Source organism: Prionailurus bengalensis, chromosome A2, assembly GCF_016509475.1.
Source record: "Prionailurus bengalensis isolate Pbe53 chromosome A2, Fcat_Pben_1.1_paternal_pri, whole genome shotgun sequence".
NCBI classification, from domain to species: domain Eukaryota; kingdom Metazoa; phylum Chordata; class Mammalia; order Carnivora; family Felidae; genus Prionailurus; species Prionailurus bengalensis.
The window spans coordinates 56,864,302-57,086,003 of record NC_057348.1 but is presented as its reverse complement, the minus strand read 5'-3'; the positions used below and the strand labels follow the sequence as shown (position 1 = coordinate 57,086,003).

Genomic DNA, 221,702 nt, shown 5'->3' with positions numbered 1-221,702 from the left:
TTAATGTTTATTTTTGAGAGAGCGTGAGCTGGGGAGTAGCAGAGAGAGATGGAGACAGAATCTGAAGCAGGCTTCAGGCTCTGAGCTGTCAGCACAGAACCCAGTGCAGGGCTCGAACTCACGAACCGCAAGATCACTGCCTGAGCTGAAGTTGGATGCCAACCGACTGAGCCTCCCCGGTGCCCCTAAGCATCTGAGTTGATACCAGCTCAGGTGATGATCTCACAGTTCGCTCTCCCTCTCTGCCCCTTCCCTACTGCGTGAGCTTTCTCTCTCCCTCTCTCTCTCTCTGTCTCTCTCAAAATAAGCAAACAAACATTTTCAAAATAAAATATATCCTCATGTCGGGGCCCTACCGTCGGTGCTTTCAATTCAATTGGTATGAAAGAAAGCACTGTATTTTTTAAAGCTTACCAGGTGATTTGAGTGTGTAGCCAGGATTGAGAACCACACTTCTGGGAGCTGATAAGTCAGCCGAAGCTTTTGGCTCAAGGCCCCATACAAAACTAGGAAGGGAGCTGGGAGTCACTGTATTCTAGCATATACCCAAGGGTGCATATACCCAAGGGTCTAAACTGTGTAGGCTTTGGGGTCAATTCCCTTCCCAAGCCTGCCGATCATCGATCATAAGAATCGCCTTGCTAAAGGAGATTCCCACGCCCCTCCCTGAACCTATTGACCGACTCGTCAGGGAAGGAGTCTGGGAGTCTGCCTGTCAATAAGCGTCTGGGAGACCCGGCTCGCGGTGCCCAGAGAAGGCGCGCAGCGCAGGCACGCGCCGCCGCAGGACGGCCTTTCAGAGGCGGGCGCGGTGCAGCGTGCGGGTCTCCGTGGAGACGAGGGGCGGGGCTGGCCCGCGACGGCTGGGACGTCGGGGGCGGGGCGCGCGCCCAACGCCTAACGGCTGAGCCGAACCCAGTGGCCCGGGGCCGTGTCGCCGCTGCCATTCCAGCCCGCTCCCGCTCCGGGGACGGGCCTGGCCCGGCGGCTCGGACCTCTGGGGGCGGTGGGGCGGGTGGGGCGAGGGAGGGAAGGGCGCCTGCAGGCGGCGGCGAGACAGAAGCGCAGGGTCCCGCGCCGCCTCTTCGGCAAAGGCCGTCGAGGGCCTCGGGCCCCCGTGAAACGGAGGGGCGGAGGGGGGACTATTGCACCCCCGCTCTGGAGAGGCACCGACTGAGGCAATAGCTAGGCACCCACCACTGCTAACCCCCCCTAGAGTAGAGAAGGGCACGTCCGCTCGGGAGCCAGCACCAACAACTTGCCGGTGTGTCGCCGGAACCCTTTATCTTATGTCCCCCAAAGGTCTCCCCGTTGACCCTGACCTCGGCCGTCGCTTACCCGAACTACGCCACATCCTCCCGGTTCGTTTTCAACCCTGGCGTTGAAACCCTCCCGTTCCCTGGACACAAAGTTGCCCCAGGTGGGCCCGTTCTGCCTCCGGCTGGGGTGAACGGCCACCTCGCGGCAATCCTGACCTGAGATGGGGGGTTCCGGGAAAGATGCTGTCTTGGCCTTCACCCCCGCCCCCGCCCCCGCAGACACCTGGTGTAATACTTGGGACAGAAAAGACCAGGACAAATCTCTGTACCCCGGAGGGGCCCTTTTTTTTTCTTCATTTATTCAAACAAATATTTATTGAGCATCTATTGTGTGCCAGGTACAGAGGATTCCGTGATGCACAAGGCAGATAAACTGACTTTAGGGTGGGGCAGAGAAATGAGGATTAGAAACGCACAAACTCCCCAATAGTGAGACGTGCTATGACGAAAAAACGTCGGAAAGTGTGGAGGATGGGGGGGGGGAGTGGGTAACCCTACTTCAGATGGGGTGTTTAAGGAGGGTTTCCCGGAGAAGGTGACATTAACTTGAGTCACAAAAAGGGGCAATTTCCGTGAAAGTCTTCAAATTGAAGAGGGGAAACAGCACAAGGCACTGCAGTGGCCTGCGGCTTGGATGTCCAAGGCATGGACAGAAAAGCCAGCAATGAAGGGGAGCCAGGGTAGAAACAGGAGACCAGCAGGGGACAGGACCACATCTGGCCTTCCGGGCTGTGGGGAGACGTTTGGATTTTACTCCGAGTGTGATGGGAAGCTGTCCACGTGTTTCGGCAGGGGTGGGCAAGATCCCACGGGGGCTTTGGGGAAAACTTGGCCTCTGTGAAGATCTGGCAACAGGGAGACCCACTTTGAGGCTTTCTCAGTGTCTTGGGGCAGGGGGTGCAAGGCAGGCAGGTCCAGAATACAGTTTAGCGTCAGAGAGAGCTCAGTCCCTCTTCGTATTCTTCTCGAGGTCAAACACCCCCTTCAGCTGTTTCCAGTGAGGCATGGTTCTGGGGCCTGGGGCCGAGATGAACAGCCTTTATGGTTGTCTTTCACACCCAGACAAGGGTGGTGCACAGCCTGATGCCTGCCCTCATCCTGTGGCCCTGCTCTCCTGTCCCCACGCCCAGCCCACTGGACAGATGGGGCAAGGGCACTGGACTGGTAATTAGATTTGGAGTAGAATCCGCATGCCCCAAGTGAGTCCTGCCTCTTCTCTGGACCTCAGCTTCGTCATGTGAAATGGGGGGGGGGAGGGACAGGGCAGATGGGACAAGATGTGGGCTAAGAATCCTCCCATTCAATCCCTTGATGGTCTCAAAAGCATTATTCAAAGCCCACCTCTTTCAAGAAAGATTACCTGAGGAGGGGGGGAGAAAAGGAAGGGAGCATACTTTTTGAGAGCTACTGATGTCAGGCTCCAGATTACACGTTGGTTTGGTTGGGTATTTTTTCCCCCATCTTTAAATATATTTCTGAACCTGACTTAGGGCCAAAAGTTAGATTCGTTTCTAGATTCTCATCATTCGATGCTACACAAGACAGCCAAGGTCTTGGAGGCAGGCGGACAGATAGGAAGCAAGTAAAAGCTCACGCAGCTGGAGAAACCTCATGAAAAAAGGAATCAGGATGACAGGAAGGAGGGAGCCAGTGCGGATGGGGGTGGGGGGCGGGGGGGGGGCAGGCTAGCAGGACGCCTGGCGCCACAGCCAGCATGTCTGCAGGGGTGTGCCCGCCAGGAGAAGGAGCCCGCAGGGAGGGAGGGAGCACCGGCGGATAAAGTCGAAGAGGTCAGCGGGGCCTGGCGGAGTCGGGGTGGGGGGTGGGGCGCTGGAGGGTCCCAGCAGGACAGCCACAAGCTCTCTGGTTTGCCTTTTAAAAGCTCCTCTGGCTGCCTCGTAAGTGGAGGAAGCACTGGATTGAATTTGGCCGAGGAGGGGGGCCATGGCAGGGCCAGGTGTACGTATGGTGGTCGTCCAAGCGGGACGCCTGTGCCGCCAGCTACCCGGTGCAGCCGTAATGTCCCCACCCTTCAGGCCCCTCTCAGATAATGGCAATTAGGGAGCGGTCTGGTGTGAGGCCGCGCCTCATCACAGGAAGAAAGGGGCAGTTAACACGTTCTTGACTAGTAGAAAAGTTCAAGGTCCCCAAATGGGACAAGCAACGATGAAATAAAATTCTGTGAGCCTTGGAATTCTGTGAGCCTTGCAAAGGTCGCAGTAGGCTTTCCACTAGGGTTTTCAAAGGTGTCACAACTCTGTGGGGTCCCTGCCTGCTCTGCCAGGCAGCCCAGTGGGCTCAGTGCACAGATACTTCGAGTTGTGACCTATGTAAGGTCAGTGCTGGGACAGGAAGCCAGACCAGGCTTGAATCCCATCTCATTCATTCAACAAATATTTACTGAGGGCCTACTATGTGCCAGGCCCATGCAGCAGTTAGACAGGGCTCCTGCTCTAGTGGGAACAGGCAGGAGACAGGATAATCTCAGAAAGTGATAAGTGCTATAAAACAAAGTACATCAAGTGTCTGGGGGGAGGAGAAGGGAGGGGAGGCTACTTGCAATGGGGTAAACAGCAAATGCCTTGCCATCTTTTTCTGGCCGAATGTCATTGGGGCATTGCCCAACCTTTCTGAAGCCTCAGTTTCCTCATCTGGACAGTGGAGGGACATGCACCCGCCACCCCCTGGAAACAGTCGATATTCCGGGAAAGCGTGGTGCCCAGGCTCCCAGCTGCTGAGCACAGGGCTGCAGCCTCCTCTTTCCACCCAAACCCCCCACCCCACCTCTTTAGGGCTTTCAGTTCTTCCCCAGGAAGAAAGTGTCCACTAACTGAGGTTGTGACAAAGGGAGATAAAGCCAAGATTCCCTTGCCTGCACCTCAGCCAACAGGGATTGCGCTGCAGGGGTGGCCAAAGCAGGCCACTGGGGCTGGTGGTCCAGGGAGACACGGGCAGGTGGTTTCTGCCTGTCGGCTTTTGTCCTCATCTTCTGGATCCCCCTCCAGAATGGTTTCTCAATCCTGTCCTAGCTCCTTGGGCCTCAAACCGAAGTTCTGGGGAAGAGATGTCCCCCCAGCTCCCTCCCCCCCAACTCCACACTCCCGTCTAAGGAAACCAAGCCCTGCAGGGGCAGAGGCGAGGCCGCGGGTCCCGGAGCCCGAGCCAGGGCAGAGCTCCCTCTCGGAGCCTGTAAACTGACCCTTGGGTGGGGGGAAGAAGCCGGGCGGGGGGAGACCGGGAATGTACCCAGAAGCCCCCTGCCCCCCAAGGAAAGGGAATCCCCAGAAGGCTTTGGGCTGGGAGCTACCCTCTCCTTACTGGGCCTTTCCTCCCTAACGTTAACAATCCAGTTCCTCTCAGCTGCTCTCCTTGGTCCCCACCCAAGGGTGAGCCTGGGAGGGGACAGTTACTCAAGGGCGGAGCCTGGAGAAGCCTTTTTCTAGTTTCCACTGCTCACTCCCTCCTTCAAATCCTCACCCCTGGTCCAGGCTCTCTGAGCAGCCCACATGCAGGCCCTGTGACGCACACATGGGCGGGAGGGCTGGACAGAGACGGCAGTTCCAACCCTCAGGATCCCCGGGGCTGGGGATGCTGCTTGGGGGCAGAGGGAGGTGCAGTCAAGTGTAGGGTGAGCCCAGAGCAGCCAGGTGGGCGGCTGAGGCCACTGACAGGAATGAAGAATGGGACATGAACTTAGAAAAGCGGGCAGGAGGCAGACCACAGCCAGTCTCCGCCACAGCCCAGAAGAGAGGGCAGTGGGGGTGGCGGGGTGGGGGGACAGAGGCCCTGAGGAGTGATGGCAGCACCTGAGGTGGGGGCCCAAGGGAGGGCACGTGCACACCAGCTGGGGGTTACAAAACCTGAAAAGGAAGAAAAAACGAATCCTGAGGGCCCAGTGGTCTCCCTGTGGGGTGGCACTCGTGCGTGGAAAAAGGCCCCAGGTGGGGACACAGCACGGCAGTAGGAAGTGGTGGGGGGACATGCTCTTGAGGGCAACCTGGTCTCAGGTCACCAAGAGTTAGCAAATCTCTTGGACAGAGGAACCCCATTTACAGGACGAATCCTCTAGATCTTTCCAGGATAGCAAGGAAGGCTAGTCCCGGCTTGCGCCGCACGTCCACCCACAGGGCTGGTGGAAAACACCCGGGCCCTGTTCCGAAGGCCAAGTTACACCTGGATGTGTCAGTGGAAACGTCCTGTTCAACACATAGGGAAGCACAACTGCGTGTGCGACAGGGAGCGGCGACACGAGGGCCCCCGTTCAGCCGCGGGCGCCTGCCAAGAGCGGGGCCGAGGACAGGCGGTGGGGGCGAGGGGCGGGCACTTGGTTTTCCCTCCGCATCCTAACTTCTACACCGTTGGGTTTTATACCACGAGCAACTTCATTGAGAAAAAACTAACGAGCTTTTAAAGAACTGGGGGGGAGGGGCAAGGCGGCCTGGGGAAGGGCAGCGAGATTGCTGGCAGCGCCGGGGCAGTCTGGGCCCCCACCCCCCTTTCCTCCTGTGCCCGCTGCTGGGTCCCGCAGCCTTCCTGCTTTTGGAGGACGGACGGAGGGGGCGGCTGGCTCCTGGAGACAGGTTCAAATCTCCCATCACCCTCAATTCTTTCACCCTCACGGCCTTATTTCTAGTGGTTGGGGATTCTTACTCGACACCCATGGTCCGCAGGTGCCTGGGGTGAAGGCTCCCCTAAAGGCCAAATGCAGACGTGTGCACACGGTCCTGCCATCCCTTCTCCCTTAATGCCGTTCCGAATGAAAACGGCACGAAGCTGTGTGAAGTTCCACGAAGGTCTGGTTTCTTCCACGAGAACTACTTACCTCCATTCTTAAAACAATGCGTACTGTATTAGAACCCTTCGCGGGGCTCACGCTTTGCCGGTGCCCTAAGCATGGGCCACCTGCACTTCAGAGCCTGCCCCCTGGCCTATCCCATTCCACCTGGCTCTTCCTTTACGCCCCACTCGGGCCTGGGGGCCAGCAGGCTCGCTGCAAGCGGGGCCTCCGGGAACTCCAAGCTCCCTCGGTCCCCACGTTTCGCACCCTTTCAGCCTCAGCAGCGACTTGTCCACTCCTTTGATCTCTGGCCACTCTGCCCGGGTTCGTCTGACCCACGGACCCCTCGGAGCCCACTGCCCGGCCACAAGGGGCTAGGGGCCAGGGCCCCAACAACGTCCCCATTCAGGGTTTCACAATACACATTTGCATCTTAAAGGCAACCTTCCCCACCGTCTCGCCTGGTGAATTTCCCTTTGTCTCCCCTTAAATGCTGAAAAGTACTTAATGCCTCTCTATTTACATTTAAAATCCCAAACTGGGCCCAGCCACCCTCCCTCCCAGCCCAGGCCTAGGCTGGAGCCAACCTCTCAGTTAAAAACCCTTTTTGGGGAGACCGATTCTTTGGCCTTCAACTGTTAACTCTCTGCAGCCGGCTCAAGCCAATGAGGCCTTTCCGGGTGAAGGGCCCTCAGGGGGCAGGGTCCCTGAACCCCATCCCTGAGGCTGGTGACTCCCACGCAGGTCTTCTGAAACCCTCCCAGGGGAAGGTGCCTCCATCCGAGCTCTAGTGTGTGTACCCCTTTTACAGATGACACTGAGGCTGACAGAAGCACAGGAGGGAACCTGCCCAGAGCCCTGGGTTTTGCATCCTAGACCCAGACTTGCCATCAGGCCCAGCAGACTCCTCTGCTGACACCAAGATCTCTGTTTTATGTCCCATCCTCCAGGCAGGCTGTGTTCTTCCGGGTCCTCCCTTCTCTTGAGGACATCTCGGTTCGGCTGTCCAGACTCAGACTGCCAAAGCTGGAGGAGGGTCGTTCAAACTGCACACATCCAACCCTTTTTCACAAACTGGGGAACCGAGGCAGAGCAGTGGGGGGTGGGGGGCGGTGGGTGGCACAAGAGGTCTGGGGGAGTGCCCAGGGTCCAGGTCAAACCAGGAGCTCATGGCTCCGGTCCGTCTCCCTGTTGGCTGCAGTACAGACAGCAATGAACAGGGGTACCCAGCAGGCAGGGTGTGGCCAGGGCTGGGATCTGGCAGGGAGCAAGGCAGGCCCCACTCTGTTCTTACAGTTTTACACAAGCAAATAAGAATAGGGTCAGATGATAATGGTAAGCACATGATCAGAGGATGATAAAGCAGGATGACGTGATACAGGTACTTCAGCCAGGCTGGCGCAGAGGCTGCCCTGAAGAGGTAGGTATTCATGGATTGCAATCGAAATAAAGGCAGTCAGCAGCACAGCAAGTGCAAAGGCCCTGAGGTGGGAGTCCCCTGGGTCTGTGTGAGGAACACAAAGGCCAGTGTAGGGGCACCTGGGTGGCTCAGTGGGTTAAGCATCCGACTTCAGCTCCGGTCATGATCTCCCAGTTCGTGAGTTCGAGCCCCGCATCAGGCTTTGTGCTGACAGCTTAGAGACTGGAGCCTGCTTCAGATTCTGTGTCTCCCTCTCTCTCTCTGCCCCTCCCTGGCTCACACTGTCTCTCTCAAAAAAATAAACATTAAAAAAAAAAAAAAAAAAAGGCCAGTGTGGCTGAGTGCAGACTCCTCTTAAGTCTGATGAAAAGCCACTGGAGGCCTTCTCAACAGAGGTGGGAAGCAGGGGATCAGACTTCACATCAGCTGCTCTGCCTGCTGCTGAATGGAGAGGACTGGAGAGCGTGGGGGTGGGCTTGGGGAGGAACCTGTTTGGGGGTAGCTGTGACAGGAAACTATGGGGTGAATGAGAGGGTAGAGGGAAAAAAAAAAAAACAGGGCGAGTCTATGCTTTGGGGCTAGGACTGCCTGGGAACCTTGGGGAGAGGAGCAGGTTTGCAAGAGAAAAAAACCGAGTTCTGTTTTAGCCAGGACGCAGAAGAGATGTGTCTGGACATCCCAGTGGAGGCCGCGGCAGGTGGCTGGATGCCAGAGTCCTTTGGTCAGGAGAGAGACAGAAATGAGGGCTGACAGAAACGGGGGTCAGCAGGGTATGGATGGTGTTTGGAGCTCCAGGATTGGATGAGCTCAACTAGAGAGAGAGAGAGAGAGAGAGAGAGAGAGGCTCTGGCCACTTCCATATGTTTCTTTTTCCAAATTTTGTCATGTTTCATTGGTTTGCTTGAGGCCTTCCCCACCTACGTTTCCACAGAGGGGTGATGGGGGTGGGGAGCTGTTTGGGAGGTATGGGGTTTGAGAAGCATCCCTGAAGGCTGGCAGCACCCCAGGCCTAGAATCCTGGCTAACTGGACATCCAGTTAGCCCCAGGCCTCAGTTTCCTCATCTGTATAACGAGGCCAGTGGGATGAAACCACTTGCGTCTCTGGCAGTTCCCAAAGCCCTAGAATTATTAGTCTCCCAGAGCCCTGGTCTACAGGTCCACAGGCAGTGCTCCCCTCCCCCACACAAGCACCTGCTCCACCAGCAGGCCAAGGAGCCCACTAGGGCCGGTGTGGACTCTGAGCCGCGTCTTCTGCACCCTCCCCACCGCCTGGGCCACACTGCCCTGCCTGTACGTATTCACTCCCTCCACTGGTTCCTTCTCCCCTCCAACCCTGGCCAGGCCTCCCCCAGGGCTGGAGAACCTTCCCTCTGCCCCACACTGGCCACACTCCCTAAACTGACCAGGTGTTGGGGGTCTAGCCCATCTAGCAGAAAAACTGTTAACTCAGGCCCTGTTCTTTTGCCCCCACCCAGGGTGAGTCCTCAGATTTTTTGAAGGGAAAGCTGAAGTCTGGACACATTTTTACCCGAAATCACCTGATTTTTTAAATCCTGATGTTTTAAAAACCACGGGGCAAACCAGGCAGATTCCAGCCAGGGGGTCTCAAGGGCCGGAAGCTCGCCCGTCCATTCTGATAGACTGATCCACTTTCTGAAGGGGCCGCACGGTGACCGACCAGCCCTTGTTTCTTGAAACTCTCTCTTCCTTAGCTTCCGTGATACCTGCCACACCTGGTTTCCTCCTCCCTCTCTGACCGTTCTTCCTCTGTCTCCAGTGGAGCACCCCTCCCTTTTCTACCATTTCCACATCCTCCTTTTCCCTGCGCGATGACCCTAGGGAAGACACCCCTGACCCAGCCTCCTCCAGATTCACATTTCCAGCGACCTTCTCTCCCAGAATGGCTGGGCAAATTTCAGTCTGAGGATGTCCCTGCGGCCCATGCCGGGGTTCCACCAGGGGCGTCACCCTCTGCTCTTGCTCTGACCTTTAGAGCCCCAAGCTCGAGCCTCTCTAGGCCAGGCACCTGGCTACCCCCCCTCCACCTGATTTCCTTGGGCCGGCTCTCTTTCCGGTGTCCCTGTTCCTGCCCCATCTCCATGTACCCTGGGCCACCGGGTAGGGCCGCCATGCCCACCTCCCCCGGCGTGCCCTCTGCTCATTCTTGGATGGCTCCTGTTCCTGGACAGACACTCCTCAGGGGGCCGCAGCAGCTCCGTCTTCCTGCTTCTCGGTCACTGCACTGCATCCTCCAAGCAGCCCAGCCTGCACACACTTTGCATTTCCGGAACCTGTGGCTTTTGTGCTCAAGTCACGTGCAGTTTCTGCAAGACCTTTGCAAGACCACCCCAGCAAGACCTTTCTGCTCCCCAGGGCCGCCCCCAGGGCTCAGCTCTGTGGCACTTTCAGAAGCCTCTCTCAGTCAGGAAATTCCTGGGGGTCTTTTCTCACTTTGGCTGAGGTCTCAGGCCCCAAGGTTTTCCTGGCCCTTGACAGACAGTCCACTCAGGGGGCTCCTCATTCCTGGAAGAGGGGCTTGGCCTTCTTTGCGGGGACCTGTGATTATCTCCCCTCCCCTATGGGCCCTACTCACTGCCCTGGGAGTGAAGCCCTTCCTGGCTCCCAGCAACTGACACCCCCCGCCCCCCTCAAAACCACTCCCCGTCTCACCTTTTCCTAGCTTCAATTTCTTCCTCTCCTGGACCTTATTCACTAGCTTGTCAGAGGGCAAACGGGGTCTGTGCTTGGGCGTGTGCGCCAACAAGAGGGGACTCTTGGGGCAGAAGGCCCAGAACACCCCCACCCTGCTTTTCCGGACTTGAGGGCCTCCAGCTCTCTCCACCCTGAAACCCAAATTTTCTACGTCCCGTCCCACCCACCCACCCCTCCATGCTCAGGCCTAAAATCACTTACCCCAAAGGGATCAGCTCTCCTCTCTAGGTGTCTCCCCATGGTCTCAGCTTCCCCAAGCAGAGGCTGCTTTGGCTTCAAGAAAGACCGTCCGGCGCCTCCTCCGCACCCGCGACACTGGACCCCGCCCAGCTCAGGGCCGCCAGACTTGCACGAGCCTCTGCGGAGGACTTCGTCTGTACCAGGAGAAAGGAGCCGGGCGAGCGGTCTCCAGGACCCGCTCTCAATCGCACTCTCCCGACGAGAATGGGAGGGGTGTGGCCGGAGCAACTCCCCTCCCCCATCCTGTCCGAGAACTCCTCCGGGGGTCGCACCCCGACATTTCGCTCAACCTGCTCCACCGTGGAGCAGACATTTGGCTTTGGGAGGTGGGGAGGGAACCGTGGCGGCTACTCGCGCACCACAAAATGGGGCACTTGGAGCATCAGCGCCAGTGGGGGTGGGGGGGCTAAGAAATGTCCTCAGAGAGACACCTGCGGTCGTCCCCCACGTCCTCCCGGGCGGTGCCCGGGCCCCTTAGGCCTAACAAGACCCCGGGCGCACAGCTGGAGGGCGCCTCCAGCCGCCGTCCCCTCGGACTCGGGTGGAGACCCCCCTCGAAGATGTCCTAGCACACTTCACATTGCCCCAGCCGACCACGTGAGGGCGTGCCCTGTGTTAGTTCGGACAAATTAAAGCTCGTCCTGCGGGCAGGCCTGGGGCCCCCTGGACGCGCTCGGGGCTTAGGTGGCCGCGGCGCACTCTTGGCTGCCGGCCGCAAAGCTCCGCGCCGCGCGGCCTCCCCCGGGGCCCGCGCTATTCGCCTCCAAACCGGGTGCCCCCCTCCACTCGCGCTCCCGCAGCCTAGGGTGCACCCCTCCGTTCCCCTTTGTCGAGCCCTTCCCGGGCGCAGGCCGCTTCTCCGCTGCGCCGCAGGCTCGGGCCCTGTCCGGGGCGCTCGGCGGTGGGCTCGGTGGCGCCCGGGAGGCGCTGCCCGGGAAGCCAGAGGCCGAGGAAGGGGCTCCAAGAAGCACAAGTTGGCGCTGGCTCCAGACCAGGCTGTTGTTGTTCTCAACGTGGTCCGCCACGGAGCTATAAAGGCGGAGCGGAGCGCCCTCCTCACCAGAGCGCAGCGCGCACGCCCAGCGAGCTCCGGCGGCAACGGTGGTAGCGGCAGCAGCGGCGCTCCCTCGGCCGATTTCCTCGCTCCTGCAGGGTCCCGGCTCCGGCCCCCTCCGCCCCGGCCCCTCCGCTCCGGCTCCGGCCCCGGCCCCGGCCCAGGACCCCCGATCCGGCCGGCCCGGCCCCCACCCCAGCCCTGCCGCCCGGCCCCAGGCCCGGCCGCGGCCGCTCCCGCCTGGAGCCGCCGCGCGCCCCCAGTCCCCCGGCGCCCCCTCGGCCCCTCGCCTTCCTCTTCCCGGCGCGGCCCCCGGGCTTCCGCGCCCCGCCCGCCACCAACCCGCTCGCCACCATGTCTGTGGAGCTCGAGGAGGCCCTGCCGCTGACGACCGCCGAGGGGGCGGCCAAGAAGGCGGCCAAGGCTGGCGGCTCGGCAGCGCTGTCCCCGTCCAAGAAGAAGAAGAACAACAAGAAGAAGAACCAGCCGGGCAAGTACAGCCAGCTGGTGGTGGAGACCATCCGCAGGCTGGGCGAGCGCAACGGCTCGTCGCTGGCCAAGATCTACACGGAGGCCAAGAAGGTGGCGTGGTTCGACCAGCAGAACGGGCGCACCTACCTCAAGTACTCCATCAAGGCGCTGGTGCAGAACGACACGCTCCTGCAGGTGAAGGGCACCGGCGCCAACGGCTCCTTCAAGCTCAACCGCAAGAAGCTGGAGGGCGGCGGCGAGCGGCGCGGAGCCACAGCGGCCGCCACCGCCCCGGCGCCCGCCGCGCACAAGGCCAAGAAGGCGGCCCCGGGCGCGGCCGGCCCCCGGCGCGCGGACAAGAAGCCGGCCAAGAGCCAGAAGCCCGAGAAGCGCTCGCACAAGAAGGGCGCCGCCTCCAAGAAGGACAAAGGCAGCAAGGCTAAGAAGGCGGCGGCCGCCGGGGGCAAGAAGGTGAAGAAGGCGGCCAAGCCCAGCGTCCCCAAGGTGCCCAAGGGCCGCAAGTGAGCTCGCCGGCCTGCCGGGTCTTTCCGGTGTTCGGTTTTTCTACCCCAAGTGTATGTAGGTTTTTGTACGGTTGCCCGGCCAGGCCACCGCCGCCCCTGCTCTGAGCCGCACGGAGGGCCCGGGGCTCCCTCCATCCCCTTTCCTGCCCCCCCTCCCCCGCCGCCGTAGCGGTTTTTTGTTGTTGTTTTTGCTTTAGATTTTTGAAACGGCCAGGCGACGCCCCTATTGGCTCTCGCCCTTGGCAACGGCTGTCTCCATGGTAACCGGCCCCTAGGCGCCAATGGCCGAGGCCGCGCCTGCCTGCCAGGGCGGGGGCCGCGGGTTGGCCGGGCCCTGGTGCGCTGAGACGCCGCCGCCGCGCCGCCCTTCCCCACTCCCCACCCTCCGCCTTTGGGTGCGCGACAAACAATCGCTCGGGGCGCGGGGCCACGCGGCCTTCCTTTCCTCCTGTTGGCCTTTTTGGGGCACAATAAATTGTTTAAACCTTTGAACCGCTCTCGTTTTCTTCCGAGTGGAGTAGGGATGGGTGCGGTCGGCTAGCAGCTTGGGTTGGATGGTGGGTCCCAAGGGTCTTGGGTACCCCGGATGTTAGCTAGGTAGGCCTGGAGTTCTCCGTGAGAGGTGGAAACTGCGGGGAGGGGGCGCTTGGCTGATGCCGGAAGGAGCCTCAAGGGACTGATCTCTAGTGTGCGGAGGTGGAAACATGCTGGAGATAGGCTGGTCCGGTCCCCGACAGGGGGTGGGGAGAGGGGGAGGGGACAGCCATGGCATTTTGGGCTTACTGGTCAGGGCCCCTCAGCACGTACGAGGTCCTACCAGGCTGAGCCTTGGCAGAGGTTAGTTATTCCGAATTCACTGAGACTTTGTGTTGATGTGAGAGGGATATTGGAAATGTGGAAGCCTCGGGCTCTGGCACACTGAGCACAACCCGAGGTGTGGCCTGAGCAAGGCACGGATTCTCAGCTTGTTGGTTCATCTGGAGTGCACACGCGGGACCCCGGAGGATTCCTGGACAAGTTGGAAAGTGTGACCCTGAGCCCTGGGACACTCTGGTGTCCAGCATATGGAATAGTTCTTAAGGCCGTTTGAGCCTTTGGCAGATGTTCCTATGAGGACAACCCTGCCAAAGGAGGGCTCTGGAAGCTAGGGAATGTTCTAGAACAGTGTGTGTGTACATGTACCAAACTGGGTAAGCCTGGGCTGGGGGTAGGTGAAAGATGGAGATGATCTCTGTGTTAGTGTTAGAGACTAGGAGAAGGGAGGGAGCATCACTGGAGAAGCGCCCCTGGCCTGCTGGTATCCCGGAGCAGGGCTTGGCAGCCACTACCCTCCCCCTGCACACAGAGTGGGGGGTCACAGAGCAAACACTTCAGCCATCTGTCACCCTGCAGATCCTTCCACACAGGGCGAGTGGCCACTCCACTTGGTCTTTCAGTGTCTTAAAGTCCGTGGGGGCTCCTCCCTGCTGCCTCCTGCCTCAGGGACAAGTCCCAGACACGTCCCTTGGCACATCATTGCTCTCTAGGCAGAAGGTTTGAGGACAAGGTGCCCCTCCACCTACTAGCCTGGCTGTGACTGTTCTGATTCTGGGGAACTGGGGGTGTCCAGGAGGGAGGAAGGAGGCCTGGGTTGGGACCTATGTGGGACTATGGTGGGCCAGGGCTGACCATTCACTCACCCTGCCAGCCCATGCCCTGGCCACTTGCCTTTCAGTAATGGCTTCATTCATTTTGCAGCTTTGACTGGGGGGTGGCACAGCCAGTGCCTTGCTACAGGATCATTGAGCCAGTCCAGCTCCTGTCCCATACTGCCTGCAGGGCCACCTGAGAGGCTGCCAGCAGCTAGAGGCCAGGACAGGCCCCGGCCTACCCAGGATTCTGGGTGGGGGATGGTTCTCCTGACCAGCTGAATGTGATCTCTGATTCCGCACCCATTCCCTAAACCAGAAACCCAAGCCCAGATGCCACCTGGCCTCACCCCAGTTATCCAAGAATCAGTCTGAGGCCAGGGCCTAGGACTTAGCTTTTCGATCAGCTCCCAGGTAACAGGTTCTGAGACGGTTCAGAAGGGCTGCTACAGGGGCCACGGGCAGGGGGACACTGTACCTTCCCGTGCAACAATTCACACTGAGCTCCATCCCTTCTGAGTCCTTCCTAACCAAAGCCCCTCCACCCCAACAGTCTATCCTTTGCAGACATCACAGGGAGCTCCAGGGCCCCAAAATGCCCTTCAGGTCCTTTTTATTCAACACCTGCTTTCTGTGTTTCCCACCCAAACCCACCCTCTGTTGCTCATACCATCTGGCTCCCCCAGTGGCCTCTTGCTTTGATGCTGCCGCCCCACCTCTGTCCTGTCTCCTGTCTCCATTCCATGAACACTTGGGCCCCTGGCTGTCCTCTCCATCCTAAGGCCTGCCTTATAGCCCATGGACCAGCCCTCCATGGGGCAGGCCTCCCACTCTATTAAAGGACATTGTAATATTTTTCTGATGACCCAAACCCCCCTACTTTCAGGCCACATGGCTCTGGATTTCTCCATGAGGGTCATGTGACTGAGGACCTGGCCAATGAAGAGCGTTCCATCGTTCACTTTGCCACAGCCATTGGATCAGAAATAGGTTCTTGAAGGCAGTGAGTTGAATGAGTGTCAATCCTGGCACTCTTCCCAGAGCTACTGAAAAAGAGGTGCTCCCTCCTCCAGGTAGGGACAGGAGGCCAGAGTTACCAGTAGCCATTTTTGTCAGTACACAGGGAGAGCCCATGTGACAAAGGAACCCCAACTGAGAAAGTTGGAACCACAAGATGGAGATAGATAATCTGACATTAACGGAGCCTCTGGATCCAGCCATGCCTGAAGCTAGTTAGATCTGACTGCCACGTGAACTGATACATTGCTTTCTACGTAAGCTCACTTGAATTGTTTTTTTGTCGCTTGCAATCTGGTCTCTCACTCCTTTGACCCACTTTACCCTCCCATGCTCACATCCTGGACACCTTGTCATCCCTTTAAATTGTTCTTCTGAAAGGACTTTCCCAGTGTCCCACTGTCTACCCACAGGCCCTTCCCCTCCTCTCTTCTCGGGGTGCTCACTCAGACTCTTCAAGCTGAGCTGCACCTTGGGGTGGGGCCCACATCTCTGACCTGCACCCCAAGTTGAAGAATGGATGGCTGTAAGCAGCCCCATGTGAACACTCTGTATGTGGCCAGCACTAAGGCAAGCTGCACAGGTCTCCTCTCAGCCTTGTGACAGCCCCAGCGAGGGGAGTGTTTAAAAGCTTGTCGTGTGGGTTTGGAGCTGAGACTGGGAAGGCTGTATTTCCTGCCCTGACACCACACTCAGCTCCTGCATGGGACTGAGGACCCCGGGACCCAGCATTTACCTACTGTGTCTTTTAGACCTCACTTCAAAGACTCTCAATTCCAGGTGAACCTTGGAGGCTCATGACACTGGTAGGCTCTGGAGGAGGGCTTCCTGGGGCAAGTGACCCTGGTGCAGTGAGGAAGCAAGGGACCAGGTGTATTTGCTTATCTGCAAAATATGGGCTTAGCAATGGCCCCAGCCTGGTCTCCTCTCTGCACCCTTTGATAGGGATGGGGGTTGGGTGGGACCAGGTCCCTGGAGGCTGAGGCCAGCTTTCTGGATCTTGTCCACCATGTCTTTTGTTCTGGGCAAGACTGTTCTCCCCATTCCTCAGTTTCCTCGTCTCTAAATGGAACCAAGAAAGATTTCTTTTACTCACCCATCTGTTAACCAGGGGGTCCAAACACACTGCCTATGGCCGGGGTCTCCAGGATTTCCCTCCCTTCTTCCTCTTGTGGGGCTGGGACCTGCCTCCCTTTGATCTCCTCAGGCGGAGGGGGTGGTACTCAGGTCTGCCTTCTGGGTCCCTAGATGCAACTTCTCCCTGGGCCCAGGACAGCCTTGAAGACACTGGAAAGGCCCCTTTGCAGGCCTTAGTGACCACAGGATGGGGTCTCCACTGACTGAACAACCTAGCTGAATCTGTCCCTCTGCCAGGGCAAGGCTTAGTACTGAGCACAGAACCTGATGGGGGTGAGGGGCTTGAGCACTCAGCACAAGGTCGGGGGTGGAGGGGTGCTGCCATCCCTCTGTCCCAGGCATCAGACTTTGGGTGATACAGCCAGAGGGCCCATTAGCTGTACTAGCAGCTCCATTAGTCCTGAGGCAACAAAGAGGCCCTGGGGTCTTTCGTATGGCCTAGTCCATGGTCACTCATTGAGCACACACTGGCTGAGGAGGCAGGGATCTGCTTCCTGTTCTTGAGGAGGATGCACAGGACACACAAACCGGCAGCTCTGGGGGATTGACAGTCCAGGCGGGAGCAGCAATGACACAGGCCCCCAGTGTGACAAAAGCTCCTGAGTCTGGGGAACGGTGAAAGCAGCAGGTACACTGACAGGCACGAGGCAGGAGTCAGCAGGGCTTCAGGGTCCCTGCTCAGTCAGAGTTCGGTGGGGAAGCAGAACCGGAGGGCTAGTGGCACTGACACACCCATACACCGGATCGGTTACAGGGAACTGGCTTGCACACTTGAGGGGCCGATGAAACAGTTTCCAGGAGGCTGGATCACCGTGACAGAGGCTGGAGCCGGAGGTGCCCAGGCAGGAGGGGAAGCTCGTGAGCAGGCTGAATCCGCACAAGCTGGAACGCCAGGACAGACCAACTTGTTGTGTTGGTTCCCGGTGGTGCCTCTGACCTTGGCGATGACGGTACCCTGTGGAAGCTGAGACCCTTTGTCAGAGTTAACCATGCACACCCCTGAGTCAGCAAGACCAAAGGAGAATCCAGGGAAAGTCGTCATTGGTGCTGCCTCACACCAAGGAGGTAAATCAGCAGATCGGCAATCACAACGATGGCTTCCTTCCAAATCTGGCCAGAATCCACCTTGCGGCCCACCCTACAGGAAACACACAGAGAAGGGAATTGTGGGAAATGTAGTTCGGCTTAGCCCAGTTGGACACAATACAAAGCCATCGCAGTTCCCCATTACAAACTGGGCATGCATGGAAGGCGGGTGAGGAGGGACGAGACCAGGGGTCTCTAACACAGATGTGCATGGGCACCAGGCCAGGCAGGGCGGTCTGGCCAAGTGGAGGACACAGACCCCACCTGAAGACAGGCAGTGACGACCATTTCTGCTGACTGCTTCCCGTTTTCTCAGACCGTGTTAGAAGCACCTCCTGACAATGTGTCTGAAGATGCGGCTTGGGCCATCCAGGGGGCTTGGGAGGGTGCCTCAACCTGCCAGTGGTCCCACATGGGGCTAAGTCATCAGAAGCACCTGCTGAGAATTTTTTACGTAGAAACTATGCACTTTTTGGGTGTGAAACCTCCTGCTTGTGAAATGTGGGTTTAACCAAAAGAAATACTCCACAAACGCCCAACCATCAAGACGACTACTTTAAAAAAAAAAAAAAAAAAAAAAAAAAGCGTGGGCGAGAATGTGCAGAAATTGGAACCCTTGAACACGGTCAGTGGGATTGTGAGATGGGTGTAGCTGCTGAGGACAACAGTATGGAGGTCCCTCAAAAAAATTCCATGTACCATCGTCATATCATCCAGCAATTTTACTTCTGGGTATAGGCCTGAAAGAATTGAAAGTATCAGCTCAAAGAGATGTGTACAGCCATGTTCACAGCATTTTGTCCACCACAGCCAAGAGGCGGAATTCACACAAGCGCCCACCGCCTGGCGAATGGATAAGTAGAATGTGGCGTATCCATCCAACGGAGTGTTAACCCACCTTCGCAAGGAAGGAGATTCTGACACAGGCTACGGCGTGGATGAAGCTTGAGGACATTATGCGAAATATAGTAACCCAGTCACAAGAAAGACAAGTTCTGTATGAGTCCACTTACATGAAATATGGTCAAAACCAGAGACAGGAAATTGAGTGGTGGTTGCCAGGGACCGGACGGTGGACAGAAAAGGGAGTTGTTTACCGGTCACAAAAGTTTAGTTTTGCGACATGCAAACGTTGCGGAGATCGGTTGCGCGACAACGTGAATACACGTAGTGCTACCGAAATGGTTAAGATGACAAATTTTATGTTACGTGTATGTTACCACAATTGAGAACAAATAGATGCGAGATGGGCCAAACAAAATCTGTCCTACATGTGAGCTCAGGGGGCCCACGATTCCCCGCCTTTTGAGATCATCCAACTTGATCTTCTGTGAGGGCCCCTCTGGCTGCTTCACAAGACAAGAAGGAATGAATGGTGGCGCCGTGATGGAAACTAAGCCAAAGGAAGCTATAAAGTGGTGAAAGCCAGAGACCCAGCCTGCCCCCACTGCAAGTCTGCACCAGGGGTTACGCCCTCTCCATACAGGATTGGCATTAGGATTCCAGAGCCTCGTGCAATGCACCGTGCAGACACATGCTTCCAGAAGCCCTTTTTCTTCCCCACCTCCTCTTATCTCTCCCAGAGCCTGTCTTCTGGCTGCCTCCATTAGGGGCCAGGAGTGTGGCTTTGGGGCCCTGCCCCAGCCTGACCGCCCTTGAAAACTTTTCGTGTTGTTCAGCTTAATCATCCAACCCCTTTCACCGATGCCCCAAGCTCCTCCAAATAGTCCTTCCTCTAGCTTCTGCAGCCCACCAGGTGTTGCCTGGGAAGTCTGCAGCATGCCTCTCCTCCCTGGAGTCCTGGATGCAAAGGGAGATCCTCATCTTTCTCTACATGAGGGGCTTCAGCCCAGGGGTAGGTTCTGGTCTACCAACAACCAGCATCTGTTGCTCTGGGCTCCTAGGAGTTCAACTGTGAGTACCCACTCTCCTGATTCACAGATGGGCAAATGAAGTCTCTGAGGAGCCAAAGGACTTTGTCAATTTTTTAAAAACATTTTTTAACGTTTATTTATTTTCAAGAGACAGAGAAACAAAGCGTGAGTGGGGAAGGGGCAGAGAGAGGGAGACACAGAATCTGAAGCAGGCTCCAGGCTCCGAGCTGTCAGCACAGAGCCTGACGCGGGACTTGAACTCACAAACTGCAAGATCATGACCTGAGCCGAAGTCGGACGCTCAACCGACGGAGCCACCCGGCGCCACTGTCAATTTTTTTTAAACATTTTTTTTTCATGTTTACTTATGTTGAGAGAGAGAGAGAGAGAGAGAGTGTGCACGCACAAGTGGGGGAGGGCCAGAGAGAGAGGAGAAAGAATCCCAGGCAGGCTCCATGCCGTCACCACAGTGCCCAATGTGGGGCTTGAACCCACAAAACCGTGAGACCATGACCTGAGCTGAGACCAAGATTCAGACACTTAACTAAGCTACACAGACACCCCTGGACTTCAATTTTTCACTGGGGACCCCCCTATACAGCCTAAGGCAAAGTTCCTTTCCCCAAGGAATGACCTCCCACCCTTCCCACCACTTGCTTCTCACTCTGGCTGCGAAGGGGGAGGGAGGGTATACAGGACGAATGAGGATCTAGGAGTCTGAGGCCACCCATTACTATCTCTGGTTCCCACCACCAATCCATCCTCCGGGTGTTTGCAGCAACAAACAGGAGCTTGTCCAGACTCTCTAAGTTTGAACACCTCTCCCAGGTCAGGAGCCCCTTGGATATGTCCTCAACTTAACCTATGCCTAGCTATGTGTTCTTGACCAAGCCCTTCCCTTGCCCCAGTCTGTTCTACCTCTACATGAAGCACGTTGGGCTTTAGGAACACAGGCTTTGTACTAGGAGATGGATCTAGATGGATTGCAGATGGGGGCAGATACCTGTCTATTAGGACCTGGAGTACTAGGGACCCTCTGCCTCTTCTAAGGCTACAAGAGGAGGGAAGAATCCCCTAAGGCCCGGACCCAGGCCCGGTCACTGCACAGGTAAAGCAGGGGTAAGGGGAGCTGCCATTGGGGGGCCCAGCCAAGGGGCCAGACAGATTTTAGGGCTGTCCCACCTGCCCCAGGAAACAGCTGGGGCCCTGGCCTGACTTGGCCACATCAACTGGCAGGTGAAGGCTGCCCTCTTTGTCCCTCAGATTTATTCTTTAAAAGCAAAGAACAAGAAGAGGTGTTCCACTGCTCTAAGTAAGCAAGGTAAATATTGGCAAAAGGTGGGATTCATATGTCCCTGAAATAAGTGAAAATCTGTGGAGAGCAATTTGGCAATACCTATGAAGGCTGCTGACCCAGCCAAGAAAAAAAAAATTTGCAGAACGAAATGCCCAAGAAGATAACCATTTTTGAAAACCTGAAAATCACAAAATATGTTATCAGGTACATGAATGTGCTTTTAACATCACATTTATTTGCAAGTAAACCTGAGTGAAAAGGATACATGCGCCTGAGGACATTCTGTCATCTGACTTCAGCTCTGGTCATGATCTCTGCTGGGTTCAAACCCTGCATTGGGCTCTGTGCTGACAGCTCAGAACCTGGAGCCTGCTTTGGATTCTGTGATTCCATGTCTCTCTCTCTCTCTCTCTCTCTCTCGCCCTACCCCGCTCCTTCTCTCTCCCTCAAAACTAAAAATTAAAAAAGAAAAAAGAAAAGTCCCCACCACAGTGATTTCCAACACTGACAAATAGTGGAGATGGTAATAAAAAACAAAGGGAATTTCATTTTTGTTGCTTATTAAATTTGAAGCAAATATGACAAAATAGTCGTAACAGTCAATCTCTGGTTAGTTACATGTATTTTTAAATTTCTTGGTAATACTAACAACCAAAAGCCCACGCAAATCAGCCCAAACAAAACGAGGTCACAGTGAAAACGCCCCCGCCTGCAGGGTGCAGGAAGCCGGAGCGCTAACCACCCAGGGCCAACTCCGCCCCCTCAGCCGGAAGGGAGGCCGCTCCAAAGAGGAATTTGGAGAGCGGGGGAAGGCGGGCATCGGCTGTGGTCTGGGTTCCGAGACGACCGACTAGCCCGTGCCCCGCCCCCGCGCAGCTCCCCGCCCCCCCTCCCAACTCGAAGGCGTGCCGCGCGCTCTCATTAGCAGGAACAGCGCCGGAGCTCCCCTCTGATTGGTGAGAATTGCGATCCTTGATTTGCATAGGGCTTGGAGCCAGCGCCCCCGCCTCTCGCGGGCTGCGTCTGCGCGGTGGTCCAATCGCACTGGGCGGCCTGCCACCCGCGGAGCGCGATGGGTCCGCCCCGCCCTTCCTCCTCCTCTCGTCGGCCCACTTCCGTGCAAAGCCCAGCGCAGCGTTTTGTGCTCCCGGTCTCCCTGATGCCCCATAGAGGAAGTAGCGGAGCGGCCCTAGCGCTCCTGGAGATTCTTCTGTGCCCCATCCTGTGGGAGGGCCTCTCCTGTCTCACCAGCGCCCCGCGCTTGTTCTCCATGGTCCGTGCACCCTCTTCTTCCCCAGAGGTTTGCTGGAGACCCCACTGACAGCGGCCCTCTGGCTTTTCCAGTCCCTTGGATATAGGCGCTAGGCGCGCGCTCACACCCACACCCACACCCACAATTGACAGGTGTGGTTATCTGTCTAATGCAGGCCGCTTCTTGCCCAGGGTGGGGCATGTAGTAAGTGCTCACATTCACCTAACAAGTACTTAAACACCGACCATTAACACTGGGAGAAAATAACGGTGAAAAAGCGGCCCCTGCTTTCACAGAACTAATCATCTGGGTGGGGAGAGGTTAATAGATAACCATTCTAAATAATTATAAAGAAGGTTCAGTGCCAAGGAGGAGTCTGCAGAGTAAATCACAGGGGCTCTGACCAGGCTGGGGCGGATGGTCAGCCCTGCTCCGGTCCCCAAGTCCACGTCACCCTTGTACCCTGCTCTGCTCTGAGGCTGGGAATCTGGATAGGGCTTGGTGGGCTGTGACGGGGGGCTTCTCCTCAACCAGATCCTATGCTCCCTGTGGTCAGGACAGAGTTTTGGCCTCTACAGTATTCTCCCCCTAGTCCCCTGTGTTCGGCAAGCACCCAGGTTGGTTTTAAGCTAAAGAATTCACAGGGGTGCCTGGGTGGCTCAGTTGGTTTAAGCGTCCCAACTCTGGCCCAGGTCATGATCTCACAACTGGTGGGTTTGAGCCCCGCATCAGGCTGTGCTGACAGCTCAGAGCCTGGAGCCTGCTAAGGATTCTGTGTCTCCCTCTCTCTCTGCCCCTCCCCTGCTCATGCTCGGTCTCAAAAATAAATAAAAAAACCATTAAAAATTTTTAAGCTAAAGGATTCACAAAACTTACAAGTATTAAGAATAAAGAGACTCAATAAAGAACATTCCCTAACCCCCACTGAACCTTCTTACTATTTCCAAGAAAGCAGTTTTATCCACAGAAAGCCCCAGTGCTCCATATTTGTGACAAAGTCCATTCCCTAGGACTGATCCTAGGAGAAAACAGTAAGATCCAGAACTTCCCCTAACAGCAGCATTTTCTGGAATGTAGACAGTTTATCAAATATAATTTATTCAGAAAAAAAGACAACATCTTAAGAACTTAATTCCAAAAGCTGGTAGAAAACAGCCTTTTGTAAGCAGTACCAGGTCAGGGCTGAGAATTGCCAGCAGGGTCCACCAGTCAAACCAGCAGAGGGCCACAGCCATAAAGCCCCTTATGCACTGATGGTGGTGGCCCCTCCTCTTTGTAGGCTGCCCCTTTGCCCCCCTGTGGGTTCATGGTGCAGGCAGGATAGCTACTCATTCATAAACCCACAACTGTCAACTACTACTGTGCTACCGCATCCCAAAGCAAATCCACAAACATACAACGCAAGCACCTGTCACCAGCAACAATATTTAATGCAGCAAATCGTGGCAGCAGTCTCTGAAAGTCCTGTTACTTGTTGTGCGGCCGCTTGGCCAAGGGCTCTTCCTGCTTCAGCCATCGCTCCAGGAGTCCTGTGGCACCTCTCTTGGTGGGGAGTGGGCTCTTCTGCAGGAACTGGTTGGACCACTGGGGCACATCTGACTCTGTCTTTTGGGGTGTTTTGGGGTCTTCCTTTTTGGGTGACTTTGTGGCCAGCCATTGCATCATCTTCTGGCTACTACGACTTGCCTTGGGCTCCTAGGACAAAGAACGCTCAAACCACCCAGCTCTAGCTTTTAGGAAAACACCAACTCCAAGGGAAGAAACAGGGGTAGAGGCACTAGGTACTGACCCAGGCTTAGAAAATGTTATTAAGAGCCAGATGGGGATGACTGGTCAGGAGTGAGGGGAAGGAAGGAGCAACCGAGTATGCTCCAAGGGGTACAAACAGGCACGGACCAGCTCTCAGAGCAAGCTTCACATATAAGGTGCGTGGGACTGGTCAGAAAAGAGAGTTGATGAGCATTTCAAACAGGTGCAGAGAAAGAAGCTTTCTTAGGGAAGAGGATGTAGTTCAGTGAGAGCAGACTGAGCGTGGGGAAATGACACTGGAGAGGTATGGCTTTGAAGAGTCACCATGATTAAGGATTCAGCTAAGGCTGAACAGGCTGACTTGTTTCCCCGCTGGGCAGCCTCTCCTTGACCAGCCTGCTCCCTCCTGCTCTCTCACACCTGCACCCCAACGCTGAACTGAAGGTTCTGAATTTGCATAATGCTACCTCTCCAGAATGGGAGTTCTTCAGGAGTAAAGACCATGACAGAAATGGGGCAGAGTCTAGTACAAAATGAATGCGTATCATTACATTTTTAGAGACATCTAAGAAATAAAAGATCAGGGTTGCAGGAGTTTGCAAAGAACTGCGACAAAAGAAAAAGATGACACAGAGTATGGAAAACGTAGAAACCTGAATAAAAATGTGGGGGGGGGGAGCTGTTTTGTAATCATTGTCCTTAACACTTCTCAGGCATTCTAAGATGTCTATTCTTGGAACACTCAGCCATGTCCTACTTTTTTTTTTTTTTTTTTTTTTTACATTTTTTTTTTTAATTTATTTTTGAGACAGAGAGAGACAGAGCATGAACAGGGGAGGGTCAGAGAGAGAGGGAGACACAGAATCTGAAACGGGCTCCAGGCTCTGAGCTGTCAGCACAGGGCCTGATGCGGGGCTCGAACTCACGGACTGCAAGATCATGACCTGAGCGGAAGTTGGACGCCCAACCGACTGAGCCACCCAGGCGCCCAGCCATGTCCTACTTAAGTCCCTCTGTGCCACCTGGAAACAGTTGCTACTCCTAAATCTTCATCCCCAAATATTGGCAAAAGCCAGTTTTTTGCTCTGGAACTTCTGTTCCCACTGGAGGCCTTTGGTCTGCTCACCTTCCCTTGAAAATACAACTGGATCCTTGCCAATTCTAAAAAGTTAAAGTTCAGGGCAGGAATGTTCTCAAATCCTCCTAAAGGAGTACAAGGATTGGAACTCCTCCAACTTGTAGTTGGGAAAGCAGATACAGAAAAGAGAAAAAAAACTACACAGCTGGGAGGCAAAGATACAATTATGGACAAGGATTCCTTTGTCTTTCTTATAATCACCCTCTAGATTAGGAATCTTCAAACTTGGCTTATCAGACTTACTTCAGAAGCTTCTTAAAGACACAGAAGCCCAAGCCCAGCCCTGAATACTGACTCAATAGGTCTAGATAGGATCCAGCATTTACATTTTGAAAGAGCTCTCCTGAGGAGTCTGAGTCACAGCCAGCTTGGAGAATCACTGCTCTGTTCAACCTTGCCATACCCAAGGAAATGTGAGCATTGGGTGTTTTAAATTAGAGCTAATTGTTGTGTGCCTGGGTGGCACAGTCGGTTAAGCATCTGACCTCGGCTTAGGTTTGTGAGTTCGAGCCCTGCTTTGGGTGAGCCCCACTTTTCTCTCTCTCTCTCTCTCTCTCTCTCTCAAAATAAATAAATGAATGAATGAATGAATGAATGAATGAATAAATAAATAAATAAATAAATAAATAAAACATAAATTAAAAAAACATAAAGCTAATTGGGAAAGGCCGTATCCTAAAAGAAAAAGATATCTTGACAGAAGACAGAAAGCTCAGAAAGGACTGTCAGAATCACAGGCCCCTACCTTTTTGACCAGTAGGCTGATAGGAGTCACACATTCAGGAGTGTTGTTCCCGCAGTCGTTCACCACGGAAGAGACTGCATGGAAGGTGATATTCTCTGTGGGGTGGATTAACTTCAGAGCTTCCTGAGTTGAGACCTCACCAAAGTCAAGCCATTTAGAGACTTCCTCCTCTCCATCTAATATGGCAGGCATCCTAGCCAGTGAGGTAGAGACATTAGTTGGCAGGTAGAGTAGAGTGAGGGTAGGGACAGAAGGGAGACTTGAGTCAGTGCAAATCATCCTAAGGAGAAGCTCGTCCTTCCTCTGCACCTCACGTGCTGATTGTTGCCATGTGCTCCTTGACCACAACTTGACAGGGCACGAAATTCACCACGAGGAGAACGAGCTTACACAGGTTTATGGCAAAGACAGTGAACGGTGCTATGATTGGATCCAGAGCACTCCAGTGTACATGCTAACCAACTGGTAAACTTCCCACGATGCCTCAGCCAAGAATTAAAGGGAAATTAAAGGGAAAACTTACAATATTAATCTCTAGATTTACAGTATGAAAGAGTTATTCCCATAATTGTGAACTACGCCTATGCCTCAGAAGGCAAAATGGCTGCCTAAGATGCCTCCTGGGACCCAGAAGATGTTAGGAATAATTTTCTCAGCAGTGATACAGAAGTTAATTGCAGGAGGAGGCTATACGTTGGATCAAATTGTTCAATTCTGAATAAATACATACCTATTATAAATGTATGCCCTGAAGGAGCAACACTTCAAAGGCAGAAAGACATGCCCCAGGATTTAAGACCGCAAAAGATCATAAATTTTAAATAATCTTCCTTTCATTTCTTTTTTTTTTTTTTTTAATTTTTTTTTTCAACGTTTATTTATTTTTGGGACAGAGAGAGACAGAGCATGAACGGGGGAGGGGCAGAGAGAGAGGCAGACACAGAATCGGAAACAGGCTCCAGGCTCTGAGCCATCAGCCCAGAGCCCGACGCGGGGCTCGAACTCCCGGACCGCGAGATCGTGACCTGGCTGAAGTCGGACGCTTAACCGACTGCGCCACCCAGGCGCCCCCCTTTCATTTCATAATAGCTCATAAGCTACAACTTTTCCAACACTCATTTCCAGAAGCAAATTTTTCTAAGGTAAAGTGCCATATTTAATGTAATATCTACATAGACAACAATAGTACTGTTTTTAATATACAGATCCCTATTATTTCTTCATGTGTTCCTGACCAATTTTTAGGTGTTGCCCCTTAAAACCCCACTTTTCTCATAAGTTCTTGGGTTTACACTGTACAGTTTTGCATAGTGTGACTTTTAGGAACACATGTCATATTATAGCAAAACTGACTGTGACTGTATTTTGCAAAACAACTGCTACTCTCTAAATTTGTGCGTACAGGGGCGCCTGGGTGGCTCAGTCGGTTGGGCGTCCGACTTCGGCTCAGGTCACGATCTCACTGTCTGTGGGTTCGAGCCCCGTGTCGGGCTCTGTGCTGACTGCTCAGAGCCTGGAGCCTGTTTCAGATTCTGTGTCTCCCTCTCTCTGACCCTCCCCTGTTCATGCTCTGTCTCTCTCTGTCTCAAAAATAAATGTTAAAAAAAAAAAAAATTTGTGCATACAGAAGCACTGAATCCAAAAGCTACCTATCTAAAAGCAGGAAACAAATCTTCCTCTGAATCCTTTTGGACGCAGGGATAAGATCTGTGACTTACCTAGGGTGAATGTCATTCAAGCTTTTGCAGGAATCTACTGTGATGATGGTGTAGGAATATAGGAGGTCTCCTCCTTCTGGGGGCTCCCAGCAGTCAAAGATCCCTGCCATTGTCAGCAGCCTCCAGTTGTCCCAGACTTTCTTCCAGTGCTCAGGACTCTCTACAACATCAGTGCTACCTGACTGGAAGCAAAATACGTGGACAGATTAGATATTCAGCAGCCCCCTCCTACACACAGTTGGGTACTACTATAGACTTAACATGACAATGTTTAGAGGTACTTCAGCCCATGTGTTATTAACTGTTCTTGATCCACTGTTGCCAAAAGAAAGAGGTTTGGTGTAAGTACCCACTGAAGCTATGGATTTATGGCTCCTTAATGCTTTCAGAATACAAACCAACACCATCAGTAGGCATTCAGGTCTTCCAGGATCTAGCCTGTCATTCCCCTCCACCCTAACAATAAGAAAAAAAGCTAGGAGAGGCACCTGGGTGGCTCAGTCAGTGATCTCACGGTTCTGTGAGTTTGAGCCTCATGTTGGGCTCTGTGCTGATCAGATCAGAGCCTGGAGCCTGCTTTGGATTCTGTGTTTTCCTCTCTCTCTGCCCCTCCCCCACTCACACTCTGTCTCTCTTTCTTTCAAAAATAAATAAACATGAAAAAAAAAAAAAAAAAAGCTAGGAGTACCTGGGTGGCTCAGTCAGTTAAGCATCCAACTTTGGCTGAGATCCTGATCTCAGGGCTTGTGAGTTCGAACCCCACATCAGGCCCTGTGCTGACAGCTCAGAGCCTGGAGCCTGCTTCGGATTCTGTGTCTCCCTCTCTCTCTGCCCCTCCCGTTTGTGCGCTTGCTTTCTCTCTCTCTCTCTCTCTCTCAAAAATTAACATTAGAAGAAAAAAATATATATATAAAAAGAAAAAAGCTAGATAATCTACAAAAATCATAACTTGAAAAAAATTCATCAGAAAACTGAGGTCACTGGGCAACAAACTGGACTGAATTTTACAGAAAGACAGGGGCCTCCAAGGGAAGACAAGACATAAGTACTGGCTTACTGATGGCAATAGGAGGAAGACAAGGCCTTCATTCAGACAAAATTATTACCGAATTGTTTAAAAGCACTGTGTGGGCTAGCCTGGGAGTCTAGAACCCGTGGGAGCTGCAGACATCAGGGACTTTGCATCAGCTTGCAGACTCTTCTCCACGAACCTTCCTAGCTGCTCACAAGAAAGATGGAGGCAGAGCAGGAGACTAGAGAAAGCCTTCCTTGCTGGTATGCGCCTAGAGGAGGGGAGCTCTCCTGCATCAGGAAAGGCGAGAAGTCTCACCCAATCATTTCTCCTCTAAGGAGCAAAAGCCTTAAGGGCCAGAGTATGGGTTATAAACCCTATTGACCATAAGATACAGGTATAGACCCACTGAGTCAGGGGATGGGTGAAAGAAAAATCCCTCTACTCTCCTGGGGAAAGAGCAGGATCCCTGAGAAAGCCTGAGCCTGACAGTTCTGAGATTTGAGGCTGTATGAAGACAATAAAGAATGCTCTCCCACCCTTTAGATCAGCAAGCACCACATGGACAGCAACAGCAGCCTAATTCTGGGGAAGCAGCAAGAGCACAGACAGAGCCTCTCCACAGCACAGGCTCAAAGGGAAGTACTACAGTGGAAGGAAGCAGGGCTACTGAGAAAAACTCTCTGGAAAATCACCCTTACCATGAACACAAAACGGCACAGAGAAATTTAAAACCTGTAATGAACAAAGGTAATCGTAGCAACAAAACCAGTTCAGCTCCTGATAAGATCAACTCAACCTCACATATTACCCTATTAGAAGGATAAGTGTATCCATTTCCAGGCAAAAATTTATCTCAGCCTGTATGTCTGGCAATCAATCAAAAATTACAAGATCGGGGGTGCCTGGGTGGCTCAGTCAGTTGAGCATCTGACTTCGGCTCAGGTCATGATCTCACCTTTGTGAGTTCGAGCCCCACATCGGGCTCTGTGCTGACAGTGCACAGCCTGGAGCCTGCTTCAGAATCTGTCTCCCTCTCTCTCTGCCCTTCCCCTGCTCACACTCTGTCTCTCTGCCTCTCAAAAATAAATAAACATTAAAAAAAATTTTTTTTAAATTACAAGATGGGGTGCCTGGGTGGCTCAGTCAGTTGAGGATCCGACTCTTGATTTGGGATCAGATCATGATCCCTGGGGTTGAGATCGAGCCCTACACTGGAGTCCATGCTAAGTGTAGAACCTGCTTAAGATTTTCTCTCTCTCCCTCTGCCCCTCTCCCCTGCTTGAATTCTCTCTCAAATTAAAAAAAAAAAAAAAAAAAAAAAAAAAAAAGCCAGAAAACAAAATGAACTGTCAAGGGATATAGAAATCAACAGAACCAGACTCAAGACACCACTTTCCCCAAATGCTCAACTATCAGAGGGAATTTAAAATAAGTTTAATTAGAGGCCCCTGGGTGGGCTCAGACAGTAGGCATCTGACTTCAGCTCAGGTCATGATTTCATGGTTTTTGAGTTTGAGCCCTGTGTCAGGCTCTGTACTGACCGCTCAGAGCCTGGAGCCTGCTTGCTTCAGATTTTGTGTCTCCCTCATCTGCCTCTTCCCCGTTCACGCTTTGTCTGTCTGTCTGTCTGTCTGTCTGTGTCTCTCTCTCAAAAATAAACATTAAAACATGTTTAGTTAATATGTTAAAGGTTCTTGGGGCACCTGGGTGGCTTAGGCATCTGACTCTTAATCTCAGCTCAGGTCATGATCTTGGCATCATGAGTTCACATTCCGTGTTGGGTGTGAAGTCTACTTAAAAACAATGTTAAAGGCTCTTGTAGAAAAGGTGAACAGCATACATTAAACAGTTAAGAAATGTTGGCAAAATAAGAAAATATCAGTGAACTTAAAAACTTGACAGTAAAAACTACCCAAACTAAAACACAGAGATAAAATAAAATACACAGAACACTGAAGAACTATGGGACAATATCAAATGGTCTAACGTGCAATTAGAATCACAGAATGTGAAGAGAAATGAGTAAGAAGAAATATCTGAATATACAATGGCTGAAAATTTACCACAAATTATGAGAGACATCAAACCACAGATATGAGGAAGCTCAGTGAACATGCCAAACATACAAACGCACAAAACTACACACATCATATTAAAACTGCTAAAAACCGGGGCGCCTGGGTGGCGCAGTCGGTTAAGCGTCCGACTTCAGCCAGGTCACGATCTCGCGGTCCGTGAGTTTGAGCCCCGCGTCAGGCTCTGGGCTGATGGCTCAGAGCCTGGAGCCTGTTTCCGATTCTGTGTCTCTCTCTCTGCCCCTCCCCCGTTCATGCTCTGTCTCTCTCTGTCCGAAAAATAAATAAACGTTGAAAAAAAAAAAATTAAAAAAAAAAAACCTGCTAAAAACCAATGGAAAATGTTGAAGGCATTAGGGAAAGAGGAGTGATAGAAACACATTACAAATGGAAGAAAAAAGACAAAACTTAGAGTAGACTTCTCAAAAAAACCCTAAAAGAGCCAGAGCCTATGGAGTACTTTTTTTAAGTGCTGGAAAAAAACCAAAAGACTGCCAACCCAGAATTCTATACACAGTGAAAACACCGTTCAAAAATGGAAATAGTGGGGGTACCTGGGTGGCTCAGTCGGTTAAGCATTTGACTCTTGATTTTGGCTCAGGTCATGATCTTACGGTTGGTGGGTTCAAGTTCCGGGTCGGGCTCTGTGCTCATAGCTTAGAGCCTGGAGCCTGCTTCAGATTCTGTGTGTGTGTCTCTCTCTCTGCCCATCCCCCACTTGTGCTCTGTCTCTCTCTTTCTCTCAAAAAAAAATGTAAGAAAATGTGTATTACAGAATAGCTACCAAAAGCATTTTTATTCTATTTTTGTTTTTTAACTAAACGAAGCTTTTTATATTTTATCTTATTTATTTTTAAATTTTATTATTTTATTTTTGAGAGCACATGTGTGTAAGCAAGCAGGGAAGGGGCAGGGAGAGAGGGGAAGAAAGAATCTTTTTTTTAATGTTTATTTATTTTGAGAGTGAGAGAGAGCTCAAGTGGGAGAGGAGCAGAGGGAGGGGGAGAGAGAGAGAGAGAGAATCCCAGGCAGACTCTGCATTGTCAGTGAGGAACCCAATGTGGGGCTCGAACCCACGAACCATGGGTCACGACCTGAGCTGAAGTTGGATGTTTAACCGACTGGACACCCACCCAGGTGACCCACAAAAACTTATTTATTTAAAATTTTTTTGAGAGAGAGCAGGGGACGGGTAGAGGGAAAAAGAGTATCAAGTAGGGTCTGCATTGTTAGCACAGAGCTTGTCACAGGGCTTGATTCCATGACCCTGGGATCATGACCTGAGCTGAATTTTAAGAGTTATATGCTTGACCAACTGAACCACCCGGATGCCCTCCAAAAACAATTTTTAAAAAATTTTTTAAATGTTTATTTAAATTTGAGAGAGAGAGCGTGTGCACAAGCAGGGGAAGGGCAGAGAGACAGGGAGACAGAATCCAAAGCAGGCTTCAGGGCTCAAACCCACAAACTGTGAGATCACGACCTGAGCCAAAGTCGGATACCTAACCGACTTAACATTTTTAAAAGAAGTAAAAGTAAGCAGCCAACAGTGGAGACGAAATGGAATCATAAAAAGTACTGAATCCAAAAGCAGCCGGGAAAAACATGAGAAAAGGAAAAACGAGCTAATGAAAACAACTAGCAAACTAGCAGAATGCTGAATTTTTAACCCCACCAGATTGCTAATTAGATCAAGTGCAAATCTTCTAAACGTTACAAAGTTCCTTCCTCTGGGAAGCCTTCTGAGACGCCCCAGTCTCAGTTACGTGCTGTCTTCTATGCCGCCATAACCTCACACGCATGCCTTCAGTGAGCATTCACCGCTGACCTGCAACTGTTGACTTGTGTGTGTCTTGGTAATCGAGTATCAAGGACAGAAATCCTGTCTCACTGAACTTCCAGGAGACTAGTAGCAGGACCATATACAATTGTATGTGGTTAATGAAAGTCCAGTGAACAGATACATTTTTATAGGTAAAAAAAACTGTATAGGACTGAAGGAAGTCCCATCCTAATCCACACAAATGCCTCGTAGTCTCTCAAGAAGAGTGTCCGAGGAAATTGCAATTTTAAGATAGGAAATTCCTAAAGATGGAAAAGCTAAGCACTAGGAATCTTTTGGAGTGGATTCCTCTAGAGAGCCCCAGAATTCTACTTACTAGTAATTCAATTTAATTTAATTAATTTATTTATTTTTAAAGGTTTGATTTTTAAGGAATCTCTATACCCAATGTGGGGCTTGAACTCGCAACCCTGAGATTGAGTCACATGCTCCACTGACTGAGCCAGCCAGGCGCCCCCCATAATTTGCAATTTTAACAAAGCAAACTGCAGTGAGAACGCAAAGGCTTTAGCAGTATTAGAGCAGTAAATCTGATTAAAATGAAAACATGATGTTGGCACATCTGATTTGTTTTCAATCTCCTCATAATGTTATGTGAACAGGCTAAATTTACCATTTGTCTTAAAATGAAAGTTCTAGGGGCACCTGGGTGGCTCAGTTGGTTAAACATCCGACTTCGGTCAGGTCATGATCTCACAGTTTGTGAGTTCGAGCCCCACATTGGGCTCTGTGCTGTCGGTTCGGAGCCTGGAGCCTGCTTCGGATTCTGTGTCTCCTTCTCTCTCCACCCTTCCCCTGCTCATGCTCCATCTCTCTCTGCCTCTCAAAAAATGAATGAACATTAAAAAAAAAAAAATGAAAAAAAAAAAAAAATGAAAGTTCTACGAGGAAAATGTGAAGTATAGAGTTACCATGTGACCTGGCCAATTCACCCCTAGGTATAAACTTGAGAAATTAAAACATACCCATGTAACAACTTGTACACGAATGTCCGTAGCAGCCTTATTTATAACCATCAAAAGTAGAAACAACCCAAGTGTCCATCAACTGATGAATGAATAAACAAAATGTGGCCTTTCTATACAATGGACTATTACTCAGCCATAAACAAGCAATTAAATAGTGACACATTCTATCACATGGATCAACCTTGAAAACCTTATACTGAGTAAAACAAGCCAGATACAAAAGACCACATATTATACGACTCCAAATATATTAAATGTCCAATTAGGCAAATCTATAGCGACTGAAAGATTCGTGGTTGCCAGGACTGGGAAGAATAGGGAATGGACAGTGACAGATAACAGATATGGGATTTCTTTTGGGGGCAATGAAAATGTAATATTAGACAGCAGTGATGGTTGCACAACTTTGACTATACTACAAAAACCGCTGACTTGCATCCTTTAAAAAGGTGAATTTTATGGTGAATTATAGCTACATAATTCATAACATAAAGCAGTTATGTCAAAAAATATATATATAGCTACATATATATGTATGGCTACATAATTCATAACATAAAGCAGTTATGTCAAAAAAAATAACCCACAACTCTATGAGGAAAGATACAAAATGTCCTTTTTTGCATCGGTTTCTCTGTCCCTTTCCAAACTGTGAATGCTGTTGACAATACCTCTTCTGTTTTGGCTTGGGGAAAATAGATGAAGTACGGCTGCTTGTGGCTTGTTCCCTGACGTCTCTGCCACTCGTAGAATCCATCTGCTAAGACGACACAGCGTCTTCCCTTTCCAAGAGGGACCTGAGGAAAAACGTGAGCAAGATACAGTCTTGGTGAGAGAATGTTTCATGTACTTGAGCGAAAAATCTCACATCCACCAAAGTGTGACCTTAATTATTTAATGTCTGTGTGCCTCACTTTCCTTATGCATAACTTCCTTATGCAGATGTTGAAAAGATTAAATAATGTACTCCAGCCCCAGCTGTCATTTGATTATAAGTGCATGAAAACCTCCAAGTGAAAACTGTCTAGTTGTCATTCTCTCTCTCTCTCTCTCTCTCTCTCTCTCTCTCTCAACCTAGTCAACCTACAAAATATGAGAAGTAATAGTTTTGTTTTAAACCACTATGTGTTGGCATGATTTATCATGCAGTAATATGCATAACCACCCTCAACATTATTCGCGACTGGGAACACACTTTCCAGGAGATCCTTATTTTATTTCTCAGGTGTATAAGATACTAACAACTCTGTCGGAAAACAGAACAGAATATGTGCCTTTTCTCTAGACCAGCTACCTACCTTGAAGGACCGTTTCTCCATTATGGTATCACTACGACAGTTGGTAGTGTTGAACTGAAGTTTGGAAGGATCATCCTCTTTGAACCAAGATGGGACCAAGCCCCATCGCATGGGAGCAATGATACGCTCAGATGGGTCTGCACCCTGCCATGGGAAAAGGTTAAGATCCAGTGAGTAGAGCATAATGAAATTTACAAAACCAAATTTGGCACATGCATTATGTTACTATTAATATCAAAATACAAAAAGTACAGAGAAGAACACTAAAAGGGAAAGATCTATTTGAAAAACAATTTTAATGATTTATCTATCATGATGTGAGTAACTTGAACTCCTCAGCAATTGACGTTCTTTAGTATTTATTAGAATGTAAGACATACTGCTTGGGTAGGGTGGGGGATACAAAGAAGTTTAGTCCCTGTAAACTTTGAATTAGTGCCTGCTATGAGAGAGAGAGAGTGCTAGGCCTAGCAGTTCATGTGGTTCCAGCTCTTAAAAAGCACATACTACAGAGGAGCTGGGGTGGCTTGGTTGGTTGAGTGTCCAACTCTTGATTTTGGCTCAGATCATGATCCCAGGATTGTGGGATCGAGTCCCACGTTGGGTTCGGCACTGAGCATGGAGCCACTTAAAGCTCCTCACTCTCTCTCTCTCTCTTCTACACCACTCACACTCTCTCTCTAAAATAAAAATAAATAAATAAGTCAGCACATGTTACAGACAACGATAATACAATGAGGGACATGCTAGGATGAGGGATGCTCAGGGTGCTGTGGGGGCACATAGAAGAGTGCTTAACTTCAAAGGACTTGCACGATGACATATGAGGCCACAAAGACATAAAAACATTAATAATAGGGGTGCCTGGGTGGCGCAGTCGGTTAAGCGTCCGACTTCAGCCAGGTCACGATCTCGCGGTCCGGGAGTTCGAGCCCCGCGTCAGGCTCTGGGCTGATGGCTCAGAGCCTGGAGCCTGTTTCCGATTCTGTGTCTCCCTCTCTCTCTGCCCCTCCCCCGTTCATGCTCTGTCTCTCTCTGTCCCAAAAAATAAATAAACGTTGAAAAAAAAATTAAAAAAAAAACATTAATAATATAATATACAACAAAACATTAATAATGTAAGATACAATAGGCTAAGGGCCATAGAAGTGGTACATACAAGGGGCGCCTGGGTGGCTCAGTCGGTTGAGCGTCTGACTTTGGCTCAGGTCATGATCTCACAGCTCGTGGGTTCGAGCCCCGTGTCAGGCTCTGTGCTGACAGCTCAGAGCCTGGAGCCTGCTTCCGATTCTGTCTCCCTCTCTCTCTGCCCCTAACCCACTCTCATTCTGTCTCTGTGTCTCTCAAAAATAAATAAACATTTTTTAAAAATTAAAAAAAAAAAAAAAGAAGTGGTACAAACAAGGAGTCACAAAGGAGTTCAGCAGAGAGTGATCCGTGAGAGATGGAATGGAAAAGTATCAGCTCCTTAGAGGAAGCAGAAAGGACAGGGGTGGGGTAGTTCTTAAATTGGATCCCACAAGAGGTACAAAATGCAGACAAAGAAGAGAATGGGAGGGAAGACCAGATATGAAATTAAACGAACATGGGTGCCTGGCTGGCTCAGTTGGAGGAGTGTGCAACTCTTGATCTTGGGGTCATGAATTCCAGCCCTACACTGGTTGTAGAGATTACTAAAAAAAGTAACTAAACTTAAAAAAAAATTAAATGAACAAAGAGGCAATGTCAAGAATGTGTAGGAAGTGGTTTTGTGCAGAAAAGTTATAGCAAGTCCAAGGATGCTATTTTCAGGAAGGCCTGCTTACAAGGTTGGCCCTTAGCATCTGGGACCTTGGATTTTGAGTGTTCCCCTTTTCCTAACAGATACAGGATGGTTCACTGTACCTAGTCTGTACAAAAATGAGGTTTATGCTGAACATCTGCTTTCCTTTTGAGACTCTGGAATTTAGGTACTTGCTAGGCAGAGTACCTAATAAAAACCCTGGGCTTTTAGTTTCTAATGGATTGCCCCAGGCAGAAACACCACACATTACTGTATTTTTCATTGCTGGAGAAGGATATTTCCTAGTATATCTCCTCACAGGAAGGAGAGAACCTAAGGAAGCCTATGCATGGATTTTTTTCCAGACTCCTACTTATGTCTCTTTCCCTTGTTAATGCTATTGCATATCTTTTCACTGTAATAAACCTGAGCCTTATACGCTAAGTCCTTCTAACCGAATCTCCAAATGTGGGGGTACTCTTAGGGGCCTCTGACACATAGTCATTACACTTTATTGGGGTAATTGGCCCCTTGAGACTTTGATGAAATCTACAGATTAAAATGCACGTGCGCGCGCGCGCGCGCGCACACACACACACACACACACACACACACACACACACTATTCTATGTGGTGTGGTACAATACAGGTTGGAAGAGACCATGAGCAGAGAGTGAATTCTATTACTCAGCCATAAACAAGCAATGAAGTAGTGACATATTCTATCAAATGGATCAACCTTGAAAACATTACACTGAGTAAAATAAGCCAGATATCTCTGACAACTCAGAGCCTGGAGCCTGCTTCAGATCTTGTGTCTCCCTCTCTCTCTGCTCCTCCTGCTCATGCTCTCTTTCTCTCTCTTTCTCAAAAATAAACAAACATTTAAATAAGTAAGTAAATAAAATACTAGCCAGCACTCTAGCACTATGCTTGGGAGCAATTTTTTTTTTAATTTATTTATTTTGAGAGAGAGAGAAAAAGTCCAAGTGGGTGGAGAGAGAGGGAGAGAAAGAGAGAATCCCAAGCAGGCTCTGCACTGTCAGCTCAGAGCCCCATGGGGGACTCAAACTCAGAAACCATGAGATCATGAGATCATAACCTGAGCCAAAGTCAGACACTCTGAGCCACCCAGGTGCCCAGCTTGGGGGCAATTTCAAACAGTGAAATCACCAACAAAATGCAGAGAAATGCAAGAAATAGCACTAAATCAACTCCAAGAAGAGTACTTGTTTACAATGTAAGAGCTGAAACAAGAAGGTAGAGTTTTGCCTTACTCAACCTCAGCTGGGAATGTGTACTTTGGGTAATTCAAAATTTCTTCCTGTCTATGTGTCTGTGAAAGACTTCAAAAGTGACATGAGTATTATTTTGTGGAATATACACAATTTTAGCAAGCAGACACATTTGCTAACATGAAATCTACAAATAATGAGTTTCAACTGTGCGTGTGTGTATACATATGCACACGTGTGTATATTTTCCCGCTTAAAGACAGAGGCAGTCTGGGTATATTGTATGCCAAGAGGCAGGAAAAACAAAAGCAACCGATGAGCGTGCAACGTAACTAAGGAAAAGACTACCCTAGAAGAAATGGTAGTATAACTGAACTAACAGTTGACTTCGCTCCTTGGTGAGTTCCACATAGAGACTATACCAGGTGGAGTCACACGAAGGAAACTATTTGCAGCAAATAAGACGGGAGGAGGGAGTAAGATGGGGGAAGTGGAGATGGGGGTGGTGGTGACTGGGTTTATTTTAGGGTTAGGATGAACATTCAGAAAGGGGAGCTTTGTCACTGCATGTGAAAGTGGACATAAGGCTGCACAGGTGTACTTAGAGAACATGCCTATACATGCAACCTATATTACATTAAAGAAGCCTGTGCTCCTTATAAGGAAGCAGAGGTAACTGTAGGACCAGGGGAAAGGGGTTAAGGGCAGGCTCAGGGACAGCAGTGTGTGAACTGCATGGGGCTTGGGCTCATTATTTCAGGTAAGGAATGCTGGACCTTGTTTACTTTTGAAACAGCACTGGGAGTTTTACCACTGGTATGGTTAGGCTACTTCCTGGACTGGTAGAGAGTGTTAGTTTTTGCATTCCCTTTTTTCCCTTAAAATCCTTAACTACAGGAGGTTTTTTTATTTCTTTGTAATTCTGACACCTCCTTTTGAAATTCTGCAAGAAGTGTGCTTAGGCAAGTGGAGCCAGTAGGGCGTAGATCACAGAAAATAGGTAGGGGCCTAAAATGACTTCTCTTGTGTCACCAAAGCTATGTCTCATCTTTCTTTTTCTCGGGGCCCCTCATTCCTTCTGTTTACAGTAGGGTAGACAATGAAAATCCAAGTGTTAATCTCATCTGAGATAGGAAGAGAAAGAAAGTATGAAAACAGAGCTTTTGTAAGTCCTCTTTTCCAGAATCAAACGTGCCTTCCAAGCCCCCTACCCAAAGCATAAATGAGAGATTATACAATGGTCAACTAAATGGATTCTCATCAGGAATCTGCAAGACAACAATACTCTAAATTTGAGATTCGCAACATGTGGCAAGTGTGACAATCCTTCCCCACCACCAAGATCTAGGGGGTAGAAATCTGGCGGGTAGAGGCCAGCAAGGCTGCTAAACATTCTGCAGTGCACAGGACAGCTTCCCACCACAAAGAATCTGGTGGTTAGAGGCCAGTAATGCTACCGGCATCTGGTAGGTAGAGGCCAGCAATGCTGATAAACATGCTGCAATGCACAGGACAGCTTTTCACAGCAAAGACTTTTCCCACCCAAAATGTTGATACTGCTTAGGTTGAGAAATCCTACTTTTACAAATCCCACTGATCACCTTTAATGCTAGTGTGTTCACTGGACGATTGAAAACTAAACCTAAACATGAGGCTGCCCCCTACTGGGAACAAGAAATAAAAGATGGCTGAGAAGCCAAAATACTGAAAATATTGCTCAATATTAGTCATCTTTTTCCTCTACCCTTTTGGACTTGTGACCAGAACAGCTGGTAGAGCTGGGGTAGATAAATGAAAGAGGAAGTAATCTGCAAATCAGTGGTTTCAAATGCAAATATTGCAATCTGTACACGTGTTGGCCGTTGATGATAAGGTTTAATGAACAGCTGAAATGATTCTAATTTTGTTTTACAATTTACAGGTTTGAGACAAATGGAACCTCAAATTTTATCAAAATTAGGAAACCCCAGAAATCTTAACAAAATTTATTAGAGATGTGGAATCAAAACACTGCATCAGCAAATTCATACCACTGATGGAAAGAGAGGGCTACTTTTGCTAGAGGCTCCACCTTCCCCATTCCTAGTTCGGGGAAGCATCCACTGGAGTGGGGAAAGTGGTCTGGACCTCAGTCCCAGCTCTGTCCCTCATTTGCTGGGTAACCTAGGACAAGTCACAATATGTCTACACTTCTTTACATCTGCTAAAACAAATATTTTCTTCCAGTTGACATTCATTCTATAATTTTAAAGAGGGGATATAAAGAGAACCAAGGCTATAAAAAAGAATAAGGACCACACATTTAATCCGTCTCTCTTTTCACTTCAAATTAGGTCTTCCTCTGAGACATGTTTAATTCTTTCCTTTCCAAGTTAAGATCCCCCATGATATTTATTTTGATTTCCCTCTCATAAAAAAAAAAAATTTTTTTTTAGTTTCAACAGGGAGGTATGCACCCAGTAAAAATGGCTCAAGAATAAGCCATTTACTATTTCGTTCAACAAAAAAGATCAATGTTATTTAGTATGCTTATTTCTTCTAAATATTATATTTTTGAGAGAGAGAGAGAGAGAAAGAGTGCAACAGAGTGCGAGCAGGGGTGGAGCAGAAAGAGAAGGAGACACAGAATCTGAAGCAGATTCCAGGTTCTAAGCTGTCAGCACAGAGCCTGATGCAGGGCTCGAACTCAAGAACCGCGAGATCATGACCTGAGCCAAAGTCGGATGCCTTAACCGACTGAGCCACCCGGGGGCCCATTTATTTCAAGTAATATAAAAATGAATCTTGACTACAATATTATCACAAGAGTTCTGAAGAGTAAGTAGCAAGGGTATAATTGACTTTATAAAGTGCTTTAAGCATTATGGTCCAATAGAATAAATAGCCATGATGGAAAACAATCATAATTTTTCATAGCCTCTCAAGGGCATTTAAAATGCTTAAGACATGGAGAAACCAACCATTCATTTCTAGAATTAAGCATTTTATTTACTACATGCTAGCACTGGCACACAGTTGCACGCACACACGTGAACACACACATTCAGGAGATAAAGCAAAGAACCAAAACATGATTATGAATTATTGGTCACTCCAACACTACATGGGTAAATACTGTAGAAACAATGAGGTGGAATTAAACTTCAGATAACCAAACCAAATGCATCTGTTCCTAGTTTCAATAAAAGACAAAACATAAACCGACTGAAAACACAAGCAGAAAAAATAGAAACTTCAACATTCAAGAAGCACCACAAGTGTTTCACATTAGCTAGCCTTAATCCTGCCCTAGGCCTAGAGATTCTGGTTCAACTGGGCTGGTAAAGGGGCATGGAAATCTTTTTTTTTTTTTCCAAAGGTACTCAAATGACCTTGATGATCAGTGAGGTTTGAAAGATGTGATCTTAAAAAACCTTCGAGGGGCGCCTGGGTGGCTCAGTCATTAAGCGCGGGGCTCTGGCTCAGGTCACGATCTCAAGGTTAGTGAGTTCCAGCCCCATATTGAGCTCTGCGCTGACGTTCGGAGCCTGCCTGGGATTCTGTCTCTCTCTCTCAAAATAAATAAAAACATTAAAAAAAAAAAAAAAAGTACTTAAATGGAGGGGGGCGTGTTCAAATAAATTTGGCATGTATTATGACTAGCCTTCAACTGAGCCTGAAGAATAAATACGGAATCCTCTTCTAAGGTAAGAAGAAAGCGATAAAACTTCTTGCAGTAAGGTCCAGAGTGGTTCTCAACTGGGGATCAGACTATATGAGCAACGGCTGGTTTTCAAGTTCAATGTCAGGGGCTGGGCAGACGCCAAACCCTACAGAAGCGGATGGGCCGGAAGCTGGTGTGGCGCAGAGACCCGCGGTTACCTTCTCAAAGTGCAGACGTGACAAGAGCACGGGGCTGTTCGACTGAGGGCTCGTGTTGTAAGAGGGGCAGTACTTGTCGGGGTCCTTCCACTCGGGGAGCCGCTCCCGGCCCTGCCGGTCCCGATAGGCACACGCTCTCGCGAGCACATCTAGGGGCAGGTGACAGGAGGTTCGGCCGCACATCCTCCGGCGGGGCCCCGCACACCCTGAAGACGAGAGCACACCGGGGGCGGGTCGCACTCGCGTATTCACGGCCCTCTCTCCACGCCGCGCGGGCACCCATGCGCGGGGAGGCGGCCCGCTCCGAGGTGCTATTCTTGCAGCTCAGCGGTGCGGCCAAGAAACACACGAGGCGGGGGGAGGGGGGGACGGGTACGGTCACAGCTGGAGCCACTTCCTCTGCGTGACCCTCCCCGGCCCCGCTCCTCCTCTCCCCTCAGGGCACCGACTGGGGCCTCCCGCCCGCTAAAGCTCCAGGACGGCAGCCGGCGCCGCCAGGGGGCCGGCCCTCCCGGAGGAGAGGTCCGGGGCCCCCATGTCCCCGCCCGCTCCACCTCGCGGCTCCGCGCCCGGGCCGCGGGCCGCCTCGGCCGGCCGCCCCGCCTCTCCTCCATTCGGCCCCGCAGTCCCGCCTCGCCTCACCTCGTCTCACTTCGCCTCACGTCCACCTCCGCCCGCCTAGCCTCACCTCACGTTCACCTCCTCTAGGCAGCCCGCGACGCTCTTCCCCCGCGGGCGCTTCGGCTCGGCTGGCCAGCGCTCCCGGTTCCAGGCCCCACCCCCAGCCAGGTCAGCCCCGCCCCCGGCGACGGCGCCTAGCCCCGCCCCCACGCGCCTGGAGGTTCCCGTGGCGTCCAGCTATCTGAAAGTAGGGGGGGTGGGGGGAGAAGACTACCACTGGCTTTGGGGACTCCCCGGTTCTTGAAGCTCAGCTCTCCTCCGTGAAGGCCCACTCCCTGCCGTAGGAATGGGGTGGGGCCCAGGGAGCGTGAGGTGTCCTGGTCTGTATAGTGGGAGCCGGAATTAGAGCACTGGGTCGTTGTAGGGATGATAACGGAACATTTGATTTACTTCGCAGTGAGGCTAACTGCCTCAGAGTTTGGGACAAACTTTGAGAAACCATCAGGAAAACTTACGTGAATCATACAAGTCACTCTTAAACTTCAGTGGGCACCAGAATGTGACTTCCCAGGCCTTTGGCTACCTTCCCAACCCCAAATCTGAATTCCTAAGAGTCAGGCCTAGATTTTAGAAAACAGGCTTTGCAGGCCTGTTTCAGCCATGAAATTAGCAAAGCCGCCTGGCTTGAGTTTAAAAGGGCAGGCCTCCGAGCCTGCTGCCTTGGGTCGTGAACCAAGGATTTCTGTATCTTCAGCCAATAGAGTGCTAAGGCCTGTCTGTTCTCTGTGCATTCACTGAACTGGGAGCAGGGAAACCCCAATGCACACTCCACCTCAAACCTCATGCTAGGTAATACCCAAGTGATCCACCCAAACCCGCTGCAGCCTCCATTCACCACCTAGAGCAGGAGGGTGGTGGTGAGGATGCCAAGGGCAGGTTCATGACCTCAGTGCCTGCTGTTATACCCTCAGCTCTTGTTCCTGGGGCTTGGATGGGGATGAGTGAGAGCAATCTGGCCTCAAGGTAAGTGCAGCAGCCAAAAGGCTGTGGAAGTGAAGGGGATAGAAGTGTTCTCAGTGGGGAGGCTCAGAAGGGGGAAAGGGGAACCCTTAAGCATGAGTCTACAGAAGTAGTAGTCATTCAATAAATACATGCGGATTTATTTATAGGGATAAGATGGTTTCCTTGGGGATAATTTCAGGAGGAGGTGCGTTTTATTCATCTGCCATGTCCCTACCGTGACAGACAGGGCAGCAGGTTCTAGGACAAGCTAAAATCATCCCCTATATTAAAAAAGAAAAAAAAGTTACCCCCTAGTCGTCCTGGGGCAGGGGTTAAATTAAAAAAAAAATTTTTTTTTCAGTGATTCCTAATTGTTTTTGAATACAGAGACTTAGGATGGAGTTTCCACTGCGTTCAGGATGAAGGTGTGACTTCTGCGTAGTGTTGGCGGGGGGCGGGGCAGGGGGGAGAAGAGGGTAGGAGTAGGGCCCATGCAGGCTGGCCTCTTAGCCCACAGACGCCAAGATCATGTCTACTGGCAGCTCCTCCGAACTTCTGGCTGTCACCTGCATTGTTACTGTGTCCAAAAGCAGAAGTCGGGAGCGCACCAGGATGTCATGATTTCCCCGGAACACACCTAGAGGGAAGAGAGGAGTACAAGTGTGTAAGGCAGAAGTGAGCTGCAGAGGCTAGGCTGAGGGTGGCAGCTGCAGCAACTGATCAAGGCAGCTGTGGTACAGTGAAATGGAAGGGGTCTGGGAACTGGGGAGCTGGGCTGAAATCCCTCTGAGCCACAGTATTGCCAATTACAAAGTAGAGGAGATACTAACCATCGTTTAAGCTTCTGCCAGGTACAAATGAATTAGCGGACATACAAGGCTTCTACCTGGCACGGGAGAGGCTCTCGTGCATGTTGGCTAAATCTAAGAGCACTGATGGAGGGACAGCCCCTCTATGACAAAACCGCACAGCAGGTGTCTGCCAGACCCAGGGGACTGAGTTGCTTCAATGTGGCCAGAAATGATTTGCTTGGGGTCCATCAGCTGTGAGCAGGGCACTGAAGCAGAGCTGCCTCCCAACCCTGATTATAAATACTCAGAAAGAAAACAAAAAAATCTCTGACTTCCTTTTGTTCACAGTTCTCGGTGTGACGACTGTATTGCCCCCACCCCTTTAATTAATTAATTAATTAATTAAAATGTTTATAATTTTCGAGAGTGAGCAAGCAAGAGAGCGCATATACACGCACACTCTAGGGCAGAGGAGGGGCAGAAAGAGAGAGGGAGACAGAGGATCCAAAGTGGCTCCGCACTGACAGCAGGGGAGACCCATGTGGGGGTTCAAGTTCACAAACCTTGAGATCATGACCTGACCTGAAGTCGGATGTTTAAGTCAAGCAGGCACTCCCTTCCCCACCCCTTTAAACAAAGACTTTAGAGACATCCAGATCTAGAGATATTTACATACAAAATGCTGTATCTGGAATTTTCTTTAAAATAACCCAGGGCGGGGAGTAGAATGAGTGGCGGTATACATGCTGTTAGTTGTTGAAGCTGGAAGATGAGCACACGAGGGTTCATTATACCATTCAGTTTTTGTGTGTATCTGAAAATTTCCATGTTGACTTAAAATTCCATTCCTATTAGAGAAGACCAACCAACCCAGTAGAAAAGTAGAGAAAGGATATGGAAATAATTCACAGAAAAAGAAATACAAATGGCACACACGTTTCAGATGCTTAACTTCATCCAATATGTACGAAATGTGAAATAAAAACGACACTAAGATCCCATTTTTCACCCAGACTGTGAAAAATCATTTGCTAATGATTTGATAATATGCTGTGTATATTACTGATAATACATACTGCGTTGTCCACAGTGTGGGAGGAAAGGCAAACAGTTCCTATGGAAGGCAACTAGAAATTTTTACCAAAATGAGAAATGCACTTTAACCTGGTAATGCCTTGGGAAATTTTTCCTATAGACATCCTTAGGGCACACATACAAAATAAAGTATGTGTGAATGTATGTATGTATGTGGTTATTCACTACAGCATTGTTTATAATAGCAAAAGCCTGGAACACTCTAAATGTTCATCAATATAGGCTAATTCTATAAAATATGGCACAACCATAAAATGGAATATGAGGAAGCTACAAAAAAGTGTGAGTATTCACTTTGGGATGATAAAAAAGTCCTGGAGACAGATGGTGTTGATAACCACACAATAATACGGATATACTTAATGCCACTGAACTGCACACCTAAAGTTAAAATGGTAAATTTTACTTTATGTAGATTTTACCACAATTAAAAAAGAAAAAGAGGAAACTCTATTTTTAATCTAATCTCCACCCCCAACGTGGGGCTCCAACTCATGACCCTGACATAAAGAGTCGCATGCTCTACCAACCAAGCCAGCTAGGCACCCAAGAAAACTCCATGTATTGACAAGATAGATCTGTCAAGTGAAAAGCAAAGTGCAGAACAATGTATATACCATTTACACATAAATATCTGAGTTAAAATAGGGAAATGTATACATCCTAGCTTTCATATCCGTAAAATGACTGGAAGGATATAGTAGCATTGTTTGTAATAACAGTGCTTCGGTGCCTGTTGCAAGGAACTGGATGAGAGGCAGATGAGAGGGTCAGAGGGCATTTCACTACTGGTCTTTTTTTATTATTTAAAAAAAGTTTTTTTTAATATCTTTTAATTTTTTTTATGTTTATTTTTGAGAGGGAGAGGGAGAGACAGCATGAGCAGGGGAGGGGCAGAGAGACAGGGAGACAGAATCTGAAGCAGGCTTCAGGCTCTGAGCTGTCAGCACAGAGCCCAACACAGGGCTTGAACCCACAAAGTGTGAGATCGTGACCTGAGCTGAAGTCAGACGCTCAACCGACTTGAGCCTACCCAGGCGCCCCACTGCTGGTCTTTTTAACTCTGTAAATTTTCAATGCTACGAATTTGAATCCTCATGTTCCCAGTGGGAGCCCTCAGCCCAGGATGCAGTGGCATCCAGGCTGTGAGCTACCCAGGCACTTCCCATCTAGAAATGTTGCTTACCAGCCAGGAGCAACGTGTGGGTATTCTTGTTGTCTGGCACTTTGTCTGACCTCTCACAAGGGTGCATTCCCAGGAATTTCACAATATTGCCCACAGCCTCTGTAGGGAGAAATCGCAGCATCATTAAGCCACACCTCATTTCCCTTTTGTGTCACCACTACTACCCCACCCCCAAAGCCTGCTCTTAAGGGCTTTTTTTTTTTTTTAAGTTTATTTTTTTATTTTGAAAGAGAGAGAGAATGCGGAGGGGCAGAGAGAGAGGGGGACAGAGGATCTGAAGCAGGCTCTGAGCTGACAGCAGAGACCCTGATGTGGGACTTGAATTCACGAACCATGAGATTATGACTTGAGCTGAAGTCAGATGCTTAACCAACTGAACCACCCACGGGTGCTCCTCCCCGCCCACCCCCACCCCCACCCCCCACTGCCTTTTTTGAGTTAGTTTGTTTGTTTAGTTAGTAATCTACACCCAACATGGGGCTCAAACTCACAACCCCAGCATTAAGAGATGCATACTCTTCTGACTGAGCCAGCCAGGTGCCCCTCTAAGAGGCTTTTAATGAAGTGGCATCTGAAGTATATGCTCTAGACATGGCCTTGGATCCCTGGGGAACAAAAGTTGGGAGGAGTGAAAGGGGAGGACACATTTCAACAGTAGCCAAGGATTTTACCTTCAAGTGTCTTGATGGTAGACAAGGTGAATGTCTCCTCCTTCTCAAACTCATCTCCTAACTGATCCCAGGCTGCTTCAAAGTTCAGCATCATGACCTTTTGGATGTGATCAGCGACAGTGACTTCCAGATCTTCCAGCTGGGGAGATGGAGGTGGAAGTTAGGCACATACCTCCAGGGGAGTGAGTTCCTGCTCTGTACACCTCTGGGCCCCTGCTCTGAACTCATTCCCCCCCTCCTTTTAATGTTTATTTTTGGGGTGCCTGGGTGGCTCAGTTGGTGAAGCATCTGACTTCGGCTCAGGTCATGATCTCACGGTTCATGAGTTCGAGCCCCGGGTCGGGCTCTGTGCTGACAGCACAGAGCCTGGAGCCTGCTTTGGATTCTGTGTCTCTCCCGCTCTCTGCTTCTCCCTAACTCGTGCTCTGTCTCTCAAAAATAAATAAACATTAAAAAAAATTTTAGGGGCGCCTGGGTGGCGCAGTCGGTTAAGCGTCCGACTTCAGCCAGGTCACGATCTCGCGGTCCATGAGTTCGAGCCCCGCATCAGGCTCTGGGCTGATGGCTCAGAGCCTGGAGCCTGCTTCCGATTCTGTGTCTCCCTCTCTCTCTGCCCCTCCCCCGTTCATGCTCTGTCTCTCTCTGTCCGAAAAATAAATAAACGTTGAAAAAAAATTAAAAAAAAAACAAATTTTTAAATAAGGGTGGTAGGGGAAAGCTATGTACTAATTCAGAAAGAGCTCTAAAATATAGTACGTGAAAAAAATACAACAGCTTTAAAAAATAAAATAAATAATAAATGTTTGTTTATTTTTGAGAGAGAGAGAGAGAACGTAAGCAGGGAAGCAGGAGAGGGGCAGAGAGAGAGAGGATCTGAAGTGGGCTCTGTGCCAACAGGGCTCGAACCCATTAACTGCAAGATCATGACCCGAGCTGAAGGCGGACGCTCAACCAATTGAGTTCAACCAATGAACTCATGACACCACGATCAAGAGTCACATGCTCCTCAGACTGAGCCAGCCAGGTGCCCCTACACTATGGTTTTAAGTGGAAACTGGAAGGTGTGTGATGTACACAGTGACCTTTATTATGTAACTCCTGCCTACTCCTCCAAATAACTCCCAAGGACCATGAGTAATGTTTTCCTGTTTGTTCATCCTTGGTTTTTACACTTCCCAAGTTTTCTTTTCTTAAAGCATGAATTCTTTTGAGTTTAAAAACGGTTTCTTTCAAAGAGCCAAAACAGCAAGAAAGACGTTAAGTCTAGTTGTTAGCTCCTGGACAGGGTTGCTCTGCAGCCTCGGGCACAAAATTGAGCCTCCCGACATTAGCTTCTTACCACATATTCATCTTCATAGCCTTCATCGTCGGTCTCCCCAGTGGTGGGGTCACAATCCTTGACAGTGAACTTCATCATGCAGCTGAATGTGCAGGCCACTGCAAGGAATAAAGGCTGGATGGTCAGGATGACCCCAACCACAGCGGGGGAGGAGTTCCTCCATAGGGCAGGTGGCCTCACCCTGCTCCCCAGGCCTCTATTACATTATCAGTAGTGGCAACCCCACAGATAGCCATCTGACTCCACAAATCTGGACAGAAGGTACCTTGGGAAAGGGCAAAAGAGTCAAGTCATGGGTCTGGGAGTCCCCTCACAGGAAAGGAAGAAAGAGGAAAGCAGGGGTGCTGCAGGATGGCTAAGCCCATGCCACAGTCAAGTGTCCATTGTCCACGGCCTGGAAAAAGAAGCTGGTGGGTTCCTTGGAAGGAGTGGAGCTGGGATGTTTCCGTGCTTGTTCATGGTAAAATGAAAGAGTACAGGTTGAGGACCAGATAGGCCCAGGTTCTGCCTCTTACCAGCCCCGTGAACTTAGGGGAGTCATTTAACCTGAGTCTCAGTTTCCTTAGAATTTCCTAGTCCTAGGAGTAAGAGCAGTACTCATCCCCATAGGTCTTCTATGAGGGTGAAATGGGATGACATAGGACAAGTTCCCAGGACTCAGCCTTTCTTCTTTAACCTTTCTCAAGGTTAAAATCAAGGAGTTGAGGCTCTCATAGGAGACAAATGGTTGGTGCACAACTGGCCCACCCCATCTGGATCCCAAGGCCTCCCAGAAGACCAGGGTGGGGTCAGGAGAAGGGCTCACCAGCTGTGGGGTCTTCCTTGGGCAGTGCCACCAGCGTGTAGCAGGTCCCAGGCTGGTTGTAGGGTAGGCTTCGGGCAGGCACGTAACAGAGCACTTCATAAGCTTCAGTGGGCTCCATCTGGACTGTGACATTCTCCAGAGTCTGGTCATTGAGTGTGTTTGTGCAGTCAAACTGGACCAGGGAGGAGAGGGATTGCTTAGACACTGCTCTAGGTCAAAGCCCTGCTGCAAAGGAAGAGCCCAGAGGTCCTAACTCATCCCATGGGCCAAACTGACTCCTATCCCGGGTGCCCCTGCACAGGGTCCCTGACCCCACGTTGACACACAGGAGCCAGAGAGGTCCTGGGTCAAGGCTGCAAGACACATACCAGCTGGTGACAAAACCCAGCATCAAGTTGGGCTCCTGACCTATAAGACCCGTCACACTCGGGACCACTCCCTGGGCCCAAGCCTCAGCCCTCCCCACTCACCTGGAACACCATGTGGTCAGTGAAGGTGTGTTTGGTACAGCGGATGACATACTCTGTCTCTGACTCAGTGAGGGCCACAGGCTCAGGCGAGGACTTGAAGAGGAGCCCCAGCCCATGGAACTCTGGCACTGCCGCCAACTGTTCTGAAAGCCACAGGCCACACGTTTACTCAGCCTTTCAATTCTCAGACCAACCTGTGATGGTTTCTAATAAATGCTCATGGCCAATTCTCCAGGGCTTTTACCCTACTGAGATGGATAGATATGTATATACGATGACAGGTTACTCGCTATATCCCAAATATACCGATCATTTTCTCCTCTCGCTAACTTTCCTCAAGCTGTACCACGCCCCATGAATACTCTCTTCCCCTCTGTCTCACAAAAGACCTCAGCCGCAGAACACTGACTGGGAGATCCTCAACGGCCTAGGCCTAATCCATCTGGAGACTCCCACAACTTTAGAAGCTCAGCAAAGATTCTTAGAAAGTAGAGATTAGGAAGACTCTAAGGATGAGATGAATGCTGTTATCGCCCCAGAATCAGGCAAAAGAACGAACTGATCCTACACATTTGTCAGTTAAGACAAAAGGCCAGTACTAGGAGATGTTTCAGATTCAGACTTGCCAAAAACCCCACTTCAGGTGGTATGTGAGTACCTGGGAAGGCCCATCTGTACACCTCAAAGCCAGGTTCCAGCAGTGGGCTGGATCCAGTAGCCCACAGGCCGCCAACGTGGCCCCGTCCAGGTGAAGGAGACATTTGATAGCTGCCTGCACACAATGTCTACCTATGATGGCCTGCGGCTACTGCTCTCTTTCCTATTCTATGGCAGGGGCGGTGTTCCTCAATGGATCACTAGTGTCAGAATTACCTGGGGGTCGGGGCTTATTAAAAACTCAGATTCTGGGCCCATCCTAAATACAGTCTATCAGAATCTTTGGGCTTGGGACTCAGGAATCTGCATTTTTTTTTTTTTTTTTTTTTTTTTAGGAATCTACATTCTTAAGAAATTTTGCCAGCTGATTCTGATGTAAGCTGATATCTGAAGACCACTGCTCTAACATTTTTAACTTGTCTTCCCAAATCAATTGAACTCTATAAGGACAGAAAATGTGCCCTGAGGCCAGGGATCTGGTATTTTGCCCTGAACTTAGAAGGTACTTCATTCATGTTTCATGGATAGAGACAGAAAGTAGGCATTATTATTATTATTATTTGGCTTTCTCCCCCACAAAGAGTTAGGCTTTGTGACTGCTTCAGCCCTCTGCCGCCTGAAGGATTATATTTGATGAATGTGCAGGCAGTGAAAAGCCCAGAAAGAGCCAGCTTAGAAATCAGGAGGCACTTTTGGGCCATTGTGATCATCAGCCACCAGAGTGCTTTTCTGTGGGCATTGATTTCACTGGGATATCAAGTTTCTAGACCTGACACTTAACTACCCCGGGGGATTCTGCTAGAAGCTATCAGTTAATGCCTCTGAGTTTCCAACTCTTCACCGATAAAATCGATACAATAATCTTGCTCACAGGATTGTTGTGAAGATAAATGAGGCAATAAATGTCAGGATCTAGCAAACCTTCTAGAACCGAACAGGTGATCAATAAACGTTAGGTTTCGGAAGACTGCTTAAAGATGAAATTGATACCCTCTAAGAGGCTTAAAAAGAGTCTTCCTTTGAAGCTGGGGCAGAATGGTAGCCTCAAGATACGCACAAGCTAATTCCCAGAACTTTTACCCACATGGTAAAAGGGACTTCGCAGATATGATTAAATTGGATCTTGAGACTGGGAGATTATCCTGGATTATCTGAATGGGCCCAGTGTCCTTATAAGAAGGAGGCAGAAGGCTCAGAGTCAGATTTGAAGAGGCCATGCTGCTAGCTGTGAAGGCGGAGGAAGGGGTCACCAGGAGAGGAATGGAGTCCTCCAGAAACTTGAAAAAGCAGAGACCTAATTCTCCCCTGGAGCCTACAGAGGAAGCTCAGCACTGCCAATACAATGAAACCCATTTTGGACTTCTGCCCTCAGAATTGTAAGATAACTGTGCTGCGCTAAGGCAATAACTTTGTGGTGATTTGCAAGAACAGCAAAGGGGAAGTAATACAGAAGGGAAAGTTTTGGGTGAGGGTGATCCCAGTTACCTCAGGATTCAGATTTTGCTCAATCTGAAAGATGTGTTGATAGAAGACAGGATTCTCAAATGGAATGGGGGCGGGGAGGATTTAATTAATTAACTAATTTTTATAGTTTATTCTCATGAACCGTGAGATCATGACCTGAGCCGAAATCAAGAATCTGATGCTTAACCAACTGAGTCATCCAGGTGCCCCAGCGGGGGTGGTGGTGGAGGATTTAATTTAATTCAACAATCATTGGGAGCTCACTGTAAGAAGGAAGGCACTGTGCTAAGTACTACGATGGAGAATATAAAGGACAGAACCTACAAAGAACCACACAGAACTACTTGAGGGAAGGCGGAAGACTGGGAGTAGAAGTGATGAGAACAGGAGATTCTTCATGAAGGAAGAGGGACACATGTCAGTCCTTCATGGTGGGATTCAGTAGATAATATGGTCTGTCGCTTAGATACACAGCCTCAGCCCTTAAAAAGATGCTAGACCAGAGGGACAGATAAACACCCAAACAAAACCTTACCAAACAATGTGGACTGAAGGCCTCTGGAACCCAAGAAAAAGTATTAGTGTCTTTGGACCCCAACTGTGCTGAATCTGACATCAGGTACCGGCTTGGGCTCCAGGGACCTGAGCCCTCAGAACCAAGGCCAAGGGGCAGCTTTGAGCCAGTTTGATGTGGATCTTAATTCCAGCCCCTGCACTTTCTTGCGGTGCAGCCTTAGGCATATCACTTTCTCTCTCTGAACTTCCAATTCCTCCAATACCAAATGGACCCGATAACTGCCACCTGAGGGTCAAATGTGTTGACTAAAGTACTCTCAGGACTCAGAACTCAAGGGTAAGAACTGTCGTTGATTAGGTCTCTCCTAATTCCCCTGAAGAAAGCAATGACACCCCCACCCCCAAAGCTGAGGAGACCAAGCCCAGTCCTGAGCGCCCCACCAAGCACCGCTACTCACCCTGGAAGATGTCTTCTCGAGTGGCTGCCACTTTCTCCGCCTGCTTGGCGGCTGTGATGGGGGTGCTTTCTGCAGGAGCAAACACACATGGTGACCAACAACTCCAGTAATGGGGAAGTGTGGGGCTGACCACAGAGCTGTTCCTTAGGGATTATAACTTCCAACCCCCTGAGAGAGTGTGAGTACGTGAGAGAGCGAGTGTTTGTGTGCATGTGTCTCCAATCCTGGAGTCAGCCGTAGAAAGGATTAGAAAGGACTGTTCCATCCTCTTGGTACAAGCCCCCCAATCCTGGCTAGGTTTAGTGGCTTCACGGCCCATGCAGACCCTCCAACAGAGGCCTGGACCTGAAAGCCTCTAAAAGGAGCACAGACATTACTTACCTGTTCTCTGCTCTGCCATGGGCGTGGTGGCCAGGGGCACAGACTTGAGGTCAAAAGGTTTTTCCGATGGTTCTAGAGTGTACTGCTGCAGAGCTCTCTCCAGACCAGGGATAGAAACGGTCAGACCTAGAAGCCAGTGGGAGCGAGGCACTGCCTGAAGGCATGACAGAATGAGCAGCCGGAATCCCCCATGGAAGCCTGTGGCCCTGGGGTCTAAGTTGTATGACTCTAGACCACTGAGAAAACCACTTAACACTTTCTGGGCTTCCACTTTCTCATCTGGATCCTCCTTCACAGGGCTGGTATGGTGATAAATGTATACAAGAGTGACTTATATAAAGGACTATGGGAAGAGAGGTTTTTTTCAATGACTAGTGTTTCAGTTCACTGAGCTACTGCCACCCACACTGGTGTGAACTGCAAGATTCGCAGTCTCCTGAGGTCACAGTGATGCCATGAAGTTGCCATGAAAGTCCAGCCCAAAGCGTCTTGCCTCACACTTCCCTACCCAGAGAGGGTGTGCCTGCTCTGGAGTGGGGAGGAGGGCCACAGCTCTGGGAGGGGGCCTAGTCGAAGATAGCCAGGGAGACTCACCATTTAGGATATAGCCTGCGTTGAGGGCCTTCTGCTTCTGCTCCAGGACATTGAGATAGAAAGTGGCTCGGTCCCTTACTTCATTGTCATCGTCCATCACGCACCTGCAGCCAGAAAACATAGTAATCTGTTTTTTGTTTTGTTTTTTTTTAAATGTTCGTTCATTTTTGGGAGAGAGAGAGAGAGAGGGAGAGAGCGAGTGCCCACAAGTGGGGGAGGAGCAGAGAGAGACGGGGGACAGAGGATTCCAAGCAGGCTCTGTGCTTTCATCACAGAGCCTGACACAGAGCCTGATGTGGGGCTTGAACCCACGAACTGCAAGATCATGACCTGAGCCAAATCCGCATGCTCAACTGGCTGAGCCACCCAGGCGCCTTGGGAACCCACGGTAATCTTGACTGTGGCCCCACAGGGGTGGCAGGGGGACACTGCAGGGTTTCATCAGACGGTAGTAAGGGGAAGCAAGTCCCCAGATGAACATGCCTGTGGGATCCAGGCATCAAACACACGGAGGGGCCTATAAAATTCTAGCTCATTACCTAAGAGGTGGCCATATTCATATTCCCCGGGCCCACTCCCTAAAGCCCACCCAGTGAAGGAGGCAATCTCCTACATCCAGCAGCATATGTCAAAGAAGAATTTAATATGACCCAATAATTCAACTCCCAGGCATCTCCTCTTGAGAACTGACAACATACATCACACAAAAACTTGTACGTGAATGTTCATAACAGCATTATTCATGAGAGCCGAAAAGTGGAAACCAACCCAAGTCTGTCAATTGGTGAATAGATAAAATGTGGTGTGCTCATGCAATGAATTATTTGGCCATAAGAAAGAATGAAGTACTGATATATGTTGCAGCATTGATGAATCTTGAAAAAAACATCACAGAGAAGCCAAACACAGGAAAGGTCGCAGATTGTACGACAGCATTTCTAAGAAACGACCATAATGGGCAAATGCATAGGGAAATAAAGTAGATTAGTGGTTGCCTAGGGCTGGGGGCGGGGGGGGAGTAGGTGTTGGGGAGAGGGCAGTGACTACTAATCAATATAGGGTTTTTCTTTAGTACTTAAAAAAAGTTTTTAACGTTATTTTTAAGACAGAGATAGAGACAAAGACAGAGCACGAACAAGGGAAGGGGGCAGAGAGAGAGGGAGACAGAATCCGAAGCAGGCTCCAGGCTCCGAGCTGTCAGCACAGAGCCTGATGTGGGGCTTGAACTCACCAGCCGCGAGATCATGACCCGAGAGGAAGTCGGACGCTTAACCGACTGAGCCACCCAGGTGCCCCTCTTTCTTTCTTTTTTTTTTTAACCCCCCCCCCCGCCCCCCTGCCGTTAACCAGCAAAACAGGCAAGCAGGCACAGCTGAAAACAGCCTCACCAAACTCCATACACTGCAAAAAACCTCAGGGACCAAGGATTCTTAATGCTGGAAACTAACACCCACATTGAAAATACTGTCCTAGCCTAATAGACATTTACTCTGCCCTGTAAACACTATGGATATCAGGTTTCTATTGGCAATAATAGAAATGTTTTAAACTTAGATTATGGTGATGGTCACAACTCTGTGAATATATTAAGAAACATGATGTTAGGGGCACCTGGGTAGCTCGGTTGGGCGACCAACTTGGACTCAGGTCATGATCTCGCGGTTTGTGAGTTTGAGCCCCGCATCAGGCTCTGTGCTGACGGCTCAGAGCCTGGAGCCTGCTTCAGATTCTATGTCTCCCCCTCTCTCTGCCCCTCCCCTGCTCACGCTCTGTGTCTGTCTCTCAATAATAAATAAACGTTAAAAAAAAAAAAAAGGAAACATCTTGTTATACGTTTTATTTATTTTTTGATGTTTACTGATTTATTTTGAGAGGGAGAGTACAAGTAGGGGGAGGGACAGAGAGAGCCGGAAAGAGAGAATCGAATCCCAAGCAAGGCTAGCACAGAGCCTGACGCAGGCTTAATTAATCTCATGATCTGTGAAATCATGATCTGAGCCAAGGTCAAGAGTCAGACACTTAACCCACAGAGCCACCTACTGCCCCAGAATTTTATTTTTTTATTTTAGAGAGTGAGAGAGTGTGAGTGGGGAAGAGGAGCAGAAGGAGAGGCAGAATTTTAAGCAGGCTCTACGCTCAGCACACAGCCTGACATGGAGCTCAGTCCCATGATCATGACCTGAGCCAAAATTAAGAGTCGGATGTTCAACTGATTGAGCTACCCAGGTGCCCTTTATACGTTTTAAATGGGTAAACTGTATGGCTCGCAAACTGTGTATCAATAAAGCCATTTTTTTAAAAAAGAAAGGCATTAAAAAAAAAAGGAAGAAAAAACTCAACAATAGGCACACCTAGGTGGAGGGATTTTTGCATGATATTTTTCCATGCTTTACAACGCTTTCTATTTTTTTCCCCCTACAATCCATTGTTGTATAACCTCTCCCCCGGGGAACACCGTCACCCATCAGGGACCTCTGGCCTATACTCACCTCTTCAGCAACACCAAGATACTGGGTAACATCTCTTCATTCTGGGCTCCAAACTTGGCCAGAGCACTCACAGCGCCTGTGTTTATGAAGCAAATATAATTTACTTAACCCACCTGACAGCTCACGACAGTTCCAGTACTTGGAATGAATCTTTGGGCAGAAGAGGTCCTGAGTGAAGCAGTTCTCAGCCTGGAGGCCCACAACTGCCTGCAGTGCAATGAGTGGCCCTGGGTGGACCTCCTTTGGGCCTCAACTCCCTCAGCTGTTTCAAGGAGAAGACAGTCCCATTCCTGGGTTCCAGGAGCCATTTCAGCACTGACTACGATGTGGCCACAGAAGCTAGCCACACACAGGCTTCTCACCTTCTGTATCCAAATGGCTTCAATTCAGTTAGCCTTTGTATTATATAAATGAGAAAACGACCCATTACTTAATGAATATTAATTGCTGAAAGAGGAAAAATCTGTCCAGTGGGGGCATGAGAAGAACAGTAAATTTAAAGTTAAGAATATGATGGATGCACACTGAAGTGCATACTCACACAAGAGTAAATTTTACAGTATGTGAATTATACCTCAATAAAGCTAACCATTGAAAAAATACCTGAACACTTAAAAAAAAAAAAAAAAAAGCAAGCAAGAGAGAAAAAGTTAAACACCAACATATAGTGAAAGTTAAAAACCAAAAATCAAAAACCAACAATACAAGTCAGAGCTAAGGAACCACTGAACTGGGTGACACGCAAGCATCCAAGATCCTGCCCACAATGTTATAAACCACGGAGCTTGTGAGGCTAGAACACAGAGTGCCTGGGGACTGAGGCTCAGGTCCCTCTGACAGGTCATCTGCTCAAGAAGCAGCAAAGAGCCCCAGTTCAGCCCTGGCTCAGACCCACCTGCCCGGACCTCCTCATGCTCCAAGACCACGCGGTTATAGATGAAGCGGATATACTTGGAGGGGTTGTTGGTCTTGGGTCCCTCCTGGCCCAGGAGATGCAGGATGCGGGTGGCCAGGACGGTGAACTCGCAGTCCTCGATGAACTCGCACAGGTGTGACAGCCCGGTCTCCTTGCTCTCTGTGTTTTCCTCAATGATGCTAATGATGCAGTCCACGATGGCCCGCTTGTACTCAAAGCCGCCCTGCAGTGGGAGGGGTCAAGCTGAGCGAGGAGGCTGCTCTCTCCAGAAATGAGCTGGGAGGCCCAACACCTAACCAGGACCAGGAAGGACAGCAGTCCAAACAGAACATGGAGGTAAGGGACCTGGCTACCTGGGCTCTACCTTATTTTTTGTGTAAAATAAAAGGCCTGGACTGAATGCTCGCTGGGGCCCTTCCAGATCTAACAGTGGACTGTTAAATAGAAACATTTTGTGTCTCGTTAAGAATTTTATTTTATTTTAGAGAGAGAAAAGAGCGCGAGCCAGGGAGAGAGCCAGACACAGGGCTTGATCCCAAGACCTTGGGATCATGACCAGGGCAGAAATCAATAGTTGGAGGCTTAAGTGAGCCACCCAGATGCCCCTCAGATCCCTGATTTTTACAGGGAGAAACTGATGTCTGTTGACAAGACCTGTTATGAGGATAAGACTGTGTATGCTGTGTAGTATCTCCAAAGTACTGGACCCATTAGCTGAAGGCTTCTTAAGTATTAGTGCCCTCCTCCAATCTCAGGAGACCCAATGACACCCAAGGCAAGGGCTTCTTGGTCCAAGGGCCACTCTGTGCTGGGGCGAAGGGGCAACCAGATATAGGGACCAAATCTACTCCAAAAACCCTTTGCTTCTGCTCCTCTGAATTACCTGGTTTCGTTGAGACATTCAAGGAAGGTAGTGTAAGTGAATCACTAAGACACGTGAGAAACAAAAATAGAACCCAATGTCAAATTATTAGCATCAATTGCAGAAGAAACCACGCTGGAGGTCCCAGAATGGCCCAGAAAATTTCTACACTAGGCACCAGTAGAGAACACAGGTTTTCCTGACTCCAGCACAAAGCATCGCCTCAGGGCATCTGCTGTGACTTTAAAGCCAGGGTGGTGAGTCATTACTTATTACTGTAATTACTAGGAATTGGTGCATGTTTATATTGTCAGGTCTGTAGGCACCAAGAAATTCACTTGGCCAACGGGTTGATATGCATACCTTCCAAGAAGAGACTCTTGGCTCCAAACTGAGAATGGAGCTTACAGCCAGGTCACTCCCTGCACCAGGAGACCTGGCATGCCCCAAATGCCTGCTCTTACCTCTTCCCGCAGCATGGTGAACAGGAAATTCATGAGCACGGCATGTTTGCGAGGATACTTCTGACATAGGGCACTGATGGCCTGGACCACCACCACCTGAGTCAAACAGACGTGTATGAGCAGCAGCCCCTGCCTCCAGGCTTGAGTTACTTAGTTCACTAAGTGCCAACCAAGTCCTTCCTTAGGCCCAGCCAGGCCCTGGACCCAGAGGGCAAGGAGGTGAGAGGAACTCCATCTCTACCCTCAGGGAGCACGCGATCCCTGAGCCCATCTAAGTAGGGTAGCAGGCACATCAGTCCCAACAGCCCCAGGTCCAGCCTCTGGGTCCCCCAAACTCTGATTTTCTACTCAGACCTCAGGGTAGGTCCACTGGTCCCTCTCCAGCCTCCCTGTTCTGCTTCTCTTCCTACCTCTCTTCCTACCTTCCTTCCTACTTCCTTCCTTCTCTCCAGCCTCCCTGTTCTGCTTCTCTTCCCACCTATAGGCTGTTCAGGCTCCTCCCTGGGTACTTTGGCCTGGGCCCTCTCCCATTTGCACACGGTGTCTTTGGTAGTCCTACCTCCTCCCGTGGTTTTAACCCACCTCTTCCATGCTACTCACTCCCAAACATTTGTCTGTGTCCGAGCTCAAGCCCAATGTTAGCGAATGTCTACCAGACAACTCCACCTGGTACCCACGGCACCTCAAACTCAACACATCTGCGATCACCATCATTACCTTCCTACCTCCCTCACCCAGGACCTGACGCTCCCTCCTTCCCCAAATTGACCAACAGCACCACCATCAGCCCATACCAGAAAACTAGAAATCTCTGACAACATTTGCTCTCAGCCCTCACTCCATGCCCTGCCACTGGCCTTACGAAGGAACCGTACGGACAAAGACCCCAAGGCTGGATTTGCACATCTCCCAAGGCCAAGACCTGTGAAGAGCGATGTGCCACCTCTTCCACTGAGTCCTCAAGCCCTACCAGGCCCAGGTCAATCCTGGCCTGGGGGCTGGGGAACGTGAGGGAGCAGGCACAGAGCATCTTCCTCATTCCGGGAACGGTGGGTATTGCAGGCATGCCCGGGCACCTTGAACTCATCTGAGATCTCCGACATGAAGGACGAGATCTGCTTCATGAGGCGATCGATGCTGCTCTCGCTGCCAGTCTTGAGGAGCGTGGTGATGGCCAACGTGGCGATGCTGCGATTTGAATCTGTAACCAGGTTCTCTAGGTCCAGATTGCAGGCTGTCACTGCTGACGGATGCTTCATGGCCACCTGTTTTGGGAGGACAGAACAGACATACAAAGGGACTTCCGTCATTCCACTGGATGACTCTGGCCTGGTCAGAGGTCCTGTGGATGGGCTCATCTCGCCATCTTGTAGAAAGCAACTGTGATCAGTGTTACACCTTCTGCAGCTCCGGTCAGGGGCCACGACATGCCTCCAGCTGGATCAAGCACCTCCCGACCCTCTCAAAAGGCAAAGTGCTCATTCTGCCCACCCCTAAACTCTCACCTTATTGAGGGTACGGACAGCAGCATAGCGGAGAGCGGCCTTGGGCGAGCTGCAGAAAAGCTGGAGCACTGTGGGGAGATACATGCCACATGTCAGGCCTCCCTCGCCGCTCGGCAGCTAGAAAAGCTCAGGCCTCCGGGGAAGGGTCAGGCAGGGCATGGGGGGTACATGAGGGCTATGAAGCTGTTCTGACCCAAACCGTCTGCTCAGCTCATATCCCTGCTGGCACCCTCACCCCAACCAAGGAAAAGAGCTCACGAGCAGAGAGGCTTTAATACGCTTATGAGAGCCCAGTGGATCTCATGAATGACGGCCGCTACTTACTGAGCACCTGCTATGTGCCAGATGTTGTGCTAAGGAGCTGCTGTGCCTTGTCTGATTGGTTTCTCACAACCCCACAAAGCAGCTATTATTATTATCCCCACTTAACAGATACAGAGACTGAGGCACACGGGTAAAACAACTCAAGTAACTCTAGGTTAGGTACCAGTAAATGGCAGAACAAGGATTGAAATCCAGGACTACCCACACCTGACGCCTGAGTCTTTTACCCAAAGTAAAACTCCACTCCTCTCTTCTGGGGCATGCATGCAGACCAGCAGAATTACCTCAGCCCTGCCTTAAACAACTGCCCTGGTTCCTATCGTACATGGTTGCATGTCAGGCAGCAAAGCCTTCCGTGTGCTTTGGCTCTAGGGAAGCCAGGACTCTAACCCAGGCTATCGGGCTCCAGTATCCAGGCTTTGAATGACCCCTCTGAATTGCCTTCTCCTTTGCCTGAGATAGCCTGGCCCCTAGCGAGCATTATAAAACCTGGTTTTATAAATTTTGGGTTCTTCCACCAGGGCCTCTTGCCATCACTAGCCAGCCCAACAGGCTGTAGCATGGATCTGAACCCCATCTCTGCCTCTTAGTGGCGCCCCAGCCTCTTTAATGGTAAGATGGAACTCAAAGTACCCAAACGTGATGAGTGTGAGAGACCCTGGCACAGCGTGCCTGGCACCAAATGGGTACTTACTAGGTCCTGATTCCTCTTCTTAACCCCCCAACGTGGCCTATCTGAGGGCATTTTCTTTCTTTCTTTCTTTGTTTCCTCCAATCCCCCAGCCCAGGGCCCAGTTCCCAGCAGGCACGGAAGTGTGGGGCCGGGGCGAAGGAGGTGTGTAACCTGACACAGCGGGGGCCAGCTCTTTGGCGCTGCAGCCTGGCAGGTTGACGATGGCCGAGGCGGCTTCGTACACCACCATCTCGTGCTTGTTGCGCAAGCAGCTCTCAATAAAGTCGAACAGAGGGCTGTCACGGCTACAAAAGGACACGGGTGGCAAGAAGTTGGGGATGGCCCAGCGCAGAATAGGGTGCCATCTGGCCAAGGGGGACAAGAGTCATTTGTTACCTGCCATCCTCTTCTTCCAGCTGTTTGCTGGCCACCCGGATCATCATGCAGTAGGCAAAGGGAGACTTGAGGCCATGCCGGGTGAACTTGCTGATCATCTTATTGACAGCCAGGCGGTCGTTCTTCCGCACGTGGTACAGGAGCCCCAGAGCATGGTACTAGAGAGCGGGGGGTCGTGGCAGAGTACAGGTGCGTGAAGCCCAGGTCTACCAGCTGTGTGGCCCGAGAGAGGCCTCTGCATCTCTCTGGGCTTCAGCCTTCTCGTGTCTAAGATGGGCATCACAGTAGCTACCTCGCAGAGTGGCTGTGACAATTTCCCCAGATGCTCTGTACGGATGGCCCCGGGACAATGCTCACCACACCACGTGAGTGTTGTGTGTAGTCTAGCTCCTGCCCTCAAGTTCAGCAAGGGCCCCGACAGGCATCATGAGTACAGATGTGGAGGGGACAACAGAGACCACAGTGATGAAAGAATGGAAGACCAGGTGTCCTTCAACAAGAGAAAGTGGGTGCCAGGCCCTGAGCATGGACAGGTGTTATAAGGTGCCATGCAGCACACCTCATACAAGACCTTGTAGAATTAAACCTTACGCCACCCCTGAAGGTAGATATTCTTAGTCTCACTGAGTTGCCCAAGGACACATGGCTGGTACTGGCAAAGCTAGGTCTGGAGGGCCCAAAGTCAAGGGATTACCCTTCTGGAGATATAAGGTACACAGAGTTATTTCCTGTTCTCTCTGCTCTTTTTTGTTTCTTTACCAGGGTGGCATTCAAGGGCTAAGTCATGCGACTGTGGGTGCCTTGTATGGGAGAGCCTTCTCTGACACTGGGAAAGATCTTGAGGGGCCACGGCTGGCCCTGGAGAGGAGAATCGGCACAAGGGGTGAGGAGAAAGAGAAGAGATAAACACACAGGGGGCGCCTACAGGTATGCACCCGACAAGTCAGATGTTCTAGATGCTCTTTCATATTATCCTCACGGCTTTGTGAGGCAGAAACTTTCATTCCCATTTTATAGACAAGGAAACTTGTCTTACAGAGATAAAAGGAATTTCTGGACTAGGTCACTGAAAAAGTGTTAAGTAGCTGAAAGCCCCACCAAGACATTTACATGCGTCACTAAAAAAGCCAGCTCGGCAAAGGCTCTCTGGCTGCCTGGGCCAAGTTTGCTATATCTCATATCCCAAAATACAACTCAGCTTGTTATCAGACACTTGAATATTTTAGTTCCAGCCGGTAAGGAGATCATAACTTAAACCATCCCAAGTGGTACCCTGGATCGTTTCCCCAAACCCCCAAGTCTCCCCACAATCCAGTGACAAATGATGAAAGCCTGCTCCTGCTAGAGGACACCAGGATCTCTGGGGTGAGCGTCCATTTCTGAATCACCAGTCCCAGGTCATTTGCCTAAGAATCATCAATATCATTGCTCTGCTCACACCTCACCTGGACCATGATGTTATCACTGGACGCCGCCTCCTGGGCCTCATTCACCCAGCGCTTGACCACGTCAAAGCTGCACTTCAGTAGGTGCTAAGGGAAACAGGGCACATTAAGAGGCGGGCAGACAGGGTGCCCTGCCATCATGCCTCCTGGCCCTGGCTCACAGTTCAGTCCAGCTCTGGGTCTTCCCTCAAACATGGCCCAGAGCCTCTCCGTTGTCCTGGTTCTCTTGACACAGCACACAAGGACGGCTCCCACCCTCACTCTCTGCCCTGGTGGCAGATCTCCCACGAGGCCCAAACTCCCCACAATCTGTCACCCCAAGGGATGGGTCAAGAGTTCCCCAGGCACTCTTCACTGAGAAGGTGGGTGGGACTCTCAGATCTGGGAAGGGATATAGAAACTTTCTTTTTCCTACTGAAAAGCAACTCTGATATTTTCTTCAGTTTCCCAATCTGATGCCCAGGCCCCAGCCACAGGGTCCCCAGCTACATACCAAGGAAGACACCAGGGCAGAGCTGGAGACACTGGGCACCTTGTCCACGATGGCCTGTTTCATGTAGCGCTCAATAGCCTGCAGCATGGTGCTCTGTGGGGACAATGAGTGGGGCAGAAGGGGACCCAATCAATCCTTGGCAACCGTCAGGAGTGCAGGTGATGGGTGGGGAAGAGTGGGGACAAGAAGGAAGGAAGCAAACCTGTTTCTTGTGAACCTGCACCCTACCCTCATCCCCACACCACCTGGCTCAGTGCTTTGCTCAGGAGACGTGGGACAACCTAATGCATGCACAGAGGATCATGACTGAGCCTTGCCCAAGAAGCAGGGAAAAAGAGGAACAGCTCAGCAGGGGCAGCAGACTCACATCAGTGATCTGGCAGAGGGCACGCACAGCCGGGCCACGGTAGTTGTCTTCTTTCCCAGTCATGTCCTTTGTCAGGCTGTGGGAGGGGAAGGCATTGTCCGCGCAGGAGCATGGCCTGTCCTCCCCAAGCCCTTCTCCGCACCCTCTCCTCCCTAGCTCTAGTCACACCCCCTTGTCTGGACTACTACACGAGTGTAACTAGCGTTCTTGCTGTATTCTTACTCTTTCCCGGTCAAACTCCAAGCAGCAACAGGAGAGATTTTTTGCAAAACTCCAGACTCTGGGGCGCCTGGGTGGTTTAGTCATTAAGCATCTGACTTCGGCTCAGGTCATGATCTCGAGTCCCACATGCATGAGTTCGAGTCCCACATCGGGTGAGCTTGAGCCACGCATCAGGTGAGCTCGACCCCCACTTTGGGTGAGTCCCTCTCTGTCCCTCGCTCACTTGTACCCCCCCCCTCCTCAAAAATCAATCAATCAATCAATCAATCAATCAATCTCCAAATGGACCAGGTCACTCCCCTGCTTGGATTAAAACATTCCCAAGGCTTCCTACTGCCCATTACCATCAAGCGTAAACTCCTTAACAGAGACTCTCCTCTCCGGGCCTTGACATCTGCTATTCCCCTCAGCCTAGAGTACTCCTGGCCCTCTCCATCTCTGTCCTGCTATTAATAAGCATTTTCGGAAGAGATTAGTTTTCAGTGGCTTCTTTCATTCTTTTCTTTTTTTGGGGGGGGGGGGATATGGAACACTTCCCGAATTTGCCTGTCATCCTTGTGCAAGGGTCATGCTAATCTTCCCTGAGTTGTTCCAATTTTAGTATATGTGCTGCTGAACTGAGCACTGTCCTGCTATTTCTTGCTCATCCTTCAGCACTTTGCTCAGACAGTTCTAGGGGGCCTTTCCTGATCCAAATTCAAGTTGTATATCCTTCTGGTCTGTTCTCACAGCCTATCATACTTCCCCGGATAAACTCTGTTATATATTCTAATGCCTGTCTCCTTGGTTGTTTCTCTGGGACTGCAGAGGCCATGTCTACCTTACTTGCTGCTAGCTTCCCAAAGTTATGCACAGGGACTGGTAGATGTTCAAAAAATGCTTTCTAAACCAACCTACAATGGAATGTATAGCATCTCCCCACCCCCCATAAACTGTGGCAAGAAAAGAACTGAGCTCCAGTTCTTTTTTTTTTTTTTAATTTTTTTTTCAACGTTTTTTATTTATTTTGGGGACAGAGAGAGACAGAGCATGAACGGGGGAGGGTCAGAGAGAGAGGGAGACACAGAACCGGAAACAGGCTCCAGGCTCCGAGCCATCAGCCCAGAGCCCGACGCGGGGCTCGAACTCACGGACCGCAAGATCGTGACCTGGCTGAAGTCGGACGCTTAACCGACTGCGCCACCCAGGCACCCCCTGAGCTCCAGTTCTTAAGGACAAGGATTATATTTTAGACACACCTTTCCCCTGAATAACTCAGTCTAACACAGAAACCAGTACTTGGGAAGTGAACCTGTTTGTATACCCCCTGCATTCTCTATGTCTGTTTTTCTTGTGTTCTCTCTTGGCACTCACTAAAGTCTTTTGTAAGCTCCACCCTGGCTCAGTTGACTGAGAGGAATCAAGGCAAGGAAGGGTTTGTGCGTCAGGTAAGGCTAGGGAAACTGCACACTCTAGAGTGCCATGGAGGGGCAGCAGTAACTGAAAGGTGAGGGAGACAGAAGAGGAAGGGGCACCTGACATTATGTCAAACAAAAGTCTCATCACCTGATACACATGAGTAAAAATGGCTTCTGTGTCAATGGCACCCGTCAAAGGAGCCACACACAGACCCGAAGACTCACCTGCTGGTAACAATAATGACATCCTCCGCAATGCAAGACATCTCCTTGATGGTCAAATAGCACATCCGACGGAGTGTGGGCTGGGAAAGAGAGAGGAAAAGCCTATGACCACTGACTCAACATGAAAGCCAAGGTCAGGAAAACTCCAATCCACACAAAGGTAGACCATACTGACTGTGGGCACTTACATCGTTGGACTGAAAGAGCTTGGTCATGGCAAAGAAGGCCTCGGTTGCTTCGGTGGTCCCTAGGTGCTCCCCCTGTTTTAATAAAAAACGAAGTCTCAGCTTGGGACAGAGAGGCCAGAAGGCTCTTCCTGCCAGATCAGCCCAGGTCACATCCACAGACCCTACAGAGGCTCCATCAAGGGCAAACACATCAGAGTTAGACCCTGAGGGAACCCAGAGCTGGGCTATATCCACACAGGAGCTATCAAATACCCTAAGGGCTATGTGACTTATGCTAACGCCCCCAACAACTCCCAGCACCATGTTCCCTGCCCCCAAACTTCACTCTCTTACCTGGTTTATGAGGTAAAGGATCTTGGTGAGGATGTGGGCACATTTTCGAGGGTTGATGGGTGTCTCGTTAAATACACGGGCCTAAAAAGAAGCAACCAAGAACATTACCTTCTGACTTAGTTTATTTCCCTTCCATTGACTGCCTCTCAAGTACATTCAAGCTCTGAGAAGTCCCAGGGTAAATAAATACATTTGCCTGGATAAGCTTATTTTCATAAGGAAAGTTTTGTTTTGCTTTCTCCCTAATTCATCTATTAAGAACTCCTGAAATCTGCCCTAAATATCAATTAGGGACATGCTGACTTACTAACAGATACTCAATAAACATGTGTTACCTGGAAAGAGAAACACAGAACAACAACAATTGCAAGCATATTGAACTCTCTCCAGGAGCAAAGCGTTCCTGTCTTTCCGGGAACAGGTTTTTCTCCCCTACTGTTCTTTAAACCATAGTATTTTGAGCACGTTGACTGTGAACACTTGGAATGGCAGATGACAAATGACACTTGCCTCCTGGAGTACTGCACTCTTCTCAAGATGCTGGAATGGGTTGGAGCCTCCACCTAAAGTCAGAGAACGGAGAAGAGTGAGTATAGGTTGTAAGCCTGAATTGCATATACAGAGACATAGAGAAGGGAAAGATGTCATTACCGTCTGCTTAGTCAAGTTCAAACTACTCCAGAATGGCAATCAAAGCTCTACAACCTGCATATAGGTCCTACCACTCTACCTCAAACCACTTCCTTAAGTCACCTAGCAACCCTGATATAGTCCTCTGTGCCTCTCATAGCATCATGTCTTGCATTCATTTATGCAACTTGTACTTAACTGAATCCCTTACAATATGCGGGAACCATCATCTAGTGACTAGGATTTCTTCACAGCAAATGTCACATTTGTAATTAATTGTATGTGTCATTATCTGGTTGATGTCTATCTTCTCTGACTTCGCCTGTGACCATTTTAATGTTCCCAGCTCAGGCACTGAGTGTCTCATTTGTTCCACTGCAGTATCAGGACACAGTACAGTGCCTGGAATACTGTAAGCGATCAATACATATTTGCTGAGTAGTTACATTAAAGAGGGTTCTCAGCGCAGAACATTGGCTCCACAGATTATGCCCCATTTGGCCAGTAGCAACGCAGCCCGGCGAATCCCAAGAGGTCACCCGGCGAAAGTCACAGTGGTTCACCAGGCCCTGCCCCTTCCCCTGACAACTGGGGAAACCGAGGCCCACAGGAGAGTGACCCTCCCAAGGTCACCGAGCGAATCGTGGTCCGAACTTACGAGTGGGGGCAGCGGAGCATGCTCGGGCACTCGGAGGCCCGCCGCTGACCAGTTGCGGACCTTGGAATAAGCCCCTGCCCCTCACTGAGTCTCGGCTTCAGGTCTAGGCAGAGGCCCCGAAAGAGGCACCCAAGGAGGGTGCAGAGAGCCTGTAAGAGGGTCCAGCCTCCCCCAAGCCTACGCCCTCTCACCCGATTCCTCGTCTTTCTTATCAAATTTCTTCAGCATGGTGGTGCTGGCGGGGCCCAAAGCAGCAGCCCTGCGCTAGCCGTGTTCAGCGAGCAGGGGTTGTCCGGCAGCGGTTCCGCACAGACCACTTCCGGCCGGCCACGTCGCCCGGATCTCCGCGCAAGCGCAATCCGCGCTCTGCGCATGCGCACACTCTCCGTCGCTGCGCCCGGCGTTAACCTTTTCCCTGCCGGGGAGGGGCGGGCCCAGGGCTGGGGGCTCGGGGGGAAGGGCGGAGGCGTTAGACTCGGGGCTGACCACCCCAACTCTGCACCTTACGTCCTCCTTATCTGTGCAATGGGAGCGGTCGTTCCTGCCTCACTGCGTTGTGGCGTTATTTTAAAGGGGCTTTCGAAGGTGAGGCCCTCAGTAGACACCCAATTGTTACCTGTTACTATTTTCACCTTTTCTGGGTGGCTTCACTTTGTTTCCTTACCTCGCCTGATTTTTTTTCTCCCTGGCTCGAACCACCATATAACACACTGTATTTTTACACTATCGATTTTATTGTCTTTTATTCACTGTCGTGGTTAGTGTTGGCATACAGTAGGTGCTCAAGTCAATTCCTGTTAACTGAATGAATGCATGAACTTTCTCTTATAATTCCTATCTGCCCACCCCCATCCCCCATCACATGTAATCCTGGTGCAAATTGTTTTGTACTTTATTAACTTTCAGGGATCGAAAGTAAAAAGCCAGCATAGGAACTTCAATATGCTTTTAAAATACTTTGGATACTTATCGAGCGCCTACTAGATGCGCCGCCCTAGCGCAGAAGGCTGGAATGGGCTGAAAGGGGAAAACGAAACGTCACCCACAGTTTAGGTCTTCCTGGGCATCTGCGCGGGACACCCTGAAGCTAAGGTAAGGATGGTGCGTGCCAGCGTGCCAAACTGCATTTGGCTACGGCAAACCTGAGTCAGGGTGGCCGAGAGCTGACGCATGGCAGGCAATCGGCTTGCCTGAGGAGGGGGCTGCTCGAAACCGGGCGGGGGAGAAGGAGACCTGGTGAGCCAGGAGTGGACACGAGCGGCAGGGGTCTGGGGCTGAGGCCCACAAGTGAAAGAGGAGGTAACAGCTTAGCGAGAGGAGGGGACTAAGGGGGAGGGGCCAGCCTCTAGGGTCTGGCTTTGCAGAGACGGAGGCTGGGGACTTGGAGGAAGCAGGGGAGGGGGATCTTGAGCCAAGACCAAATTGTTAAGAGCCAGAAAGATGTTCAAAATCCTTAACCAGTAACCCACCCCTTATCTGGTGGAAATCATCCTCAAGAAAATAAAGTTGCTCACTGCGGCAGTGTGCAGCAAAGTACCTGGAAACATTCTAAATGACCAGCAAAAATGAGATGGTTGAGGGAATTATGGTGTATCTATCCGATGAAATATTCCACACCCTCTCTAAAGGGATATTTCTGATGATTTGGGAGGCGATATGCTAAAATATAATTTTATGTTTTAATATTCTATAAAACCGTATACCGAGGCCAAAATGTACAATTTTTACAAATACCTTTCCGAGAATGAGAATTGTAGGGGGTGGGCTTGTATAGATAATCGTATGGGCTCTAAGGAAGGGCTTATATATATAATTGTACGGTTTTTATTGTTTTTAAATATTAATATACAGTCTTCATGATAATTGCTAAGTCCTTTATAAAGACACAGAATACTGAAAGTACAAGAGAAACAATGAATAATATTGGTAGATTGTACCAATATTCAATACACTGGTTGTGATACTATGTTTTATTAATTTTACTAGTTTAAAAAATTGAGCTGTAACACTACTTAAAATTCACCTTTTTAAATATACAACTCATGGTTCTCAGTGTCTTTGGAATTGTGTACCCACCGCCGCTAATTGCAGACCTCACTCCTAAAAGAACCTGGTATCTATTAGCAGTCAATCTGCATTCCTCACTCCCCTTCCTTCCCCAACCATTAATCTACTTTCTGTCTCAGTGGATTTTCCTCCTCTGGATATTTCATATAAATGGAATCATACAGTATGTGGCCTTTTGTGTATCTGGCTTTTTTCACTTAGCATAATGTTTTTGAAGTTCAGCCATGTCATAGCATGAGTGAGTCCTTCATTCTTTTTTATTGCTGAATAATATTCCATTTTATGGATATGCCACATTTCATTTATCATGCATTATTGGTTGACAGGCATTTGGGTTGTTTCTACTTCTTGGCTTTCATGAATGATGCTGCTATGAACATTTGTATACCAGTTTTTATGTGACATGTATTCTCATTTTTCTTGGGTGTATACCTAGGAGTAGAAATGCTAGGTTATATGATAACAGTTTAACATTATAAACAGTTAATTTTCTATTTTTTTTTTAACGTTTATTTATTTTTGAGACAGAGAGAGACAGAGCATGAATGGGGGAGGGTCAGAGAGAGAGGGAGACACAGAATCTGAAACAGGCTCCAGGCTCTGAGCTGTCAGCACAGAGCCCGACGCGGGGCTCGAACTCACAGACCGTGAGATCATGACCTGAGCCGAAGTCGGACGCTTAACCGACCAAGCCACCCAGGCGCCCCTAAACAGTTAGTTTTCCAAAGCATCAACACCACTTTATAGTCCCACCAGCAATTTCAATTTCAATTTCAGTTTCTCCACATCCTCACCAACACTTATTGTCTTTTTGATCTTTTGATTGTCTTTTGATTATAGCCATCCTAGTGGGTGTGAAATGGTATCTCATTGTGGTTTTGATGTGCATTTCCTCAATGGTTCATGATATTTTGGGTTCTTACATGCCATTTGTATGCATTCTACTTTGAAGAATTGTCTATTTTAATGCTTTGCTCATTTTAAAATTGTTTTTTTTTTTAATTCTAGAGTTGTAAGATGTTTTTATATATTCTGGATACTAGATCCTTATCATGTATATGATTTGCAAATATTTTCTTACATTCTGTGGCTTGTCTTTTTGTTACTTGTTTTACAATGTCATTTGAAGATGAAAAGTGTTTTTTTTTTTAATGAGGTCCAGTTTATTTTTTCTTTTGTTGCTTGTTCTTTTGGTGTCATATGTAAGAAATCATTGCTTAAGCCAAGGTCATGAAGATTTATCCTTACGTTTTTTTACCTAAGAATTTTATAGTTTTACCTCTTAAATTTTAGATCTTTGGCTCATTTTAGTTTTTGTATATGGTGTGAGGTAGGGGTCCAACTTCATTTTTGTTTTTTTTGTTTTGTTTTGTTTTTTGGATATCCAGTTGTTCCAGCACCATTTGTCAAAAAGACTGTTCTTTCACCCATTGAATTGTGTTTGGTCAATTTGACCTTTGACAATTGTGGTGTTGACCTTTGTCAAAAATCAATTGACACTTGGGGTGCCTGGGTGGCTCAGATAGTTAAGCGCCCAACTCTTGATTTCGATTCAGGTCATGATCTCACAGTTCGTGGGTTTGAGCCCTGCGTCGGGCTCCGTGCTGACAGTGTGGAGCCTGTTTAGGATTCTGTCTCCCTCTCTCTCTGCCCCTCTCCTGCTCACTCTCTATCTCTCTTTCTCTCTCTCAAAATAAATAAATAAACATTTAAAAAAATTAAAAAAATCAATTGACAATAATGTACGGCTTTATTTCTGGACTCTAAATTCTGTTCCATTTATCTATACGCTATGGTTTCACAAAATGTTATTATTGGGGGAAACTGGGTAAAGGACACCTGGCATTTCTCTATATTATTTCTTACAACTGCTCATGAATCTACAGTTATCTCAATAACAATTTAGTTTTTAAAAAGCACAGGTTATTTTTAAGGTACATTCTTACCACCACCACCCCACCTGTACCCCTGAACTAAAAGACCTGTCTTATTCTAAGAATTTTTCTAGCCTTTGTCTGAGTTGCCTACTCTCACCCTCCAGGTGGCACCAACTCTCTCTTTTTACTTCTAGTTTTTCACAAGCAAGATCTGGAAAAGGCCCTGCCAGGGTCTTTTGACAAGTGCAAGGCCCCTTGCCAGACTCTGGCTGTTCACCAGAATGACTCAGGGGCTGTTTCAGGGCTCTGGCCTGCCCTGAAGTTCCCCTCAATTTAACAGGGAGATTCAGACCTGCTGCCTACCTTTGCCTTAGAGGCAGCTTCTAGCCTCATAAAATTAATTCTGGGGTGCCTGGGTGGCTCAGTCAGCTAAGCCTCTGACTCTTGATCTCAACTCATGACTTGAGTCCGTGAGATGGAGCCCTGTGTTGGGCTCTGTGCTGACAGCGCAGAGCCTGCTTGTGATTCTTTCTCTCCCTCTGTCTCTCTCTGCCCCTTCCCCACTCATGCATGCTTTCTCTCTCTCGCAATATAAATAAATAAAACTTTAAAAAAAGTTTATAAAATGAATTTCCAAAAGGAGCAGTCCACTATTTTTTCTCTTGTTACACCCACCTTTGAAAGCATTCATTCATTTATTCCATCAGCACTTACTGAGCACCCACTATTATATTATTCTTATAAACATAGCAAGTATTCTATACATGTAAGGTATTATTTTAATAAAGTTAGGCCTTTTTTCAGGATCAGATAATGACTGTAATTCCCCACACACTTTTGCAACCTGTAAAGGGCTACACTATAATAAGGTGCGATCATTATTGGGGCAGGAGGATCACAATATAAGTGCGGGCAGACCAGAAGACAGACACTTCATATACTTTATCCTTAACCCACCCAAGCAAAGCTCAAAGTAAACATCACTGTGCTCTTACAGTCACAAAGAATCCAAATCTCAGAGAAGTTATGTACATTGTCAAAGGACACACAGCTACTGAATGACAGAGCTGGCATTCACAGCTAGGTTCTCAGGTTGCCAAAGACTGATGCTTCTTCTCCTGAACTCCGAGCCATCAACTGAAAGGAAATCTCAGGGTGAAGCCACCATCAGGAAGGTTTGTACTCCACACATAGTTATTAAATGACCAGGGAAATTGGTCAGCCTCTTAGATATGCTTTTCTTACACCATTTCTTCCAAGTATCCTAACACAGTTCTATTTATAAGTGATTCCTGAATTTAGCAAGAGACATTTCCCAGATAATGTAATATATTTCTTTTTTTTCTGATTAGGAAGAAAAAGCATATATATTTGGGGGGAAGAAATCATAATACAGAAAAGTAAAATGAAAAGGAGAAAACTATTCCCTTTTTATTACATCTTTATTTACATTTGGTGCATACAAAGGAGTTTATGTAATGCATGTGTAAGTTTGGGGGCATGATAATGCAATGACCCTCCTGAACTCACCTCCCAAATGCAGATCTAGAACATCACCAATAACCAGAATCCCTCTACATTATCATGCCATACCTACCCCCCAGAAGTCACTAACACCCTGAATTTTTAGTGTATTGTTTCCTTGCCTTTTGAAAAAAAAAAATCATCTATGTATGCATGCTTAAAGAATGAACTTTGTAAGTTTTGTTTATTTTTGAGCTTTATAAAAATAGTATCACACCATAAGTAGTATTCCAGGACTTAATGTAGTCAGCATTATCGAAGATTTATCTTAAAATCATGTAACTGTAGTTTATCCTTTTCATGGCTTTATAATATTCCATTGTGAATATACCACAACATACTTATTTGTTTTCCCAATGCTGGGCATTTAATTTGTTTCCAGGTTTTTTTTTTTTTAATTAAAAAAAATTTTAATGTTTATTTATGTTTGAGAGAGAGACAGAGTGCGAGCAGGGGAGGGGCAGAGAGAGAAGGAGACACAGAATCTGAAGCAGGCTCCAGGCTCTGAGCTGTCAGCACAATGAGGGGCTCGAACTCAGGAACTGCGAGATCATGACCTGAGCTGAAGTCAGATGCTTAACTGACTGAGCCACCCAGGCTCTCCTCCAGGTTTTTTTTTTTTTTAAAGTGTTTATTTATTTTGAGAGAGAGAGAAAGAGAGTGAGAGTGAGTAAGCAGGAGCAGGGGAGGGCCAGAGAGAGAGAGAGAGAGAGAGAGAGGGAGGGAGAATTCCAAGCAGATGTCAGTGCAGAGCCTGATGTGGGGCTTGATCCCACAACACCTGAGATCATGACCTGAGCCAAAATCAAGGGTCAGACCAGATGCTTAACTGACTGAGCCACCCAGGCACCCCTCCGGGTTTTTTTTATTACCCAAAATTGCTGCTATGAACATTCTTGTGCCTGTTTTCTATGCATATATGTAGGAATGCCTCTTGCATATATATAAGGAGAGGAATTGCCTAGGATATTAAACCTTGCAAGATAATTTCCAATTGTTTCCCAAAGTTGTTGTACCAATTTATATAGTCACACCATGAATCCACATCCTCTCCAAGTCAGTATTGTTAAAATTAGTTTTTGCCTATCTAGTGGCTATAAATGGAATATGACTGAAGTCTAATTTGCTTTTCCCTGAGATTGAAAATCTTTTATCTGTTTATTGGACAATTATGAAACGTCTCTGAAATACCCATTCATGTCTTTTGTTGTTGTTTTTTGGTCGCCAATATGTAGGAGTTCTCTTTATCTTGTGAGCGCTAATCTTTGTCAATTACATTTATTACAGATAATCTCTCGGTTCTTGACATGTCTTTTCTTTTTTTTTTAAGTTTCTTTATTTTTTGAGAGAGAGAGAATGTGTGCAGTGGGGGGGGGGGCGGTGGGGAGACAGAATGGGAGAGAGAATTCCAAAAATGTTCTGTGCTCTCAATGTAGAGCCTTCACGGGGCTCAATCTCACGAACTGTGAGATCATGACCTGAGCCAAAACCAAGAGTCAGATGCTTAACCGACTGAGCCACCCAGGTGCCCCATGACTTATCTTTTCATTTGCTTTATGGTATGTTTTGATAAATAGAAGTGTGAATATTTAATGAATTGAATTATCAATATTTCCCTTTGTGGGTAGCATTTTTTGTCTTTTTAGAGAAATATTTCCCTTTCCCAAGGATGGAAAGATATTCTTCTATATCAAATATTGTTCCATAGGACTTTCTGCGATGATGGATATGTCCTTTATCTGTGATATCCAGGACAGTAGCCACTAACCACATGTGACTACTGAACACTTGAAATGTGGCTAGTGTGACCCAGAGACTAAATTTTACATTTTACTTAATGTTAATTTAAAAATAATTTGAGGGATGCCTGGGTGGCTTAGTCAGTTAAGCATTTGGCTCTCAAAATAAATAAATGAACAAAAAAAATAAAAATAATTTAATGTTTTTAAAGGTGTTCTTTATTTTATTTTATTATTTTTGAGAGAGAGAGAGAGAGAATGCGAGCAGGGAGGAGCAGAGAGACAGAAAGAGAAATCCCAAGCAGGCTCCACGCTGTCAGCACAAAGCCAGATGTAGGGCTTGAACTCACGAACTGTGAGATCATGACCTGAGCCGAAATCAAGAGTCCAACACTTAAACGACTGAGCCACCCAGGTGCCCTCCAAAATAAAAATAATTTAAAATAGCCACATGTGGTTAGTGCCTGATGTATTAAACAGTACAGTTTTATGTTTTCTTCTTTAGAAGAAATTTTGCTTTTCACGTTTACTTTCTGACTTCATCTGAAAATTTTGGGTATGGTGTGAGACAAGAAGCCAATTTCATTTTTTTCCAGTATGGATAATCAGCTGCCCCGGCACAATTGATTGAATAATCCTTTCTTTCCATACTGATCTGGACTGCCACTTTTGTCCTGTCTCAGTCTTTCACTTATATTCTATTTATCCAGTCATATATCAAAGCCCCATTTCCATGGGTGTGTTTCTAGGCTCCCTGTTCTCTATCCCTGTCAATCCGTCTATCCCTGTGTCTATTCCACAATGTCTTAGTTATCATAGTCTTAGAATAAGTCTTGATATCAATATCTGGTAGAACAAGGCTTTCCCTATTATCCTTTTTGGAGAATGCCTTGCCTCTTCTTGGCCTCTCCTCCTCCATAGAAATCCTCCAAATAAAGCTTATGCCATAAACAAACCAAACAAACCTGTGGGATTTTAATTAAAATTGCGTTAATCTGTAGGTCAATTTAAGTAATCTGAGGCACAGCTATCGATTTTATATATGTATGTAGCTTTTGGCTTTTTAAAAGTTGACCTGGGGTCCTTGCATTTTCCCCAAGGGATCCCACATCCTACTGGAGCCTGATGGGTGCCAGTTGCTGAGTGGTGGGTCACATGTGCACTTCCATGTAATCGTATCACAACCCTAGGTGGCAGGGGTGCTATTGTTGTCTCCGTTTTCCAAGTTAACTGAGCTTTACAGGATTTGATGACTTGCCAGAAGTCATCCAGGGAGCGCCCTTGAAGAGCCATGTCTCTGCGACTTCAAAACTCTAGCTTTAATGTACCAAAGTGTCTTTAAACCACCCCTTAGCTCAGACATTTACTTGTTTCCGGTTTTCCTCTATGTAAGTGATGTTGTGATGAACATCTTTGGTATTCATTTTGTCTCTGTTTCTCATTGTTTTCCTGGGCCACATGGGAGGTAGTCCCTTGTTAAAGGATATGGCGATACTGCCTTCCAGAAAGTTCACGTCAGTTCTACTTTCCCGGCTTGTTTTAGTGTCAACATTTACCAGCACTGCCCCTAGTGAACAACCAGGAAAAGAAACTGACATTTCTACTGCCACTTCTTTGGGTGGGACAGAGTACTAACTTACTCTCTTACGTTATCTCATTTGATCCTCACAATGATGTCAGGAGACTAAAGCTCAGAGAGGAACATTCATTTGCCCAGGATCATATAGCAAGCTAGAAATGCAAGCAGCCAGAGTGTTAACACTTCTTAGAATCTTCCAAAACATTACCCTTGTACTAGGAACAAAATCCAAACTCCCCCCTACGGCCTGTGAATCCCTAATGCCTTGCATACTTCCTCCCTCTCCCACCATGCTCCCTTCCAACCATACTGGTATTCTTTCTGTCCCTCCAGCTCTCCAGGATCCTGCCCACCCCAGGGCCTTTGCCCAACCATCTCCTCACATCTTTTACATGGCCGTTGCTCTTTCAGTCTGGTTTAGCTGAAAGGCCACCTCCTCAGAGAGGTGGCCCTGACCTCCATAGCTAAAGTACCACCCTCCTCTTTTCCTCGACCTTGTTTTATTTTCCTCACAGCAGTTTGTCATTGTCAGATCGATCATTGATTTGCTTGCTGTATTTGTCAGGATTCTCCAGAGAAACAGAAACAACAGGGTGTGTGCATGTGGAGAAAGAGAAATTGATTTACTGTAAGGAATTTTCTCACACAGTTATGGAAGTGGGAAGTTCTGACAATCTGCAGGGGGAGCTGACAATCTGAAGACTCAAGAGAGCCAATGATTTAGTTTCAGTTCGGGACCAGAGGTCTGAGAACCAGGAGAGCTGATTGCGTTGTTCCCAACCAAAGACTGGTAGCCTCAAGACTCAGGAAGTGCTGATGCCTTGATTCGAATACAAAGGCAGAAGAGAAGCTGATCCCTCAGTTTGAAGGCAATCAGGCAAGTGTAGTTCCCTCTTATTCAGCATTTTTGTTTTATTCAGGTCTTCAACTGATTGGATGAGGCCTACCCACATTGAGGAGGACAATCTGCTTTACTCGGTCTACTGATTTATTTAAAAAAAATTTTTTTTAACGTTTATTTAATTTTGAGACAGAGACAGAGTGTGAGTAGGGGAGGGGCACAGAGCGAAGGAGACACAGAATCTGAAGCAGGCTCCAGGCTCTGAGCTATCAGCACAGAGCACGATTCTTGGGCTTGAACTCACTGACTGCAAGATCATGACCTGAGCCGAAATTGGACAACTAACTGACTGAGCCACCCAGGCACACCTTGGTCTACTGATTTAAATATTAATCTCATTCCAAAACACCCTCACAGAAATACCCAGAAAAATATTTGACCAGATATCTGGGCACTCCATAACCCAGTCAAGTTGACACAGAATTAACCATCACACTTGTTTATTGTCATCTCTCCACCTTTAGCTGCTAAGGCAGCTCCTTGACTGCCCTGTCCCTGGCATCCGGCCCATAGTAAGAACTCGGCAACAGCAGTCGAATGAATGAATGGCAGAGCCTAGACTCCAGCCCTGGTCTGAGCAATTCCACATTTATTCTTTTTCTGTAGTAAATTACTTCACGTTGATCACTGATGGTTTCCTGAAAAGAAAATCATGATGTAACATCTCAAGTCAAATCAATGTCTGTGTGCAAGCACATGATATGTGTGTGTGTGTGTGTGTGTGTGTGTGTGTGTGTGTGTGTGTGTTTGTGTGTGATGACAGAGCCCCAGATTGGGAATCTGAGGGCACTACTCAGCTTCTTGGGGACCCTTGGTTCCCAAGCAACAAATTAACACCCGTACTGCTCTTCTCTGAGTGTGGGACCCTGAGCCAACTGCAAGCCCAGTAGACCTGTAGTAGAGCTTCAAGGTTACTGAGAGATGATTTCCTGTCACTGCGGGGTAGGAGGAGAAGCATCCACAGGAGGGGTGGAGTAGCTGAATACTTATTAGTGATTCATCAGCAGCTGGTGACAGTGCATAGAAAGGGTTAGAACATCTTCACCCATCAGACGGAAGAATAATGACCTTCCAGTATATCCAAAGGGAGTATCTGTGATAAGCTCCGAGGCCCAGCCTTCCCCCCCCACCCCCCCCCACCCCCGTGACTGCTTTATGTCAACAGTAACACCTGGGCCCAGTAAACATTGGATTGTGCCTGGGTCTGGGGATTCTGTAGTCAGAAGGCCCCCAGAACAAGTCTGTCTTTACTTAAACAGCTAAAATACACATGCATGATGTGGTGGAGTGCACACAAATTACACTTGTGTGAATAAAGCAGGAACACACTTCATGTGCAAGGACTTGGCTCCGGCACCCCCCTGGAGGATGTTTATGGTACAGTTTGTGAAGGACCTTTGACTCAGGAACCCCCAGGAAGTTCAGCCATAGGGGTGATTTTGTTGTCTCTTGCAAAAAATGTCATCGGGGACCTACTATGCATATGCATTGTGCTTTGCTTGGAAGAAACTTGACAAGACTTGGTGCATTGGGGAAGGAAGGGTAGGGAGCTGGATTGCCCAAGAGACAGATTGAACATGTATTTGCGACCCAGCCAAACAGGGGCACCAAGAGGAAAGAGAGAAGGAGAATCCTCGAAATAATTAAATCTTTAATATTTACCACCCAAAAAACACTCAAAATAGCCAGTCAAGGGGAATAAAATTAGAACATTGCTGGTTTACATTGTCTTGTTTTTTATTTTGCTTCAGAATTAGGCAAGCAAGCAAAACCTTTTGGTAAATGTGCAAGCTCGATAGCCACTCAGGCTGGATTCCAGTTCTAGTCCCACCAGAAGTGCCATAGGCATTTAAACATGACCAATTCCTTCCTATTTTAAAAAGGAAAAAAGGATAAAACCCTCCTGACTACTACCATCTTCCCTTTATCTCACCCTGTCTGGAAAGAACATAGACAAGCCATAAAAATTTTACAGACCACGACTTAAAAAGTTGTCCTTATTCTTCTTTGCCTTCAGGCTTGCTGCTGCCCAGCCCTGCCCACCCCACCCCCACCCTTCGAGTGAGTAGAGTCTGCTCTGCCCAAGGTCCCCACCTTTGTTATGTGATGACTGCGGGAGCTTTTGTTTCAGTTCTCTTGCTCAACCTTTCAGCTGCTTTGGAAACCAGACTCCCTTCTTGCAACTCACAGAATGAAATGGTATATTACTTATTTCTTGCTACGTAAAAATCACCCCAAAACTCAGCTGCCGAAAACAACACACGTTTAGTAAGATACCACCTCATGTGCTTTGGGGTGGCCACTATAGAAAAAACAAACAAACAAAAAACCCAAAACAAACAATCCCCCAGAAAAACCAGTGTTGGCACAGATGTGGAGGAATTGAAACGCTTAGGTACTGCTAGCTGGAATATAAAATGGTGCCATTGCTGTAGAAAACAGTATGGTGATTCCTCAAAAAAATTAAACAGAATTACCATATGATCCAGTAATTCTACTTCTGGGGATATATTCGAAAGAACAGAATATAGGATCTAAAAGAGATATTTGTACACAATGTTTATCGCAGCACTAGTCATAATAGCCAAAAGGTGGAAGCAATCCAAGTATCCATTGATGGATGAGTGGGTAGACAAAACGTGGTCTGTACGTACAATGGAATATGATTAAGCCTAAAAGAGGAAGGAAATGCTGACGCATGCTGCAGCAGGGATGAACCTTGAGGACATTATGCTAAGTGAAGTAAGCCAGTCACAAAAAGACAAATGCTGTATGATTCCTCTTCCATAAGTCATCTAAAGTAGTCAAAATTATCATAAGGACAGAAGGTAGAATGGTGGTTACCAGGGTCTGAGATGAAGGAGAAATGACGTTGTTCCGTGGATACAGAGCTTCAGTTTACAAAACGAAGAAGTTCTAGAGATCTGTCATACAACAATGTGAATATAGCCAATGCTACTGAACTGTATGCTTAAAAATGGTTAAGATGAAAAAAAATGATAAAAATAAAAATGGTTAAGATGATAAAGTCTATGTTAGGTGCTTTTATCACAATTATACATATATATCTTTATTATCTCATACTTTATATATATATATATATACATATGTATATATGTATGTATATTTTATATTATCTCACACTTTAAACATGTATAATATATACATATACTATACATATACCTTTACACCTTAATAAAGGTGTATGTATGATAGCTATATATAAATATATATATCATATATCATATATATATACACACACACACATTCATAGGGAGGAGATTAGACAAGGGCATGAGCGCCAGCAGGCAAGGATCCCTGGGGACTATCTTAGAAATCTTGGGGCGCCTGGGTGGCTCAGTCAGTTAAGCATCCAACTTCGGCTCAGGTCATGATCTCACAGTTTGTGAGTTTGAGCCCTGCGTAGGGCCCTGTGCTGACAGCTCAGAGCCTGGAGCCTGCTTCAGATTCTGTGTCTCCCTCTCTCTGTGCACCTCCTCTGCTCACACTCTGTCTCTCTCTCTCTCTCAAAAACAAACATTAAAATTTTTTTTTTTAATTTTTTTTTCAACGTTTATTTATTTTTGGGACAGAGAGAGACAGAGCATGAACGGGGGAGGGGCAGAGAGAGAGGGAGACACAGAATCGGAAACAGGCTCCAGGCTCTGAGCCATCAGCCCAGAGCCCGACGCGGGGCTGGAACTCACCGACCGCGAGATCATGACCTGGCTGAAGTCGGACGCCTAACCGACCGCGCCACCCAGGCGCCCCTAAAATTTTTTTTTAAGAATTAAAAACAGGGGCCCCTGGGTGGCGCAGTCGGTTAAGCGTCCGACTTCAGCCAGGTCACGATCTCGCGGTCCGTGAGTTCCAGCCCCGCGTCGGGCTCTGGGCTGATGGCTCAGAGCCTGGAGCCTGTTTCCGATTCTGTGTCTCCCTCTCTCTCTGCCCCTCCCCCGTTCATGCTCTGTCTCTCTCTGTCCCAAAAATAAATAAACGTTGAAAAAAAAAAAAAAGAATTAAAAACAAAAAAATAAATCTCATAGGCAGAGAAGGCATGTCCAATTAGAAATATGTTCCCTCCCATTTTTCAAGAAGTGCTTGACTGTCTTAGTCTATCTTTTGTTTTCCTACTTTCGGTAGAAACATACATTTAAGGTATCCTCTCCTTTCAGGGTGCCTGGCTGGCTCAGTCAGTAGGGCATGAGCTCTCGATCTTGCAGTTGTAGGTTTGAACCCAATGTTGGGTGTAGAGATTACTTAAAAATAAAATCTTAAAATAAAGAAGAAAACCTCTCCTTTCTTTTAACTCTACTAGAAGAAAAGCAGTAATGCAGTTGAGATGGTGTCATAGGCTGAATGTTTGTGTCCCCCCCCCCCCCAAATTCATATATGGGAACCTTAATCCCAAACGTGATGGTATTAAGAGGTTTAGATGAGGTCATGAGGCTGGGAGCCTCATGATGGGATTAGTGCCCTATAGGAAGAGGAAGAAAGATCTCTCCATGGATAAGAACCAAGGAAATGCCACGTGAGCACCCAGCAAGAAGGTGTGGCTATTTGCAGGCCAGGAAGCAGGCTTCCACTAGGAACTGAATCTGTCAGCACCTTCATCGTAGACTTCTCAGCCTCCAGAACTGTGAGAAATAAATGTCTACAGTGTAAGCCACCCAGTCTATGATATTTTGTTATAGCAGCTCAGGCTGACTAGGACAGATGGTGAATGACACCTGCCAGGCCTCACACCTCAGCTAATAGGGACAGCCATTTATGACTTATGGCACCTGGCTCTTGGCATACAGGAATTCAGGCCCAGAATGGCCCATATTCCATTTTTTTCCAGGGAAACTAGAATAGAGATTTCAAAAGAAATACTCTTATTTTGGGGCCATCTGGGTGGCTCAGTCGGGTTAGGTGTCTGACTCTTGATTTTAGCTCAGGTCATGATCTCATGTGAGATTGAGCCCAGCTCTGGGCTGACAGTGGAGCCTGCTTGGGATTCTCTCTCTCTCTCTCTCTCTCTCTCTCTCTCTCTCTCTCTCTCTCTCCCTCTCTCTCTCTCTCTCCCTCTCTCTCTCCACCCCTCCCACCCCTCAAAAGTAAATAAGTAAACTTAAAAAAAAGTTTAAGGGGCGCCTGGGTGGTTCAGTTGGTTAAGCATCCAACTCTTCATTTCAGCTCAGGTCATGATCTCCTGTTTTGTTAGTTCCAGCCCCGCATGTGGCTCTATGCAGACAGCGTGGAGCCTGCTTGGGATTCTCCTTCTCTCCCTCTCTCTGTGCCCCTCCCCTGCTCACACTCTCTCTCTGTCTCTAAAAATAAATAAAAATAAACCTCTTTAAGAAAGTATTGAAAAAAAAAGAAATACATAGTTGAAATTTTAGCAACTAATTCAAAATGTTTTAAAATATTGTGCAGGCCACGAAGACAGACCAAAAAAAACCACATATGCTCCAGCCCAATGATGCCTGTAGATATCACATTGCACCCCCTTCTCTTTTTCCTTGGCTTCTGTGGGGGAGGGGTCACACTGCCCTGGTTTCCCACTTAAATTTTCAGCTGCTGTTTTGCTAGATGCTTTCTTCTCACAACATCAGACATTGACGTTGCTTAAGGCTCTGCCCTACGTCTTCTCAAGTGAGAACTCAACATACTTCCGTGGGTTATCTCAGTTACCCCCAGACTCCATTTACTACTTATGTGGCGACCACTCCTAAATCCACATCTTCCACCCAAAACTGAGCTCCAGAACCAGGGCAACATAATAAGTGTCTTCTCAGTGCCATATTCCCTAATCCAGTCCATCCCCCTGTCTCCAGCCTAACCCATTGGCTGCCCCTTCTTCTTGGTTCCTCACCTGGTCAATGGCACCACCCCAGTTGCCTAACCCAGGAACCATCCTGACGTCTTCTTTCCCCTCATTTGTCACATCCAATCCATCTACATTCTTCCCTGTCTCTTTGGCAAATACATGCAGAGTTCCTTCTTATGGACCAGGCTGTGCGCTTGGCTTTGGGGGTCAGCAACAAACAGGATAGGAAAGATCTCTGCTCTCTCAAAGCCCACACTCTAGCTGAGGCAATAGTTTAAAACTTATTTCTTCAGCTTGAAAATTAATGTAAAATAGGACTTAACTGGCACATAATAAGTATGCTCAACAAATGCTTGTTGTTAGAGAAAGTTCTGGGCTGGGCTGAGGTAGAAAAGGTAGAGAGAGAGAATGGGACCTACATAGGAATGTTTCAGAAGCAGAATCGACATGGTCTGCTGTGGGTGGGTGAGGCAAGGGAAAGGGAGCAATCAGAGAGGATGTCCATGTCTGGCTTTCATTTTCCAATATCATTTTTGGAAAGGGGATTGTCTAGCACACCACCAGTGTAGGGGAGGGGTGGAAAACAAGGCTCCCAGCAGAGAGCTCCAATAGACTATTTCCTGCATGGTCACTTGAATCCACCCTGTCCCTCCCTCTCCTCTATCAGTCCTGGCCGCCTGCCTGTCTCCTTGACTTCTGCAGTAGCTTCCATCCTGTTTCACTGGGGCCAGCCCTCCTTCACTGTGCAGCTCAGGAGGCCTCGCCCACACAAACTTTCTCTAGTCACTCCCTGGCAAGCAAATAATTGCTTCATGTAAGAGTTCAATAGGTGTCTGTTAACTTATAGGTTTATAAGCTATTGGAGCCAAAAGGGGCCTTAACACCATCTACTTCAAATATTCAGTCAAGTAGTCTTTCTGCTTCCAGATTTCTCCTCCACTGCTCTGTCCTTATGAGGGGCAGTGTGGCATCGTGACAGAGGTAGGCCTTTGGAATCAAGTAGAACCTGCATTCAGTTCAGGTAAGTTACTTAAATTCTGGGGACTCTAGACATTTTCTTTGTGAAAGAAAGAATTTCCTTTGTAATTGGTATGTTAGGCCCCCAGGACCGCCCTCAGGTTCATGATTTGCTAGAAAGACTCACGCACCTCAGAAAAGCTGTTACACTTGTGGTTACAGTTTATTACAGCAAAAGAATAATGCTTAAAATCAGCAAAGGAAAAAAGTGCATCAGGCAGAGTCCAGCAGAGACCAGATGTGTGGTTCTAGTTGTCCTCACCCAGGGGAGTCCTACAGATAGAGCTTGACTCTCCCAGGGATGATGTATGACAGTGCACACAAATGTTGCTAACCATCTGAGCCTTGGTGTCCAGGGTTTTTACTGAGGGTCAGTTGTGTAGGCGTGGAGCACCGGCATGACTGGCCACAGGTATGTAGTCTTCGCTACCACTCCCCCACCCCAGTCAGTCAGACTAAAATAGCATGGCCAAGGCCCCAGGCAAATGAAAACAGGCATTCATCCCAAGTCACATTGTTAGCATAAGCTATCTGGTGTGACCCAAGGCCCTGAGTATAGAAAGACGTCTTATCAGGCAGGATATTCCAAGGGTTTATAGGTTATCTCCCAGAGCCAACCAAAGGCCAGTCCTTTCTTTGGACTGCGCAGAGTTTGAGGACTCCAGTCCTGCTGATTTAATCCTTTACTGCATAGTTAGTTTAAAAAATTACCGTACAAGGGGCACCTGGGTAGCTCAGTCGGTTGAGCATCCAATTTTGGCTCAGGTCATGATCTCGCAGTTTGTGGGTTTGAGCCCTGCCTCAGGCTCTGTGCTGACAGCTGAGAGCCTGGAGCCTGCTTCGGATTCTGTGTCTTCCACTCTTTCTGCCCCTCTCCTGCTCGTGCTCTGTCTCTCTTTCTTGCTCAAAAATCAACAAACATTAAAAAAATAATAATAATAAATACTGTGTGTATCAGCCAGACTCCAGGCAGGAAAATCGAAACCACTGTAGTTATTTAAAACAGAATCAAAATGCCTGCATGGCGCAGTTAAGCGTCCAGCTTTCGCTCAGGTCACGATCTCGCAGTTCATTAGTTCAAGCCCCACGTCGGGCTCTGTGCTGACAGCTCAGAGCCCGGAGCCTGCTATAGATTCTGTGTCCCTCTCTCTCTGCCCCTCTCCTGCTCGCGCTCTGTCTCTCTCTGTCTCTGTCTCTCTCAAAAATAAACATTAAAAAAAAATAATAATAAATAAATAAATAAATAAAACAGAATTTAGTAGAAGGTGTTGGTTACATAGGTGATGGAGGAGGTGAGAAGCTAGGCAGGAGACAATGAGGGAACCCGGAAATCGGCAGCAACAACAGGAAGCCTCTCCTGCCCCTAGGACTAGAGGTGATACCAGAGCCCAAAGGCTGGGGTCATCTGTGGGAACTGATGGGTGGGGACATCTGGGGGACACTGGGACCACAGAGGGAGGGGCTATCCTGTAGGGAGCCAGAACTATAGAGGAAGAATCAGCTCCTATCCCACCCCCAAGCAGTGGGAGGTAGGGAGATATACCCTGGCTTCTCCCTTCCTCCCATCTGTTAATCTCCCACTTGCATCTCCTATTGGCTGAACCCAGCCATGAGCTTACTGATAAGGGAGCTTGGGAAATGTAGTTTTCACAAGGGTGGGGCTTTCCAGGAGATGATTCAGACACCGCTTACTTAGGGCCTGTTGTATTATGACACCGCCAGACATGTTCGCCCACACCACCTACATAGCCTGCCTGAGAACTGCCCTGCAAGGAGATATCACTGCTCCATTATACGGATGAGGACATTTAGGGACTCAGATGAAGAAAAATTAGTCTGTGGGGGGGGGGGTGTAGAGAGGGAGCAATTGGAGTGGGAGAAAGGAGGCAGGACTGCAGGCTTTATCCCATCATCAATGCACAAAGTTTTTCCAAAAACCTTCCAAGTCAGGAAGTATCCCCTGTAGCCAGAGCTGACAGAAGTGGGAAGAGTGAGGTATTAGTTCAACACCTTCTTTTTAATTTTTTTTTCTTAACTTTTATTTATTTTTGAGACAGAGAGAGACAGAGCATGAATAGGGAAGGGTCAGAGAGAGAGGGAGACACAGAATCTGAAACAGGCTCCAGGCTCTGAGCTGTCAGCACAGAGCACGACGCCGGGCTGGAACTCACAGACCACGAGATCGTGACCTGAGCTGAAGTCAGACGCTCAACTGACTGGGCCACTCAGGCACCCCAGCACCTTCTTTATTAATTTAACCCAGTAAGGAATTTCCTTCCTCAGTCAAATTGCCTGACCCGGGTCTCCCCGGTGAAGACCTGGGTTCATGCACAGCAGAAATTGTTTGCACTGAATCTCTTCTGTCTTTCTTGTTCTCTCTCACGGCTGCAAAGATGACTCGTGGCTACAGGTTTTGTTTCTCCTCTCAAAGACTTACTCGCTTCTGTTGGTTCCTGTCACTCTCAACGCTGCTGATAGGTGAGCTCGGCCTGGGGCTTGCTAGTACACAGGCAGCTGATTACACAGGCTCAGAATCCAGAGGCCAAGTAGCTCCCGCAAATGGTTTGAAACAAACCCTTGATGATGCCAACTTCACACGTTTGTCCAGGTCTCAGGATCAGAAAGCCCTCTCGTGCACATCCCCCACATTTGGCTCAGCACGCTGGCCGACTTTCCTGTGCTCCCGGATAAGACGTGGAGATAAAAACCTTATCTCCTTCCTCCAAGCCCTTTGTTCGAAGATTCTGGCTAATTATAGTTAATTTTCTCAGGTGCGACAATGGTTTGGTGCTTATGTAGAAGAATCGGACTTACCTCCAAATCTTTGAGGAAAACACATGTACACGTGTGCACACACACAGTGAATATGGCAACTTATTTTTTTTAATGTTTGTTTTATTTTTGAGAGAGACAGAATATGAATGGGGGGGAGGGGCAGAGAGAGAGGGAGACACAGAATCTGGAGCAGGCTCCCGGCTCCAAGCTGTCAGCACAGAGCCCCCACGTGGGGCTCGAACTCACAAACCGTGAGATCATAACCTGAGCTGAAGTCAGGTGCTCGAAAGACTGAGCCACCCAGGCGCCCCTAAATATGGCAACGTATTAATTGTTGGATCTTTTAACTCTTCTGTATATTTGACCTTTTTGTAATACAAATTTTAGCAGCAAAATAATCCCTACTTCCTCTCCTTCAAAAATTTTTTTACATATTTATTTGTAACTGTAAAGTTAATTATTTTTTTACTCTCAGATAACCAATCATCATTTCTTAACCGACTGAGCCACCCAGGTGCCCCAACCAATCATTTCTAATCTCCTTGAGTTGAATTGCGTCATCACTTTGAATTTATTTAATTGCATCCAAGAGGGCAAAAAAAAGAGGAAAAATAAATATTTAAACTTAGGTTTGGAGGCAGTATAGAGTAGGATTTGGTTTGGTGGTTTTTGTTTTGTTTTTTAAACTTTTTTCTTAAGTTTATTATTTATTTTGAGACAGAGAGAAAGAGAGAGAATGACCAGGGGAACGGCAAAGAGAGAGGGAAACAGAGGATCCGAAGTGGGCTCTGTGCTGACAACAGAGAACCTGATGCGGGGCTTGAACTCACAAACTATGAGATCACAACCTGAGCTACAGTCGGATGCTTAACTGACTGAGCCACCCAGGTGCCCCCTGGTTTGGCTTGTCTTGTCTTGTCTTGTCTTGATTTGGTTTGGGTTTTAAAGACATGAATGGCTTCAGGGTTAGGTAGACCTGCCCCATTCTCTCTCTCCCTCTCTCTCTCTCTCTCAAAGAATAACCAGTGCTGTGGAAACGGGGAAGATAGGATGGGTGTGTGTCTACCGGGGGCCTAGGGAGGGGAAGATGTGGCCCCCAAACCTCAGGAGGCAGAGAGAGAGGAGAGAGTGGCTTGATGTCAGTGCTTCATGAGCTGTAAAATGACCCTATTACACTTGATGGCCTTGAAGATCATATGAGCAAGGGACTACAATCACCTTGCCAACTTCCCTGCTTTAAGACAGCAGCCTGAACACTGATGCTCAGCTTGAAAGCTGCTCCCTAGGTGAGTAGAGTCTTCCCCCAAGTCTCCGGTGGTAGAGTTAGCCATGCCCTCTCTGGGCCCCCACAGATCTTTCTTTGGCCTCTATGGACACTGGTGTTCAACCTCCTGCACTTGGGCTGCTGTGCTGGGAGTTGACCTCAGGGAACAGCCGTGTGAAGTGTTTGGGAAGTGAATCTTCACTACCTCTTTGTGCACCTTCTGCATCATTGGCACACACACATACACAACTGTCTGCACACAGGTGGCACAGAGACTAGCGTGTAGAGGGGCTCAACAAATCTCTGAATGAAGACTCTTGGATTGACTTAACTTGTGCAAGATGCCCGGCAAAGTGGGAAAAACAAAGATAATTATATTGCATCCCTTTGCCTCGGGCTCACAGTCTAGTAGAGGAAGCGTGTAGACGCATACACAACCACTTGTAATGAGAGAGACACTGGTGTTTCAGCTACCTGTTGCTGTGTCACAAGCCATGCCAAACTTATAAAAAATAATGATTTGTTATTTCTCAGGGTTCTGCTATCTGGGCTAGATTCAGCTAGGTGGCCCTACCTGGTATGTGCTGGGGAGGAATGTCCCAGGGGACTTCTTCACTCACATTTCCAGCACTTCAACAGGAACGGCTGGAATCGTGGGGGCTGACTGGGCTCATCTGTCTCCATGTGGTCTCTTCATTAAGGTAACTCTTTACAAGGTAACTCAGGACCTCGAGACAGTGTCCCAAGAGAACAAACAAGCATTGAAGGACTTATCAAGCCTCTGCTTACATCACACTTGCTAACATCCTATTGGAGAAAGCAAGTCACATGACCATGCCTGGAGTTGATATGTGAGGGACTACAAAAGAGCATGGATATTGGATGCTGTGTTTCATTGGAGTCCACCAATGTACCAATCTAGCACGACTGAAATTAGCACTGCATACAGGAGTAAATATACTGCCATGGCTCGCCCAGGAGGAAGCTATCATTCTGCTATGAAGATATCATAGAGCCTTTCACTCATTCATTCGTGTAACAAGCATTTCTTGCGTGTGGGAGTGCCGGGGATTCAGTATGGACAAGACAGATGTGCTCTTGCCTCTGGGAGGTATCAAATAACAAGTACATATGCACATGAGACCATCTCAGGTGATGGTAAGTGCTAAGAAGAAAGTAAAACAGTATAATAGGGTAAAAAGTGAGTAGAGGTTGAGGGACGGCTACTTTAGCTAAGGAGGTCAGGAGAGCCCTTCCTTGGAGGGGTAGCTGTTCGGAGACCTCAATGATGAGAGGAAGCTGGCCATGTGGAGATCTGAGGAAGAATGTTCTGGGAAGAGGAAACAAGGGCGAAGGAAGGAGGCAGGAATACACCTTGACTAAAACTCGACGTATTTTAGGGACACAAAGAGGTGCCAGAGTGGCTAGCGTGTAAGAAGAGATTGGAGACAATGGGAGCTAAGGTCCAAGGAAGCACGCAGGTGCCCTGCTAGACCTTTGGAGGCAGCCTTGAAGTATTTATTGAATGTCAGGAGCTGTGACGCATAATTCCTTGCCTACAAGCATGGCCTTGAGCGTTTCCAGAACCTTTCTGAGAAGCTTGCTAGATGGGGCAACTGCCCAAAGGGGAGGGGCTCAGAAGGAAGTTAAAATAGATCACATTTGAGGCCTAACATCCCTGTCCTGGAAGTTGGGGAGGCAACACAAAGACCCCCACCACTATCATCTACGATGCAAACAGATATGCTGTCTTGACATAGATTCAAGACACAGGGCCCCTGTTACCCATTTCTAATTATAACCAACATTTGTTTTCACATACATCATCCAATGTAATCCTCACATCCAGCAGGGAGAGGCAGTCTAAGGAAGCAAACATTTGAGCAACCTTGGTGCTAAAGCCCTGTGCTAGGCACCAACCTATGTATTATCTCAGTTATTCTTCCCCACAAGCCTGTGAAGGTTTTATTACTGTCTCCATCTTGCTGTGGAGGACTTAGGTTCAGAGTCAACACAAGGAATGGCAGAACTGCAATTCCAGCGTGAGTCCTTTGATTTCCTGCCATAGGTTTGTCTACTCCCTGCAACTCTTGCTGTCTCATAGCAGGGCCTGGCATGGGCAGGTGGCCAGGTTGCGCATTCTCCAAGAGCCTCATCTCTATATAAGGATGTGCATGAGTCAGAGACACCCTGGCAGGATTTAAAGAAGACACTTACCATATTACCTTGAATTTGTCTTCCTTTATCAAATAAGAACACCGGGAGTACACTATGAGTAGATAGATAAATAGATAGATAGATAATTCATATATGTGTAAAAATTTCCCTGTTTATTTACTATATTTTTTCAAATGCAGAATTGGATCTGTTGCTTTAATTTTAGATGTTTTGTGCCTGAAAAAGTGGCTAGAGATTAAAGAAACAAATACTGTGGGGCGCCTGGGTGGATCAGTTGGTTAAGTGTCCAACTTCGGCTCAGGTCATGATCTTACTGTCGGTGAGTTCGAGCCCTGAGTCGGGCTCTGTGCTGACCTCTCCGAGCTTGGAGTCTGCTTCAGATTCTGTGTCCCCACCCTCCCTCTCTTTGCCTCACCCCGCTCACACTGTGTCTCGCTCTGTCTCTCAAAAATAAATACATGTGAAAAAAAATTAAAAAGAAGAAACAAATATTGAACATATAATTTGAAAAGATAACTAATATACTATTTAAAAACAAACTTATCCCATGTCTTGACTTTCAAAAATACCTGTACGTTCCAAAAAAGAAATATATGTATCTCCAGACATTCATACAAAACTCTGTAGTTATCTTTAGCACTATTATAAATGCAATGCTTCTGTGTTGAAAGTGTTAAAGTGACATTTAAATATACCACAATTTTTAAACCTGATTTGATATTTCTTCATATTGGAAAAGCAAATGAGAAGTGGCCCAAGCCTCTCTCAACCCCTTAAGGGGCACTCTGCTCCAGCTAATTTGAACCATATCAAATGTAGGATTACTTTGTGTTTTAAGTTGCAGGAAAAAGTGACCTGCTTGGAGTAGTTCAGTTTGCATCCCATGTTCAGATATGGCAATCACATCCCCTCACTTGGCAGAGACTGACAAGGGAATCCTCTGCCTCTCTCTCTCTTTCTCTCACCAGCCGTTTCAGATCCTCACCACTGTGTCCCTTACACAGGCTGTCACATGTCCTAGTGACAACCTCTGGCCTGGGGTTGTGGCTGTAACTGAGCATGAGCCTGCGTCCTAAATACCTCTCACTGTGGCCAAGCCTGATTACAATTCTTTCTGGATATAGTCTCTGATTTGCTTTCCAAAGGTCAGCAGCTTGAGTTAATGTGTCCCAAGGATGACCCAATCAGCTTGTATTTAAGAAAGACCTTTTCTAACTTGAAAAAGAAGCTTGTGCGGTGCCTGGGTGGCTACGTCCGTTGAGCCTCTGACTTCAGCTCAGCCATGATCTCATGGTTCATGAGTTCGAGCCCCACGTTGGGCTCACTGCTGTCAGTGCAGAGCCCACTTGAGATCCTCTGTCGCCCTCTCTCTCTCTGCCCTTCCCCCACTTGCTCTTGTGCACACTCTGTCTCAGAAATAAACATTAAAAACAAAAAATCAGATTGAGCTTCTGGGTCTTGGGGAAGCACACATTAAGTCTTTTTCCTCTATTCTTGATTTGTATTTTTTTGCAATGTAATAATATAGGCAATAAAAATTGGAAAGCCCTCAACAATCTCCACATTTTTCCTGTCCAGCCCTTATCCAAATAGGGGCATATTGTGACAAAGCCGTAGTTGTATCACTGTACAAATTTGTGTTCTAACGTCATTAATTCCAAAAATGAAGAACTTAGCTATCTAGAGGGGAGGGGTTACTTTTTATTCTAAGATGGTGTAATATTACGTAAAGTTTGGGGAAATTGAAAAAAATTTATTCACAAGCCTGCCATCTTTACTAAACAATTTTAATTTTTGCATTTCTATCTATACTTGGTTCACTGCGTCCATATTTTGCATATTTTACATAATGAAACTATTCTGGTTATTGCCCACAAGCATTCACAGGTTTAAAAAAAAGAATGCATATGTCTACACTCTAAAAAACTCTAAAAACCTGTTTGAGTTCTCCTTACCAGCCCTTATCCACATGCATATTTCATTTTTACAGTTGTAATCAAAGCATGAATTTAATTTAATGTTTTAATTATGTTATTATATGTTCCAAGATATTTACAGTTTTCTTATAGTCTTTGTCATTCTTTTTAAAAATTTTTTTAATGTTTATTTTTGAGAGAGAGAGAGAGAGAGACAAAGCGTGAGCGGGGGAGGGGCAGAGAGAGAGGGAGACAGAATCCGAAGCAGGCTCCAGCCTCTGAGCTGTCAGCACAGAGCCTGATGCGGGACTCAAACACACAAACGGGGAGATCGTGACCTGAGCCAAAGTCAGACGCCCAATGGACTGAGCCACCCCGGTGCCCCTTTGTCATTCTTAAGTTTGCTTTAAGAATTAAAAGAATTAGGGGCACCTGGGTGGCCCAGTTGGTCTGACTTCACCTCAGGTCATGCTTTCATGGTTCATGGGTTTGAGCTGCACATCGGGCTCCGTGCTGACAGCTCAGAACCTGGGTCTGCTTCCGATTCTGTTTCTCCCCCTCTCTCTGCCCCTCCCCACTGCCGCTCACACTCTGTCTCTCTCTCTCTCTCTCAGAAATAAAAATAAACAAATAATTTAAAAAAAAAGACTTGAAAGAATTACAAAGGCAATTCATACTCATTTATTACAAGGGAAATAATACAGAATTTTGTGAAAAATTATGTCTGCTCCACACCCTACTCTAATTTCATCCCCCGAAGTAATAAATACTAACAGCCTGAAGTGCTCAATGCATATTTTTCTATCTTTCAGATATAAACAATATATACAATATATACTTCTTTTTTTTAACAGAATATGATATTAGGCACATTTCTTGACAAATCAGTTTTTTTTTAAATCATGGCATGCCTGTTTCTCCAGATCAATAGATACCAATTTAACTTACTCTTTTATTTACTTTTATTATTTTTTCTCTTTTTTAAGTTTATTTATTTATTTTGAGAGAGAGAGAGAGCATGCGCACAAGTGGGGGGAGGACAGAGAGAGACAGAGAGAGAGAATCCCAAATAGGGTCTGCACTGTCAGCCCAGAGCCCGATGGGGGCTCAAACTCACAAATCATGAAATCATGACCTGAGCTGAAGTCAGACGCTTAACTGACTGAGCCACTCAGGTGCTCCTGTTTATTTTTAAAGATTTAGTTTTTAAGTAATTTCTACACCCAATGTGGGGCTCCAGTCCACAACCCCGAGGTCAAGAGTTGCATGCTTCACCAACTGAGCTAGCCAGGTGCCCTTCCAATTTAACTTATTCTTTTAAATGGGTTCATAATATTCTACAGGAAGGACCTACCTTAATGTATTTAGCTATTTTCCTAATGGTAAATATCCCTATCATTTCCAGTTTTTTGCCTTTAAAAACAGTGCCGTAATAAAACACCATTTACATATATTCTTCCATATATATTCTTCCGTACTTTTATTTCTGCTGGCCTCATTTTCTGAAATGGGATTTATAAGATCAACAAACACATATATTTGTATTCTTAGCTTTGAAACAGGCATTGGGGTGCCTGGCTAGCTCTGACAAATGTATTCAACAAGGTAACTACCGACACAATCCAGGTACGAAACTTTCCATCACCCCACAGGGCCCCTTCTGCTCCTTCACTGAAGAGCCCTGCTCCCACTGCCCATATAGGTTTCAGTTTCCTGGGATTCCATATAAATGACATCATCAATGCACGGACACTTATGTCTAGCTTTTTTTACTTGGCACTCAGTGCTTTTGAGATTCGTCCATCGTGTTCATATCAGTAGTTCCTCCTTTTTTGCTGCTGAGTAGAATTTAAAATTTTTTTTTAATGTTTTATTTATTTTTGAGAGAGAGAGAGTACGAGTGGGGAAAGGGCAGAGAGAGAGGGAGGCACAGAATCCGAAGCAGGCTCCAAGCTGACAGCACAGAGCACAATGTAGGGCTCGAACCCACGAACCGTGAGATCATGACCTGAGCTGAAGTCGATGCTTAACCGATGGAGCCACCCAGGCGCCCCATTGCTGAGTAGAATTTTGAGAATACCTCATTATTTTCCCAAAAAAAAAGGTTATCGTAGGTCACGCTTCTACCAGCAATAAGCAAGAATGTCTTTTTCCCTAATTTTTACAAGGACTGGATGTTCTCATGCTTTCTGGGTTTTGCCAGTCTCACAAAGGAATGTTAGTACCTCATTGTTGCCTGAATTTGCATTGCCCTGACTGTAGAGCTTGTGTTTGGGGATTTCTTCTTATAAATTGTCCGTATGTATCATTTACCCATTTTTCTTTTGGATTTTAATTTTACTAAGTAAACTTACTGTTTACTAAAGATGTCAACCTTTGTTGTACATATTACAGTTTTTTCCCGCTGTGTTCATTGTCCTCTGACTTTTCAATAGTGTTTTTTGTCGTAAAACTTAAAATATTTTAAGTAGCCAAATATGAATATCTTTGTTTTTATAGCTTCGGGATTCCCTGATGAGCAAAATGCATATATGCTTTTGTGTTCTCTTTCTTCACTTAAGATGTAAGTATTTCTCATTTGTTACAGCCCTCACAATTATAATTGTTGGTGGCTGCATAATATCCCAGCCAGAGATGATCCATAAATTAATTAAACTTATTCTTCTCTTGGATACATAAGTTGTTTGATTTTTCATTTTTTAATTTATTTTTTTAAGTAATCTCTACACCTAACGTGGGGCTCGAACTCACAACCCCAAGATCAAGAGTTGCATGCTCTTCTGACTGAGTCAGTGAGGCACCCCAGTTTTTCAGTTTTTATTGAAACATCTTTGTGCTCATGCCCTTTTCTACTTATTCAATTAATTAGTTTCAATAATTTCTCAGGAATAACCCTAGGTTTTGAATATGCCATGTAAATTTATTTATTTTTTAATGCTTATTTATTTTGAGAGAGAGAGAGAAAGAGAGCATGAGCTGGAGAGGGGCAGAGAGAGAGAGAGAGGGAGAGAGAGAGAATCCCCAAGCAGGATCCTTGCTGTCAGCGCAGAGCCCGACGTGGGGCTCAATCTCATGAACTGAACCATGAGATCATGACCTGAGCTGAAATCAAGATTTGGAGGCTCAATTGACTGAGTCACCCAGGCACCCAGGTAGAGGCAGAGGGAGAGGGAGAGAATTTTAAGCAGCCTCCACACCCAGCACAGAGCCCTACTGGGGCTTGATTTTAAAACTGTAATATTGTGAGCTGAGCAGAAATCAAGAGTCTGACACTTAACTGACTGAGCCACCCAGGTGCCCCTTATCATGTAATTTTAAAAATATATCAGTAATCTCAAGAAAAGCCGGCACAACATCATTAATGCTTTCATTAAGTTTTTTGTAATGTTTATTTTTGAGGGAGAGAGAGACAGAGTGTGAGCGGGGGAGGGGCAGTGGGGGAGGACATGGGGCTCGAACCCAAGAGCCCGGAGATTATGACCTGAGCTGAAGTCGGACCCTCAACCGACTGAGCCACCCAGGTGCCCCAATCGTTAATGATTGCATAGTTGAGTGTAAAACAGGGCTAATAAGAGACTTACAGGTTCAAGGGACGACACATCAACCCCAAAAGTGCCCGGAGCTCGCTGCTGTCTGGTTTGTGGTGGAAAAGAAAGAGACACTTAATGCTACTTGCTCTAGGCTTTCCCAGATCTCATTTGACTGTACTATCTCTCCCACCCCCATCTCCTTTTTACCACCGAGTAAACAAGCTCAGAGCCAAGTGGGCACAGCCAGGATTGGATCGCAACCCTGAATCTGACTCCAAAGCCTGGTCTTCACGCTCTATCTGTGAATAAAGTAACATTTGTACAGCACAGAGCCCATCACGGTTTACAAAAGCCCTTTTACATCTTTTTACACTAGGACTCCCTTTCTGCTTTTCTCAGCCCAGTGAATGCCTTCTCTTTCTCGGGATGGTCTTGCCATTCACTACACTGTATTTTAGTCTGTCATTTATGTCAGTCTCCCTGAGCGAACCTGGCTCCTCTGCCCACTTGGGGTCTATCAGAAGGGCAGCAAGTACCTTCACAGGCTGAGCATGGTCAGGGGTCCACGTGGTGGGATCTGTGTGAGGGGAGGGTGGAGCTGCTAAGGTTGGCTGGGGCTGGGTCGCCAAGAACCTTGCTTGCCACGCAGGAGACTAGACTTCATCCTATGGTTAGCATGGAGCTGCTAGAGGGGCTTAAATCGTGTGCAGGCTGATGACAGAGTCAGGGTCCAGCAGAGACAGCTGGGACAAAAGTCAAGGAAAAATTTGGATTCCAGAGAGAAATTGTACTTTGAAACAATAAGTCTTGGCCGCTGTAGTGTCTGCTGCTATTCAAGAACACCCTGGGTTGATTTCCCCCTTTAGAACTTGACAAGCCAGACAGGTGGGGCGTGGGCATCGGGGTGGATATGACAAAGCAAAATAGTGACTAAGGGTGTATGTAGGCTCTGGGGCTGGTGTGCCTGAGTTCAAATCCTGATGAGTGAGTGTCCTCACTATGCCCTCTCCAGGCAGCCATTGTTTTCAGCTTTAAGGTGAGAGTACCTATCTCATTGTGTTGTCGGGGAGAGTAAGAGTTAAGGGACGTAAAATGCTTTGCACACAATAAGCATTCAATAAATGTGAACTGTTAATGGCTGTAAGAACATAACAGGTTAGCCCAGAGAAACAGGTTAGCACTCACACAGGCCTGGAATAGCCATAAGACTTTGTGAAAGTGGCTTAGGGGGTGAGTCTGCCAGGAAGCACACCCCAAAGGCACAAGACACAAGAGAATCTAAAGTCTTCCTTGTTGGTGATGGTGGAGGAGTGGAGTGGAGGAAAATGGGTTTCCAAGTGCATTCTGTAAACTCATGGCTTAAAATCTTGTCTCATTCTTCCCCCTTATGTCTGGCACAGGATCAGCTCCCAATACTTAAATGAATGAAATGCTTCCAAAATATTTTTTTTTAATTTTCAAAATTTCGTGTAAATTACTTTTATTAAAAACACTCGTAGCAAAAAATTTCACCCGTTCATTAAAGAAACTTCAGAAGACAGACGTTGTCAAAGCTGCTTAATGAATCGAGTTCGCCTGGCTTTGATAGAATGAAGAGGAAGCTTAGGCAGTCTTTTAAAATTACTTATATTTATTATAAAATTTTTAAACATAACAGAAGATTGTCCAATATAAAAGTATGTAATCTACCCCAGCTCCCTGTTAGGCAACAGCACACCCAGGCAAGTTTCTTAACTTATAGGTGGATGTCACGTTAGGGACACCCCCTCCTCACAGCTGCTAGACACTTGCTCACTGTGGGTGGGATCCAGGACAAAGGCTTCCCCATCAGAGAGGGGGCCAGAGCTTTCAGCCAGAGACTCACTCCACCTTCAAGAGTTGGAAGGTGGGAGAACAGCATGCCACCCTGCTGCTGTGCAACACACGACAAGTCCTGCCAGCTCAGGTTTTTGAACTTTGGAGTGGGGAGTGGATTTCTGAGATTGATTTCCCAGGGGAATCATTGCCCATTGCCTCCTATAGTGTGATCTGCTGGGCTACGTGCAAATGAGCAAACCCTAGCATGTTGTTTCCAGGTACGACTGGTGCACATTTGCCTCTCTTGTAGGTCTTATGAATATGCAAATAGGCAACCCCAATATGTCAATACCAGTATGATGTGTTTACCCTCCCTAGGATAGGGCAGGCCGCATGTGTTGGTAATTGATAAGATACTGTGCCCAGAACTAGGACTTTGAGTCATAGGCACACCCACTCAACATATATAAACAAAAATGAAGAAAATTGTAATTTCTCATAATCCCACCACTGATAACATTTTGTTGAGGTTATGTGTGTGTTGTATATGTTGCTATGTTTTATATATCTGTATAGACACATTTTGAAAAAATGAAAACAAAAACTACAGCAATAAAAATGAAATAATACTATACATACAGTTGCATACCTTATTTTTCACTTAAATTAATGGATGTGTGTCTGGGCTTGCCACTTACTAGCTAGGTGGTCTTGAACAAGTTACTTAACCCCCATGCTTCAGTGCTCTCGGCTATAAAATTAAAAAATACTAGTATTTTATCATAGGGAGTTATATTGTGAGGATTGAATAAGATAATACATGTGGAATACTTAATTAGGGCCCAGTGTATGTTAGTTACTATTATTAAGTGATTAAATACTCTTCTCCAATATTTAAAAAAAAATTATTTTTATTAATTTTTTTAATGTTTATTTATTTTTCAGAGAGAGACGGAGACAGAATGCGAGTGGGGAAGGGGCAGAGAGAGAGGGAGACACAGAATCCGAAGCAGGCTCCAGGTTCCGAGCTGTCAGCACAGAGCCCGACATGGGGCTCGAACTCACAAGCTGTGAGATCATGACTTGAGCCGAAGTGGGATGCTCAACTGACTGAGCCACCTAGGTGCCCCTAAAAAAAAATGTTTAATGTTTATTTATTTTTGAGGGACAGAGAGAGACATGGCACGAGTGGGGGAGGGGTAGAGAGAGAGAGGGAGACACAGAATCTGAAGCAGGCTCCAGGTTCTAAGCTGTCAGCACAGAGCCCGATTTCGGGCTCGAACTTATGAGCTGTGAGATCATGACCTGAGCCGAAGTCGGACACTCAACCGACTGAACCACTCAGGCGCCCCTCCAATATTTTAAATGACTCTATAGCATTGATACACTGACATATGTTAAATAAATATATATTTGTAGAATATAAATATATTTACATGTTATTTATATTACCTATTATATATACATATGATATATATCTGGCACATATATTGATATACTGGTGTATGTATACTGGCACATGTTTATTTATACATATGCTATCATATAATATATATGTTTATATAACCAATTCCTGGGGCACCTGGGTGGCTCAGTCAGTTAAGCATCTGACTCTTGGTTTTGGCTCAGGTCATTATCTCACTGTTTGGGAGTTCGAGCCTCACACTGTCAGTGCAGAGCCTGCTTGGGATTCTCTCTCTGCCCCACCCCCACCTTCATGCACATGCTCTCTCTCTCTCTCTCTCTCAAAAAAAAAAACTTAAAAAAAAAATTCCTTATCTTTAGACATGTAAGTTATTCCTTCTTTTTCAGTATGATAAGCAATTATCTTAGTCCATTTGTCAGTTGTAACAAATCATCATAGACTGGGGGGCTTCAACAACAAGCATTTGCTTCTTACAGTTCTGGAGGCTGGAAAGCCCAAGATCAAGGTGCTGGCAGACCTGGTGTCTGATGAGAGCCTGCTTCCTGGTTTGCATATAGCTGTCTGCTCATTTTGTCCTCAGGTGGTAGAAAAGGAGCAAGCTAGCTCTCTAGCCCCTTATAAGGGCACTGATCCTGTTTGTGAGAGCTCCACCCTCCTGAGCTATTTACCTCCTAAAAGCCTCACCTCCAAACAGGATCACCCTGGGGATTAGGGTTTCAGCATATGAATTTGGGAGACACACAAACATTCAGTCCATAACAACAGTCCTTCAGTGAACATTCTTGCAACTAAATATTTGTGCATATCGGGGTGCCTGGGTGGCCCAGTTGTTAAGCATCCAACTTAGGCTCAGGTCATGATCTCACGGTTCATGAGTTTGAGCCCCGTGTCAGGCTCTGTGCTGACAGCCAAGAGCCTGCAGCCTGCAGCCTGCTTCAGATTCTGTGTCTCCCTCTGTCTGTCCCTTACCCCCTGCCCCCCCAAAATTAAATAAACATTAAAACAGTTTTTTAATAAATAAATATTTGTGCACATCATTGAACATTTATTTCATTAAGATAAATTTCCAAAAGTGAAAATGATGAGTTAAAATATCTTAAATATTTTTCCCAACTGGTACATATTTTATTTTAAATACCAGAGTGTTAACTGGAGCTGGAATGCAGTGGAATCACGAGCATCACCATCAGTTAGTTTCACTTACTTCCAAACATTTCATGAGGGGGAGTCCTACAGCATATGAATCTGAGACTCATCCGTGTGGGGGCAGGGAGTCATGCTTAGTTCCTTGTCCAGTGCTGCACAGTATTCCACTGCCACACCCGCTTCACTGCCTCCTTTTACTTCTACATTACTATTCATTGCTTTAAATCTTTGTTTTTTATTTTTTATTTGAGAGAGAGAGAGAGAGAGAGAGCAAGTGGGGGAGCAGGGCAGAGAGACGCACAGAGAGAATCCCAACGCAGGGCTTGATCCCACAATTTTGGGATCACGACCTGAGCCCAAATAAAGAGTTGGATGCTCAACTGACTAAGCCACTCATTGCTTATATCCCTAAACTCTCATTGCTTATATCCAGGTTCTGCTCAACATCTTAGGCTTATGTTTGTGGGCTAAGCATAGAGAGAATAACTTTATCTCCTTTGGATAATTTCTTTTGTGAAAATCCTGATACCATTATGAACATTAAAACTATTGGATAAGTCAGCCCCATAACTCTCTAGTGTGTGTGTGTGTGTGTGTGTGTGTGTGTGTGTGTGTGTGTGTTTTCATTTGTCTCTCAAGAAACCTTTAGAGACTGCCCCAGATGCTCCGATGAGGATAGAATCATCAATTGAAAATTTTAGGAAAGAAGGTTTTTTTTTTATCTTGTTGTACTGTGTACCCAATTTGGTCCCCAAACGTTGGAATTAGAAGTATTCTTGGAGATCCCAGTTCAGCCCTCTCATTTCACAGAAGAGAAAGCAGATCCAGAGAGGGGACTGTCTTTCAGGTGGTGCCAGAGATGTACCTGGAACATCTGTCTTCCAACGGCATGTTCCAGTGGCCTTTCTGCTTGAGCACACTGCTTCCTGAGGCGCGACCTTGGCCAGCCCCTGACTGCTTGAACCACTTTTTCTGTTGGTCCATACAACTGCTGAGCAGACAGTCCTATGTGAGCCCAGATGACTCAGAGCTGAGGCCTAGGAGGGGTCAGGGTGGGGTGGTGGGTGGTGTAGGAGAGCCCGGTTACTCACAGGAGGGAACCAGACTCTCAGACCCGGGAATTGGAGAAGGCCTCGTGGAGCTGGGCCAGTAGGATTTGGGCGCAGGCCATGAGCAGCCTAGAAGAGGTAGAAGAAAAACGGCTGGAAAAGAAGTCTGGAAAGGCAGCATGGAGGGTCCTCCCTGCCAGCTGTAGTGGATTTTGAGTTCTGCAAGACTGTGGAGCCACTGAAGGGTTTTTTGGTTTGTTTTTTGTTTCTTTGTTTTGTTGGGGAAATATATATAAAAGTGGCCATTTCCACTATTTTTAAGTATACACTTCAGTGGCACTAATTACAGTGTTGTGCAACCATCGCCACTACCTATTTCCACAACTTTCCATCACCCGAAAGAGAAACTCTAAACTCTGTACTTAAGCAACAACTCCCCGCTTTCCCCTCTGCTCCCAGCCCTTGGTAACCTCTAGTCTACTTTCTGCTTCTATGAATTTGCCTCTTCTAGCTATTTCATTTAAGTGGAATCATACAGTATTTGTCTTTTTGCATCCAGCTTGTTTCACTTAGAAACGTCTTAAAGATCCATCCATGCTGTAGAATATATCAGAAGTTCACTCCCCTTTTGTGGGGGAGGGGGTCCTAAATATGTCATGTTTTCATTTGCTTTTACCTTATTTTGATAAAATATATGTAACATATATTTTACATATTTAACATATATTTTACATATTTAACATATATTTTACCAGTTTAGGGGCGCCTGGGTGGTTCAGTCAGTTAAGTGTCCGACTTGGTCTGGCTCAGGTCACAATCCCACAGCTTCGTGGGTTCAAGCCCTGCATCATCAGGCTGTGTGCTGGCAGTGTGGAGCCTGCGTGGGATTCGCTCTCTCTCCCTCTCCCTCTAATCCTCCCCCACTCATGCTGTCTCTGTCTCTCTCAAAATAAATAAACTTTAAAAAATCCAGGCTAGGGGCGCCTGGGTGGTTCAGTCGGTTAAGCATCTGACTTCGGCTCAGGTCACGATCTCGCAGTATGTGAGTTCGAGTCCCGCGTCGGGCTCTGTGCTGACAGCTCAGAGCCTGGAGCCTGTTTCAGATTCTGTGTCTCCCTCTCTCTGACCCTCCCCCGTTCATGCTCTGTCTCTCTCTGTCTCAAAAATAAATAAACGTTAAAAAAAAATTTTTTTTTAAATCCAGGCTAATCTTTTTTTTTTTTAATTACCCGTTTAACCATTTTTAAATGGATAGCTGAGTGACATTAATACATTCACACTGTTGTGCAGCCATCACCACCATCCATCTCCAGAATGTTTTCATCTTCCCAAACTGAAACTCTGTTCCCATTAAACACTAACTACCATTCCCTCTCCTCCAGCCCCTGGAAGCCACCATCCTATTTTCCATCTTTAAGAAATTGACTATTCTAGACATGTCAAATAAATGGATTTGTACAATATTTGGCCTTGTGTGACTGGCTTATTTAACTTAGCATGATATTTTCATGTCTCGCCCATGTTTAGCATATGTCAGAATTTCATTATTTTTAAAAGACTTTCTAAAATACATATATATATTTAAATAATCTCTCCACCCAACATGGGGCTTGGGCTCGCAACTCCAAGATCAAGAGTTGCATGCCCTAGGGACTGAGCCAACCAGGCACTCCAGAATTTCATATTTTTTTGAGCCTGAATATTTGTTTATGCATTTATGCACTGTTGGACATTTGGGTTGTTTCTACCTTTTAGCTATTGGGACTAATGCTGCTGTGAACACTGGTGTACAAGTCTCTGTTCAACTCTTTGCTTTCAGGTCTTTGGGGTATTTAGCTAGGAGAGGAACTGTTGGATCATATAGTAATTTTATTTTTAATTTTTTAAGGAACTCAAACTGTTTTTCCATAGCAACTGCACCATTTTTCGTTCCCACCAGCAAAGAATGAGGATTCCACTTCCTCCACATCCTCGCCAACACTTGTTATTTTCTGTTTTCACTCCTTTTTATGGCAGAATAAGATTCTATTGAATGTATATATCACATCTTTTTTTATCCATTCATCTATTGATGGACACTTGGCTTTGTTTTCACCTCGCGGCTATTGTGGTGAATAATGCTTCAATACACACTGGCATACCCGTATCTGTTTGAGTCCCTGTTTTCAAATCCTTTGGTTCTACCCCTAGGAGTGGAATTGCTGAGTCGTATGGTAATTCTATGTCTGACCTTTTTTAAAATTTTTATTTATTTATTTTTTGACCTTTAAAAAAAATTTTTTTTAATGTTTATTTATTTTTGAGAGAGAGGGAGACACAGAATCAGAAGCAGGCCCCAGGCTCTGAGCTGTCAGCACAGAGCCGGACGCGGGCCTTGAATCCACAAGGCGTGAGATCATGACCTGCGCTGAAGTCGGGCGCTTAACCAGCTGAGCCACCCAGGCGCCCCTACGTCTGACTTTTTGAGGAGCCATCAAACTATTTTCCACTGTGGCCACACCGTTTTACATTCCCACCGGTAATGTACAAGGGCCACGAGAGGGGTTTGAGCAAGCCTTCAGAATGAGCAAGCACTTTCCCTCCTGGCCTGCCGCAGTCAGTATTCCTCAGGGATTAGAAAATCACTTCTGTGTAAACTGCCTGCTTCTGGGCTATTCCAGTGCCTCCCCTGAGGCTTTCTTTTCTTTTTGGTATCAGTATTTTAATTCTGTAGTGATTACCTTTCTCCTTAATCCTACTAGATCCCCCTCTATGGAGATAATGAGCAAAACTATTAGATCTCCCTATTCCAGCATAGTTCTGCTTTGTTATATGTTTTCTCACCTCCTTAAACACTTTCTTATTAGAGCCATTGGATTTGGGGAAAGGGTTGTTGTCTTGGCTCTGTGACCGTCAGCAGGTCACTGAAAATTTTCTGGGCATATTGCCTCCTGGAGGATGTTGGAAGATGTGATTTCTGAGTTATTTTTTCAGAAAATTGTCTGTCCTGCTACTTGGAAAAAAAGAACCCAGTTATATAGCATATCTTCATGATACTTCAAATATACCCATGCTTGATGTTAAGATTTTAATTTTTTTTAATGTTTATTTATTTTTGAGAGAGAGGGAGAAAAAGAGAGAGAGGAAGAGGGGCAGAGAGAGAGAGGGAGAGACAGATTCCAAAGCAGCTCCAGACTGAGCTGTCAGCACAGAACCCGATGCGGGGCTTGAACTCAAGAACTTCAAGATCATGACCTGAGCTGAAGTCAGACACTTAACTGACTGAGCCACCCAGGGGCCCCGATGTTTTGTTTTTTTATTTAAGAGAGTGAGAAAGACAGAGACAGAGTGTGAGTGGGGGAGGGGCAAAGAGAGAGGAAGACACAGAATCTGAAGCAGGCTCCAGGCTCTCAGCTGTCAGCACAGACCCCAATGCAGGGCTTGAACTCATGAACCGTGAGTTCATACCCTGAGCCCATGTCGGAGGCTTAACCGACTGAGGCACCCAGCTGCCCCTTGATGTTGAGATTTTAAAACTGAGATCCTAGTTATTTTTAAACTTTTATTTCCAAATCACAGGGGTGGTTTACACCTTAAAAATCATTTTAACTGAAGTCCCTACAGAATACTTAAAGTTCACATTCCACATGCATTTGAAATATTATTATTGTTTTATTCAGTTTTTAACATTTTTTTTCCATGTTTATTTATTTATTTTGAGAGAGAGAGAGAGAGAGAGAGAGAGAGAGAGAGAGAGAGAGAGAATCTCAAGCAGGTTCCCAGCCCTCAGCACAGAGCCTGACACAGGGATCCATCCCATGAACCATGAGATCATGACCTGAGCTGAAATCAAGAGTTGGACACTTAACTGACTGACCCACCCAGGTGCTGCATGCATATGTTTTATTCATTTTTATTTTTTTAATTAAAAAAAATTTTTTTATTTAATGTTTATTTTTGAGACAGAGAGAGACAGAGCATGAATGGGGGAGGGTCAGAGAGAGAGGGAGACACAGAATCTGAAGTGGACTCCAGGCACGAAGCTGTCAGCACAGAGCCTGACGCAGGGCTCGAACTCACGGACCGTGAGATCATGACCTGAGCCGAAGTCCGACGCTCAACTGACTGAGCCACCCAGCCACCCCATATGTTTTATTCATTTTTCAATAAAAATATTTATATTATCTTGGATTTTCTTCCTATGATGGATACTGATAAAATCATCAAGGCAGCTTTTATTTGTCACAATTTATACGTTAGGGGGAAGTATTTTAAATGTGTTCAAAATCAGTAAGTACCATTAATTTTGCATATATAAAAATACATATCTACATTCTTTATAGTGATATAAATATATAAACATGCTACATTTATGCATATAATTATAAATATGGAATATAACTACTTTCTTAATGGTAAGACAGTGTAAGAAAGCAGTATTTCCTGGTTGGACTGTTTTCTAGATGCACTAACAGTTACCACTTTGACTTCAGTTTGATAAATTTATGATAGGAAGAGGTGATAAAAATTCCTGTACCTAGAAAATATTATATGAAAAAAGTAGTCAAATACTAAAGCATGAGAATAAGGCATTATTAAATATTTTATAGATTGCCATTTTCCTATAGACTAAAGATTTCCTTGCACCAATTAATGCACACTTTTTGTAAAGATTTATATAAGGCAATACAATCCATGATATATATGAATTGGTTTGTCCTAGATTGGAAAGTTCCTAAGATATTTTGTTTATGGAAAACTCATTTGTATCTATTTCTCAGAAACACAGCTCCAGAACACAGGCTGATTATCTCAGAGCCTGCGGATAAAGTGAAATATCTAAAAGCAAACAATGTTTCCAGTTGCTCTGATTCAGCACAATTTAGATTCTCCTTGGCAAAGAAAACTAAATAATGCTCTGCTACTTCTCGGCCTCAGTCAATAGAGAGAACTTGGAGCTCCTTGTCCAAATGATCATCACTGCAAAGGCAGCCTCAGGAGAGGGCCCGGGGAGCCGGCGTGGACCCATCGCACCGGATGCTCCCTCTTGGCCAGCCCATGTCTTTAGGTTGCCTCTGCTCAGTACATTTGTTTGCAAAATCAGGACTGATTTTTGTTGTTGTAGTTTTAAGGTGAAGCAAAATGAAGAAATAAAAATTCAGATAGAGAACTTATGGACACAGGCTCCAACATGGATGAACCCTGAGGACACGGTGCAAAGTGAAGTAAGCCGGTCACGAAAGGGTAAATATGGTAGGGTTCCACTTATATGCATAATAAATACTCTGCTTTTCTAGTAGAGTCTTCAAACTGATAGAGACAGAAAGTAGAATGGTGGTTTCCAGGGGCTGGGGAGGGGAAGTAGGGGGTTGTTTCATGGGGACAGAGTTTCATTTTAGGAAGACACAGAAGTTCTGGGGCTGGATGGTGGTCATGGTTGTACAACAATATGAATATACTTAATGCTGCTGAGCTGTACAATAAAAAATAGTTGAGGTGGTAAATTTTGTTAGGTATATTTTACCACAATAGAAAAGAAAATTCAGTTGGAGAATCTACCTCAAATCCACATGGTTTTGTACGTTTAGGCTTTGGCCTGTTAAACAGAAATCTGCTTAGTCTTCCTTTACTGAATACTAAACCTTTTTTCTTTAATTTTTTTTTAAGTTTGTTTATTTGGGGGGGGGGTGGGGCAGAGAGAGGGAGAGAGAGAATCCCAAGCAGGCTCCACACTGCACATAGCCCGATGCGGGGCTCGAACTCACAAACCTCAAGATCATGACCTGAGCCGAAGTCAAGAGTCAGATGTTCGTTCAACCAACTGAGCCACCCAGGAGCCCCTAAGCCTTTTTTTTTTTTTTTTTTAAACTTTCATAAATCAGATGAAAACATAGAGAGGTGGAGATTTGGGAGATTTTCTTAAAGAAAGTTAATCCTTCCAGATTAAAATTACAGTCAGTCTTGGCTCAGATACAGCAGATTCAGTGGTGCCAATACTCGGGGCCTAACCCTGCCATGTGCCAAGAGGTGACTGGGTGGTCCCAGGCTGCTCACAGACTACGTGCAATTGAACTAGAAATCAACAACAGGAAAGAAAGCTGGAAAGCCTTCAAATACATGGAGATTGAACAACACACTTCAAAATAATACAAGTATCAAAGAAGAAGTCTCAAGAGAAATTTTAAAATATTTTGGATATACAAAGAACACTTAAAATTAAAAACTAAGAAAAGGGACAACCCGAGGATGAGTTGGTTAAGCATCTGAGTCTTGATTTCGGCTCAGGTCGTGATCTCGTGGTTTGTGGGATGGAGCCCCTATCGGGCTCCGGGCTGACAATATGAAGCCTGCTTGGGAGTCTCTCTCTCTCCCTCTCTCCCTCTCTCTGTGCCTCTCCTGCTCACCCACATGCACGTACTCTCTTTCTCTCTCAAAATAAATAAATAAATAAAAAGAAAAAAGGAACAACTCAGTCAAAAATGAGCAGAACACCTGAACAGACATCTCACCAAAGAAGATACGGAGGTGGCAAATACGGATATGAAAAGATGTTCAATATTGTATGTCATTAGGGAAATGCACATTAAGACAAAAACAAGGGGTGCCTGGCTGGCTCAGTCCATTGAGGATGTGACTCTTGATCTCAGGGTCGTAAGTTGAAGCCCCACAATGGGCACGGAGCATACTTTAAAAAAAAAAAAACTAACAAAAAACAACAAACAAAAAAACCGAAATACCACTACACACCCCTATCAGAATGGCCAGAGTTCAATACACTGACAACATCAAATGCTGATGAAGACGTGGAGAAACAGGAACTCTCATTCACTGTTGGTACAGCCACTTTGAAGGACAATTTGGCAATTTCTTACAAAACTAAACGTACTCTTGCCATAGGATTCGGCAATCGTACTTCCCGATATGTACCCAAACCAAAGGAGTTGAAAAGTTTTGTGCACAAAAAACCTGCACACAGATGTTTACAGCAACTTTCTTCATAACTGCCAACACTTAGAAGCAACCAAGATGTCTTTCAGCAGGTGAATGGATACATAAACAGTGGTACCTCTGGGCAATGGGATGTTACTCGGCTCTAAAAAGAAGTGAGCTATCAAGCCACAAAGAGACATGGGAGAAATGTAAATGTATATTACCAAGTGAAAGAAGCCAATTTGAAAAGGCTATATACTGCATGATTCCAACTAACTATACAAAATTTTGGAAAAGGCAAAACTGGAGACAGTAAAATGAGCAGTCTTGCCAGGGTTTCCGGGGGAGGGATGTGGGAACTTTCTGTACGCTGCGTTCAATTTTGCTGTGAATCTAAAACTGCTCTTAAAAAACAAAAAAAAAAGTCTGGAATTAGATAGTAGTGATGATTGCATGGCTCTGTGAATGTACTAAAACTCACTGAACTGTACACTATAAAAAGGTGACTTTGGGGCACCTGGGTGGCTCAGTCGGTTGAGCATCCGACTTCGGCTCAGGTCATGATCTCGCGGCTTGTGAGTTCGAGCCCCACATCAGGCTCTGTGCTGAGAGCTCAGAGCCTGGAGCCTGCTTCAGATTCTGCGTCTCCCTCTCTCTCTCGGCCCCTACCCCACTTGCACTCTGTCTCTCAAAAATAAATAAACATTAAAAAAAAAAGTGACTTATGGCATATCCATTATATCCCAATAAAGCTGTTATTTAAAAAAAAAACCTACTTCATAAGGTTGTACAGATTAAAGAAAGTCAGGAGGGGGGGTTCCCCTCCACTTGCTGGATGGGATGCTCCTAATTCATGAATTACTTAATAAAGCCAATTAGATCTTCAAGTTAAAAAAAAAAAAAAAAAAGAAGGCCCTGAGGCATTTTACACATGGCTGTTATCACACTTAGCAAATACTGTTTTGGAAATGCTTGTCCCTTTCCACATTTCCCTCCAGAGCCTGCACTGCATCTTTCGTATTTATATCCTCCGGCACTTAGGGAATGCTAAGTAAAGATTTAAAGAAGGAATTGGAGGTGAGAGATAAAGGAGAGATAAGGCCACTGATGACTCCAGGGCTTTTAATCTCAACAAACAGATGGACTGTGACAGACAGGGACTTCAAGATGGGAGGCAAGTTTCCTTCTATTTATTTGTATGTTGAGTAAAGTTTATTCTAGTTTAAACAAATTGTATTGAGTAGTCTGTGGAGTGCCCCAGTTAAAGCATCCAAATTTTCAATGAAAAATACAGGTCTCAAACTCAAGAAAGAAGTGTAGGGTAAAGCTAGTCACAGGTTGCTAACCACAGTCTGTAGGCCAAATCTGTACTACTAATGGGATTCATTTGGCCAGAGTAATTTTTTTTGATAGACACTATTTTTTAGAGTAGTTTTAGGTTCCTGGGAAAATTGAGTGGAAGATACGGAGAGTTCGCCTATACCCTTTGCCTGGACACACACGTACTGTCCCCCACTCTCAACATCCCCCACCAGAATGGTGTATTTGTTATGGTCAGTGAACCTACACTGACACATCATAATCACCTAAAGCCCATAGTTTACATTAGGATTCACTCTTGGCACTGAACATTCTTTGGGTTTGGAGAAATTTATAATGATATGCATTATAGTATCATGGAGAGTCGTTTCAGTCCTATAAAAATCCTCTGCAATTTTTTTTTAGCATAGCACTTTTTTTTAAGTTTATTTATTTATGTTGAGAGAGAAAATGCGTGTATACACACGCATGTGTGAGCAGGGGAAGGGGCAGAGAGAGAGAGACGAAAGAGAATCCCAAGCAGGCTCCACGTTGTCAGCCTGGAGTTGGACACAGGGCTTGAACTCATGAACTGTGAGATCATGACCTGAGCCAAAGTCAAGAGTCAGACGTTTAACCAACTGAGCCATGCAGGCATCCCCTCTGCAATTGTGTTAATTTTATTTTACTTTATTTTTATTTTTTTAATATTTACTTATTTTTGAGAGAGAGAGAGCAAGCAGGGGAGAGGCAGAGACAGAAGGGACAGAGGATCTGAAGTGGGTTCTGTGCTGACAGCAGAGAGCCCAATGTGGGGCTCGAACTCACCAACTATAAGATCATGACTTGAGCCGAAGTCAGACGCTCAACTGATTGAGCCACCCAGGCACCCCCTCTGCCATTTAAAAAATAAGTCTAAAGCAGTTGAAACTAGGAAATTTGTCATAAGAACCAAGAATTTCAACTTCTGTCAAAAATGAGACATCTCAGGTGCCTGTGTGGCTCAGTTGATTATGCACCTGGCTCTTGTTTTCCACTTAGCTCATGATCTCACAGTTGTGAGATCGAGTCCCACCTCGGGCTCCCAGCCGAGGGTGGAGACTGCTTAAGATTCTCTCTCCCTCTGCCCCTCCTTCACTTGCTTGGGTGTGAACACTCTCTTTCTCTCTCTTAAGAAAAAAAAAAAAAAAAGACATCTGGCAACCCTAATCCCATATTCTCTAAAGACAAGTAGCTAGATTTGAATAAGGGCTATCTCCTTTGAGCAGGTGGACTCACATGTGCTCATTTGTTTTGGTCATTTTCATTCTACCCCTTCCCCAAATTTCACTTAGGTAACTTTCCCCTTGCTTCCTTTCCTCTTCGGTAAATGGCAGTTGAAACAGAGAAATTAGGGAGTGAGGAGAGAAAGCAGCCAAGGACAGAACCTTCAGGAACACCAAGGGTTAAAGATTAAGAGGGGAAAGCAGGCATAATGGGAGGTCTTATGTTCAATGGTCTTTCCACTTCTGAGCCTTTTTCTGGGTTTCTCTAATCTTTTTTTTTTTTTAATGTTTATTTTTGAAGGAGAGAGAGAGAGAGAGAGAGAGAGAGAGACAGAGCACGAGTGAGGGAGGGGCAGAAAGAGGGAAACACAGAATCCAAAGTGGGCTCCAGGCTCTGAGCTGTCAGCAGAGAGCCTGATGAGGGGCTCAAACCCACAAGTTGTGAGATCATGACCTGAGCCAAAGTGACCGACCGACCAAGCCACCCAGGCAGCCTTAGGTTTCTCTAATCTTTTTTTTTTTAACGTTTATTTATTTATTTATCAAATATTTATTTATTTTTGAGACAGGGAGAGACAGCATGAATGGGGGAGGGTCAGAGAGAGAGGGAGACACAGAATCTGAAACAGGCTCCAGGCTCTGAGCTGTCAGCACAGAGCCTGACATGGGACTCGAACTTGCAGACCCCGAGATCATGACCTGAGCCCAAGTCGGATGCTTAACCAACTGAGCCACCCAGGCTCCCCAACGTTTATTTATTTTTGAGACAATGCGAGAGACAGAGCACAAGCAGCAGAGGGGCAGACAGAGGGAGACACAGAGGGAGCCCGAAGCAGGCTCCAGGCTCTGAGCTGTCAGCCCAGAGCCCCACACGGGGCTCGAACTCACAAACCATGAGATCATGATCTGAGTCGGAGTTGGACACTTAACGACTGAGCCACTCAGGTGCCCCAGGTTTCTCTAATCTTTAGCTTGGCTTCTTGTTGCTTTGTCAAGAATCTAATCCTGGTTGATCTTGGAGGAATTGATGAAGAATCTAACCATAGTTACCTTGTAGTTGGAACCCCTTTCCACAATTCTTTTATCCTGTTTCGTCTTTCCTAGCAGAAGGTTATTGGAAACTGGAAATTAAAAGTAGCCTTCTTCCTATTCATTGTGATAAAACACTTGCACTGGATAAGAGTGAATGAGATAGCAAGTCTTGAGGTATTTTGCCAGAATACCATTTCACTGACCAAAAATATTGGAAAACCACTGCTTTGTCATACAGAGTAAAAATGACCTGGAATACTCTTTATAAGGTGCTATTGGTAGTTTTTAAATAATAGTAGCTAAAATATGGATAGCACTTTACAGTACTTCTTACAAACATTATTCTACAGTCCTAACCCTTGTTAGGTAAGCATCAACCTTTCCTTTGAATGGTAGTTCCGTTTTAAAACTATTTGTGTTAACATCAGTTCTGGTGATTCCAGATTTTGTTACTGTATTATTGCAAAGGCCAGCAAAAAAACACAAGCCAACTGATGTTGTCACCAGAAAATCGAGGTTGGCCAGTACTGAAAAAAAACCAGGAAAAGCCTGTGGAAAATGCCTTGTCTTAGCGACTTTCGACTTTCGACTTTCGAGTGAGATGTAATAAATGCTGGCTCTGAGAACAATGAAGAATCTGGGCAATCTTAGGCGTGCTGCCGAGACAGACAATGAAATCTTCATTCACTGAATAATAATTCATTGAGGATCTATATTCAAGATACTCTGTTAGGTACTGGTATTATAAAAATTCGTCAGACTTGGCCTACCCTTGACCTCGGAGGGCCTACAGTTTAGAATCGTATAATGAAATTAAGAGATTTGTGACTTCCTGTGATTTTACTTTTCCGAGTTACTTTTTTCTCCTATTGTGGATCTTAAAAACTACAGTTTCACCTTTAATATCCCCATATGATAACCTGTCCTTTTATATGGGAACTTATAATGGTCTTAAAAGTAGATAGGATGAACAAATGTGTAAGGGTCTGTGGCTATGATATGGGGAACCTTGAAAGAGCCTATACTTTATTAGCCTCTCTACAAAATTTACCACGAAAGATTTAATGGACTCTTCAAGAAGGACCCACGGTGGGGCGCCTGGGTGGCGCAGTCGGTTGAGCGTCTGACTTCAGCCAGGTCACGATCTCGCGGTCCGTGAGTTCGAGCCCCGCGTCAGGCTCTGGGCTGATGGCTCAGAGCCTGGAGCCTGTTTCCGATTCTGTGTCCCCCTCTCTCTCTGCCCCTCCCCCGTTCATGCTCTGTCTCTCTCTGTCCCAAAAATAAATAAACGTTGAAAAAAAAAAAAAAAAAAAAAGAAGGACCCATGGAAGAAACCCTGGAAAAGCTGAGACCCTTGGCTAACCTGTCAATAGGAAGTTCTTTGTTGGCTCTTACTCAGCTGAGATCACTACCTAAGAGTAAAGGAAAGACAATGGTAAGGAGGGGGAAAGTGACTTGTGAAAAGGAAGAGGGACAGAAGTCAAAGACAATTGTCACCATCTAGATCTAGATGGGTCTTAGATCCCCCGGAAGGCAAGTCAGTATCCTTGGAGTTGTTGGTCTCCAGAGGAGGTTTTACCCTCTTGTGTTATTCTTCCAATCTCCCAATAATCAAGGGCATGTAAGGTTCTGTGGGCAGGTGAGCATGTGTGTGAGCGCAGGTGCTGAAGCTCTCAAACATCTCTTCTAATAGCCCTTCACCCCAGCCAAACAGCCCCATTGATGGTTTCCTGGGAATAGCAAGCCAACAGGAAAAGCTGGTCGAACAGCAGTCAGATACTCAAATGTTCCAGTGCCAGCCCTGGGCTCCAGGTTCTTCTGCTCTGAAAACTCTGCACACAGAAGGAGTAGAAAAGAGGAGATTGGTTCTGCCCTCTTTTTTTTTTTTTTTTCTCCCTCCATTTGAAAAACACTGTTAATGCTCAAGTATAGCTGGCCAGAGTGTTGTAATTACTCAACAGCATCCTTGCCATATCACAGGGCGAAAATGATCTTGTGTTTTATTTTTAACAGCGACAGTATATTTCTTGAGGATCTTTTCTTCCACCATAACCACCACACACATTACTCCAACAGCTGACCCTCAAGGCCTGATCCAAAGGCAGATACTTAAACTGGATTAGGCGAGAGGCTCTGGAAATGCCACCCCCACGTACTTCCCTTCTCCTCTTCCACTGTTCAGGATTCCTTTGAATGTCATCTGATTTCCCACACTCGCTCCCCTTGCAGACCCTCCGTTCCCTCTTTGCCCAATCTACCTATCCTTCACGTTGTCTTTGTGATCGATTACATTTTGTTGTACTTCCTCTGCTCTTATTTACTTCATATTTATTCTTAAATTAACTCACGTTTTACTCTTAAGAGGAAACTTGACAAAATTATTTTATTTAAATGTAGTGGAGGGGTGCCTGGGTGGCTCAGTCAGTTAAGCGTCCAACTTCGGCTCAGATCACGATCTCACGGTTTGTGAGTTCCAGCCCTGCATCGGGCTCTGGGCTGACAGCTCAGAGCCTGAAACCTGCTTCGGATTCTGTGTCTCCCTCTCTCTGCCCCTCCTCTGTGCGAGCTCGGTCTCTCTGCCTCTCTCTCTGAAAAATAAATAAAAATTAAAAAAAATGTTTTAATATGAATGTAGTTGACACACAATGTTCTACTAGTTTCAGGTGTACAACATAGTGATTTGAGAAATTTCTACCTTATGCTGTGCTTACCACAGGTGTAGCTACCAGTTGTTACCAACACTGTTACAATACCATTGACTATATTCCCCGTGTTGTACCTTTCATCCCATGGCTTATTCATTTCATAATTGGAAGCCTGCCTGTATCTCTCACTCCCCTCCCCTTCCCCACCCGACCTCCCCTGGCAACCACCGGTTTGTTCTCTGGATTTATGGGTCTGTTTCTGCATTTTATTTGTTGTTTATTTGAGGTTTTTTTGATTTTTGTTTTAGATTCAACATATGACTGAAATCATGTGGTACTTGTGTTTCTCAGTCTGTATAGACTCAGTCTGCTTTAGTATAAAACTCACTAGGTCCATCCCTGTTGTCACAAATGGCACAATCTCATCCTTTTTTATGACTGCATAATATTTTATGTACAGAGCCTGACACAGGGCTCAAACCCATGAACTGTGAGATCATGACCTGAACCGAAACCAAGAATCAGATGTTTAACTGACTGAGCCACTCAAGTGTCCCCGTATTTCTTTTTTTTTTTTTTTTTTAATTTTTCAATGTTTATTTTTGAGAGACAGAGAGACAGAGCATGAGGGGGATTGGGTAGAGAGAGGGAGACACAAAATCTGAAACAGGCTCCAGGCTCTGAGCTGTCAGCACAGAGCCTGATGCGGGGCTCAAACTCATGAAACGCGTGATCATGACCTGAGCCGAAGTTGGACGCTTAACCAACCAAGCCACCCAGGCGCCCCTGCCCCTGTATTTCTATTTTTAATTTTTTGAGGAAACTCTATACTGTTTTCTACAGTGGCTGTACCAATTTACATTCCTACCAACAGTGTAAGAGGGTTCCGTTTTCTCCACATCCTCACCAAGACTTGTTATTTCTTGTCTTTTTTGTTTTTAGCCATTCTGACTGGTGCAAAGTGCTATGTCATTGTGGTTTTGATTTGCATTTCCCTGATGATTAGTATTATTGAGCATCTTTTCATGTGTCTGCTGGTCATCTGTATGTCTTCTTTGGAAAAATGTCCATTCAGGTCCTCTGCCTGTTTTTTAATTGGATCATTTGGGGTTTTTTTTGGTGAGGTGTATAAGTTCTTTATAGATTTTGGATATTAAGCCCTTATCAGATATATCATTTGTAAATATCCTCTCCCATTCAGTAAGTTGTGTTTTTGTTTTGTTGATTGTTTCCTTTACTGTGCAAACCCTTTTTTTTTGACATAGTCCTAATAGTTGAGTTTGCTTTTGTTTCGCTTGCCTCAGAAGACACATCTAGAAAAATGTTGCTATGGCCGATGTCAGAGAAATTACCGCCTATGCTCTCTCCTAGGATTTTTATGGCTTCAGGACTCACATTTAGGTCTTTAATCTATTTTGAGGTTACTTTTGTGTATGTGTTAGAAAATGGTCCAGGGATGCCTGCGTGGCTCAGTTGGTTAAGAAGCCGACCCTTGAGTTCAATTCAGGTCATGATCTCATAGTTCATGAGTTCAAGCCTCATTTCAGGCTCTGAGCTGAGGGCACAGAGCCTGCTTGGGATTCTCTCTCCCTCTTTCTCTCTCTACCCCTCTCTCTCTCATTGATGCATGTGCTCTTTCTCTCTCTCTCTCAAAATAAACAAACATTAAAAAAAAAAAAAAAAGAAAAGAAAGAAAGAAAAAAGAAAGTGACCCAGTTCAGGGCGCCTGGGTGGCTCAGTCGGTTGAGTGTTTGCCTCCTGATTTCCACCCAGGTCATGATCCCAGGGTTGTGGGATCAAGCCCTGTGTCCAGCTCTGCGCTGAGTGTGGAGCCTGCATACTTCTTTCTCTTCCTCTGCCCCTGTCCCCTGCTTGTGCTCTCTCTGTCGCTCAAAAATGAAAAAAAATAAAAAGGAAATAGTCCAGCTTCATTCTTTTACTTGTAGCTGTCCAATTCTTCCAGCACCGTTTATTGAAGACATTGTTTTCTCCTCATTGTATATTCTTGCCTTCTTTGTCACAGATTAAATGACCATATAATCGTAGGTTTATTTCTGGGCTCTCTATTCTGTTCTATTGTTCTATGCATCTATTTTTTTTGTGCCAGTATCATACTATTTTGATTACAGTTTTGCAGTATGTCTTGAAATCTGGAATTGTGATACCTCCAGCTTTGTTCTTCTTTCTCAAGATTGCTTTGGCTATTCAGGGTCTTTGTGGTTCTGTACAACTTTTAGTATTATTTGTTCTGGTTCTGTGAAAAATCCTGTTGGTATTTTGGTAGGGATTACATTGAATCTGTAAATTGCTTTGGGTAGTATGGACATTGTAACAATATTAATTCTTCTTTTCTTAAAAAATGTTATTTATTTTTGAGAGAGAGAGCAAGCAAGCAGGGAAGGGGAGAGAGAGAAGGAGACAGAATCCTAAGCAGGCTCCATGCTGTCAGCACAGAGTTCGACGTGCGGCTGGAACTCATGAACCATAAAATCATGAGCCAGGATCAAGAGTCGGACATTTAGCCAACCAAGCCAACCAGGCGCCCCAACAATATTAATTCTTCTAATCCATGAGCATGGGATATCTTTTTATATGTTTGTGTCATCTTCAATTTTTTCATTGATGTTTTATAGTTTTTAGCATACCAGTCATTCATCACTTTGGTTAAGTTTATTCCTAGATTCCTAGATAAATCTAGATTCCTAGATTTATTCTTTTTTTTTTTAATATTTATTCTTTTGGGTGCAATTGTAAATGGTATTGTTTTCTTTTTTTTAATGTTTATTTCTTTTTGAGAGAGAGGGGGCAAGATGGAGCGTGAGTCGGGGAGGGGCAGAGAGAGAGGGAGACACAGAATCGGAAGCAGGCTCCATGCTCCGAGCTGTCAACACAGAGCCTGAAGCAGGGCTTAAACTCAAAAGCTGTGAGATCATGACCTGAGCTGAATTTGGACCGCTTAGCTGTCTGAGCCACCCAGGTGCCCCGGTATTTTTTCTTAATTTCTTTTTTTTTTTTTTAAGATTTTATTTTATTATTATTATTATTTTTAAAAACACTTGCATTTTATTTATTTTAAAATGTTTTTATTTATTTTTGAGAGAGAGAGAGTGCAAGCAAGGGAGGGGCAGAGGGTAGGGGAGACAAGAGGATCTGAAGCTGGCTTTGTGCTGACAGCAGAGAGCCTAATGCAGGTCTCAAACTCACAAACCATGAGATCATGACCTGAGCCGAAGTCGGACACTTAACCGACTGAGCCACCTAGGCACCCTTTAAAGATTTTATTTTTAAGCAATCTCTACACCCAATGTGGGGCTTGAACCCACAACCCTTGGAGCAAGGGTCACACACTTCACTGACTGAGCCAGCCAGGTGCCCCGTTTTCTGAATTTCCAAGAGGAAACTTTTGGAAACAACATAGATGTCCATCGAGGGATGAATGGATCAAGAAAATGTATATATATACAATGGAATATTATCCAGCCATTAAAAAAGAAGGAAATCCTGCATTTTGTGACAACACGGATAGACTTTGAGGGCATTATGCTAAGTGAGATAAGTCAGACAAAGAATACAAATACTATATGATTTCACTTATATGTAGACTCTAAACAAACAAACATACATACATACATACACACACACAAACCAAAAGAATAAAAGCTCATAGATACAGAGAACAGGTTGGTGGTTGCTAGAGGCAGGGGGAGGGTGGTGGGTGAATTAGGCGAAGGGGTCGAAAGGTATAAACTTCTGGTAATAAATAAGTCCTGGGGATATAATGTACAGCGTGGTGACTGCAGTGAATCATACTGTATTTTATATTTGAAAGTTGCTAAGAGAGTAAATCTTAAAAGTTTTCAAAATGAGAAAAAAAAATGTAACTATGTACAGTGATGAGTGTTAACTAGATTTATTGTGGGATCATTTCACAATATATACAAGTGTCAAATCATTATATTGTTACACCTGAAACTAATATAATATTTTTTGTCAATTATATCTTGATTAAAAATGCCCAAGTCTGCAACTTACTCTCAGCTGCTTCAGCAATAAAATACGTGTATGTGTGTGTGTATGTGAACAAAAGAGGAAACTTGATTACACAAGTGAGAAAACAGCATAACTTGTCTATTGCGTTATCATAATAAAATGATAATGTTCTAGATGGTTACTTGGACCTACACTTTCCTCATTAAGAAAGGTTAAATACAGTCCTAGAGGAGTTAAAGCCTGGTAAGCACCAAAGTGAGACTTTCCCCTTGAGATAGAGGGATTACAAGAACTTGAAATGAGACTTTATTACCATATCATGGAACTTTAGCTGATGCCCTGCCATATACCACCTGGAAGCATTGCATGAGTCAGGAGGCTAATGCCTCCTACTTACATATATAGATCTTACCTAGAGAAGTTATGCTTGAATCTAGGAGGTTTCTGTAAGAACTAATAAGATAACAAAGGTGACAATACCATGGGTAGTATGGCACATAATAACATCTCAATGATACCAGCTGAATGTTTATGTGCAAACCATAAAGTGCTATGTAAATTAACTTATTATTAACCTAACATGTTGGTTGATAAGATGATAGTCCCGATAGAGCAGGGCAGGTCAATCTTGAAGAGAAAAGGAAGTGACCCTGATTGACTCAGGAAATCCCTAGGAAACTAGAGGTGTATTTGAAGTGTCAAAAAGGAGGAAAATAGGAAGCCCAGGAGGGATCACATGAAGCACCCCCATTAGTTTAGTCCTGAACTGTCTTTAATTTTTTTTTATGTTTATTTATTTTTGAGAGAGAGGGAGAGACAGAGCGTGAGCAGAAGAGGGGCTGAGAGAGAGGGAGACACAGAATCCGAAGCAGGCTCCAGGCTCTGAGCTGTCAGTACGGAGCCCGACATGGGGCTCAAACCCACAAACCGCAAGACCATGACCTGAGCTGAAGTCGGACGCTCAGCCAACTGAGCCACCTAGGCGCCCCATGAGCTGTCTTTAAATTCTGTACCACCCAAGGCAAATTTCATTTTGGATAAATCTTCAGCATCCGTAAGTTTTAGAGTCAGTTTTAGTCCCCTGAGAACTTTTATTGCATCAAATGGGGAAGCCAACATCTAAATAAAGGGAAAAAATTACTTCCAATCATTCTTCAAATACAATTGAAATATTATCATTGCCTATTCACATGTCCAAGATACTGTTTATGTGTTTTAAATCAGCGTACAAAAGGAATTTCATGCCTTAGATGTATCAGAAACTAATCCTAATAATATTTTACCTTGGTAAAACACTTTGGAATTAGTGAAGCATTTTCATATATTATACATTATTTAATCCTCACCACTGCCCTTTGAAAATATCCAAAGCCTCTTAACATTTCTTTGTATAGCTTAAGTATAAATTTCATGCTCCTAGAAATCCTGGTACTTGCCTTTATGTTTTGTTTTGTTTTGTTTTGTTTTATTTCCCCCTGTGGTTTGAGGGGAAATTATAAGAAACTTTGTGTATCAGTTTCTTCACAGGCAATCCATGAACAATTGCAATGTTCTTATAAGTAAACTAGTCCAGATAATTTTGACCGGTGAATGTTTTATAAGGTAATTTATTGAAATGAGAGCTAAATTTGGAATTGTTAACTCAGCTATGCAGACTGTTTCACTGTAAGCACCACGCCCCAGCCTGGACTCTGCAGATGGGAAAGACAACTCACTGAGCTCAGAAGGACAGGACTGGCCGTGCCAGCTAGTACAATCCACAGCTTTATGGCCAGGATTGTAGAAGCGTGGCTTCCCCTTCAGTCAAAGGAGAAAGGACAGTAACTGAGCAGAAGAGAAAGTTAGAAAAGTCTCACTGTTACCTGAATTGCATTGGTTTTGGTTTGTCCAAAAGCTATTTCCCCTTTCAAAGTCACTTTGTGAGCGTTGACCATACCAGAATGATCAGCATTCTGTGTGGCTGGCTGAAGGGTGAGTCAGGATTCTAAATTCCAGCTGCAGTGCTGGGGAAAATGGAAACACCAGTGGAGTACATCATGATGTCAGCAATTTCCGAGGGCTATTAAAATGCTGAAAAACAAGATTTTGTGATGCAATAAATTGCATCTGAATGCCCTGCCCCCAAATGAGGCAAAGGGTTTGCTAAAAGCAAATCTAAGGACTCTTACGTGGCATTTGCTCTCAGGCAGGCAGAAGTTTTGATATGCTCTGCCTAGCATCCAACATGCCACCATTAAAGCATATTGATGGCATTTAACATATGCAAAGGAGGTGCTGCAGAGCATGGGGGCTGCAGCAGTATTCCCACACTCCTTTTTTTTCTTCGGAACTCTCGATGGGTAGCCCTGAGTGACAGTTCCTGAATGAAATCACTCTCTGTCTTCATCAATGATCTAAGTCCAAGTTCCAGGAATTCTTCATCAGTTCCTAAACTTTACATCACGTTGAGAAACAACGATCAGCAAAATGTCAACACATACAATTTCATATAACTGACAAAGGATCGGTATCCAGAACATATAAAGAATGCTTTCAGGGGCACCTGGGTGGCTCAGTTGGTGAAGCGTCCGACTTTTGGTTTTGTCTCAGGTCATGATCTCAGGGTTTGTGAGTTTGAGCCCCACATCGGGCTCTGTGCTGACAGCATGGAGTCTGCTTAGGATTCTCTGTCTCCCTTTCTCTCTCTCCCTGCCCCTCCTCTGTTCACTACCTATTTCTCTCTTTCTCAAAATAAGTAAATAAACATTTAAAAAAAGGAAAGAAAAAAGAACGCTTTCAAATCAGTAAGAAAAAGGCAAATGACAAAACAGACAAAATGAGTGAAATCAACCCTTCTTAAAGGAGGAAACTTGAAGAGTCTACAAATATGTGAAGAGATGTTCAGCTTCATTGGTAATGTGGGAAATGTTAATTGAAAAAAATGAAATACCGAATGAAAACGTGTTCACACAAAAACCTACACAGGAATGTTCATAGCAGCTTTATTTGTAATAGCCCAAATTTAGAAATAGCACAGGAGTCCTTCCATGGGTGTTGGTTAAACTATGGTTCATTCATATTGTGGAATGTTACTCAGTAATAAAGGAACAAGCTATTTGATGCACACAGCTACTCCCATGAATCTCCAGGGAATTATGCTGAATGAAACAAAAGCCAATTCTGAAAAGTTACATACTGCACAATTCCATTTATGTAACTTAAAAAAAATTGTATGTATAACATTTTCTAAGAGTTTATTTATTTATTTATTTATTTATTCATTTATTTATAATCTCTACACCCAGCGTGGGGCTTGAACCCATGACCCTGAGATCAAGAGTCATGTGCTACTCCAAGTGAGCCAGCCAGGTGCCCCTATACATAACATTTTTTTTTTAACTTTTTTTTTTTTTCAACGTTTATTTATTTTTGGGACAGAGAGAGACAGAGCATGAACGGGGGAGGGGCAGAGAGAGAGGGAGACACAGAATCGGAAACAGGCTCCAGGCTCCGAGCCATCAGCCCAGAGCCCGACGCGGGGCTCGAACTCCCGGACCGCGAGATCGTGACCTGGCTGAAGTCGGACGCTTAACCGACTGCGCCACCCAGGCGCCCCTACATAACATTTTTGAAAGGACATTTTAGAAATGGAGGACAGGGATTAGGGAGGAGTGGAAGGGTGGGAGGGAAGTGGGTGTGGCTATAAAGGGGTCTTCTGTATCTTGAGTGCAGAGGTAGTTACATGGACCTACATTAAGATTTGATTGCATAGAATTACACACATGCACATACACACACATAGACACACAGAGTATAACTAAAATGGGGGAAATTTGAACAAAACCAGTGGGCTGTATCAATTTCTTTCTTGCTTTCTTCCTTTTTTTTTTTTTTTTTGAGAGAGAGAGAGAGAGAGAGCTCAAGTGAGCAAGGGCAGAGAGAGAGGGAGGGAGAAAAGGAGAAAGAGAGAAGTGGGGGTTGAGCTCACTCAATGCAGGGCTCAAACTCAAGAACTGTGAGATCATGACCTGAGCGGAAGTCAGATGCTTAACAGACTGAGCCACCCAGGCACCCTGGGTTATATCAGTTTCAATATTCTGGTTGTGACGTTATACTATGTATTTTTGTAAGATGTTACCATTGGGGGAAATTGGGTAAAGAGGATATACAGGATCTCTCTGTATTACTTCTTTCAACTACATGTGAATCTACAATTATCTCAGTAAAAACAAACAAAACAGAGACAACATGTCTCATCCATCAGGCTAGCAAAAAATTAAATAATTTCACAGTGTGAAGTGCTGGCAAAGATTTGAGAAACATGGCACCCTCACTCATTGCTGCTGGGAGTATAATTTGGTGTGACCACTTTGGAGAGCAATATGGCAGGCAGCCAGTGAAATTTAAAATACACACCCTTCCTTGTCCAACTGTTCTCCTTATGGGTTTCTATGCCCTGTAGACACTCTCCACATGTGCCTGAGGAGACTTGTATACAAGGGCACTTTTTACAATGTTGTTTATAACAGCAAAAGAGTGGAAGTAATATAAATATCTTCCAATATGGGCACGAATACTAGTATATTTATAATACATAGCAGTAAAATGATGAACCAGATAAGATTATATATATATAATATACGCTGTAAGTCAGAAACACAACATCAAATTTAAAAAGCAAGATACAGGGGCGCCTGGGTGGCTCAGTCGGTTGAGCATCCGACTTCAGCTCAGGTCACGATCTCGCGGTCCGTGAGTTCAAGCCCCGCATTGGGCTCTGGGCTGATGGCTCGGAGCCTGGAGCCTGCTCTGATTCTGTATCTTCCTCTCTCTCTGCCCCTTCCCCGTTCATGCTCTGTCTCTCTCTGTCTCAAAAATAAATAAACGTTAAAAAAAATTTTTTTAAATAAAATAAAAAAAATAAAAAGCAAGATACAGATTGATATTTATTTATTCAGCAAATATTTGAGTGCCTGCCACATATAAGGAGCTGTCCTAGGACCTGGAAGTACAGCAGAAAACAGACAAAGCCAAAGTTCTTGCCTTGTGGATTTTATGTTCTTGTAAGGGAACGCAAACAAATAAGCAAATATATATGGTAGTATTTATGTAAAATTTTTAGTTATTCATGTGTATGTACACACACATATGTATATATACATATATAGTAATTATATATACACACATATGTAATACACTTACTATAGACTATATAATTACTGTATACATATTTAATTGTTATATACTATATAGATTTATTATATACTATATGCATAGTAATTTTATTATATATTATAAGAAATAGACCTGAAGGATATACCCCTATTTGTAGTATGGGGAGGAAGGAAAAGAAGTGGGACTCAGGGTAAGAAGGGATAAAGGGAGCATAAGTATCTGTAATAGTCTAATTGCCTTAAAAGCCTTTTTTTTGCCAAGTATAATTTCAAATGTTCTGTTTTGTAGTTACAATTCATAATTGAAAGATGTTTTCCTAGTATAAAAATTTAGAGTCTAAAGTCAGTGTTTCTTGGGGCACCTGGGTGGTTCAGTCGGTTAAGCATCGAACTTTGGCTTAAGTCATGATCTCATGGTTCATGAGCTCGAGCCCCATATCAGGCTCTGTGCTGACAGCTCGGAGCCTGGAGCCTGTTTCAGATTGTGTCTCCCTCTCTCTCTGCCCTTCCCCTGCTCACGCTCTGTCTCTATCTGTCTCTAAAAATAAACATTGAAAAACATTTTTTAAGTCAAAAATTTTTTTAATTTAAATCCAAGTTAGTTAACATATAGTATAATAATGATTTCAGGGATAAAATTCAGTGATACATCACTTACATATAATACCCAGTGCTCATCCCTAATGCCCATTGCCCATTGAGCCCATTCCGCCCACCCAGTATCCCACCAACAACCCTCAGTTTGTTTTCTGTATTTAAGAGTCACTTATGGTTTGTTCTCCCTCTTTGTTTTTTTCTTATTTTTGCTTCCCTTCCCCTATGTTCATCTGTTTTGTTTCTTATATTCCACATATGAGTGAAATCATGTGGTATTTGTCTTTCTCTGACTTATTTCTCTTAACATAATACGCTGTTCCATCCACATTGTTGCAAATGGCAAGATTTCATTCTTTTTGATCTCTGAGTAGTATTCTATCATCTATCTATCTATCTATCTATCTATCTATCTATCTATCATCTATCTACCTATCTATCTATCTTGCATCTACTTTATCCATTCATCCATCAATAGACATTTGGGCTCTTTCCATACTTTGACTATTGTTGATAGTGCTGCTATAAACATTGGGGTGCATGTGCCCCTTCAAATCAGCATGTTGGTACCCTTTGGATAAATACCTAATAGTGCAATTGCTGGGTCATCAGGTAGTTCTATTTTTAATTTTTTGAGGAACATCCATACTGTTTTCCAGAGTGGCTGCACCAGTTTGCATTCCCACCAGCAGTGCAAAAGGGTTCCTCTTTCTCTGCATCCCTGCCAACATCTGTTGTTGCCTGAGTTGTTAATTTTAGCCATTCTGACAGGTGTGAGGTGGTATCTCATTGTGGTTTCGATTTGCATTTCCCTGCTGATGAGTGATGTTGAGCATCTTTTCATGTGTCTGTTAGCCATCTGGATGTCTTCTTTGGAAACATGTCTATTTATGTCTTCTGCCTATTTCTTCACTGGATTATTTGTGTTTTGGGTGTTGAGTTTGATAAGTTCTTTATAGATTTTGGATACTGATCCTTTATCTGATATGTCATTTGCAAATATATTCTCACATTCCATAGGTTGCCTTTTAGTTTTGCTGATTGTTTCCTTTACAGTGCAGAAGTTTTTATCTTGATGAAGTCCCAATTGTTCATTTTTCTTTTGTTTGCATTGCCTCTGGAGATATGTCAAGTAAGAAGTTGCTGCCGCTGAGATCAAAGAGGTTGTTGCCTATTTTCTTCTCTAGGATTTTGATGGCTTCCTGTCTTATGCTTAGGTCTTTCATCCATTTTGAGTTTATTTTTGTGTATGATCTAAGAAAGTGGTTCAGTTTTCCCAACACCATTTGCTGAAGAGACTGTCTTTTTTCCATTGGATATTCTTTCCTGCTTTGTCAAAGATAAGTTGGCCATACATTTGTGGGGCCATTTCTAGGTTCTCTATTCTGTTCCATTGATCTATGTGTCTGTTTTTGTGCCAGAATCTGTCTGGCACAATCAAACTGTCTTGATGATTATAGCTTTGTAATACAGCTTGAAGTCCAGGATTATGATGCCTCCAGTTTTGGTTTTCTTTTTCAACATTACTTTGGCTACTTGGGGTCTTTTCTGATTTCATACAAATTTTAGAATTTTTGTTCTAGCTCTGTGAAGAATGCTGGTATTATTTTGATAGGGATTGCATTGAATATGTAGATTACTTTGGGTAGTATTGACATTTTAACAATATTTGTTCTTTCAATCTAGGAGCATAGAAAATATTTCCATTTTTTTGTGTCTTTTTCAATTTCTTTTATAAACTTTCTACAGTTCTCAGTATACAGAGTTTTCACCTCTTTCCTTAGGTTTATTCCTAGGTATTTTATAGGTTTTGGTGCAATTGTAAATGGGATTGATTCCTTGATTTCCCTTTCTGCTGCTTCATTATTGGTATATAGAAATGCAGCTGATTTCTGTACATTGGTTTTATATCCTGTGACTTTGCTGAATTAATATATCAGTTCTAGCAGGTTTTTTTTGGTGGAGTCTTTTGGGTTTTCCACATAGTACCTCATGCCATCTGCAAAGAGTGAAAGTTTGACTTCCTCCTTGCCAATTTGGATGCCTAAAGTTAATGTTTCTTATATTGAAGTCTGAGTACATTTCTCAAGATTTAGAAATTGATTGTTTATTCATCCTTGTCAAACTCATAAACGACTACTTTATAAATGAGAATGGCCATTTGTGTTAATTTCCAAAGAAAAAGGCTAGAGACACATGGTACAAGTGTACAGTATTAGATTTGGGCTCTCCTTTTCTTACTAACTGCAGTTACTTGAATTAACCAGGTCACAAGCATAGCTAACAGCTCCTTTGGGCTCTCAGTCACTCAGTTGGAAGAGCTTGTGAGACTCGTAATCTCAGGGTCATGAGTTCAGAACCCCGTTAAGGGTAGAGATTACTTAAATAAATAAACTTAAAAAAAAAATGCCCTAACAGCTCCTTCCTTATGAGATGTGGGTGGCACCCTGGTTTGTTCATGTCAAAAACATCAGTTCTTTTGGGAACTTGTGGGAACCCTGAGTAACTCTATAGCCTTTTTCTCATTTAAATGAGGGGATTAAATGAAATATTCTGAGATTAGGTTAAATACTCTTCTAGATGTTAGATTCTAATTCACCCAAATATATAGTGCTTCTTTTTCAATTTAATCTTGAAAAGTCAGTTACATTATTTTTGTAGATTATGAGAGCCAAATGATCAAATTTATAATGCTCTCTCAAAAAACAACAGAAGACATTTTGTAAAGTTCTATGTGGAAAACATGCAAACACCGTTACTTTGCTATTCACTACGTATTTCAAGATTTAACTAAATAATGAAAAGATGAAGTTACTTTTTTTAAATGAATGCAACTGCTTTTCTTTTAAGAAAAAAATGGGTGGTTTCACTTTGAACCTTTAAAAATTATTTGTAAATGAAGTTCTCTTGCCAGTTATTTTGCAGAAGTAGAGAGAAGTTCAATTCAAGGTCATAGAGGAGGAAGCCAAATGATGGACTGCTCACTAAATTATTAGTCGGTGTTTCATATTTCCCTTATCAACAGTTAATATTCTCTATACTGTCACTTTAAGGAGTCAATGGAAAATTGTAGGATTAGGTTTCAATCACTATTGGGAGGCTGGAAGCTTTGTGCTTAGGCACTTAGGTTGCCTTGGTTTGAAGCCTGCACTATCATTTATTCACTCTCTGACCTTTAGCAGAATACTTCAATTCTCTGGAATTTTATTTCCTCCTGGGGATAATAAAAGTACTTATCTCATAGAGGTTTTGTGTAAACTTAAAAAGAGATTATAAACAATGACTGGCATATAATAAGCACTCAATAACAATAACAAAATAATAGATAACACTTTAATAGTAATTATGCCAGGCCCTTTTAAAGAACTTTATATACACTATTACCTATTATTAGTATAACTGATTTCAATTTCAGGATTTAGCTTAATAAACTGTGTTTTAGTTGCAGGAGCAGACAGGAGAGGTAAAAACGATATATGCTCTTTAACCTTAGTTGCATACTTTCCAGGTCAAGTCACAGAGACTATTTCCCTGCAGGCAGAGAAAACAAGACATTGAAGGTTTAGAACAATATATACGATATCCTCTCCATTTAACAGCAGATTTTAAGGCATGTACTATTGCAGTTGGGCATTTTAGCGGAAATTAAGAGTTGGCAGGTGCTGCTGCTCAACTCGTACTCATTTTAAGGAATCCTGAATCATGCTGAATCATAGCATTTTAGCTGGTCCTCCCTCAGGATACTTAATACTTTCTTATGGCTTTTTTCATCTTGCAAGATCTTCAAGGGCAAGGTTTGTCTGAACTAGTCACCTTTGTAACACATTGCTGAGCATAGTAGTGTTGGTAAGACTGACTACTGGAAGGGAGGAGGGAGAGAAAATACATTTCCAGGGGAAGGAAATGTAATAGGAGACTCTTTCTTCATATATGGTTGGCAGTTTATCTTCTGAGTGGGCTGCCTTTTTCCTTTCTTATTTTCAAACATCTCTAGTGAAATAGGTGTACCCAAGGGTAACCAGACAACACAAACTACTGTAGTTAAATTTCATCATAGACCTCTGGAGACAGAATGCCTCATGATCAGTCTGGCTTTGTTAATAATAATAGTCACTACAGAAAGCTGGATGTCGGGTGGAGAAGAGCCATTACCTGTTACTACTCCTAGAGCCTAGCAACAAAGACCATATTATGCTTCCATTCCTTCCACTTAAGTCTTTTGAAACCTACAGAAGATCATATGTTCACTATCTGTTTCACACCCACCCTCATTTTTCTTTTAACATTAGGAACATTCTGTCCCTGGGTCTATAATAAATATCAAACATTTTATGTAGCATTGTGGTTGGGATGATAAACAAAAATCAAGTCAAAAATATGAATTCATGGTTACTATGACAATTTAACTAATCTTCCTGGCATGATGCGGATGCACCCAGGGTGGACTTCCTCCATATAGCCTCTTGCATTGTACTGACTCACTGCTGGGGCTTAGGAAATCACTACTTAAGTGTCTGCAATTACCACACTAGTACTTACCTCAAGATATTATAAAGATTAATCAGGGGAAATCTATAAAGCTGTGTTAAGCTTCTTGGTAATAAAACCACAGAAGCACAAAACACTGTTTTATTATGGTAACTGGTATTAAAACTCAATACAGAAACTGCTGGGCAATTCAATCTTACTGGAAATGGGACCATCCCCTACTGAATTTTGAAATATTTTTACTTTAATCGTCTTGGTTAAAAACAGCTTAAAAATCATTGGTCCTTGAGATAGTTCACTCACTCTTTGATAATTGCTACCCTTTATTGAGCACTATGTTGCGTACAATCTGCTAAATGCGCTACAATGATCGAGTCAGCACTAGTGATTTGAAACCAGGTTTAATGCCTGATTCTCAACACCTGTGCTCTTCACTGCTTTGCCTCCTCATAAACATGATTTCAGAAGCCATACAGCCTGGGGACCGGGAGGATTCAGTGAGATGAAACTAAGGGCAAAGAACAGTTCCAGTCTTTGTAGCTACCCACATGTACCCACTAATGCTACACACAAGGACCATTCATCAGTTTTAACATCTCAATAGATCTGTACAGTTAATTTCAAAGAAGATGGTCATTAAAGGAAAGAAAATTTCTGGGCTATACCAGCCAACAACATGGGCTGCACACCAACCTTGAGAAGCATATTAAGCTCAGTAGGAGACTATAGTCGCTTCAGGGCTTTTAGAGCTCGAGAGGCTGGGGACGCTTGTTTTTTTTTCCTGTTTGTAACAGAAGCCCTTCCAAAATGGTACACAAAATTCTCTAACATTTTAGTTCATATTCAGCAATTTAAATTGTTTGCATCCTGGAAAAGTATCTGACTACATAGCCAATCTTTCTTTGGAGAAGATACCAAATCTCAACTGAAGGCCATTCCTGAACATGATAGCCCAGGCCAGATGGCTCTCCTGGCACTCCGTGTTACCCCTTAAGTCGCAGGGAATGTCACTCATCAGTGTGCTGAACAGTCACTAGGTGTGTTGTGAGGCAAAGAGGTCTCGGTGCCATCCCTTCGCCATCTTCACACCCTCACCAGGTACTTTTCTGGGAGAAAGGGATGTTTGGGGGTTGGTGGTGGCGGTAGATGTTAGAGGTGAACACAGCAAGGCGTTCCAGGCTCTGCCGAGGCTCACACAAAAACCAGAACAAACCTCAGGGCCTGTGACCTTCAGCCACAGAAACTTCCGTCACTTAGCAACCAGGGCTCTTCCCAAACTGAGACGTGTGTATTAGGAAATGGGTCCTGGCTCCCAAAGCCAGAACGATCCAAAGGCCTAGCGGCAGACGCTTTTTTCTGAGCCCCCAAAGGGACCGGAATTTTCCCCGACCCCACGTTAATCACAGCCATTTCACTCAGACCCGCCCCCTGGCATCCCTCGTCGCCGGCTGCCGCGAAAGATCACCAAGGCCGGGACGGGGTCGCGAGGGGCCTGGAATTTAGCGGGAAGAGCCCAAGAACGGTCGGGGGCTGAGGCTCCAGGCGGGAAAGGCCGCGCGCGGAGCACGGCGGGAAAGACCGCGGCGCGCCGAGGTAGAAGCCCGCCCCGCCCCGCGCCGCGCTCAAGCTGGGCGGCCCTCCTCTGGGCGACTCTGATTGGATCGCGGAGCTCCGCGCGCTGATTGGCCGCGTGGGCGAGGCGGAGGAGAGCCGTGCGCAGCGGCGTGTGTGGGGCCGTGTGCAGACCCGCGTGTGGCGCAGGCAAGGACCCTGAAAATAAACAGCCGCTACCTTGCGAGCCGACTTCTCCGGGCCTGCGTCCGAGTCTCCGCCGCTGCGGGCCAGCTCAGACGCCGAAGGTGAGGGCCTGGAGTGGGGCCTGGGCTTGGGGGAGCCACGGTGAGGGCCTTGGCCGAGGCGGACGGAGAGGGTAGGGAGCGGTGAGGCGGAGATGGCGGCCACACTCTGGCCTGCTCTGCTGCTGCGTCAGGCGGGAAACTCGGCTGCCACCGCTGCTTCAGGTTCAGGTTTCCGGCCTGCCGCAGTCGGACGACCCTTCCGCCCTTCCTTCCGTCTTGGGAAGCCGGGCCGTTGCGCGTCGGGGCCTCTTCTGCGGCCAAGGCCGCACCCCAGGCCGCAGCCTTAAAGCAGAGGAGGCCCAGGCCCGTGCGCCCTTGGGACTGAGGCCCTGAGACTTGAAGGGTCGTGGAATGCGGGAAGGAGGGTCGATTTGGCGGGAACTTATTGGAAGGTGGTTGTGGTGGGGAAAAGACCCTAGTGCAGATGGGGAGCGGGGGGGTTGGGTATTTATGCAGGCCATGTGCTGGGGTAGTGGGCCTGGCGGGCCATGTGCCAAGTGTTCTGATGGGCTTAGAAAAGGGTCATTGAAGACGCGCTTGCGGTTAGAGTGAGGGGATACCCTGCCAGAAGGTCTGAGAATGTTTGAAATTCTTACTGTCTATACTTGATAGCTTCCCGATTCTTGAATTTTTATCGTCGTTCAAAGGCTAAATTACTTGTCTTGCATGGCAATTCGAAAAGAGGCAGCTAGGTTTCGCTTTCCATGAATCAACGAAACACCCATCATTTCTTGGATTCATTAAACGAATATAATTTAATCTAAAAACGAGACGTGAAAGTTAATGAGCCAGCCCCCATCTAGATATTCCAAATGTGAAAACCTATTTTAGAACGACATAATTGCCCACATTTGGGTTTGGGTGTTGATTTTATTATGGGTAAGCATTATGCTTGTTGCCACATGTTAACCACATGGCCCCAGTCACAGGGCACTTCCAAAGGAAGTGACTGCATCTGGTATTGGGGAGCTACCTTAGAAAAAGAAAATATTGCTCAGTAGTCATTTGTGACTTGGGATAGTGTGTTTCAGTCATTCAGAAAGACAGAAAGTGTAAGAAGAATCTGGGTTGCTTTTTTCTTTTAAGGTAAACAGGGATTAATTTACAGCCTCCTCATACAAGTTTTTTTTTAAAAAGGCTTTCCTTCTTTCCTGTCGTTTGACTCAGTTTTTTGAGAGAAACATAACCAGTTAATTTCTGCATGGAAGAGTTACCTTAAGATAGCAACTTTGTTACTCTGTTGCTCAAGCGCTGATTGCATGTAAGGTTTTGAGGGTTTTTAAAAGATGCAGGAGATGACATTCCCACCTCTTAGGCTTTTTTTCCCCCTCTGCAAAGCAGTCATTTTCAAATACTTCCTTAAAAATTGCTCTGATCATGGCTTAATCACACCTGCAAATGCCACGTACTTAGGTGTGTACTCTGTTTAGGTTGTTGAGCCTGATTCTTGTCTACAAGGAGCTCTCTTGCACTGGAATATAAAAGGAATCATTTATTAGAGTCCCAAGGGCTGAATTAAGGACTTGAAAGTTTCTCCAAATTGCAACTCTTGGCAGTGGTGTGTTTTTTTTTTTTAAAGCTATCCGTATGTTTGTGTACTTATCTGCATATGTCACATTAGAAAACTTGGATGAGTCTTAGCAACCCAAAGGTCCACATTTTCATGTTTGATAATGAGAGGTAATGATTTCAAACAAATGTGGAGTCTCTAAAATATTTTGAGCCAAATCAATGGAAGGTCAAAGGGCATTTATTACACTAGCATTTGAACAACTGGAACAGGCAGAGTGATGTCTTCTTTACGGTATTATAAGTGGGTTTTGTGAATGGTTATATGTTTGGATTATTTTTACTGTTCTTTTAAAATCTAATAAAAATACCTGGTACCTACATCCTACATGGGAAGTTACCAAATTGGTGCTTAAAAGCAATGGAACCACAGTTTGACTAATTGGAACGATTGGTCTGTTGGCTAAGCACTTGACCACAAGAGAGAGTTTGCCTTTTTTTTTTTTTTTTTTTTTTTGCAGGAGTGAGAGTTTTAAAAAATTGTTGGCTTCTTTCCTCTTCCTAGCCTCCTGACAGTAAGTGGAGAGCCAGAAGACTGATGCCAAGGCATCCTGGCCTGCTATGTGGAGAATGCTCTTTCCTTACTGTCTCACTTAATAGAACTCCTATTCTGGCAGTGTCAGATGCTGCTGCAGTAAGGGCATGCTACTGAGAATTCCAGTAAACTGTGCACCATTTTTATGTTGTAAAAAACTGCTGGAATAATAAAGTGAGAGCTTGTGGCAACCAAAATGCAAGTTGTAAGTAGAATCTATTAATCAGTAGTATGAGAATGTAATATAGTGATCACCTGGAGTGGCTCCATAATTACAAATGAGGGTATTAACTAGGGAAATCAGGTGGTCAGTCTTTGGATCTGTAGTGACACTTTTTAAGTTCTACAAAGAGGTTTGAGAAAATATGTCTTGGCTTAAAATTCAGGAAAGCTGTGTGATGGTATGCTGTGAATAAATTTGTGTATGGTTGTGTATGGCTGTGTATTTTTAAAAAGCTATCGGTTCTAGTTTCGATTTATCTAAAGAGATAAGAATACAGAATACAAATACTTTTTGTATTAAAATTGACATGTTTTATGTGGTCTCAGTTCTTGAGCTTCCCTATCAGTAAAATGGGAACAAGAATGCATAACTTCCATAACTTGTAAGGATTGTAGATACTATGTTTATTAAGCTTTGAGCCGCAGTAGATACCTAGCTATTAAAACCTCCAAACCCTTTGTGGGTAATCAGAGCAGAAACCAGGATGAGAACCCAGACACTCCCACTGTTGCACTCTGGTCTCCATTATTCTGGCCGGAATGCAGGTAACTATACACAATGTAACTTCCTTCCATTCTGAGTTTTTTATTTGTCTTAAAACAGCCTGAAATGTTGCAGTACCATGTTGGAACACTGAACCACTTTATTAGAGAGTAGTGATGAATGAGTATATTCAGGGGGACAAAAGCTCCCCTATGGTCTGGATGCAGTTAGGGTTACATGGATGAGTCAGGGATAATCCTACATTTGAGGGAAATAACTAGAGATGCCGAAAATGTGAATATATACAGGTATATTAGGAAAGCAGTATAAAACAGGATGGCCAGGTCCCCATCATACCTTGTCACCCCCCCCCCCCCACTTAGCTGTCACTACCTATTTAAATGTATTTAAATGCAATTTATTCATTGCAACTCACATTGTTAGTCTTGAATTGTGTATTAAGATTTAAGTCATTTACTGGCTTTGTTCTTATTATCAAAAATGTGGAACAATTACATTGATGAAGACAAGTTAGTATTACGGTGTTTTGGTACCAATTGTGAGATTTAAGCCTAGATGAGTGTAAAATAGACCTCTTAGTTACATATGGTCTTTCAGTGAATTTTCAGTCTTTTCAGACGATATCTTGACTGCATTATCCCTCCTGCTGCCTGGCATGACCTGTGCTCCTACACATCTTTAAGTGTGGTTTGTGTCATGAAAATTAGATATACAAAAATTAAAGTGGAAACACAACATTTCTGTTGTTGGGAATGTGAAGTCATTTGGCATTCACCCATTTTTCTTTGCTCTTCTCCATTCCATTGAGGAAGTAGACTTTATGAGATGGAAAACTTCATTATAAGCACAGTTTGCCCTATGCTAAGTCTGCTCTGTAGGCATTGCACTGAGTTCTAATCCACCTGTAAGCAATCTAACTTAATTGGAGGAAGAGTGGAAAGGAAGGAATAACTATGTAAACAGAGGACTTAAACCCTTAAAACCCTTAAAAGTGTTTTAAAATTGAACATCTGTTAAGCACAGGGCACCTGGTAACACCTCATCACTGATCAGTTTTCCCATTTTTTCCTAATAACATCAAATTTCTGAGGTAACACAACAGGTGGTTAAACTGGGTTAAGGTGTTAACCCAGGCTTACCTGTGGTCCCCAAGTCTTTTTACTATGTGAAGATAACATAGGTGTAGAGATACCTAGCAATGAGTTTTAGCAGCAAAAGGAGGAAAATACATGCGCTCTTTCTGCCTGGCAACAGCGAAAATAAGCATTTTGTCTTTTATCTTAAATTTGTAGATACGTTTTGTAGCATTCCATAAAATATTACTGAGGTCTAGTTGATTGAATTCTTGGAGTAATAGGATTTTGTTAGGTAATCTGAAATAAGCATTCTTGAATTTAGAGTTCATCCTTAATGAGTACATAATTTAAAAATACATTGTTACTCTAATGGTGCAATAATTCCCGTGATAGCAAGAATTTAGGTGTTCTATTGTTAGTACTTGGTTAGATTGGGTTGGGTCTGTACAAGAAACAGTTTGTTTCATTCAGCAAATGACTATTAGTTGCCCACCCACCCCCCCACCCCCCAGCTGTTAAAATACTGAATACAACTGCTACTAAAAGAATAACTATATGGGGTGTTGTGATGATTGAAAGGTGAAGTACTTGGTCTCTGCCCTCAAGGTAAGAGGCAATATGGTAGTGTCATCAGACAGATCCTAACAGAGTACCCTGGGTTTAACTAGGAAGGAGAGTTCCAAGCTGGGAGATGTGGTCAGATTCTTTTATAAGAGTTGGCATTTGAGCTGGCCCTTGAAGGTTGGAAAAGGTTGTGACAGGTGGAGGGAGCGGAGGCAGAACAGTGCTGCAAAATTGCAGCCAAGAGCAGTCATAGGCTGTGAGAATCACAGAGCCATGATTTTCAATTTTCTCTAAAGAACTTTTAACTCAATACATTTGCATATAAGATGGATATTAGGATGGGGACCTGCTCCTAGGATAAGTGGCGGGTCTCTAAAATGTAGTGGGAGTGGGTTGGTTTAATGTTAATGAAGAGACAAATATATCACAGGGGACTTAGTGAAAATACAGAACAGCTAATTGACTACAATTGGCTTGGCTGAAGGGAGAAGAGGCAGGTTGCACACACGGTACCTAAGCCCACTGAGAAGACCTTTAAAAAAGCCTGTGGCCTACTGATGATGGTCTTTGGGATATTAATGAAGTTAATGTTTCTTTTACCTTTTAAGATGTAGTATTAAGCCTTAATTTACTCCAGTGAACAAAATTATGTGAGACTGAAATTTGTTGATGGCAAAACAAATATTTAAAATTAGTTACATGTATAAAGTTGCATATCTGTTTTGTGGAATAGTTTAATTTCTGTCTAAATGAAGAAATACCTTTTTCCCTAAGTAATTTGTGGTTCATACAGCAATGATCACATTTTAACCAACTTTCAATTAGGAATTAGGGTAGGAGGAAGTAGAGCTTAGTGTTTAATCTTTTAATGTTACTTTAATTGTCTTCTTTCCAGAAGTACTTTTCCTATCATTTCTTTTTCCTTAAGGATCTGGGTACCATGAAAAGAGAGAGAAGGCAAAACGGAGAAACAGTTCATGAAAAATCTACGTGTAAATTAAATCTTGAGTCGTTTTTTAAACCGATATTTCTATACCAAAAGTAAACCTGAAATTTTTTACCTGTTGACTTTATTCCACTGATAAACACATGATGATTCATTATAATGCATTTCCTTTGTACTTTATTATGAAATAAACAAGGCGCTTTTAAAGTAGTAGTCTAAAGGGGAGATTACCTGGAACGATCATTTTTTTTTTTAATTAGCATTGGAAATATATAGCATGTTGAATGTATAGGATTGTCATTTTCTGTAAAAACAGTCTTCTTTAAATATTAAATGATAACCTATTAAGGACTTTTCATATTGCCTAACTTACGTTGTAAAAGAACATGATAATTTCTGTGCAAAGAATTCATCGACAGCAGTAGTTAAATGTGCTCAAATTGGTCTGGCTGTAAACTGGAGAAGATCCAAAATGAAATGGGGATGGAGAGGAGGATGAGGTACCCTAAGCAGCTCTTTTCTGTGATCTTTTTATCTTATTTTGTTCTCTCTGGAAGCCAGGACCTCACATAATATTGAAGGCTAATACCAGTATAAGAAAGCAAATGTAATCTCAGATTTTCCAGTGGCTGTTTTCTTCTGGCTAGAAATGTACATTATGCATCTGAAACCACTAATGCTTAAGTATCCCATGCAGCTCCGCACCTGCCCTGCCCTTTTTTGTTAATGTGTTCATATGGCAAGTGGCAAGAATTGATAGAAAGATCCCTTTTGAAAACTTATCCTGAATCTGATTGCAGAGACTTGGGATAAGTATTGAATTCTTTTGAATATTTGACAATGGAAACTTTTGAAACTGAAGTTCAGCTTAATTTTTAGTTACTATCTCTATAACTTGTGATGAACCAGTTAAAGAATGGGTGGAGGCTTTACGGTTTTGCTGTCATTTGATATTCGGTGCTGTGGTTGGTTTGGGTAATTCCACTGTCCAGTCAGTCTTGTTCCCTTGAAGCAATATGTTTTGCTAGACCATGGTCCTTAACGGTTGGCTTTGAGAGGGTAGTTAAAAAAAACTTTTTATACCATGGCTTGACACTGGAAATAAGGGTAAAAATGTTCAGATGTGGAAATGTAAAGGTTATTACATTGTTTTGAGCTGGGTTTTTTTTAACTACTTTCTGAGGAGTTTGTCCTGAAACATTCCATTCTTTTCCATTCTATTCCAGGAATAGCCCTTGCTTATTTTTAGATTGTTACATAAGAAGTATAAAATCCATTTGCTTTAGTGGGAGTTTTTCCCTTTTTTGTAAAAAAGTAGTACCCAATAAAGGAATCTATTGTGAAATTCCAAGTAGCGTTGTTTTAAATGTAAAACTGGGAAAACTTGGAGAGAATAGAAAAGAGAAAAAAAGTGGTCCCAGTGCTTTAGGTGCTATTAGCACTTTGGTGTGCCTTTTTGTTGTTTTTCTAATATTTTTAACATACTGTACCTTCTAGAGATAAAATTTATGTCCTGCGTTTCTTCTAACATACCTGCTCTAAAGAGTCAGCAGGCAAGTGTTGCAGCACAACGGGGTGTTAGATACTAAAGTTACAGAGAGAAATTGTTTTTCTTTACCCCTCACTTTCAATCCATACTACAGCTCCATTGGTTTGAGCTTTTCTGATTTTATGACTATTAAATAAGTTCCAGTTGCCCAAAATAAAGTTTACTGGCTTGTAACCATGAAAATGTGTCTGTTAAGTTGGACCTCGCATGAGGTAGATGTTATTTCTAATAATGGATAATCATTGATATTAACTCTATAAAATTCCATCACCCCCATCAATAACTGAATTAACATTTGTATTAATATATGCATTATCCTAATGGTTTTAAAGATCAAGAATTATATCAAAATATGTTTACATTTTTTTTCACTTTTAATATATTTCATAATAGGTGTATAATGCCTAAGTGTATAGTTGTGTGGCTGTTTTTCCTAACCAATGTATATTCTGGCTTCTTCCCCCCTAGAATAATTATCCAAAAATACACTAAAAGGGCAGTAAAAGTTAAAGTAATTCCAAGTGGTTTAACATTGTCGTTTTTAATATTTTGAAGATCTAACTGCAGCCATGAGCAGCAATGAGTGTTTCAAGTGTGGACGATCTGGTCATTGGGCCCGGGAATGCCCTACTGGTGGAGGCCGTGGTCGTGGAATGAGAAGCCGTGGCAGAGGTGGTTTTACCTCGGATAGAGGTATTTTTGTCGAATAAAAAATTTTGAAGTACTTCAGTGTTTCTTAGTATCAAGACTGGTCTAATTAGTCAAATTCTTTTTGTTTCTGCCCAAAATAGGTTTCCAGTTTGTTTCCTCATCTCTTCCAGACATCTGTTATCGCTGTGGTGAGTCTGGTCATCTTGCCAAGGATTGTGATCTTCAAGAGGATGGTAAGTATTTAACACTTCCTTTTCATACCCTTCTAGAACTTGGAGCGGTGAGGATGTACTACTACTGCACGTAGCATTGGAAAGGACTTGCTACTTTTGAGATTTTGTATTGTATGGCTTAGAACAGCAATGTTATGTAAAGGTTTTATAGTCTTGGTCTGCTTCTTTTCCTTATTGTTGAAGCCTGCTATAACTGCGGTAGAGGTGGCCACATTGCCAAGGACTGCAAGGAGCCCAAGAGAGAGCGAGAGCAGTGCTGCTACAACTGTGGCAAACCAGGCCATCTGGCTCGTGACTGTGACCATGCTGATGAGCAGAAGTGCTATTCTTGTGGAGAATTTGGACACATTCAAAAAGACTGCACCAAAGTGAAGTGCTATAGGTAAGTTGTTAGGGTGTTACTGAAGGAAAGCTCATTGTAGAGATTATTTTAGAAGTGAGCTATAAATGGAAGGACCTTGTGGACCAGTACATTCAGTGAAAGTTGGTTGTGACCAGATGATAATGGTTTTAAGCATATATAACCAGCAGCCTATCTGTACATTAGTCACTATTCTACCATGATAATTTGTGGCTTATGGCTGCTGGACAACTTACACAAGTTGGGAATTTTTAATGTAAAAATTAATGTTATGCTGTAATTTGGTGTTTTCAGAGACATTGGAGAAAACTAAATTTATAATTCGCATACACAGATCTGTTTTTGTTTTGTTTTTAATGTTTATTTTTGTGGGGGTGGCGCAGAGAGAAGGGAGAGAGGAAATCCCAAGCAGGGTCCGTACTGTTCACACACAGCCCAATGGTGGACTTGAAATCCCAAACCTAGAGATCATGGCCTAAGCCAAAGTTGGATGCTTAACTGACTGAGCCACTAAGGCACCTCCCTACCCCCATCCACAAATCTTTTGTCCTGCAACCAGAAATCTTTGTGGTTGTGACATATGATGTACGTATTTAAAGTGTAAAATTTGGTAAGTTTTGATACGTACATACCAGTGAGATCTTAGGGATTAATTTGTATAAAGGTTCAACATCTTGGGGCACCTGGATGGCTCAGTTAGTGGAGCATGCGACTCTTGATTTTGAGGTTGTGAGTTTGAGCCCCATGTTTGATGTAGAGATTACTAAAAACTTTTTTAAAAAGGTAACAGCATTTTGCCCAGTGTTATTGTTGTGTTGGTTTTGATATTGGTGGATCTCTTACAGTGAAAATTTTTAATTTTAATGTAATGGCTTAGGCTGCACGATTGAGTACTTTGTTATCTAATTCCTCCTTTCTGCTCTTAGTTTAGGGGTTAATGAGACTGTTTTGAGGGGAAAAAATATGTTCCTTCACTTGTTAACTGCTTTTTGTTCAGTTAATTATTGCTTCACTATGGTTTTGTATTTTCTGAACACATTGTGAAAATTATCTTAATTTCTTTCTCTTCTTTTTATTTTTTTTGTAGGTGTGGTGAAACTGGTCATGTAGCCATCAATTGCAGCAAGACAAGTGAAGTCAACTGTTACCGCTGTGGCGAGTCAGGGCACCTTGCACGGGAATGCACGATTGAAGCCACAGCTTAATTATTTTCCTTTGTCGCCCCTCCTTTTTCTGATTGATGGTTGTATTATTTTCTCTGAATCCTCTTCACTGGCCAAAGGTTGGCAGATAGAGGCTACTCCCAGGCCAGTGAGCTTTACTTGCCGTGTAAAAGGAGGAAAGGGGTGGAAAAAAATCGACTTTCTGCATTTAACTACAAAAAAAAAGTTTATGTTTAGTTTGGTAGAGGTGTTATGTATAATGCTTTGTTAAAGAACCCCCTTTCCGCGCCACTGGTGAATAGGGATTGATGAATGGGAAGAGTTGAGTCAGACCAGTAAGCCCGTTCTGGGTTTCTTGGATATGTTCCCATGTAGGAGGTAAAAACAATTCTGGAAGTATCTATGAGCTTCCATAAATAACTTTAATTTTAGCATAATGATGGCCTTGGATTGTCTGACCTCAGTAGCTATTAAATAACATCAAGTAACATCTGTATCAGGCCCTACATAGAACATACAGTTGAGTGGGAGTAAACAAAATAAAAAGACAAACGTGTGTTAATGGCTGTGCAAGAAAGATCGGGATAAAGGCCTAAACAGGAACAACTTCATCACAGCGTTGATGCTGGATATACATAAGGTGATGACAAAGGTTTAGAACACATTTTTTTCAAAGACTAAATCTAAAACCCAGAGTAAACATCTAAGCTCAGAGTTAGCATAATTTGGAGTTATTCAGGAATTGCAGAGAAATGCATTTTCACAGAAATCAAGATGTTATTTTTGTATACTATATCACTTAGACAACTGTGTTTCATTTGCTGTAATCAGTTTTTAAAAGTCAGATGGAAAAAGCAACTGAAGTCCTAGAAAATAGAAATGTAATTTTAAACTATCCAATAAAGCTGGAGGAGGAAGGGGAGTTTGACTAAAGTTCTTTTTGTTTGTTTCAAATTTTCATTAATGTATATAGTGCAAAATGCCATATTAAAGAGGGGAATGTGGAGGACTAAAAGCTGACAGTTTGGACTTTTCTTTGTGTACTAAGTCACGTCTTAGTAATGAAAAATACCTGTCATAAGGAAGCATAGGCTTTAGCTATTTAGGTGTCCGTTTGCGAAGATGTAAAAGTTTTATTTCTCTTTGTAACCCATTATATTGCTGTCCTTGAGCTCTGGTGTTCACTCTCAATAGTTTTAATGCCATTGTTGTTATGTTTTTATTTTTTATTTTTATTTTTGAGAGTGAGCAAGTGGGGGAGGGGCAGAGAGACACAGAATCTGAAGCAGGCTTCAGGCTCTGAGCTGCCAGCACAGAGCCCCACGTGGGGCTTGAACCCACAAACTGCGAGATCATGACCTGAGCCAAAGTCAGACGCTCAACCAATTGAACCACCCGCACAGGTGCCCCCATTGTTCTGTTTTAGCATTTAATAGTTTTCCTGGGCTTCACAAGGATCTGAAATGTTAGATTGTTTTTTCTAGGATTTGATCTAGAGTTGAGGTGGACCTTAGAAATCATTTGGTTTAAGGAACTCACTTTGTACATGACTTACTGGAAACTTGGTTGAAAAATGTATGGCTATCTAGAGCCTAGAACCTAACTCCAGTATCCTTCCCACCTTGTGTCCTCTTCTTTTTTTGTTCCCCACTCCCCATAAGCTAACTATAGTTAGTGGCTTATGCCTTCCTGACTTAGTTTATTGTTTTTCCCCTCCATGTGATTCTTCGCATTGGATGTATTGTGAATTTTCATCCTCGTGTGATATATATCATTGCACGACTAAGATGTTGGTGCCTCAGCCATGCTATGCTAATTCCTACTTTGTCAAATTAACAGTCAAAAGCAGGCAAAAAAAAGCGAAGTCCTGTTGTGTAGGTCTATTCACTTACGAATACAAGCTTACAAGTTCCTTTTTCATTTGATATTTTTACTGAGCAAATGGTATATCTCAGATGTTAACTAAGCAGCATCTTGATAATTTTTCTTTCTACTGCAAATAAACAGTGTAAGGGAAGACCTGTTTTCAAGGGGATCACCGTTAAATGTAGTTAAATTCAGGTTTGGGGGTGGTGCACACGGGGCTATTTTCCTATGAGGTTTCTGGCCTCGAGTTAAAAAACCCAGCAAGTGAGATACTTAGAACTGCTTTGCTTTACACAACTGTTCTTTGTGTTGCGTTTGTAGTACCTAGCAGCCTTTTGTTCCAAGCTCTTTGATAAACATAACTGAGGGCCTGTTCACAGGCCACATAAGTGTTCTTTCATAAGATAGCATTTTGTTGCATTGACCTTGATGATTGAGCAAGTACAACATGAAAATTCTAGGGAAATTCACTTAGCTATGCTGGAAGCCAATGAGCTGTTCCTGTAACAATTAATGGTTTGTTATAAGAGTGGGTTTTAAGCAACTTTTTTTAGGTGTATTTATTTTGAGAGAGCATGCACATGTGGGGGAGTGGGGAGAAGAGAGAGAATCCCAAGCAGGCTCCAGGCTGAAGCTCAGACCCTGATGTGGGACTTGATTTCCTGAACTTAGGAGGTCATGATCTGAGCCGAAATCAAGAGTCGATGCTTAAACTGACTGACTCCCCCCACTGGCCCCTTGGTTTTAAGCAACTTTTTTTTTTTTTTTTTTTTTTTCAACGTTTATTTATTTTTGGGACAGAGAGAGACAGAGCATGAATGGGGGAGGGGCAGAGAGAGGGAGACACAGAATCGGAAACAGGCTCCAGGCTCTGAGCCATCAGCCCAGAGCCCGACGCGGGGCTCGAACTCACGGACCGCGAGATCGTGACCTGGCTGAAGTCGGACGCTTAACCGACTGCGCCACCCAGGCGCCCCTGTTTTAAGCAACTTTTAAAAAACTTTTCGGACCGTAATTAACATTCCCTTGATTGGCGAATGGTTCTTTCAAAAGTGAGGTTTGCTTGGGGATTTAGCAGCTTTCACCTTTGGTTAAGAAAACTTGAATTCTTCCTCTGGGGGATCTGGTCTAGGAAGAAACTAATCCTCCGTTTCTATAATACCGACTGAGATTCCTATCCTTGCAGGCTAGATAAAAAGGTCAAGGATTTCTCTTGTGACAAAGGGTTGAGGGGATGATGGAAAGATTAGTGAAGGTACTACAGTGAGTTTTTCATTGTGTAATGTAAAATTTCATCTTAGCATCCTCATGGAATTTTGCTACCTTTTTGCCTACTTCTGGAATGGCTGTTTCTCTTCAGCTTCTTGAAGCTGGTTCATCAGTGACTTAAATGAAGTGGATCAGATGGCAAGCTTTTGTCTACAAACTTATTTTGAAGAAGTTAAAAGAATAATCTGTACACTTAGGGGCCCCTGGCTGGCTCAGTCGGTAGAACCTGCAACTTTTGATCTTGAATTCAAGATCAAGCCCCACAGTGGGCTTAGAGCTTACATTAAAAAAACAAAACAAAACAAAACAAAAAACATTGAACGCTTTATACTCCCCACCTAGATTTAACAGCAAACATTTGCTGAGCCATTTGAAAATAAGTTGGTACACCTGACACTTACCTCTTATTGTGGCTTACATGTCCTAAGAACTAAGATGTTCTCTCTCAATCACAAGGATTGCAATCCATTATCATACTTAGAAAATTTGACCTTATTTCTCTAGTGCCATCTGATCCTTAATAAAATAATTCAAACAGTGCCGGTTGTACCAAAATCAACATCGCCAGGTTTTCCAAACTGGATCGAGTCAGGGTATGTAAGTTGTGTTTGGTTGATAAGTTTATTTAGACTCTCTTCATCTGACAGTTCTCTACCTTTCCCCCTCATAACCATGGGTTTTTGGTTTGTTTTTGAAGAGACCAGAGCAGTTTTCTTGAATGTCCTGTATTTACTAATTATTTTTTCTTCCTGGTGTCACCTTATTTATGTCTTCTATTTTTCCTGCTGTAGAGTCCTGATTATTAGGTTCAGCTTGAACTTGTTTTGGCACGAATGTTTTAAAAGTATGTAATGTTGCATTTCATTAGTTTTACTTTTGATACAGACCTTTATCGATCGTTTAAGACTACTATTTTTTCATTGCTGTGATACGTGTTTCTCTTGAAAATTTAGTAATCGGTCTCCATCCCCAGTATCTTTTCACGTAATGCTTTTAGCACGTATTATCCCTTGTTCAGATGTTGCTTTGAGTTCATAAATTTGTTGTGCAATTGCTAGGGATGTAGAATGTAATCTCACTAGCTCAGCAAAGCCAGGTTATACCCAGAATGATGCCGGGTACCCCAAACCATAGGTTCTTCATAAATGTTAAGTATCTCTAAAAAAGCCACAAAAGGAAAAGTTGGTTTTCTTGATATAAATTATAGTCCCATTTCTGTTGAAGTTGTGGGAACAAAACTTCTAGAACAAGCATATGTGTGTGTGTATGTATGTATATATATATATATATATATATACAATTTTTCATGTTAAATGTTACATGAAACCTGTTTTTAATAGCGATTCTAGAGTCGGGGTCAGATGCTTGGGTTTTCTAATCATAGAGTATGAGACATTTTTCTCTGGGAAGTGTAGTGGTCCACCTAGCTTGAGGTAGAAAGCTTATTTAATAACCTTGAAGTTGAACATCCCATCTAACTTAGATATGCATAGCAAAGAAAACTACACTTTTAGGTACTATTTTAAAATGTTAATTTGACTGGTCTTTGCATTCTTGATGTGACACTTCATCTTATTTTTAAATTATTAAAAAAAAAGTATTTTAGGGGTGGCTGGGTGGCCCTGTTGGTTAAGTGTCCCAACTTCAGCTCAGGCCATGATCTTACAGTTCGTGAGTTTGAGCCCCGTGTCAGGCTCTGTGCCGACAGCTTGGACCCTGGAGTCAGCTTTGGCTCTCTCTGCCCCTCCCCCATTCGTGCTCTCTCTGCTTCGAAAATAAAATTTCAAGAAAATTAAAAAAAATTTTTTTTAATGTTTATTTTTGAGACAATGCGAGAGACAGAGTGCAAGCAGCGGAGGGCAGACAGGGAGACAGAATCTGAAGTGGGCTCCAGGCTCTGAGCTGTCAGCCGCAGAGCCCAATGGGGGGCTTGAACTCACAAACCGTGAGATCATGACCTGAGCTGAAGTCAGATGCTTAACCAACTGAGCCACTCAGGCACCCCCAAAACGTTTTTAATACAGAGTATGCACCTGTGAACGGGAGGTGGGGGAGGAGAGGAAGAGAGAATCTCAAGCAGGCTCCACACTGAGTGTGGAGCTGAAGCAGGGCTTGATCCCATGACCCTAGAGATCATGACCTGAGCCAAAATCAATAATTGGATGCTCAACTGACTGACCCCCCCAAATTTCCCTTCTTTTTAAAGTTTTACTTGAGTAATCTCTACACCCAACATGGGGTCAAACCCACAACCCCAAGATCGAGTCATGTACCCATCAGACCGAGCCAGCCAGGCACCCCTTGCTTTGATACTTACTTCCTTTTCCTATTGTAGATAAGTCCAGAATTCTCTCTACACAACCGATATGCTGGATTGTGATGATGGAGGTGATTTCGTGATGCACTGGTTACATCTGAAGCACGTCTGCTTTATTAGGAGTCCCGTGCAGCACTGTACTCCAATGTACAAAAACTTGCACGTACTGCTTTGATGAGTATCAAAGGGCATTGGGTAGTTGACTTCAGGAAACGTTTAGGTTCTGCTGTCTGGTACAGGTGCACTTGTAACCTTGTGCACTTAACCTTGATATTTGGGGGGAGTTCAGTGTTTGGTGCATACTTTTACCATCTGTCTCTTATTTTCTGTTTTGGATGTGTTTGCTTTAATATGCATTAGTATTTGTTGTGGCAGTCTAAGTTAATGACTTTTCAAAGTTCTCTAAAAGATTCGGAGCACGTGGTTTTCTTGTTGGATTCTGTGTCCTAGGAAGCATTAGACATCGTATTTCCTGTGTGTAACCTGAAGTGCCGGGGGTACTGTTGTGAGTCTGGTGTGCTTGCTGTGCAGAGCGAGCGACTGTGAAGCAGTGAAGCAGGAATCGTAACAGCCTCGTGGCTGGGTGCTGGTAACTGCTAGAATTAGGCTTGCAGGCATCTAAGTCTAATTTGGGTGGGTCCCTAAGCTATTGGTGTTTTATAAGCTTCTAGATGATTCTACGGTACCAGTGGGTTGAAAACCACTGGGGTACGTAACTGAGGTCATAGCCCCAGTGGCGCAGTTGGAATTTGAAAACTCGGTCCTGTGCTTATGCTCTTGGTTACAGGGGTTTACACATAATTACCCTTTCTTGCTTGCTTTAGAACTGAAAGAACATTCATTAAACATACCTGCTTCACATCTATTCCATTTTCAACCCCACAACAAACCTTTTACAAGGAACGTAGCTGCAATTCTGTTGAGTGGTGTGGATGCATTTTAGTCTTGATTTCCTGATCTTTTTTCTCCCTACTATTGTGGTTCTTGGTTTTCAGCACTGCATTTTTCTTGGTAGTTACTTTGCAGTGTGACCCACCAACCAAGGGCCTAGAACTGGACTACTCTTGTCTCCCCAGGGAACATTGTTAAGTGACCAAGCAGAGGCAAAAACAGAGTTAGTTAATTCAGTGACTTCTCAGTATGAATTTTTCCACTTCAATTGAGATGGACTTCTTTCCTAAGTGTGGCTACTTCATGGCTTTGTCTTCCCAGAGTAACCATCCTTTTCCCTTAGGTTCATTTCAGATATTCTTAGTTGCAGTTCGCTTGCCTTCTTGTGCCCCAAATAATGATAGTCATAGGAGCAACGGTATCACAATGGGACCTCCACTTAAAGTGGGTGCAAGTGGAATAGAACGAGGGACAGTTCCCTGGAAGGAGAATTGGGATCTCCAGTCATTCTGCCTGTATATTTATACTTCATGGATCAGGCCACCATGAGCAATGCAATAGGCAAATGTGCTTGTTGCTTAGCTGATGCACCTGCCATTTGTGAGGCAGCTTTACATGATCACTGGAGCTCTTAAGAGCCTTCTCATCAAGAATTGATTGCACCTGGTTGAATGGCTCAACATCAGAAGATTTTTGGCTAATCTAGGTATAAGGCCACTTGGATGGGCATTCATTCAGTGCTTCCACGTGGTATTTTTAATTGGGAAGGGTCAAACTATATTTGTACACGTTACATGGTGTTAACAGGTGAGGTGACACTTCTCTCCAAGCTGTGGTCACTTGTCCACTAATATTTTTGGGCGATAGTTTCTACACAGTGAACCTGAACAGATGTGGCAGAGGTCAGAGCTTACAGACTTTTCTTTTTTCTAAATCGGACAAAAATTCAAGGGCAAGATTCTTGTTTTTTGAAATTTTAAACTACAGCTGAGAGCAGAAGCAAAAACTGGTCATTGGCCTAAAACCTTTGCTGATTCTCTCTTGTGAATGGAAGAGAAAGTCTATTCACTCTAGTATTTTCATGCCAGTTTGTAGAATTAGCTCACAGTCATTCTAGCTGCCAAGTTAATATCAACTTCTTACAAACGTGTTTCATTAACTAGGTTTCTGAATCAGATCAACCAAAAAAATGCCTTGGAATTGGAATATTTGTAAAGTGGTAAGTGGTAATGTATGGAGGAAACGTGAATTTCCCACTTGATTTCATTTTAATTTTTTCTAGTTGGTTTGTTGGATCAGGATCCAAATGTTCTATATACATCGCATTTGGTAATGTCTTATATTTGTAATAGTTGCCTGTCCTTATTGGAAAAAACAAATTGAGGAATTCCTAATGACTTGCATTTGGCTGATTGTATTCCTGTCGTATTGTTTCATACGGTTTTATCTCCCTGAGTTTAGTAATAGATCTAGAAGCTTGATTATATTTTGATTATTTTTTTAGGCTAGATACATCATAGTGGGTGCTGCATACTTCCTTTTGCATCATATCAGGAGGTACGTAATGTCAGATTGCCTTACTTTTGACACTAAGCTTGGTTAGTAGATTCTAGTGATTTCAGTGTTTTCTATCCATTATAAAGTCTTCCATCAACGTTGCACCAAATAGTTTTAGCAGCCATGGATGATAAACATCTACACTGATACTTTAGTTATAAACAACAAATTAGTGAAAGGACCTTAAATTTCTTAAGGCAAGCCCAGCATAGAAGACCCCAAGAATTAATATATGTGACTTCTAAAAGCTGTGCAAGTTATCTAGGGTGACTGGGTGGCTCAGCCAGTTAAGCGTCTGACTTCAGCTCAGGTTACGATCTCGCTGTCCGGTCCGTGAGTTCACTCTGTGCTGATAAGCGTGGAGCCTGGAGCCTGCTTTGGATTCTGTGTCTCCCTCTCTCTCCACCCCTCCCCACTTGTGCTCACTCGCTCTCTCCCCAAAATAAATAAACCTTAAAAAAATTTTAAAAAGCTGTGCAAATTATCTTGCACTTTTTCCCCCAAGGTCTGTTGGTACTGCAGTATCTATGCCTCCAAAAACCTGATTTTAGCTTCACGGCCTTGCTCATTTTTGAAACAGTGGCATCATGCAGCCAATATGGGCTGTGGTGTCAGACTTCACTGGAATCTCAGTTCTAAGTCTGTTGTTGGCTTACATTTGAAACAGCAAGATTTCTAAGCTCCACTTTCCTCATCTGTAAAGTGAGAAAACCTTGTATTTATTTTGCAGGATCACTATGATGGATTACATGAGACATTGGCAAAGGGCTTAGCACTTACTGGAATAATAAATGGTACATACTATTTTTATGCAAACTTCCTACAGTGCCACCAGATTGCCGCATGCCAACTGAGAGGAATACCTCTCAGGATGTTTGGCAGGTCTGAAAGAATACCTGGCTGAACCAGTTCAGGGACACCTTTAATGTATGCCACTAACTCCTGAGCCTTTGGAAGGCAGCAGATGGTGTTATGAATGAAGCAGGTCAGCTGGGAGATGGGGGAGGTGGTGCTGTAGAAAACTCTGGAGAAGAGCTCACGTCCCTCCAGGGACAACAGCTACTTGGCTCCTCCTGATTCAGAGATTCTCTAATGATTTGGTGCAAGGAGGAGCAGTCTACTATTTTATTACTTTTTTAGTAGTCTATTTTAGTATATGTGCTGCCGAAGCGAGCACTTAGTAGTCTATTTTAAACTTTGATGCATACTCTGTTAAACCTGAGCAACATTTTGAAAATCAGTTTTTCTCGGGCATTGAGGCCTTGGTTCCAAATATATCCAAAATTTAAACTTTGAATAGAAATTTAATCTGTTTTTGGGATGCCTGGGTGGCTCAATCAGTTAAACGACTGACTTGATTTCGGCTCAGATCGTGATCCCAGTCATGGGATCGAGCCCCATACACCGAGCGTGGAGCCTGCTTAAGATTCTCTCCCTCCTGCCTCTTTCCCCCTTGCGTGCTTGCTCGCTCACTCTCTCTCTCTCAAAATAAACTTAAAAAATTTTTTTAATCTGGTTTTGAAATTTTTAAGCAGAAACACTACAAATACCATGGTTTAAAGTTTTACTAAGAACTTTACATTTTTTCTGCCTTTGTGATGTTCCAGTCATACACCTTCCTAAGGATCTTAATAATTCTACCATATTCCATTTTTTAAAAAAATGTTTATTTTGAGACAGGGAGAGAAAATTGCAAGCAGGCTCCATGCTATCAGCACAGCTGACAGCACAGAGCCCAATGTGGGGCTGATCTCACTAACTGTGAGATTATGACTCGAGCCGAAATCAAGAGTTGGTGGCTTAACTGACTGAGCCACCCAGGTGTCCCTACCATATTCCTTTTTTAATGCTTTTTCTTGAGTATAAACAATCAGATGCAAGAGAAAGTGGATGTCCTCTCATCTCAGGTTGTCAGTGGGAGTTTCTGGTATTTGGGGCTGGTTAGCCCTAGGTTAGGACAGAATTCCAAAGGTGATTAAAATCAGATTCTGGAAGTGAGGTTGAATCCTCTTTTTTTTTTTTTTTTAACATTTATTTATTTTTGAGAGCTAGAGACAGAGCACAAGTGGGGGAGGGGCAGAGAGAGCGGGAGACACAGAATCTGAAGCAGGTTCCAGGCTCAGGGCTGCCTGCACAGAGCCTGATGCGGGGCTTGAATTCACGGACCATGAGATCATGACTTGGACCAAAGTCGGATGCTTAACCAACCGAGCCACCCAGGTGCCCCAAATCCTCTTTCATAACAGTTTTTCTTAATATGGTCGTACACGACAGGTCTCCTAGCCCCTATCTTTCAAGCACATTAAAACAATTTTTTTAATATTTATTTTTGAAAGCACGAGTTGGGGAGGGGCAGAGAGAGGGAGACACACACTCGGAAGCAGGCTCCAGGCTCTGAGCTGTCAGCACAGAGCCCAATGTGGGGTTCAAACTGGGACCGCACGATGAGGACCTGAGCCGAAGTTGGACGCTTAACTGACTGAGCCACCCAGGCGCCCCCTTTCAAGCACATTTAAAGTGTTTGGACCTTTTTCTAGAAACAAAGTGGTCTTGCGATATTTTTTTAATATTAGACCACAGGTGTTGATCAGACCTTTTTGTTCTTTGTGTAGTTTATACATTTTCTGGATTGTTTAGCTGATTTGGGACATTTTGATTTAGTTCACAGGCGAAAAGTACACATGTATATAATTATAAGTTCCTTTAAAAGAACTTCATGTTCATATCTTTGTAACTAGTTTTCATACACTCTTTTTAAAATTTTTTTAAACATTTATTTATTTTTGAGAGACAGCACAAGCAGTGGGGGGAGGTGGGGGGGGGATGGGTTTGAACTCACAAACCGCGAGATCGTGACCTGAGCCGAAGTTGGACGATCAACCGACTGAGCCACCCAGGCGCCCCTCATACGCTTTTTTTCTTAAGCTCACTTACTTATTTTGAGAAAGAACGTGCAGGGGAGAGGGAGAGAGAGGATTGCAAGCTGGCTCTGCCTTGTCAGCACAGAGCCCAACATGGGGCTCGAACTCCAGAAATGTGAAATCACGATGTGAGCTGAAATCAAGAGTCTGACGCTTAATCGACTGAGCCACCTAGGTGCCCCTGTATATTTTAACGTAGCAAAATTGTGAACCCATGGACTTTTACAAATTACTTTTTATTATTTTATGCTCATATTGTCACATCCTTATTTTCTGCTAAGGACAGCATTCTACAAGATCCATTCTGGGTTTTTTTTTCTGCCCCAAGTGAAGGAATCAATCACTGTATTAGGTTCCTGTTAATGATGTAACTTAATCACACCCCCAAAGTCCTTTGGCCATGTAAGGTAACTCCCAGGTTTTGGGGATTAGGACATGTACATCTCTGACAGGGCATTACTCTTCCTACCTTAGTCTGGCTTCTGGCCCCTAAAGATTCACAGTCATCTCACATGCAAAATGCATTCATTTCCTCCCAGCATCCCCAACGTGTCAACCCATTATACACCAAAGAAAAACCTCCCAACTCTCAGCTCCAAAGTCCAAGTCTCATTGTCTAAATCAGGTCTAGGTGAGAGCTGAGCATGATCTATCGTGGGGCAAAATCCCTCTCCATCTGTGGTTTTATAACAGGTTTTTAAGTTATCTGCTCCCCAAATGTCAATGGTAAGATAGGTATTGGACCTCAGTAATAGACATGGTCCTTCGAAATGGGAAGAAATGAAAGGGAAAAAGGAGTCACTGGTCTCAACCAATTTAAAAATCTAGCTGGGCAAACAGTGTCCAGTTTAAGGCCTGAGGGTATTCTCCGGGCTCAAGCTACCTTCCTGAGTCCTCCCTTCTTTTTCATGAAAGGTAGCGCTTGTTCATAGCTGAGTAGTTTTGTCAGCTTGTTTCCTGCTTACAGAATTTCAGGAATTTAACAGCCTTCTTTAATTTGATCCTTTCTCCATCCCTCAGAGTCCAGGCTGGCAGTGTTTCGACTGGTATAAAAATTCTCAACCTTGATCTTCTGTGGATGTCACGGAAATTCACTTCATTGGACAAGAGGTGCCTCCACAGAACTTTCCTGGGTAATCCCATCTCTATTCCTGGGTTCTGCTGAGATGGTTGAGAGTATTCATGAGTCACACGTCTAATCTCCTAACCTATCTGTGTGGACAAATATGACCTTTTGGTCATTCTGAGGCACTAGAAAAAGGGGGCTCAACCACACCTTGGCTTTTTCTCCAGAGCACACTTCCCTGTGAGTCTCCTAATTTTAGCATCTTTTGCAGTGTGGATAGGCTGAGATTTCTGCATTAAGTTCAGGTTCTGTTTTAACCGTTCTTCCCTAGATTTATCTCTTTGCTCTTGCATTTTACTATAAGCATCAAAAAGAAATGAAAAAAATCCCTTCAGCTAAACATCCAAGTTTGTTATGTGCAAGTTCTGTCTTCCACATAACTGTTGGGTACAACTCAGCTATGTTTCTACCATATAAGGATTCCCCTTTCTTCCAGTTTCCGATAACATTACCCAATTCCTTCTGAGCCCTCACCAGCCGTGCTTTTAGTGTCTGTATTTCTATTCACAGTCTGTTTATGTATTCTCTAAGACTACAGATTTTCTACTAGGCTCTTCACTTCCTTCTGAGTCCTCACTGACAGAATTGTTAACATTCATGTTTGTAGTAACAATCAGTGGAAAGCATTCTATCATACCCATAATTCTTCCAGCCTGTGTCCATTTTTCAGTTCCAAAACCACTTCTACATCTTAAGGTATTTGTTACAGTAGCACTCCACTTCCAGGTACCAAAATCTGTTTTAGTTTCTATATTGCTGTTGTAACAAATTACCACAAACTTAGTGACTTCAAACACTTTGAATTATTACACTTCTGGAAGGCAAAAGTTGGAAATGGGTTTTCCAGGACTGAACGGAAAAAACAGGGCTGCTTTCCTTCTGGAAGCTCTAAGGGAGAATCCTTCCTTGCCTTTTCAAGCTTCTAGAGGATGTCTGCATTCCTTGACTAGTGCCCACTCACTCCAACCTCTGCTTCTGCAGTCATGCTTTCTTGGACTCTGATCCTTGGTCTCCTTATAAAGATCCTTGTGGATGACACTGGGGCCATCGAGTAATCCAGGATAACCTTCCCCTGTCCCAAGATCCTTAATTTAGTTACAGCTACAAAGTCCCATTTGCCATGTAAGGTGATATGTTCACAAGTTTTGGGGATTGGAATGTGGGCATCTTTGGCCAGGGGTGGGGGAGGGGGTGCTTGCCTGCCACACCTGCTCTCCAATGCAGTATTGAGGTCCTTAAATGGGTGCTAGGGGACACATGAATGAGTGTTGCTAGGTGAAACTACTGCCTCTGTTGCTTGTTGGGTCAGACAGAACTGGAAAATGTCTTTTTAATGTAAAGAGGGTTTTTTTCCCCTACCCAATTAAATGTATTGCATTAAATGTATTACATGCTCACAACATGGACTGATTTAATATTAAGGTTTTTCACTTGTATTGACAATTACTGTGCAGGCATGTGGGTTCAGTGTTGCCTCATATCAGGATTTCTATGTGAGATTTTCTAGTTCTTATAACATGATACAGGGCAAAGCAACGCTGTAGGCCAAATTCAGCCTGCTGGCCAGTTTATAGCTGTGGTCTTATGGATTAGTGATGTGATCTAATGATAGATCGTTGATTGTGGATGCATAGGTAGATAAGATATATATGACTGATACTGGGATAGGAGTACAGAAAGTCTTAGCACTACAAATATGCTGTTCAAATTTACAGGGTGGCTAAGAAACACAGCATTAAGTTGAGGCTGTTGGCACAAAAATAAGGCAGTTTAGTGTCACTGTCTTTGCTCCTTTATTCGTTTAGCCATGATATCTCACAAGCCAGACCTATAGGGTGGAGACAAAAAAAAACAAGATAGGATTCCAGTAGGGCAAGACCTGTAAATCTTAAGTCTGGTGATTTAAAGACTAACAAAGCTAGGGGCGCCCAGCTGGTTCAGTCAGAAGAGCGTACGACTCTTGATCTCAGGGTTGTATATTTATATAAGTAAGTAAGTAAGTAAATAAATAAATATATGTATATATAAATAAATAAAAGGCTAACAGAGCTCTTACAAAGCCCCTGAGCCTCCCAGCTGTACATGGAGTTGGGTAAGGCCACGTAATAGATTTGACTGCCGATCATGGGGTTTTGAGTTTTGAAATAGTTACTGAGAAGTTTACATAGATCTGTTCTGAGCACCTTATATGCTGTTCCCTCTTTTTAATAACAGGTCTGTAAGGCAAGTGTCCCAATTTCATGAGTGATGAAAAATGAGAACAGAAGGGTAAATACTGCTATGTCAGTTTCACAATAGAAAGGAAACAGGTTGTGTAAGTCACCTAAGGCCACAGAACTACTAAGTGGTGGAACTATGATAAATCCAGGATGTCTAAATTGTCTCAGATGATAAGTAGGCATAAACAGGGAATATTTGCAGAGTGGAGGCAGGGTGCTGCAGGCAAAAGGAACACTATGGGCAAAGACAGGATCATTGTGCACGCAGCAAGGACATTAGCAGACTGTGGCAAGATAAATGGTATCATCAGGATGCTCTTAGTTTTAAGTACTGGTAGGTCTGACTTTTACTTGTTTCAACACTAAAGAGAGTTTATTGGTCTATATAACTGAAGACTGAGCGGTGGGTGTGAGTGGCTGACAGCAGCTTCTGGTATTACATTTGCTCTGCGTCTAGCAGGATGTATTCTACCCAGCATTGCAAGCCAAGTCCTGAGACTCAACTTTGGGTCAGCTTGGGTTTGTTTTGTTTTGTTTATTTGTTTTGATAGAGCATGGGATGGGCAGAGAGGGAGGGAGAGAGAATCCCAAGTAGGCTTCACCCTGTCAGTGCACAGCCTGATGCGGGCTCGATCTCACAGTTGGTGAGACCTAAGCTGAAATCAAGAGTCAGATGCTTAACCAACTGCTTGGGTTTTCAGTCCACCAATCAATATTCATAGGGAGATAGTATGGATTGTTTAGCTTAACCTAGCTCTTTCATTCTGCTCTTAAAGCTGGGCATGCAGTTCCCTTCCCCTGAACTGTAAGATCCCCAAATGTAATTCAGGTAAGCAGGTAGGGAGAATGGATGCTGGAAGGACAATCAATACAGGTAATGCCTCTTGAATCCTGTTATATATGATCTCTGTATCCTAGAGTCAGGGATTTAATGGACAAAGATACAGAAATGTGAGAAACTTCTGTCTCACAAATACTCAACTTGAGTGAGAAATGACCTTGCTTGTTTGGGAACAGGTGTTATTTATGGTAAAGGTTAACAAAGGTAATAAAAGACTCCCAAATGCAGCAGCTTACACAAGACTAGGTTTGTTTCTTGGGGCACCTGGGTGGCACATTCAGTTGACTGTCCGACTCTTGATTTCAGCTCAGGTCATGATCTCGTTTCAGCACAGGGCTCTGTGCTGACAGCGCGGAGCCTGCTTGGGATTCTCCCTCTCTCTCACTCTCAATCAACATAAACATTAAAAAAAATAAAGTTTGAGAAGCAAAACTATTCCTCTCAACGCTTATATTAAAAAAAAAAAAAAAAAAAAAAGACCATGTTTATCTCTCTCATTTCACAGGGCTAGATGTTCCAGAGCTGGGAGTGTAGCATCCTCACAATTCAGTTCTTCCATTTCTGAACTTGAGGTGGCTGTTGGCCATAGTCACCTCTCAGCCGTGAAGGGAAAAGGGCAAGGGAAAGGCGTGTCCATACTTTTCATGGCATTGCCTATGTGGCATTTATTCCCTCCATTCAATTCCCGTTGGCGGTTATATAATCACAAACCCACAATTAGCTGTCAGAAGTGGGAAGATGGGAATCTAGTTGTGTGGCCATATGCCCAGCTGAAATTTTAAGAACTTGTCCTTATCACCGCTCAGGCATGAGATCCTGGTGTCTATTCTGAGTACATGTCTGTCCTGTTTGATCCTGAACCACATGTCAGCTGCTTTCCCCAGATGGCTTGTGCCTCCTGGGTGAAGCTGAAGTGCCCATCATTGGTTACGTCCTCTGGTTGAGAAGACACCATGGCCGAAGCTGTAACTGGCTTAATTTGCTACTGTCCTTTACCTGAATTCCACACAGCTCTGGACACCATATGGGGATAGCCACCAGAACCGTACGTATCAAGTGGCCTCTCCCGTGTCCCTGGGTCCTTGTCTGATGATCTCCTGATCCCAGCAACGGTGCCCATCACACACTGATTGACCGCATCTCTCTGGGTAATGACCCAAACCACCTCTCTAACCAACCTCCTCCTCCAAGTAAGTAGGCTTTTCTTCCCTGGGCCTTAAATTTCTTATCTTAAAAGAGGGTGACTTAAAACACTGGTCCACTTCTGATTGAGCCTGGCGATTCCAGAAGAGCTCAGAAAAAGTTAAGTCCCCACGTAAATGACAGGGAAACGCGGAGGAATTTACGAAGCCCCGCCAGCTCGAACTCCTGGAGAACACTCGCTCTGACCTGACCAAAAGGGCGTTTCAGCGCCTACTACCTGGGGCCTGCGGCTTCCACTTCTTGAGCTGCCTAACTCTTACGAAGGCTGGGTTCAGCGAGCCCAGTCCGCTGTGAGGACTCAGTTCGTTCAGAGGCATGAGGACAAGCGACTTCCGAAAAGGCATGTTTGCTCTCACCAAAAGAAATAAAAAGGGGGCCGGTGGGATGCGATCCAGAACGGCAACCGCTGTCCTCCGCTTCCGCAGTAGCAATAGTTAACGCAAGAAAATTTGTACTTGTTATCGCGAGAGCGAAACCAGCCGTCGGGAGCGGAGTCTAAAACACGTCAATCTCAATACGCAGGCGCAATTTGCCAACGTCCCCAGTCTTCGTACGCGCGTGTCAGTGCGACGCCCGAACGCCTAGGGAAGGCAGTCCTACAAGAGCGCTTTTGCGTTTCCTCTTCCTCCTCTAGTCGAGTCCCATTTTCGCTTCCGGCCCCCAACTTCCGGTCCATCCCGTTTGTCCTTCCGACAGAAAAATCGGTGGTGCGGTCAGGTAGAGTGTTTCAGTTCCCGCCGGGGTCGGCCTCGCCCGAGTCAGTGAAGCTCCCGGGGCTGGGGCCGCGCGGCCCGAGGGCGGCGCCCTCACTGCCACCATGGTGAGTTGGGTGGGTGCGTGGTGGAGGGGGCGAGCGGGCGCGCAGTGAGGTCTCCCAGCCCCATTCGGTCGCTCGTGGTGGAGGGGTGCAGCCGGGCATCACTGCAGGCTTCAGGCTCCTTGTCTACCTGTAACTTGGGTTCTCTTCCTCTTCTCTTCAGCTGTCAGAATTTGGGGTGGGAAATGGGAACCTCGGAGAGCGGAGTTACCGTCTCCAGCACTGTTGTAATCTCGATGAAGTGCCTTATCTTATCGCCCGGGAAAACTAAGAGAGGTGCAAGGACCGGCAGCGAGTCACGGTGCCTGGCGTGGGCCCACTTGTTTGTCCCCAGGTCCCATACAGGGGATGAGCAGCGGGGGTGACAGTATGTTTCTGGGTTATTTGATTTATGTCTCTTCTCTTCTCCATCTCCCCCGCAAGATGTAAACTTCACGGGGGTTGGTCTTTTCAACATTGCTTTCTTAGTGTCTAATAGTGGCTTTCTTAGGGGTGTGACACGTTGTAGGTGTTCAGTAACGATTGAATGGATGGCGTAGTGTTACTGCCTGAGGGTATGATCTCTGTGGTCTGGAGTGGTTTGTTGGCTTCTCCATTGGTTCAGGAAGCACTCCCGACATGTCAGTGTGAGAATGCACCTAGCGCTGGTACAAAGAAGATGCTCATACATGTTAGTTACCATAATACTTTCATTAAGCGAAGCCCGCATAAGAAGCACAAGACACAGTAATGAGGTTATAGAAGATGTATTGCATGCTCTTGTAGATTAATGAGCCCAAGATCCCAAGAAGGGAAGAAACCTTCTTGGGTTGGAATCAGACCTTTCTGTGGGAGACTATATCCCAAATTACTGCTTCATACTGCCCTGCTCAGCCTTGAGGCTCGTCATTTCTGAACTCTAACAAACATAGGGAATCCTTCTGCCTATTCCCTAGCAGGGGAGAAGAATCCCTGGGCCTGGATATTTTTGGGTACAGGAGTTGTTGGGTATTTTATATCCCTGTCACCATCGCACATTCATATATGAGTGGGCTTACCTTACCCTGGGTACGTGCCCGTATCACATTGATTCATTGTTTGGTGGGGAAGTTCCAACGAGCACCTACCGCGGTGTTTTAAGCATGCAGTAAACATTGAGAAACACTAAACTAAATATCTAGAATCTCTAGGATTTAGTAAAATAGGTAGGACACTGCCTCAGCCTTCAAGATGATGGCTTCCCCTGGGAGGGCTGCTTTGTTTTTATCCTTAGTTGGTAATGTGTTCACGTATCCACCAAGCTTTTGCCAAGTTTGTTGCTGTGTCCATTGTAGCGGAAGGCCAGGAAGGAGACTTACATTGAACTTAACTTTTGCTGAGGCTCTAGAAGCTGCATACCTGATGTTTTTATGTGTTTATCTCTTAAGTCTTCATGACATCTCTAGGAGATAAGAGGTATGATCCCTGTCGTAAAGATGGGGAACCTGAGAGACTACTTCTCTGGGATGGTGAGTGGAAGAGTTGAGAGTAAAGTTCAAGTCCCTGACTTAGCGAGTACTCTTTCTACTTAAACTACAACCCAGAAAACATGTTCTGTGCTGGACAGTGTTTCAGGGACAGTGGACTTGACACTTGTGTGACAGTAGTTACATAAAACTCCTTTTGGAAAAGCCAGTCTTTTCTTCCTCAAGTTCTGCTGGCTGGAAACAGACAGTTGGGATGCTGAGTGGAAAGGATCATGGTAGTTACAAACCCACACAAAAGGTAGCAGCCCAGTTGGGAAGAAGGGGCCACAGACGAACTTTCTGGGATGGCAATGACACCGGTGATACGTTTTGAAGGATGGATAAGAGTTAGTCAGATCTAAAGGGTGGGGAGGGACAGTGGAGGAGTGAAGATTTTAGGTGGAGGGAGCAGCGTGGGTAAAGTCACAGGATTTGGATGTCTTTTGATTTTTTTTTTCTTTTGGTTTTCTTTTCTTTCTTTTTTTTCTTTTGGGATGCTAGTTCAAACATTATGCTTGTGACTGTCCTTTTGATACTTTTCTCTAAAAGTATGTGAAAAAAGGGTATTTTAAACATGGGCATTTTTCTCCCCTTCTGTCTCCTTTTAGGCCCGAAATGCAGAAAAGGCCATGTAAGTATCAATTTAGTTTTGTCTGTAAATTTTAAGGGACTTAATTATCACCATGGAGCTCTTTTTGTGTTTGGTTCTTTTCGTATTTTTCTTTCTCTACGTGTGTTAAAATAGTATGCCCATGTTCGATGTTTGTTTTCCCTACTAGTGTTTTCTGACAACTCCCCAGAACTTATACTGGATAAACATTAGTTTAGTTGGGGATGGTACAGGGGCTATGAGAGTGACAGCTAGGCACCCCATGATGCTAGTCTTTTAGCATCCGGATGTGTTGCTCACCAAGTGGTCTGATCAGGAGAGTTTCCCATGGTCTTTACACACAGTGTAGGTAAAATAGATATTTGGGTGTTCAGGAACACCCATGGCTTTTTAAGTTCCACTGTCGGGACACGGAAACCCATAACTTCTCTTTGGTGTCTTAATCTCTTGTGCATGCTCATGTATGCTCTCTTTTTATGAAGAATAATTATTATAATCTATTTATGAATAATATTCATGAATGGCTGATGTTAAATACGGTCATGAGCAGATCTATGTCATCTAGGAACTTGAGTGATAAGAAGTCTGTGAGCGGTATCTAATGGATTCTTCTTTCTGATAGGACGGCCTTAGCAAGATTTCGCCAAGCTCAACTGGAAGAGGGAAAAGTGAAGGTTGGTGTAAATCTTCATGAATTGTAAATCGTTAAGAATAAATGTGGTAAAACTCTCTCCTGAGCAGACGAGACTTCCAATTTCTTGTCTATAGCCGCTGGCACTCTTAGGAGTCTATACATTTGAATTCTAGGTGTCTCTCTCTGTAGCTGGGGCAGTGTGATTGATGATCTAGCCTCTTCCATTTCCTCTGTATTATGATAATTGGCTTTCCATATTATCCCAGCTCTGTCTAATAGTGAATAATAGAAAACGGAATGTACTATGGAGAGGAGCTCTAAGCTGATACCAGTAAATGATCTCAACTCATGGAGACTCAACCAGGTCAGGGATAATAGGCAGCATTCTTTCAATATTTTTTGTTTTATTTTATAGAAATTAAACACACAGGAGCGCCTGGGTGGCTCAGTCGGTTAAGTGTCCAACTTCGGCTCAGGTCATGATCTCACAGTCTGTGAGTTTGAGCCCCGCGTCGGGCTCTGCACTGACCGCTCGGAGCCTGGAGCCTGCTTCCGATTCTGTGTCTCCCCCTCTCTCTGCCCCTCCCCAACTCACGCTCTGTCTCTCTCCCTCTCTCAAAAATACATAAACGTTAAAAAAGATTAAAAAAAAAAGAAATTAAACACACATGCTCACACACACATGCATGTGTACACATACACGTTTATGTATGTTCTGAATATTGTAGATATTTCTTTTTTTTTAAGTTTCTTTATTTTGGGAGAGAGAGAGCAAGTAGGGGAGGGACAGAGAGAGAAGGAGAGAGAGAGAGAGAGAGAGAGAGAATCCCAAGCAGCCTCCACACCATTAGTGCAGAGCCTGATAGAGGGCTCGAAATCATGAACCATGAGATCATGACCTTAGCTGAACTGACTGAACCACCCAGGTGTCCGATAGACATTATTTCTTAAGATAATATGAATATTCCATGAAGTGAATATAACCTAGCTTACTTAGTCATCTCTCTATTATTGAACTTTTAAGTTGTTTCCAGTGGTTCACTGTACCAGATACAGTGCAATGTATGTATGTTTTTGCATGTATAGTTGTTTCCTTTTTTAAAAAAAGTTATTTACTTTAAGAGAGGGACAGTGCATGCGCAAGTGGGGCAGGGGGAGAGGGAGACTCCCAAGCAGGCTCCACCCTCTTAGCACAGGGCCCATTTCAGGGCTCCGTCCCATGAACCGTGAGATCATGACCTGACCTGAAATCAAGAGTCAGATGCTCAATTGACTAAGCCACCCGGGCACCCCTCGTATAGTTGTTTCCAAGTAGAGACCGTAGTGTGAGATATAAGGCTTGATGGAGATCATTTGGAACTGAAACTTCAAATGTGTTTAGACCACTAGACATTTAGTCTTCAGGGCTGAATCAGTTGTGAATGCTGCACAGAGCTTGTAACTAGTACAGTGGCAACATGTGTATTTTCTTCTTCATAGGAAAGAAGACCCTTCCTTGCCTCAGAATGTACTGAGCTGCCCAAAGCTGAGAAGTGGAGACGACAAGTATGTTCTGGGTGAATCTGGTCTTAGTAGAAGTAACAAGTCTCTGATTGTTTCTTTTTTTTTTTTTTTTCTTTTTTTTTTTAAATTTTTTTTTTCAACGTTTATTTATTTTTGGGACAGAGAGAGACAGAGCATGAACGGGGGAGGGGCAGAGAGAGAGGGAGACACAGAATCGGAAACAGGTTCCAGGCTCTGAGCCATCAGCCCAGAGCCCGACGCGGGGTTCGAACTCCCGGACCGCGAGATCGTGACCTGGCTGAAGTCGGACGTTTAACGGACTGCGCCACCCAGGCGCCCCTGATTGTTTCTTTTTTTTATTGAAGTACAGTTGACACAGAGTGTTACATTAGTTTCAGGTATACAACATGGTGATCCCACAAGTGTAGCTACTATCTGTTACCATAAATGCTATTATAATACCATTGACTATATTTCCTATGCTGAACTCCACTGCACCTCCCCCCCCCCCCCCCCCCCCCCCGCCACCCGTGACTTATCAATCCATAACTGGAAGCCCACCTCCTTCCCCTTTGGCAGTCATCAGTTTCTTCTCTGTCTTTATGGGTCTGTTTCTGCTTTTTTGTTTGTTAATTGATTTGATTTGCTTTTTAGAGTCCACATGTAAGTGAAATCTGTCTGGCTCATTCACTTAGCATAATACCCTCTAGGTCCATCCATGTTGTTGAAAATGGCAAGATCTCATTCTTTTTTATGGCTGAGTAGTGTTCCGTTGTATATGTATAACACATCTTTCTTATCCATTCAACTGTCCAAGGACACTTGGGTTGCTTACATATCTTGGGTATTGTAAATAATAATGCAGTTAACATGTATCTTTCAAATTAGTGTTTTCATTTTCTTTGGGTAAATATCCAGGAGTGGAATTATTGGATCATATAGTATTTCTATTTTTCATTTTTTTTGGAACCTCCATGTTTTCCATGGTGGCTGTACCAATTTACATTCCTACCTACACTGCACGAGGGTTCTCTTTTTTCTACATTCTCACCAACACTTATTTCTTGTCTTTTTAATTCTAGCCATTCTGACAGGTGTAAGGTGATACCTCATTGTGGTTTTGATTTGTATTCTGATTGTTTCTTATTCTCTCAGTGATTCTTTACCAGAATTCTAAGTATTTTTAATTACTAATCTTGAATTATATGTTTTCTGTGCTTTCAGACATAATCAAAAGTCATGAGAATATTACCTTTTCTTTTTTTCACAGATCATTGGAGAGATCTCTAAAAAAGTGGCTCAAATTCAGAATGGTAAGCTAATTTATCTTTTACAGTGTTTTTGTTTTGTTTTGTTTTGTTTTGTTTTTTTAAGTTTAACTTATTTTGAGAGAGAGTGCATGCATGCACGAGAGGGGTAGGGGCAGAGAGAGAGGGAGAGAGAGAATCCCAAGCAGGCTCCATGCTGACAGCATGGAGCTTGACCCCACAGAACCATGAGATCATGACCTGGGCCAAAGCCAAGAGTTGGACACTCAACCACTTGAGCCACCCAGGTACCCCTGCAGTGTTGATTCTCAAATCCACCATTAGACTCAGGGATTTCAACACTTCTCTTTCAATAATCAGTAGAACAAGTAGATAGAAGATCATTAAGGACATAGAAGAACTGAATAATAGTATGAGTCAATTTGACACTTCTAGAACATTCCACCTAAACAAAAAAAAACATTTTTTAAAAGTTTTATTATTTTTTATTTTATTTTATTTTTTTGAGAGAGAGAGAGAGCCATATGGGAGGAGCAGAGAGAGAGGGAGAGAGAATCCCAAGCAGGCTCCGCACTATCAGTCTGGAGACCAAAGCGGGGCTCAAACTTACCAACGGTGAGATCGTGGCCTGAGCCGAAATCAAGAGTCGGACGCTTAACCGACTAAGCCACCCAGGCATCCCAGAATGTTTTCTTTTTTTAAGAGCATCTAGAATATTCACGAAAATAGAACATGTTCTGGGTTATAAAACAAATGTTAGCAAATTTAAATTAATTGAAATCTTACAAAGTATGTTCTCTGATTATAACAGAATTAATGTAGAAATCCGTAACAGAAAGATACCTAGAAAATTCCTAAATATTTGGAAATTAAGCAGCATGTATCTAAGCAACCCATGTGTCTAAGAGCAAACTGTAAGGATATTCGAAAATATTTTGAAGTAAATGAAAATGAAAACATAATGTCAGAATTTAAAGGACAAAAACAATTTTGGGGGGGATGTTCTTTTTTTGTATTAAAATAATAGAAAATAAGAAAGGTCTCAAATCAATGATCTAAACTTCTACGCTAAGAAACTAGAAAAGAAGAGTAAACCAAACCCTAAGTAAGCAGAACGAAGAAAATAATAAAGGTAAGTGCAGATATCGATGAAACTGAAAATCAAAGAGAGAAAAGAAGTCAAAAGCTGGTTCTTTTTTTTTTTTTTTTTTAAGCCTCACCAAGGCTTTACTCTTTTATTTTTTATTAAAAAAATTTTTTTAATGTTTATTCTTAAGAGAAAGAGAGCACGTGAGCAGGGGAGGTACAGAGAGAGAGGGAGACACAGAATCCGAAGCAGGCTCCAGGCTCTGAGCCGTTAGCACAGAGCCAGTGTGGGGCTCGAACTCACTGTGAGATTAGGACCTAAGCCAGAGTCGTTAAACCCAACGCCCCTAAAACCTGGTTCTTTAAAAATACTTGGGGCGCCTGGGTGGCGCTGTCGGTTAAGCGTCCGACTTCAGCCAGGTCACGATCCCGCGGTCCGTGAGTTCGAGCCCCGCGTCAGGCTCTGGGCTGATGGCTCAGAGCCTGGAGCCTGTTTCCGATTCTGTGTCTCCCTCTCTCTCTGCCCCTCCCCCGTTCATGCTCTGTCTCTCTCTGTCCCAAAAATAAAATAAACGTTGAAAAAAAAAAATTTAAAAATACCAGTAAGTGATGCCTGGGTGACTCAGTCGGTTAAGTGTCTGATTCTTGGTTTTGGCTCAGGTCCTGAGGTCACAGTTCATGAATTTGAGCCCCACATTGAACTATCAGTGCAGCAGAGCCTGCTTGGGACTCTCTCTCTGTGTCTCTCTGTCTCTCTTTCTCTCTGTCCCACCCCTCCCCTGCTCACTCTTTCTGTCTCTCAAAATAAATAAACTTCAAAAAAAAAAAAAAAGAAAATTAAATAAAAAGGTCAATAAAATTAATAGACTTCTAGTCAGAGTGACCAAGAAAAAAAGAAGATACAAATTAGGAACATCTAGGGGTGTCTGGTTTGCTCAGTCAGTAGAGCACGTGACTCTTGAGCTCAGGGTCATGAGTTCGAGCCCCATGTTGGGTATAGAGATTACATAAATAAACAAGCCAACAAACAAGCAAACTTAAAAAAATTACAAGCACGAGGAATGACACTGGGAATATTACTACAGACTCTCCAGACATTAGAAGGTTAATAAGGGAATGTTACAGACAATGTTATGCCTGTAATTCATCAACTCAGATGAAACCGACCAGTCCTTGAAAGACAGAAACTTAAAGAGAATTAGTTCTTACCCAGGGGCAGTTTTGCCCCGCCAGGGGACATTTGTCAGTATCTGGAGAAACTTTGATTTTTATAACTTGGGGTGCTACTGGCATCTAGTGGTTAAAGCCAGGGAAGCCACTAAGCATCTTACAGTGTATCCTACAAAGAATTATTTGACTCAAAATGTCAGTAGTGCCACTGTTTAGAAACATTGTTCAAGATGAAATTGAAACCTGAGCATTCCTATGTCTATTAAAGAAATCAAGAATTTTTTTTTAAGTAAACTCCATGCCCAGCATGGGGCTCAAACCCATGACCCCAAGATCAAGAGTTGCATGCTCTACTGACCGAGGCAGTCAGATGCCCCGTATCTGTTAAAGAAATTGAATTCATAGTTAAAGCCTTCCAGCAAAGAAAACTCCAGACCCAGATGGCTTCACAGGTAAGTTCTACCTAACATTTAAGGAACAAAAAATACCAATTCAACACAGTTTCTTCCAGAAAATTGAAGGGGAAGGAACACTTCCTCCTTCATTTTAGAAGTTTGACTATTAGCATTACCATGATACTAAATCAGAAAAAGACATTACATGAATAGAAAAAAAATTTCCAACTAATATTCCTCATGAGTGTAGAAATCTTCAATAGAATATTAGCAAACCAAATCCAGTAATTTATAAAAAGGATAACACATCACAACCAAGTGGGACTTATCCTTGGTGTACATGTCTGATTCAGTATTCAGAAATGAATATAATTCACTGTATCATCATTCTTTTTTTTTTTTTAATTTTTTTTTTTTTAATGTTTATTTATTTTTGAGACAGAGAGAGACAGAGCATGAACAGGGGAGGGTCAGAGAGAGGGAGACACAGAATCTGAAACAGGCTCCAGGCTCTGAGCTGTCAGCACAGTGCCCGACGCGGGGCTTGAACTCACCGACCGCGAGATCATGACCTGAGCTGAAGTCGGCCGCTTAACCGAATGAGCCACCCAGGTGCCCCCACTGTATCATCATTCTAAAGTAGAGAAGCCTCTCTAGATGATCTTTAGTAGAGATCATCTCAGTAGATAACGGAAAAAATTTTTGGCAAAATTTAACATCCACTCATGGTAAAAACTCTCTGCTAACTGGGAATAAGAGGGAATTTTTTTCACCCAGATAAAACACTTCTCCCAAAAAACCTATAGCCAGCATCGTACTTAATGGCAAAAGGTTGAATGCTTTCCTCCTAAGAGCAAGGACGAGGCAGAAATTCTTACCGCTTGTATTCAAGGTCGTACTGGAATTCTTAGTCTGTGCAGTAAAGCAAGGAAAGGAAATAAAAGGCACACAGATTGGAAAGGAAGAAATACAATTCTCTTCTCAAACTATGTCATTTTCCGTGTAGAAGATCCCAAGAAATCTTATGGGAAGCTTTCTAAAGTGAGTAAGTGAGGTTAGCAAGGTTACAGAGTAGAAAGAAGGACAATACACAAAAATCAATTTTATTGTTATAAACCAGCACTGAAAAATTGGTAATAGAACATTTGCAAAAAGGGCTATTTACAAAGCACCAAAACAGAAGAGATACTTAGGCATACATCTAACAAAATGTATGTGTGGTCTGTTTGCTTAAAACTAAAATATCGATGAAGGAAATCAGAGAAGACCCAAGTAAGTGGAGAGGTACACGGCATTCGTGGATGGCAAGACCCAAACCTAGTAATGATGTCAGTTCTTGGTCTTTTCAAATACTACCACAATCAAAATCCCAATGGGATTTTTTTTTTTTAATAGGTTGCCAGATTTTTTCTACATTTTAAATGGAAAATCAAAGGAACTAGGATAGCCAAAATAATTTTGAAAAAGAACAAGATTGTAGCATTCATACCACCTAACTTTAAGATTTTATATAAAGCTACTGTATTCCAGATAATGGGGTGGGTAGTGGTGAAAGATAGACCAATGGAAGAGAGTAAGAAATAGAGCCACGCATGTGGTCAGTTGACTTTTGACAGTGGTAGAAAGCCATTCAATGGAGAAGGGGGAGGGAGGTTACTCCCTTGCAACAGCCACGTGATACTTTGTTTCAACATATCAAGGTTCATTAGCCATTTCCCTTCCTTTGTGGTGGGATGCCCCAGCTGCTCTTGGCATGGGAGACAACACCTCTGCAAACTCTCTTGTGCATATTCCTTTAAATGAGTCCCTTAGGCTTCATTCTCAGAGTATAGTTTTTGCCAAAAGATGTTCCCATATAACAAAACGTTGCTTTCCTGAAAGGGTTAAACCAACACAGAATTCTCCCAGTCCCCGTGCTTATGTCAGCTGCATATTTGCTGGCGTTGGATGCCAGGTGCCCCCACCACCAAAGTATTTTAATAGTTGTATAAATGGAACAGTAGGATTGCTTCAGTTTATATTTCTTCAGTTGCTAATGATGATGAAGGTTTTCCTCAAGAATTTTTTTCCCCTGTGCTGGTGGGGACTGGGTTCATAATCCTTGCCATTTCCTTTATTTGGGTGTGATGGTTTTTCTTATAAATTTAAATGAGTGTTTTTGTCCCGCATACCTTCCTAGGTATTGACATTTATTTTTAGGGTATAACATTGAGTGCTATTTTGAAGAAACAATGTTAATGTTTTTGTTTTCCAGCTGGCTTAGGTGAATTCCGAATTCGGGACCTGAATGATGAAATTAACAAACTGCTAAGAGAGAAAGGACACTGGGAAGTCCGGATAAAGGAGCTGGGTGGTCCTGATTATGGAGTAAGTAAGCCACTGTGCCAGTGGATCTTGGGGGTAAGCGTTTTGGCAGGCTGGGTAACTTTGCATCCGCTGCAGCTCCCAGCCCATGCTGGCCACGGAGTAGGTACTTGAGGAATGAAAGAAGCTTTGAAGAATGCCTGTTAAATGTGGACAGGAAACATGGGAAAGGTAGGGAGGATAATTTTTTTTTTTTTTTTTTTTTTACCTTTTTAATGTTTATTTTTTTAATTTTTTAATTTTTATTAAAAAAAATTTTTTTAATGTTTATTTTTGAGACAGAGAGAGACACAGCATGAGCAGGGAAGGGGCAGAGAGAGAGGGAGACACAGAATGTGAAGCAGGCTCCAGGCTCTGAGCTGTCAGCACAGAGTCCGACCCGGGGCTCGAACTCACGAACTGTGAGATCATGACCTGAGCCGAAGTTGGATGCTTAACCGACTGAGCCACCCAGGTGCCCCTTAATGTTTATTTTTGAGAGAGAGAGACAGAGAGCGAGCAGGGGAGGGGCAGAGAGAGAGGGAGACACAGAATGTGAAGCAGGCTCCAGGCTCTGAGCTGTCAGCACAGAGTCCGACCCGGGGCTCGAACTCACGAACTGTGAGATCATGACCTGAGCCGAAGTTGGATGCTTAACCGACTGAGCCACCCAGGTGCCCCTTAATGTTTATTTTTGAGAGAGAGAGACAGAGAGCGAGCAGGGGAGGGGCAGAGAGAGAGGGAGACACAGAATCTGAAGCAGGCTCCAGGCTCCACACAGCCAGCACAGAGCCTGACGTGGGGCTTGAACTCACAAACTGTGAGATCATGACCTGGGCCGAAGTCGGACGCTTAACTGACTGAGCCACCCAGGCGCCCCATGGTAGGATAATTCTTAAACACCCCATAGCACAGCCATCAGAGCAGATAGGGCCCCTCAGTTTACTGTCCAGATGTTCTTGAGTAAACCACTTAATCTCTCTGGGCCTCTTGTTTGTTCGTTTATTTATTTATTTTTAAATGTTTATTAATTTTTGAGAGAGAGTGTGAGTAGGGGAGGGGCAGAGAGAAAGGGAGACAGAGTTTCTGAAGCAGGCTCTGCTCTGACAGCAGAGAGCACAATGTGGGGCTCAAACTCACAAACCGTGAGATTGTGACCTGAGCCAAAGTCTTAGGCTCAACCATTGGAGCCAGCCAGGCGCCCCTGGCCTCTTGTTTAAAATGGCCATGGTCCTGGAGCATCTGGCTGACTCAGTCAGAGGAACATGCCGCTCTTGATCTTGGGGTTGTGAGTTTGAGCCCCACGTTGGGTGTAGAGATTATTTAAAAGAATAAAAATATTTTAAAAATGTGTATTATTTATTTTGAGAGAGAGAGAGTGGGGGAGGGGCAGAGAGAGAAGGATGGAGAGAATCCTAAGCAGGCTCTGCGCTGTCAGTGCAGAGCCTGACATGGGGCTTGATCTCACATACTGTGAGATCATGACCTGAGCCGAAATCAAGAGTCAGATGATTAACCAACTGAGCCACCCACGTTCCCCAATCTCACTCTTTTTATGGCTGAGTGTTCCATTATACACACACACACACACACACACACACACACACACACACACCACATCTTTTTTTTTTTTTTTTTTTTTTTAATTTTTCTTACTAACATTATTTTTTGAGAGTCAGAGAGAGAAAGAGCACAAGCAGGGGAGGTGCAGAGAGAGGGAGACACAGAATTGGAAGCAGGCTCCAGGCTCTGAGCTTTCAGCACAGAGCCCGACATGGGGCTCAAACCCACGAACTGTGAGATCATGACCCCAGCTGAGGTTGGTCACTTAACCGACTGAGCCACCCAGGCGCCCCACACACTACATCTTCTTTATCCATTCATCAATCCATGAACAGTTGAGTTGCTTCCATATCTTGGTTATTGTGAATAATGCTACAGTATTAGGAGTGCATTTTATCTTTTAGAATCAGTGTTTTTCATTTTTCTTTAGGCAAATACCCAGTAGTGGAATTATTGGATCATGTGGTAGTTCTGTTTTTAATTTTGAGGAACCTCCATACTGTTTTCCACAGTGGCTGTATCAGTTTGCATTCCCACCAACAGTGCGTGAGGTTCCTTTTATTCCACCTCCTTGCCATGCCAACACTTGTTGTTTCTTGTGTTTTTGATACTAAGCCATTCTGACAGGATATCTTGTAGTTTTGATTTGCATTTTCCTAATGATGAGTGATGTAGAGCATCTTTTCAATGTGTCTGTTGGCCATCTTTGCCTTTGGAAAAATGTTCATGTCATCTGCCCATTTTTTAATTGGATTATTTCTTGGTATTGAGTTGTAGAAGTTCTTTTATATTTTGGATATTAATCTCTTATTGGATATATCCTTTGCAAATATATTCTCCTAATTAATAGGTTGTCTTTTTGTTTTATTGATTATTTCCTTTGTTCTGTAGAAGCTATTTATTTTGATGTAGTCACAATAGTTTATTTTTGCTTTTGTTTCCCTTGCCTTAGGAGACATATCTAGAAAAGTGTTGGTATGGCCGATGTCAGAGAATTTAGTGCCTGTGCTCTCTTCTAGTATATTTATGGTTTCAAGTGTCACGTTTAAGTCTTTAATCCATTTGGAGTTTCTTTTTGGGTATGGTTTTCAGAAAGTAGTCCAGTTTCATTCTTCTGCATGTAGCTCTCCAGTTTTCCCAGCACTGTTTTTGAGGAGACTGTCTTCCCATTGCATATTCTTGCTTCCTTTGTCGTGCATTAATTGGCCATATAATCCTAGGTTTATTTCTGGGCTCTGTGTTGTGTTCCGTTGACCTGTGTGTCTGTGTTTGTGTCACTGCCATACTATTTGGATTATTACAGTTTTGTAGTATATCTTGAAATCTGGAATTCAGCTTTGTTTTTCTTTCTCAAGGTTGCTTTGGCTGTTTGGGGTCTTTGTTGTTCTATACAAGTTTTAGCATTATGTGTTCTAGTTTTTTGGAAAGTGCTGCTGGTATTTTGATAGGGATTGCATTAAATCTGCAGATTGCATTAGGTAATATGGACATCTTAACAATATTAAGTCTCCCAGTACATGAGCATGGAAGAGCTTTCCATTTCATTTGTCATCTTCAATTTTTTTCGTCAGTGTTTTACAGTTTTCAGAGTACAGGTCTTTCACCTTCTTGGTCAAGTTTATTTTATAAATTTTTGGTGCAATTCACATTAATCTTTCAATATTTTTCTTTCTTGAATTTTTTTTGTTATAAACTTTTTTTTTTTCAACGTTTATTTATTTTTGGGACAGAGAGAGACAGAGCATGAACAGGGGAGGGGCAGAGAGAGAGGGAGACACAGAATCGGAAACAGGTTCCAGGCTCTGAGCCATCAGCCCAGAGCCTGACGCAGGGCTCGAACTCACGGACCGCGAGATCGTGACCTGGCTGAAGTCGGACGCTTAACCGACTGCGCCACCCAGGCGCCCCTTGAATTTTTTTTTTTTAATGCTTAACAGTTTTATTTCCATTTTCTATGTGTAAAAGTAATACATTTAAAATTTTAGTTTCACAAGATGAGACGAGTTCTGCAGATTAATGGTGGTGAGAGTTATATAATATTATGAATGTATTTAGTATCACTGAACTGTCCACCAAAAATGGTTAAGATGGGTGGTGCCTGGGTGGCTCAGTTGGTTGAGTACCTGACTCTGGATTTTGGCTCGGGTCATGATCTCATGGTTTGTGGGTTCGAGCCCTGAGTCGGGCTCTTCGCTGGTACTGCAGAACTGCCTTGAATTCTGTCTCCCTCTCTCTGCTCCTCCCCCACTTGTGCACGCACGCTGCACACTCGCTCTCTCTCCCTCTCTCAAAATAAGCAAATAAACTTTTAAAAAAAGGTTAAGATGCTGGGGCGCCTGGGTGGCTCAGTCAGTTAAGCAAGCATCCGACTTAGGCTCAGATCATGATCTCGCAGTTTGTGAGTTCAAGCCCTGTGTCGGGCTCTGTGCTGAGAGCTCAGAGCCTGGAGCCTGCTTTAGATTCTGTGTCTTCCTCTGTCTCTGCCCCACCCCCACTCATGCTGTCTGTCTCTCTCTCTCTGTCTCATAAATAAATAAACTTAAAAAAAAAAAAAGGTTAAGATGGTAAATTTTGTTATGTGTATTTTGCCACATTAAAAAAGAAAAGTAGTACATTTATCAAGTTCAGAAAAGTACAAAGAAGCAGGATAGCATTCAGTCAGGATGGCATTACCTGGATGAAACTACTTGAATAGTTCCTTCTGTTGTTTTTCTGTGAGTGCCACGATTGAGATCACACTCACTGTATATACAACTTTGGTTGTAGGATTTGTTTCTTTCCAAAATAGTAACATTGTCTGTGTAGATACTACAGAGTTTTATGCAAAAAAAAAAAAAAAGAAAAAAAAATATAAAATAAAAAATCATAAAAATTGTAAAATGTTAAAAAAATTTGTTATATTCTATGAATGATACAGAATGTTATATAGTTTTCTACTACACAGAAATAACTACTACTGACATTTTCTATTTAACCTTTCTAGCATTTTTTTCTGTGTATATATATGTTTATTTTTACGGAAATTGTTTCTTATTGTAACTATATGCTTTGTTCACTTAACAGTGTTTCAGGAGCATACTTTCATTTCAATAGTTATTTATATCATCATTTTATTTTTATTTTTATTTCTTTCTATGTCCAATGTGGAGTTTGAACTCATGACCCTGAGATGAAGAGCCACATGCTCTGTTGACTGAACCAGCCAGATGCCCCTCATCATTTTAAAAAGCATTTTTGAGGGGTGCCTGGGTGGCTCATTCGGTTTAGTGTCCAACTCCTGTACTTGGCTCAGGTCACGATCTCGCGATTTGTGTTTCAAGCCCCGCGTTGGGATTCTCTGTCTTACCTTCTCTGCCCCTTTCCCACTCGCTCTCTCTCTCTCTCTCTCTCTCTCTCTCAAAAACAAATAAACATTAAAAAAAAAAAGCAAATTTTTGAGAAAGTTGCAAAATTAGTACAGAGAATTCTTATATACCCTTCATACACATTTACCAGATTTTGGCTTTTTTCCTGTGTTTACTTTGTCATTTTCTGTGTGTACCTTAACACATTATGCTTCTTTTTCCCTTAATACTTAGTATCTCTTGTGTATATTTTCTCTCTTTCTTATTTTTGTTATTTTCTTATTAGAGAGAGAGAATGCGAACGGGGGAGAGGGGCAGAGGGTAAGAGAGAGACAGAGAGAGAGAGAGAGAGAGAGAGAGAGAGAGAGAGAGAGAGAATCTCAAGCAGGATCCATGCTCCATGCAGAGCCCATCATGGGGCTTTATCCCATGACCCTGCGATCGTGACTTGAGCTGAAATCAAGAGTTGAGCGCTCAACTGACTGAGCCACCGAGGCGCCCCTGTGTGTATTTTCCAAGAGGAAGAATGTTCTCTTATGTAACCATGGTAGAATTATCAAGTGTAAGACACTTTGGTACAGTCATTTTATGTAAAGTACTTGACGGTTTCATAGATTTTCCCAACAATATCCTTTTATAGTCCTATAGACCTGGCTCAGGGTCACCATACTACATGTAGTTGTTGACATCATCATTTTTAATGGGTAGAATTCCGTCTTCAGCATGTATTTCATTTGTCTTCTACTGCTCGTCATTTAGGTTGTTTGCAATTGTGTTTTGAGCTTTTGTCACTTACCTCATGTTATAAGTGTTTTCCCAAGGCAGTATAGGAGTTTCATAAGAATCATTATCTTTAAGTTATAGAGTATATTCCATCCATGACAATGCTATAATTTACATAAATCATCCTCTTACTGTTAGGTATTTAGGTTGATTTTAACTTACAAAAAAAGTGCCCAAATGTTTTTCCATGTACATCAGTATTTTCCCACAATTATTGTTATTATCTTAAAATATATTTGCAAACATGGAAATAGTGGGTTAAAGGATCAGATTCATTTTCTCTTTTTCCTTCCCAATAAGAAAGTTGGACCTAAAATGCTGGATCATGAAGGGAAAGAAGTCCCCGGAAATCGAGGTTACAAGTACTTTGGAGCAGCCAAAGATTTGCCTGGTGTTAGAGAGCTATTTGAAAAAGAACGTAAGTGACTGCTAATGTTTGTGAAGGTCTTAGCCTCTAATTGTTGGTAGTCATCCTAACAGATCTGTATGCTAGGTGCTCCTCCTGCATTGTTTCAGGAGTCAGTAATTCAGTGTCAGAATTACTGTTCCCCCATTTTAAATGAGAAACTTTAAATACCAGGAGTTGAAGTCACAGGCCCAAGGCACGCAGTCGGGGTTGGGAGGCGAATCCAGAATTGACTGGCGCCAAATTCTCACATGCCAGTCTCTTAGTCTGAATGACATGTTTCCGGTTTGAAGTTTCCTCGAACTATCAGGGCAGGCTCTGATGTTCATTGAAATGGGCTCATGTTTCAGTTACTTGTTAGCTGAAAAAACCCTAGCCGAAGAACAAGTAAAAGCTTGGACCGAACCCCAGTAGGTATAAACGGAGTAATAGGGAACTGCTCTGTGCGAATTCAGGGCTGGTCCCCTCACCTGTCCTGCCTTTTCCCTCCGTGGCCGTGGGGAGCTTCAGCCAAACCTTGGCCTTCCAAAATGCAATTGGAAACCACTAGCCTGGAGTATTTGTGGATTTTAATTTTGCCTTTTAAGAAAGTAGTCTAAATATTATAGAAAAAAATGTGAATAGCAGAGAAGAATGACAGCAATATTCTCACCACTGTTGGTGTTCTTCTCTATTTCCTTCCAGTCAGTTTTTCTTTTAAAAATATAATTCTAGGGGCGCCTGATGGTCCAGTCGGTTTGAACGTCCCACTTCGGCTCAGGTCATGATCTCACGGTTGGTGGGTTAGAGCCCTGTGTCAGGCTCTGTGCTGACAGCCTAGAACCAGCCTCAGATTATGTGTCTCCCTCTCGCTCTGCTCCTCCCCCAACTCATGCTCTGTTTCTCTCTGTCTCAAAAATAAATAAACATTAAAAAAAAGATTTAGAAAAAAATATATATAACTCTAGGGGCACCTGGGTGGCTCAGTCGGTTAAGCATCCGACTTCTGCTCAGGTCATGATCTCATGGTTTGTGAGTTCGAGCCCCACGTTGGGCTCTATGCTGACAGCTCAGAGCCTGGAGCCTGCTTCAGATTCTGTATCTCCCTAATCTCTCTGCCCCTCCCCCACTTGTGCTCTGTCTCTTTCTCTCAAAAATAAGTAAATGTTAAAAATATATTTATAATTCTATCTGTATTCAGCCCTGCTTTTTTTTTTTTTTTTAAGTTTATTTATTTTGAGAGACAGAGAACCAGCAGGGGAAGGGCAGAGAGAGGAGGGTGCAGAGGTTCCAAAGCAGGCTCTGCGCTAACAGTAGAGAGCCCAGTGCGGGGCTCGAACCCACAGACCGTGAGATTATGACTTGAGCCGAAATCAGACACTTAACCGACTGAGCCACCCAAGTGCCCCAAGCCCTGCTTAATTTTAAATTAATTATGCCCAAACTGGTTTTGCGTGCGTTATTAACACCACTTAAAATTAATTCAAGGGGTACCTGGCTGGCTCAGTTGGTGGAGCATGTAACTCTTGATCTTGAGGTTGTGAGTTCGAACTCCATGTTGGGTGTAGAGATTACTTAAATATAAAATTGTTAAAAAAAAAAAAAAAAAACTTAAAAAAATTTTAAAAAATAATTCAAAGTGTAAGTATCATGCTGTTCATTGTGAAAATAATATAGTTTTATTACAGAGAAGTGGTAAAATACAGAAAATCAGAAAAACAACTGCCCATATTTTCCCATCTGTAGATGACAATTGTTGACCTATTGGGACATAGTTCCATCTAGTTTTTAAAGGGAAATGACAACCCAACAGATTGGTCAAAGAATCAAAGCTGATAATTTAAGAAGAAAAAATTCATATGTTGGGGGGGCACCTATATCGAGGTCAATATTTTTAGAAAAATAATTTTTCTACATTTATTATTTATTCCAGTTGTAGATTTTTTTTTTTTAAATGAGAAAGTATATAAGTCAGTCTTCATGAGTATATTCAAAAGCACTCTCCCCTGGGTACCCCCCCCTTCCCCGTGCCCCTGGGTAACTGGTAATCATTATTATCTGTTTGTTACGTTCCCTTCCAGGCCTTTTTTAATGCACTTACGTGCTTATTTCATAAGCTGAATTTCATCAGTGTGAGTGACACCTGGCTTAACCCCAATTCAGTTTAGGCAGGAGAGTGAATTTATTGGCTCGCATAACTGAGAAGCCCACGGTGGTTTGCTTTCAGGAATGGCTGATTCCAGGCCACATTTCCTCCATGTTGCAGTTTTGACTTACACTGCGTGAACTTTTTCTCTGTTTAGTTCTCTGCTTGTGGCAGCAAGTGGTTTATCACCAACTTACGTTTTGTCCTCTTCAGCAAGAGATTTTTTTTTCTCCCAAGCAGTTTAAGCAAAACCCCCAGAATTGAATCTGGTTGGCTTTGACCAGACCATAGTTCTACCCTTAAACCACTCCCTTTGACTGGGAGGAACGCGGTGTTCTGAGCCCGAGGGGTTTTAGCCCTGAACCCGGTCCTGGGTGCAGCCAGCATGGTCACGGGTCAGGGACCAAGAGTAGTGGAGCAGTGAATAGTGAGATCGTGACCTGAGCCAAAATCAGAGGTCAGGACTGAACCACCCAGGCATCATGCTAAATGAAATTTTTATACATGTGAGCTTTTTCTGCTGAAATGATCAGCTTTTACTCTTTCACCTATCTGTTGGGTTGCCATTTCCCTTTTGATTTTTTTTTTTAAGATTTTTTATTTTTAAGTAATCTCTACACCTAGTATGGGGTTCAAACTCACGACCCTGAGATCAAGAGTTGCATACTCTACTGACTGAGCCAGCCAGATGCCCTCCTTTTGATTTTTAAGAATTACTTAGGTATCCTGAATAGTAACCCTTAGTCTGAAAAACAATTTTTTAAAAATTTTTTTTAATGTTTGTTTATTTCTGAGACAGAGAGAGACAGAGCATGAACAGGGGAGGGGCAGAGAGAGGGAGACACAGAATCCGAAACAGGCTCCAGGCTCTGAGCTGTCAGCACAGAGCCTGACGCAGGGCTCGAACTCACAAACCATGAGATCATGACCTGAGCTGAAGTCGGTCACTCAACCAACTGAGCCACCCAGGTGCCCCTGAAAATATTTTCTTTAGGACTTTCTCATTTATCTTTTTTGTTTTTTTTATAGTTTCTTTTGTCTTATCTATATACTTACATTTTCCTATCCTGTTTTTTTATTTAATATGACATTTTCTATATTATCAAAGCATCTTGTTCAAAAGCAGTACAGGGGCCATCAGATACCCCATTTTACACACATCCTACAGCTTACATAGAGCCTTAGGTTATTCCAGGCTTTCACGACCCTGTGAATAATGTATATCTCTGTCCATTAGGCTTTGCCAGCTTTTGTTTTTGTGTTTTTAATTAGTATAAATTTTTTCTAAATAGACTAATTGGGTTAAAGTTTTAAAAAGGGTTGTACCACTTAATGTAAATCTCTGGCTAGTACAGAGAGGTGCCTACATCATGGTATTTTCTTGAGCACGCACACACCATGGCCACATAACATTGTCCAGGATGAAGGCTTGGGTGTGACTGTGGTGGGTTATTTAGCTGAGCTGGTGCTGTTTCTTTCAGCTCTTCCCCCTCCAAGAAAGACACGCGCTGAGCTCATGAAAGCAATCGATTTTGAATACTACGGTTACCTTGATGAAGATGATGGTGTCATCGTGCCTTTGGAACAGGAATATGAAAAGAAATGTAGGTCTCCGAGCATTTCGTTTCGTTATAGATGGCATCTGGTTTCTGTTCTGTCCTTTGAAAATGTCCTTTACACCAGAAGTGGGTTGGTTTTATTGCTGATGGTCTTCTGAGGAAATGGTCTGCTCGGTATCTATGATGCAGTCAGGGCTGTGTTGGGCCAGAAGCAGCAGGTTGGGGAAGCCCAAGAGTGACATCTGACCTGCCCCCTATCCACCCAGAATGCATCGTCTAGATTCCTTCCCACATTGGTTTTCTTGAAATCGGGAAGTGGTGTCCATTTAAGTAGCTTTCAGATATGCTTTAAGCACAGCTTATCAGTATAGAGCAAGGTGGGTGTCTCTTTCTGAGTGCTTCTTCCATGCCAGGCCTTGTGCTAAGCATTTTATGGACATTGTCCTGAAGCCTCATGACAGCCCTATGAGGAAGAAGTTAGTGCTGAGACCCCTGGTGTGTCAGCTAGGGCTTTGGGTGCAGGTGGTCAGGAGTCTGAGCCCTTTTCCGGCATGCTGTACCACTGTGTCTCCTCTTTCGTGTAGGCATGTCAAGAAGTCACTTAGGTCGTTGAACTGGGGATGATCTGGGGTTGTCCCCTGCCAGGCTGCCTTGTTGTGACTGGGAGCTAGAGCTGTGGTGTGACCAGACTACCTCTCACACTCCACTCCTGCCTGCCAGGGCAGAATGTAGGGTTCCCCTCTTCTGAGGGGACATGTGGGCCTCACCCTGCATTGCACACAAAGCTGATTTCGAGGCCTGACTAAGCAGCACCTGCTCTCCTGTTTCTCCAGTCAGGGCCGGATTGGTGGAAAAGTGGAAAGCTGAGAGAGAGGCCCGGCTGGCAAGAGGAGAAAAGGAGGAGGAGGAGGAAGAGGAGGAAGAGATCAACATCTATGCTGTCACCGAGGAAGAGGTACTGTGGGCAGTGGGGGGCCCCGGTGCTCACTGCCTCTGCTCTGAGCCACGAAGGCTGGGCCTTGGGAGAATGGGTGGGATGGTAGGAAGCCTCGGCCCATTGGCGAGGGGTCGGGACCAAAGCCCAGCCCTGAGAATTCAGCTTCCTCAGCTGGAAGATGGATGTGAGGATCACCACTCAGCATCCCAGGGAGGGTTCTAGAAGGGAATGGCTGTTAGAGCACTTGGTAAACTGTGCTTTATACCCAGCATTACTTACCTGCTTTGTAGAGATAGGCCCTTCTGAATACACTGCTGTCGGACTTATAAACACATTTGATGCCATGAGTTCTAGCCCGTGTCCCCATCGTTTCTTTTTATTTATTTATTCACTTCTTTATTATTACCACGTTTTCAGGCTTAATTATGTATCTATTGTATTAGTTGCTTATACATTACAAGGTACCACAGATTGGGCAGCTTAAACACCAGAAATGGATGTTTCTAGCCTCAGAGTTCTAGAGGCTAGAAGTCTAATATCAAGGTGTCAGCAGGGTAGGCCTCATCATTTATTTTTATTTTTTTATGTTTTTATTAAAAGTTTTTTTTGAAATGTTTGTTTATTTTTGAGAGCACGCGGGCCGGGGAGGGGCAGAGAGAGAGAGGGACAAAGGATCTGAAGCAGGCTCTTTGCTGACAGCAGAGAACCCGATGCAGGGTCGAACTCATGAACCGTGAAATCACGACCTGAGCTGAAGTCGGACACTGACTGAGCCACCCAGGGGCCCCTCATCATTTCCTTTTAAGTGGCAGTGCCAAAAGGTCTTGTTTAGTCTTAACAACCCCATTTTAGAGATAGAAACCAGCCCAGAGCAGAGAGGGCCTTATTCAGAGGGTGGTGGTTGAGGGTGGAGCTATGATCCTGCCTCTCAGGCAGAGCCTGCTAGCTCTGGACTCTTCTGAAGAGCCTGCCATGCAGCCCTTGCTCCCTGGACACATCGAGAAGGGATGAAATGGATTTACTGGACTGAGAAGGGGAGGGGAATTACCCGTGTGTGGGCGATAGGTCAGGTCCCGGGTGAGGAACTTGCCGCGACATCGGTGGCAAGGAAGCAGGCTCGGAGAAGTTTAGTGACTTGGTCATTATCACACAGGGTACGGCGGACCTGAGGTTAGGTTCATATGCAGGTCTGGCTGCTCAGTAGTGGGGACAGTGAAACATTTGAAGCCCTAGGAAGGTCTTCTTCAGCTGCAAATAATTCATTTGCTCTTTCAGCGGGTGTTTGTTTAATTAGTGGCTACTGTGAACCAGGCCTGTGCCAAGGGCACAGCAGGAGACAAGCTCTGCTTGTAGCTTAGAGTCAGTGGGGAGACAGTCCGGTGAGTAGAGACAGTGGGAACCAGTGGCTGTGACAGCGGTCTGCGATAGTGATGTGGTGCGGGGAGAGCCCATGAAGGCTCTTCCTGGGAGCTGACCCTTCAGCTGAGGTCTGGAAGATCAGGACAAGTTAATAACCAAGGGAGAGGCAGTGAGGGAAGAGTGTTCCAGTAGCGGAGGAAACACATGTACTGAAAGACACCATGGGAGTGTGAGGGACAGAGGACGGGCCGGTGTGGCTGGAGCACAGTAAGGGGCTGCTGGGGTGGGGGCAAGGCAGAACAGGCCGGCGCCCCTGCTCCACGGTGAGGAGGGTTTGCCTTCATCCGAAGAGCAATGGAGAGCCACCAAAGGTGGGTTTTTTTCCTTGTAGTTTTGAAATAATTTACAGGAAGTTGTAAAGGTGGTACAGAAGGTCCTGCGTATCCTTCACCCAGTTTGCCCCAACGGTTACATCTTCCAGAGTTACAGGACGGTGTCAACACTAGGAAACAGAGATGGCGTAATGAATGTATAGCGTTGTGTGTCTTTTATCACACGTGTGGATTTGTACAACCACCATTTCGGTCAAGATACAGAGCCGTTCGCTTCGCGTGTTGCACCCTGACAGTCAGGCCTCCTTCCTTCCCCCATCCCGTGGCCAACTCCAGTCGGTTCCCTGTCTCTATAATTCTGTCCTCTTGAGGATGTTTCACAAGTGGAATCGTACCGTATGCCACCTTTGAGGATGGTCTTTATACTCAACACAGTGCCCTTGAGCTCCATCCGAGGTGTTGAATCCAAGAGTTCATTCCTCTGTATTGCTAGGTAGTAGTCAGCGGGTGTGGGCAGAGGCTGGTGCAGGGCGTCTGGCACCGACACTGACAAACAGCGGACCCCACCACCTCACGGGAGCCCTCTCTCCTCAGATTTCCAAGGCCACATTATTTCCTGAAGTTATTGGCAATCTCTTTTGACTTGTGGGCAGACCCTGAATTGATCTTTTTTCTATATTTGGTACATTTCCCATATTGGGTACATTTGGTAATTAAATTTTTAAAATTTTAATTAAAGAAATAGATAACATTCACAAGGTTCAAAAACCAAAGAATGTGTAAAGACCAACAAAGATTCCCTAGTTCTCTGGGTGCAAAGATGCACCCAGTTCTCATGGCTGTCACTAGATTCTCTTCTAATTCTCTTTCCTCATTCAAAAGGTAGCATCATTTGCACAGTGTTTTGTGGCGTTTTTAAATAGTTAGTGGGTGTCACCATGTCTTTCTGTGTGAGCACTGAACTTCCCCATTCCTTTTTTTTCCTTTTATTTTTTATTTTTTTATTTTTATTTGTTTATTTTAATGTTTTATGTATTTTTGAGACAGAGAGAGACAGAGCATGAGCAGGGGAGGGGCAGAGAGAGCGAGACACAGACTCTGAAGCAGGCTCCAGGCTCTGAGCTGTCAGCACAGAGCCCGACACGGGGCTCAAACTCATAAGCTGAGATCATGACCTGAGCCGAAGTCGGACGCTCCACCAACAGAGCCACCCAGGCACACCTGGCATTTATTTTTTAAGTTTATTTTGTGAGTGAGATTTTATTTATTTATTTAGTTAGTTAGTTACTTATTTATTATCTCGCATACACAAGAGAGACCAGGGGAGGAGCAGAGAGAGAGAATCCCAAGCAGGTTCCATTGCTGTCAGCAAGGAGCTCGAGTGAGGCTGGATCCTACAAACAGATCATTACCTGAGCCAAAATCAGGTTGGATGCTTAACTGACCAAGCCACCCAGGCACCCTATTGTTTCCTCTTAAATAGCTGCCGAATTGTGTGTTTTGTAGCGGTTCCAACATGTGTGTAACGGGCTCCGGCTCACTGCCTTTTGGTTGTTCTCTGTTTTGTAGTCTGACGAGGAAGGCAGCCAGGAGAAAGGAGGTGAAGACGGGCAGCAGAAGTTCATCGCCCATGTCCCAGTGCCATCACAGCAAGAGGTAGGACAGAGGCTGAGAGCTGCTCCCCTTGCAGGTGGGGCTTCCCCAGTGCCAGGGGACTCGGGGAAAAGGAGCCTGCACAGAGTGTGTTCGTGGGTTTTCTTCGCCCTTCCTATCCGTTAGGGCAGCTCTGACTCCGACCACTTGGCACTGGTCGCTATGCTTCCGGTAGGTAAGGTGCAGCATGCAGCGGGGGGCTGGGTCCCATCCGCTTTAGGGGATACTGACAAACAGGGTTGTTCCTCCGCTTCCAGTGGGAGCTGGCTCTGGGGTTTGGCTCCTCGATGGCCTCTGTCTGGGGGTCTCCCTCCTGGCTGAGCTCCAGCAGGGCACGGAGGGCCTTGTGGAGGAGTCCAGCATGAGCCCTTCACTCTCACTGTCCACAGATCGAGGAGGCCCTTGTGCGAAGGAAGAAGATGGAACTCCTCCAGAAGTACGCCAGTGAGACCCTGCAGGCCCAGAGTGAAGAGGCCAAAAGACTTCTGGGGTATTAGGTCTGAGCCGGGACCTGTGCAGGGTCTGGAAATCTGTCAGGGGACCATCATCCCCCGCTGGCCCTTGCCACAGGGCTCTGCTGTCCTGGGACTGCAGACGGGCAGGCTGGCGCTGTGAGTCCTGGGGCTCCTTCTCCCACCTTCTCTTACCCTGGCCCGTGTCCCTCCCTGGCAGGCTGTGGGCTTCAGTTGTCACTTTTGTACACGTTTTGCTATTGTAGGAACCCACTTATTTTTATCTTGAGTGTGTAAAACAGGCTGCTAGCTGGGTGCTTGCGTTTTATTTAGCTTTCTCCTGTCACTCGCGGTGGGGAGGTCAATTTATGACTACCGTTAAAAAGATATACTGCTACCTCCTCTTGAAAAATGAGACTGTGTCAACTCGGCCCACAGTCCCATGTGTCAGCCACCAGCTAGAGCTGTTCCTTTTGGGTCGGCTACTGCTCGCGGTTCTCTGTGGCCTGCCCAGCCTGCCTCATTCCCTCCTGCCCAGGTGGCAGGACTTTCAGTTTGGTACTTCCGTTTTATGACAGGTTCTGAAGAGAGCTATTTTTATTAAAGATTTTTATATGGAAGGGCAACCCCCATGTCTGTGGCTGGCTCCCTGGGAACTGTACTGAGGCGATGGCTGGAGCAGGACACGAGGCTCAGAATCGCTGCAGGGGCAGAGTCCCGAAGCACACAGCCCACGTGGGGGAGGGCTGGGACGGTCCGGGCTCCGTCCAGGGCCGAGGTGGGCGGGCAGAGCCGTCCTCGCCACACCCCCGGCCTGGCCCGAGTGAAGGCACACCACGGATGTCCAGGAGGCGCCAGTGGGAGCCCAGCCTGCCATCCAGGCTGGGTCTTTTCTTTCCGGGGCAGGGAACCGACAGCAGCGACGGGGGACAGCCGTCTCTGAGACTGTGTGTGTGGGAGGGGGTTCCCCACGCTCCGGAGGGCTCCTAGGAGTAGCTGGGAGTGAGTGTCAGGACCAAGCAAGGGGAGCGACCCGGTCGGTCAGTGCGTGGCCTGCTTTAGGAAGGTGTGTGGAGCGGGGTGTGGAGACGGGAGACGGGAGGCAGGAGCCAGGCCAGGCAGAGGCTGGGCAGAGACTGGCTGGGGTGGGGAGGGGCTGTGTGGGGAAAGGGACAGAGGACAAGGAGAGGGGATGTGACTCGGGTGAGGGCACCCTGCGTCCTGGCTTCCCCAAAGGAAAGGTGGCGCGGTCTCTCCTCAGCTGAGCCCCTGGCTGAATGTGTGGTCGGGGTTGGGGTTTTGGGGCCCCCGGGGGGGGCGGCCGGGACCAGACTCCGCTCTGGGACCTAGGACCCAGCCCCAGCCTGGTCCGGGACAGGGGCTCAGGAGCCAACTTGAGTGAGTCCCTCTAGGCCCCTGGCCTCACTCTCCCTGTTTTCAAGCCCAAGACGTTGTCCCAGGGTCTGGCAGTCCCATGGTCCGGGCAGAGGGAAGAGAGGGCCCTCAGCACAGCCTCTGGGGGCCATGTGGTGGCCCGGCTCAGACCACCCAGTTAGGGGTTTTTCTTCCAAGGGCCACATGCAGGCTTGGGGCCGCCCTGCATTCAAGGACACCAGGAAATTCAAACAACAGGTATCTCTCACTGGAAAAGGTCACAGAAGAGACTGCGGTGTGGCCCCTCTGGAACGCCCAGGGCTCCAGGCCCGCCTCCGTCATTCAGTCCGTGGAATTCACAGGTTTCGAACCTCTGGGACAGAGTCAGAAACAGGCGTCGCTGCTCCTGTCCTTCAGTTTCCAAAATCCCTCCCAGCTGGGATGTCCTGGTGGCTTCCCAGGATGCAGGCAGGACAGGAATTGGTGTCCCACGTCTGAGGAAACTGAGGCTGGGTAGAGAAGCACGTAGCACAGGTGTTACTGGCTGAGATGGACCCAACCCCAGATTTCTTCCTATCCTGAAGGCCCTGGCTACTTGTCTGCCAGGGGGCCCAAGGGGGAAGATCTGTGCATGTCTCCCACTCTAGGCCTGTAACAGCAGAGAAACTGGCTTGGCATGTGTGACCATTGGTGGGGATGTGATTCCCTTGGCCCAGTTCATTGCTCAGAGGCAAAGGAACCAGTCTCAGGAACCTTGATTTTGTTGACAAAATCTGTTTCATGGTTTGGCTTTGGCTCTGCCCAACATTTCCAGAGAGGCGATTTTGCATGGGTATATTTCCATAGACCTCCTTCCCCTTTGCTTATTCCTGGTTTTCCTGAGCAAAATGTCAATATTCCTCTTGTTTTGCTTTAAGATTCGACACACCAGCCCCACCCAGGCCTCAGACCGCCCTCCTTTTCCTGCATCACCCCCCCACCTCCCTGCACTCTGCCCCCTGACCCTTGTGCTCCTGCTCTTGAGCAATTTATAAACAAGGAGGAGATTAAAATCTTTCTCCTCTGGCCCTGGATACCTTGGGCTGCTATGAGAGGGCCAGGCCTGTTACAGAGAAGCAAAGGTGCTGGTTTTGATGCTGCACAGACTGCCCTGTTCCCACCCCCACCCCATCCTCTACTACTGTCCTCCTCCCAAAGCCCCAAGAGAGGATGGAGTAGGGGTGTGTCATCCTCTGCTCACAGGAACTACGAAGTGGTGACAGCAGGAACCCATCTGGGTACATCAGACCTTCCCTCACTTCCCTCACTGGGCAGGCACCACTTAACTAATGAGCAGAGACAGGCCCCCTGGGAGATTTGTGGCAGCAGCCTGCCCCTTCAGCCATTTTCACATCACGTCTGTCTCCTTCATTTCTCCCCACCTCCCCCTGAAAATAAAAATGTGGCGGGAAGGTCTCCTGCAGGACTGAGCAGGGCAGAGTTCCTGCACAGGGTATTTTTTACAAGCTTCAGAGCCTGGGTTTCCGCCTAAGCATGGTGAGGAGTGGTGAGCTCAAGGCTGATCCCACCAGTCCTTCCGGCAGGACCCTGGAGGATTCTGTGAAAACTGGAAGGTTGGAGGGTCTGGGAAACAGGGGAGGGGCTTCCTGGCAGGGGAACAGATGATTATGGAGGGGTGGACCTTGAAGGTGTGGGTGTTCCAGAGGGTCTGAGCTCATCACTGACGTTTGAGCAGGGGGAGTGACCTCATAAGAGCCCTTCCAGCAAGCCCATTTGGTGGTGGGGGACTGTGGGGACTAGAAGCTGGCAGGGGAGTAAGCCAGGGCAGTGCTGGGTGGGGCACTGAGCCGGGTGTGGGGGTAGCAGAGGGGGTGGGAGGGCAGCATGGAGTTGGTAGAGGTTGGCATAGGGATGCTGAGAGCCAATTGCTCCCTTATTTCTAGGCAAAGCCTCAAGCGTGAAATGGGTACCATCAACGGAAGCAAGGGAGGCCTGGGGGTCATTTGACCAGTGTTTATAACATTTTGGGGTTTGGGGAGGGGGGAAAGAGTGGGATGGCTGCCATTTTTTTGGCCACCAGGTGGGTTGAGGGCTGCCCCTGCGAGGGAGCCTTCCCAGTCCTCAGCCAGCACCAGCCCAGTCCTTGCTGCTCCGTTATATTCTAATAATGTGCACCAAGCACTCTTTACTAACGCAGGGTATCACGGTTGGTGTCTGGTCTTCTTTGTGGTGTTTTCTCGCCTTCGTGTATGTTGGGGACACATTTTTAGCACTAGCCTGGGCACTGACAAATAAAACTCAAGATGGTATTGTTAGAGGCTGTATATTTTACCAAAGGTGACAGTGGAAAGAAAGATAAAGATGAAAAAGGAACGGAGGGAGGAACTAAGGAAGAGGGAAGATGGCATTTGTCTCTCTAACCACTGGGAGGAGTTCTGATCCACTGTGTGGGGGTTACAGTGCATGCTTCAGCATGTTAGCTAGGCTGGTGCCCCCCATGTGGCAACGGCATAGTTAAAACTCAGCATTCCCCCTGCCCCCCCACCCCAGCTGTAAGAATGTTAAATTCTTGACCTATTTTTTAAAATTTGGGATGTGCATCATTTCACATTTGGGGCATTAAGTGAGACATCATAAAACATTTCTAAATTTGAATTGCTCTGTTTCAAATGTGCATAATTCAACTTCAGATAAAATGGCACCGGGCTACTTAGAAACTTCCCACCAAAAAAGAGGAAATGCGGATATTTTTTAAACAGTTTTATTGAGGTGTAACTTAACACACCATCTTCCCCACCCATGGTAAGTGTAGTTTAAGGACTTTAATACATTTCCTGAGTCATGCAGCCCTCATCGCAACAGTCTAGTTTTAGAACCTTTCCATCACCCCACCAAAGCAAGTGGTGGCTGGGCCTTCTGGCAAAATCCATAGCAAGACCAACATGCCCCCACCCTATCCCAAACCAATTCCAGGCAAGGCAAATGAAAAGGCCAGTTCAGTTCATCGGCCACTCGTCCACCCCACCCTGCAACTGTTGACATTCTTCCTTCCTCTCCCGGTGCTTCCAGCAGCTAAGCCTTGGCTCAATCCAGCTCCTGGGCTCACCTTTCCCTTCCCTGTCTCCACCAGTGGCTGTGAGTAGCCACTCTGGGCTGGAGCAGATGTTATTTTCTAGAGTTCTAAGCTTTGACATGCCCCAGTTTCCCAGAGCCAACCCCAGCATGTGGAAGCCCTCCATCCCATATCCTTCTGTCTCCTTCCACCTCAGGATGGAGGCTATTTCCTGCCACTCCAGTCTGATGTAATAAAGCTGGGCTCCCAGAATTGCTTTTCCATGGCACTTTGGGGGTTCCTGTCTGGCACTGTTGGGTATTTACCATGGGAGTAGAGTTCACACTGTTCCGGAACAAATTGCTCCTCCACCATCTCCATGGGTCTGCCTTTGCCTCCTCATCCAGTCTCTTCCCCACTTGGCCAGTAAAGCTGGTCAGGGATCCTCAAGGTACTGGCCCTGGTGGACTTGCCCTCTGTGGTCTCCTTAAGCCATGGGAAAGCCCTCTTTCCTTTTCTACTGGGGAGGGTATGGATTTTTGTCTGCTTTGTGCACTGATAGGAACAAAGGCCCTAGAACAGTACCTGAACCATGGTAGGTACTATATTTATTTGTACCAAATTTATTGAACTAAGTAGAATTGGAGGGCAAGAGTGTTCTCAGTTCCCTCCCATCTTGGTGGTCAGGAAGCCCTTTGGGGGGATAGGTCCCATTTGATCTATTTTAAGCTTATAGACATTTGGGTTCCATTTCTCCAAGGACCCCTGGTTTATGGACCATCTTGACAGGAGCTGATCTGCCCTTCCATAGAGCTCCCCACAAACCTCCCATGTTCCTCTGCTCAGGCCAAGTGTTTGGTTCTTTTTGGCTGGGTCAGGCCCAAAGATCCTACCGTTGCCTGGAGCCTGTTCCTGACTGCTTATGCGAGCTGGCTGACCAGCGGGACGGCGGGGGGCGTGACGAGTGCTGGGGGCGGTGCTGCGGGCGGAGTTAGGTTGTGGGAAGGCTTAGGGGCGGTGCTGAGGGGGTTCGTCCACCCGCCTAGGGCCGCGGCGAGCGCGCAGTCGGGTTGGGGGCGGGGCCGACAGCGATGCTGGGGACGGAGTCTGGCTGGGGGCGCGGCCAAGAACGGCGCTGCGGGCGGAGTCTGGCCGGGGCGGGGCTGAGAGCGGAGTCTAATCGGGGGTGTGGCTGAGGGCGGAGTCTGTCCTGCAAAGTGCTGAGGTTGGAGTGGGGGGGGGGGGCCCGATGTGCTGAGGCTAGAGTCGGGCCGGGGCCGTGCGGGGGGCGGAGCCTGGCCGCGGCAGGGCTGAGGCCGGACCTGAGGGCCGGACTGGCCGGGAGCTAGCAGAGGGCCGGCCGCGAGCTTTGCGGAGGAGGGACCGGGCGAGTCCCGGGCGGAGCCTAGGCCGGTGGGCTCCGGCCCGGCCGGGGGCGGGGCGGAAGGGCGGAGGGGCGGGGCCGGGGCGGGCCCGGGTTGGGGCCGGCAGTCGGCGGCGCCCCTTCTTCAGGTGTTGCGGTGGTTCCACGTCGCCTGGCGGTCCGTAGCTTCCGTGAGCCCGGGCTGCCCCCAGCGTCCGGAGCGCCGGCCCTTCGGCTCCCGCGCGGCCATGGCGGGGCCGGGCCCGGGCCAGGGGGACCCGGACGAGCAGTACGATTTCCTGTTCAAGCTGGTGCTGGTGGGCGACGCGAGCGTGGGCAAGACGTGCGTGGTGCAGCGCTTCAAGACGGGCGCCTTCTCCGAGCGTCAGGGCAGCACCATCGGCGTCGACTTCACCATGAAGACGCTGGAGGTCCAGGGCAAGCGGGTCAAGGTGGGAGGCCCGGCCTGGGGTCGCCGCGCGGGGGGTGGTTTGGCCTTCTCTGACTGCGGCGCGGCCGGGGCAACGACGGGCACTGGGGGTCGACCAGGGACCCCGGAAGGCGCGCTCCCCCAGCGGGGGCAGGGGCTGGTTCAACCCCAGACCGCAGCGAGCGCCCCGGATTGTTCTGAGGTTCTGACAAACCCCTTTCATTTCCCCTTACCCTTCCTCCTGTAGTAGCAGGCCTGGGCCTTAGGGTCTAGGTCAGGTTCAGTCCTCAGAGCGCCGGCCTTGGGGTGTGTGTGTGCGGGTGTGGGTGTGTGTGTTTGGGGATAGTGTGGGGGAGGAGTCCCTGCCCTCCCGAGCTCACACCCTGGGGGCACTTTGCTCCAAAATAACTTCGCCGGTGGAAGGCAGCAGAGCGCCTCGGAGTGCGGGGTATAGAAGGGCCCATGGTTGGCCTGACCCTTCCCCACCGCGATCGAAGGCCCTAGCTCGGCCCCGGGCTGGGAGAACCCGGCCAGAAAACTACCCCTTCCCCCCTCCCTCCACGACTAGAAAGGATCAGGAAGTAGTTGCTTCTAGGACCGGAGGGCCAAAACTTTTTGTCAGAATTTCCGGCCTGGCCACGCCTCCCTGCAGTCTCTTTGTGGACCTGGTGGTGGAACTTTACTCGACTAGGGCCAGCACTGGGTCCCCTCCCCCATCTGGAGTTTGATAGAAACTGAAAAGTTCACAGATACCGGAAGGTGGGGGAGAGGACCAAACTTTGGCAATGGCTCTGAATAGAAACAGCAGGATGTAGTTGCCACAATGTCCTGGCGGTGGTTTGATAAATAATATTTGTGATTAATGAATCAGAGTTTTCTTAACCTGGGTGCCAGCTCTCCCTAATAGAGTTAGGAGATCGTGGCCAGGACAGAGCATTGTTTTTGCCCAGTAACTTTACTTAACTGAGCTGTGCAGAAATCTTTTCCATTCTTTCATGGTTTTGAATTCACATGATCTCCAGGACGGCTCTTAAGAGCACCGGGCAGGGGCGGCACAGGGCAAGTGTTTTCTCCTGTTATCTCTGTGTTTTCTAGAAGATGAGCCAGAGTACTGAAGTCCCTTGAGGCCTGATGCTCTGGTGCTTTGCGTCCCTGGGCCGCTGGAGCCCTGCTCATGTTTGCCTTTTGCCAGGGTACTTCGCTCTTTGTTTCTGCAGAATTGGGATAATTTGTGGGTGTTGCCTACCTCCTGTCTCTCCGTGGAGAAAAAGTAAGCCAACAAACTTTACATGACCGCAGTGCCCCTAGAATGGATGTGCCAGAGGAAGCAGAAACTCCCTACCTGAAGCGTTTGTTGTTTGTGTGTGGTGGTTGTTTTTAAACAGTCTTTTCGGTTTCTGTGTGTTTTGGTTTCTTTCGGAGAGCAGCAAAAAGGAGCAGCGTGTGGCAGGCAGCTTTGAGTCATTATTTGGGACCACCCCTTTGGAGCAGATGGTGAGGGAAAGGGCTGTAGGATGGGTGGGGTGTGTCTCTGGATGAGTCTGTGCCCTGTGATGATGCCAGCAGCCACAGGGAAAGCGGAGTGCCTAAAATATAGGCATAAATAGCCGTGGTGTTCCTGTGAGCTGTCGGCCTTCTCCTGCACCCAAGTGTCTGTGGTGACTGGGTGCTGACGGTGGTCAAGGAGGGGGCAGGGTGTTCCTGTTTACCTGGTGTGATAACAGCCTGTGCCCCGGTGGAGCCCAGGGTGTACTGTGTACCCGGGCACAGGTTATGCAATGCAGCGCAGGCAGTTTGTGATTTCTTTTCCTTATGGTCACCTCCGCATTCAGAACAGTATGGGGATGGTAAAACCCCTCGGTAGTTACGACGGCTGCCCTTCTTGAGAGTCTGTTGTGTGCCAGCTGTTTTACAGCTGTGTGTGTGTGTGTGTGTGTGTGTGTGTGTTTAATGTTTATTTATTTTGAGAGGGGGAGGGGGCAGCGAGAGAGGGAGAGAGAATCTCAAGCAGGCTTTGCGCTGTTAGCGCAGAGCCTGATGTGGGGTTCCATCTCACGACTGTGAGATCCTGACCTGAGCCAAAATCAAGAGTCAGATGCTTGACTGCCTGAGCCACCCAGGCACCCCTACAGATGTGTCCTTATTAACCCTGTCTGGCATAGGACAGGCTTGCCCCAGGGCACACAGCAGGTAATGGTAGCAGTGGGCATTTTCTTCCACTGTTTCCGTCTCCACAGCACTGAGGTCTTTCCCCTTACACCAGACTGCTTCTTAGAATCTGATTGTTGGGAGTGGGAAAGTCTTTGGCAATTATTTATCTCTTCATTTTGTAGTCAGAGAAACCTGAGGCCCAGGATGCTAAAGAGGCTTTGAATTAAAACCGAGCAAAAAAACCACAAAAAACACAAAAAAACTGTGAGCAGCAATGGGTGGGGGACTTTTGGGGTTCCACTGACTCAGAAGGAGCAAGTCACTTTTGCTTTCTGAGTCTGTTTCCTCATCCATAAAACACCTCAGAGGTGTCTTCCCCCCCCCTCAAAAAACCCACCAGGTTTATTAAAGTTTAATTTATGCTCCTTAAACATTTCCCATTTTAGGTGTGCTGTTCTGTGAATTTTGACAAACGTATACAGTCCCATAATCACCCCCACAATCACAATATAGAATACTTCCAGCGACCCAGAAAGTTCCCTTGTGTCCCTTTGTGTCAGTGTCCTCCCTTCACCCCAGCCCCTGGCAATCACCGATCTGTTTTCTGTCCCTATAGTTTCAGCAATGTGATTTTAACTGGAACCTTTGGTGAGCCAGATTTTATTGTTATTGTTCCTGCAGAAAGTGTGTCCGTATCAGGGATTTAGTTTAAAACCTTTCCAGGGGCTGTTGGGGTTCCAACAAGCATCCAACATGATCTCCCAAACCTCCTCTCCATGTGCCACAGGCTTTTGTTAGAGCTCCAACAACCCAGAGATAGATCACCCGGTGTTTTTCCAGCCCCTCTGAACGCCAGTGCTAGGCAGGGCGGGTGGGGTGGGGTACTGCTGCAGGGGTGAAGGGGGAAGGCCAAGGGGCTACAGGTTCTGGCTTCTCACCCAGCCAGAGTAATACTCCTTTTATCCACTTCTGTATTGAGGGTCCACTTGTTTCTATTTGACTGAAAAGTTCTGCTAAAAACTGTTTGAAATGTCACAGATCTAATCAAACTTCCTTATTTCTATAGTCACTTCCTGTTGCAACCACAATAACATCCAGACTCCTTACCTGAGGAGTGGGCCCCCGTCGACCTGGGCTGATTTCATGTCCCTCCCTCTGTCCCTCACTTGCTGCTGTCTAGCCTCGCTAGCCCTTTCTGCCTTGGGGTCTTTGTATCTGTCCCCCAGCCTATCATACCGTGTTCCTATATCCCCCTGCTGCTTCATTATTTGGCTCCCACTGCAAATGCCTTCTCTTCAGAGAGAGGCCTTCCCTGACCTTCTAGACCCTCTGTCCCATTACAGTATAAGTTCATAGCACTTATTAGGACTTGAAATTACTCGTTTGTGGGTCCCCTCCTGTACGATGTGTATCAGCTCCTTGAAAGCGCAGGGATCTAGTCTGCCTTATGGGCCTATGAGTCCCTAGCACATTGTTAAGACACATGATGTGCAGTACATGTTTGTGCATTGATTTTTATTAATAGAGGGGAAGCTGAGGCCAAAATAAATGAAGTGACCAGCATGCCCAAGGCTACACACAAGTCGGTGGCAAAACCAGGACTTGAGCCCAGGGTCTGCCTGGGTCCCAAGCCTAGTACTTGTTTTCATACTCAACACCTCCCTGCCTCCCCCGCCCGCCCCCCATCTGAGTCCCTCTGAGTTCATAATAATGACCCTCAGAGTCTGCAAGTTAATGAATCTAGTAAAAATGCAGTTGCAGCCACCGCACTTTGAGACAAGAATGTGGACTTGGGCATTTCATAGATATATCAGGAATAAGGGTTGAAGCCTCAGTGAGTTCCAGCATGTTTGTCCACTAACAGAACATCTAGCCAGCCTTGAACAGCCCACATAGCCTGCTGTGCTGGTTAGGAAGGCACCTTATGGGGTGACAGGTTCCTGTGCCCAACCTCATGGGGATTCCTGAGGCTCTGGCTATGCAGGTTGAACTTCAAGAGTGAACCTGGGGGGCGCCATCTTGCACACCGTGCAGTCTCTGAAAGAGAGCACTGGCTTAGGAGTCTGAAGGTCTGAATCTTCCATCCAGCTCTGGCACAACTGTGGCGAATTCCTTTTCCCTTCTTGGAGCCCATGGCTTGCTTCCTCATTTTTGAGTTGGGACTAATGATCTTTGCCTGCTTCTTAGGGCTGTTGGAAAACTATGGATGTACTTAAAATAGTGTAAAAATTCCCCTTACATATTTTTGAATGGATGATCCATCCACGTGGTCCAGAATTTCAAAATTTCGAAGACATAAAAGGGCATATTAAAAAAAAAAAATCTCCCTTTGACCCCCAACTCCGCAGTGCCCTCTAAGAAGAGACAACCAGTGTTACTCATTTCTGGTCTATCCTGAAAGTGGCGTTGCGGATAAAATCAGGGAATTGCAAATATGAGGACTTACATTATTATTGCTGTTGTTACCATTTTTCCTCCTCAGAGCAGACAGGTGATTTCTTAACTCGCCCCTCCTCCACCCCTCACTCCCCGCCCCGCCCACCTCACTGTCCCCCAGGAAATCTCAGCCGGTTCTAAATCCTTAAAACATTCTGACCGCTCCTCTACTCTCTCTTATCTGGGACAATACAAAGGCCTGTTATGTAAACTCGTTTTGCAGATCGCTGGGGACACAGGCCTCAAGTCCACACACAGAGGTTAGCCTTGTCGAATTGTACCCCCTTTATTCAGCTCTCTGTCGGGTTCACTCTCCCCTTGTTGGGGAGGTTGCCAGATCTCTCCTTCACAGAGGTAAAGTTTATGCCCTTGGGCCTGGGCCTCCAGATTTCAGGACCTTGGGCCTTGGCTCTCAAGCTTCCCCGGGCCCTACAAGTAATCTTTGTTTTTGTAGCCTGGCACTTTCAAAAGAGGGGGCAGGGGCAGGGAAATAGGCATTGCCTTCTTTTAAAGTTTGCATCCTCGGTCCTTCCAATCGGGATTTTGCGGTTCGGACCAGGTGCTTTTCCTACTTGGATCATATTGGTTGGACTTTTTCAGTTTTGATCAGAAATAGCAAAAGGACTGTTAGATAAGAAAGAAGTACTGGGTCGTGCTGGTTGTCCGAGGAAATCTGTTCTTGATGCCAATGACAGCTATCCCTGTTGCAAAATAAACCTTGCCTCCTGAGGTTTCTGACCCTCCTGAGGCAGCACGTGTAGCGGAAAGACCGTGGAATGAGCTCCAGGAGCAGACCCACGCTGCTCCTTAAGATTTACCACCTTAAAATCTTGGCTTTGCCACGTAGCCCTTTAGGCGTGTGATGTCACCTCCTCTTACCGGCTTCACCCTCAAACCCTGCAAACCCCTTTGCTTTAGGGACCTGGCCCATTGCAGATCATCAGTAAATGGGTGCTGACGTTGGTATGGAAATCACCTGGGAGAGAGAGAGAGCGAGTGATGTGGCGAGTCAGGAAGCTTGGGTGCGCAGTGGACCTTACACAAGTCATTTCACTGATCTGTTACCCTGTCAGTGAATGCAGGAAGGATCCCTGTCTTACCTACCCATATGGGGTTTCCCCGTGGCCACCCTGTGAGAGAGACCCTCATCTTACAGAGCAGGACATGGAGGCCTGCGGGTGACAGATCTGAACAGAACTGAGCCTTCTGGCCCCCGGTGCTTCTGCTCACTGTTGGCCATGCCCTCCCCCGCCCCCCCGCCCGGTAGTATCCGCACCAACACCACACACACGCAGAAAGGTTGGGGAGGAATGAGTTCTGGGCTGTCATATATCACTTGCATTTCACACTCTTTGTGTGTTTTGATTAGCAGTACCAAACATCCTGATGCCAGGTGCTTGTTACACAAATCCTTGTTAATTCAGATGAATTGGGTGAAGTGGTGCATTTGGCTGGCACAAACAAAAGAAAAAGCCCATCTTCTAGAATGGCTTACAAAATGCTGTCCTGTTGAATACATAGCGACAGAACCCAAGCAAGGACTGTGAGAGGATCCCTCCAGCCCGCTGGGAGGGATTAGTAAGTGAAGACCATTTCTCATTAGCAGCTCCTGTATATACACCACGACACACATGGACTTCTCTGATCTGACTTGCTCCACTGTGCCTCGTAAGCCTCTGTTTCCCAGATTGGAAAGAGGCGAATTTAACCCGAGATGAGGTGTGTGAGCATCGGCGGTTCTTAGAGGTTTTCTCACCTATTCGTCAACGTTTGAGGTGACACCATCCCAAATTTGGAGCGTGACTAAGGAGCGATGTGCCTGATTTGTAAAAAATAGCAACCCCAGAACCTGATGTGTCCACGGGTGCTGCGCCTTTCAAAAGAGTCTCCTTGAAAAATTGTACACGTATTTCCCAGATGTTTAACCAGCTGTGATGATCCTTATTCAAATTCTTCAGAATGTACAGATCTTTTTTTTTTTTAATTTTTTTTTTCAACGTTTATTTATTTTTGGGACAGAGAGAGACAGAGCATGAGCAGGGGAGGGGCAGAGAGAGAGGGAGACACAGAATCAGAAACAGGCTCCAGGCTCTGAGCCATCAGCCCAGAGCCTGACACGGGGCTCGAACTCACGGACCGCGAGATCGTGACCTGGCTGAAGTCGGATGCTTAACCGACTGCGCCACCCAGGCGCCTCCAGATCTTTTTTTTTTTAAGTTTATTTATTTATTTTGAGAGAGAGAGAGAACAAGTGAGAGAGGGAGAGAGAGAGAATCCCAGTCTCCTCACTGCCAGCACAGAGCCTGATGTGGGGCTCAAACTCATGAACCATGAGATCATGGCCTGAGCCGAAATCAAAGAGTGGGACGCTTAACCGACTGAGCCACCAGGCACCCTGCAGCTCTTACTTTTGGCAGGACTTTCAGGGATGTATTTGAACACCTGCCATAGTGTTAAGCAGTTCTTCGGTCCAAAACGAGGTCTGAGTATAAAATCGCAAATCTGGTGTACGGCAGACCAGGGGGCTTGCCCAAGTGCCCTGATGGCAACTGCAGTGTGTGTTGGGCAGTGACAGGTCATTGGAGTGTGTCCCGTCTTGAGACAACTGCTTTTTAAAGGGATGCCATTCATCCTTTTTTTTTTTTTTTTAAAGTTTATTTATTTTGAGAGAGAGCACGTGCACATGAGCCGGGGAGAGGCAGAGAGAGAGAATCCCGAGCCCGATGTAGGGCTCTATCCCACAAATTGTGGGATCTTGAGCGGAGTCGAAATCAAGAATCAGACGCTTAGCCAACTGAGCCACCCAGGTGTCCCGGGGATGCTGTGCATCTTGATGTGAGAGGCACACAGCTGATGGTTAGTGGGTTACGGTAGCTGGTGGTGAGGATGTTGGACCATTTCACTGAAAAAAATTTTTCTTACAATTTCAAGCCAGGTAATCCCCACTTCTGCCATTTTCATGTCTGAGAAGGGTAAAAATCCAATAGTTTTTAAAATTAAAAATATTCCGTTTACATTTTCTAATGAAAAACTTTGATTTTTTTAAATTTATTTAACTTGTTTTTTTTATTCTTGGGTTTTAACTCTCTAATGGATACACAAACAGGTGATTTCGTGATGAAAAGGTGGATCAAAGCCATCAGAATAAACTTCAGTTCGCTAGCTCTGAATTGTGCATACCTGCCATGTTTACGTGATAGATGAATTACATAGAAAAAGATCAATTTTATAAAATACATGAACATTCTTTGAAATACATAGAAAAGAGTCTATTTTATTATTGAAACCACAAGGTAAATTAAATACCTCTGTGTGCACTCTGACTCTAGGGTTTTCTTTGGGTTATTTTCCCCAGAATAAGCCCTTGATACGTGCTGACTGAATGAACGAGCAAGTAGTGAGAGGGAGGGAAGGGTAGAGAAGGAGGGAGAAGGGAGAGACTTCTAAGCGGGAAAGGGTGACGGTGGGGCTCTGCTTGAAGAGTGGGGTTCACGCATCAGCTGAAGGGCTCCTGGCCAGGGAGGCGAGTTAAATGGCTGATGAGAGCAGGAGACCTTACGGGGAACTCCGTGTTTTGTTTTGTTTGATTTTATGACTTTTGAGAAATAGTACCACCACAGCACAAGTTGATGGGGAAAGTTTTATAGACTAGTTTGCTAAAAGGCCTGATCTCTTGGGACACCTTGGTGGCTCAGTCGGTTGAGTGTCCCGACTTCGGCTCAGGTCATGATCTCGCAGTTCGTGAGTTCGAGTCCTGCGTCGGGCTCTGTGCTGACAGTACAGAGCCTGGAGCCTGCTTCAGATTCTCTCTCTCTCTCTCTCTCTCTCTCTCTCTCTCTCTCTCTCTCCCTCTCCCTCTCCCTCTCCCTCTCCCTCTCCCTCCCCACCCCCCACTTGTACTCTGTCTCTCAAAAATAAATAAACACTAAAAAAAGTTAGATCTCTTAAAACTTAATTGGCAAAGTTGGGCTAATTTGATGCAAAATGGTCACACAGTTGGTACTTTCAAACCTAACATGAAAAACTCATGAAGTATTAAAAGGACTCCAAGCTATAGAATTCCCACTAGATTCTTCTTTTTACCAGTCAGGGTTTCCCCTGCCTCTGAGCAGGAGCGTGGTAATGGATGGAAGGCCGTGGCTATTAAGATGCTTTGGGGCAGTTTGCTCTGCGTGTGTGCACATGTGTGTAAACATCACAGATTGTTATTTTGCTTTACATGAGTTGGCCTTACTGGACTAGCTTGTCTAAAGTAGCGTTCTACCAAGTTCCTTTAAAAAAAAAATCTTTATTGGGGTGCCTGGGTGGCTCTGTCAGTTCAGCCTCTGACTCTTGATTTCAGCTCAGGTCTTGATCTCAGGGTCGTGAGTTCAAGCCCTGCGTTGGCCTCCACCCTGGGTGTGGAGTCTACTTAAAAAAAAAAAAATTCTTGGGGGGAACCTGGGTGGCTCAGTCGGTTAAGCGTCTGACTTCGGCTCAGGTCATGATCTCACAGTTCCTGAGTTTGAGCCCTACAGCTGTGCTGACAGCTCGGAGCCTGGAGCCTGATTGTGTGTCTACTTCTCTCTCCACCCCTCCCCTGCTTACACTCTGTCTCTCTTTCTCTCAAAAATAAATAAACATTAAAAAAAAATCTTGGGGTGCCTGGGTGGCTCAGTTGGTTAAGCGTCTGACTCTCTGGTTCAGCTCAGGTCACAATCTCACGGTTTCATGAGTTCAAGCCCTGCATCGGGCTCTTTGCTGACAGTGTAGAGCCTGCTTGAGATTTTCTTTCTCCCTTTCTCTCTCTGCCCCTCCTCCGCTCACATTGTCTCTGTCTCTCTCAAAATAAATAAATAAACTTAAAAAAAAATTGAAAAAAGTCTTTACTGAGATACAATCCATATCCTGTAGAACTTCCGCATTGAAAGTGTTCAGTTCAGGGTGGTGATGGCGTGTACTCACAGAGTTGTATAACTGTCAGCACACTTAATTGCCAGGTATTTTCATCGCCCCAAGAGACACCTTCTACCTGTTAGCAGTCGCTCTTGTTGCTGCCTCCCCATGCCCCTGGCAACCACCTGTCTACTTTCTGTCTCTATAGATTGCCTGTTCTGGACATTCTGTGTAAGTGGAACTCACAATGTGGCGGGTATTCCGCATCTAGCTTCTTTCGCTGAGCATAACGTTTTCGCGGTCTGCGTTCCTTTATATCCTTTACTTGCCTTACTTTTTTTTTCTTCCTACCACTTACCACCACCCCACATCACACGCTTTCTTGTTCGTTCCCAAGCCCTGGAGGGAATGTGAGCTCTGCTGTGTCTCTATTCCACTGCCCCCTCTCTGTTGTTGAACGAACTGGATGAAGCCTTCTGCCCTCACTGTTCAGTGACTGCCTTTTTCCACGTCACGAAGTACGTCTTTGCCTTTGGCGGATCCAATATTTGTCTGTCTCCCATGCTACCCTCTAGTAATTGGGAAATCCATATACCCTATTTCTACTTATCTTGTTAAATGTTAAATGCGTATTCAAACTTATATTTTTCTACCTGCGGTCTAGAATCAGCATTTATTTCTTTGACCCTAAGAGTACAAGAACCTGGCACATTCTCCCTGTGTGTTTATTGCCTCCTCATCCCCAATTTCCACGTTGAAATCATCTAAAACTTGCGTGTCAGATCATTGTTGATTTTTTTTTTTTGGGGGGCATTATGCACTAGATAGAAACAGTATGAAAATTCCTATACTTCTGAAGGCCTAAGGAATTTTTTTAAAATGTCTCTCATAAGCTCCTTCTTGTCATTTTCCCTGTTCTCTCCTCCAGAGCTTGCATGGGACAGGAGCTGGAACTTAGGGTCTCTTCTCCACATCGCTTGCCTTCTCCTCCACCTTAACTGCGTTGTGTTCTGTTGTGCTGTATTCTGGACAAAACCTGGGCTCCACCTTCTGGCACAACGATTTCCTTTTGAGCTGTATCTGTTCTGATCATTCATCGCTCGGTTTCTTTATTTTGATAAATACGATTTTCGTTCCCAAGATCTCTAGCTGGTTTTTTTCATATCCGTAATACCTTCATTCTGAGGTTGTTATTAATACTCTCATTTTCCCTGACTTTTTACTGTGACAACTTTCAAGCATAACAGAAAGGGTGAAAGAACACAGTAAACCGTGAAACTGTCCTCCGCCTGGATTCAGCCACTGTTCGTATTTTGCTGTGTGCCTTATCTTTCTGTATATGTAATATAATTTTTTTTTAGTTTATTTATCTATTTGGAGAGAGGGCGAGCGCACCAGCAGGGGGAAGGGCAGAGACAAAGAGAGGGAGAGAGAATCCCAAGCAGGCTCCACACTGTCACCACAGAGCCCAGTGTGAGGCTCGAACTCACAAACTGTGAGATCATGACCTGAGTTGAAATCAAGAGTTGGGTGCTTAACCTACTGAGCCACCCAGGCATCCCTCTTCCTAATGACTTTCTTTTTATTTATTTATTTATTTATGTTTGTTTGTTTGTTTAAATTTACATCCAAATTAGTTAGCATTTAGTGCAACAATGATTTCAGGAATAGATTCCTTAGTGACCCTTACCCACTTAGCCCATCCCCCCACCCCCTCCCACAACCCCTCCAGTAACCCTCAGTTTGTTCTCCATATTCATGAGTCTCTTCTGTTTTGTCCCCCTCCCTGATTTTATATTATTTTTGTTTCCCTTCCCTTATGTTGATCTGTTTTGTCTCTAAAGTCCTCATAGGAGTGAAGTCATAGGATATTTCTCTTTCTCTGACTGACTAATTTCACTTAGCATAATACCCTCTAGTTCCATCCACGTAGTTGCAAATGGCAAGATTTCATTCTTTTTGACTGCCGAGTGATACTCCATTGTAGATATATACCACATCTTCTTTATCCATTCATCCGTCAATGGACATTTGGGCTCTTTCCATACTTTGGCTATTGTTGATCGTGCTGCTATAAACATGGGGGTGCATGTGTCCCTTCGAAACAGCACACCTGTATCCCTTGGATAAATACCTAGTAGTGCAATCGTAGGGATTATGGCTTTCTTAATAACATTGCTTTCTCTAGCTTATTTTATTATAAGAATATAGTATATAGTACATATAACATATAAAACACATGCTAATTGACTGTTTATGTTATCTACAAGTCTTCCAGTCAACAGTTAAGCTATTAGTAGATATGTTTTTGAGAGTCCAAAGTTACCCCCAGATTTTCAACTGCCCAGGGGGTTGGCGCGTCTAACCCCCACATTGTTCAAGGGTCAATTGTATTTCTATAATAGCTTCTACTGTCTAGCCGATTTTTAAGCTTTTCCAACTTTTCTCCCAAATGTCTTTTATAGTGTGTTTCCTCTTTGAACCAGAGTCTAGTACAGGCTTGGTCCAGAACAACACCTTGCTACCTTTTTTTTTTTAAATGACTTTTTTTTTTTTTTTCAATGATACTGATTTTTTTTTTTTTTTCTTTTTTCTTTTTTAAGATTCGCTCCCTGGATTTGTCTTGTGGTTTCCTCGGGGCGTCTTTGGACTTGTCCCTTTGTCTCCTGTATTTCCTGTAAACTGGAGATTGGGTTAGAGGCTCACTTTGGCTCTGGTGGGGTGGTTTGGGCAAGAATGAATCATAGGTAATGTTGTGTGCTGCCCATTTGCACCACGGCAGGCAGTACCGGGTGCCAGGTTACCCCCTGGTACTGATGCCTTCTTTGATCACTTGGTGAGGGGAGTGTCTGCCAGATTTCTCTGTTCACGTTTATTGTTAAAAGATTTTTTTTTTTTTTATTTTATTTATTTTTTTCAACGTTTATTTATTTTTGGGACAGAGAGAGACAGAGCATGAACGGGGGAGGGGCAGAGAGAGAGGGAGACACAGAATCGGAAACAGGCTCCAGGCTCTGAGCCATCAACCCAGAGCCTGACGCGGGGCTCGAACTCACGGACCGCGAGATCGTGACCTGGCTGAAGTCGGACGCTTAGCCAACTGCGCCACCCAGGCGCCCCGATTTCTTTTTGCTCCTAGCTTGTTTCTTGGGGGATCACTTCAGAGCCATGGCTTTGACCTGGCCTTTTCTGCCTGGAGCAGCAGACAGGATGAAATGGGATTGAAAGGGAAAAATGCCTAACCTTTAGAAGGTACTCTGCCCGGCTTAATTACAGTTGTTGGTAGAATTTACCGTCTGACACCCTGAGACACCAACTGCATATCGGGGAGATCATTAAATGGAGACTCATTCATGGGTTATCCATCCATTCTGTAACTACCTCCTCTTTCCCCAGGCACCGTTCTAAGCTCTGAAGAGAAAAAAAGGGGAATAAGAGACAGTTCCTGTTCTTTAGGAGCTCACATCTGGTTGGGGCAACAGATATGTAAACATAGCTAGCGTGCAGTGCTGTGAATGTTGCTGCCCAGTTTCTGAACCCAGAATTGGAGCATGTGGCCTGACAAGTAAGTATGTGTGTATTTATTGTGGCCACAAGATCGAATATGGAAAATTAGGACCGGGATGCCTGGGTGGCCCAGTCGGTTGAGCCTCTGACTTCAGCTCAGGTCATGGTCCCCCGGTTCGTGAGTTCGAGCCCCACATTGGGCTCGCTGCTGTCAGCACAGAGCCCTCTTCAGATCCTCTGTCCCCCTCTCTCTGAGCCTCCCCTGCTAGCGCTCCCCCCAAAATAAATACATATTTAAAAAAAGAAGAAGAAGAAAAGAAAATTAGGACTGTTCCCACAAAGCAGGGCCCTGTGGTTGCCATGGCTGTCCTAGGGGTGTTGGCTGAGTGCCATAGGGCCACAGAGGAGGCAGCAGTCCGCCTCCTCCCAGGGTTGCAGAGGCAGGGAGTTTCGAGCTTAGGTAGGCCCTGGAAGATAAGTCAGTGTCCCATTGAGGAAAGAGAGAAGGGGCTTTGCTACCAGAGCCACATATGCACAAAGCCATGGAGGTGTGGGAGAGGAAGTGTGGGTGTTCGTCCAAGTCCAAAGTGGCTCGAGTGTGTTGGGGTGGGGGCAGGGATGAGCGTAAGGAGGGGGCTCAAGACCAGACTTCTGAACATAGAAGGCGTGTCAACGGTGTCCTGAGGGCCGTGGGAAGCGTTCTCTGGAAGACCCACTGTTTGTCCCTCAGGATTGATGCGGGCGGGAGGCACGATCAGCTGTGGCTGAGTGGAGGGGCGCCCAAGGGGTCAAGGCCGAGCAGGTATCCCTTCTTGGTGCACTCTCCATTAACCCTAGTGGCAGGACACTGGAGGGACACCTTGAGGGAAGGCATAGCTCAGTTTGGGACGTATGGCATACAACCCTTCTGTGGGTTGGGTCCTTGCTGCTGAGGAAGTTTGGAAAAAGAGAAGCGGTGGGCTTAAGGGAATTACTGTTGAGGCAGTGAGGGTTTACCAGACCGTTTACCCAGAGAGTCTGAGCTTGTGGCCGTGGCTTTAGGAATGCTGCCGTTGCTTGTTCTCGGCCTTTCCTGGGAGGCATGGGTTGTTGCCACAGGGAGCCAGCAGCCCACCCTGTTTGTTATGGGCTCTTCCTGGCCTAGCGGGGGACTGCCTGATCACTGAATCAGGTGGGGGGGCCTCCTGGCGCCCTGCTTGGGTCAGGTCCCTCTCTGTTTCCCCACAGCACCTCAAAGGGCCTGTGAGTGCAGTTTGGTGGCAGCAGGGAAGGGGGACGGGTGGGGGGAAGGGCTTGGATTGTGCTGGATGGTCTCCGCTTCCCTGTGAGAAGGAGGAGGGGCGTCCCTGGGGAGCCAGTGGCCCTTTGCTAGTGACCGAGGCAGGACTCATTGGTCAGAGGCTCTGGTCTTTTTCCCACGTCGTGCCTTTTCCCCATGCAAACTGTTCAGGAAGGGGTTTGACTGATTCCTGCAGGAGGTATGAATCATCAGTGAGGTTTCTTGGAAGAAAGAAAACAAAACAAACCCAAACAAAACATTTAAGGTTTGTGGAGGAGCCATACACAGTAAAGGTCATGGGGTTTTAGAATCAGACCAGACTCTTCTGCCAACGGCTTCCCTGTGACCCTTCGACCCCTGGTGTAGAAAGTCATAAACCTTCTAGAGCTGTCGTGAGGATGAGATGGACTGGCAGATGTGAGCAGTAACACTGGTGGTGCCTGATGTTTTCGAAGCACGTTAGAACCCCTCCTGCGCCCCGTGCCCCCCGCAGCCCTGCAGAGCGGGGCTGGTCGCTGCTCCTCCCAAGATCCTGGTGAGGAAATACCGACTCCAGGAAGCTACTGAACCATCCTTGGCCCCTCGGCGGATGGAGAACGGGAACCCGAGAGTCCTGATGGCTCTTTGACCTCAGACTGCGGATAACCTGCCGAGGAGGGCTGCGTTGTGACCGGGGACGAGAAATCTGTGACGCTGGGACCTGGAGCAGCTGTGTTTAGGGGGCAGGAGGAATCTGGACTGAGGAGTCCGTCCCCAGCGCTCACTGCCCGCCACAGAGGAGCCGTCTGTGTTCAGGGCCACGTTGCTTGCCCTTCCCTGTCTCGCCCTTGTCTCCCTCACTCGGTGTCTGCCCTCCTGCTGCCTGTCTTCAGCTAGCATACTGGACGTTTGGCAGCACGTCACTGTCGCTCCTGATGGCACACCCGTGTCTCAATCGTGGCTGGTTGGCAAGCCCCAGGCCACCCTCTTCCTTGAAGGACTGGGGCAGAAGTGACAGCAGCTGGCTGGAGGAGTGGCCTGCAGACTCCACCTCCCGGTTTGACTCCCCACATCCCAAGACATGATGAAAAATAACTCAGGAACTCGTATTTGGGTCAGTCTGACCAGTTTTCAGAGTTTTGTCCTGAGAACTCATTTTCCCAGGGTCCTTTTCTACTATGAAGTAGCAAGGAACTTTCGTTGTCTGTTCCGTCATGCAGGAGAAAGACTATTCAAATAAAATCTTCTCTTTCCACTGGAGGAGACAGTGCTAGACATAGGTTTTGGGAACTCAACCACTGGCAGTGCTTTTAACCTAATGAGCAGAACTGATTTTCCACTGGGGCACATGTGAACTCACTCCTTGGGGACACCCGGCACAGATCCCTGGAAAGCAGCTTTAGCCCCACTGGGCCTGTTGTCCCCCTCTTGTCCCCTCTCACTGGCCCAACTACCAGGACTTGTCTTCAGAAAGCTTCCTTTATTGTTGAGTACCTGGGTCTGTGCCAGGTTGCTGGTAACACAAAGAATAGATGGGGTCTCTCCCCTCAAGAGCCCATTCTTTTTTTTTTTTTTCTAAGTTTATTTATTTTGAGAGAGCACGAGCGAGCAGGGGAGGGGCAGAGAGAGAGAGAGAGAGAGAGAAAGAGAAAGAGAAAGAGAAAGAAAGAAAATCTCAGGTAGGCCCTGAACTTTCAGCATGGAGCCCAATGCAGGGTTTGAACCCACAACCCATTGAGATCATGACCTGAGCTGAAATCAAGAGTTGGACACTGAAATGACTGAGCCACCTACGTTCCCCTAGAGCCTATTCTTGATGGCAACAGACAGACTTACAGACCTAGAGCCCCAGACAGACAGCCCTAGGCCAGTTCCCACTAAGAAACCTGTTTTTGTGTGTGTGTGTGTGCCTACAGAATGGTCATTTGTTAGGTTTTTTTTGTGGTTTTTTTTTTTTTTTTTGGATTTGCTTTAGGCAAGATTTCCTTTTCTGTTGTCTTGCTACTTTTTTTTTTTTTTTTTTTTTTTAGTTCTTTATTTTGAGAGACGGAGATGGTGAATGGTGGAGGCATAGACAGAGAGGGAGACAGAGGATCCCAAGCAGGCTCTGCGCTCTGAGCGCGGAGCCCAACACAGGGCTCCACCTCTTGAAACCCTGAGATCATGACCTGAGCCGAAACCAAGAGTCAGACGCTTTACTGACTGACTCACCCAGGCGCCTCAGTCTTGCTGCATTTTATGTTCCTTGCCTGGCCCCCAGGGCACCTTCGTTTGGGACATTTGAATGAAATGTTGAACACAGTCTGCCGTGGGTGCTGTTACAGAAGCAAGAACCAGGATGCTAGGGAGCCAGGAAGGAAAGAAGAATGAATTCCCCTCTGGGCTGGGGCCTAGGCCTGTGTGTCAGGGAGAGCTCTGCTAATCAGATGACTTCTGATCTGGGGTCTTGAAGGTTAGGTAGGAGTTCACCAAAAGGTCAAGATGAATGCCATCTATCCTAGAAAAGGAAGATAAAGGTGTCGTCCCTAGTGACTCAGAGGGACACTGTAAACTAGGACTCATTACACCTGGAGCTTAGGAGAGAAAATAAGCGTCATCCCTCATCCTGAGACTGCTTCCCCCCACTGAGGCTGTGATCAGTGTGCCCGAGCCCTCCTGTCACCAGGGTGGAAGAAGGACCTGATGAAACCCAGGACTCTTGCAGCCTTGGAATCCCTACCCCTTGCCCATTTGAAACTTACCTGACTGACCCCTGCTGAGTGGGAGTGGGGGCAGCCTCCCTCTTCTGAATGTACATGCTTTGGGAGCCCTTCTCCATCCTAACTGGGCCGCCCTCCTGCCCTCTGTGCCTAGCAGATGCTTCTGAATGTCACTCCAGATGTCAGCAGCCCCGAAAGTTTCCCCTGAAGTTGAATGTAAGATGTGGAGGCCTGGCTGGGGAAGGTAGGAGAGGCTGGCAGTGTGCCAGGTGGGAGGTGGGAGAGTGAGGGAGGGCAGGCTGAGACCTAACCCACAGGACAAAGTCCCTATCTGTCAAGTGAGCGTGTGTGCAGAGGACTTCCGGTGAGTGGGGTAGTAGTTTCAACTTGGCAGATGTTCTCTTGGCTTCAGGCTGATTATGGACTTGGGGTAGGGTTCCAAGCTAACTCCACGGTTAGCTTTCCTAAGCCAGGCCCTGGAGCCCAATCTGCTAGATGGAGACCTGGCAGGGCAGGGTGACAAGGCTTTAAGGGCAGACAGGGTGCTCATCCGCCCAGCATGTATTAATCGAGGACCTTCTTCATGCCAGAAGGCTCAGCCGGTTAAGAGTCTGACTCTTGGTTTCGGGTCAGGACATGATCTCACAGTTCATGAGTTTGAGCCTTGCATTGAGCTCTGCACTGACAGCTTGGGATTCTCTCTCTCTCTCTCTCTCTCTCTCTCTCTCTCTCTGCCCCTCTCCTGGCTTTCTCTCTCTCCTTTTCAAAATAAATAAACTTAAAAATAGATAAAAAGATCTGCGGAGGAAAAGTAAATTGGGGTGAGGGGACAGGACGGACTGCTCTTTTAAGAAAGGGTGGTTGTGAAATAGCTGTGAGTGGAGTTGGTACTTGAAAGCAGGCTGGAAATGAAGGGTGGTGCCAATCGTGCACCAGTCTGGGAGAAGAACACTTCAGGAAGGGGAACATCAAGGGCCAGGGGCTTGGTATAGAGACCTCGGAGTGCTCAGGGATCAGCCAGGAGCAAATACGGCCCCAAGGGAAGTTCTGTGGAGGCGAGTAAGGTCCATGCTGCAGGACCTTTAGGCCTTTCCGGGGAGGAGAACAGAGGAGCGACGAGATTCTTAATACTGTTTTAGTGGCTCCACGTTGGCTGTGGGGTAGAGAATGGACCGCAGTGCAGGAGGAAGCCTGGGGCGGGTTTGAGGCCATCCGCAGTGGCCCCGTGTAAGGCTTGGTGACAACAGGTGTGGAGGGCACGGAGCAATGAAGGACTCCGTGTCCATGATTCCTGCTCACCCAGGTCCCTGCTGAGGGTGGAGAGCAAGGAGGTAAGCAGACAGACAGCCAGACAGCCAGACTGGCGTGGGCCTAGCACGATGCTCACATGCCTCAGCCAATCATGGGGGCTGTCAGAGCCTGCCTTTCTGCTCTGTGCCTTGGGCTGGTAGTCTCTGCCTGCAGGCTCTGTTGGGGACCTGGTGAGGTGGCCTGCACGCCTGCCCCAGGACCGCACAGCATCCATGCAGTGGATTCTGCTGTCACTTCTGAGAAGTAGAGTCTGCATCATCCTCTCCGATGGAAGGTTCAGGATGGGGCTGGCGTGCTTGCCTGCCTCCTCACCTTCATGTCTCTTGAGGAGCTGAGGTGGCTGATCACGCTCATTAAACTTTTCACCCAGACCCCCTCGGGGCGCTGCCTAATGGCAAACCTGGGGCTCCGGCAGAGTAGCTTCACTTGGCTGCTGGGAAAGCAGGGCCTCCCCTGGTTTGGCTTCTCGCACCTCTTCTGGAACACAGAGGGCATTTGGGCCTAGAGATTGAGCCTCCTCAACTAAAACCTCCTCTGCGATCCCACGGCAGGACCGTGCCGCGCTCAGCAGCCCAGATGTACTTCACAGACATCAATCAAGAGTGCTTCTCGTCTTAGCCTGGGCTCCCTCTGGAAAACGGCCTGAGACAAGGGTTTGCTCCGCAGCTCGTTTGTTTTGGCAACTGGAGAGGGGGAAACAGAGGAGGAAGGACATGTTACAAGGCCGCATCCTCAAGTTGGTCGCTGCCATGGGCAGACAGGGCTTGATCTGGCCGGACATCCCTTGCTCCCTATTGGCCAAGGGTTGATCCATAGGGTTGGTGAGGCCTTCTCACATGTGTGTCACGAAGGCATGAAGGCTTGGTGGTTTGTGCAGCACCGCCCCACCCCCGCCCCTGGCTAGAATCGGAGAGACTCCCAGGTGGGATGGAAGAGATGTCTAATGTGTATTTCCCTGCTGCAGACCATCTCCAGTGGCTTCCCATCGCGATAAAAATAAAACCTGCCCTTGACATTGGCCCATAAGATCCCACACGTTCTGGCTTCAGTCTGCCTCTGACCGTGTCTCCTTCCATGTCCCTTTTCACTGCCGTCTGGCCACACTGCCCTTTCTGTATCTCCCAACACGGAGAGCTTTGTCCTTCTGGACACTGTTGCGCTGTTCCCTCTGCCCGAACACTGTCCCCATGATTGGCTTCTCATCATCAGGCCTCAGCTCGAATGCCCCCTTCTGTGACCACGCGAGGAGGCCCCTGTCCCAGGGAGTCTCTCCTATTACCTGTATCCTCTTCAGAGTGCTCGTTACCCTTCTCTGCAAGGATCCTGTCTGCATTCCTGTCTCTCCTTTTGCTGCGATGTGAACCCTGTGTTTGTTTTGTTCCCTGCAGTATCTCCAGTTCCTAGAGCAAGGGCTGGCACATGGCAGAAACTCAGCACACGTTAGATGAACAAGTGGTTGGCCCATGCCCACAGCCCAGTAGGTTTTCCTTTGGGCATTTCATGTATCCTACCTTTTGCATTAAATCTCCTTTGTGTATATTAAAAACACCAGCCAAAAATTGTAAATAGCTACGCAAATGTTGTTAAGTGGCTGCATTTATCCAGCACCTTCTCTGTGTTAGGCATTGTGCACACTGAATCTGTCATGTGGTCCTTACTGGACCTTTTTTTTTTTTTTTTCTTTCTTTTTTTTTTTTTTTTTTGGAACAGATGAGAAACTGAATTCAGTTGTAGCCCAGAGATAACCGTGCTGGAAAGTGACAGAGTCGGGTCGGTCGGACCCCAAGAGCGCTGACACTGCTCTTTTCCTTCCCTTCCTCTAATGTGGGAGAGGATGAGAATATTGCCAGTCATGGGAAGGACCTACTTTCCAGAAATACCTCCTCCATTGCCACCCAAATTTCACCAATTGGTTGACCCAGATACCTTGACCTGTAGCTATTTTGTTGGTTTTTAATTTAGTTTTTATTTTTATCAGAGTTGTACTTGTGTATGGTTGAAAGAGTCGTCTGGTTCAACAAGGCGCGGTACAAAAAGGTCTCCTGATACGGCCACCCGCAGCCTCTGGGGGTAACCCCTTCGAGCTCTTTTCAGTTGATGGGGTTTTTCTATTTATTTTGCTTACATTGCTACCTGCCTCCGCCTCCCCCAGTTACACACGTAGTCTGTTGACTTCTGACTTCAGAAGGTGAGAGTTAACTAACTCTCAGTGCCTCCCCAGCCCCCATCACACACGTACACACTCCGCATCCTCCCAGTAGAGTGGTGTGGCGATAGTGATTAGATCAGCAGTATGTTCCTTTCAGCACTGTTCTCAGAACGTATTCTGAACTTGTTCCTTTCTCTCCACCTTCGCTGTGGTAACCACAGGGTGCTCACCACCCTGGTCCAACCGCTGTCTTTCACCTGGATGATGGCCCTTGCCTCCTAACTGGTCTCCCCATTTCTGTCCTGGATCTCTTTTGATCTCTTCTCCGGGCGGCAGTCAGAGCGATCCTGTTAGAAAGTAAATATGATTGGCTCTAAACTCCCACGGCTTCCCACCTTCACTCAGAGTGAAGGCCAAAAGTTCTTGCTGTGGTCTGGAAGCCACTGTGTGATCTGGTCCCCCCTCCCCGCCCCGGTCATCCCTGACTACTCTCTCCCTTTGTATTCTGTGCCAAACACACCCATCGTCTTGCTTGCTTTGTCTCTGCTTCAGGGCCTTTGCACTTGTTCTCTCTCCCCGAAATATTTCTCTCCCATACATCTGCACTGGTAGCTACCTTTCTCCAGATCTTTACGAACAATGAGGTCTTGTGTGGTTGTCCTATCTAAATCTCCATTCCTCGCCTTGCCTCATAATTTCTTTCCCTGCTCATTTTTTCCCATCTGATCACTAGCTACCATACTTACTATTTTTATTATTTACTTTATAATTGATAGTATTTATATTATAGATATTTATGTATAAATAAATATATTTTATAATAATTATAAACCCTTATTACTTATGATCTTACTTAGCATTTGTCTCCTGCACCAAACTGTAAGCTTGAGGACAGCAAATCGCATCTGTTTGGTTGGCCCCGGTATCTCTAGTATTTTCTTGTTGAAATGGTTGAAGGGGGGCGCCTGGGTGGCTCAGTCGGTTGAGCGTCTGACTTCAGCTCAGGTCATGATCTCACGGTTTGTGAGTTCGAGCTCCGTGTCAGGCTCTGGGCCAACAGCTTGGAGCCTGGAGCCTGCTTCAAGTTCTGTGTCTCCCCCCTCTCTCTGCCCCTCCCTGCTCCTGCTCACACTCTGCTTTCTCTCTCTCTCAAAAATAAATAAACATTAAAAAAAATTTTTTTTTAAAGAAATTGTTGAAGGAATTGTTCAACTAAGGGTGATGATTATATTACTAAGAGTTGTTCACTGATCTTTCGTTGGCCACGTCCCACCAGTTCTTCCTGGAAGGACTGTCATCTTGGTTTTGCTTACGTGTCTGTGTTTTTACCATTAATTCATCTCTGCAAGTAGGGGAGATCCTAACTGGGATAGCTGTCCTCCCCATCTGTCCAACATACCGTAAACCCTGCCTCTCAGTATATGACCTTCCCTCAGTTCTGTCTTCTTGAAGAAATCTCTCTCAGAGCTTTCTTGATTTCTATTTTAGGTTTTTGTTTGTTTGTTTTTGTGGTGAGAGTACTACTCTATAAGAATTCCATTCTTGAAATTTCCTGAGACTTACTTGAGGCCCAGTGTATGTATATGGTTTATCTTGGTGAATATGCTGGGTCCACTTGAAAAAAAAAGGGGCAGTTCTGCCGTGTTGGGTGTGGTGTTCTGGAAATACCAATTTGATCAATAGTGTGGTTTAGATGTTCTTTACCCAACACTGATTTTTTTTTTCTCTGTTTATTCTATCAATTCCTGAGAGAGAGGTATTAAATCTCCAACGATAGTTGTGGATTTGTTTCTCCCTTTAGTTTTATCAGTTTTAACTTCATGGGATTTAAAACTCTGTAATTAGGTAGATACATATGTAGTATCATTATTTTGAGAGGGGGTTGGGGAGTAAGTCTGAGTAGGAGAGGCACAGAGGGGTGGGGGGGAGAGAGAATCACAAGCAGGCTTTATACTCTGTGCAGAGCCCAACATGGGGCTCGATCCCACATTGTGAGATCATGACCTGAGCCGATACCAAGAGATGCCACCCACGTGCCCCAAAGTGTCTCTTTATCTCTTGCAATTCTTGGTCTGGAAGCCTTTGATATCACTATAACTGTCATTCATATACTTTCTTACCCTCACTTCTTAAATGTATTTTATTATATGTTTCGGTTTTTTATAGGCTACCTATTTGTGTCTTTATATTTAAGGTGCCTCTCGTTGGGCTCTATGCCGACAGCACAGAGCCTGCTTGGGATTCTCTCTCTCCCTCTCTCTCTGCCCCTCCCCTGCTTGCACACCTCCCTCTCTCTCTGAAAATAAATTAAAAAAAAATTTTTTTTTTTAAATACCAGGTTATTTCCTCTACTGACTTGCTGTTTCTCTTACTAGTTGATATAGGGCCAATGATAAGTTAGGGCGTCCTTAACTTATAAAGTCTCTTTACAGTTTTGTATCACTTCATATGTTACAACTGGCACTGAACCCTTCTCATTTTTCACTTCACATCTGACACCGCACAAGTGTAGTCACCTTACAACAGGATGATTTCATGTATCTGCTTTCCTTTTTTGTGTCTGCTATTATTGTCCTGCTTTTTTATTTCTTACACATTAGAAATCCCACTTTACAGTCCTTATTTATCATTTTCTGGCCAGTTGTCTTATAAGGAAATTACAAGAAACAATAATTTTTTTACTGTTTATTTATTTTTGAGAGAGACAGAGATAGAGCGTGAACAGGGAGGGGCAGAGAGAGAGGGAGACGCAGAATCCGAGGCAGGCTCCAGGCTCCGAGCCGTCAGCACAGAGCCTGACGTGGGGCTTGAACCCGTGAACCATGAGATCATGACCTAAGCTGAAGTCAGACGCTTAAAGGACTAAGCCACCCTGGCGCCCCTAGGCATTTTTCATTGGATATCTAATGCCATGTGGATTTTTATGAAACTTTAACCTTAATACCTCTTTTCTTTTCTTTTTTTTTTTTTTCTTTCTGGAAGCTTTTAGCACTTTCCCCTACCCCATTGTGGAATTCCCACACAGTGTGTGTGTGTGGGGGGGGGTCTGTTTTCTTCCATTGTGTGTTATGTTCAGTGGGCCCTTTGAACTCTCAGAGGGAGTTTTCTTGAAGTCTTTCTTTGATTTCCTCCCCTTGATTTTACTGTTCTTTTTCTTTTTTTTTTTTAGTCTTTTTTTTTTTTTTTTTTTTTTTAATTTTTAACATTTATTTTTGAGAGACCGAGCATGAGCAGGGGAGGAGCAGAGAGAGAAGGAGACACAGAATCCGAAGCAGCCTCCAGGCTCTGAGGGCTTAGCACAGAGCCCGACACGGGGCTCAAACTCACAAACCATGAGATCATGACCTGAGCCAAAGTCCAATGCTCAACGGACTGAGCCACCAGGCGTCCCACTGTTCTTTTCCTTCTGAAATGCTTACTATCTCGATATTAGACCTCTTGGGCTGGCTCTACAGTTTTTGCCCTCTTACTCTTCTTATTTCTTCTTATTTCTTTGTATTTCTTTATTTTGGAGGGATTTCTTCAACTTTATCTTCCAGCCCTTAGGTTGTATTTTTCACTGATATATTTTTAATAGTCAAAAGCTCTTTTTTTTCCCTGAATACTCCCACAACTTAAAAAAAATAGTATTCTATTATTGTTTTGTGGATCTTTTCCTATCTCTGAAAATACCGGTGTTTGTTTTTGATAAACAAAAATTTGCTTCTGCCTAGCTTTTGTTTCGTCCAGGTCACTTTTTTTTCCTGTGTTTGTCCTTTGTCTTTTGTGTCATGCGCTCTCTCTGGGGTATGGGGATGAGTTTCTTGGTCAACTGGATTCCAGATTTGTGTATTGCCAGACTTCATGCCTTTCGCTTCGCCCCCCCCTCCCCCCCCATCATGCGTAAGCAAGCAGATACCTGATTTCCTTGGAACCTTTCATAGTTGAGTAAATAGGAGGTCTTGGGACAGGAGGGTCTCATTTGGCATGTTGTGGCTGAGTTTGTTAACTCTTGAACTTCTCTCTGTGGGGCCGAGGGAAGAGGTGCTCACCTCCATGGTACCAGGGCCTGAAGCCCTGCCCTCAGGAACAGTCTGAGGCCTCTGGGGTTTTTCCCTACCCCGGATGGACTAGGGGGCCTCCCAATACCTTGAGAACTAGATAAAGAGGTCCCCAGAATGCTTGTGCCAGCAAAGGAAAATGGATGGACCCAGAGCTTGGTGGAGACCCAAGGCTCGTGTTCATCTTCAGAGAGCCCCAAGAACCTGTGATCTGTGGAGCAGAGAAGGCAAGTCCTGAGCCCCCAAGAGCCCTGCCATCTGCCTCCTCAGATGCCTGCCTGCATTCCATCTCTCCCAGTTGCAGAGCTGGTGACCTCCACCCAGAGTGCGCAGCCTCCCAGCCCCGGCACAGTGAAGGTCCAAGGTCTACCCCGGGTTCAGGCCCTCCCCCTGCCCTATCTGGGAATGCCAGACTATTGCTTCTCCAGAAAGTAGGGAAGCTCCCGCTACACAGGCACCTCTCGTCCATGGCCAGGGTGCAGGAAGACTTGGCAGTGGGCACTGATGGGTGTTAGTTAAGTGAAAACATGGGCAAGGAAAGACCCCAAGTTCCTTGCCTTTGGCCAAGCTGGGCCAGCAGGTGATAAAGGCCCCGCCAGAGGACTCCATCCACTGCTTCCCCCAGGCCGTCACTGCCACCAGGCATCACCGAGGCAGAAGTAGAGAACCCTAATGCTGGAGGAGCTTTCCACGTGGCTGGGTGTAGTAGTGTGTTTACGGGCCCAGAGAGGGGAAGGCACAGGACATGCACACACAGCCAGCATCATAGCATACCAGAACCAGCTCTCCGGACCGTGAGCTGCTGGAGCTCTTCTGGTTCAGTGTCCCAACAGCAGAGAGCCCAGCCTTAGGGGAGCCCTGGGCACTCTAGAGAGCAGAGATGAGGGCTCCCCACCTTCCTTTGCATCCTCCTGCCCCCCTCAAAGCTGGGCCACTGAGTTGTCTTGTGAGGGATCAGGGGTCTTCTCTGTCCACCTTCTAGCCCCTCTTGCATGATTCCCGCCAAGGCGTGGGCTGGTGGCCTGCCCAGTGGAACCAGCGCTTTGGGCATGGGTCTGTGGGATTGCCCTCCCTATCCCCCGTGCTAGGCCACACCACCAGGTTCACGGGAGGCCCCCTATTTCTTTAGCTGCAGATCTGGGACACAGCTGGCCAGGAGCGATTCCGCACCATCACCCAGAGCTATTACCGCAGTGCCAACGGGGCCATCCTGGCTTACGACATCACCAAGAGGAGCACCTTTCTGTCCGTGCCTCACTGGATCGAGGACGTGAGGAAGTACGCGGGCTCCAACATTGTGCAGCTGCTGATCGGTGAGCTGAGGGGAACAGGGCCAGGGCCAGCAGGGTTCCTCGGGGCCACGGTTCTGTCTCTCCGTCTTAGTGTCTTTCTCCTTTAAAAAAAAAATTGTTTTTAATGTTTATTTATTTTTGAGAGAGAAAGAAACAGCACGAATGGGGGAGGGGCAGAGAGAGAGGGAGACACAGAATCCAAAGCAGGCTCCAGGCTCTGAGCTGTCAGCACAGAGCCCGACACGGGGCTCGAACCCACGGACTGTGAGATCATGACCTGAGCTGAAGTTGGACGCTTAACCGACTGAGCCACCCAGGGACCCCTCATCTTTCTCCTTTTTTTTTGTTTTTAAATTTTTTTTTTTTTTCAACGTTTATTTATTTTTGGGACAGAGAGAGACAGAGCATGAACGGGGGAGGGGCAGAGAGAGGGAGACACGGAGAATCGGAAACAGGCTCCAGGCTCTGAGCCATCAGCCCAGAGCCTGACGCGGGGCTCGAACTCCCGGACCTCGAGATTGTGACCTGAGCTGAAGTCGGACGCTTAACCGACTGCGCCACCCAGGCGCCCCTCTTTCTCCTTTTTAAACAAAGGGCAGGTGGAGCGTAGAGAGAGGCTGAGCTTGAACGGTGATCTTGCAAATTCTGATCCTGCCAATCACTTACAAAGTCATATTCAAAACTGGAATTGGAGGGAGGGAGAAAGGAGCGAACATTTGCTTTTTACTTCCCGCATATCCCCACCATGGTCAGCCCTGGTTAAACCTTCACGTGTGTCTCTGGATTCAGTTCCCATAACCTTGGCTACTGGCTCCTCCTGGTTTGGCAGGGCTAGAGCCGAAGCTCAGGAAAGTGGAATAACTTGTCCCAGTTTGCGCACCCTGTGAGCCTATAAATCCGAAACTGGGGTCCTGCTGGTGGTGCCTTGGTGACATGCTGTCCCCCCACACCGCAGAGCAGCGCTTCTCAAACCTTTGCGCTCCGAAGGTTTGTTAAAGCACAGATGCCAGGCGTCGTGTCTGACTCAGGAGGGCTGGGTGGGGCCCATGAATGTGCATTTCTCACGAGTTCCCAGGTGACGCAGGTGACGTCCATGTTGGCGGCCCAGAGACCCCACACTGAGAACCACTGTTGCAGAGATTTTTCCCTTTTCCTCCTACATAAACTCCCCAGACCTGGGCTCAAGCGCTTTGGACCATTTCTGTGGTCCCCAGGGTCCTCATTCCAACAGTCAGGCGGATTCTTCTTCCTTTTTTTTTCTTTTTTTTTTTTGAGAGAGAGAGAGAGAGAGAGAGAGCGAGCACACGCACATGCACACAACCGGGGAGGGGCAGAGGGAGAGAGAGAATCTTAATTTTTTTAAGTTTATCTACTTATTTATTTAGAGAGAGAGAATCTTAAATTTTATTTTGAGAGAGAGAGAGAGAGAGAGAGAGAGAGCACACCTGCATGCACAAGTGGAGGAGGGGCAGAGAGAAAGGGAGAAAGAGAGAATTACCAGCAGGTTCCGCACTGTCAGCAAAGAGCCCGATGTGGGGTTTGAACCCACAAACCATGAGATCATGACCTGAGCCGAAGTCAAGAGCTGGATGCTTAACCGACTGAGCCACCCAGGCACCCCAATTTTGTTCTCGTTTGTTAGAGGCAGATTCTTCTAAGATGAGATTGTACAGATGGGGCTGCACGTAGCTCCACCTGGGGAAAGGGCGGTGCTTGGTTCCCTGTCTGGCCTCGGATATGGGAGCGCTCAGTGGAGCTGGGCTCCCCCGCCAGGAGTGGGGTTCTCCTTACCTGGTCTGACACTTCCCTTTTATCCAGAACATTCAAAATAAAACATTCTGGGGCGCCTGGGGGGCTCAGTCGGTTAAGCATCCAACTTTGGCTCAGGTCATGATCTCACAGTTCAAGGGTTCAAGCCCTGCCTAGAGCTCTGTGCTGATGGCTCAGAGCCTGGAGCCTGCTTGGGAGTCTGTGTCTCCTTCTCTCTCTGCCCTTCCCCCACTCACATTCTGTGTCTCTGTCTCTCCAAAATGAATAAACGTTAAAAAAAATAAAAAATAAAATAAAACATTCTATCATAGAGCATTTTATACAAGTATAAAAATAGAATAGTGCACTGAACCCCACATACCCAGTACCCAGCTTCAGCAATGAGCCATTCACGGCCAGTTTCCTCTCTACCCTCATCCCTTCCCCTCCCTTGTCTTACTTTGGAACAAATCCCAACACCAAACTATTTCATTTATCAATATTCCAGCATAAATCTATAAAAGGTACAAACACTTTAATAAAAAGTACATAACAATACCATTTTCACATCCACAAAATATTGATATTTTCTTCTTCTTATTATTATTATTTAGTTTATTTATTTTTTGAGAGAGAGAGCAGGGGAGGGGCAGAGAGAGAGGGAGACAGAGAGAAGCCCAAAAAGGCTCTGCACTGTCAGCCCAGAGCCCAATGCAGGATTCGAACTCACGAACCACAGATCATGACCTGAGCCAAAATCAAGAGTCAGATGCTTAATCAACTGAGCCACCTAGGCACCCCCCCCATATTGATATTTTCTTAATATAATCAAATGGCTGATGAGTGCTCAGATTTATAATTGCTAATAAATATCACATGTACTTGTTTTTCTTCTTTTTGTTGAAATCAGGATCCAAACGAGTTCCACACATTGAAATTAGTTGCTGTAGCATGTAAGGTTACCGAAGACAGTCTTGGTTTTTATAGGTGGTTATCTATTTTTTTTTAATGTTTATTCATTTTTGAGAGACAGAGCATGAGTGGGGGAGGAGCAGAGAGAGAGGGAGACACAGAACCCGAAGCAGGCCCCGGACGCTGAGCTGTCAGCACAGAGCCCGACACGGGGCTCAAACCCATGGACTGTGAGATCATGACCTGAGCCGAAGTCGGACGCTCAACCGACTGAGCCACCCAGGGGCCCCGCGGTTATCTTTTTTTTGTGTCCTCCCTATAACCACATTACAAAAGTCAACTGCTTAGAGACTTAAAAAAAAATTCTTCTAGAAATTGGGTCAAGGAGCAGTTGACCAGATTATTTAGAACATAATGACACAGCTGACACCTTGTAGGAGCAACCAGAGGTGCGCTGTCAGGTCAGGCGGTAGGCTGTGCTCTTACTATCAGCAAAGCAAAATAATCAAAGTCCCCGTCTTCCAGGCAATGAAAGAATTCCAGATGAGAATAGGAGAGCCTAAATAATAAGCAAACGAAATTGTAGCCAAGGAAACAATTGGCAGTGAGAGACTTCCTTGTTGGCGTCCCCTCGTAGGGAGCGTCTGCCAAGTGCCCGTTGCTTTCAGGTTCACTGTATCATCTGATCCCTCCTGTGCTGAAGGTGGCATCACAGTTGGGGAAACCGAGACCCAGGGATGAAGTGACTTCCCCAAGGGTCACGCAGCAGGCGAAAGGGAGCTGAAGTTTCCTGCAGCTCTAAGGTTCTTTTCACCAAAGTTGAGTGCTCCGATGTGTCAGGAAGAAGCCATAAAAGACACCAGCCTCTGGCAAAGATAAAAAAGAGAAACAAAAGGAGGGACTAAAGGCTGGACTAAGAGCCTTAAAATAAAAGAAGGTCTTTTTTCTTCCCCCAAAAAGATGGAGGGCCACACCAGAAGGTATTCGTTGGTGGCTGGCCAAGCGCGGTGGGCGGCTTGACGTGTCTCAGCTTGGCCCCGCCGGGTGGGACAGGGCGGGCTGGCACCCGTGGGCCTCACCAAGCTGCACCTGGCCTTTCCCTACAGGGAACAAGTCGGACCTCGGCGAGCTCCGGGAGGTCCCGCTGGCCGAGGCACAGAGCCTGGCAGAGCACTATGACATCCTGTGTGCCATCGAGACGTCGGCCAAGGACTCGAGCAACGTGGAGGAGGCCTTCGTGAGGGTGGCCACGGAGCTGGTCATGCGGCACGGCGGCCCTCTGCTCAGTGAGAAGGGCACCGACCACATCCAGCTGGATAGCAAGGACGTCGGAGAGAGCTGGGGCTGCGGCTGCTGACCGGGGTGCAGGGCAGGCAGGCAGGGGCCTCCCCACCTCCTCTCTCTGGCCTGCCAGGCCCACCCCTCCAGAGCTGGCCCTCCATGGTGCCAGTGATCCTAGAGCAGCTGGATAAAGCCCTGGAATTCTCCATTCCGTGGCCTGGGTGCTTGATGGGAAAGCTACCCTCGATGAAGGAAGCAGCGGGGTACCTTCTGAGGGAGACCTGTTGGCCTGTGGGGCGTGGGGCCCCACCTGCCAGCCAGTGGCCATCCCCTCTGTGTTCTTCACAGTCCAGGACTGGCCCAGGCCTGCCGGTGTGGATCCCAGCAGGAGAGGGGCCGGGATGTGCCTCCCTTGCTGCACATGTACTGGGTCTGACCATTTCACACCTTGAGTCTTGCTGCAGCTGAGGCGGCAGGGGTGTGGCTGGTGCCTTGGGTTCTTTCAGGTCACTCCAGGGCCTCTGTACCGAGTGAGAGCAACCCGCCCAGCAGACTCGGTTCCTGAGCACAGCCCCAGGGAAGCCCCAGCTCCTTCCAGGCCGGGAACTTCCTTCCTTTCTTCACTGCCAGCTCGAAGCTCACAGACAGCTTGGGGCTTGGCCTGCTGCCTTAGCAAGACCTCTCAAGTTTTCTGGTTTTCCGTGTAGCTTCTTGTTTTCGTCGGCACAAGTATGGGGTCATGGCCCACAGCCCAGCGGGGACCGTCTGCTGGCCTGGGGCCCAAAGTGTGGCCACTCAGGTTGCAAAACCAGCTGATTCCTTCAGCACCGACTCTCAGAACTTGGGGGTTGGGGGAATGAGGTGGGAATGTGGACACTTAAGGGAAAAGTAAACGCTTGCATCCCTGAGGCTACGGTCTGAGAGGGACCCTCAGGGCACTTAGTCTTAGCTGTGCAGAAGCCCTTCCTGCCACATTCAGAGCGACAGCTCCCTAACTGCTTCCAGTCTAGCTTCTGGTTTCTCAAACCAAAAAGGCGATGCCCCAGCAGTCCTGGGTCCGGCTGTTTTATCCTGGGCCTTACCAGCCTCAACGTGTGCAGGGTGCTGAGGTTAGAAGGCGGGTGGGGGCTGGGATCACTGGGGCTGCACTCGGCAGGTAGCTCAGAGGGTCACAGGGATTGAGCTGGGGGAGGTGGGTGATCTCCCCGTACTACCCGGACCCCCCATGTCAGCCCAGTCTAGCCCCTTAGGCCCCCTCAGTGGAGGGCCCCGGGAAATAAACTGCTGTCAGAGCCGTGGGCAAGGTCACATCGTGGAGGTGCGGCCCAGAGCCTTGCGGGGCCCAGGCGGTGCTCCAGCCGACTTCCCTTGCCTTCCACTTCCTGCACTTTGGTCTGCACCGTCCCACCCCTTCTCGTAGGCAGGCCTGACCGCAGAGTGAGAAGCCAGACCCACGGCATTCTGTGGGCTTGGGCATGGAAGGCTTCCCTGGCTGAGACCGAGACCAGCAGGGCTGATGACTCCGTTTCAGGCAGGCATGTCTGAGCCCGGTTCTGAAAGGGAAGGATGTTGGCCTGGTGGGCCAAGAGCTGCTGAGCAGGGTCCTGTGCTGAGGGCAGCCAGCCCACTGGTGGCCGTGGTGGGGTGGGAGCTGGGAGCAAGAAGGCCACTTGGCTTCCTTCCTCAGTGGCCTTGTCCGTGAGATGGGGTGAGTGGGGCCTGGGGCCCAGCTGCTGGCAGGGAGAGCTGGTGTCTGCCAGGCCCCTCCATTGCAGTGCCTGGGCTCTTCCTCCAAAGTAGAAAGTGCCTGTCACTGAGACACATTCAGACCATGGCCTCTAAGGGCTGATCTTGGGGCAGAGCTAAGCTGTCTACCAGGGCCCAAGCTGGAAGAGCGATCTCATGAAGCCTGACCTTCCAGAGGCCTGCTGCTTTGGGGGGCGGTGGCAGGAACGTGGGGGATCTTGGAGCACAGGTCTGGGCCTGCACCCCCATCGTTGACTTGCAGCCACAGTTCCAGCTGAGCATAGGTGCGGGCCCCTGCTGTTGTTACCTGCTGCCCCTCCTCTGCCTCAGGGCTGGGATGGCTTTGGCAAGGTGGGGAGACCTTTCATTTCCTCTCTATGAGCCATCTCCCTCCTCCTCCAGACCCCTGGGATGGAGACCTGAAACTTTGCAAGGGCCTGGCTGAGAGGGGGCAGGGAGCAGCTGGCCCAGCCTGGGCCGGGGAGGTTTCCTCACTGGCAGCCTCTTGGCTCACCCAGCAACACCCCCCAACACGATTCTCTTCTCCCTTCAGCGTCCCAAGGTGTCTGAAACGTGGGCTGATTGGTCTCTGGCCATCCCTCCTTCAGGCACCACAGCCAATAGGGTCTAGCCGGGACCCTCCCTCTCCCCTCCCCACCACAGTGCTGGGATCCCGCCTCCATACTCCCCCCCCGCCGCCCCTGCTCTGGATGGGCCCCAGGATCCCCTGGACATCTCATGGACCTCTTTGGCCCCTGGGCCTCTAGCCTGTGCAGCCCAAGCCGCCCTCGTGCCACAGTCAGAGTGGCATTTGTAGAAGGTCACAACTGATGCTGCTGCCCCCTCCCCATTCCAGGGTGCCTGGGGCCCTTGGGATATGGCCCATACTCAATCTAGGTGTCCGAGGCCTCCACAGCTGTGCCCTGGCTTCTCCCAGCACCTTGTCCCCCAGGAGCACCCTTTATGCAGGCCGTGCCCTTCCTGCCCTCCCCCACCCCCACTTACCCAGCCTTTTTATCCGTGTCATTCAGAGTCCCACAAATGACCCAGCTGGACACCTCTGAGCACTGGCCCCACCCCAAGCTAGTCCTTTGCCCATAGTACCCTCTGGCGAGATTGAGTTCCTTCTCCCCCTCTTCCTGGGCAGAAGCCATTTCCTGCAGCCTCGAACAGAGACCATTTCCGGGTTTCAGTCACAGGCACGAATGCTAGTGCTCAGGGCCCCACGCTGGTGGGCTGCCTGTAGTGAGGCATCAGGCAGGAGCCTCACTACCTCCTGGGCCTCAGTCTTCTGTCACGTGGGGACCCGGATTTGGGTAAGAGAAAACGGGGAAGTTGTGTGAGACAGAACACAACCCACCTTTGTTTCCTCCTGCAACAGCCCAGGCCTTCTGGGGCTGAAGAGAAACCGCTTTATCTCTCCCTCTGTTTATAAATTACCCAGTAGCAGGAGCCGGTGAGGTCAGAGGCCAGGGTTTAGGAGAGGAGGCAGGGATCAGAGGGCCAGGAAGTGTTCTGGCCGCTACCAGGTCCCCGGGGACAGGGCGGTCTGTGGCCTGGGTGGGGCTAATGGGACGTGGGCTGAAGAAGGAGAAGGCTGGTGTTTTCTACTCCCGGGAGGAGGAGTGGGGCCGCCCAGAGGGTCCCTGTCCTTCCAGAAAAGGGCTTTAAGGACACAGACCCCAGCAGGCAGCCATGGAGCTAGAGGAAGCTCCTAATTCATATTGAATTCAGTTACTCTTCCCCAGGAGGGCTGCCACGGGTGGGGCTCTCAAGGACCTTCTGAGCCCTGCTGGACTGGACTGTTGGGGCTGCAGGGAGGGCCTCGGCATTGCAATAAGGCAATGCCATTTTGCATTTGGGAATTTTTCATGTTACCTATTTATGATACATAAATCTTTATAGCAAATCTATTTTTTAAAACATGGGAAAGTTGCCTTTATGGAAACTTAGCAGAGCCAGAGTCTACACATTCCTGAACCATTAAACAGATTTCTGCAAAGAGTCCATGGCGCCCAAGACTGCTTCTCTCACCTTTGAGCCCAGAGCTGGCCCAGGTGGCCACATCTCTACAGATGGTCCCACCTGCCCAGCTGGTTTCCCCGACTAGTCTCCAGGCCCAGAGTGGACGGGTGGGTCTGCACTTCTCACCGCCCATCTGTTGCCTGGAGCCCTGTTAAGACTTCTCTGCCCCGGGCCAATGTGGGATCCTTTGGCAGAGGAGCAGTCAGTGCCCAAGGGGCAGGAAAGAGCTTGGGTTGGGTCCTCACTTGGCCCGGGAGACCATGGGCAAGTCACTGAACGACTTCAGCTGGATTTGAGTTGGGGGGTGGGCAGGTTGAGGAGTACGGTTGGGCAATGCCCGGGGAAACCAGGCCTCTCCCACACCTACAACCCTGTGGGGGAGGTGTTACCATCCCCGTGCTTTGCAGATAAGCCAGTGGACTCAGTGGTTGGGAGTGTCTTGCCCGAGCCTTGCAGCCGTAACAAGTTAGACCTTGTATTCCAAGTCAGGAGAGGCCCTACAAGGGCCAGGACTGGTCTTGCTCACTGCTGCTATGTTCCCAGGGCAGAGAATGGTTCTGGGTGCATAGTAGGTGCTCAGAAAACTGCCGAGTGCCTGAATGGGGCCCCTGCCACCAGGAACCATAGCCCACTGAGACCATCTGGGATCTGTCCCCGGTCATTCTCAGAATGGGGCCTATGCTGACACAGGGGCCAGATGACGATAGCGTGACTGTGCACGGTGGCCAGGTAGTAACTGTACCTGGTCTGGCAACCCGGCTCTGAGACACACTGACAACATGGGGGTCAGACCAACCTCCATTCCAATCCCAGGTCCACTATGACTAGTGTGACCTTAGGCAAGTCATTTCTCCACCCAGCCTCAGCTTCCTCAGACGTGGGACACGAATTCCTGTCCTGCCTGCATCCTGGGAAGCCACCAGGACATCCCAGCTGGGAGGGACTTTGGAAACTGAAGGA

General features: G+C 46.2%; 7 protein-coding genes and 1 non-coding gene across 16 annotated transcripts; 4 read left to right on the top strand and 4 right to left on the bottom strand.

The window, feature by feature from the left end:
* Positions 1 to 11,149: 11,149 nt before the first annotated feature.
* On the bottom strand, positions 11,150 to 11,879 carry LOC122488192 (pupal cuticle protein 36a-like). Its single transcript, XM_043589408.1, has 2 exons — positions 11,530 to 11,879; positions 11,150 to 11,498 (listed from the first exon to the last, which is right to left on the bottom strand). The coding sequence occupies exons 1-2, from the start codon at positions 11,877 to 11,879 to the stop codon at positions 11,150 to 11,152; spliced, it is 699 nt and encodes a 232-aa protein (XP_043445343.1).
* Positions 11,877 to 13,010, top strand: LOC122487574 (histone H1.10). The gene has a single exon (XM_043588264.1). It carries the CDS (start codon positions 11,878 to 11,880, stop codon positions 12,517 to 12,519), a length of 642 nt encoding a protein of 213 aa, XP_043444199.1. The 5' UTR covers position 11,877; the 3' UTR covers positions 12,520 to 13,010.
* A 10,210-nt stretch (positions 13,011 to 23,220) lies between these two features.
* On the bottom strand, positions 23,221 to 41,994 carry HMCES (5-hydroxymethylcytosine binding, ES cell specific). Of its 2 annotated transcripts, none has more exons than XM_043588263.1 (7): positions 41,906 to 41,994; positions 41,218 to 41,423; positions 34,359 to 34,502; positions 33,732 to 33,857; positions 27,160 to 27,341; positions 25,442 to 25,634; positions 23,221 to 23,504 (listed from the first exon to the last, which is right to left on the bottom strand). In XM_043588263.1, the coding sequence occupies exons 2-7, from the start codon at positions 41,398 to 41,400 to the stop codon at positions 23,277 to 23,279; spliced, it is 1,056 nt and encodes a 351-aa protein (XP_043444198.1). In that variant the 5' UTR covers positions 41,401 to 41,423; positions 41,906 to 41,994; the 3' UTR covers positions 23,221 to 23,276. The 2 variants fall into 2 exon arrangements, with proteins under 2 accessions (XP_043444198.1, XP_043444197.1); XM_043588262.1 differs by having other exon boundaries at positions 41,860 to 41,988.
* A 983-nt stretch (positions 41,995 to 42,977) lies between these two features.
* On the bottom strand, positions 42,978 to 67,232 carry COPG1 (COPI coat complex subunit gamma 1). 2 transcript variants are annotated; one of them, XM_043588259.1, is made up of 24 exons: positions 67,046 to 67,232; positions 66,077 to 66,129; positions 65,567 to 65,647; positions 65,234 to 65,305; positions 65,046 to 65,125; positions 63,202 to 63,277; positions 62,835 to 62,927; positions 62,342 to 62,428; positions 60,897 to 61,054; positions 60,672 to 60,805; positions 59,504 to 59,571; positions 59,075 to 59,263; positions 57,999 to 58,094; positions 56,652 to 56,895; positions 55,757 to 55,832; positions 53,268 to 53,371; positions 52,674 to 52,799; positions 52,293 to 52,361; positions 49,198 to 49,340; positions 48,728 to 48,899; positions 47,923 to 48,020; positions 46,584 to 46,722; positions 45,913 to 46,011; positions 42,978 to 43,477 (listed from the first exon to the last, which is right to left on the bottom strand). In XM_043588259.1, the coding sequence occupies exons 1-24, from the start codon at positions 67,080 to 67,082 to the stop codon at positions 43,347 to 43,349; spliced, it is 2,625 nt and encodes an 874-aa protein (XP_043444194.1). In that variant the 5' UTR covers positions 67,083 to 67,232; the 3' UTR covers positions 42,978 to 43,346. The 2 variants fall into 2 exon arrangements, with proteins under 2 accessions (XP_043444194.1, XP_043444196.1); XM_043588261.1 differs by lacking the exons at positions 66,077 to 66,129; positions 67,046 to 67,232 and adding an exon at positions 65,902 to 66,028.
* Positions 63,942 to 64,048, bottom strand: LOC122488784. Its single transcript, XR_006298707.1, has one exon. It is a non-coding gene; the product is annotated as a U6 spliceosomal RNA (small nuclear RNA).
* Positions 67,233 to 67,834: 602 nt separating the features above from the next.
* LOC122487570 (CCHC-type zinc finger nucleic acid binding protein) lies at positions 67,835 to 139,981 on the top strand. Of its 6 annotated transcripts, none has more exons than XM_043588255.1 (5): positions 67,835 to 67,946; positions 137,207 to 137,344; positions 137,443 to 137,535; positions 137,719 to 137,917; positions 138,984 to 139,981. In XM_043588255.1, exons 2-5 carry the CDS (start codon positions 137,221 to 137,223, stop codon positions 139,099 to 139,101), a joined length of 534 nt encoding a protein of 177 aa, XP_043444190.1. In that variant the 5' UTR covers positions 67,835 to 67,946; positions 137,207 to 137,220; the 3' UTR covers positions 139,102 to 139,981. The 6 variants fall into 6 exon arrangements, with proteins under 6 accessions (XP_043444190.1, XP_043444193.1, XP_043444189.1 ...); XM_043588258.1 differs by having other exon boundaries at positions 67,884 to 67,946; positions 137,207 to 137,323; XM_043588254.1 differs by lacking the exon at positions 67,835 to 67,946 and adding an exon at positions 129,475 to 129,685.
* A 15,856-nt stretch (positions 139,982 to 155,837) lies between these two features.
* ISY1 (ISY1 splicing factor homolog) lies at positions 155,838 to 181,718 on the top strand. Its single transcript, XM_043588250.1, has 11 exons — positions 155,838 to 156,089; positions 158,179 to 158,201; positions 158,803 to 158,854; positions 160,294 to 160,359; positions 161,588 to 161,630; positions 166,491 to 166,603; positions 172,570 to 172,687; positions 176,282 to 176,404; positions 177,193 to 177,314; positions 180,557 to 180,643; positions 181,030 to 181,718. The coding sequence occupies exons 1-11, from the start codon at positions 156,087 to 156,089 to the stop codon at positions 181,135 to 181,137; spliced, it is 858 nt and encodes a 285-aa protein (XP_043444185.1). The 5' UTR covers positions 155,838 to 156,086; the 3' UTR covers positions 181,138 to 181,718.
* Positions 181,719 to 186,960: 5,242 nt separating this feature from the next.
* Positions 186,961 to 220,724, top strand: RAB43 (RAB43, member RAS oncogene family). 2 transcript variants are annotated; one of them, XM_043588252.1, is made up of 3 exons: positions 186,961 to 187,333; positions 212,867 to 213,050; positions 216,797 to 220,724. In XM_043588252.1, exons 1-3 carry the CDS (start codon positions 187,130 to 187,132, stop codon positions 217,045 to 217,047), a joined length of 639 nt encoding a protein of 212 aa, XP_043444187.1. In that variant the 5' UTR covers positions 186,961 to 187,129; the 3' UTR covers positions 217,048 to 220,724. The 2 variants fall into 2 exon arrangements, with proteins under 2 accessions (XP_043444187.1, XP_043444186.1); XM_043588251.1 differs by lacking the exon at positions 186,961 to 187,333 and adding an exon at positions 211,739 to 211,964.
* The last annotated feature ends 978 nt before the right edge of the window (positions 220,725 to 221,702 follow it).

Excerpts from the sequence above, each read along its gene's own strand:
- RAB43 (XM_043588252.1), top strand. The coding sequence starts at position 187,130 with ATGGCGGGGCCGGGCCCGGGCCAGGGGGACCCGGACGAGCAGTACGAT. Across the intron at positions 187,334-212,866 it reads TCCAGGGCAAGCGGGTCAAG|CTGCAGATCTGGGACACAGC; the intron begins GTGGGAGGCCCG and ends CTATTTCTTTAG. Across the intron at positions 213,051-216,796 it reads CATTGTGCAGCTGCTGATCG|GGAACAAGTCGGACCTCGGC; the intron begins GTGAGCTGAGGG and ends CTTTCCCTACAG.
- LOC122487570 (XM_043588253.1), top strand. The coding sequence starts at position 137,221 with ATGAGCAGCAATGAGTGTTTCAAGTGTGGACGATCTGGTCATTGGGCC. Across the intron at positions 137,345-137,442 it reads TGGTTTTACCTCGGATAGAG|GTTTCCAGTTTGTTTCCTCA; the intron begins GTATTTTTGTCG and ends TGCCCAAAATAG. Across the intron at positions 137,918-138,983 it reads ACCAAAGTGAAGTGCTATAG|GTGTGGTGAAACTGGTCATG; the intron begins GTAAGTTGTTAG and ends TTTTTTTTGTAG.
- LOC122487574 (XM_043588264.1), top strand. The coding sequence starts at position 11,878 with ATGTCTGTGGAGCTCGAGGAGGCCCTGCCGCTGACGACCGCCGAGGGG.
- HMCES (XM_043588263.1), bottom strand. The coding sequence starts at position 41,400 with ATGTGCGGCCGAACCTCCTGTCACCTGCCCCTAGATGTGCTCGCGAGA. Across the intron at positions 27,342-33,731 it reads CCCAAGCCAAAACAGAAGAG|TCAGGTAGCACTGATGTTGT; the intron begins GTATTGTCAACA and ends TTTTGCTTCCAG. Across the intron at positions 23,505-25,441 it reads TCAGCCTACTGGTCAAAAAG|GAGCCCAAGGCAAGTCGTAG; the intron begins GTAGGGGCCTGT and ends TCTTTGTCCTAG.
- ISY1 (XM_043588250.1), top strand. Across the intron at positions 158,855-160,293 it reads TGGAAGAGGGAAAAGTGAAG|GAAAGAAGACCCTTCCTTGC; the intron begins GTTGGTGTAAAT and ends TCTTCTTCATAG. Across the intron at positions 166,604-172,569 it reads TGGGTGGTCCTGATTATGGA|AAAGTTGGACCTAAAATGCT; the intron begins GTAAGTAAGCCA and ends CTTCCCAATAAG.
- LOC122488192 (XM_043589408.1), bottom strand. The coding sequence starts at position 11,879 with ATGGTGGCGAGCGGGTTGGTGGCGGGCGGGGCGCGGAAGCCCGGGGGC. Across the intron at positions 11,499-11,529 it reads GGCGTGCGCGCTGCGCTCTG|CTCCGTGGCGGACCACGTTG; the intron begins GTGAGGAGGGCG and ends CCGCCTTTATAG.
- COPG1 (XM_043588259.1), bottom strand. The coding sequence starts at position 67,082 with ATGCTGAAGAAATTTGATAAGAAAGACGAGGAATCGG. Across the intron at positions 55,833-56,651 it reads GCATGAGGAGGTCCGGGCAG|GCGCTGTGAGTGCTCTGGCC; the intron begins GTGGGTCTGAGC and ends TCATAAACACAG. Across the intron at positions 53,372-55,756 it reads ATCTTGGTGTTGCTGAAGAG|GTGCGTGATGGACGATGACA; the intron begins GTGAGTATAGGC and ends TTCTGGCTGCAG.